General features: G+C 38.6%; 3 protein-coding genes and 1 non-coding gene across 5 annotated transcripts; 2 read left to right on the plus strand and 2 right to left on the minus strand.

Annotated features, from left to right (window-relative positions):
• Positions 1–66,597: 66,597 nt before the first annotated feature.
• LOC139708596 (osteoclast-stimulating factor 1-like) lies at positions 66,598–107,360 on the minus strand. The gene is made up of 9 exons (XM_071620536.1): positions 107,225–107,360; positions 101,671–101,717; positions 100,870–100,920; positions 92,122–92,185; positions 91,023–91,114; positions 88,449–88,568; positions 84,484–84,562; positions 83,516–83,611; positions 66,598–67,107 (listed from the first exon to the last, which is right to left on the minus strand). Exons 1-9 carry the CDS (start codon positions 107,271–107,273, stop codon positions 67,064–67,066), a joined length of 642 nt encoding a protein of 213 aa, XP_071476637.1. The 5' UTR covers positions 107,274–107,360; the 3' UTR covers positions 66,598–67,063.
• Positions 107,361–107,467: 107 nt separating this feature from the next.
• Trnas-aga (transfer RNA serine (anticodon AGA)) lies at positions 107,468–107,549 on the plus strand. The gene has a single exon. It is a non-coding gene; the product is annotated as a tRNA-Ser (tRNA).
• Positions 107,550–113,129: 5,580 nt separating this feature from the next.
• Positions 113,130–156,955, minus strand: LOC139708607 (secretory carrier-associated membrane protein 1-like). 2 transcript variants are annotated; one of them, XM_071620551.1, is made up of 9 exons: positions 156,789–156,955; positions 135,456–135,536; positions 133,599–133,721; positions 131,403–131,511; positions 127,183–127,311; positions 123,061–123,226; positions 120,979–121,080; positions 115,437–115,566; positions 113,130–114,359 (listed from the first exon to the last, which is right to left on the minus strand). In XM_071620551.1, the coding sequence occupies exons 1-9, from the start codon at positions 156,843–156,845 to the stop codon at positions 114,189–114,191; spliced, it is 1,068 nt and encodes a 355-aa protein (XP_071476652.1). In that variant the 5' UTR covers positions 156,846–156,955; the 3' UTR covers positions 113,130–114,188. The 2 variants fall into 2 exon arrangements, with proteins under 2 accessions (XP_071476652.1, XP_071476651.1); XM_071620550.1 differs by lacking the exon at positions 115,437–115,566 and adding an exon at positions 118,224–118,365.
• Positions 148,524–203,843, plus strand: LOC139708606 (AP-3 complex subunit beta-2-like). Its single transcript, XM_071620546.1, has 26 exons — positions 148,524–148,697; positions 164,371–164,501; positions 166,524–166,599; positions 169,325–169,399; positions 170,857–170,952; positions 171,597–171,757; positions 174,242–174,308; positions 174,869–175,051; positions 175,811–175,975; positions 176,957–177,054; positions 177,695–177,884; positions 178,275–178,407; positions 179,949–180,058; positions 181,728–181,904; positions 182,337–182,523; positions 183,098–183,216; positions 184,272–184,392; positions 188,299–188,516; positions 189,180–189,267; positions 190,971–191,083; positions 192,551–192,580; positions 195,787–195,967; positions 198,727–198,862; positions 201,191–201,288; positions 202,015–202,159; positions 202,874–203,843. The coding sequence occupies exons 1-26, from the start codon at positions 148,524–148,526 to the stop codon at positions 203,025–203,027; spliced, it is 3,426 nt and encodes a 1,141-aa protein (XP_071476647.1). The 3' UTR covers positions 203,028–203,843.
• Positions 203,844–273,804: the final 69,961 nt, after the last annotated feature.

Raw genomic sequence — 273,804 nt, forward strand, 5'->3', positions numbered from 1 at the left:
TTTACCCATGATTCGACCCATTAATTCGATTATTGATTTTCATATTATCAGATAGTTAATACTCACATTGATGCAAAACAACACAATGGAGAGGCTTTTAAGGTTGATTTACGTGATTTTTAGCCAACCCTCCCCGGCAAGGATACACAATTATTACACACACTTTTTTTTTGTTTAATGATATCTTTTATTCGAATTTCGTCCGATATCACCGTCGTTTTCATAACGAAACACACACACACACACACACACACACACACACACACACACACACACATGGCATACACACCCACTTTAGCATTACAATAAACATAAAACAAATACAATATTGCTAGGGAATCTCCGGCAGTTTAAGTTTTGTTTGAGTCCTGTTTTCCCTTCTTTTCTTTTTCATCAACCCTCGAAGATGGGACACCCAGTTTGCGAATGACTCGTCATCTTCAGATATGAACATATTATCGTAGATACCGAAAAATCAACGCAAGTTTCATATCTACCTCTTTGGGAGTAGAACGCAGTCCTGTCACGCGCGGATGAAAGCATTTTGAGTATACGACATCACACACACACAAAAAAAGTTTTAATTTATCATCACGATCATCATGATCATGATCATGATCATGATCATGATCATAATCATCATCACCATGGTTGTAACCGCAGTCATCAGCAGCTTCATCATCAGCACCGTCATGCTCTTCCCAGTCCTTGCTGTCCACGGTTTACTGACACGGACAACAATTTAATATGTCTCGAACAGGTGGAAGAAAAAGACTGATGAGCATGGAGAGTTGATTGGTCTGAACTCGATTGACCTAGATGTAGTTGACGCCTGTATTGACATAGGAACGGGGAAGGAAAGAATTAGCAAGATTGTTTTGATGTAAATTATGGAGAGAGGCTGAGGGGAAAACAGATGAAGCAATAAGGAAGTTAGTAGCAAAGGAAGAAGGAGTGGGAGAAGGGCGATAGGGAATCAATGACACTCATGCGACAAAATCATCAATCAGTTATCGGCGTTCGCTTAACGTCGGGATTCATATTAGCCAACGGTTTGGGCGATTCCCCGAAGAGATAGCGTTACCTGCATTAATAGCGCGAGAGAGGCGCAATTAGCAGGCTTTTACACGGACCATGCGCCCGTTCCGCTCGGCCTGATCGCTTCTTGTCAGTCGCCCCGTGCTCCTAGCAGAGACTGGCGTGTAGAAAGATGCGATAATTACAGCGAACTCGGAGCTACGATTAAACCCACGGCCTGTCACTCCACATTGAGATCTCCTTCATATGTTCTCTACAACTTCCTCTACTCCTTCTTCCTTTTCCCCCTCTTTTCGGCCTTCGAGGAACCTAGGAACTGCATTAAAAAGTCAGCGTGGAATCCTCGAGAGAGGAGAGCGCTGGAGATTGCTCGGCGAAGTGAAAAAAGAAACCTACCCCAGCTCCGGTCCGCCGCATTCGCGAGAAAGGCCCCGTTTAGTCAAACATCTCTGGCGGCCTGCAAAACTGAGAGAGGGGAAAAAATGGGCAAAAACAAAACAGAGGGAACACAATAAATATAGGAGCATGGTCATGCAGCAATGTGCACAATTAACAGAATTCAGCATGTTCAATAGGTTATTATGACTATTACATGTCATCAAACACGTCGTGAAATTTCACTGTTTACATCGTCATATTTCCTCAAAACATGCCATAATGTTTTAATGCAATATATATATATATATATATATATATATATATATATATATATGTATGTATATTAAAATATATATGTGTGTATATGAATAAATGAATAAATAAATAAAATAATATGATTGTATTTATATATATTTCTTGAAATATATATATATATATATATATATATATATGTATAGACTGTGAGAAGGGGTATCGACCATTATATACATATATATATATATATATGTATATATATATATATATATATAATCCAATATACAGAAATACATGCATTAAACAAGTTAAATATACATTTGTCTGTGATATACCTGGCTATACTTCGTAATTTTACATGATATGAATGACAATGAGGCATAGGATGAGCTGTAAAATCTTTTATCCAAATTATGATTACAGTTTGCAGTCACACAAAATTAAAGGCATACTATACAAAACATGAAGTCACATCCCTGACAACCTTTGTGACGTCCTGAGATAGTGTGGAAGAAAATGTCTCGTATAATACTAGGGTTAGGGTGTTATCCAAGTGCTATCCGTGTGCTAAGTTCCCCTCCCCGACAAACAAACAAGAAAACAAACATACGAACAAACAAACAGACATTGTAAAACAATAAAGGAAAAATAAGACATACGTGGGAGAGAAAAGATTGTCCGGATTTTGCCAGAAAACGATTGTAAATGTGTCGTAATAACAAACGGTGAGAAAGACTCACTTATTTTCTGGCAAGGAGTGGAAAAACAATGAGGAGCTTTAGGGCCGAAGGTCGACGAAATCCAAGTAAATCGTATGCATTAGTGGTTTGCCGTGTCGCGCCAAGGGCACGAACCCGATAGGGATAACCATTATAAACGGAGGTAATGATGATGATCAGCTCTCCTCATCTTTCTCCATCAGAACCACCTCCTCTTCCTCCTTCCATGTCTAGTCTCTCCATCAATCTCCTACTCATCCCCTCCTCCTCCTCCTCCTCTTCTTCTTCTTCCTCCTCCTCCTCCTTCTCTTCCTCCTCCTCCCCATCTCCTCCTTCTGACCACTTCGGTTGGTTTGCAAGCGTGTCGGGAAGTTGTTATCTAAACAAGATGTACGTCAGGATGTCCGCCTCTCCTCTCTCTATTACCCGACATTTAAAGACGCTCTCGAGTAATGTTAAACCACACCCAACGAGCTCCGAGTCGCGTTGATTTGATCAAGGAAGTATCACAAAGTAACCTCCTTGACTTAATCTATAGCTGTTGATATTCTCTCTGTCACTTATGGGGTCCTTCTCCTGCTCCTCCACCTCTTAGTAGTATCAGCATAATAATATAATCTCCTTCTTTTACTTCTTGTTCTTTTCTTCCACCTCCATCTTCTTATTATTCTCCTCATTCTTCTTTTGTTTGTTCTTCCCTTTCTTCTCCTTTTCCTCCTCCTCCTCCGTCTATTCCTATTGCTCTTCCTTCTTCATCTTCTTCTTTGTCCGTTTTCTTCGTCTGAAATTATTGACCTGGCTGGATGTCAGTTTAATGTCCATTAATGTTTACTCTTCTCCACACGTAGTTTGCCTTGTGAGGGTAGTTTACGTTTTTACTCTGAAACGTCTTTATGCTAATACTTAACATCCAAAGATTCTTCATTATCGTATGATGGTACAATAATAATGGTTGTAATGACTGTTTTTCAATTTTTTGAACGCATGTGAGGGCAATAATGTGCTGTTTCAAACATGACCACTCCCGTTTCTGAAATTTCTCGAGTTTAACTTTGTGATCAATAGCTGACCTGGAGGTTTTTTTTTTTAATTCAAGAATGACTGAAATATCGTTCAAGGGAAATAATAAAAAAAGAGTAATAGGTTTCCTATACTAGTACCTATACATGCATACTCAAGCAAACAAACACACACACATACACATGATACATGCACCCATGTTTGCTTGGGTTTTTTTTTCAAGATAGAGAGAGAGATATATATAAAGATGTATTTTCTCTTTCAGATGGAAATTTGCAGAGAATTGAGACAGAGTTCGTACGAAGAGTGCTGCTACCTTTAACGGAGTTCGAATCACAAGTAATCTGTCAGTCGTTTAGTGCCACGTGCGCCTCTGGGAGGGGGAAACTTGAGAGTGCGTTTCAACTTGCTCTCAAATCGAAAGCCAGCCACTTGGACCTTAAGCAGCACTCCAGCAGGGATGCGAGATGAGGAGGGGAAAAAAGTCTAAATTGAACCGCTTTGGAGTATTTTACCACCGAAGGTAAACCTATCTCGTCATTGATAGTGATATACCAGATTATGTCGTGTATTAGGGATGAGTCGGTAAACGTCATGAGCTGTTTTCCGCGCCCCTATCCCGCCGGACGTTTGGCGGGAACTCGCATCAATTCTTCGGGGAATGTCTGATTTTCAATCTTGCGCGCCTTTCTGAATAGCGAAACGTGCGGACATTTAGCCGTATTAGATATCTCTTGCCACCCCATCCCCACAACAAAAAGGAAGAAAAACTATCCACTCTTTCCAGTCTCTCTATGGAAGTGAAGATGCGTGCAAGTTGTGATGGTGATGATGATGATGATTTTATAGTTTCCGAGGTCGATGTAAAATAGCTTCGGGGTCTGTGGAAAACACTCTGCTTGTGCCTTTTGGTTGGGATTTCAGTTATTTTAGATTCCCCGGGAGATCGCAGATGGGACGGTGTAGAGGGATGGATTCTTGCCATAGCAGATTTTTCATTCCAGTGGCGTTAATTGAAAGTTTGTAATGGAAGACGCTGATAAGATAAATTGACATTTATACCGCATCGGGGATTTTCAGAGAGAAGTGTACGTACAATAAAACGTCAACATAGCAATAACCTTATTGTGTGATCTTGTTTATGAGTCATAATAACGTAGGTAGTGCAATCACAACCAGCAAGGATTCGTTTTTCATCATATCATTCATTTACCGGGCAATGTATAACGTTCCTAAATTATTTGTCTCCCCTCTAGGACTGGATCGGTGTCGGACGACAATGTTGTTGGGAACGTTATTCCTGTTGTGACGTATAGAATACGTAGTGCAAAACCACCTAGACCCATATAATGAGTGTAGTATCTAAACTTGTACGATCTGTGTGTATGATTTATGTACATAATATCTATCTTCTTAGTGTTCTGTGCGTTTGTTTGAGTGTGTTAAGACAGAATAATGATATCCATGAGCGTCAGTCAAATGTTCCCGAGTGATAGTTTGTTTGTTTGTGTGTGTGTGTTTGTTTGTTTGTTTGTTTGTTTGTTTGTTTGTTTGTTTTCATTTTCCATCTGACGAGGTTGCTGGACAGCCAGTCCAGTCTGGTTGTGAGAACTTGAGAAGGACCAATTCAGCGAGTTATGCATGCACCCTATACTTGAAATAACAAAGTCTTTTCATAATAATAATCAATCAAAATTATGCTCTTAATTCCTTCTTTCAAACTTATTAAGCGAAACAAGAAATAATTGTAGAATAAATATAACGGCAAGCAGACACTTTAATTATCGTGATGAAAGCGAATGTGGCAACTCCAATCCATGGTAGACGAGCTGATACGAAATGAGGCCCCATCCATTTCAAGCTAAATCGCTCACGATGGCGGTCTCTTGCATTCATTTATCTCTTTTATCTTACTGAAAAATACTATTACATCTTATTTTATGTTTCTGCATATACTGCTCACTGCAATTGCGTATGTACAGCTTATATCTATTTGTGTAATGTTTTATTATAGTTTTGAATTACTGCACTTGTTATGCTTTGTCTTTGTGCTTTTGAAATTTGTAATTCAATTTGTATTTGATTAAATGCGGAAATAAATCAAATAAAAAATATACTACAAGTGTATTGAAATATTCATCTATACTGTGTAATTATACTTGTCATGACATGACATGATATGATATGATATGATATGATATGACATGATATGATATGATATGAAATGATAGTTTGAATACTTTTATATACACACTTGAGAGTTATAATTTATCATTATGAGCATAATCAGAGTTTGTTCTATATCATTTGTCTTCTTTGGTAAGTAATGAACAAAAGGGACGCCTTCAGCGAAGAAGTAATCATTATTCACTTCAAAAATAAAAACAAGAACAAAGACGTTCTTATGAATCATAATGAGACAAATCTCCAGAATGAAAATGACAAAGACTCATTAGTTTGCTGCTTTTGTTTTTATCTTATTTGGTTGTAAATCACAAGCCTAAGCCTTTCATCTGTTGCGTAGTTTTAAGTGATTGCGAATATAGCTCCACGCCATTACTCCAAGGAACTTATTAATCCCGTTTTGAGACAGTCTTGCTTTTGCGAAATTTTGGCCTGTATTGTGATCAAGAAGAAGAAGAGGATAAGAGAATTATAAAAAGGAAAAAAAATCCTGAGTGAGATAGGAAGTTTTTGTGCTGCGCATAATTTCGGTAATGATATTGCAAATGCTAATCTCGCCTAATGATCATTGCTGTTGGAAGATGTACGGGCAATATGCTGGCTCGTGCGTAAGGATGCGTTGATGGAAATCGGGGGAAAAAATCCACATGAATAAATTTGATCTTAGAATTACTTAGAGATCTGTCCTTATAATGATGGTTTCTGCTGTAGGATTAAGTCGACACGCCAGCCGGACGTGGATGGATCGGCGGAGTATACGGCTAATCAAATATTCATAACCGATTGTTGAAACGGTAACGGTTTAATGTTATTACTGTAATAACGGTTTTATTCAATATGCTTATCGACGATCGCTCGTATAGTCCCAGACGAGGCGCACCCAGACGTACTCTCTCCCGGCGGTAGCAAACCCGTCGCCCGAAGTTCCCCCATTCATCACTCACTACGAGCAGCCCATCTGTGGCGGGATTTACGTTCAGTCATACAGACATGTACGCCGCCGCGGCAGTGCAATAGCTGCCAGACTGGCGAGTTCCCCGTTCATTATACGCTACGCACTCTCACGTTTTCTCTACTAGACAGTCGCCAACAAGTCTCATACTTAAACCCTTTAAGGTTTTTTTCTTTAATCCTTCTCTTTAAACCTTGCATTTTGATAGGACAAGTTATTTAGCATGCATTTTCTCTCTTATACTTTGTTGAAAGTTATCATTCGATCACTGTTTAGCGCCAAATAATAAGTTAAGGTTTTCTAGAGACACACCGAAGAGTTTCTATTGTGGCTAAATATTGCTATCCAAGGACACGTGTGTAAATAAAAAGAAATGATATCAAAGTGCTCTGCGTTAACATCTATGACGCATCTAGAAAGTTGCCAAATAAATATCAATACAAATGAACGGAATAAATGAAGTTATTTTGTTATTTATGTAAAAAGCGGACAAATTGATAAAAGTGATGATGATTTCCTTCTCCAGTGCTTAAATGAGCATTTTAACTGTCATAAACTGTTTCACGAATATTACTGGTAACAGATGCGACCATCGATGGCCTTAATCGTGTAGTTTGATGCTACAGGGGGATCACCATAACGTGATGATTTCACAGCACCGTCCATAGATATGTATACAAAACCTTAACTTCCTCGAGACCTTAAATTGTTTGTTTGTTTGGTTGGTTTTATTTCTGCATTTTTCATAATTTCGATTCAAAATAACATCATGAATAGTATTTTTCTAACATTTCAATACAAAATAACATCATCAATAATTTCAACAGAATATACAGTACAAACATAACTTACAAATCTATTATCAACGATGATAATCGGGAATAATAGGGAATGTTTATAAGGAGAAAAAATGCTTCAGACCATACAATTATCGTGTGTGTCTTTATAAAGATGGTCTTTCAAAAGATCATTATACGTATTGCTATATTGTCATCATGCGTCAAAATCTCAAGATTCTGACCCTTTCCGATGATACAATTTATATCATGGCACTCACATACACGCACACACACACGCACACACACACACAACACACAGACACACAGACACACACACACGCACACACACCCACACACAGACAGACACACTCACACACTCACACAGACACACACACACACACACACACACACACACACACACACACACACACACACACACACACACACACACACAAAACCAACAATCAGAGCATCCATGACCATCAACGTCATTCAATTCCAGCTCCCTTGATTTATGCAAACCGATAGGCCTGCCTGGGCAGACGGCTAGCCACCTCTTCACTAGCAATCACTTGTGATGCGCGCCGAGAAGAGTAAAACACAAAATGCCTCATACGATCACCCCGTACTCACTATTCAGTGTTGTTTCAGCGAAATTTAGGCATGCTCTGTGTAACCCAGTCTGCTCGACATTCAATGAAGACAGGCGTACAACATCTTAATCTGGCACTGATTGGGAGTTGAAGGAAAGAAGAAGAAGGAGGAGGAAGGGGAAGAGGAGAGAATAAGAAGAAGGAGGAGGAGGAGGGGAAGGGGAGAAGAAGAAGAAGAAGGAAAGAAAGAAAGAAAGAAAGAAAGAAAGAAAGAAAGAAAGAAAGAAAGAAAGAAAGAAAGAAAGAAAGAAAGAAAGAAAGAAAAAGAAGCCAAATTCAGTGATCGATGTTTGATCTGGTGTGGAATGATAAGTGAGAAAAACGTGCAATATTGGTTATCATTCATGTTTACTAATAAACACTATGAAGAGATTAATTTGGAGAATTCAACGTTTTCTCTTTGACGTAACAGTAAACGCCATTGATAGCAAAGAAGAAAAGAAAAAATAAAAATGGATAGGAAGATAATAAAAATACAGCGAATAGAGCTCAGTTTGGTAACTTACGCAGTTGTTACAACAATCATAAGACCTTAATGATGGTTTCTTTAGCTAAAAAGATATATCACATGGTCCCTTCTAAGATTACCAGGCTCACTGGAGACATTTAATTTCTCAGCAATCGATGAATCCCGTAGCAGAAAACATACGTTGCCATGACAACCAAGACAAAGGGAGATAACCACGCCGTATTTCCACCGGTCGCGAAATCAATGATGCCTAATTCTCCACAGGAACATCTGTTGCCATGGTAACGTGTTATCAAAGGCTGTCATGGAAGATTCGTTGGATTAAATAACAATGCAGACCGAGAAGTAATATGCATCAGTCCCGTTCAAGCATCAGAGTAATTTCTTTTATCCAGTATAATTGTTTCCAGCGGGAATTCACCCTAAGCCAATCAGTGGTTATTGTAACGTGAAGATGTTCCAAACGGAGCGATTATGAAACTCTCCTCGATGGCCTCGGAGTGGAGCGATAAATGGCCCATGAGAGTTTGTTTTGTTAAATACACTCCTGAATGACATAGACACTGAGAAGATGGTTCGGTGAGGAAACAATTAACAGGTAGGAGACGTCTCACGGGTATCTCTTTAGTATCATTAACTCCCTCAGATGACACACACAAAGAACCAACAAGCATGGAAACACGGGACCCGTCCCTCTTCTAAAAGGTTGTTCTGTCACTCCACATGATACACGCACAATTTCAACGAGTACGTAGGAAAGCGAAATCAATTCATGCTTTTAGTTTAGGTCATAATAGCAGCAACAAAATTTCATCAGTTACAAACAGCCAGGACACAGTAATACGAAGGTTTCGGTTTCATTTCAAACTTTTTTTGTGTGTGTGTTTTCCATGGCATATACCGAGCGATTCCTGAGTATGTAGCGTTAAATTGGCCGGGAAATAATGCAGCTCTTAAGACGGCCTAATCTCTTTTTTTTTTTTTTTTGTAGTAAATTGGGTTGATCTTCAATGTTAAACGAGCTGACACAGAAACTTGTTCCTCTACAATTAGGTGGTTTTTGCCAAAACTATCGTAGCCTTCACGTGGGGTAGCAAGGACCTTCAAAGTAACATTTTAGACAGGCTGTTCTGGCGGTCTTGACAGAAATGAAAGGATCAGAGGAACCCAAAATTGTATGCCGTTTATAGTCACTTCGTAAACACATTTAGCTGTATTTCTTTATTTGTCGTTGTTGTTGTTGTTGTTGACCCATTGTTTTTACATTTTGATTAGAAACCTCAAGATTACAGAAATGCAACTGCCTAATGAATTAATTTGTTCTATAAATTTTGAGATATGAGAAAATGTGTCATTTTCACCTGCGGAGATTTAGTAGGCTTTCCGGTTGGTACAGACCGAGTGTCCGCCTTTTTGCTTTCAGTTTATATATTTATATATATATATATATATATATATATATATATATATATATATAATCGCTATGACGTCTCCTTGGCCGAGCGGTTAAGGCGTCGGCGTTCCATGCCTTTCTCATATCTCATATATATATATATATGTATATATATATATATATATATATATATATATATATATATATACGTGTGTGTAATGTATATATTCGCATATTCGCCCATTTTGGACAAAAAGTCAGGAATCTCTAGCTTTGGAGATTGAAACATACTTTTCTGACGCTAATTGCCAATTACAGATGAACATTGGTAAACAGTCAGCTGGATGAGGGAACAACTGTCCTTGTCGCGAAATATGCTGATTACTTTGTTTTCTTGTCCAGTCAGTGAGGACTAAAGGAGAGACCGATGAGCAGATGAGCTGTATATACAAATCAAAATTGGATGAAGTCCCCATTAAAACAATGTTAGGCAGGTGCGAGAGAAGAAAATCCAAGAAAGGAAAAGCGCGGAGGAAATACAGGCCTCTAATTGTTTGTGATGTAACAGTGTCGGGACTGTTTCTATAAGTCACTCATCTTACATCTTCACGTTTGAAAAGAGTTCGAACACACGTTCAATCCTCCCACTGAGCGAGATTATACCTTACAGAACATTCTCCAAAATAACTCCTGCTTTTTCTATATTCTTGTCCCCTTCTTTCTATCTCTCTTGTGCATGCCTCCTTTCTACCTTTATAAAAAAGAAGCATCCACCCAGCCCGTCGCCCAAAATTTTTATCTCATCTCGTCTATGCTCAAGCAAGCGAAAAATCACCATGGCAACAGGTGGAACAAGTTCGTTCTCTCCCGCCATTTCCATCGTCGTATAGCAAAAAGATACGCTCATGAACTGTGCGTATCTTTCCCCCTCTTCTCTCTCTCCCCATCTCTCTCTCTTAAAATAATTATTCTTACTGTATGTACCAATTATCACGCATATCGGATTATTAATCCACACTGGTTGCCGAGTTGTGTTCCGGTGTGGTCAGCTTGATTCTTGTCAAATTGTTGGCGCGGAAGGATATAATTGACAGTTTCTCGCCAATTATGGCGCGGAAAACACCCAGCTCCGCTGAGAAACATACTCGCACACGAGCGAATTAGTTCCGCACAGGGTGGGGCAGATAAACTTGACAATAAAATGCAAAGCTAAGCAAACGACCGAGATTAGCATTACAACTGTTGCCTTTCATTTCTTTCAGCTATTTCTCTTTTTCTTCTTCTTCTTCTTCTTTTTTTGTTTCCGACGAAAGAGTCAACATCATAATAAGAAATTCTGTATATAACATAAGTCTGCTGATTGGAATCGGTGGTCCTGCTTAGTATTTTCACTTCTTAAAATGGTCTCCTCGGCTTCACCACAGACCATTCCATGTTTGCATTCCATGTATTCAAGCAACACACACACACACTCACATATACATACAAGCAAATATGAAGTCAATCAGTATGACTATGATTATATATACATACAGTCAAACCTGCCTTAGCGGCCACCTGTCTATAGCGGCCACCTGTCTACAGCGGCCACTGAAAAATCCCCCCGAGAGAAAAGCCCTGTTAAAGACCCTGTTTATAGCGGCCACCTGTCTAACGCGGCCAGCGGCCACAAATTTTGTTTCCCGCGGTAGATTTTAACCTGTCTATAGCGGCCACAGAGCCGGTAATTCAGCATGTTTTTCTGATTTGTGGCCGTGCCAGACATTCATGGGCAACGTTCAGTGATCGCCACCGCTGCATTCATCACTTATTCAGTCATAATAATGCACTAGCGTAAAGCTTTCTTCACGACTGTACACATGCTACTGTGCAACAATTTCATAAACACCGGCATTGTTCAATGCATGAAATACACGTGTGTATACTTACGCATAGTACATTATGTACATTAAATACTTATCGAAGTATCCAACGATGATATATATACATGTATAGGCAATGCACATTAAGTTGGATTACCTGTCTATAGCGGCCACCTGTCTATAACGGCCACTTTTTTCGTTTCCCTTGGGTGGCCGGTATAGACAGGTTTGACTGTATATACATACGGGTATGTTTGCATATATAATGTTGGATATCGTTTCTCTCAGGTCTACATTATGTTGCATAAATTTTGCAGTAGAACTGAAGAAATGCAGAAGCATAGTCAGGATATACGATATGGGGAATTTTCAGGTAGGCCTATAAACTATAGCTATGTTGTCTGAAAAAAAAAAAACACCAAAAAAAGTCAGGCACATTCAACTTGTATGACAATTTCTCTTGATAAATGGTCAGTGGGGGCGCTGTGGCATAGCGGATAAGACTCCTAACTCCCAATCGAAGGACCTGAGTTCGATTCCCGCCCAGTACTTAAGTCTTTGGACAAGAACTTTTACCCACAATGTCCCTCTCGACACAGGTGTATAAATGGGCACCTAGCAACGCTAGGGTAATAAAACTGGTAGGGCCCTCTGGTAGAGCATATAAGAGGCTACCCTGGATAAAGAAGACGTTATTATTTTACTATTTTTATTATTATCATTATTATTATTATTATCATTATTATTATTATTATTATTATCATTATTATTATTATTATTATTATCATTATTATTATTATTATTATCATCATTATCATTATTATCATTATCATTATTATTATCATCATCATTATTATCATTATAAATCGTCTTAATGTGCACTGTAACACTTAGAACGCATCAGATTGAATTGGCTGGACAAACAGATCGTCATACAGCGATGGATTCAGTCAGTGAGTATAAGGACAACAAGGCAACCTCGTTCGCAATAGAAAGATATACTTCATTCAGTTGAAGAATTCCTTCATTTCGCATTACCTCCCACAAACCTTGATAAAGCAAAATAAAAGAAAAAACAAACGGAAACACAAATAAATTGCAATGTAGATTTTATAGTGTCACGAGCATGGAGAACGTTTTAGGAAGGGCCTGCCAACCCTTTCCGTCCCGTTGGCAAGAGGAGTATATACACGATGTCAATTAAATTTCATCAAAAGGCCGAATCGCACGAAGAACTACCGGGTACTAAAGGAGATGCGGTTTCAAAGAAAGATTATACATGCTGGATGGCAGGTAAGTATGTAAGACGTCATCACGACTGCTCGCGCAAAGGATTGTGGGAGTAAAAGGAAAGGCTGCTGTCCATTCCCTTAAATCGTGGTGAGCGTTTGTTCAAGTGTCAAAGCGGATGACTTTATAGCGGATTACTCTCTCACACGCTGTATCATCAGATTTAACGCCGTCTGAAGCAGAAAGATCTGAGTTGTATTATCCGCAAGTGATGCAAAGTAGAAACAAGCGCCCCGAAAAAGGACAGCCAAAAATAAGAATGGTTTTTCTCTCACTCCGTGAGAGGGCCAAGATGTCTATTCGGAGCAGTCACTCCAATCGAAAACGATCGCTCAAGTTTTTCCCGGCTGAGTTCTCCTATGAATTGTAAATCAATTAACCACACATCTCAGTGATTATCGTTATACGTAAGTGGTTCAAAGAGAGGTAACATTCAGGCCGAACACTTCTACCGATTATCGCGGTTTTGTGCGCGCTCCCCTGTCGTTCCTCGATAGAAGACTCTGACCAATGGTTTGTAATGAAAAGCGACGGTAAAAAGACAAAGATTGTGGTGTCATTAAACCTTAGCGCTTACTCAAAAGCAAGCTTATCTCCCAGTGGTAATCGTGCATATAATATGCATAAACATATCACGTTAAGATGTTCATGTTTGTTTTGGGTTGCCTTATAATTGATGTTTCATCAGAAAACGTGTATGTATCTCGCGTCTGTGCTGGTTTAGTACAAGCAGAAAGTATGTACAAAATATAGGTATGGCATACCAACATTTTCTTAAGTCTATCTATTCGAAGAAGCAGTCAAGGAGAATATCATGACTATAATGCAAGGCCTAGCGTGCTTTAGTGTAAATCATAGTGCCATCAGGGTTCAAGATTGGCGCCGCTTTTGTGCAGGAGCCGCTTGGGGCGAGTACACAGAGAGCGTTCACTCCATTAACACTGAGGCTCAACAAATGGTAAGGTCAAGTGTTTATGTTTGATTTATAAAATAGCGACATGTGAAAATGAAGACAAACGAAAGTTTGAACTGGATCTAAACGTTAGAGTCCTACTCGCTCACCCACCAAGCTGTAGAAACCTTGCACGCATTACATCTACATTTATACCCACAATTACGAGGTACTTAGTAGCTCGAACTTGCCTTGCATGTAATACTAGTACACTATGTATCACTTTTCGACGAGCACCTTTCTGCACTCTCGTGCAGACTGCGCCGAAAAAAAAATTGCATGTCACGTGACTCCTTTGGACCAATCACAATGCTTAAGATAACAAAGCTTTATATCACAAATTGAAACGTCTCATTGCCCTCTCGTAAAGGAAGGACCAGACGGGGATATACTGCAGCTTGTTTGACATGTTTGAAGGACAATTCCTATCAAACTCGTTTCTATTTCAGATACCACGAAATGTTTTACTCTGTCGATAGAGGAGATTCCACAGGAGATGAAATACGAGATTATATTGTCGCCCTCTCTGATGCCTGCTGTAATTCACCCGTCACCATGAAAACGTTAATTGAGAGTAATTCAATTTCATCTTTTCCAATTCGACTGATTCGCGTTGATGTATTCCATTAGGCATGCCCATCGCATGGTGTTAGATTTAAATGATCCGTGCCTGCAAACATAAAGTAAGACCTATCAAAATTGTTAATCTCACTTTATTTTTGATAATGGTAAACACCATAATCACAATGATATACGCTCTGAGAGAATCCATCAATTCGATGCCTGCTAATTTCGATATTGATATTTTCATTAAATAATCAAGGATGCATTCTCCATCATGCGAATGTAATGTGCGAGTGAAATTTAACTCTAATGGAAATGGACATAGCGTCGTGTGTACAGCAATCATCACTCATTTTAAGATTGTAAACCTTGAGATACCCATTCACCAACAGTCATCAATATAATATATATTATCTCTACCTATCTCTTTCTTCTTTTTCAACCTTCTTATGTACAATTATGACTATGATGTATGCTATTCTTTTCATAATTACGTCCCTCTGCGCCTCAGAATAGGATACTAGATCGAAGGCGCATTACAAATGCTGTACTTATTATTATTATTATTATATATATATATATATATATATATATATATATATATATATATATATATATATATATATTATATCAAACTATTGTCGGAAGATAAGCCTCTGGGCTTCTAAAAGAATTGTCATGGATTCAAATCCGGCCCCCTACAAGGATTAATATTTCTGACAATGCGTTTAACCAACTGTGTAACCAATATTGAGCGATTGTCGTATGTATAGCTTATATATATATATATATATATATATATATATATATATATATATATATATATATTGTGTGTGTGTGCTATTTTATATGTGTGTGTAACTGCGTTCATATATTATAAAACGTTTTGTCTTTATCTATTAATGTTTTACATTGTTTTATGCAAACATTAACTTATAAAGCAAAATGAAATGAAAGAAGTCAAGTGGAAGAAACCTCTTAAAAAAATGGTTTGATGGGTGTCTAACAGTTCAGGGCTGATCAAAAAATGCGCTGTATTTCTCGACGGGTTTACTGTTCTTCTGCCAAATGCTGATTATGAATGGCGATGATCATAGGATGTGCTATTATGGAAAACGATGCTCAATGATAATGTGCGACTTCAGGGCGTTAATTTGGCGAGAGCGTTTTAATTTCCTCGTAAAATGGCTGCATCAAAAGGATTGGCACATTAACAGAGATGAAGAAAAAGGCCCAAAAAGATTAAAAGAGAATTTATGGCTGCTGTGTCCTTCGAAATCGCAGAACTTAGTGAGAGTTTCGATTTCATTTACGAGGTGAAGAGAGTGAGAATCGATTTGCCTGGTTGGACGGGAGTGTAACAGAAATGATACCTGATGACAGTCGATGCATTTTACTAACTGCAGTCTGTGACAATTCAATAAGCTGGCTTCACTTTCATGTTCCCTAAAGAAAGAATGAAAAAATGATTGTGAATTCGGACACAGACAACCACTTTCTAAAATGATATTTTTATTCCCAAATTCCGTGTAATGTCACCATCGTTTTCACAACGAAACGATTACAAACATTCATCTTGATCAACGCGATCAGACTGAAAAGCTTCTGCGGAATCGTACAAAGTAAACAAATGAAAGGACAGCACACACGCAATAGTCATGAACACTCACACACGTATAAAGATTATGAGTATACATATGATATATGTGTGTGTCTGTGTAAATATATGTATATGTACATTGTATTTTAGAAGCATTGAAACAAGTTCTCGCGGTTGACTGCAGGTTCATCCTTATTTATTGCAACTCTGAGTTTCATTCAACCTCCATGAGGTGCAATCATCAGGCAATCATCAGGCAATCATCAGGATTGCCTGATGATTGTACGTTGCTGTCTTAGTGTGCATAATAGGCAAAAAAGATCACCCGTAAGAATACATTTACGACTTTACAACACATTCTGTGCAATGCGATTTAGCGGCTTTTTGGTCTGGCTGTTTGGCAGTCGTTCGCGAACTATCCCTTCCCTCCCCCCCCCCCCCCCCCCCCATGCAAAATGATTATAAAAAAGTAAACGAACAAACAAATAAATAATTTGATTTCCAACGTTGACATGGTATGACTGTACCATCCGTATTCACAAATAGTATCACTGAATTAAAACTACCACGTTAAAGGGAGAGTGTAGTTTTGGCTGATATAGACTGAGATAGGTGATTCATATCTTACTTTTTGCTAAATTATTAGAAATCACTGATGCACTATTAAAGAGCATGAAATTGTAAGAGGAATTCAAAGTTAATTTGATGAAAATCAGTTTTGAAATGGCTGAGATTAAAAAGAAATAAAACCAAATGGTCCGTAAAAACCTGGGTCATACCTTTTATTAGGATCTCTTTGTTTCTGGATATCTCAGCCATTTCAAAACTAATTTTCATCAAATAAACTTCGAATTAATTTCAGAATCACATGCTCTTTTATATTTCATAAGCGTATCAGGGCAATTACCCTACAAGGGCAATAAATTTTGCCCGGCTAAATACTGGTTAGTGATAAGGTTAGAGTAAAGATTAGGGTTAGGTCTATCTTTACCTTTAGAATTTGGGTTAGGGTTAGGATTAAGTTCAGGCTTACGATTAGGGTCAGGGTCAGGGAAAAGGTCTAGGGTATAAGGTCTAAGGTAATTGCCCGGGGGGGGGGGGGGGGGGGGGGCTACTGGTATTACCCTAGAACCTTCATCATGTTCATAACAGGTTACCGGTACTCATTATCTCACCAAAAAAGTTGGAAACCTGAAGTCCTATCTCAACCAAGGCTATACCATCCCTTTAAAGTGAGTATTTAGAATCAGTATATTAGCATAGGCCTATTCATAGGCATATTTATAATTAGAAAGCCCAAAAGATAAAAGAAGAAGAAGAAGAAGAAGAAGAAGAAGAAGAAGGGAGAGGTGGTCAGTTGTGTTAGTTAAGTATTATGAAACCTAATAATCACTTGTTAATCATCCTCAGCCAGGGTGAGGTACATGTATGTATTAATTCTTTGCAGATTATTTATAGTTGGTTGCTTTTAACGAAAGAAAAATATTCAAAATTGCAATGGCATATGGATTTTGTGTTGCTCTATTACCATTGTGTGTGTGTTTTTTTTTCAATTACTTTTTTTGAGAAAATGGTATAGAGTTCAGTTTCTGAACCTCACTATTGCACACCATCGACCTTCCGCAGCAACGAATACGGATGCTGACGAGATGTGTTCGTGAGTACGTAGTCTACTGTTCAGTCACAATAATTACAAACACACACACGCACACACATACATACATACACACACACTCTCACATGAACGCGCGCAGGAAGCACACTTGCTTTATGTATTAGAACCACTGACTTAACACTACTTACGGAATTCATTCGCGCGTTTATAGCTCGCTGCGCGCTGAAACAAAGAGAGCTGATACACCCCCGAGGCGTGAGACCGCACCGTACCGTCATGTGCCGTACGCCCTTAGACAGATGGTTACCAGGCGATGCTTTGTTGTTGCTGTTTTTTCTTTTTTTCTTGTCTGCTCTCAGTCTTTTTCTTATGGGGGGGGGGGGGGTGCTGAAATTTGTAAGCCTTTTATCTTACTATGTTTTTGCCCTCCCTCCAAAAAAAGATGAAAGCATTTTTTATTAGACGTGTAGACCGCGTCAGTACCCCTCAATATGTATACATAACTCGTAATTACCTATTTTGTTATTATCAAATCTTATGAGTTCTTTGGTCTACGCAGCTTGAAATATTTGATTAATGATTATTAAAATGGCTATAAACAGTCGTTTCAGAGTATAAATTGCATATCCCAGCATGTGCGAATAAGTTTCACCTCCCAACTTTGAAATTTCAACACAAAATCATGTTAAAAGACATGTTAATCGTCTTTAGAAGGAACATATTCATTTAGTCAGTGTTAGTCTTGTACTTCAGAACATGAATGACACTCATGACACGGGGAATATATTATCAAATGCCTTCACCGTTCCGTCTATGAATATCAACTTTTTCTTTTACCTCTTGATATTCACTGATACAATGCACTTAATCACACGAAAAGATTTTTTTTGTGTGTATGTATGTGTGTGTGTGTGTGTGTGTGTGTACAAACGCATGTGTGTATATTTTACGCTCTCCTTGTAGCGGTATATTTACAAAATTAATGAATGTATATTAAAACAATTTCAACCAGCAACTGGCTGTTTTTCAAGGGATCATTAGTTGTAAAACATAATCAAATTGCATACAAGCAATAATGGTTTTATTGAGCAACAAATAAGATTTTAATGAAATTATACATTGCCGCCATTCACATAAGTGGTACTGTGAACGTACGAGGAGAGAGCAGTAATGTGAAATGTCCTTTCATAAGAAATGTATCGCATGCACCATTCATCCCATTGTCTGCGCCATTACGTGTATCTTTTATCAGAGCAGTTAGACGGTATGAATAATTCATTCATTGTTCGTACTACATTGTCTGCGATGCAGTCAACGAAGCAGCTCAACTGCGAGGAGGTGCCGGAGGTTCGAGCTGTCCCGTGATTGGTCCTTACCAGCAAATGCGAAGACTCTCAGGCGCGCAAAAAGGAGCCAATGAGGATCCTTGTTTATTTCCTCTTATTGTGACGAAACGAGCCACTCACCACCGACGGGCGATGTGTAATTAAAAGAATTCCTGCATTTTGCGTCGTCTCCTTCTCACTCTCATGTATTTTGGGTTTTTTCCCTCTAGTGTGTGACCAATGCGAAAGAGAAAAGGAAGAAAAATTAAAAGGGCGAATTCTACATTATATTTTGGCGGGCACCTCAAAATACCGAACAGACAGTTAGTGCAGGGACTAGAGGAAAGTTGTGGTATCTGAGACAGCGAATTGTACGCTTTTGGAGCGGCTTTTGATTTGATTCACCTCCTATTTGGCGCCATTTTTTCCAGAGTAGGTGACGTGTACGTACGAGCACCAAGGCTTGGAAGGGAACGAGTCTTTCTCGCTGATCCTTTCCCAAGTACATACACCACACACTGTCTTCTGATTTGCCAGCCCAGGCTCGCCTTTCTGATCGAGTGTGCCCCGCTGCTTCCCGGCAAACTAACCGAGCGTCTAACGCCTGTTTCTTTCTCAAGCCGAATGGTAAAGAGGACACGTTGACAAAAAAAAAAGAAGGTAAGAAAATCACTCTTCAGCTCTTTGCTCTGCGGAGGTTCTGTATTTTTCATCTCTAGGAACCATCTTTTTTCATGTGTTGGATATTTCCATAAGAATGTCATGAAAATGGTTTGTGTATTTTGCAAGCTTCAATTTTAGAAAAATTTAATATTTCATGCACTTCATTTCCACCAGGATTCACTGTAATCCCATTGTCAATGAACCTTACTCTCATTTTCCAATCATGTTGAATGAATCATACTTTTCGAAAGAGTCCATCACGCAATTTAATGAACATTTCGGTATTGTCGGTATTGGGGTAACTTAACTCAATTAAGTTTAATTTCTTCACCTTCCTTACATCTCAGATCTGTGCAAACTGAAGTACCAATGATAATTATTTTTAGTAGTATCTTCCATTCGCCATGCAAAACAAGGAATTGTCGTGAAGTATGTCACTACCACTGGGGATCTGAAAGAGTTCGGTATCTCTATAAATGTAAGATGGCGAGTCAGAAATATTTGTAAAGGAAGGCGTGAATTTATATGTCTTTCCAATCTTTCATGTGTTCTACACATTATTATCTATGTCGAAAGACGTTGGCTATAAGATTTCCCGTCATATACGCCTACCAAAATGGCTTTAGCCCCATATATTGCGTAATAGACTTAAAACCCGACAAGATATCTGTATTGTGTCCAAACGTGTCCGACTCTGAATATCATCGTTGATCATTATACCAGACATTGATAGTTTTACTCTATATAGATTGCATACACTGCTTGATTATCGTTTCTTGTTTATGATGATATTTGTGATAGCCAAGATGTTGAATTGTTAGGTACGTGCTTATTTTCTTTTATTTTCGTGCTGCACTCATGGGCTTCATTTCTCGAAATGTGGAAGCGATCAAAGAATGATAGATTCATTTCATAATGTAAAAAAAAACCCCACAGAAACACAGAAGACATCTGAAAAAAATCCACGTTGAATATAATGAGAGAATATTAGCACATTGAATATTGTTTAAAACTGTGATAAATGATATGGTTCTGAGTGAAGAAATGGATGTATTCATGGAAATACACTAAAGTTTACATATCGGATACCAGAGGGGGCGAGGTTGTTTACCGCTCGCCGGACTCACCCGGCACGTATAGCAAAGACCGCTGCGGCAGAATGTTGTGGCGCACGAACTCCATACACTGCCGGGAGCTGGCGAGCATCCCGAAGCAGAGGCGTGTGCGGTTCCACTGAGATAGTTAGTGGCATAAGGGCTAAATGAGTATTTCTAGTGATGGTATGATACTATGTTACAAGAAAAATGTCATTATATTGACGCTTGTGTTGTCCATCAGCATGTATATTTTTTGAAATGAATGAATGAATGAATGAGAGCAGTATATTACATAATATAGGCCTATATGTCTGAATTATATGACGCAAATGTTGAGAAAGACGAAATGCTTTTTTCGGGAGGACTGCATTGATCAGAATCTGAATTGAGTCCTCAAAGAATGTTTTTGTTTTGTTTGCTCTTTCTCTCTTTGCTGAAGTAGAATCGCGTCGAAATGCACTTGCGATTTGGAAAGGAAAAAGTTCAAATTTTGACAGAATAGCGGATACAAGTGAGCTTTCTTGTGATTTTTGATGTTGGGAGGTAGACCTATGTATTATCATCATATCATAATAGACCCAATTTTCATTTAGTTATTCGTTCTCGACATTTTAACAGGCATAGTTCAGTTCTGCTGCTATCCAGCAGACTTGCTTTTCAAGGAAGACCTGCATACAGAACACACTTACATTTTTCGAATAAAAAAAAAATGAAACAGAATATACAGTATTTACAAATTACTCTTCACAAGTACATTCACAAAGGATGTAAACGAAATGTGTACCACTTGGTATTATGCAAATCAATGTCATACAAAAACAAAAATAAAAATATTGCAAATTTTTTGGCAAAGTAAAATCGTGGGATATGTAAATAATCTTTTGCAGTTATTGTTTTTTAAGGGTAATGAACTCAGTGTCTTGACAGAAAAGGGTAACTTTATATCATCATAAGCGTTTAATTAACTGATGAAACTTGACGTAGATATACAGCTGCTGTGGTTTCTGTTTGATCAATAATTTCACTACAACCTGTATGTCACGCAAAATGTCGAAGTTATTCTTCTTGATCGCAAAGTTCCGCTACTTCCAAAATAGCTCCAACATGGATGAGAGTGCTAAATCATTTCTTTCAAAGTGAGCGTTTTAATTTACACTCGATTAATGTAATATGATAAAAGTCCTACACCACCAACTGTCAGTGGAATGATACACCAATAAATGTAAGGGATTTCGGGTTAATGTTCAAAATCAAAAGATATCTAATTGTCGCATTCTCAAACACAAGAAGGAAAACTGAGGATACCATGCGCGATTTTAATTCATGAGTTGACTCTTATGGACTTGTAGTGTGACTGGGGTAAACCGAGCATTAGACGAAAATAATACAGCCTGTAGTTTAAAAGTCCTCTGCCCGGGTTGGCCATCGTGCATTCGCCATCTAATGGAGATGCGAGATGCGCAGGGAACGATACTGGGTGCACATGGTGCGTCGACGTTGTGCAGTTCGTGTCGCTGCGAGGCCAGGCGGCTGAGCCATCTAGCTCCGTGCTGGGCTCCGCGTCGTGGCCCCGCGCCGTCTTACATCTTACATCTTAAATCTCGTAGTCAAGGAGACCGTTGGGGCACCACAGAAGACTTCGCAGCCAGTTTCCTCCATCCCAGCCCTCTCCTCTGCCTCTCTTTGTGCCTCTCTCAACCTTAAGGCCTGTCCAATCTCGTATGTTGTCTTCCCATCTCTTCTTTGGTCTTCCTTTTGCTCTCTTTCCTCTCACTGTACGAATAGCAGGGGAAATTTTTTTTGAATGCTATGGATGCTCAAATTGCCATCAGTTCATATCCTATTAGATGGTTTCGGACAAAATTGTTTATACAACTATAGATATAAGTGAGCATTTGATATGTGTATATGCATTTAATATATATATCCCACATGGATAGGTATATGTATGTGTATATTCATAAACATGTTGAGATTTCACGAATGTTTGTTCAGTTTGTTTCTTCATTTCTTTGTATATATATATATATATATATATATATGCATATATATATATATATATATACATACATTGAGAAAAAGAGAGAGAAGGGGATAGAAAGAAAGTTACACATGAATATGGATATATACGCATGCGTTATTTACTCAAACGTTGAAAATGCGTATATAGCAATAATGAGACAATGAGATTGATGAGACCCACCTGAAGAACATTATCAAAACTTAAGACACTGACCAAAGTGATGGCAATGATGAACATGAAGATAGTTGCAGAGCTATGTTTTTATCATCAAAATCATGACTAGAATTGTAATTGTAATGATGTTGTGACTACTATGATAATCATAGATATCACTCTTCTCCTTCTTATCGCTATCATGATCATCATTATTGTAGTTATAATCCGTACTATTTATAATTTTTTGTTACCATTATCGTCAATTAATTTCTTGAAATTCATTCCAACAAATTTGATTACCAAACAGCAAAACATAACAATGTTTCAACACAACACTGATAACTGAGATTATAGCAAAAATGAAGCACATCCACATTATAATCTTTAGAATTATAGTAAAATGTTATTAAGTAATCATACGAAATACAAGTTATGTGATTATAATTATATATATTACGTGATTAGATTTCAATGTTGGCAGTGAGAAATGCATTTCAGAGCTGGGCTTACAATTGTATGAACTGCTCAAAAGACGTCATTGACACCATCTTACTGATAATATATATTACCCACCTGACATCAGTAGAACATGACTTGGTATGATGACAGATTTAATCCTTTTTGTACAGCATGTTTTTGGTCAAGTGTAATTTAAGCAATGTTTACAGCCAAACATTTTTTTCTCTATTACGATGAATGAAACAATAAGGAAAGGGAATTCAGATTTTAGTATATATATATATATATATATATATATACTTGGAAGAGAGAGAGAGAGAGTGTGTGTGTGTGTGTGTGTGTTGGGGGGAGGAGGGAGAGAGGGAAGGAGAAAGAAAGAAAATGTACAGTATTCTTTGTCGAACAGTCTCTTTTAGCCGGTCCATCTCCATATCTTACTATATCAGAGACCCATGCTTCACTTGCATATAAGCCACAAGTTTGTGTATACATTAAATCTAATCGACTTTTCGCCGCCGTTGGAAGCTGCGGATGATAAAATTGAATCGTTCATCAGCATTTTGAGAGACATGCAATCACAACGAGGAAATGAGGAATTGTTCAGCTATTGCCATGATTCCGGTTCGAGTGGATTTGCGCATGATACAATCCAAAGAAAACCTGTACGGGTGATCATCTTTGTGATCCACAAGTAAACCACAATGGTACAAGTCAAAATCCCACATTGATAATAAAATCCAGCCTTGGTGCCATCAATGCATTAGGATTTCAAGTTGAACAACAAATAAATCCCATTAGAACATCTGGAAGTAAATGTTGTGTTTCAGTCTCTTACATTTCAGCGAGAATAATATAATCGTTTCGCTGCTAACATTTTCGGAGATATGTTATATCGACGCCAAGGAGAAATATGAATCAAGATTTCCTATTTTCTTACCATTATTAAGAATGAATGCGTTTCACAATGATGTAAATTCTAAACATTATTCTCTATCAAACTGTCGTTGATGCTATATCCTCTTAAGCACACCGTAAATTAGGTACGAAAGTGGATTACCACTGAGCCAAAGACTTCAACATATATCCCGGAAACATTTGCATTTTGATTACATACGTATCCGCGCACGCACACACGTACACAAGCAGGAACCAACGCACGTACGCACGCACACGTGCACACGCAAACATACACACACACACACACACGAGCACACACACACACACACACACACACACACACACACACACACACACACACAGAGTTTGAAAAGGAACATAACCATGGTGAGAAAAGGGAAAACGCCTATAATATGTATACATATCAAATAAGATGAGGGCAAGGGGGGGGGGATGGAGAAAGTGATCCCTCTCATCCAGATGATCAGATCAGTCAACTTTCTTTATTTTATTGGATTTGAAACAGTTCCATCATCTTGCCTTCGTTAACAATCCTTTCCCGCATCCCATTCTCTCCCACAGTTTCCTCCCCACTCATACTTAATTATATTTTCATCCACTGCCAGAGGTTTAAAGTTCCAGCTAACTCCTTTTCCTCCTCCTGTTTTCCCCCCTTTTTCATTTTCTCCTCTCGATGGATTCCTATGTTCCGGTCATCTGCTCCTTGATCACACCAACCCCGTCCCTTCTCCTCCCGACTGTCTGTTGTGGTCCCGTGTTTCTCGTTAAGCTTGACATATTCGTGTAATTCACGTCACTATCAATGAAACCATTACTTTACCAAATTCTCCCATATCATTCGTTCATCGCAGGTGCAATAACTCTACATTCTCAAGCACTATTGATCACAGTATGGGACTGGTATACAACGGTAATTGTAACAAGTGCATGTAGGTAATACTCCTGACAAAATTCGAGAGAAACGCAAGCAGAATATAATACATATAATATAGCTGCACCCACTCAAAGCAGCGGCAAGTGACAGTATCATCCATGTGACGCATAAACTGTTTTTATCCACACCTGCGGGGTATATACCAACGAAAAGAGTATTGAGGGTTCTAGATGCCTGTCTCGTTTGTTGCACTCTTCTTAATGATCTTCTGATATATCTTCTGCATATGACTCTCGCCTTTCTGACATTACTTCAGGAATGTTTTCTAATTTCCGCTAAAATCATAAAACATAATAGAGCATGAATGATTTGATTTGTATAAGAGTTTATCGTCAAGGAAAGTAGGAACTTCTCTGAAATTCTATTACTATTACCCTCGTCGCCCTCTCTCCCTGTACACCAGATGTTTGTAGAACGCAATGAATCATAATGTTGCTCAATGATAAATTACTGTTGTGTTGATGAAATAGTATTACCACACAGTAAAAGGTTACTGCTGAAGAATGGTAACATTAATGAGTTAAAGGACAAGTCCACCTTCATAGACATCTGGAATGAGTGAATGGCAGCAATATCAGCAGAACAAGTCAGTGAGTGAGGAAAATCGGAAAATTCCGTTTATTACATTTTATATTTTATAACACATTTTTATATACACATTATTTTATATACACATTATAAAATGTATCTACATTTTGAAGTTTCTGCTCAGTCCCTGCTGGATGAGAAGACTACTACAGCTTGTGATGCCACATGACACATGTGTAGAACTGTATAAAGAAGATATAAAGAAAATTGTCAGATTTTCATTTTTCTCGCATAATAAAAGAACGCTTGACTTGCCTCTATCAGAAGACAGGGAGAATGATATTACCCTTAACATACGTCAGTGATAAGACGAGGAAAAGTGCACTTAAAAATGAAATCTTGTGAAATTCTTTTCATATCTTCCTTAAATCATTCTGCGCATGTGAAATCACACACTGCAGTAGTCTTCACATCCGCCAGTAACTGCGCAGATACTTGAAAAAATTAATAACTTTTGAGCAGATTGTCCAATTTCCGCCAAACTTTCACTGATGTTTTCTACTAATATTGCTGCATTCACTCAACCCATATGTATATGAAGGTGGACTTGTCCTTTAAGGATAGATAGTGAAAAGAAAATTACAGTAACAAAATTACCCCCTGATATCATTATGTCGGATGTCGATGTTTTTATTGTTTTACATCTACACTTTTATACAATTTGCTCATAATTATTCACATGGGCATACATGGGAATGCTACAACTGCTACTACTCTACTACAGCTACCGCTACCACTTTATACCGCTACCACTACTACTACTACTACTACTACTACTACTACTACTTTATACTTCTACAAATTCTATCAAATATTATCATACTATCATACAGTCGTTGTTTTCATTCTTACTGCTACTACTCTCTCACTTTCGCCATCAGCATTAGGCCCAACTGCTATTAACATTACCATACTACTATGCACTCCAACATCATCAACAGCAACAACTTATACGTATCCACTAACACTGCTGCTATACCAGGATTTCTGCTACTTCGACTAAAGCTGCTACTACTGTTATCATCAGTACCACAATGTACTATTACTACTGCTACAATAGCAACTACTGCTTTAATTATTTTCATAATTATTTCCAATATCATTATCATATTACCATTGTATTACTACTATTATTCCACTACTCCTAATACTAATACTGCTATTACTTATATTGTTATTACCACTTTACTATTTCTGCTACTACTACTACTACTACCATTATTTCGACTACTACTATACTACTTACTTCTGACCTATTCACATCGACGAACATTACATGCTCGTCGATAATGATGTTATAGCTGTTATGTTGTAAGTGTTCCTTCCGAACTGTTATAGTATTACTACAGAGTTGGCTTATCTTAGCAAAACATATATTCTCCCATGCATGATACCCTTGTGTCTGTTTGTTAATACTTCTTGCTGACATTTACACAGACATTTTCCTGTTCTGTCAGTTTTACCATTCACTATATAACAGAGCTCTTGATGAAGCACATGATTACACAAGAAAAGAAAGAAAACTAACTGCGCTTCGCCCGAATCCCATAACACTAGAAAATCACTGCATATCCATTCTATTTCCATATTTATATTCCCTTTCCAAGACGAAGTGTGGAACCGATGCATGCGAACATTACGCCCGAGGCAAAACTTCATGTTCATATCGCATTCGTGAGGGGAGAATCCAGTCGGTAGTAAAAGACAACATGAAGTCTGGACGTATAATCCAAGACGAATTGATCCTGCTGAAATTATCCATCTCCGAATAATGCAGTAATACAAGAATGAAGAGGGAAAACTTTGGTAATGCGCATATCATGAATATCATGAAATAACGTGAAATATCTGTGAGGTCGCGCTACTCTCTAGATTAATGAACAAAATTCCTGCGGTGCTCTAACACCCCGCTTCAAAACAAAATGATTATTATTTTCTTCAATGGAAGGGGCTGGCTAGAACACGATATCTCAGTGGATGGGGGCGATTACGCTCTGTAATCTCTCTATTCTAAAGAAAAATGCATTACGTTGGATTCAAAATTCCCCCTGGCCATGACTCATTGTTAGAATTGAGAATCATGTAAAATTGTTTGGGGTGAACGTTTTTATTTTTTTTTTCATACATCGCGGGTGTCTGCGCTAAACGCATTTCTGAATGTGATGTCTTATTCTTGTTGATGAATTGCTGTTATCTAAGCTGATAAAGTATATATTTGTGTTGTATATTTATACCTATGTTCTTTGAGGATTTCATCCAAGACAACAATTAAGTTTTCGTTCCATCGAGCCTTTCACAGCATCGTCTTAAAGAAAGTAACACGTTACATTCTTGATACCGGATTCAGAATTGAAGCGGATACAAAATGGCGCCTCCTGATCCAAACGAGATAGCCGGCCACCCGGCCGTGTCTGCGAAGGACAATTCGTGTGTGATGGTTGTGGGTAGACTCTCCACACATTGTCATCGGTGTACATGGGTGTCAATATCTGTTTCCAATAGCTAGGATGCTTTTAATCACAATTAATCGTACTACCTACCCCCTGCATAGTCGGTCTTGGTTAAGAGCTTTCTCGTTAAATTACTGTTACGCACGCCATTGTGGGAATAATTAACGAGTTACTGGGAGAAAAACTCCCCATGCAATAGATTCATTGTAATCCCCATTTTCACAGCTGAGCTTGGATCCCTTTTTTGTCGAATTATCAACCATCTAAAAAGATGTACTCGCGGGCAATTAGAATGATTAACTTCCGTCTACCGGCTCGTCGATCTGCCGATTCACTAGACACCATGTGTGTAAACATCGCCTATTAGTGACATACAATGCGCTTAAAAGTCAGAAAATGACAGACATCATTTTTTTTACCTAGTCATGAGTCACGTGGCCACCTGTTGCATGAGCTATTGTACATTGTATGCGTTGTAGCCATGGTGACCCTAGAGATTGACAGATATATAGAGAAATAGAAAAAAAAAGAATTTTATGGAAAGTTTACAGTGATTTAAAAAACAAAACCACTGACAATAATTAGGGGTAAAACTAATCCCACTACCCTCTGAAAGAAGCAAGCCAAGCGCTCTTTCATCGTAAGTATGTTCTTATGTTGAATTTCCTTTATATTTTCTTCCTGTATAGTTGTCCTACTATGACCTCACGAATTACTGCAGTCTTCTTTTCTGGGGATGAATCAGATGACATATGAATTGAAAAAAAAAGACTTTTGGATGGATTGTCAATTTTCCTCCAACTTCACTGAGTTAGCACTAACATTTCTCCTATCACTGAACCCGCATTCAGCGGGCATTGGGATAAATTCCCCATATATAATAATGTATGATATGTTTATAACATACACGAATGTGCGTTTGTGTGTGTGCGTGCGTGTTTGTGTGAATATTTAAAAGAAGTTTATAAGATGTCATGGTTATTGAGTCAACACGTTACTGAGTCAATACTTAATAAATCAACTACTTGGTAATATATCATAGATTATTGATTCTTTGTCCATGAGTAATATTAGTACACTGCAAAAAGTCCGGTGTTAAATATGAAACATCGAGCTGGTGTTAAATTTTCGGTGCTCATTTAAATCAATACCTCCGGGTGTCATTTCCAATTTTAAACTGTTTTTTGAAGAGTTTCTTAGTAACTGCACTTCTTGTTGATTTTTGATTTAAACAAGACGATCAAGAATTTTACATTAAAATACTAGATTTTTGAAAAAATGTGAAAATAAATTTACACCAAAGTAACACCAGCTGGTGTGGTCCCTTATTGAAGCTGGACGGGTGTTAAACCATTGATATTAACACCAACAAATATCAAATCAACACCATGTGGTGTCATTTTTTAATTAACACCAGTACAGTGTCAGAATAACACCAGGTACAGTGTCAAATTAACACCACGAAGTGTCAGGTGAACACTTTTCAACACCATCACAGTGCATTTTTAACACCTGTGGGTGTGGTCCTCTATTGAAGTTTGATCGGTGTTAGATTTAACACGAAGGGTGTTAAATCTAACACCGATGTTTTTACAGTGTATTTATCATTATACAATCTATTATATTATGCTTGAATAATTGATCCAAATAACCTACCTCCCCCCCCCTTCCCGCACATACATCTGCACCTCTTATATCATTAAGTCTCGTAAATACGGATGATAAATTTCTTTAAGGGTTATCATGCGTTAAGCTCTCCTTTTTGTGTCAACCACTGCAACCTCATCAAAACATAAGAAAGAAAAAGACCTTAAAAACGATGTAATTGATGTTGATGATTGATTTTGACAAGCCTGTGTTATGTTATAATTATATAACGATATTAAAATGCACCCTCATACTTTCATATCTTAAATATGTATTTCCTTCGTAAAATTTGTATCAATGAAAAAGTTGCGAAACCAATAGACATTGATAAATAAAAAAGATGAAACATCATAATCATCCCATAGTCATCGTATGCATCGCTTTCTATCATCTCACCTCCTTCCCATATCTCTCTTTTATCCGAGATGAGTTACACAGAGGCAGGTGGATGAACTATAACGGCTGGTGGTTGCCGGTAGTTACTCCCTTGCGAACTGGTGATCGCACGCGGAATTGGTCCAAAGATTCGGAACAAAAGATCGTTACGGCTTACTGAACTTTGACTGGATCTGAAAGGGGGCAAAAGTGTGCGGAATATACAAAAATCAGGGATGGGTGTCCTCTCAAATTTTCCTTTCTTTTTCTTTCTCTGATTGTTTTTTTTTCTTTGGTGTCCTCCCTCTTTATTCCCCGTTGATGAATGGGAGATGGACGACAAAAAAGTATCCCACGGATGATGAGGTTGGTTTGGGATGCGTTGTTGGAAGAGGTTATGCACCTGACTCCACCGAGTACCACTCCTGCCTCGGATTTATTGTTGTTATTATTACTAGTATTACTTTTATGATTATTCATATCACCATCAGTTTTGTTTTTGTTTTGTTTTTTTTTATCGATGGGAACCCAGCGTGGATTCGCTAGATTGATTATGCAGAAGCGAAGCGAACAAACAAAAAATAATCATGGACGTGTCCAATGTTGTCCAAAACAAAAGGTAACTTTCGATTCACTCTAGCATTTTAGTTGGTCCCATTGTCGATTTACCATGATGAGTAAAGAGAGAGAGAGAGAGAGAGAGGGGGGGGGGGTGAAAGAGAGAAAAAAGAGAGAAAGAAGTAAGGCAGAAAGGAAGACAGGGTGGGGAATGGTGAGCAGTCCATGCAACATTAGACAATAAAGGCTTATTCATGAGGATAAGGTAATTCCCCAAATGTGAAAAGTACATAAAACCAACATACGTGACAATGACCACAATACATACGTCCTGCAAACAATAACTCCAAGAGAGACCAATGTGTGATCATGAAATGTAAAGGATAAAATTCAATCAGTACATTGTAGTATTTGCTTGCTATTGTGTGTGTGTGTGTGTGTGTGTGTGTTTGTGTGTGTGTTTGCTTTTTTTCTCACAATGTCAGCTATATCAAGTTCTCGTCGCTTGTTATCAACACAGGGATACTATTGATCAAGTTCTTCCCTGTTGGCAGGTGGAATAACTTTTTGATTTCGAAGGTCAAAGGGTCAAACTTTCCTTCTCAATTATTTGGTCTGTACATACGTTTTCATGTAGGCCTAGATTATTAACTAACTATATCAGCGTGCACTGTATAGACATTAATGAGGCTTTTGATTAACTTAGCAGTTTGATAAATACCCTCAGTACAGACGATACTCCGTACTATATATTCTGGCACAGACAAAAAAAAAAAAAAGATTGATAAAGAACCGACTGTTTGGAATCAAACGTGATGACTCCTGCTGTATACTCGAAAAATATTCCAGGAAAATCTTACTCGGTTATATGAAATACTGATTGAATCATGTTTTGTTATTAGTCAGCTTTATTTTGAATCATTTTCTCTAGTTGTCATTATGTCATTGGGCAGTGTTCGGCAATTGCTTTGTAGGTCTATATGTGCTGCAGACCCCTGCCACCTCTCCACCTGGTCCTTTCTTCTTTCTATAACTTACCTTTCCCGATGTTTCTTTTTTATCTTGTCCTGTCTGCGTCTTTGTTTCCTCGATCGTTTGTGTGTCTGTGTGACTGCGTGCGGCCGTGTGTCCGTGTCTTTTTTCTTTTGTACTTCCAATTAGACTGGTCCACGTCTTTATACCAGCTTGCCTTTTACATGGGGCTCTCTTTTCCAGTAACACAATGATTTTGTTCAAACAGCCTGATGTAAGTTACGCACTTTCTTTTTCTCTTCTGAAAATGCTTGTTCATGTATAAATGTGTTGCATTGATTTTCTTGGGGGTAATTACTGCATATTATGAAAGAATATACAGTATGTGATATTGGAAATGAAATTTGAATTAACCTGAATTGAATTAGATTTTTTTTTTTGGTAGTGCGAAAACATGTAAAGGCAAAAAGAAAAAAAAGAGAGAAGAAAATATTTGCATGTGATCTGGCAGGGAAAAGGAAAAAAAAGTGAACCAATAGTATCAGCTCATAAGCTTTGTACACAATATCTAGATTGATTCCTAGTTTTACAATACTTCATACAGCGGTAGCGCTCTCAATCATTAAAATGCAATAAGATTAGAGATCGCAGCTGAGAACTTTTTTTTTTCCTTCCTTGCTGATGGCTCGGCAGTTGATACGCAGGGGCGTCACCAGCTTTTTTTCAAGGGGGGTGCGTTTTGACACTAAATAATATAACGAATTTTTTTGGACAGACATTTGGAATATAGGAAGCTCTCAATCCCTATAGACTTTTATATACTGTTTTTTGAGGGAAACCAAGCGGGGAAAGGGCACCGGCTAGGATTTCATCTTGGTGTGTGTGTGTGGGGGGGGGGGGGGGGTGGGGGTGGGGGGGGGGGGGGAGGGGGTGTTAGTATGCTAGGGAGCGAGCAAGGATGGGGGGAGGGTATGGAAGTGCCTGTTGTCCCCCCCCCCCCCCCCTCCTCCCACGGTGAGAACTTTTTTGCATTTTGATGTTGTAAATGGTGCAATTTGATGCAGGCTTTTTGCGTGTTTTTATCGACTTGAAATAGTCCCACTTGTTTAAGGTAGCAGTACATTTTGATGGAAATTGTTGTTGAACAATGTGCCTATAAACTATATATCATTTCAATAAACTTCTTGTATTGATTCTTACACTGATGCCATAATGAACGCGACCGAGCCCGAGCAAGCGGAGTGAGCGAGGGGGGAAGGTGTGGGAGGGGGCCAACCCCCTCCCACGGTTAGAACTGAAATTGCATTTTGATGTTGTAAATGGTGCAATTTGAAGCATGTTTTGCTTGTTTTATCGACTTGAAACAGTCCCACTTGTTTAAGGTAGCAGTATATTTTGATGTAGATTATTGTTGAACAATTTGCCTATAAGATAGTATCATTCAAATAAACTTCCTGTTTTAATATTTACACTGAATATCATGAACGCGGCCAAGCAAGAGCGAGAGGAGCGAGCGAGGGGGAGGATGTGGGAGGGAGTTTCCCCCTCCCACGGTGAGCGCTTTTTGCATTTTGATGTTGTAAATAGTGCAATTTGATGCAAGTTTTTTGCATGTTTTATCGACTTGAAACAGTCCCACTTGTTTAAGGTATCAGTACATTTTGAAGTAAATTGTTATTGAACAATTTGCCTATATAATGGTATAATTCAAATAAACTTCTAGTAATAATTCTTACACTGATGTCATGAACGCGACCGAGCCCGAGCAAGCGGAACGAGCAAGGGGGAGGTTGTGGGAGGGGGTTGTCCCCCCTATAAATGGATTATGGAATGACGGTGTGAAACGACAAGTTACTGGTAGCAATATTAGGAGAATGGCATAACGACTATATGCGAGCGAGCGGAGCGAGCGAGCTTGAAAATTTTGACATTTTACAGTCCCATAACTGCCGTTTGTAGCCATATATTTTTTTGCTTTGGAAATTAAGGGGGGGGGGGCGCACCGGGCGCAACTGCTGGCAATTACTGGCAGCAACATCAGGTGAATTGCATTACAATTAAATGCGAGCGAGCGAAGAGAGCGAGCTTGAAAATTTTGACATTTTACAGTCCAAAAACTGCCATTTGGAGCCATATTTTTTCGCTTTGGAAATAAAGGGTGGGGGGGGGGGGGAGGGCGCACCGGGCGCAACTGTCGGCAATTACTGGCAGCAAGATCAGGAGAATTGCATAACAATTAAATGCGAGCGAGCGGAGCGAGTGAGCTTGAAATTTTTGACATTAAATTTTTACAGTAAAAAAACCTGCCGTTTGTAGCTATATATATATTTTTTCGCTTTGGAATTTAAGGGGGGCGCATCGGGCGCAACTGCTGGCAATTACTGGCAGCAATATCAGGAGAGCATAACGATTACATGCGAGCGAGCGACGGGCGAGCTTGAAAATTTTACATTTTACAGTCCAAAAACTGCCGTTCTTAGCCATATTTTTTCGCTTTGAAAATTAAGGGGGGGGGGCACCGGGCGGAACTGCTGGCAGTTACTGGCAGCAACATCAGGTGAATTGCATAACTATTAAATGCGAGCGAGCGAAGAGAGCGAGCTTGAAAATTTTACATTTTACAGTCCAAAAACTGCCGTTCTTAGCCATATTTTTTTCTCTTTGGAAATTAAGGGGGGGGGGGGGCGCACCGGGCTCAACTGCTGGCAATTACTGGCAGCAACATCAGAACAATTCAATGCGAGCGAGCGAAGAGAGCGAGCTTGAAAATTTTGACATTTTACAGTAAAAAAAACTGCCGTTTGTAGCTATATTTTTTCGCTTTGGAAATAAAGGGGGGGGGGGCGCACCGGGCGCAACTGCTGACAACTGGCAGTAACATCAGAAGAATTGCATAAAGATTAAATGCGAGCGAGCTTGAAAATTTTGACATTTTACAGTCCCAAAACTGCCGTTTGAAGCTATATCTTTTTTGCTTTCGAAATTAAGGGGGGGGGGCGCACCGGGCGCAACTGCTGGCAATTACTGGCAGCAATATCAGGAGAATTCAAAATAATGCGAGCGAGCGGAGTGAGCGAGCTTGAAAATTATGACATTTTACAGTCCCCAAACTGCCGTTTTTAGCTATATTTTTTTTGCTTTGAAAATTAAGGAGGGGGGGGGGGTGCGCACCCGCCGCAACTGCCGGCAATTCCTGGCAGCAACTTCAAAAGAATGGCATTACGACTAAATGCGTGCGAGCTCGAAAATTTTGACAATTTACAGTCCAAAAACTGCCGTTTGAAGCTATATTTTTTCGCTTTGGAAATTAAGAGGGGGGGGGGGGAGCGCCTGGTGCGCCCCTCCCCCTGGATCCGCCACTGGTAGTCAAGGGTGTCGGTTTATGTTCATGACTGGGGGAGGTATGACCAGCGAGGTGGCGTCGAAGTAACCAAGCGGGGGAAGGATGTCCAAAATCTGCACTTTAGAGCATCCCCTAATTGTGCGTGTTTGTTTATGTGTGTGTATCATATACATGGAAAAGTTAGGAATATTATTAGTCCAGGTCAAGTCTTTTTACTGGCAATGCAAGACATTTCAAAATCAATGATCTAGTTTTGATGTAACGGAGTGTAAGGTACATAGGTGTACATTCTATTGTGCAACATTGTAACGACTCTTTTTGCCGTTCGGATGTTCTGAGTACACAGCGCACATCCTGCTTATAAGTTATAATTATGCAGAATGCCAACCAGGAATCACGCTGAATCACAATCTTTTGTCGGGTCCGGGCTTTTTGAACAATGTTTCTCACTATATACCTATTTAATTATGGTTAAAAGAAATCATAGAAAAATATATGATTTCTTGATCACCCTTTCATTCAAAAGCAGTTTACTACCCCCCCCCCCTCCGTAGTTACGCCACTGCTTTTGGATGAAATAATTGGACAATCTTTTCATGTCGGGAATTATTACTTATGGGGGGGGGGGCGGCAAAATTAAAATATGCTTGCCCCTCCAATATTTTAATGGGGGTAACTTTTTGTTTTTCTGTGAAAAAAAAAAAGCTAAGAAAATCTTCTCGTCTCTGGAATTATGGAGGGGGTGGGCAAAATGACATGCTTGCCCCTCCATTTGTTTGTTTGTTTTTTTTTTAAATGAGGCTAAGGCTCGCTCTTGGGCTGGCAATATGGATTGGTCAGAAGTAACGTACATAGCCTCCCTACATACTTGTGAGTAGCACACGTACATGCAAACGTGTATGTGCTCCGTATCCATAATCGTACGGATGTACAGTACGGTCGATAAATAGTAAACACTGTATAGAATACTAGTAGATATGTATAAAATCAGTGCTGCCAGAACCAGGGGTGCGAATTGTTCTTGCCCACGATTTATTTATTTATTTTTTTTTTATTTTATTTCATTTTTTTTTTGTCCCTGGTGCAAAATATAACAAAAAATGAAACAGAAAAGAATAATTATTTAGCGTCCGGCGTTGAGGTCGCTCGCAGACTGATTTTTTTTTTTTTTTTTTTTTTAAGGATCTGAAGGGGGGTGCGTTCGCACCCAACGCACCCCCCCTGGTGACGCCCATGGATACGTGGTAACACCCGATCGTTCTCACATTATCTATAGATAGATAGATAGAGTAAGAACACTGCTTTTCACGTGGCGCAGAATTCAATCGGGAACGGACAGGCGGCTACCCAGCTGCGTCGGCGGGTTTTCGCACTGGCGTGCGATCAGCAAACGTTGTTCCATTTTTCTGCGCTTTGACACGTGGCGCGCGAAGGCACGCACGGCCGGGGATGGTACGCACGCGCATCAGTGGTTGACTGATTTGCAAAGAAGCATCGATAGCTTGCAATGTGTAGTGGACCGTATTTCTTCTTTTCCTTTGCTCTTCTCCGTGTCGAAATCCAAACCTGTTGTTATCATGAATGCTATCATCACACTACTACCTTCATTGGAAGGTCATCTTTGACTATGCACAAAATGTCTTTGTAGTCAGTGAAAGAAAAAAATCTTTTCGTTATAAGATATGATGCTGATGCTTTGAGTATATAGTTATTACACATTGCTAGGCGTAGGATTGACTTTCTTTACACCCTTGTGTTTTTTGGGTGCATTTACAAAATAGATGGCATTAAAGGCCCTTTTAATTACCGTTTCCTCTCCCATCACGACAATCAATAAAGGCTTATGATCATCTTAACAAAACAAAAGCAAGCAAGCAAACACTGAACAAACATATTACATATACATTAGATACCAGAACAGCTCTTGATGCAGCTTGACGTCAAGTACCTGTTACATTCTGCGATATGCTAACTTCCTATTTACGGATTTATTCAAACAAAAATACCACGGTAATAATCATGGTATCTATGCGTTGAGGCTTTTACCTTACTCATAATTTTGTCTTTGGTGTGTTTGTAGCATAGCGTCACTCAAAATGAAGGAATCAAAGGTTGGGTTTTTTTTCTCTTTTGCCACCAAAGATTTTTAAGTGCCGCTCGTCTGTTTGTTTTCGTTTCTGCTTCTCAAGTCAGACGATAGAATTACTTTGTTGTAAAGAATTGAACAAAACATACTGAATTACAGCTGGTGACATTTCAAGCTCATTTCTGCACTGTAAAAACATCGGTGTTAGATTTAACACCATGGGTGTTAAATTTAACACCGATCAAATGTTAATAGAGGACCACACCCACAGGTGTAGAAAATATATTGTGATGGTGTTGAAAAGTGTTCACCTGGCACTTCGTGGTGTTAATTTGACACTGTATCTGGTGATAAAAGTTGACACTGTACAGGTGTTAATTCAATAATGACACCGCATGGTGTTGATTTGATATTGCTGGTGTTAATATCAATGGTGTAACACCCGTCCAGCTTCAATAGGAGACCACACCAACTGGTGCTACTTTGGTGTAAATTTGTTTACACATTTTTTCATAAATCAAGTATTTTATCGGAAAATTCTTGATCGTCTTTTTTAAGTTCAAAATCAACAAGAAGTGCAGTTACTGAGAAACTCTTCAAAAACTGTTTTAGATTTTGAAATGACACCCGGAGGTGTTAATTTAACACCATAAATGAGCACCAAAAATTTAACACCAGCTCGATGTTTCATATCTAACACCGGACTTTTTGCAGTGTGGTATTCATGGTAGTACACACACAAGCTTCATGTATATACGTCATAAGTCACGTGATCTCGATCTTCTAACTGCTGTAACCCATATTTGTCGTGTGAGATTATTTTCATACATGATTTACATCTATGACGTTCAGAGTCTATGTGCACATTGGTGTCCCAAAGAAAATTCTGCCAGTTTGGATCAAACTTCACTGATCTGTGTTTGCGTTGTCTGATTTCTTCACTCTGACCCTGGTTTTTGTCTGTCTATTTGTTTGGTTTGTTTGATTTTGGTTTGTTTGTTTTTGTCCTGTTGCCTCGGGGCAAATTGTCATTCAAGCGTTGATCTGTACATAGCTGATGAGAAGATGGCTTTCAAACACTTTTCAAACCAGCCGCCAACTTGCTGGTGGAACGCTTTGTCGCTGACGTGCGTGTGTGATGTCTCTTCCTAGAATGTGGAATTCAGAGTTGACAAACACCCTCGGGATCATAATTGTACATACATGACGTTTACATGCCAAAGCGCTGGTTCACTTATGATTTTTTCCTCTCTTCGTAGCATCAATCAAAATTAGAACACCAACTGGTGAAATTGTATCGTTTTAATAGAGGTAGATGGCTTTGCTTTGAGAAATCATCTCCCATCTTTGCTGGAACAGATTATGAAATATGGTTTCATCATCAAATTACACCCCATTAGAAAGATGAGTGTATAAACTTCAAAACACAGACAATCGCCGATTTGCCGTTCTGGTGCACTCACCCAATACAGCCTGTGGATTATCGTTTAACGTTGTCGGATATTAATCAGGTGACTCCGTGCCTCTTTAGTTTTCATCAAGCGTGAGGCGCTGAGCAGAAAGAGCTGGAAAGAACGCGGGAAAATATGGGAGCTTCATCAAGTCCGTGCGTGTGACGGAAATGGTTGACGGGAATAATTGAAAGCCACTTAACGCCAAGAGTTTGTAGGGGGACGTGGAAGAAGCGGCTTGACAATGATTGGAATAACACCGTTCTCTGGCGAACGGCTAGCCGAGCAGCCCCCGGGGCTATAGATCGCATCATGTATCTAGCAGCGAAACGTTTTTCCCAAGTTCATCCAGCACTATCGACGACTATTATCAGTGATATTGTACTCCACCCTCTCTCTTTCTCTCTCCCATGCACACACGTACACTTTTATAAACGCATTCACGCACACGCACGCTCACATATTTTCTTACACTTCGTCCGTTTCTCTCTCTTTCTTTCTCTTTTTCCATAATCATGTTTGGGCTAATATAAATGCTTATTTACGTCATCTACATTGGGCAGAAAATGGATGATAGTTAAATTAGATGTAAAACTTCGTAATAAAGCGCAAAACTTCCTTTACGGTTCGAGTCAACATCTCTCTCACACACTCTATTTATCTATATATCTATCCATCCATCCATGAATGATATATGATTATATGCTTTGTATGAATTAGTTCATAAATAAATAAATATACATATATATATAGAGAGAGAAAGAGATGCAAATGTGTAAATATATTATAATACGTGAAAACATTAGTGTAGATCAATGCATTGTTGTTAATTTGGTAATTTCATATATTTATTTATTGATACAAATACAAACACACTATATATATACGTATATGTATACGTATATATATATATATATATATATATGTATGTATATATATATATATATGTATATATATATATATATATATATATATATATATATATATATATAATACACATAGAAAGAGAGAAAAACTTTAACATAAGAACAAAAAAAAAATGTTGAATTTCAAGAAGTATAATGTCCGGTATGCGCGAAATCAAGATACAACTTGAGAATACTGAGAAGGGGAATGGGAGAAAGTGATTATACTTTCATCATTTTTTCATCATTAGAATCAGCTTCAGTGTAGAGTGGGCCGTTTCCTACTTGTCTGTTTCTTTTGTCGGTTAGAATTCATAACACAAAGGCATACTTTAAAAAAAAGCCAAAGGTCATAATATACGTATAGATACACATGTACTATGAAAAACACTACTGAAAAGAACGAACGGAGTGTACTTTTTACACTTGTGTCTCTCCTGCGCACAGCTGGTCTTTAAAGTGGTCTAGAAATAACTTCGGAAAAAAGAAAGACAAAAATAAAACAAAACAAGGAGGGATCAAGTAAGAGAAGAAAAACCTGTGTGAAATATGTGGGGGTGTGGAAGTCGTTTCACAGAATATAAACTATTTTACACAACAGGCCGGGAAAAAATACTTTTGAGTGAAACTATGTGTGGTGCCATCTCAATGATCTCAATTCTGGTCCAACTCTTTAAAATACTTCTGAACGCCTGGGGAGAATGTACTTCTCGAGCGACGCGTGGAACTTTATTGTCACTATTTACGTGAATTTTCGTTTACACTTGTTTGTTCGAGACCTGGGCAAGCAAAGATTTCCTTGAAAGGTTAATCATACCAGCTATGTTCTAACCTTTTTTTCATTGTTGTTAGTATTATGGAGTCAATATACTAACATCAACATTTGAAAGATTGTAATATCAGAGAAGATATAATACGTCAAAAAAGTAAGACGTTCAAATTCGAAGAACCCTGTGTTTGTTTGCTTAGGAAACGTTTATGAAAAAAAAAGGCTTAAAGGACTGTACATTGCAAGTGCAGGTTGACTAGTATTAATTGTTCATAATACATATCATTATAGGTGTTAATTTTGTATTATCAAGAAAAACATATGCACAGCTGTTAAAAGTCGATAATTTACCTCATTTACTATAAATACCATTTACTAATACATGATCAACAAAAGACATTGCAGGGAAACATGGTAGTTATGTCCAGTGTAGGGGAAGGTGCATTCCAATGACTTTTGTTTTTCATATCAGTACCTTACCAGTGATTGACAGAGTGATGTCACTGACATATCTTGGTTTGGAAGGTTTTTCTTGTGGGCATATCCAAGTTATCTGAAGAAAAGTGGTTAAAAAAAATCATCATGAAAATAAATGGCACGTTTTCAGATATTCTTTTTCGACACATAAGGGGGTTGCTGTCCAAATGATTTGAAGAAAAATAGTTGAAAATCATTCTATTGTCAAATATGTCAAGTATATGACAATCTTTTGGACATAAAAGTGACGAACAATGTATTATGAATCAATTATTGTCAACATGAATTCAAAATGTGATGAAGCAGCGGAAATCGTATCACCACAAAGCGCGTGACTTCTTACCTTTCTCACGACTTACTTGCAAATCTTTTAAATAATTCATCTAAAAGTTGGTTCGAATGTTAGTTCGAATAGCTCAAGTACCATTGCTAGAGACATATGCATGTCAAAACACAGTGGTGTTCACGATGTTTGCTTGTTTTTGTTGGGGTTTTTTTTTCGGGGGGGGGGGGTATTTAACATTCTGTCAATACTGCAACAGTAATAAAGTCGGATAATTCCCTCAATAACGTCACATTACTTAGGAAATTAGGATTTTTTTAAATCAATTTCTGTGAGGATAGAGGGCTTTGGTAATACTCAGTAGGGAAAATGATCAAATCATTGAAGATCACACGCAGGCTGGAAAAACGAGAAACATTCGGTGGTCATACAAACATTTAGATAGAAGAGAACCTTAGAAAAACGCATTTTATAAATCAACTGAAATGGTCGTCAATTTCAAAGATTCTACTTGACTCTAAGCTCGTGTCATTTACGTCGTAATCTCAGAAGCGGCTACGGGAAGAGATGATAGTTTCACATGGCTGTGTTTATTGTCTCGTGATAATCTTTGTTTCATCCGTTGCATCCATCAGAGTAATCCATAGCAACAGCGTCCTGCTTAGGCGTGCATACGCGCTTGCTTACGAGATCATAATCTTCACTTTATCTTACTGTTTCGTGATGAAATCTTTGGAAAAAGTCTAACTTTTCTTCAACTGTTCAAAATATACTTACAAAGAAGAGGTGACACAATTCGATGTATACACATTTATCTCTTTATATATCTCTGTACTCATCTTTTTACTTCCTTTATCTATATTATATTAGAGGATACTGTAAATGATCATAATAAAGAAACTAAATATGTTTAGATCTTTTTATAACTGTGATGTATCACAAATTCATTTCGAGTTGATTGCCAACAGTTACCCAAGTCCTGAACACGCACCGTTCTACTGATTTTACATAAAGTTTGTCTGTGTGCTTCCATTGCAATCTTTCAGTATATATATATATATATATATATATATATATTTTTTTTTTTTTTTAGGGGGGGCGGTATGATAGAGTGCGTCCATTAGTCATCGGGATGAAAGATTTTACGTTGTTTGTGTTAACATTGTTGGGGACCTTTATTCTATCAAAGAATGAGGCTTATGAGACATCACTGCTGATTACAATTAGAGCAATGCCTGTCAGCTGCAAAGGGTCAGTTCCAAATTATCTTACATTCAATTCGCTGTTCTCCTTCTTTCATTCTTGTTCTCCAGAGAGCAATGGAGGACGCGTATAGCTCATCGTGCTCGTCGGCCAACTCAACGACGATTCTTGATGGGGGCAGGCACACAGAGAGTCCTGGTCCGCCGACGTCGCCTCACGTCACGGGAGCGACGGCGATGCAGACAAACCAGTGCCACACTGTGGTTCTCTTCGGCGTTCCGATCGCCGCCATCTACATCGACGGAAAGGAGCGGCTCTGCCTAGCCCAGATTTCCAACACACTCCTCAAGCAATTCAGCTACAACGAGATTCACAACCGGCGTGTGGCCCTGGGCATCACCTGCGTGCAATGTACCCCGGTCCAGCTGGAGATGTTGCGACGTGCAGGGGCGATGCCGGTCAGTTCTCGGCGTTGCGGGATGATCACCAACAGAGAAGCTGAGCGCTTGTGCAAGTCGTTTCTCTGCGAGAACGCACCGCCCAAGCTGCCCGACAACTTCGCCTTCGACATCTACCACGAGTGCGCCTGGGGATGCCGTGGGGACTTTGTGCCCTCCCGATACAATAGCTCCAGGGCTAAGTGCATCAAATGCTGCTACTGCGGTCTCTATTTCTCGCCCAACAAGTTCATCTTTCACACTCACCGCATCGCCGAAACCAAATACCGACACCCTGATGCAGCAAACTTCAATTCTTGGAGGCGGCACATCCATCTGGTAGACCGAAGTCCGGACGAGGACCTTTTACAGGCGTGGGAAGATGTCAAGGCAATGTTCAATGGCGGAAGTCGTAAAAGATCTAACCCGTCGTCATTACCGCCTTCGTCTCTCAAATCTGATGACTCGATCCCGGTCAGCCCTCCCCTTGCGAAGCGCAAGCGATCGTCGATAAGCTACCAGGAGTCTGATCCAGTCCTACAGCTGAAACCCTCTTCAGTTGATCCTCGACTAGACTTCTTTCTGTCTTCGGCGACACTTGGAGGGAACAGCGTACACACACCTCAACCCACACGCCCGAGCACTCCGTCCATTGACGATGGCGCTTTAGCGGCCGCCCAGCTGTACGCATCAAGCGCGGCAAAACTCCGACAACAATTCTCTGCCCACGCTTTTGCTAACAGGAACCTGTACGCCGATTACCTGACAAGTGGGGGTAAGTTACCCTACCCTTTTGCTGCCTCGTTCTGGCCGAAGACTCCAAGTATCCTACCTGCACTTGGAGGACATTTCCCTAAGGATATCCCATCCTTTGACCTGAAAACTTTAGCCGAACAGAGGGGTCACTCTTTGAACTGTGAGCCGGTGTCCCTGAGTGACGTTGACGGAAAACCAAGAGATGAAGATCCTATGCGAGACTTTGACAGCTGGGAGAAGGCTCGGTTTTCTCTGGCGGAACGCCATTTTAACCTGAGAGACATAAAGATACCGAGTAAACCAGAGTTCCACTACGGGTCTGCTTTCCGTCCTGTGCTTGCCAATGGGGTTGACGTATCCGATTCTACCTTAGCGCTCCGGTCACAATCTAGTGAACCTTCTAGGAGTGATGCCTCCTTCATTCACTGTCTGGCAAGGAAGCCGGCTTTGGACTCCAATCCCGCCGATCTTTTCCGAATTGCCGAGTCCTTTCCGGCCCGCGAGATCCCGAATGCCGTCGTGCCGACGAGGCCAGCCGACTTCGCTCGATACTTCATCGACGACAAGCCGTGGTGCCGTGACGTGAGGGAAGGGACGGCGTTCATGTGGAAGCAGCAGAGAGAAAAGAGGCTGGATGATCTTCTCTTTCGAGTGGCGCGAAAGGAATGCGAGCGGAAGGCCAAGAACGGCGAAATCGGAGACCGGAAGCACAACCCCACCACGGTCATACAGGATGCAGAGGCAAGCACTTCCTGTGAGTCTCCGGAGATGAGGAAAGAAGTAAGTACATTATTGGACACAGGTCTTGGCGCGTTTATCGTCTTATACCTTTCGTATTCTTACCCATATCATTTTGATGGTTCTCATACACAACCTCAGATTCATGCCAGTACTAAGCTAGGTAAATCTCCACACCCTCTATATTCTAGTAGATCCAACCATAGATCAGGGAATTACAATGGATATGGATGGCTAGATGTATACCCAACAATTCACCCTCAAATCACTGCCTTACAGAAGGTGATGTGAGGCTGTGATACAACGGAAAACAAAGTGAAGAGTGAAGTCAGTAGCTAGTCTGGAAACACCTTTTTTATGTTGGTAGCCGTAGGAGATTAATGAGTTGGAATACTACACCCTCTGCTACTAAAACCTTACAATCCTAAAAACTGCAGCTGATGACGAATTTTCGGGAGAGTTGAGTTAACTTCATGTCTTTAATAAGTGTAGAGGTATGCTTGCTTTTATCGTGCTCAATTACACACTTGAAGATGTGATTCCCCAAAGAGTTGAAAATATTTTTCGTCTAGTCCGCATTAGCAAAATTCGAACTCCACACACACACACACACATACACACACATATATATTGTATATATATATATATATATATATATATATATATACATATATAGTTATATATACATACATATATATATATATATACATACATACATACATACATATATATTGCACTATTCATACAATTTACATTTTATAGTATATGCTCATGAGATATGCAAGGTAAAATTCCTTGGTAAATGAATGCTTTCTACACACTTAATGCTCATAATGTTTAATGTCTTTGTTATACTTTTCAAAATCAGCAAATACCCAAGTCCATTAATTTCCTCAAAATTTCAGTAGAGCCCTTTCAATATTTAATTTCTAAATAAAAAAAAATCCTGCTTCAAAAAACTAGAAACATTGTATAAGTTGCATTTTCAAGGAGTTTGAACGGAGAGAGGAAAACGTACATGGCCAAATGTAATCAAACTTTGTGTGCTCTTTGAATTATAAGCTGGCTCATAAATTGTAAAAAATCCGCCGATAAGTTTGATTAACAGCTTAATCCTCTAGTTTGAATGATATTATTATTGTTATTATTATTATTATTATTGTTATTATTATTATTATCATTATCATTATTATTGTTATTTATTCAGCCAAATGAGAATGGCAATAAACAATAACATAACATAATTATTATCACATGAAAATAACACAATTAATACTGTAACACAAATACACTGTTTACGTCTAACAAAGTATAAACTGGGAAGCAATACATGGGCTAGGGCTCACAAAAGTAATTATTTTACTATTGCCCTTTGGCATGTGAGCTCTCATGTAATGCATTCCCGTACACAGTCAACAGAATCCTATATTCTTTCCATGTAAGTCCTATAGATTTTTATAACTATAATGGAGTCAAAAGGGGCAGCCCTGAGCTTTCGATCCTCGTATAGAATCTTCGCCAGAGGCAAAATGACCAAGTAATCAGTTATAATCATAACTGATACATGCAAGAAATAATTTTGCAAAAGGAGTACATGGCTCAAGATGAGCAGATTTGTGGAAACGCTATAATTCATCTTTTCAGTACTCACGTTCCTCGTAAAATATCTCTCGGCTTATTACCTTGACAACCCTCAGGCGTGAACCGCAGCCATAATCCGTAAATGAAATAGATTAGCACTCTTGCGTATATTTCCGTACGTCACCTGCTATACCGCTTCGGATTGTCAGAGGATGATCTAGTTCTCATCATCACCACCGTGTTGCTTTATAATGTATTAATCCTCATCTATGATCGCTGAGTGTTTGTTTCCGAAAGAAATATTACTTCTTTTAAGACACATGTCAGTCTCCTCATTAAATGCCATGTTTATCTTCACAAAATGCAAAAAAAAAAAAAAAAAAAAATGTTTATTCTACCACGTCTTACTTTCATTTCTTTTTTAATTTTGATCTCTTTCTCTTACTCTCTCTCTCTCTCTCTTGCTTGCTCTCCTCCAATCGCTAAAATCCCTAGTTGTCTTGGATTTTGATTATTTGTTGCCGTGTTTTACACCATGGAACACACTATTCATTATCTTCCTCTGGTAACGGGAAGATCTCGCATTCAAGTGAAGTTAATGAAACTCAAAGATTTGCGCTGGTTACCACTCGCGTTCCTGAAGTGGGCCCTTGGCAAAAACAATCTCCTGCGTCAGCTGCAAAGCGCAGAAAACCGGCGAGAGAGAGAGAGAGAGAGGGGGGGGGGGGGGGAGAGTTCGAGCAAGTCAGAACTGACCAATAATTGCCTAGATTCAGAATGAACACAAATCTATTTGGACAAGCGCCGGGGGAGGGGGGTGGTCATGACACCGCGTCTTCGGGAGGGAAATCTTAATCAAGAATTGACACGAACTATTGACACTGACCGACATTGTATTCATTCGTTAATTGTGTCCGCAGCAGTATATGTTCGTGTGTACACATTAACTTCCCAGATTTGATGATGACTTCAATGCAAAGTCACGAGAGTAAAAAAAAAACGAAAAAAAAAAAACCGAAAAAAAGTATACTGATGACAATTTTGGGAAGAGAGTAGGAGTGCACCGGTGGTCTCTTTTGTCCTTTACTCTCCGCTTATCTAATTTATTCAGGGTATATACGACAGTTGCTATGGTGGCTGTTCTACTTAAGGACCCAACATGACATGACGTGAGGAAAATAATAATAACAACAATAACAATAACAACAACAACAACAACAACAACAACAACAACAATTCCCAAAATGACTGAAAATGTTGACGGTTCCCCACAAAGATTATTTAGAAGAAGCCCGGTAAAGTATTCGAAATATCCTTAATAGCTTGGGCATTTCATATTATGTACATAAGACTATCGTCAAAATCTTTCGCCATCTGTAATATCCTTTTCAGATCAGCATCATGCTTCACAGTCAAACTTCAAGGATGAAATTCTACAATATTGTGACTATACTGGGAATGATTGTATTGAAGAATTAAATGCCAATAAAGATATTGATATCCTCCATCGGATCGCCGTGACCGAATGAATGAAATAAACGCAAATTTTGACTGCAGTTCACGGACTATATGTCTTGTGGTTGTATGAACTGTGGTGTAAGCCCCACCTTTTAATCGAAGAATATGTCATCGTGTATTTGCGCAAGAACCCCCTGGCCACTGATAATCCCGAGATGTGAAGAGATTAAGTGAAAATGCTCTAAAACAGAATTATAAAGTATAAATAGCAAACCTTTCGTATCTCCCCCTTTTCAGTCGGAAATGTTGATCGAATCCTTGCCTGACCTCCGGCGGAAGATTCTCCCGGGAGGGCCCATGTCTCCGAAGACCGCAAATTAAGCATAACCATGTAAGATAACTGTTATTCAAAAACTAATTGCCTGGGCGTGACGGGACTGGGCGACAAGAAGTTTTGCCCGATAGAGAAGTTGGACGATTGTAGCGAGGGGGTTTAGGGGGTCTTTTCAGACACTTTCATAGTCTCAGATTCAGGCAGACCTCTCCTCGCGGAGATGCGGCGGCAAGTCCCCACACTCGGCGCTGCCATGACAACGCATCTTTGATGTCACGGGAGCTTTCGGATGAGAGAATGAGGCAGTGCGGCTAGGGTTTTGTGCTGATGAGGTGGAGCATTATTGACTTTTTGATATCATTAAAGGATATCTTTGAATAATGCACAAAGAAGGAGAGAAAAAAAATGAACCGAGAGAGAAGATCAAAACAGAATTTTGTTGTGATGGCGCACAGAGAAAAGGGGACATGCAGGGTCAATCGTTTACTGCTCAAAAGCAAATGTTGATGGAGATCAAGAGAGCACTGGGCCTACGAAAATATGAGCCTGATTGATTCCTTATCAATAAGCATAACAAGCGTGACTCGCACTTAATTTTCTCTGTCTATAGATCTCATAATTGCAATAATCCTAGTCAGGCGATGGTGAAAGGAAATCTAGTCTGACAGATTGTTGATTGATGTAAGTATTTTGACGTCCACGGCACACATCGTCATGTACTTACAGCCTGGATTTTCCCCCCGAACATCAGAGAACATAAGAGTGATTATACAGACTTTATGTCATCAAAAAGGAGGCCCGTGTATCCATTGCTTTCTCTCCAACCCCCTCCCCCCCCCCCCCTGTATTGTGAGTTGAAAATGAGTTTATATCTTCTGCGACGCCCAGAAAGGAATCTACGTATCTCAGCGCACTTTATAACCGTTATAACATAAACGGACTAAGGCACATTTTTGTTTTTTGTTTGTTTTGCAGTGTCAAGGTTGAAGCGTCACATATTCATCTTTCCTCCCCTTCCCTTTGTGAAGAGGAATAATATGAATTAATCATGTAGCTTGAAAGCAGTTTTACTATATTTACATATTAAACGTAGAGTACATATGGTTTTTCAGAAACTAAGGGTAAGCGCAGCCCTAAAACGTAATGAATTTACAAGCCATTCTGAAAACTGGGAAACGAGTGGTCGTAGATTTAAGAACCAGCAAGAACTGTAACTCGGAATCTTTTGTTTTAAATGAAAGTTTTGTTTTTGCGTCAACGCCCTTCTGCCTCCAGACCGATGAGAGCGCCATCTCACAATGCTATTGTCTGCTATAAGTTGCGTACATGGCTGGTTCTCGACGATGACACAATTTGGAGTAACAATGCACGTCTGTTCTCCGCAAAGAGGGGTTATTGTTTGTAACGTTTCCCATAACTTGAAACAAAAGCAGATCTGGTGATGTGAGCCGAGAGTTTAGTGCGTGAGACATGGCGAGCGGGTCGGGTCTCTGGGTTTATAGTCACTGGCCGACTGTTCAGCGCCGCAGACGGTCGTGGAGAACGTCGCTTCATTTCCCGCCACGCTCCCGCCCCGAGGGGCATAATGTTAATCAAAGAGATTGGCTGTCGTTATAGGTGGGTTTTAGGGGCAAACAGGATTAATCAAGTTTATTAAAGTTCCGTTACAGAACAGTGCTTACGCGTTGCGCGCAACGGGGACGTGTGTGTAATAATCAACAGATTCGCTCCTCGCTCAGTGCGGGTCGGAGTGCCAACAATGTGTTACGTACTTGCTTATTATACCGCCTCCACAATGCGAAAGAAAGATGTTTCGCTGCTGATATTAATTACTAGCAAATGTAATCCCATGTTTCCCAGTATCAAGGATATGAATCCATCCTATTCGTGTTTATAGTCTGGAATGTTTGAGAAGGGGGAAAAATCAAGGTCACGAGCTCTTTCTCTTTCAATTCGAGATCAGAATCTATTTCCTAAACCCATGCTAAACTCGTCAGTGTCTGGCACTGATCGCTCTCACAGTAATTAGCAATTTAAACTAATGTCAAAATGTGATTTTCCCTCATTACATTAGCTTCTACATGAATCATCCGTTGAAATAGCAGGAAATGTAGCTCCCTCTTTAATTCTGCGCTCAGGCGAACGATCATTAAATCACATACTGAACCTTGTAAGCCAATTCATCTGTGATAAGCTATAAAAACAAAACATAATCATCGTTAAAGTAAGCGCCATGTGCGATATTCTACAATATTAGTTACCTGTGATCATGTTCAGCCGCTATCAACAACAAAAAAATGACTGTGATGCGACTATCTCTGTGACGAAAATGTTACTCCGATCGCAGAGTTTTCGGATATCTACCGCGGAGGGGTTGCGGGGACAAGACCGTGTCAACAGGTCATTTTCCGATATTTCGCCTCGCTCTCCGTGACTCATTAAAATGTCTCTCGAAAAACACACTCCCAGGGGCAACGAACACCGATGCATTTTTTAAACCAATTAAACGCAGCTCAAATAAAATAGACCAGAATTAACGGTGTATATACAGAGAAAAAAAATCACATTTAACAGGTTAATTACTGAAATAGAACTGGGCCCAATTTTGTGTGATCTGTCGGCTGCGCTGCGACCAAAACCTCTTTTTGGAATGAAAAATCGACGAAGCGAAAAATTAATCAAAACGTAGATCTTTCGATGTCTACCCTGGAAAGCCACAGTACGACGTTCTTAGCCGAGCGGGAATGGCATGTTCACTGAGCCGAAACCTTCGGGAGCCCGGCGGCGGCAACAGAGGCGGCGGAGGCGATGCTTTCCACCAGCGAAGGCAATTGCTGTATACTGCCTGTTACTTGATGTAATCGCATGAGAAAGAGAGAGGGAGGGAGAGAGGGGGATGTTTTCTGTCTTCCCCTATCGTTTGCTTTTCCGCCTACTGGATGCATTTGTATGATTAAACGTTACGATTAGCTCAGATTTTAAAGGGTCAGTGTATAGACGGAAAAGAGTACACGTGGTCAGTGATGTCATAAAAAACATCCTTCCGTACGCCATCGATCCATGACAAGTCCACTTTGACATACTCTCTTTAACTTGCGATAGTAGCGATACCTGCACTGATAGGTTTTCTTTGAAAAGCATTAATTGTTACATATTGTGTACTTTTCTCTGTTTTGCTTCTTTTACATGGTGGAATAATTGTTGGTAATTGTCCCGCTTCGATATTTCGATGTACAATTCGGTCTAAATACGAAAAAAAAAACCCTCATCAATGTTACCTGAGCATTGGTTGATCGACATAGATATCGACTAAATTACAGACAAGGAATGAAAGTTAGCAAGGACCAAGCCCTACTTTTGTTCCTGATTGAGGCTACCATGTAAAGCGAGGTATATTTAGAGGTAGTATAACACGCCTGGTCTTACCTAACCAGGCGAAAAGAGCGTAGCTCAATCAACCTCATGTCAATCATGGTTTAAAGTGTCTTCGATAACGTGTGTTAGGTTTGACTCTTTAATAGCTCAAAGAAAGACCTTAATCAGAAGGCGAATAAGATTCTATGGGCTTGACACTAAGAATATTACTGTATGGATTATTGTGCTATCATACAAAGGCCTATATAAAACGTTAAAGCAGCGAACCATCTATAGCTTGCTTGTAACTTTGCTTTCGATAACTTTTTTTTTCGGATCAACGCTCTGAAATGCTTCCAAAGTTTGACACCTTAAAAAGAGATGTGAAACAGGTGTTGGCAGTGGTAGAGGTTTCATGAAAATGACTCAATACCGCAAACCTTCAAAAAGTAAAAGGAATCGACCAAAATATTCTAATAAGCATGAAGTGTTTGCAAAATAACAAACGCGAGAAAACGGAAATATCAAATCTTATGACAAACATTTAGTCATGTTATGATGCTAGCCATTACATGATGGTTACGTTATGAAAACATTGACGATCGTAGATATCATATCAAGTCTAATTTGTATTTGCTAATTGATCATCTCTTTGCTGAAAGGGACGCACACAAAAAAACCTTTCAAAACAAGATTCTATCTATGACGTATTCTGCCAATCACTGCTAAAGTATGATTAGCATAAGACAATGTAAGACGTACATTGCATTGAATCATAGAATCTTGGTATGCTCAGTCTACGGTACGGTACAATGTCTTTTGTTTGTCATATTTGAACTTCAGCCGTGATTGACATGATGTCATTGACAGAATCTTGGTTTAGAACGATTGTGTGGACGTATCCAAATAATCTGAAGAAAAATAGTAGAAATGACACATATTTAGATATCATTTTTGCCACATGAGTGATGATCAGGGTATAGGTGTATACTAACTCAATACATGCCAACCTGCATTTGCACTGCATAGCTACTTTAAACCACGAAAGAATATGACAATAATTCGTTCACGAACTTATTGTTCATGGGGTGTAAATTTGAATGACAGACATTTGATGTGTGTGTGTGTGTTGCTGCTTTTTCTAATCAAACACCTGCTATGCGCCGTGTGTCACAGCCCACGTTTTCCGTATTGACGTTGCAGTGAATAATGACGAACAAAGGTATCAGCGCGGGATAATTCAGCGCAGACGATATACCTATCTACAGTACAGTCTTACTGCAACACTCGCTTTGAGACCACTTAATATGCGCGACTGCCGCTGAAAGTGACGTATGCATAGACATTAAAGAGGGTGCAATGTACCTATCAAATAGATGACTTTTTTTCATGTATTCAAGGACATGATAATGATATTTGTGTTTGTTTGTTTGTTTGTTTGTTTGTGTGTGTGTGTGTGTGTGTGTGTGTGTGTGTGTGTGTGTGTAGGTGTGTGTTTACTATAATTTCTGCTGAATTAGTTTGATACATTACGACAGACCAGTATTTTCCTATTTGGATTAAATCCTTTAAGTCATGGATTTTTACCCAAAAACTCTGGAATTATTGTTCTTTTGTTTCTCGCGAATCACTTTTAGGATGGTAGTCATGGTGATAATGCTGCATGCCCATTCTGTGTATCGACACATGCACGGCGCCGCTCGTTTGGACGTTTTGAAATATTCTGAAGAGTGACATATAGCATTCTGGCTAATTAATCTCCTCTTCACGCGTAAATCATTTATCTATTTAAAGCTATACTCTGGGCCTCCCCGATTTTAATTTGTATTCGAGACTCTGCAGGAGGACGTTCACTCACCAGTTATTCATGTTTTTACATTTTTTTTTCTTTGATGCAATCGGAGAGTACTGCTTGGCATACTGCGGAGTAATAAAAAAAGTACCAACCTTTTATGTGATTATACTAGAGCTCTTAACTAGCTTAGGGCATCGATCAATCGGAACGAGGGGAAGTTGTTTTCTGCATGTCATCTATGATAATCATTTCACCTTGCTTCCCCTTCTCTCGCTCATGCATGCCCTGTACGGTGCTTAATGGTAGGAAATTAACCTTGAATACACTCCGTTTGATGTAATTTCCGAGTATAGTTTTGGCCGTCTTTTTTTAATCGTTTTCCTGTGTTTAACACATCGCCAAACATGGACTATAGGCACAAACTATCAGGCCCTGAGACCTAATCGATGAAATGGGGCTGATGCATATTAAACGAAAGCTATCACCAGTTACACGCCCGCCCAATTTCACTTACCTGGTTTCCACGGTTACCATGAATACGTAGAATTTGTCTGTTTATCTTCCCGCGCCCAATCTCACTCACAGTGAGGCGGAGGTAGAATGAAACAAATAAATCGAATTTAAGTAACCAGCGTGATGTAATACTTTCGACACTTTACTCCCTATATACTTAACCGTGTATGACCCTTTGATATAACCAGTTCATTTTTTTTTTCTTCAGGTGTCAGATGATACTCAAAGAAACGTTTTTTTTTTTCCGCTTCCTTCAACTGTGTAAAAATGATTACTTCCCAGTGAAATTATGAATTACCACCTTCTTTTATAAAGCCGTGGACTCGCCCAGTAACTTTGGTTTTCCATCTGTCATTAAATTTCCTCTCCATGTCCCTGCCCCTTTCTTGAAACATACAATGAATCCTCCGAATCACCTCACAACGCTATTATATTTACCTTTTGCCTTATTCTCTAGACTAAGATTTATGTTTTCATTTACACCGTTTTTAAATTATGGTTGTAAATGGAAAAACTGTAACAGTTACAGCATGCATCACTGTATATGTGTACACTGTATATTGGGGAACATATAGCAGGCGTAAAGTTATGAGAGCTTTACGCTGTCTGCGACGCAAAGAATTCACTGATTGATAGTATTTATCTCTGTATTCCAATGCGAACATAATAGATAAATGAATATATATATATATATATATATATATATATATATATATATATATATATATACACTCAGCAAAAAGAAAGAAGAAATTGAACACTTTTCCAAGTTCATATTTCTCATAGAATATTTGGCTAAATATTGATGTTTTATATACCGAGTTAAAGGTAATATAAGTTGCTATCAACCTGGTATGCCATTAAAAAGGGAAACCCTACGCATAAGTGAACACATTCGTTTTACTCCTCTAAGGCACAAAAGTAAAAATTGCAAATATGGACAAGTTCTCATTTGTGCGTATGTACTCTTCCATATATAACAATTAGAACAAAAGACAAATTCATCACGACAAGAAACACAAATTAATAAAAATAATAATGATAATAATAATAATAATAATAATAATAATAATGATAAGGTCTTATTTACCCAGGGTAGCCTCTTCAGTGTTACCACTGCTCTACCAGAGGGCCCTGCCATTATTATTACCCTAGCGTTGCCAGGTACCCATTTATACACCTGGGTCGAGAGGGACATGGTGGGTAAAAGCATCTTGTCCAAGGACGTAAGCACTGGGCGGGATTCGAACTCGAGTCCTCCGATCGAGAGTCGGGAGTCTTATCCACTATGCCACAGCGCCCCCACACAAATTAATTTACAATTGAAATCGCCCACTGATCTCTATAATATTTTTTAGCCCCAAAGATACCCAGAAAGGCAAAAAATAATGGAAAAATGAGGAATCTTCGCTCAAATCTAAATTCAAATGACATGAGAGAAGAGGCAGTATTAGCAGATATACTACAGATCTGATTTTTTTCAAATGAAGAAAATTTAAAATATTTGGTTCTTGAATTTGTTTCATGAAATCTAAAATTCCTAAATCAAAAGAATGAAATAGAAATTATTTCCATTTCATCACGTTTGCGGCTTAATCTTTAATGTCATTTGAATATAAGTTCAAAAAAATATCCTCTTATTTTTCCCTTTAGTTTCCCACTTTGCTTTGTTTGAGGATATAAAACGAAACAAGAGAACAAAATTATCTTGCTATTTATTCATGTCTCTCATTGTGTTAACTTGGTCTTTTGTTATCAATGCTATCGTGATGGGCATTTGCAAATGAACGACAAATTGTCAATTTCTGCAATTTTTACTTTTGTGCCTTGGAAGACAAAAACGAATGTGCTCATTCACGCGTAAAATTTTCCTTTGCATCAACCCACCGGATTGATAGTCAATCAAATAAATTTTGATATGGTATATGACACAAGAATTTTTATAAAATCTTCTATAAAAAAATGTGTTAGTGGAAAAAGTGCATGTTTACTTCCATTTTTTTTTTTGGGGGGGGGGGCTCAGTGTATATTTATTTGTGTGTGTGTGTGTGTGAAGAGGTATTAAATTTTACGTACAATCATTGTTATCATCATTATCATGGCGCACTTTAAAATTTGTTTAAGACAGACAAACACACGCACATACACAAACACACACATACCTCCATGACAGAAATAATGATAGGCAGCCTGTTTAATGCACTCAAGTGTTCAATGAATTACTTTTGATAACATTCGGAAAGATAGAGTGATTTACTGAGATTTAAAGGAAACCAAAACCCAAAGAGAAATGTGAATTGAGTGAGAGCAACAACATTGGCAGAACACATCAGTGAAAAATTGAGGAAAATCGGACAGTCGATGCAAAAGTTACGAATCTTTAAAGTTTTGGTATTGGAACCGCTGGATGAGGACACTACTAGAGGTTATGATGTCATTGTGTGGACAACAATATAAAGAAAATGTAAAGGGAATTCCACAAAACTTCACTTTTTTAGCAAAATGAAAGAGCACTTGACTCTAACTGCTTTCAGAAGGCATGGGGAATAATTGCTACCTTTAACATATGTCAGTATCAAGTTGCTGAAATGTGTAATTTTCATGAAAAATGATATTGTGTGTGTGTGTGTGTGTGTGTGTGTGTGTGTGTGTGTGTGTAATTCCTTCACATTTTCTTCATGTTGTTGTCCACACATACGTCATAACTTGTAGTAGTCTCCTTATCCAGCGGTTCCAACACCAAAACTTTAAAGATTCATAATTTTTTTTTTGCGTCGATTGTCCGATTTTCCAAAAACTTTCACTGATGTGTTCTACTAATGTTTCTGCTTTCACTCAATCCACATTTCTCTTTGGGTTTTGGTTTCCTTTAAGTGTATTTTTACTACTAGTAAAATGCTAGAAGACGAAGTTACAGGATCATCCAGCCACTATTCTAGTCTATCAATTCACGTCTTGATGCTTTTCAGAAGCTTGACACCAGTCGGAAGAACTCTGCCTCCGATGACGCCAAAGCGGATGACACGAGTGCTAAGCTGACCCCTTCTCCGGACAAGGCACCACAAGAAGGCAAGTTACACCGAATTGTACTTTTCTCAATACATTTGGGAGCAAATTTTGTCAAATTGTGAAATTGTGACACGAAGTTTCAGGTTTACGTGAGTGACATTATTTTATTTGGAAAGGGGTTGTTACTTCCCTTTGAATGGGTTAATAATGACGAGAGTGATCCTCTCTCATTGATTTGTCGGGACCCTCTAGCATGAATTGAGATGTCAATCTGATGCTTTTTACATTATAGATGTTTTGATTTTTTCAGGATCCTTTTAGTATTGGGTCGGTCAAATTGATTGGGTTTCGTGCAGTTGCGCTCATAAACAGTGAAAATTCAGTTCATGTTTCTTAGCACGTTTGGTAATATCGCAGTAAAAATATTGCAAACATTTAAACAAATACCCATAAAGTTAATCATTAATATATGGTATTTTTAAAGACAAATTCAGCAGACTTCTTGACGCAAATATCATTTTTTAAATGTATATATATATATATATATATTCATATATTGTTTGTTATTTTTCATTGAATCGCTGAACTTTCTTAGCTCGAATAGGCTTTAATCAGTACTCGAAACTAATTTATCGATGAGAAGGTATCAAAAAAGGAATAAAAGTGTTATTCAGAGAGGTTTCCATTTCATTATTACATTGGACAATAATTCGACAGGCTGAATTCTAAAGGATGTATGGTCAACCCCTCAAACGTTATTATGATGAAGCTCCATTGTGTGAGCTCTAATCAATATCTACCCACAGGCGGTCTTTTTAATTATCTTGATTATGATACTACGCACATCATTCTGTCTGATTGATAATGCGGAAGGCTCGAGCAAATACCTAAAGAAACAAAGAAGAATTACCGGTAAGGAATTAATCAAGTCCATTTTTGTGCCGGAAAGAATGCTTTGAGCAATAGATAGTCAAAACTGAAGACAAATATGGACAAAAGTCTTTTGTCGTTCTATAAGGAGAAACCGACCTTTGGATTGGAGTCCGGTAATCACGCTGTGGATCGCCTGTTTTACAAACAATGATTTCATTTCGACGGATCGCAGAATCAAAAGCGTCCAATTGGTCCAGCCTTCCTCCCTCGACCCCCTCCCCCTTTTCGTCTTTTCCGGCATTATTTTGACAAGAAAGGCCATCGCGTGAAATGAAGCTGGACGATCCATTGTGCGCTGTCCATGATTACGGCTCGTCGCGGCATTAAATTTGGTTTATATACCTCAATCACATGGAAGGGGAAGATAATGATGATAATAAATAATACCCTTGCGGTTTTGTAGCGCATCCAGAAATTCATTATTCTCTTCTTGGTCTATCATATTTCATATATATAAGTATAACCCTCGGGGAGATATCTCTTCATTTTCGCAATAATCATTGCTTGCGTAGAGATATAAAAGTAGGCCTATAAGTAAAGGTCATTTTTGTATGTGTGCGTGTGTGTGTACGTGCGAGAGTGAATTTTTAGGCGATATTCTTGCTTTGGTCAGAGCATTCTCAATTATACGTTGCCGTAAACAGGACAAGAATGACATTACGAGAAAAATATGCGAAAGATATGTGCTCATCAAAGTAGGAATATTATGTTTATTCAACGTAACTATACACAAATCAATGTATATCTCTAAGAAAAGGCTGCATGCAATACGAAAATAATGGTGTTGATGCATGCACATTGAGAAGTCAATTGCAAACATGATGTTAGTAGGACCTACGTGTCTATATTTATATCTTGGTGTGTATATAATTACCTATATGTTTATATATATATATATATATATATATATATATATGTGTGTGTGTGTGTGTGTGTGTGTGTGTGTGAGTGTGTGTGTGAGTGTGTGTGTGTATGTGCGCGCGCTTGTTAATCGCTGCTAATGTAGAATACCTCCGTAATTGGCTGTAATCGGGAATAACAGACAACAGAGGAATGAGAAAACGAAGAAAGATAGATTCAAGAGTAAGTAGATGGATAAATCGTTTGATAATGAGAGTAAAGGAAGAATAAGACTGATACACAAGTAAAGGGAGGAGTAGCATTATTCTACCAGAAATATACTTAAAATTGCTTATAGTGCGTTGTGTATTTATTGTGCTGTGTATGACAAAGTCATCAAACCTCAATTGTATCATGGACCTAGTTGTAGGTCCATAATTGTATTCACAAATGACTAAAAATAATAAAAATGTGGTGAAAGACGTTCTGATAATCCGTTATCCTTTTTTCCCGTCAATATCTGATCACTCCGTCCGATCAAAGTGTGTTTTATGATTATTCATATATTTGTTGGAACTGGCATGGTGCGCTACACCACTCTCATTTTTTTTTCTATCGGTTCATTCTGAATTCATGTATGCTTAGGGTTTATTCATCTCTGCTCGCATTGTGACCTGGAATTGGAGTATATAATTGACAAATATTGTTGGAACGAGGAAATTAATAACTCTCGATAAATGTTTACTTCATTTTCGTTCATTTTTCTTATTTCTCAATGAAAGCGTAACAACAAGCAAATATAAGTCATCGGACTACTCATACTGAGCATGAAATTAATTGGACAAAATCTATGTTGGAGTACCGAAGGAATATAAAGAAATATAATAAAACTTACATAAAAGCAGGCTTGTTTAAGTACAGGTCTTATAGTTAACACCAAGGCCGATTACCTTGGTGTTTTGAGATTAGGAGATGAAAACATACAATTTGAATTAAAATGTTTTATTTTCTGGGTTTGTTTTTCCTTTCCTTGTTCCAGAACGCGAATCGAGTGAAATATTTGGCGAGGTGACGGGAGAAAAGGCAAAGACGAGTCCTGCAGAGCAACGGGACTAACATCAGCATCGTCCCCACACCGCCGGGTGCGGTTCACCGTCCTTCGTACTTAACTCTCCACTGGCGCTACAAGTCTCATTTATCGCTTTGAATCAAACGCAAAAGTGACTGTACTTGGTTAGTCTCATCTGTTCTCCTTGAAGTTTTACGCAGTCATATCCAGTCGTGTATCTGCTGCGTGCACAAACCATGGAACCTTAGGATAGTGACGATAACTGCAGTTGGTCATATTGATAGAATTATATAATTACGTATGTCATCATGATTACACCGCTTTCTGGGTGAGATGTGCAATTTTGTTGTTGGCTGAGAACGGAGAGGTATATGGAACTAGCTTATTGATGATAATAATAAATATATTCTGAATAACAATGCTTTGTCACTGTAATGGAACTTTCCCTTGTTTTGTAGAGGGACATCAGTGAATGAATATAGTTTAGGCGATGATAAGAGAAAGCCAATTTGAATGATATCCTTTGCCGGAGAAAATAACCTCAGAATATGCCAATTATTTTCGTTGATATTTTTTTTATTGCGTAATCGAGTGTGTAGCTGGTGTCTGTCTTGGAAGAAAGGGGTCAAAGGTTGCCACATTGATTATAAAGACATGTTTACATAAGATATTTGGTATAAAGATATGTATACAATACTTCTCTCTATTAACACTTTATTCAGTCCAGAGTGTTGCTGAACTAATAGACATGCAAAATGTGTAGAATTACGTTCTTATTTCATTGATTCATTATGCAATAATATGTAATGCCTCCAGGGATCTGCTACTATCGAACCGACATGACTGTGTATGATCTCCCCCCCCCCCCTTTGCATAGCAAATCTTTATTCATTACCATCCCTTTTATAGGGTAAAATACTCTCGGAAGCTCATAAAATTTATTTTCCCTTTGGTTTTAACAGCCTCCAACTTGAACGTAGTGACAAACGCATGAATAAATGTGTTAGTCATACGCTATTGAGGGATCATTTACACAGGAATAAGCAAATCATTATTTTCATGCAATTTATCGAACGGTCTTAATTATGAGAATCCGACAGACTTATGCTCATTTAATGTATCATGTGTCATTTGAGGTGTGCCGGAGCATTTTCCCCACGTCAACTCAGGTACATTCATTTTTTTTTCCCACCATACGCTAAAATCGACTACTGCTGATACGGTGAATGCAGTTATCTATGCGTGCAACGAGCGCAGAGAATCATAAAGAATTCATGATTTTTTTTCCTACATAAGCGGAATATTATAATTCAGGACTGTCGAAATGGGAAGTGTAATTACGCGATTGTCAATCGTCAATAACATTATTCATACCTCCCTGGTTAACAAAAATGTCATTGTCCCATTTTGCTGATACGGTGAGGCGTTCCACACCATTTACTTGGTAGATTTGAAAAGCAACTTCCAGTGCACCAAAATTATACTTTCGCACAGCTTTTGTCCTGTAGTCCTGTATATTGTATCGAGTAGTATAATTACGGCAAAGGATCATCAGCTGTATACGCCCTCTACTGTCCACACTGGTGAATCTTTTGATATCACTGAAAAATTGTCTCTTTTTTACCACTCTTTTATCCATTTGTGGATATCGTGCCATACGTACATAACGCAGCAACTAGTTCTTCTGCATTCTATACATACGATATCTTGTATTTTTTGAATGAATTAGTTGAATGATTTGCTCGTCGGGATAATCAACGACGAAACAACACGCTATGAAATAGCTATGAATGAAAAAGCTATAAATACAACATTTGTCACTATAATTATCTACTCTGCTACCTTACCTTGATATATGATATATGATTTCTATTCGTAGAAAATATTTTGTAAGGATGAAGATGTACTCGTACTTTCTAGACGTATACGCACTGAAAACGTCCATTTTCTCACGTATGGCCTCATAAAAATATAATGAAGTATCAATGCCGCTTCAAACGTCCAGTATAGTGTACACGCATTTTAGTCACTCAATCATAATTTTAAAAGTAAAAACTTTGACTATGAAACACCATATATCATTCAAGTTTTGCCAGAGTAAATTCTGTACAGTGTGTATACACAGGAAGAAAATGTGCAAAGGAGTGGACAAAGATACGATCAGATATCATAGTAAACTATAGATCAGAATAAAAGTATCTTCGTTGCAAAGTAACGTGATGCCATAATTTATTGATACATAACACAATGACACAGAATAGAGTACACTGCAGAAACAAGGTTCAATCTCTCTAAGTGAAGTCCCTATCTTCATCATTTAAAGCAAAAAAGTGTCAGAAAACGCGCTTGGAAGTCAGTATTATGATATGAAAAAAAATAATAACTGGGTTAATCGCAAGCGAAGAGTCGCAACTCTGCATCAACCATCGCAACACGGCTAATTGCTGCGTTCTGCTGCCTACGTAACCACTTTTCGTTTTTTCTTCTCCCCCTTTTTTGCGTTCTTAACAGAATAAGGCTTCGTGGCTTTGCAAGAACTCGCCATTTCACACGCACAGGAATCACTCCCATTCATAATTAACCCTCCAACACGCAATGAATAGTGCGAGCACACCATCTCACATTGACAATAGGAACGTGCCGAAAAGCTCGATGAGAGGTGGGTCCAGTCACCCCACCGACTCCTCTTTTCAAAATTAAGAAACTCCCGGTGTAAATGCTTCAATGATAACTCTTCTCCTCAGCACGGAGAAAGAGACGCTCGAAAGTGCAGAGGGTACGACTTGTCATCAATATTGCATGGTGGTCGTGACAACTATGACCTTGCTTACTTTCAGATAGACACACACACACAAATCCCCAGAAGAAAATAAGGCATTATTAATTGACTCTGCACAAAACAATCGCCTTCGTCACGTAGGCAAAATTGCGCTAATTCTTACTCCCAAATTGTCAAAGCCACTTCACTAACTAATTTTCATCGTTCCAGAAAATAGCAATGGAAGTGAAAAATAAGCCTTAACCCCCCCCCCCCCCGATCCTCCGTATTCATCGAATACCTTTGCTCAAAGCAATAACCAACGATTGCCTCCTCTGACCAATGCCTATAACTGTAGCAATATATCGCAACAAAGGAAAAACATTAACCTGATTAAAACACGCGATAGTTCGTGAGTAATTACGCTGTCTTGGAAATTAAGTGAAGCTCGACGGAGAAAAAAGAAAGGAGCATCAATGACCAACGATGTTAATTGCGGTGGTATTGGACGTGGAGTGTGCACAATATTTCATATCAATGGAAATAGGCTGCACTAAGGGAAAGTGAACATTTATCTTTTAGTTGAAATTGAACATTCAAGGCGAATGAATGGGTGCATACAGAAAACATTTTGACAGGCAAATGTCATTCTTCGTATTCATTACATCTAACATAGAACGGATTGTGACAGACACGACGAAAGCCGCGATAAGTCACCCCACTTTGCTCTAAATGTGTAAATGTAAATGGGGCGACTGAGAAAGGGCACGGTGAAAAGCCACCAGCCTATTCTTCGCCTCGAGCCCGAGGGAGAAAATTGATTAGTCACAGCGATGATCCGCACGTCACCTACAAACGAGAAATGACGCGAATGTGGGAATCATTGCGATATCATGGCTATGATGATGATGATGATGATGATGATGACGCCGATGATGTTGATAATATATGAGCTGGTTTAGTAATGCTTTCAACGCTTTCGGTGTGTCCCCTCCCGGGACCCGGTAGCGAGTTGACTCATTCCAATCGTTGTTCCTACATGCAATCAGTACTTTAGATCCAATCTCATGCATTCGTTTTGCTGTATACAACAGGCCAGAATCTGATAAGGACTATCCCATTGTACGGATAAAGCCTTCGTACAAATGTAAGCATAAAATTTGCAGACTTAAAAAGCTGGTCTTATCATAAGGAAAAACCACGAAACTTGTAGACCACCATCAACCACCACCACCGATCAAAGCAAATGACTTCACGGTTGATATCGATCGACTGCCGATGACATCCATGGGTCGGGAAAAAAAAAACCCAACCAAAATATAAAACCCACAACTCACAGTTAACTTTAATTTGTGTAAAAGAGATTCAGGCTTCAGGCTAAAGATTAGGAATATTGATGTTCACTCATTAATCCTTAATGCAAAGGATTCGAAGATGTTTTCAGGTGATATCAACCTGTGGATTGCACTCATGCTTGAATTAAAAAAAAAAAAAAAAAACTTCTTGTAGCAGCCAACAGAAAGTCAGCACACGTCAGTTTGCCGATCTCGAAATTGCGAATTCTGGCTCAGATTGTAATGGTGCTCAAAGACATGAAAATAATCGAAAGAAAAACACATTCGAATGCAAGAACTGTTCCAAGGAATGCAATGGTGTTTAATGACAATATGCACTTGAACACATGGTAATATATGCACTAGTCTGTAAAACAGCACACATCGGGTACTGTAGAAACATCCATTTCTGTGTGTTTTTTAAAACAAAAACTGCAATGATGATGCACCACCATGTCTCCAGAAACAGATTAAAAAATCGATGATAATTCTTTTTTATCTAATACGTGTATTTTCGTGACAAATCTGACTCGTTGTCAAAATGTTTGATGTCCAAAGTTCATCAAGTTTTCTCATTCCTGCTATCAAATCCCCAAACAAACCCCAAATTGCCTCAACCGTAGAAATCGTCATTGTGTTATCGTGAAAATACAAAGTGACCATTTTATGTCACGACAGTTTATACGTGTATACAAACACTGGTCAGAGTTCACGAGGAAAATTTGTCGAAAATGTGGAATGCAATTTCACTGAAAAAGGAATATAATCATGACGAATTATTACAAAGTAGGTTTGGTAACCTATACTGTCAAAAAGAACAAAACATTGCAACTGATTGACAAATTGCCCTACATCAGCGTAAATAACATCTTGATGGAAAAATTTCATGAATTTGAACGAAATACAACACAAACATTTTTCTATAATGTGTATTATTATTACATTGAATTCAATTCAAAATCAATTTCATTCTCAAACAGAACACTTGTAAATGAAGAAAGTATAAAGCTGTATACATATGAGATGACGATTCAGTGAAATTAATTGGCAATTATCATTCTTTACAGAGAAATATTACACTGATGTCAACTTGGAAATTTTATGATGACTACAAGTGGTAACAGAAAGGCACTCCTGGTGACTAAACGTGCTTGTGCTGGCTAGATATTACAAATCTTTAGCTATTTTGTCTTGTATCACAGTTTAGCGAGGACTCTGGGAACAACATCAGAGTCACGATTCCATTTTTCTCTCCCCAAATCATTACCGACTTCAATCTGCTCTCTGAGAGCACAAACTGATCCACGTCATAATCAAACATGCATGGCCAACTTTATAATCCCCAAATCTAGAGTCGCGATTTAATCTACCTTTCATACTACTTGACAGCAAGATTCCTATAGATTTACAGTCCGCATGGAGGAGAAAACTTCATATCATGATTCGATGCAACTAGAACCGTTTTAGAATATAATTAGGGAATCTCCCAGCAACTAAAACATCAATGTCTACTCCACCTGTAGCTTAGTGGCTGGTGCCCTGAAATGATAATCCCTCAGTTTAAACTTGATCTGATTTTCGTCCTGTTATCTATGCCATGCATTTCTTTGTCTCTCTCTCTCTTTTAAAGACGACCAGCAAGTTCACTTTGTCAAAAGAGCTGCAATCTGCAAGTCTGTAAATTGATACCACATCATTTAAATGTGAAAGTCCCACATTTAAAGATGAAAATTTCTTGAGTTGTCATTATCCATACCTCTCTCTACAACCAACCAGTGAGCTAAATGTTAAGAGTCAAGACCGATGGTTTAAGATACATTTTTCGTGTAAAATTTACAGTATACATATAGTAAAATGATGCCATATCTATAATGCTATCCATAAAATGTGCGGTGGCTGTCAACTGCATCAGGCTAGAAACGGAAACTGGACTACTCCACTAAATACTCTATTCAAATATCCTCTTGTCTATATCATATAACCGCCTGCCTGTTTATCATAGCAACGAAAGACATAGCTATATATTCCTTCACAAAATGTTCAAAATTTGGACATATTAGAATCACATTTCATCTTGAAAGCACAGTACAACTACAAATACATTTAGTGCATATGGTGTATATCAGATTCATTTTCATCAAGTATTCCACAGAATTGTTGAATGCCTTACGAGGAACTCGGAAGACAAAAAATGTTTTCCCTGCAAGGATTTAATTCAAAGTCATCACCATGTAATGAATACGCTCCTCTCAAGACGGATGTAAGTGCCATAGACTGGTTTACTGATATGATGATAATCATATCTAAAATAGAGGTTATTCCTGACAAAACAGGTTAGTGAGTCTTGCCCATCTTAGCAATGATGGTGTTTATGTTAGAGTTCAGAGTTCAACAATCTACCTATTTACTGATTGCATATGATGGTTTCTAACTTTTAACTCCCAAGCTGCATTTTCATTTTTCATTTTCACAGACTAAATTTACAATGCTATTTTCTGGCCTCATATGAGTTGTCCTGCAGACAGAACATGTCTGATTAAAGAAGAAAAAAGTGTCTGTTTGTATGTGTAATTTGTATATACTACATGCTGATACAGAAGTCGTTGAGTAGTTGTGTTGCTTACTATGAGAATTCGTACTGGCCATATTATTACAACCAGCTTGATAACTTGTGTAGTACAGGAAAGTTGGTTCAATGGGCAGACACACATTCACTGAATGTCAGTCCATGGAATCACTGTCAAATGAAGATATTGTTGTACATAGAAAACCTATTTTGTGTAGCTACTGATTCTATGCCACCAATACTGACAGTCAGTGGTCAAATAGGGGGAAAAAAAGCTATAAGAATGAATGGAATTCTATTTGTTTGTTTAGTGGAGAGATACATGTACTAAGATTGTTCTTTCTTTTCATTAGCTTTTACTCTCCATGAATTAGATTGGATGCTCAATCTGTATTATTATGAACAAGAGGAAATTTATTGTACAGATATTACATAATGACATTGAAATCTTGAATGGATTATTTGTATTTTTGTGTGCAATTTGGAAAGTATGATAATCATGTTAGAAGAAGTTTTTTTAACATGCAGAAATTGTGTTAGTTTTCAAAACACATGATTGCAATACATACAGTTCCTTTACACTATCATCAAATAATCACACGTTTTGCTGTGATACAGTACACCTTTCTGGTACATTCTGCTCAAATACATGTAGTGAATTAACAGACAGTATATACAGCATCCCGGCTGCAGAGATTTGTTGTTGAACTACATTCCACATTTACAGTCTTAAATTTGCAGATTTGTATTTCTTCCGCATTTTGTTTCTTTCAACAAAACAGTTAAAAGCCACCAAGACAAAGAACACTCAATGCAAATCCAGAGAGCATCTGCCAATTTTTGCTCTTTTTTACATGTACATAATTTTTTAGGCACATAAGAGAGTAGTACACATGCACCAAAAAACAGAAGAACAAAACAAAGACACAATGTACCCATATAGAATTCTAACTTTATCTCCCATCTACTAAGAAATATGAAATATATAACTATATAACATCATATAATATATATATTTGTGAGTCACCAGTGACATACAAAAGTTGATTCTTTCTGTCCATTGTATCTATTGATATTTTGCTGTTTGTGTTGGTCATTTTTTCGTTTGTTTTTGTACAAAAAATAAATATTTACATCACACGAAAGTTTAAGGCTTGTTTCCCCTGTCACCTTTGTCCTGACCTCAGTCAGAATCCTCATCATCCAGGTAGTCATCATCGTTGTATCCTGGGAGAAGAGATACAAAAGGAGAGATGAGATACAACATGAGAGAACACATGTAAAAAGAGAGAAGAGATACCAAATGAGAGGGTTGATACCAAATGAGAGAATTGATACCAAAGGACAGAAGAGATACCAAATGACAAAAAAGATATCAAAGAAGAGATGAAATATGAAAGGAGAGAAGAGATAACAAATGAGAGAAGAGATAATAAAGGAGAGAAGAGATAACAAAGGAGAGAAGAGATAACAAACAAGAGAAGATATACCACAGGAGAAGAGAGGTAGAGATACCAAAGGAGAGAAAAGATACTTAAGGAGAGAAGAGATAACAAAGGATAGAAGAGATGATAAAGGAGAGAAGAGATAACAAACAAGAGAAGATATACCACATGAGAGGAGAGGTACCAAAGGAGAGAAGAGATACCAAAGGAATGAAAAGATACCAAAGGAGAGAAGAGATAACAAACAAGAGAAGATATAACAAATGAGAGAAGAGATAATAAGGGAGAGAAGAGATGATAAAGCGGAGAAGAGATAACAAAGGAGAGAAGAAATAACAAAGGAGAAAAGAGATGATAAAGGAGAGAAGAGATAACAAACAAGAGAAGATATACCACAGGCGAGGAGAGGTACCAAAGGAGAGAAGAGATACCAACGTAGAGAAGAGGTACCAAAGGAGAGAAGAGATAACAAACAAGAGAAGATATACCACAGGCGAGGAGAGGTACCAAAGGAGAGAAGAGATACCAAAGTAGAGAAGAGGTACCAAAGGAGAGAAGAGAAAACAAACAAGAGAAGATATACCACAGGAGAGGAGAGGTACCAAAGGAGAGAAGAGATACCAAAGTAGAGAAGAGATACCAAAGGAGAGAAGAGATAACAAACAAGAGAAGATATACCACAGGAGAGGAGAGGTACCAAAGGAGAGAAGAGATACCAAAGGAGAGAAGAGATACCAAAGGAGAGAAGAGATAACAAACAAGAGAAGATATACCACAGTAGAGGAGAGCAAAGGAGAGAAGAGATACCAAAGGAGAGAAGAGATACCAAAGGAGAGAAGAGATACAAAAGGAGAAAAAAGATAACAAACAAGAGAATCAACAGAGAAGAGAAAACAAAGAAGAGAAAAGACACCAAACGAGAGAAGAGATACCAAAAAGAAAAGAAGAGATACTAATGGAAAGAAGTGATACCAAATGGGAAGAAATTAGAATATCAGAAAACAGACTAACGTGCATGGCAAACTATGAGTGACTCGGAGGGCATTTGGCAGGAATCTCAACAAAGGCATTGGTCATATTATAGATATTATCAACATAGAAAAATGACACAAACAAAAGATATGAGAAGTACCTATCAATTAAAAAGAAGTATGAGTAGATTTGTAGTATTTGAGGAGTTGAATATCCTAGCAACCTAACAAGTGAACAATAAACATAGAGTAATTGGTTTTGCTCTTTCTTCTATCACACATGTAGACAATAATGCATGTACCTTCATGAGTGGGCGACATGAGTCAGGTGACAATTGGTTATCACGATATGTGAATGTGTTGATAAATCGTGGTATTTCTCTTTGAAACAAATATTGCAAATTAATTTAATAACAATCTCTTCCTGTTGCATTTCTTAACAGTATATGCATGCATTTGTAAATACACCAAAAAGCAATTCTCAAAACAAATCTAATTCAATCTCTAATGAGCTTTTAACGAATGCATTCTTGGGGTAGGGAAATTGTCTCTTTCATTACTGCAAATTTGGTATCAGTTCCAATATTCAACACTTCGTTTTTGAGCAAGAATGGTATATTTCAACAAGCAGTTTACAGACATGATGAGGGTGAGGTTTGACCATAACCTCATATAGTATTCAACATGACCTTCAACATACCTAAAAACAAAGAGACATTGGAAGATAATTAAAAAGTGAAGAATGAATGAACAAAAACAAGTCTGGCTGGGTGAAGGGGCAATGAAAAGGATTCATTCCATGCTCTGAAACATGACAATGTGCATTTGATGTCACAGGTAGGAAAAGGGTCAACATTCCAGCAAATCACAATCTGAAATGTGGGGGGGGGGTGTGGGAAGTGGCGAAGATATTTCAGGTTAAAGAAATCTAACAGGTGCCCTTGAATAGACTGCTTGAAACTTGCTCGATCCTTAAGTACACTTTCAACATCGGGTTCAAGTTTGCTTTACTAAATAGACTCAAATCGGATGGGACAGAAAAGCAGACTGAGGTTTCATCAAAATCGAACCTGCTATGACAGAGTTATGGAACTTTAAGATTTCATGTGTTCTTTTTAAAGAGTGATGTTCATGCAATTACATTATATAAAAGTGGATAAAATGAAAGTGGGGATGTCATCATCTCTTCTAACACGCATGCGGTTGCAACCACAACCGCTCTGGTGAAGCAAGTGAGACTTTTTATTTTTTTCTGATTATATTTTGATGAACCGTCTACCATTTTGAGTGTCTAATTTACTCTAGTTGATATCAAAGGAGAAATGGAATCACCTGTCTTCAATGATAGAAACTAGATGTATGTATCATTATACAGTATGGAGATTATATATATCAAATATCTTCCCCTTAAAGGAGACCATAAGAACGCATGAGTTGGGGCTCAAGGAAACAGAACAAAAGAAGAAGGCATGCATAGATTATGCACAGGTGAACTCGCAAGCAAGCGGTATTGTAATGGAATTACACTGCTACATTTCTGAAATATGTGAACCTCCTATGTCATCATCCTTGTTCAGTGTAATTTGTTTAAGGTTTTTCAAAGTATTGTTTCTCTGCTAAAGAACCACAATAAATTCCACAAATCTGTACACAGAGTTGTTGATTTATGTACTACATGATGTGAAATTATGAAAATCGTCTGGAATGTCCCTTTAACTCTTACTGTCCTTTGTTTGCTGAGTGAGATTCACACCAGCGAGCCTTCTTTGCTGATTGGTTCAGATGCCTTGGAAACTAACTGCCAATGAGTAAAGGTTAAAACCTAATTCCCCAAAATCCCTATTGTGTCACCATGGCCTTCTTGTTGGACCGAGGCACATTGCTACATCTCAGTGGGCTTGCTAATTCTACGACTCAGTCATGCTTGGTTGGCTTATTGAACGCTGATGAAAAAACCTGGCAAGTTAAGCTACATGCTTGGACACATAAAGGCCCGAATTCATGAAGGTGGTACAAATGAAACCATGGTCTAAACCATGGACAAGACCATGGAGTTCCAAGTGTCGCACGGAATATTTAGTTATGAAATTTGCCATTTCGTCGACAAGATGACCGTTTCGTTAACGAAATTATCATTTCCTGGACGAAATGTTCATTTAGTTACAAAATGTTGTCATTTTGTTACAAAATAATCATTTCATCGACGACATGACTAATTTCGTAACGAAACATTCCATGCGACACTTGGCGCTCCATGGTTTTTGTCCACGGTTTAAAACATGGTTTCACTTGTACCACCTTCGTGAATTCGGGCCAAAGGGTTTACTGAAATCATAATGCCAAATTGTGGGCCTTATTCACTACTTCTCTGCCGGTAGTTAGCTCGGAATTTTATCAGGAGTTTATCTATAACGGTTGTAGCACAATTCAAAATAATCAACTGTTGTAGGTGAATAAGTTTCTACCACTTGCAGAATGAGAATGAAGTCAAACCAGGCTCCAGTAGCATTCATGTTAGATGTAATACCACACTAGCTGCCTTGTTCTCAATTTGCACAACACCTTCCTCTCTAAATGTGATTGACCGATATTCAAGACAGGATTGCAATTTTGGTAATGTCCACAGAAGCACTTTGCAGAAAGAAGTTTGATGATGTTTACAACACATACAGTCCCAGCGTCAATGCCCTCATAGGCACTTCATAGAACAGAAAATCACCCAAAAAACACTGAATTCGTTGCGAGAGTTTGTCCGAGTAGTATTGCTAATTCATGAAAATAAAGTGATGCATAGTTTATGATCGTGCACTGGGATAGGAGAAGGTAATCATCCTAATGCAATGTATAATCCTCCGGTTCACGATGCATCGAGAACCAGAAATATTCATGACCGCCAAAAAGGGGTGACACAAGTAAAAATATGATATAAAAAAAGTGAAACTCTTCAATACATTGAATTTTCTAGTAATCCATGCCATATTTATTGATTGCTATATCATGGCGTGTATTGCAGTCATTACATTCTGATCTTCTGACGGTTAAATCAATATAATTTAGTAAATAGAGGTACACTCACATACCCATTTTACTTTTTCTACTACACTATTCCATCAGAAATAATTGAATCAGACTATTTGGCTACTTCACCAATAACTTTCAAGCAGTATTGGATCAACAAAAGGTTATTTTTGTCATGGTTTTATCCTTTGACAACATTGCATAATGCTTTTCTTCTGTGTTTAATAAAACCTTTGCAATCATAATTTATTTTTGTGCACAAAAGTACACATTTGGCTTCTGCCTGGGCATTATGCCCTCTTTCTTTCTTCATCAACAGATTATGACATCATCAACTCAGTATTAAAATCATCAAAGGAAAACCAGGGAATTATCCTCACAAGATCCATAATGCAAAGGCTCACTGATAGTCTGCAGTCATGAAAACTATTGGAAATAATGACAATAAGGTCTTCTTTACCCAGAGTAGCTTCTTCAGTGTTGCCACTGCTCTACCAGTGTTACCTGCTCTACCAATATTACCCTAATGTTGCCAGGTACCCATTTATACACCTGGGTCAAGAGGGACATGGTGGGTAAAACATCTTGTCCAAGGACATAAGCACTAGGCGGGATTCGAACTCGGGTCTTCTGATCAGGAGTCAGGAGTGTCATCTGGTATGCCACAGTGCCCCCACATAAACATCTCTACGCACAAGCCTGTGCATCAAAGTCATATTTTGAAATACTTGGAACATCCTACAGGCTCCAACTGGATCTTAAATTTTTGATAAATGATGCACCATGCAATAAGCTGGGGTAATTCTATATCTTGGGTTTTACAGCGTTATGTGGCATCATCTTGCATTCGCATGATGTACAGTTACATGTACTTGTACGACCATCATGGCAGCCAAATTTTATTTAGTCGGCAATAATGATTCCGATGTTAAAGGGATCGTATAGTTTTGGTTGAGACCTAATTTCAGGTTTCTAACATTTTTTTGGTGAGATAATGAGAAACCTCTTATGAAATAGGAAAGAGCATGTAATTCTATGAGGAATTCAATGTTTATTTGATGAAAATTGGTTTTGAAATGGCCGAGATATCCAAAAAAAGAGTGATTCTAATAAAGTGTGGGACCCACATTTTATTACGATCGCTTTGTTTTACTTTGTTTTTGGATGTTTCAGTCATTCCAAACCTGATTTTTATCAAATAAACTTTGAATTCCTCCTAAAATGGTATGTTCTGTACTATATCATAAGTGTTCTTTTGGTATCTCGCAAAAAGTTAAAAGCCCAATTCTCATCTCCACCAATACTGTACCATCCCTTTAATTCAATAATGTCATGACATTTTTTTTTCTGTAATTATGACATTTACAATGACAATAATTCTTTTCCACACTTTTTTCAAAACATATACAATTTTGAACAGTAATTTAGAATGAGATTTAGAATTTTAAAGGTATCATTTACCATTTGTAGATGAAACACAAACCCAGCTTTAGTGCTTCAAATTAGTTCTAAAATGTGAGTTAGGAATAGAAACAACAAAATTAATGTAAAAAAAAAATCTGAAACAGAATAATCAATGTTAACAATTGTTTAATATACAAAATGTGAACAATAGTTATGATAAAAATGTTTCTAGACTAAACCGCTGACAGTTATGGTTTAGTGTGGAAAATAGTGATATCTCCTTATACTTTAGGCTTTATCACAAAATTTTATATGGTAGGATGTTTTGTGATGAAACTGACCTACACATGTGCATCAAATGTGATACAAATGAATCTCTAACATTTTTGAAATCACTGCACTCCATTGGGTAAACAGTATCGTTAACCCACAAACTCATCCTACAATTATTTAAAATCTTACTTCCTCCGTGGATTGGTAAAGCATAGTGTAGTGCTGCTGTCAGTGTGTGACATTGAGATCACTGGTATAGTGTGTGTAATGATGTATGATGCTGCTGCACTTTTAATTTGGGGGGGATTTGGATCGTGATGCTGATTGTGCTATCCAATGCGATTTTTATGTTCACACTAGTAAAAATCTTCAGATTTGGATCGTGATTCAAATCTTAAGATATGTATCCCGCTAATTGCACTAGTGTGAATCCCACAATGGCAGGTTACTGCAACACAACTCAACTTTTGTGGAAAGCTAGTATTAAGAATTTGCTTTTTGATTTCATGAGCCAAAGAAGGAAATTTAGAAAAACTTTGCCAGTAGATATATGGCAAACCTGTGTGGCAATGGCAGCTAGGTCTTTCTTAATTTGCATGGAATAGAAGTGTATAACTGTTTTGTGAAAATATGTGAAATTTCCATTATATAAATTTCTTTTTATATTCCTGGTCAAACTTTGAGGAAATCTCCACTAACCCCACATTATATAGTTTATTTTGATTTTTTTAAAATTCACTTGTGAACACCAACTCAGCTTGAAAGTATGTGTACTGTAAAACACGATATATTCACGGCACAACATTTTCGTGAACTGCCACTGGCATTCAATGCATATTGTGTATGTAAGAACTTTCACATGCATTTTAATTTCGCAAATCTTGGCTCTTGCAAAATTCGCTAAATTAAAATGCATGCGAACACTCCTCATTACACAGTACTAATTCATTCAAACACAATTCAACATACCTTTGACCACAGCACTCTTTAAAAGCCAAAATATAGTTCTCAGAAGGGCTCAAAATTCATCTTACATCATGAAAGAGTTTGCTTGCAGTATTTGCCAGGATATTGAGTTTTTTATTAGCATTACTGTAAAACGAGAAATTTTCGCGTGCATTTTAATTTCACGAATTTCGCGAGCGCCAAAATTCGCGAAATTAAAATGCACGCGAAAGTTTTTGTCTACACTACATGCATTGAACGCCAGTGGCAATTCACGAAAATTTCATGCCGCGAAAAAGGCTGTCAGCTCCAATTTGCGAAAATTTCATGCCTCGAATATATCATGTTTTACAGTATTTCTTTTTAGTGTTTTGAGATCAAAGGTACAAAACCATTTTGATCATAGTACATGACTTTTATTCCTGAAGTGGTCTCCCAATTCAGCAGGGTACATGCAGGTAGGCACATTGACTGTGCCCGAACAAAAAAACGTTTTCCAACAAGCTGCATATATGTGACTTACTCTGGTGCGGAAGATTTGTAGATACAGTCAACCTTGCTAAAGTTGACCATGCATAAGTTGAACAATCGCCTGGGTCAAAGGTCTGTTCAAGCCCTCTTCTCTTTATATTTCATTGATTTTAACCCCTCATAAGTCAAATTTTCTCGAAGTCGAAGCTATATCTTCAGTCCAAATCAGTCAACTTTAATAGGTGAGGTTGACTGTACTGCTGTAGTGCGATTTGTCTTCTGTAAAAGTGGTTTCTTTCGCATACAGAAACTTTCGCGGTTTCCATCGGTGCTGACTTTTTCGCGTGTGTTTAAATTCGCGGTCGGTAATGATAGCGTTGTAACAAGCGACGAGTTCAAAACATTTTAGCATGATGTTAAATTCGCGGTTCAACCTCAAAGCGCGAAAAGCGCGAAAATAAAACCACTGCGAAAGAAACCACTTTTACAGTATTACTGATCAGGTATTCGCTGAGATTGTAGTACTTTTGGAAAATTTTCTCTATTTTTTTTGGCTAATATGTCACATTTTTGTTGTTACCCCTACTGAAATTGTGTTTACAGTACAGTATCATTTCACACATTTGCTATGCATACATGTACACATTTTAGAGCAAAAATTGACAGTTCTGCAGGCATATGAGAACTAAGTTTTCACTTTGACAAGACTTCAGATACAAGAATTCTCTCCCCCACAGTGGCAGCAGAGGCAGAGTCTGTTTTAAGGTGTGTTGGGAGAACACAACGTTAATGATATTTCCTATTCCCCCCCCCCCACTTTGCCGCTGTTTTTATTTTTGTTCCCAGAGTGTGTACAATATTGTGCACAACACTGAATTATGTCCTTCTAGCCTATGTTTGACTCTCCTTCATAAATTCTGAATGCCACAACGAAATCATTCTGTGCTTTCATAATTAATAACAGCACTATTTTCGCAAATAAACCAATCATCGCAAGAGCCATTGCATAATTCACGCACAGTGTAGAGGACTTTCAAGGCAGCAGGGAAATATAGGGCTTTTTACACTTGTAAATTTTTGCTTAGCCCCGGACCAACGGTGGGGCTAAGGGGGGGCCTTAGCCCCACCGTTGGTACGGGACTATCCTTAGCCCACTTTCTGTCTGTTTACACTCGTTTTTGCCAAAGTGGGCTAGCCCCACCGATAGTACGGTACTATCTGGCCCTGCAAAATAGCAGGGGTTAGCACCGCAATTGCGGTGCCGAGCAAGTGAGTGTAAACAGAACGAAAAAATAATCCTGGGCTAAGCGACGGAGACGAAGTCCGACCCTCACTGACCAATCAGAAACGAGGTAATCAAGCGCTGCCGGTGCGTGCGTGTACGTGTACAGTACACAGCGTAATTATGAATATTCATGTGGTTTGGAAAGTCCGGGGCTAAGAAATACGAGTGTAAAAAGGTCAGTTTTCTCCTTAGCCCCGGACAAGAGATAGTACGGGACTAATTGGCGAGTGTAAAAAGCTGAAAAAAATTGGTACGGGACTAACGATAGTCCTGGGTCAGAGAAAGTCCGGGGTTAAGAAACACAAGTGTAAAAAGCCCTTATGACAACTTTTCAAGGACTGTTTGGTAGTTTTCACTCACTGTAAAAGAAATGGAATCACACTGAGCGATTGAGATCGTCAAACAGCAGTCATGTTTCATGTGACTGGTGATGCACTGCTACAACTTTTGTACTGTTTGCCCTCCTTTTAGGTCAAAATTCTTGGAATATTGCACAAGTCCTTGGAGTCATGTACTGCAGAGAAAATAATTCCTATACAGAGAAAAGAATTCTCATCCAGAGCAGAGAAAGGAAATGTTTGATGCTCGTGGTGTCATTTACTAATGAAGTCTAAAATGGCTGCAAAATGAAACAAAAGCATCTGACCTAATTTGATAAATGACTCCTGACAAGTCAAAGTTTTAATAACAATATATCTGTTACCGTGCATTCCCATGATAACCAGCATGGATGTAATGAAATTCTCATCACATCAAAGTAAATAGGGCCTATTTAGGTCCCAAAAAATGTATATATCTTTAGGCGCTGTCAGACTGGCAAAAGATCGAGAAGTTTAAGATCGCAAAGTCTTTGCGATCTTTTGTTGTGGGGTCACATTGGCAGCCAAACTTCTCGATCTTTGGATCGAGAAGTTTGGGCCATCAGTGCATGTTCGCAAAAAAAGAAGAAAGAGTGCACCTTCTGATGGTTAGTGATTTTGACAGAACAATGCACGCCTATACATGACAATGGCCTCACGCCTCGGAGATAATGCCCGCAAGCAGGTGGTGGACTGGTCATGTGACAAAGATCGCGGAGTTTCAGTTTGTCGTGGTCACACTGGCAAAAAATCGAGAAGTTTGGAGGGGGTGGGGAAAAACCCCTAGTTGATGTGGGAAGTTTTGCAGGAAGTTTGCAGTCACACTGGCAAAACTACGAGATCTCCAAGATCACGATCTTAAACTTCACGACCTTTTGCCAGTCTGACTGCCCCTATTATGTACTTTACTGTTTGGTTACAAAATTACAATTAAATTTTGATATAATGAAACAAAACCGCCAGTCCCAAGGTCTTATACTATAACAGGAGTCAGCCGTATAAGGTTTAAAAATACATCAAAGCAAGATTAATTGATTCGTTACCATTAATGTTTGAATTCATTGTTTCATGCAGTTAGTTTATTCTGCATATAACTGTATACAATTACTTTGGCGATGGAAGACTGTTGTGAATTTGTGTATCTGTCTGCCCTGTTCATCTAATATTCAAAATTCACATGATAGATGCATGAGTGTTTTAATAGCAGAACTTCAAACACCGACGGAAAATCAAAGAGCACTTAACCTAGTGCAGTCGGGGGACTGATCTGATGAATTTGTTTTTAATATTACAAGAAGTATTGTAAATGTTTTCATCAATATTGGAACATAAACACTGAGTGGCGATGAAATGACACCATCAGATATTTAAAGCAAAATCTGTGGCGAGCGAGGGATGAAACACAAAAGCCAGAATCATGAAAAATTCACTTGTTTCGGAGAAACAATTGATATTTTGTCATTAAACCTGGTACAATGAGTCAGGTACAGAAGGGTAGTTAACTATTCATATTTGGGCTAAGTGCAGAGAAGGGGTAAAAGGTCAAGGCAAAGATTGTTAATTTTTTGAAAATCCATTGCTTTCATAATGTATGAAGAGGTTAACAGCACTTAATCAGTCATCACTCAGAAATTTTTCCTTTTTTTTTCTGAGAAGTGTCTAGAGTAAATGGAGGTGAGGGGATTTGCAAACATGAAAGTCAAGTAAACACACAAACAAACAAACAAACAAACAAACAAACAACAAGCATAAATAAAACCAACATTCGTATGTTTTGATACAAAATGAAGAGTGTTTCAGTGGTCATTCAGCCATATTAATGAGTTTTATGCAGCTTGCAGGAAAGAAAGAAAGATTACTCAGTACTGACTACTTGTGGGAACCTTCTGAACTTCAATCTAAATTTCAAATTCAATTTAGGTCTGCAACTTTGTTAAGAATAAAATGTAAAAACAAAAAATACAACAATAACAGAAATTTTGGTAAAATATGTTTTCCTACAAAAGTCAGGTTTCACCAAAACTAATAATTATAATAATAAATCATTTATATACAAAATACAGCAAATTGATGCATTCTCTCCTCCTTGACATGTTCCATGTTGCAGGTGCCGTTACAATAATCCTTTTCTGAATGATGTTTGATGAAATGACAGCCCTTTCTTCATGACAAAATCACTGAAAAAATAGTGGCTCTCAATGATTTACTCACAAAGGGAAAAAAGGGGCCAAAGTAGGGGGGGGGGGGGGAGTGGAGGTATCATAAATGGCCTGGTTTGATTTTTACCTAAAAAAGAAAATAATTATGCTTAAAGTGACAACAGATTAACATAACTATGCATTTCTGTTGTACAGTTTTCAATACTATATTTCAATATTCAAGAATATATATATATACATATATATATGTACTTTTAGATAGATATGATGATTCATTTAAAAAATAATATTCATCTATCATCCTTAACTATCATTTTCTATTAAAAAGGTCTTAAAGGACAAGTTCACCTTCATAAACATAAGGATTGAGAGAATGTAGCAATATTAGTAGAACACATCATTGAAAGTTTGAGGAAAATCGGACAATCCGTTCAAAAGTTATGAATTTTTGAAGTTTTTGTGCAGTAACCGCTGGATGAGAAGACTACTGCAGTGTGTGAATAACTTAGATGTCACATGCGTACAACAATATAAGGAAAATATAAAGAGAATTTCACAAAATTTCATCTTTTGAAAAAAGTACACATTCGTCCGACTTGTTACCAACAAATGTTATGGGTAATATTATTCCCCCTGCCTTTAGAAAGAGGCAAGTCAAGTGCTCTTTTATTATGCAAAAAAAGTGGAAATATGTTGAATTTTCTTTACATTTTCTTTATACTGTTGTACGCATATGACTCACAAGCTGTAGTAGTCTCCTCATCCAGCGGTTCATACACAAAAATTTTAAAAATTCATAACTTTTGCATCGATTGTCCAATTTTCCTCAAACTTTCACTGATGTGTTCTACTAATATTGTTGCATTCTCTCAATCTTTATGTTTATGAAGGTGAACTTGTCCTTTAAGAAGGATGAGTGTGCAGATCAGGAATTGATCCACATACACACATCATATGTGACTCTGCACCTCAAAACAAACAAAAAGTCGCCAGACATGAATTTTTAGTTAAGACCATATTCTGAAAGAGCAAACCTTAAGCTTTAAAATGATGTATAACTCAAATCAAATGGACTCTCCTAACCTATCTAAATATTGGAAAAAAAGCACAAACTCAGGAAAAGTGTGAACTGAGAAAAGAGGCTCTGAAATACAGTGTCTATTCAAGCGCTTAATCTTTACCAAACAGTGCTGGCTGTGCGATGAATGGGACAAAAAACAGGAAGTACATCACCAGAGTAACAACAATGAAGGGATTATCAGATTAAAATGAAATTAAGCATGCCTCATTAACACATTCTGCCCATAATTAATGCCAACTTTCAAAGCAGTAGCACTATCCTTTCAAAAGTTATTAGAGTTGAAAGCGAAGAGTGTGGACAATGTTTTTCAGAAATGAAAATGGGATTCTAAAGACACACCTAATCACACTATTCTACCAAAAATGTTCGAGATAAACTGCTTAAAAACACACTTTCCTGCCCGTTTTATGATACCAATTTTTAGCATAATGTAAAAGAAGAGTCGTTCTTTTAGAAAATATGAAAAAGTCAAGTTCGGCTAGGTTGACCCATTTCACTTATTTTCAGTCCTCACGCAAAATCAGTGTCTGCGACTTTATGTTCGTTTTGAGGTGCACAGTCACATATACACATGTCAAATCAAAACATAATACAAAGTGAAATCATACACCATGCCCGAAATAATAAAATTACAGATAACCCCATTGTGGTCACATTGCATACGATACCAAATTCAATTTGTGTGGTGTTTGATTACAACAGGTTCGCTTACATCTGCGAGTGGATAAAAATGCATGAAATTCACCAGAAAGTTACAGTGAGCAGCGATATCGGGTAAAATGGGGTGGACACGATGAGAGAGGAAGCGGAGGTGGGAAAAGTGAAGAAAATGAAGTGAAAATTTGACCACACACACACACATACACAAATACACCACATTATGCATATTGCATGCCGTCAGTTGTCAACTAGGGCGTGAAGAAGGGCACATGCATACATCTTGTGATCATAGAGTTGATTTTTTTTTTTTCTGTATACTGAGAATTCTCCTTTCACTTTGGAGTGGGGGGGGGGGGGGGGAGCAGATGAGGCAGGCCAGCAATGGCAGAGTGGTGATGATGATGATGATGATGGTGATGTTGTTGATGATGATGATGATAGTGATGATGATGATGATTGATGATGATGATGATGATGACGACGACAATGACGACGATGATGATGATGACGATGTTTAATGATGATGATTGATGATGATGATGATGATTGATGATGATGATGATGATGACGACGATGATTGATGATGATGATGATGTTTAATGATGATGATTGATGATGATGATGATGATTGATGATGATGATGATGATGATGATGATGATGACAATGATGATTGATGATGACGATGACGATGATGACGATGACGATGATGATGAGTTTGTATATTTCCTGTACCATCTCCATTCTCTGGCTTCCCATCATTTTTTGTTTGTATTTACCTGGACCATAAAATTACCTCTTCCCACCCGTTGCTATTCAGCAGCCAACAGGCAGTACTTATCTCATCATAATAGGGCTTCTCCCTTTACTGTGATTAAACTGATAACATATTCATCATTATACATCACCTTCTCTTTCTCTCTCTCTCCTATCTCTTCATCTATCTTACTTTGTATCTTCCCTGCATCTGCCTATTCATTCAATTTTTCATCTACTTTCTATCCATCCTGTCACCTATCCTTCTATCCTACTTTATCTAACAATCTTTGACATGTACAGGTTCTCAGCTTTTCATGGACTCACCTAGGAGTGCATCTGGTAATCTATCAATCAACTACTTACAAGAATATTTATCTATTTCTATCCATTAAGCAACACGTACCTATTCATGAATATACCGGGCAGTGTATCACCCATTACTCTTTAAATTAACGCATCCATTGGTACATATATCCGTCAAAGCATCTCTCTCTCTCCTTCCCTCTATCTATTTATCAAACTATCTATCCGTCAATCCAGCTTCATATCATTCTCTGTACTGTCCTACCTACCTAGTGTAGCTATTGGCATTATTCACGGATGCCAATGTTGTTAACCCGTTGAGGACGGGCTGATTTTGCTATAACACTTATTTCCCATAGACACCTGTCTGTCACTGAGTATACACGGGACTCAGGACTCGTCTTCAATAGGTTTACTGCAATGCAGTATTCTGAGGACTGAAAAGGTGAATTTTTTAATGGAAAAACAGTATTTTTGTCTTTCCTGCCATACACACGAGTGGCATACAACTTGGAAAAAAACAGTATTTTTCCATGAAAGCTGCAGATTTCTTTTGGCGAAAAAGGTACAAAATACTGCAAAATAGTAACAGTTGGCATCATTACATCTATCCAGCAGTCTGCATTGGTGCGTCATTCTCTATTACTAGCAGATAGATAGATAGATAGATAGATAGGTAGATAGACAGATAGATAGATAGATAGATAGATAGATAGATAGATAGATAGATAGATAGATAGATGGATAGGTACATGTAGGTAGGTAGGTAGATAGATAGATAGGTAGATAAGTAGATAGATAGATAGATAGATAGATAGACAGACAGATAGATAGATAGATGGATAGATAGATAGACAGATAGATAGATAGATAGATAGATAGATAGATGGATAGATAGATGAGATATACAAATACATCCCTATACAATAGTATTATCTGTCTACCTATTAATCTCTGACAAATCTACCCATCTGTGCATCTAGTGTTTCGTGAAAAAAAAATATAACATAATAACCTACTGCATACGTGTGTCCATCCATCCATCCATTCACAGCCAATGCATCCATCAATCTATCTAAATGTTGTTATCTATGTGTGTGCCACTCTTGTCCCCCAAGGTCACACATGTGTCATTAGTTCTACTTCTCTGCCTCATTAACTCTTTTCCATTTATTTCACAAACTTGACTTTGTATCTTTTCATCATAGAATTTCATCCTAGAAGAGAATGTAGCCTGATGTACATCACTGCAGAATTGGGGGAAAAGGGATGGAAAATACAGCTGAGTAATCTTTTGAGGCAATCTAGGGAAAAGAGGTCCCCACACCAAACATAGCACATACTTAACCTGTTCATTACAGGAACCTGGTATACCGGGTTCCCAAAATGTAGACAAGAGTGCCTAGTTTCATGGCCAAAATTCATGTCTATTTGTGTTACGCTGCTCAGAAAAATGACTTTGATAGAAAGATTAGAGTCTCTTCTAGCAATGTCAGCTTCCTTCCTTATTAAAACTGTGTGTATCGTACTATAATTTGTCTTCTTTGCAATGTAGTGCGCCCTTATTTTGCTATTAAACTCGTATGAAGATGTGCATAGCAATCAAGGCTGAGCTCAGTAGAAATTTGCTTCGCTGACACCATTCAGGTGCATCTTTTGTGTGTAAAAAAAAAAGAGTTTGTGAGCCAATCAGCATATGCTCTATTCATACCTTGCACCCGACTGATATTTCTATTGTTTGATGGCACATGATGTTGACAAAGGGGGTACATGTAATGCTTGACTGCTTTCCCACAGGTGGATTACCAACCTGTCCGTTCTCTGTCGACCTACAAAAACAATCTCGTTTGGGGGTATCGGAGGCTCTCATAGAATTGCAGGAGGAACGGGTTAAAAATGGGTAGCTTCAGTCAGAGTAAGAGTACATCACATCCTAATTGAAACAACATCCTTAAGCCTTTAAAATCTTAACAGTAACCCCTCTATTATGCCAAACTTACACCTGCTCATCTATTTTTTTTTTCTGTTCTCCATACAAAACAGAATGGGTCAAATTATACTTACCATGATTTCTTTGAAATAAAGACAATCCCATCCATGTGCTACCCATTTAATTCTACTGAAATTTCAGAATATTGGAATGGAAATTATCTAACATATTCAGATCACATATTACAAGAATAGGGAAAAAATAGAGAAAGACAAAAAAAAAAACCTTTTACTTTCACTACCATAAAACTGGAAGATATCCTCTTGTGAATTATTTGAAGTATTTATGTCCTGACTCTCATGGTTAGCTGCAGATGAAATTAAAAAAAGTGGGCTTGCAAAATATTGCACATTGATACACTTGACCTATAAGAGATGAAAGCCCTGAAAAGGAATAAGTACGTGTACAAATTTAACCTCATGAATACAGTTTGTAGCATCTCCCCCTTGCCTTGTGTTCACAGAAGGGAACTCCTCCACTGTAAAAAGAACCCTACAAGACTAACAAAACTTACTCCTTTGTGGAATGAGAAGGGCTGCCGTGGCGGGGTCTCTTGAGGCAAGATCTTGCGGGAATTTCTTGTCCTTATTCTTCAGGTCTGTCCTGGCACCTATCAGCGTAAAGAACATCAAACTATGAAATTTGATACACTCAAGAGTCTTGGCACTGTTGATGGAGTATAAACTTATGTGAAGAACATTGAACATCAAACAATTAAAAGCTACACTCAAAGAGCTGAGGCACTCAAGGTGAGACTGAGTAGCTGTACTACAACAATTTCTTGTTTTGTGTGTTTGTCTGCCCTTTTCATCTAATATCTAAAATTCACATGATAGATGCATGAGCATTTTACCACCAGAACTTCAAATGCTGACGGAAAATCAATGAGCACTTATTAAACCTAATGCAGTGGGGGGATTGATCTGATGAATTTGTTTTTAATATTTCAAGAAATATCATAAATGTTTTTATCAATATTGGAACATTCATAACACTGAGTGAGTGGTGGTGTAACGACACCACCAGATATTTAAAGCAAAATCTGTGGCGGGCGAGGGATGAAACATCAAAGCCAAAATCATGAAAAATTCACTTGTTTCTGAGAAACAACTTCTCTGACATGCCCAAATTAGACTATAATGGGCATCAACTTTTACTTTTACACACACAGTATACAAATAGTAAATGGTCACGAGTGTGATGGTACAAGATTTCACACAAGGTGAAAGATAGAGGCAGTCTTTTCAACAGGCAAAGTGAAGTAAAAACTTAGGTCCCAAAGTTATTTATCCAATATCTTTATACTTGTATACGTTATCATTTGGCAATAACAAAATTTCCATATATTTATAGCAAAAGAAGAGTACTGGTCCAGAGGACTTCATTATAACAGGAGTTGCTTGTATTCTTTATAGTAACTTAATATTGCCTGGAACAAAGACTATGGGTTGCCAAGCAACAGGGACACAAGACTGCTGTCACCTTTCTCCAGCAAAAGTTGCACAGCCTCCTTGTGGCCCTTCCAAGCTGCAGCATGCAGAGCTGTGTCACCAATCTTATTCTGAGCATCAACAGAGACAAGAAACACAAGGTGAATAGAAACACAACATTTATCAGATAATACATTATGTAATATGTGGTCTATCAATAAGCCAGTTCGTAATTAGCTCATGTGCACGTTGGTACAAATGACCTTTCTATTTTCTTAGTTGGTTAGGCACTTCACTCATATTCAAAGCAACATAATGCGTACCGGTATAGTTTGCCCGGCATAACGATTTATGGAATTCATGTTAAACAAAAAATGATCTTGCACAGCGAGACCAGGTGACCAGAATGGTCCGTCAAACAACCCTCGGGGGAAGCATCCATTTCTTTGTTTTGTATTGAATGGATTAAAACATGTTTATATTCGTAATGCCAAATACCAGGTTTGCAGTCAGGTGGATGTAATGGCAAGTATCATGTACAAGGATTGCATGAATAATCATTATATATGACAGATGCTTATCTCCGTGAATTTAAAAACCATCATGCGTTTTGGTACCAATGACCTTTTTCTGCTCATGCACAAAGTAGAACTACGAACTGGCTTTAAATATACACACACTACACACTCACATACACACACACACACACACACACACTCACACTCACACACACACACACACACACACACACACACACACACACACACACACATGATCAAGAATACTATGCAAGGTCAGAACAGCAATCTGCAAGAGTTAGATACTGTATACGCCATATATTTCGCGAGTCTAAATTTTCGCGAATCAGGAATTCCCGACGATTTCGCGAGTGGTGAAATTCGCGACCGTGGAGCCTGGAACTGAAAGGAGAAGTGTACACGCGTATGTCACATTCACATCGGGATCAGAGTCAAAATCAGAATAGCACCTGACTCGCGAAATTCGCGAAAATAAAAACCTCGCGAAATATTCGGCGTATACAGTATTACCGTATAAGTTGTTATTTTCGCGTACAGATATTTTCGCGAATAAGCAGGTCACAGACATTTTCGAGAGATGTTGTTTTCGTGAATTGACACCGAGGTTATTACATGTTTACTGTTACCCTTGTGCACTGTAAACATTTTCACGTGTTGTTAAATTCACGGTCCATCCATGACACGCAAAAATTCACGAAAATTAACACTTGAGAAAATTAACCCTAGTGAAAATTAACCCTTGTGAAAATAACAGCTTATACACTATTCTTCTTCACAAAGAGGCGTTTTGAAACGTGTTTGATACCACGATCGCCGTTCTGTGAGTAGATAAACGCAATGCCGTTTTGAAACGTGTTTATATCTCAAGGTCAAATCCCAGCTGTTTCCGGGTTTGTTTTCTACCATTATTCGTGTGTGACTGATGAGGCACGTTTGCTGGTACGCGGTTGACCTTTACTTCCCAGGTCGAACGGCGCAAAGTAGCTGCGCAGTGACAACACTCGAATTGCGATTGTATGATGGTTAGATAAACGCGGCACCCCCAGAATAACGTTTCAAACCACGTTCGCAAACACCATTCCAAACGCGTTTTGAAACGTGATTCTCTCTCTTAAGTTAGATAAACGCAGCCACAGTCTCTTCCTCATTTTGTCTTAGAACTCTAGATTTATGGGTAAGATGTCTGTTCCTCCTAAACACCTCATTATACCACAGTCTTTAGCCCTGTCCCTTATCCCAACCCCCAAATCCTAGAAGACCTGTAACAAAGTCATAATCTCAATCCTTTAGACCCTGAAATGTCTACTGAACTGCTTGCAGCTGTGTTTACACGAGTGTGAAAGGTGTGGTGGTGCAGCATACGAAAATGTGTATGTGTGTGTCACTGTCCAGTCCCTCTCATCCAACTGTTTCAGCTAACTCTGCAATGCCATCATTAACTCCACAGATCATTTATCTACTGATGCTTGCAGTATATATCCTGAGTTAAACCTCAGAATCCTGGTTCCAAATGGGATAGATGTATAGACCAAATGCAATTACACCAAATGCTAATTTCCATCATGGAAGAAACCTTACTTGAGGTACAGGCCAGGCAACGAGGTTAAATGCTGTCATTAGGGCATAAATATGCACAATAATTCATTGAAATGATGATTAATAAATTCATTTCATGAAAATACTTGTACTCTTTACACAGTAAGAACAAACAAACAAAAAGGCTCCAAATATGTGCATTATAAGCTCACTGAGAGAAACTGTAAGCATTCAACAGTTGCGAGGAAACGACCCATATCACCAAAGGCACTTTTCATCCCATTTCGAAAAATGAATTGAATTGCAACAGACACCAACAATTGGTGAACACACAGATGCTTCGATAATGATGATTAATTCTTTTTTTCTCTGTCTCTCTTTCCTCTCTCTTTGACCGTGTACATCATTTCTTCAATAAAACGAATTCTTGTTAACATCACGGTCCATAAACAGTACATCACTGGCCATCCTAATCATTATCACATAAAGTTTTATTATCAGCAAATTGGCTATGACCCATTTCTGCAATGGGCTTTGAGTTCCAGAAGATTAACCCTCTGAAGACTAGTCCGGAGTATACTCAGGCAGGCGTCTATGAGAACGTGTGTCATAGCAAAATCAATTCATCCTCAACGGGTTGAAGGATATGTGCCATTAACCACAACATATGATGTGAATGATGGTGAATGCACACTGCAGTACAAAAATGGTGGATTCCTCCCCCCCCCCCCCCCCCCCCCACCAACACCACCACCCTCTTTAGCAGATTTAGAAACACTGCAGCCAGCTTAACAAGATACAAAGTACTGTACTGTAAAGTGGAAACTTTCATGGGGTTGAAATTTTTGAGCATTTCGCGCAACCAGAAACTAGCACGAAAACAAAAGCATGCAAATATTGACCCAAAATTAATCATCCGAAAATATCCACTTTCACAGTACCTGAACATCATAGAGAGTGTTAATTTTGCTGGCTAAAGACTGAAATAATGCATCTCTTCTAAATCATAAGAATTAAAAATACTGGAAGATAGGTGAGACAACACCTATCTATCTACTCATCTATCTATCTACCTATCTACCTATCTATCTATCTATCTATCTACCTATCTATCTATCTATCTATCTATCTATCTATCTATCTATCTACCTATCTATCTATCTATCTATCTATCTATCTATCCACCTATAATGTAAATTGATAGATACATGAATAATAAATAAACTATTGAATTGAATTAAATTGAATACATGAAGATAGGTAGATAGATATAAAGAAGTGAACACATAGCTGCAGCATTCTTTGAACAAACAGTTTACACAGAGCTGCAAACCTCTTAAAAAAACAACATACTGATGTACAGCAAAAAAAAAAAGAAGCAAAATACACATTTCACAAGGAACAGTCATGATTTTTGTTTCAAGATTGAAAGTGCACTATTGATCACACGATATCAAATTCCACAAAAAATATTTTCCTTTAACAATGAAATATATTTTCTTATATATGATGGAACAGCTGTAAAAACAAACAAACTAATAAACCACATACTAGTTGGCAGCTCTGCTTGTTGGATTAACCCGTTGAGGACGGACTGATTTTGCTGCAACATGCATTTCCCATTGACACACACCCTGAGTGAATTCGGGACTCGTACTCAACAGGTTAATGAAACAATGTGAACTACTACAGTAGATAGTTACACACTCTGCACCACCAGGCAATGAATGCATTACAAATCTGGAAGGAAACATAACATGCAACTTACTAATGTAGCTCATCATGCAACTAGTCATAGCAAATGTAGTGCCAGTGGGACAGCAAAAAAAAAAGCAATAACACCCAAAACAAATAGTCTTACTGAACACCAGAGGGCGCTATCACACTCTGCCCTTGGCTTGGGGGGGGGGGGGGGGGGGGGGGGGGATGACAGGGACCATACCTGGACATTTATCTGGCAGTTTGGCCGAGATATTAGTGACTTCATGCACTCGATGTGACCTCCGTGGGCTGCCCAGTAAAGGGGTGTGGCTCCGGCCTTGTCCAGGCTGTTGACTGACACCTGCAAGTCACAGAAGAGTGCAATGATAATTACAGATTAGGGTAGTAAAGAAGATGATCATCATTATGATACTTCTAGTAGATCCACTTACTAATTACAGCAATAACACTGGTTACATTGATAGTAGCAGGTAGAAGTAGTAGAAGTAGTAGTAGTAGTAGTAGTAGTAGGAATGATGGAGATGAGGTTGATGAGGATGATGATGAGGATGATGATGAAGATGATGATGATGATGATGATGATGATGATGATGACGATGGTAATGGTGATGATGATGATATTATGGTATATTCTTTGTCCATGGCAGCCTTTTCAGTCTTGTCACTGCTTTACCACAGGGCCCTTTCATTGTTATTCCCCTAGCATTGCCAGGTACGCATCTATACTCCTGGGTCAAGAGGGACATGGTGGGTCAAAACACCTTGTCCAAGGACGTAGGTACTAGACAGGATTTGAACTCGGGACCTCTGATTGAAAGTCAACATTCTTATCCACTAAGCAACAGTGTCCCCATGATGATATTGATAATAATAATACTGATGGTGATAATGATGATGATGATAACAATAACAACAACAAGAAGAGAGAGAACCACCACCACCACCACCATTATCATCATCATCATCATCATCAACATCATCATCATCATCATCAACATCATCATCATCATCATCATCATCATCAACATCATCATCATCATCATCATCATCATCATCATCATCATCATCATCCACATCATCATCATCATCATCATCATCATCATCATCATCCACATCATCATCATCATCATCATCATCAACATCATCATCATCATCATCATCATCATCTTATCAACCCAGGGTAGACTCTTCAGTGCTAACACTGCTCTCCCCAGGTCATCTGCCATGATAGGGGGAGGGGGTGATGGAGGGGCTGAGTAAGTGTGAATGGAGAGGGTGGGATAGGAGGGAAGTACACTGTATACCTCCAGACATGAATAAGCATGCTGTCTAGTTATGAGAGAGGGGAAGAACCCATAAAATTCACATGTGGCCTTGTCATGTAGATTTAATCAACATTTATGAAGGTCAATCTAAACTGAGGTACTTGTAGTATCCTAAATACAATACGAGAATGATTATACAGTGGGCATATTACACAAAGTATCTGATATCACAAAATAGAAAATTGATAGAATTCCATTTGCTTGATATGATCCATGACACTGATGTACCTTTTCTTTGATACATACATGTAAAACCCGAACAAATATTGGCAATTACAGAATTGATCTAGCATATATGGATTCCATGCATGTCTTTTGTCTGTTTGTATATTCTAGTGAGACGTTCACGATCAACGCTTATTGCTTCTAACTTTTATTGGATCTAATGTATCCAAAAGTGTTACTCATCAGCCACACATAAGCATGTACAGTGGGTGAAGAACTATGCTATTATGCATGCATGCATTGGCAAAGTGCATTGTTTCTTTTTCATCCATTGTTTCTTTTTTATGATATCATTCATGCATATACTTTATATTGTATTTGAAAAAAAAAAATCCTTTATCAGACGAGTGTAAGAAAAATGAAAAAATTGTATCACTTTGGATTATGTCAACTTTTTCTTTTCTTTTTGATGATGGAAATAAATACACTTTTGAATTGAATTGAATTGAATTGGCGATTGAAACTTGGTGCATAGGCAGGGGCAAGTGACTATCGCTCCATGGTATAATGATTGCATCAAGTATTGTACCGTATGTCCCCACAAAAAATTACAATGGGATCCCCCGCAATGATAACTTTGAAAGCAGTGAATCAATTCAAATACAATTTCAGGGTATGAAACTATAACTCATTGCCCACATCTTACAGAAAACCCCATTCAATTTGCTCCAGTGGTCAAAGAGAAACGAGAAATCTTAAGAGCATGTCAGGAACCTTTTCCCTCCAAGTTCAGGCTATTGTGTTAACACATAAAGAATATGCAATTCCAAGAGCATCCAGGTGCTAAACTTGGAAGAATCGGACTCAAGACATGCTTTACAATGATACATTTTTCTCCGTGACCACTTTTAAACCAAATTGAATGGGGTTTTCTGTTTTCGGCAAAATAGAGCTAAGATGTTATTTCTCAAGAACCTGAAGTAGCATTTAGACAGTTTAATCATATTGGGAATTTTCAATGCAAAAATTTGATTGTAATTTCTTTGGGGACATATACTGTATTGTTACGGAGTGTCAATCTAGACAAAGATTTCACAAATGTTGCCCTTGTGAGGAATCGAGAGGAATTTTTGATATCTAAAATGATTATAATTAGTTGTGATAATTATACATGCGACTGGTATGTCTGCCATCCGACATAAATAATGTCCTTGCCTGGCAGTATATGAGTGTTTCCTTCCACAGGATGACAGTCACAAACCAAAGAATGACAAGAAACAAATCATTGATTTCTGTGTACCTACCTTGTTGTTTAAACACTCTTCCAGAAATGAAATATTTCCACGTTTTGCCGCTTCATGCAGAGGGTAGTCTACGGACTCCATGCTCTCTTCAACTGCAATCAAAATTGGAACCAGATGCTGTATGTTTATATGCCATATATTTTGTGGGGCTTTCATTTTCATGAATTTCGTGAGTTGGGTGCTACTCTTGAATTTAGCAACATGTGAAAATATACAGTCTGATCCTGACATGAATGCGAAGTGCACATGTACATTCCTTCGTTCATTACTGTACTCTATGATCACAAATTTAACCACTCACAAATTTCACCACACGAGACTGAAATTGTCGGAAAGTTCTGATTTGTGAAAATTTAAACTCGCTAAATGTATGGCATATACATGTATATATGGTAACTCACAAAAGCGTAGATAAAATTTCATCCAAAAATACAGATTATAAGCAAAACTTGGAATGTAGGTCATGAGAATGCTTCTCCTTGATCTTTCACATAATTTGCATACTTACGCAAGGTTCTTTTTTTTTTAAGAATAAAATTATTTCCCATAAAAATTAAATCACACTAGGAATAAAGTGTAAGTTTGTGTTTAGAAGGTTGTTTCATAACCCGAAGTATTTGCTCAGATTACTGCATTTATTCATGACAGCTATTGATTTGGAAAAATAACAATAGTTTTCTTTATAGACCTAACGGATACATACATGTGTATACCTTCACAGATGTATATTGATGTCCTTTTATACTTGGTTATAAACTGTACTGCTTTACTTTCTAGTGCATCCCTTTGGCAAGTCTGTATGCCAGGAACTGCTTAATCATTTTAAAGTAAAATGGCTTCGTCATTCACGATAGATGAATGCTCATTGTACAAAGAGTTTAGCCGGCATGGTTCTGCGAGCTACCCTAGATTGTCACTATATAAAACTCACCACAGATGGGGTAGTAGCCATTTAATGGTCCATGCCAGTGGAAGTGTGTATTAGCCACAGGAAAGGTTCTACAAACCATGCTAACAGTCTCTGAAGTCAAAATCTTACTAATTGAACAAAATGAAATTCTTATACTCTCCAATCAGAGTAATCTTTGTGGAAACTCACCATAATTGCCTGGAATGAGTCCTGATTTGTTTCCACATCGAGCCTTCCACCAACCATCATTGTTCTAAAAATTTATAAGAGAACATGACAGATACAAAAATGGTAGATAAATAGATATGCATAAATATCTAAAGCCAGATGAATAAATCAATGAACGAATGAACACATAAATAAACAAATAAATTAAGAAATGATAAAGAAATAAGACAAAAAAAGATAATGTACATGATATGGAACACATAATCATTATACAACATACTAACTATTAAACCAATCAATTAAATGTACATTGTACAATCATGTGTATGAACATTAACCCATTGAGGACAGGCTGATTTTGCTACAACACGCATTTCCCATCAGACACTTGCCCAAGTATACTTGGGACTTGTCCTCAATGGGTTAAACTGGTGATAGGCTCTTTTTGGCTTTTAGCCAGTCCTTACACCATGTCTTTGTCTATTTTCAGATGGTCCAGTAAAAATGCCATGTTAGAAATTAAAGCTTGAGAAACATGTTTCTATTTGCGCCGTAGAAAGTCATGGGTTGTTCAGCTTTTGAAACAGTCTCCCTGCCAACTGTGAACCATTATGACATTCCATACAACAGCTGTATCACAGACTCCATGGCATGTCAATGAAACAAGCAGCTCTTAAGGGAAATGTTACCCACACATATTTTTATGTGAAATTGAGGAATGCATCAAAATAAGAGAACACATCAGCAAAATTTGAAAACGGTCAGACAATCTGTTCAAAAGTTTTTAAAGCATAGGTGCCACCATCGCTGGATCAGAAGACTACAACAGTCTATGATATTACACATGGACGATGATATAAAGAAAGCATACATTGTAATTATTAAATGGAAAATTCCACAAAATTTCATTTTTGTGGCATGTACACATTCCAATGACTTGTTGCTGAAATTAGGGTAATATCATCTCCCTGCTTTCTGAAAGAGGCTAATGGAAGTCATAAGCTCTTTTAATATGCTAGATATAGAAACTAAAATTATACATGTGCAATTTCTTTATATTCCTTGTAATGTTGTTAATACATGACATCACAAGTAATATAGTCTTCTTATCCAGCAACGGTTGCACCAAAACTTAAAGAAATCATAACTCTAAATGAATTGCTTGATTTTCCTCACAAACTTCACTGACAATATTCTATTAATACTGTGGCATTCCCTCAATTCACATTCTATATTTGGGATTCATTCTCCTTATTAGATTTATGCATCAGCAAATCAAACTCACCTGGTAATTAATAGGCTCTTCTTGGCTCTCTAGTTTGACCCTAATACTACAGTATATGTTTTTGTCTGTTTTTAGACACATTAACATGTTTCTTGCACCTGAATTTGTGGGTTTTTAAGCCTTTGAAATGAGTCTCCCTGCCAACTGTGAACCAACAACATTCCTTACAACAGCTGTATCACAGACTCTATGGGCTGTCAATGAAACATGCAATTTTTAACTCTTGTGTACCGCAGCGCAAACCCCCTGTCTGTCACACTATTCTGAGACCACATCCCATGCGTGGTTTTGGAAAACATCCTGTTTTCAAAGCCTTGTAACTTTCGTATGCTAAAAATGCAGTACAGCAAAGTCATTATAGATAAAATTGCAAGTTTTGTATATGATGTAGGCCCTAATTTACAACACATCTAGGGCTATGACACTTTTAGCTATACACTTCATATTTTGTGAAGTTTGTATTTTTGCACATTTTGCAAGTTGGGTGCTATTCACAAATTTAAACATGCAAAATGGATCTTGATATGAATGTAACGCGCACGCATATGTACATATCCATTCATTACTGTGCTCAACCTTCACCAATTTAACCCCTTGCGAAATTCTCAGAAAGTCCTGATTCAAAAAACAATAGGGAGATATGCTCATAAATTACAATATCCTGACACAGGAAATACCTGTCCCTGACGTAAAACCCCAAAAAAGGGAAATTACTGTGTATGAAAAACAAATGCAGTATTTAGCACTATCACTGGTTAGTAAAAAATACAAATCAAAACAAGACAGTGATGAGCAGTTAACTGCCAAAGTCTATTTTTCTACAGAGGTCCATTAGAAGACATACAATTTTACACTATATACACAGTGCATTTGTGACTCTGCACCTCAAAACAAACAAAAAGTCGCCAGAAATGAATTTTTAGTTAAGACCATATTCTGAAAGAACAGACTTTAAGCTTTAAAATGATGTATAACTCATATCAAATGGACTCTGCTAACCTATCTAAATATTGGAAAAAAAGCACAAACTCAGGAAAAGCGTGAACTGAGAAAAGAGGCTCTGAAGTACAGTGTCTACTCAAGCACTAAATCTTTACCAAACCGTGCTGGCTGTGCGATGAACGGGACAAAAAACAGGAAGTAAACCACGAGAGTAACAACAATGAAGGGATTATCAGAATAAAGCGAAATTATGCATGCCTCATTAGCACATTCTGTCCATAATTAATGCCAATTTTCAAAGCAGTAGCACTATACTTTCAAAAGTTATTAGAGTTGAAAGTGAAGAGTGTGGACAAGGTTTTTCAGAAATGAAAAAGGGATTCTAAAGACACACCTAATCACACTATTCTACCAAAAATGTTCGAGATAAACTACTAAAAAACACACATTCCTGCCCGTTTTATGATACCAAGTTTTAGCATAATGTAAAAGAAGACCCGCTCTTTCAGAAAATATGAAAAAGTGAAGTTCGGCTAGGTTGACCCATTTCACTTATTTTCAGTCCTCACGCAAAATCAGTGTGTGCGACTTTATGTTCGTTTTGAGGTGCACGGTCACATTTATAAAGCACATCATGACAACAAACCATGCATTGTATTAAGTTGCCATTCAGCTCTACACTGAGTTCTATAAAGCTACAACAATACAACCATCTTCTCTGCAGACCACTCACTGTCATATGAAGGGCCCATGGTGGCCAACTCTAAACAATTAACACAATGCATGATTCACGTAAAGGGACGTCAACTACACGATCGATATTCTCAAGAGGTAATAAAAACCACACACATCACCATATCTATGACAAGTGAGAGTGAGCATCTGCAATAATGTATCTCCTCATTCTCTGACGTAGTATCTACCAATTGTGGAGATTGTCATTATCATCTCAGGATAAAATATAGTATTTTACCTCCTTTGTTTGGTCATTTATAACTCGTATTTAAAGGTGATGATATTGTATGTCATCCTCATCGAAACGCAAGTCTCAGTCACTGGAAATGTGCGAAACAAACATACTTTTGACCACTATTAGTATCATTTAAAACCAAACCTGCATCTTTGACGTCAGTTCGGAGAGGTCAGTAAAACTATGAAACAGAGAATGACCCACTGTGAATGGTTTGTGAAACCAAGGAGCTATTACAGACCCATAGCTCCTTGGTGAAACTGCAGACCATATAGTTTAGGATAGTATATATCATAAACTTGTTTAGCTATTTCTGCACTTGCTGCTACATTTGTACGCTCATAAATTTATTAACGGTGCCATGCTTGTAAATCAGTGGGGGGGGGGGGGGGGGTGGAAGGACTGCCTGTAAATCACAGTGATGGATGGTACAAGTTGTGAGACTCAACCCACTATGATATCATGAAAGACATGAGATGAAACATACCCCATAAAGGGGGAGGGAGGGGGGAGGGGGAAAAAAAACTTTTCTCTATTTTTTTTTCCTCTAAAACTTTTATCATAATCTAGTTGATGGAATGGTAACTACCTTTACTTTATAAGACATATTTTCATCTAACTTATTCTTGACTAAAATCAGTCAAACTTCAATGACAAAATATTTACATGGGTTCCAAACTGAAAATATGAAGAGTCAACTAAACTTAAGAGGGATGGTATAGTTTTGGTTGAGATGGGGAATCAGGTTTTAACTTTTTGTGAGATAACTAAAAACCACTACAAAATATTAAAGAGCATACAATTCTAAAAGTTATTCAAAGTTCATTCAATAAAAATCAGTTTAGAAATGGAGGTATTAAAAAAAACAAATAAAGAGGTTCTAATAAAAGGTGGCACCCATCTTTTATTAGAACTGAGCTTTGTTTCGCTTTGCACTAGAATATCTCAGCCATTTCAAAACCATTTTTAAACTAAAAATACACATACACATCTAGCACATCATTTGACATTAACCTCACTACAATTCAGAAACTAAAGCGGATAAACATTGTAACGAATGAAATTAATAAATTTTCACTTTTAAAAGGATCGTTTAGTTTTGGTTGAGACTTAACTTCAAGTTTTTATCATTTTTTGGTGAGATAGTGAGAAATAGATTTCATGAAATATGAAAGAGCATGTAATTCCATGATGATTTCAATGTTTATTTGATGAAAAATGATTTTTAAATGGCTGAGATATCCAAAACAGAGTGATCCTAATAAAGTGTGATCGTTTCGTTTTACTTTGTGTTGGACATTTCAGCTATTTCACACCCAAATTTCATCTTCCCACAAATAAACTTTGAATTCTTCTTAAAATGGTATGCTCTATACTATTTCGTAAGTGTTTTATTGGTATCTCGCAAAAAAAGGTTACGTTTGTAAAGCCCAATTTTCACCTCCACCAATACTGTACCATCCCTGTAAGGTATGAGTATCAAAAGTGAGCAAATAGCAGGTACACATTAAATATGAGTGCCTCAAACTCTTAACCTGCATATAAATTTGAAGAATCAATGAGATGAATATTAACAATAAATCTCTATGCAGAGAATTCATTCAACACATGAAAGACCTAGCAAAACAATATCGCCATAGAACACTTCTCAACATACATATCGGTGTATACCATCACAGTATAGCATAAATCCCATGAGACACTGATACGCTGTTATTTTCACGTACAGATATTTTCGCGAATGACAAGGCCATAGACATTTTCACGAGATGTTGTTTTTGCGAAATGACGCCGACACTTAGGTATTTAACAAGGTGCATTGAGACATTTTTGCGTGTTGTTAAATTCGCCATCCAACTGTGATTCACGAAATTCGTGAAAATTAAACCCTCGCGAAAATGACAGCTTATACAATTGTACAGTATACAAATGACGCACAGGTCTGAGTGCGTCAGTCGGAATTGTGTGCATAAGGTAACTATGGAATGCTTAACCCACGAGGCGAAGCCGAGTGGGTTTAGGCTAAATTCCATAGTTACCGCATGCACACTATATTCCGACTGACGCACGAAAAGACATGTGCGTCATCTGATTTATAGAATGGGTAATTTTCTTGCCAAAAACCCATTTTGCTATCGTGTTAACCGATGACAAAATTACTGAATGCATTTCCTTTTGGCTTGGCATACACAAACCATGCGTCAGTTTTTACTGGACACACGGCCAGCCATGCATCAGTAAATACTGATGCATGGTTGTTTTAGCCAATAGGCGTCTCGTACTGGATGCGTGAACGCTTGCTTAGTGCGCGAATCTTTGTTACAAGTTGGCGTACTCTTGCTACAAGTGCGCGATAACATGTTTACCACTGTGACTCAGCGTGCGGCCAGTAAAAATCAACACATAGCTCTCGACCAATGAGATCGCAGGATTCTCGCTACCCATTCTATAATAAATCTTTTTGACTGGCACCTGTAGGGGTCCCTATTCAAATCACTTCCTCATTAGGTTTGAAGAATCAATCTTCCAGCATGGGAAAGAGGGGGAAACGCTCTGGTCAGTGAGCTTTACAATCAGTTCACAAAGCAGTATTATGATCATGAAATGTTGATACATAACGCACATTATGGCTGGAATGTGCAATGAAAGCATAAATCTACTGTGTATATTATGCAAATTTTGACAGCTCTAATGAGTGTAGTGTGTGACAGATTACGTACACTTTAACAGTCAAAATACTGATGAGAGTGCATGCTAACAAGCGCATGTGCCAGGGATGCTTGTTTCACGCTTGTTTTATTTCCCGGTCTACACAGAATGATTGATGGCCCTTTATGTTCAGGATAGCAGTTGTGTCAATACTTTCACTGCCTTACTACGTAACTAGCTGCAGTCAGAAAAGATGAGCAAGTGTAACAGTTAATTGGAAGATGACGCAGTTGCCTTACAAGGGGAACCTCAACCACAAACCTGTTGCAGTACAATTGTCATATCAATGCAATCTTCAAGGAAAATAGAAGAGTGCTTTAAAGAAACAGAGATTGTGAATCCACCCCCAATTCACCTGCCCCAAAAAATGATAATGGTGATATTCAGTGAATAGAGCAAGTTCGCAAAGTAGTTTATTTGGGTTTTCATTCATCGATTTGAAATAGATATCGGCTTTTACATATCATGCTGAGAAGCAAGTAACTGCTTTGCTTTCTGTTCACTGATTAGAGACAGATATTTGCAGATATTTGGCTTTTTATTATGTGTTTGACTTTACATTCATTGAAAAACTGTATCATCACGATGACAGCACAAAAACAACTGCCTGTCCATGCCCTAGTTATTCCACAAATGTGAACTCTGCATTTTCCTTGAGGTGATTTGGCAATCGGCATGAATCAATCCATGCTTATTCTGTGGTCAAGGGACGTAATCTAGAAGGGCCCACTGTATCCTCTCAATGAGATATGAAGCCCCAAACACTGGGAGGAAATGACACATGCGTGTCACAAAAAAGAAACCTCCCCTCGTCTAGTCTCTGCTTCAGACTCTGATCCTCGACACTTGATAACTTTTGGGCGTGATTACTGTACATACAATGTACTGTAGATTTAGAGTTCACAACTTCACACTCTACCTAGCTTGTGGTTTATTATGATGCACAGCTCCATGCCTAATCTTTTGGCCTGGGTTAGAATCGATCAGTAAGACTTACTGTACACACAATGTACATGTACATCCTGTCTGATGCCCTGTACACTTTTCTCAGTAAAGTAAGTCTGCACCACCTACTTGGTTATTAAAATCTATCAACTACTAGTCATTTATGAATAGCACCATAAAGGCAAAGACATCAAAAACAAAACAAATGTGTTTATATAGAGCATACTGCATAACAATCAAATTTTGGAATCCATCCAAAATTATGGCAATGGACACATTACAATGCTTGCAATGTAACATATAGCTCTGATCTGGATTTTAAGAGGAAAAAAAAAAGAATGTCATAGTTTTCAAGGGAAGTAACCAGTTGCCATGTTTGTGTTTCAAAAAGAGAGCAATTTAGAAACTGCACAGAGATTTGATTGGCTGCCTGACAATACATAACACCAAATTCCAGGGGGGGGGGGGGAGATGAGTTTATGAATTCCACTGTTGAAATCATCAGGGAAGTTATCTAGCAGACTGGTGATGAACTCTGGTGCAGTGTGAAAAATCAAAAACAGTCTGGTTACAAAGACTACATTGAACATGGTTGGATGAAAAGCAGTCTGTTTACAAAGACTACAAACATGGTGGATGGCTTTCACACCACTTGACACCTGAAATAAATGAAAATATTCATGAGATCATGGAACTAGGAACAGCTCCGAAGAAATTTCTTAAGTGGTCTGCGATGTGACGGTTAAATCCTTCATCACTGAGACAGGCCAACGAGACAGAACAAAGTTGCCTGCATGGATATGAACATATCTCTGTGTATAAAAGAGACTGGAAAACACATTGAAAGCATACAAGATTCTATTCACTTCATGAATCAATACTTGATTGCTAGAAACTGTTTGAAATTGGCACAAAAAGTTTAAAGACCTGTTTAATATGGGAAAACAGGTGGAAACCTTCAGTTGATTAAATTGATCTGAAGTCATTCGTGGCCCACCGGGATACATTTGAAAACCCCAATTGCATCCATCAAGTGAATATGTGACCCTCCACAACAAAAGGATCCGAAAGTCGCTGACGACTGAGCCGAGAAAATTAAGTCTGAAGTTAGATCATCGAAATCGGTCAAAACCATCAAATTTCCGTTGTTGGCATAATGTTGTAGTCAAATGTTTCGTCTATCATCTGCCAAAATTTCGAAGCTAAATGATCAAAGGAAAGGCAAGAAATTAGCGTTTTTCCGGGCCATGATTTTCTGACTTTCAACAGAACAGAAACGTGTCTGAAGATTTGGATTTAGCGCCGCAGATAGACTCTGCCCCTAGCAACGAGGGAACGATCTTATTGGTCAGTGCGTGGCATCCTGGTTACTGATTGGTCGTGCATAGACTGCTGGCACTAAGCTTCAATTAACATCGCGGAGGTTGCTATGAGCGGACCTTCCATTGTCAAGAGGTGAAAACTGCCTTATCTCTCCTTGATCACGATTGCATCGGAAAGAAAACATTGAAGGCGGTTTTCTTGAAACGCTGATTTCCTATGCCCCTCAACATGGTCTCATAAAATCATCAATATCTCTGCAGCCAAGTACTTTTGAGAGTCGTGTTATAGAAATTAAAGCGGAAGAGTAAGGGAATAATATCATGTCATTTTCAGAAAATCGACCTCCCTCGACTTTCGGAACCTTTTGTTGTAGCGGGTCACATATGTGCATGACTGATCGGTAATGGTCAATTCTAGTCAAGATTCGTCAGCAGTGTGTGTACTCACATAAAGATCAGTGATAGAGTCATACATGATTCGTCACAGGGATTATCAAATATAAGCAAGCTGGACCAGCCTCCCCACCCCGTGGTATCACTTACTACAGGTATCTGGACTTTAAATTCAACCATGTGTACAATTACCAAGTACTTACCATTTCAGTAACATACAGCAAGTCACCTTCGTCAAATGTGAGTTCATCATTCTGTATCAAAACAGACAGATTGAATGGTAACTGTTACATTTTCGTGCACCTTTAAATCAGCATGAAAAAAAGTCACGACAGCAACCTCTAGAACACACGTTACTCATTATAACTCAGACCACAAAATTCTCCCTTGCTCTATAAACTGGAAATGACATAGTTTTACATCCAAAACCCTGTAGACAAAAGTTCTGTTGCATACATGTACTTGTATCACTACAAAACTGATATTGAAACAAAGTGAGAATCTACTGGATAATGACAAATGAATTCATGTTTGTTTGAACAAATTTTGTAAAAGTAAGGTTTGCAGCTTGTAGAAATTTGTACACATTTTGGGCAATATGAAGTTACCACAAAAATAAAAGCATGTGAAACTTTTTGCTATCCTTCTTCATGTTTTGATTCAGCAGCATTAAAAACAATCAAACTTCATCTTTCTTGGGCCGAGTGCAATAAATTGCTTATGCAAAAATATTCACAATTATAGCACACATATATGAATTATAGAGCATCACATGTCCAGTGATCTGTACGTATTAAGCATGATTGCACAATGTACACACAGAAGAAAATCTTCAAAATTTGAAGTTTATCTAATAAAGAATAGTAATGACATTAAAGTGAAGGTTACAATTAACCTAATTTGTCATATGTATGCCTTTTTTTCCATTCTTTTTATCCTTTCTGTGTTCAGTTTGCTAGGTAGCAATATACGACATGAATAGAAACAACAAATCACTACATTACCTGCTGGGCTGTGTAGGGATACAACGCTCGAAACACTTTTACCTGACCTGGAAAATATTCGAGATAGAAACACAAAACAATTAATTTGCAAAGTTTTCTTCCAAGATAATTAGGGCACAATGCCTGTCAAAGCAAATCCCCAATTAAAAGAGAGTTGCCAAGAACAAACTGCAGCTGTCAGTGTGAAAGGGCCCTGTGACTGAATTACCAAACGTGTACGAGGGGGCTCACCTACAAATGTAGAGCCTAACTAGTAATACAAACTAGCCAATGTACTGTTCGCAATGGAGCTTTGCAAAAAAAAAAAAAAAAAAAAAATCAAGGTCATTACACTTTCCTCTTTGTTGTCACCTATGAAGATTTAAAGAAAGAACCAGACGAACAGTACATGGAAAAAGTTTCATCAAACCGAGACACAAATGGGAAATAAAAGTAAGTGGGATTTATAAGTTTTCCATGTTTTGACAATAAATGTGCTAGTGACATTGGCTGTCACTGCATAGGCCTACTGTATTAGCAGGAAATGTCATCACCTCACTACTCTCACATTGGTTTGTACACTTAAAGCTAAAACATACTGTGCATAGTTAAACTTTGTAAGGGCTTGGAATTCAATCTTTCACCGAATTGAGTTTGCCATTCAAACAATACACATATATTGGAATATTTAGCTCTACCAAGAAACAGGCCTCTGATGTGAATGTCATGTTACAAAGAGTAGTGCGGTCTACAAAAGGTTAGTACCAAATAACAGATTGGAAACAACTTCACTGCATCAATCAGAAATCCTGGCAGCTACACAGGATGTCACCATGACAATTTCACAATAGTAATAAGCTCAAATAACAGTCTGCCAGTTTGGCAACGGAGCAATATATTTACAAACTTATGACTGCCAAAACAGTTTCTGGAATCATAACATGACTGGATTTTGTGCACATGACCAAAAGTCATGATTTGTTGACATTTAATCTCATCAAAGCATGACTTTCTACCACGTGCACACAAGCATTGTCTTGCAGACTATTCAGTCTGATTCAATTATTCAATCATTAGCTACCCAGTAACAGTAGCCAGACAGTTAGCAGACATTGTTCATTTCTATATGACTTCAAAAGAGAGCTCTGTCATTGTCATCTTTTTCAACACAAAACAGGAGTTCAAATTAACCTTTATATAACTGTCAAGTAATAAACTTATTTCTGTTGGAATTATGTAACAGGTGGAAGCAATGTTATGCATTCCCTAAATATGGCTCAAACACAGTCCTGTGGACAATTCCTTTGAGAATATATTGCAAAGAAAATGGCTGACCTTTCAAAAACAAAAAATTAGTGTACGGTACATGATGGGAATAACAATTTTAAGCAAATTCTGAAGAAAAAAAATGCTGCAGTATTCAGTGGCAGCAAAATGTGCTCAAACTGTTTCTTCTGCTAAATATGATATTCTGAATATAATATAATTCTGAATGTGTGAGGTTGAATAATTCCCTCCATTCAGGAAAATTTGGTTGTACACACACACACAAACCTACACACACGCACACACACAAAAACATCCCTATGAGTAGTGAGGGGTCAAAGTTTCTCATCTAGCAGACACATATCATCATTGCATCAACCATGTCATCAAATTCATTCACTGCCCACCGTGTTAATATTTCACCTCACACAACACAGTGTTGTGGATCCAAGGAAATTGTGATGAATGGGTGTATAGGCATGAAAGTAGGATTTTACTGCATCAAAATGCATAATTGGTTTTGACTAATTTATCATTATATAGATTCACCATGTCATTTGTGTGACTGTGAAGTCTGTCTTCATGGTCAATTCACCTAATAATAAGAGGAAGTGGAGTACCCGGGTATATTGTGAATTCCCAAAAGGGGACAAACCCTAAATGCTCACAAATTGGGTGAATAAACAATGAATATGGACTTCCTCAATGGAGGTCAAGGGTCCAGAGAAAATTACGGCCATACAAGAAGGTTTATAAATTACGTAGGGCTGCCAAACTGGAGGGAGAGCTTCGGGCAAATACACTGTGAAGGACCAAAGCAATTGTACAACTTAGGGGTATTGGTGTGTGGAAGAGGGGAGGGGGTGTTCCACACTGGTAAGGAGTTTAGACAATTTTACATTTTAAATGGTGTGTTAGTGTGGTGCATACTTCATCATAATTTTATCACATACAGTATGTAAGCCTACATAAAGTGGGTGCTCCTAAAAATGTCAACATTTGGGGTTTGATGGGCATCTATTGAATGTTTGGAATGGGATTTCGGTGACATTTTTTTTTTGTTTATTAATTTCCTACTGCATTTTAGGAGTTCAGCATGAGAATTTGTTTAAGTCAGAAATGGGTTTAATGAAAGTTAGCACCACTGGTTTAAATGCAATCTAACTAAAATTGCACATATCTGCACAAAAAAAAAAAAAAATCCTCTATGATTTGTGCTTTGAAATCATTGGATAATACACACTGTACTTCAGGAGTACATGTGAACAAATCATGCCAGTTTGCAGAAATTTTGATCATGGAAGTTTAGAGACAATTCTGTTAAACTAAAAATGAGCTTGTGAATATTCAGACAAAATAGATCAGGCTAAGCACTATCTTATTCCAATGTCTCACAATATTTTCTAGTTACTCTATAGAGTTCTACAATATATAGCTTTGATTCATGTAGTAACACAATTAATAGTACAATGTACCACGGAGTCAGAATGCAACGTAAGGCCATGCGAAAAAAAAAAAAAAATATTACGTAGTTTCTCATCCCCGCCCGCATCATTTTTTGACTGCTGAATTAATTTTTTGTAATAAACAAAACAATAAAAACATGAAATTTCAACTGATTTTTGCTGTTTCCAGCCATTGAACCTTGCACATCACAGCCTTCTTGCACATCACAGCTCACGATTACCCCAGTGGTGCTGTGCAGTGGATTGGCCATTCAAAAATCCAGGGGGAAAAAAAACTGTCGTTTAGGAAAAGGCAAAGAGAAAAAAAAGTGCCCTCATCCTCCTTTTTCTCATATTGTAAAGGTTAGGGCGAAAAACTTTTTTGCCCAAGGCCAAATATTAAACCATTCCACAGCAACACAGTGGCAGATCCAAGGGGGGGGGGGGGCACTCAGTGTCCCTTATTTTTTGTATTCTAAAAAAAAAAAATGGAGTGCATCCACCTCCCCCTCCCCTTATATGGAATTCCTGGATTCCCTCCACAAAATGTGTCTTGGTGCCATTCTTTCTTTCATTTCACGGAGTGAAGATGTAGCTATGTAGGCCCACATGTACAGATAACTCTTCGGTACTGTTTCAAAGCTCAAACTTTACTTTCTCTCTGAGGTATGAAAAGTTTAATATGAAGCACAGCCAAAATCTTTATGAAGAAGCCATAATAACTTAATATGTGATCTCAAAAATGATGATGATGATGATGATATTGATAATAACCCTGTTCATATGCACTGGACTGTTGCCAGGCAAAGTTTTCCACAGCTGATATGATGCCACACCATATAACACCAACAGGGCTACTGTATTTCGAGAGAGCCTAAGCTTGGCCTAGGGCCAGGCCGGGCCTATCTTTTTGATAGGGTAAACATTTAAGAAAGTAGAGACGAGAGTAGAGTCATGTACTCATGGAGGAGTGTTGACCGTTAAGCATGTCTAATTCCGCGAAAAACTTCTCAGTTATAATATGACATTTGCTGGGTCAGTTTTTTGCTTCTGTAGACAGACACCATTGATATATACGCTAAGAATTGCGACGTTTTCAATCGTTCTGTTTGAACTCAACTTCGACCCTGTTCCCCCGGCATAAAAATGGTTCAAGTATTAATACTTTCCAGCTTGATTTTCAAACCAATCTGGAATAAATATATACAGGATTGATTAGTTAACATTTTGACTCACCTCTTCCACTGTTTCCTCCTGTTTTCTGGCTGTTTCCTCCACTTCTTTACAGCGCTACCCAATTCATCGCCGCCTTCGTTTGAAAAATGACCGCACTAACGTCTATGGCATGCCAAATGCTCATTCACAATATTACGAAGTTAAATTTAGTGCTCGAACAACTTACTATTACTTTAGTCAATAAACGTAAATGTACCAATATAGTGCCATCAGTACTTGTACACTTACGTTTATTGACTAAAGTACTAGTAAGTTGTTCGAGCGCTAAATTTAACTTCGTAATATTGTGAATGAGCATTTGGCATGTCACAGACGTTCTTGCGAAGGCGGCGATGAATTGGGGAGCGCTGCAAAGAAGTGGAGGAAACAGCCAGAAAACAGGAGGAAACAGTGGAAGAGGTGAGTCAAAATGTTTACTGATTAATCCTATAGATTTATATCTATTCCAGATTGGTTTGAAAACCAAGCTGGAAAAAATAATAATAACCATTTTTATGCGGGGGGAACTGGGTTGAAGTTGCGTGGTTCAAACAGAACGATTGAAACCGTCGCAATAGCGTATGTATCAATGGTGTCAGAAGCGAAAAACTGACCCAGCAAATGTCATTAAACATAGATGAGAAGTTTTTCGCGGAATTAAACATAAATTACTTGTCGGTCATGGAGGAGTGGTGTCATGACGAAGAGTTTACTACAAGTAGACTAATGGAATCAAGATCGAGTATTGGTTACAACTGACATTCATAGTGACAAGTGACAAGACTGAGCAAAGCAATTAGGCATACCGTACTGTAGATCTAGACCCTTGACTGTATTATGTTCTATGTATCTATGAATTTTTATTCATTTCAGGGTATAATGGCATTGGTATTGCTGGTATTGTTTTGACTAAGGCAGCCATACTTTAGATGATTAAATTATGTTCAAACTTTCTAAGCCGAGATGCAGAACAAATGTAAGGAGGGATACATTCACACATCGAGTGATAGAGGACTGGAATTCCCTGCCGGAAGAAGTAAGTTTAGTGGAAGCTCCATCTATAGATAATGCTTTTAAGACTAGGCTTGATCGACACTGGGTAGACCAACAATGCCTGTCCCCTATATAGAATTCTAGTCAACTCTGACGTGAGATGAGCAGTAATTACTTTAATATACAGTAACACTCACAGCCTGTCTGCTGCCTTGCCTTCTTTAGAACTGGACAATAAGAAACCACCCACCAATACAAAGTAAGTGCCAGCTGATGATAGATTAGACTAGAGATTAGTCAGAAGAGAACAGACCTGGAAGCTCGACTGCTTCTACACAGCAATCTCCCAGTATCTTCGGTAAAGGTAAACTTTACGTTTTGGTAATGTAACTGTAAGGTCTACAGGAGTTCATTATTGAGCTCCTCCTAAAGCTGGTGAAGGAGGGCCGAAGGGCCAGGGGGCAGTATCCATTTCGCACCGGCCAGCGTCGGGTGGATTCGAGCAGCACTCCCGCTGCACTGAAAATCGACCTTGCAGACACGCAGGGCAGGCAGCGCAGGGCGGCTACGCTAGCCAGCTACGAACCATCCTGACTGAACACACATTGATATTTACTTGAATTTGGCTTGCGAGTGATAAAAGTGACAGCACAAACCTGGTTTAGGAGTAGGCCTGGGTGGTGCAGGTCTCGCGGGGGTCGTCATTTTGCTCTATTTCGGCCAAAACTACTCCTGAAAGGCAGCAAATGTTGGACAGTCACAGGTAAACAAACACGGAAGTGGTGTGTGAGAAATGTTACACCTGCGAACCCAGAGTACATCCAGTGCATCTCACATGCAGTAAACGTATGGCCGTACGGTGTTGTCAAAGAGAAAATAGTGTCACACATTCATCATCGGTAGTCGTGGCCGAGCGGTTAAGGCGACAGACTAGAAATCTGTTGGGGTCTCCCCGCGCAGGTTCGAATCCTGCCGACTACGTAACCTTTTTGCTTTTGCCCGCGGAGTCACTTCATATTCTTTCTTTAATTACCACTTGTTGTACGGATGTGGTGTTTCACTACATGAACATGATGCGTGTGAGGACTTTTTTTTCCTCCTGAATTCGCATTGCTAATTTTTTGGCGAAATTAATTTCCCAAAGTGCACAAATTATATCAATTTTGGACTATAGGACTACTCGACTACCCAGTGAGATGTCAAGGGATACTGCTTAAATTACTAAAATGTCACATTTTGTTACAGGCCCTGTGACAACTTTTCTTCTATTAGAATTAAGAGAAATGGGTTATTTTAGACAATGGGGTGATGAATAAAGGGTTTATTCTTTCACATGTACTGCTTGAAATTAAAATCAACCATTAACATATTCACATGCGTATCATTTTCATGTGTTGGAATGCTCATAGTACACTTTGTCAATATGTATTATGCATTTACATAATGTATTTCTGCTTTTATGATTACTGTAAAAGTAGAAAAATCTGCATGAGTGTTTTTTTTTTGTATTTAGCTGGGTAAGATGAATTTTGCACACTTTTAATTCCATGGAATCAAAACAAAAAGTAGTATTACATAATTATAACAAGCAAAGAAAAAAAATGTGTGCTTTTGTTTTTACAGTTTCATGTTTGAAATGTGTGAAATGTGTGAACAAAATTTAACAATATTGTACTTTCTTTCAACTTTTGTATTTTTTTTTTCTTCAAAAAGTTGCAGAAACATATCAGCTGAGCAGAACTGAACTTGAACTTAATTTCAATATTTTACATTTTTGGTTGGGTTTGTTTGTTTGTTGTGTTTGTGTTTTTTCGGGGGGGGGGGGGGTTCCTGTTTGTGTGCATATTTACATATATGTCAGGTGTATATGTGTGTGTGTGTGTGTGTGTGTGTGTGTGTGTGTGTGTGTATAAACTTTTGTTGTCAGAATTGAATTTGTGTTATTTTCAATGTCATGAATTAATTTGTATATTGTCTACATGGAAAAAAAGAAAAATAAAAGATTGACAAAAAATGTAGCAAGCAAGTTCATTGCTGGTATGCCCTTGCAAATTTCACTCTGATATTCCAGTTTGGGTTTTCAGTGTCAGAATATTTTCTCTGGCCCTGACAACTGTTTGATTTTTCTAAGGAAAAAATTTTAAAAAAGATCAAAAGGGCTTTCCCTTCAGCTATCTTATTTATCTCTTTCCATCTATCTACTGGTATCTACCTACGTACCTTTTGTATACAACTGTATACATACAAATTTTAACATACACACACAAACACACCATGGTATATATTCAAGAATACACACATTGTACACACCACAGAGGAGTCACACCTCCCTGCACACACCAACACACACACACACCAACACACACACACAGTCATGTAGACTCTAGGACAGGAGAAATTGGAGCAAAATATACAGCACACAAAAATACTTGCTCACAAATGAAACAGGACACCCCCCCCCCCCCACACACACACACACGCAGCTCACACATATTATGCACATCACTAATTAGCAGTAGACATTATCGATGATATCTCGGACTATTCATATTCAAAAAAAAAAAAAGATAACATACCCATATACATGTATTTCTACCTGTTTACAGTTTCTTTACTTTTTAAATAATTTTAGAAATATCCATCATTGTGAGAATACTGCAGAATATTACATGTTGTTTTAACACCAAAATAATGTCCCGTAAATGCAAAATACAGTATGAATCTTGCAAATATACTACAAATGACAACACAAACAACAAAAATATACTGGACAATCATGCACAGGTGAAGAAAATATTCCATTTCGTCTTGTCTTTTTTTTAATACAATATACACTTGTGGGACTATGCAACATTTCTTTATTAGATCACAATCAAAGAATACATTTGGAAAGGTTCCCCCAAACTGATATCTGAGTTTCAAAAGGGGAAGAAATGATATTGGAGTCGAAATACATGCAAGACCCAGAGACTTATTATTCTCAATGTGCACACATTACACCATCCCAAAGATATCATGTTGATAAAATTCTTGTAATCATTTACAAACACACTGTACAGGTCACACAAGGGAGAGCCCACATTGAAGTGATTGCAAAATACACAAAACATTCCAAGTTTTTGTTTGAAAGGAAATACTCTACAGATTCAAGACAGTGAAAGGACCTCCTCCTCAAACCCGTAATGGGCTCAAGCGAACCATCACGGGGAAATGACACAAGATGCAGGTATCTTACCAGCAATGTACCCACCCCTCAAAGGGGAATTTTAACCACAGTCACAGCCTATGGATAGACACAGAAAGATACTGGGATGTCTCAACTGTTGAGGTTTGAGCATGTTAGCTAGTGAATCTGTGCCACGCATATTAAGACTTTTTAAAAAGATGACTCAAGCAAAATTATGACTGTCCTAATTGTCATTCTGTCATCTCACGTGAATGTGATGAGACACAAGAAATATTACAACTGGACAAGGATCAACACACTGACCACTGCACTGACCATTGAAAGCACAGACGGCATTTGACCGGCCAGCAATAAGTGAAACTGCCACTGGCTGGGTTGTATGCATGTAAACCTAATACAACACAGATCAAACACACACGGGCAATGCCTCAGAGTCTGTTCAAACTTATGCAAAGAACACGCTTTTTTCCAAGTCATTTGCAAATGTATACCCAGCATATTACCATAGGAGAATATTTCTATACATTATCATTTTCTGTCAAGTACACCAGTACAACCTCACTCATGGAGGCACTATATCTGTGACAAATTTCTCATGCAGTCTTAGCCATTGGACTAACTCCTTGACCAGTCAGTAATTCTTGTATTTATTGCCAAACCTTTGTATTCTAACATGTCTACCTTACAGTGGCAGAATTAAATTGACTTGCTGATCTTCAGACTTTCTCTGTAGTATTTGTTGGATGGGAGGCTGGAGGTGGCCGGGGTAATAGAGGCTGAGAATTTGTATATAAGAGCATCACTACCTTTCATCAGTCCGACTTGTTAAGACTAAAACACAGCATGATAACCTTCCTTTCCTATAAACTGTACATGATGAGGGTGAAAGTTTGAAAGATATCACTTTGGTTGACGAATAACTATCCTTTAAATACATACTCTGTCAAAAATCAATCCATTATTCTTATAATTCTGTATATTGCATGCATAAGTCGACATCATCCTTGTGTGTGTATGTGTATTTGTGTACGCATGTACAAATGTTTAAATCTACCCTTCACCAATGCGTGCATTACTACAAATGTTCTGAACTCTACAAAATGACACCTATGATACAAAAAATGTTCCGAGACTCTCAATCATGTACAGGGTACTATGGGATAGCCTACAAATTGCAGTAAAAGTTGTTTGCATCTTAAAGCAATAGTACTATTCTCTTTCCTCCTCAAATGAGAAAATATTTTTCAAATCAAATGGCATTCTATACTCTCTTCACAGGGATTTCAAAAGGTATTACTGAAAAGAAATCCTAAGCATATACATAAAATACCAACTTTTAGCTACTCTACTTAAGATCTCCAATAGTATGTCCTTTTTCTCAATATATGCCACTATCCCATCAAACATAGCATTGTGGCGTTTCCCAAAATGTTACATACGTACATATATGTATATTTATATATATATAAATAGAAACAAAAATATAAAAAAAGATGCTGACTCATACAAGCAATCCATATTCCATGGGGGCACTAAATGACAATTGATTTTTTGAGTGTTGAAGATAATCACAGTATATGCCTGGATCAGAATGAAAAACATGAGTACAGTGTATGTATACATCATGTGCGTTTGAGGCATGCTTTGATGTCGGTGAGTGAGAAACTAACTGGTTCAATTAAACAGCACAATCATGGAACATTGCTCAGTCCTATTGGGGGATCGAGAGGAGGGTCTGACGCTACACTGCCATCGGGCGAGCACATTTTACAGAATACAGACAGACTTTGCAGGCTACGTGCACCAGAACAACTTATGAAACGGGACAGAGAAATGTAAAAGCAAACGCAGGCAAGTATCTTCACAATTCTCTCCTGTCATCCAAGATGACTGCATGACCCATTCTCTCGGCTCCCACCGCGTCTCACGCATTCATTTTTCTTTCTTCTTCCTCATATCGCAGCAGATTTTCAAATCCTGCCGATACTTCTGTGGCCAGGCATTGGTTACTGATTGGTTCATAGGACCACACAAATCGAAAAAGACGGAAAGCAAGACTAAAATCATCTCCTCCTCACCTACAATAACATCAAGATTTTGTCAGATTTACAGGCACAACATGGGATGAATAATAATGACTTATCAACAACCTGACAGTATTCCTTACTGAAAATAAAAATACTTTCATAATTTTAGTAATTGGAGCAGCACTGCTTCATACTGTAGCATCATCAATTTTTCCAAAATTTTGACCTCTTTCTTATCGAACATCGGTTGTTCTGTAAAGTCTCATGGCATGCGGTGGATTTCATTTCAATCTGTTTTTGAACATATATTCCAAGATCTACTTGCACATTTCACCATCCCATGATAAGTTACAATACACAATAATGTAGATGAAAAAAAAAATACTTTGATGTGAACATATTCTTGATATTGTACGCAAATGTACATGGCAAATATAACATAATGCTTGCGTGGCTACACTATTGGTTATTTTTCAGAGGACAGAAACACACTGCCCACAAACAATGTATGTCCAAAAGTTGTGTTGATAAATGAACAAGCTTTACCACAACAACTGAGTGTTGCATCAAAGATCCACCACAATCATTACCTGGTTTAATAAAATCCGCTCCACCGTACCACATGGGCCGTCACTGTAATTATGTTATTAAGAAAACACCAAATCAGAGGGAAAAGTAGTTTAACAAGCTTTCAATTAACAAAAAGATAAGTCCTACTGATGAGAGGAACACTTTCTTAGACGACGCACCAACCAAAATTTCTCCCAGTTCTTGTCAGTCACGTTGTCATCACTCCCACCAACAGTCATACGAAATACTTTATCAAACTACCAGGGAACAACCTGTTTGTATGTAATGTCTGTAGCATTTAGATGGCGATCTCGAAGGGGTTAAAGAAACCCAACAAATGGAAGCTAGGAAGATCTCATGTAAACACACTATGATTTAACTTCAGTTTCCTACCGCCAACTATTGATTACACATACACTAGCTAAAATGAATCCATCTCGACCACCAAACTTAAAGGCTAACAAATTGCACATACTCATGCATATGTACTAAAACCATTTTTGATGCTCAGTGGAGGGGGGGGGGGGATTCTTTCAACTGCAAACCTATCGTGTTAAGATTTGAAAATACAAAATTTAATGTTTTGAGAAGATTGACATCTATAATCCATTTTCTCTAGCTCATGTCAGCCTTTTTGCTGTTATGAAGTTACTACCTTTCTTTCTTTCTTTTTTTTTGGGGGGGCCTTCTTTTCTATTAAAAAACTAGATGGGTTTGTCAATCTATCACTGAATCAAACCATCAAAAAAAAATATTTACAGCTGTATGTATATATGCTGTGATTGGTCACTTTATCATGAATAACAATGGAATGAACCACACATGTCAATAAAGTATAATGTCTCATCAAACATATTAAACCTTTAATATTCTTCTATAAAACATACACATACTTTGCTTTGTTTACTTCTGCTACACAAACCTAGTATTCATTTTAATACATTTGCCCAATTCACAAGGTCCATTATTGCCCAGTAGGATTCTATACAGGAACAATCACATTATGCATCATTAGTTAAACAATAAATTGCTTTTCACGACCATTTCTTCAGGATTCTCCCAAATAGCATCTGGTGTGCCTGATATATTTCTGTTTGCTTTAACAAGCCACAACCGCATACTTCCCTAGACTCACGAAAACATGCATGTAATTTACTCTCGGTGCAAATCATCAAAAACACATTTGGCAACACAACAGAAAAGTGAAAACAGACCGGTACACCTATTACAGTAACATCTCACACAAGAATTGTATCAATATATGTAAAATCATCTCTTAAGTTAGTCTGTTTTGTAAACATGAACACCATTGGAGTTCTCGCGAAACACAAGTGCATCAGGGTAAATTACGACTGTTAGTACAGCATACATGCGACAGGTTTTCCTTACCGACTATTATGAAAATACACAAACAAACAAAAAAAGAAAAGAAAAAGATATCTGAGCTTGAAGTATTATGAGAGTCAGGCAAACAGATGACTGGGTTTCTCCAGAATTTGGACATTGGTGTCTCTGGGAAACCATCACATGGTTTCAAAGGGCAACTTCACGCTGGGTTCCCGCTACTACTATCCCAAGAAAGAGAGAGAGACAGAGAGAGAGAGTGAGAGACAGACAGGCAGAGAAAGAGAGAGAGGTCAAGAGGTCACTCCAACGCACTATGTAGTTGAAGGAGTCAAATCCGCTCCTAACAGTTTTTGATTTACTACCACTGATTTTGAATCACTCCACATCAGATGCTGTCGGCTTTCCCTTCCCTTCGGGCACGGCTTTCTCCTCTCGCTCTTCTCTGATCTCTCTGCTCGTTTGCCCCGCCCTCCGCGGCCTCCGCTCCCCTCACATCCTGTTTCCTCCCGACGAGAACATGTTGGAGGACGCGCCGCTCACCGCGCTGGCCGCCGCTTCTCTCGTGGCCGACTGGACGCCTGGGTTCGTCACCACGCCCCTGGCAAACTCCTGCTGAGCCTTCTGGAAGCTGGCCCCTGTACCTCGGTAGAGGGCGTGCACCTGGTGCCAAGGGTGAAGAGAGCAATGGAAATGGGTTAGCCCTGCTCATCTTAGGAACCAGCACAAGATACTCCACACAACAGATCTCTAGTAGCATGTCTGTTCTATATAAAGTTCTTCTCTCTCTCTCTTTTTTTTTTTTTTTGTGGTATTTAATATAGTACACTTATACTACAGTGTACATACACAACACTGAACATGGAGGTTTAACAGTAAATACCAGTTTTACTTGTTGAATTTGGACAGAATGATGCAAACTGACAGTAGACTGCACTATTCATAATTACGTATGATACAAAGAGACACTAGACCAAATATAAAAAGATCATCATTTCTTTTAAGTTTAATCAGAATAGAGGCAAGCAAAAATAATTCACATTCAAGTTTCTCATGAGAGACAGGTGAAGTGCATCTACAGCATATTGGAGAATGGGGATGTGTCCATACACAATGATTCACTCAAAGTATCAAAGTTTGTGACATACAAATTTGTACAGTAAAATGAGAAATACACATGAATTTCAATGTTGACATGAAATATGACTTCAAACAGTAATGATCAATGTATAGTGGGGAATCATTCCCAAATTTTGCAGTGTCTTCGTTCTGCTCATAGAGTTGTTCTGCCAATCAAAAGTCATACACCTCAGAAAATCATTTGCATAGGTGTGTGTAAGGACTTTTGTTCGAAAAATTAGGGCAAATCTGACATTATGCAATTTAGATCGGTAGACATCTTAGTCTCCTCTCACATGTTCTGGCTTCCAATTAACCCTTTCTGTATGGGAACCAGGTGGCCTGCATACAAAGTCTATGGGCAGTTCAAAATTCAGTATGGAACGGGTTAAGCCCAACTTGTAAAACCAGCAATGCCTTAAATTGCTCTTCCAGAAAAGACGGATTATATCAAAATATATAAAATTCAGAAGGATGCAAGCTTTTTGACAACATATTTATACATGAACAGTTTGGAGATTAATATCAATTGTTGGTAATTCTCAGATATATGAATTAGTTTGCATGCTTCTCTTAAAATTGTTTTGTTTCCATGCAACTCGGGGATAGAATAAACCGCACCTTTTGCAAGTAGATGATATCAAGAACCGCGAGGGTGGTGAAGAGTGCGGCAACAATGAGCATGCAGCCAGCGACTGCCTTTTGTGATACGTGTGGCAGACCCATCATTTCAATACCATTGATCCAACCTCTGTTTGGGAGATGAATGAAGCGGAACAACACAAAGAGGTAGGCACAGTGAATGAGTGAGTGAATAGTGGAACCCAGGCCTGTATATACAGTGTGTATATTAATGATGCCTGGAGTACATAGACAGTGATGTGATGGAATACCGTACACGCTGATATTTTCACATACAGATTATTTTGCGAATGGCAGTTGATTGCACATTATTGTGAGTTTATTGATCTTTATATGCTTTGTGGTCATTTCATTATCATGACAATCCTCCCCCCCCCCCCCCCCATAAAGGAAAGAAAAAACAACTCAACACAAACACAGATGAAAGAGTGATTGTTTTGCTGAAATTGCCTGAAATGTGAAATGAAAAATTGAGATGAAACATTGCTTGAAAGGAGATCAACATTATTCAGTCTATCTTATAGCATCACACCTATGCTACAAGTTTTTACTTGATATCACAATGCTAGTGTGCTGGCCCAGGACTTGGCATGTGGGGTAATCTTTTTAAAAAGAAGTTTATTTTTGGCAACATTTTCGTGCATTGTTAACTTCGCAATTATTTGCCATCTCGCAAAATTTGCAAAAATTTCAGTGTGTACAACAGTCAGGGCAAAATGGCACCGGCATCAGCTCACTGCCAAAGGTGGACGCAAAGGCAACTGCGTAATTTAACAACGTAGAAGGAGAATTCTGAATAGAGGACTTGTAGTATTTATGCAAGGGGAAAATACGTAGTATCATGGCCAACTCAAAGGGGAGACTCTGCACATTGATGAAACTCCTAGGGAAGCAATGAACATGAGAGGAATACAAGAATGGAGAGATGATAGATATTAATCACATTTGCATCATCGAGATCAAGTGACAATGGAATTATGAGAATACCAATGTGGAACACTGTGTGAGCATGTGTGGGTGTGTGTGTTTGTGTTCATGTTTGCGTATGTACGAAGCATGATACAATTGTACGTGAGGGGATATACGGTGTACCATACAGTATATATACGATTTGACAAGTCCTTGTACACTTTGACGCTTGCATCAAGTAAATCTCTGTCACAAGTTAAAACTTTGGCAACCAAACACTACATATATACAATATTTCAGGTTAAGTACATGCATGCAGAATGCATTTGGTTTATCATGTCCTCAAGGGGCAGATCAATTAAATTATCTGTGACCTCATAAAATTTTGCATGCAATAAAACTCCTACATCTGCAGAAACATTAGGTGGATTCACAAACATAAAACAACACCATGGGATACCATACATTGGATATGATTAATCACAGATTTATGATTCACGACAATAACTGGTATCTCAACTTTTGTGCAGGCAGCGACGATTCAGCCCAAATGAGTCTCTGCTTCTTTACTATCAGCTTTTCTCTTCAAAACAGGGCAATATTTCTTCTAGTTCCTTCAATGTGGTCCTCCATCCCAAATTTAGCTGCACGCAAAGTTGTCCCAAAGTCCCATTACGCAAACCAATGTTCCTGCTAAATATGCATTTATACATTTATATACTCATGTATAAAAATACAACAAAATTCCTGTTACAACGAAGTAAAAATTTAGGCTCCAACATTATCAGCTCTATGTTTTTTATAGTTTATTTGTTCGGTTATAACAAAATTTTGATATAACGAAAGAAAAATGCCGGTCCCAAGCACTTCATTATAACAGGAGTCCACTGTATGCCGTATGCTGTACAAGGGATACGCGCGGAGGTGGGGGCCGTTCAGACATTGGTTGGCAGCTCTACGTAGGTGCTACTCTTAAAAGGTGGCTTCGAAATCAGAATGAACCACGGTGTGATTTCACAAAGATATGATAGCAACATCTTGTAGCAACAGCCAATCAAAAAGCGGGATTCTTGTCATTACCATGAAACTAGCAATGGCAGCAAGAGTTGCTGTCAGAGCATCTTTGTATGAAACGGAGCCCAGATGTAGATGATTTTCATGTACAAGTGTGAGGAATGCACTCATGGTGTATAAACACTGTGTGAAGAATGAAATATATATTATGTGACCATGCATCACAAAACCAACAAAAAGTTGCACAACTTAATTTCATGTGAGGACTCAAAATGGGTCAACCTAGTCTTGATTTTTTAATATTTTCTGAAAGAGCAGTTCTTCTATGTGATTCTAAAGTTTGGAATCACAGCACGAATGGGAAATTGTGTTTTTTACAGCTTTTGCGGAACACTTTTTTGCAGCATAGGTATATTGTAGGGGGCCTTTCTTCAATTCTTAAAAACCCTTTACACACTCTTTACTACCCTCTTCCCATTATTAGGGGTAAGGTATAGAAAGTCTATTTGTATTGAGTTACACATTATTTTAAAGTCGAGAGTTTGCTCTTTCAGAATCTGCCATAAACTAAAAATCTACGTCCAACAACTTTTTGTCAGTTTTGTGATGCAAGGTCACATTATGAGTCTGTACAAATTTTGTGGAAAGAGAAGGAAGATGTGACGAAACGGCGGAAGTCGAAGTGCGAAGAGAAAGACAGCAGAGCGCTGGCGACGAATACATCACGAGTGAGAATGTGATGGGAGCGAGAAAGGCACGTGGGCCACCAGATCCGTGACGGCACTGGGTGGCGTGTGATATTCTGATGACAGCCACACAGCCTCGTGCGACACGAGCGTGTACCTTGATCAGGTAGAGAATGTCTAAGACAGCGAGGGCGCCAAAACAGCAGCCGATCATGACCATCAGGCCTCCGATGATAAGATCCCCTTTGTCATTGGCGCTGTTACCTGCACCAATCACCTTTAGACCATTGACAATGCCACTACCACAAAAATATACATAAGACAAAATTCAAACAATTTAGCAAACATCGTTTTACCGCAAATGTTAACAAGAGACCCGCGGGTCACGCGCTCACCTGAGTATCGCAATTTCACCTTCCATGCATTCTTGCAAACTCTTACCTGAGAACATTGGAAACTTTAGGTCTGCATATGGATCCCCCCTCCCCCCTCAACTCGGGGGGGGGGGGGGGGGGCAGGCAGCCCTGGATCTGCAATTAACAAACTTGGAACTAAAGTCATCAATGTACAAACTCATGGTATTAACTTTGCTTTATCATTTCTGGTTCTAGAGCAGAAGATTTTAAATATTCCTTAATGTGGGGGGGGGGGGGGGGGCCCTAGGGGCCCCCCAAGAGGGACATGGTGCCCATTTGAAGGAATTGAGATTCTATCCCCCTAGGGATGCTACCTGCTAAGTTTGGTCAAATTCATCATGAGCTTTTCAAGAAGAAGATGAACATGTACAATTCAGGCTCCATTACAACTGTAGGACTTCTCCCCATCCCTCTCCTGGGTCCCAAGGGGGGAGGGGGGGGGGGGGGGGGGCACCCCTGATTCCGCCAACCCCATGAGCAAACTTGAAACTACAGTCACCAATGTACTAACTCATAGTATCATCTAAGCTCTATCACTTCTGGTTCTAGAGAAGATTTTTAAAGTTTCCTTAATTTTAGGGACCCCCCAGGTGGGCCATGGTGCCCATTTGAACAAATTGAGATCCTATCCCCCTAGGGATGCTACCTACCAAGTTTGGTGAAAATCAGACACAGCGATCTCAAAGTGAAGATGAAAATGTTCAATTTAGGCCCTATTAGGACCCCTTCCCACCCCTCTCCCCTGGGTCCCAAGGGGGGCACCCCTGATTCCCCCATGAACAAACTTGAAACTACAGTCATCAATGTACTTACTCATAGTATCAATTAAGCCCTATCACTTCTGGTTCTAGAGAAGAAGATTTTTAAAGATTCCTTAATTTTATGGTGTTTGGGCCCCCCTGGGCCCCCCCAGGTGGGCCATGGTGCCCATTTGAACAAATTGAGATCCTATCCCCCTAGGGATGTTACCTGCCAAGTTTGGTGAAAATCGGTCATGGGGTTCTCAAGAAGAAGATGAAAATGTAAAAAGTTTACGCACGACGGACGACGGACGACGCACGACGGACGACGCACGACGGACGCCGGACGAAGAGCGATCGCAATAGCTCACTTGAGCCTTCGTCTCAGGTGAGCTAAAAATCAATTTTCTTATAATTCTTTTCAGGTATTCAAAGTACATACATTGTAGCAATCCAAATCTGCAATACAGACATATTAAACATAACTTTTCAAGGAACAATTTTATGACATACAATGCAAAGAGGAGGTAAATGCAGTTTTGCTGGAAGAATAACACAAATACCCATACTTGGCAATTAACCTCCAATGTCCTGGGGATAAATCAATTACATCTTGTCCTCATTCAAATTGGTAACTCTGAACTTTACCTCATACACTGTACCTTATAAGGGAGAACCAAGAACATACATATATTTGAGACAGAAATATCAACTTCAATCTTTTTGAAATGTGTTGCCAATTTAGGGAGCCATTCTAGAGAGCAATTTAGAGGCTGTTGATGATAAATCTTCGACTGAAATATACAAAAGTACATGACCAAAATAAGCCTAAGATGAAAGTGAAATTCTTATTCTACCTTATGAAATTCAAGCATTGAATGATAGAAGATACAGCACACTATTAAATACCCAAGGGATTGGTTTGGGGGACTTGATAAATTAACATGTGGCTAGCATTTCTCAGGTTATTAATACGAAACCCTGACACACACATACACAAAAAGACATGGATGGGACTGAAGCAGTATGTATCTACGGGTAGTAATATTTCAGAACATAATGTAACCTAACTATCAGACCTAGACGCACTTGAAAGATTTTAATAAGGTCAGTCAATTCCAATTCCATTTCCTGCATCCAAAACTAATTTCAGGCCCATTTTCATCCAAAGCTGAAATGGCAATCTTTTATACACATCTGTTCTTTTTTAATCAGCATTGCATAAACAGAGGAAATCCACGTACATACAGTACCGTATCTCTCAATATAATTAGGAGTACAGTCCAAACTCAATTATCCAGCCATGTCGGGACTGGCACCAATCCAGATAAAGTGATATGGCTACATGCTTGAGCATGACACTTTTAAGCAAGTTGTGTTGGGGATGAACCTAAGGGCATTGTTAATTTATGACTCACTCCGATGATTTACATTTAATATTTGCATGTTTTATCATTCAGACAACTAACTTGGAAATGAAATATCAGTGTAAAATACACCTTTCTCTTGGTTTTTGTTATTTAATATGGCAGTCTTTCTCACTGAAAAAGCAAGGACAATCGTGTGCTCGTCCATGTGTAGATAAAGAGATCTGGAAAGTCATGGCTGACTAACTGAGGTTGGACTGTTCATAAATTCTTATTACTGACCAGTTGTGGTTCGATAACCTTGAATGAACCAAAGATGGTACAGAAAGGACAGTACAAATTTATCCCTCCTACTGTAGGGCAACTGCAAAGTGCCTAGGGCTACTTACACTGTTCCAAACTGATCAATGCCAACAGCCTGTATGACCGTGACGATGAATTGGAAGAAAAAAACGAAGAAAAACAAGAAGAAGTTGAATGAGCTGTCACTCCTATTGGTGGGAATGAAGGAGAAAGAAAAACAAACAGAAAGCATTAGTGACATTGCTTCAAACACATAACATTCAACATATCTTTTTAAAAACACAGCATGGAAAAATGAAAACTCTTACGAGCATATACAGTCAGATTTTTAGGATTCAAAACAGAACTTATATTGCACGATGTCTTTGAACAGAATGTTACTGACAGTACATGTGGGTCATTCCTGAACAGTATGAAATCAATTTAGCAATTCATACATAACAGTATCTAACTAATTTCCATTATTGCAGGAAAATACCCATTCTGTTTTAGGTCTGACTGCAGGTAACCCTTCATCAACAATATGATTATTAAAGTAGCTCATTGAAGCTCAAAGTAAAGAGTACAATGAAACAGAAAACTTTAATGTCCAAGTCATTAAACATGGCTACATGACACCAAAGACAGTAAATGTGCGTGATTGACAAGAATTTCTGCTGCAAATGACCGCACAATATCAATTCATACAAAAATGGATGGATTACACGAGGCACGTTATACAAGAATCACATAGTGGGCTTGAATGCAAACAAACAGAGAACACAATATCTGATGCGGGCGATGGACCACTTGGAAGAGGCCACGTGGCATGATTTTGTGGCACTTTAATGTTTAGAGCAACTACACGAAGTGGATGTCCTTTAATACTGTAAAAGTGGTTTCTTTCATGGTGCTTTTATTTTCACGCTTTTCGTGCTTTGAGGTTGAACCGCGAATTTAACATCACACGGAAATGTTTTGAACTCACTGCTTGTTACGTACAGCGCTATTGAGTACACGTTCACACGAAGATTCTGCGCACTGCTATTGATGGTCAACACACACACAGCGATACCGCGCAATGTAGGTACAAGCACGTTATAAAGTACTCGAGAGACGGGATTTCAGGTAAGCCTGCATTCAATTTTAATTTCTATTTAATAAATAAAAGAATAATTGGATTATAGTTTTGGTTTTCATGTGCAAAATAAAACAATTTTTGCCGACTGTGAATTCACAGATTTTGCTGACCGCGAATTTAAACACACTCGAAAAAGTTGGCATCAATGGAAACCGCGAAAGTATCTGTACCCGAAAGAAACCACTTTTACAGTACTGGGTACCAGAACCCAAAACTTGATTGATGCACAATCAATATGCTGATTTATATTGCAAAGGCAACGTGAGTTCCCAATTTTTCAGTTGGCCAGAAGGGCAGTTATGTAAGTGTGATTATGTCAAGGGTATGCCATTCCAGAACCCCAGAAGACTTGGGAGGAGATTGCAGATTTCTAATTTCGTCATCATTGTTTGAAATATTACAATACAAATACCACAAAAAACGATTATAACCATTACAAGAGGACCCTTCAAAGCAATGTCAAATCATTATATTATTCTGCAGCTCCTTATTGAATGACTGAAGAGCACCAAATTCACATTGGTCAGCTCTTTCGTTCATTTAAAGAAAAATAGAAACAAAAACAAATTTCAAATGTGACAAAATATTATAACAGTGACAGATTGTAAGGTGGCCTTTGGCATCTACAATTGTGTACTGTATACGCCATTTTTTTGAAGGGTTTTGATTTCTGCTATGATTTTGCAAGTTTGGTGCAACAATGTACTAATAACACACAAGAATATTAAATCTGATCCGCACGAAGAATGTCATGTGCATAAAATGTCCTGGTAACGCAGTACACAGTACATAAAAAAAATGTGCGATAATACAAATACGCAGGCCTTAATCTTGGCGTGCCTACTGTGTGAATGGATGCATCTACTTCCCCATTTCTCTGCCTGTCCAGTGCTGTACTTTACGATTGTAAATTTAACCACTTGTGAAATTGTCGGGAGGTCCTGATTTGCTAAAAAAAAAAAAAAAATTGTCTTTCGAAATACATGGCGTATACAGTATGACACATTACAATGAACTGAAGTGGACATGGGTGATGTCAATAATGTACCTGAAGGCTTTGTACACGGCGCGATACCAACAGAGGAATGAGAATGGGCTGTGGAGAACCAGGAAAAGAATGGACAGTCCAAAACACAGGCCTGCCCCGGACCCGCCTCCTGCGCACAGGTATGCTACAGCAATGAACACGTTGAGGACTAATAACACTTCGTACACTGCGGGTGAGAAACAAACGAGAGATGGAAAACTGACAATGAAGTGTGGTATGACATGATGTTGGGGGCTTTTCTGATTACAGAGACATCCCTGTCCAACCGCAGTAGCAGCTCTCATGTGCAAAATGCCTACCCAAAATGCTTACAACAGATAGCCAACAGAGACTTAAATCAAAAGTGTTTATTTTCGCTTGAGTAATTTTTCGTGCTCAACTGGGTGAGACGAATTTTGTGCGTTTCTAATTCTGCAGAATCCAGACATTTATTAGTGGAACATAAGGCATACAGAAATAGTCGAAAGTTTTCATTTTTGCGTTGGTTTCTGGTTGCACGAAATGCATGAAAATTTCCACACCGCAAAAATTTTCACTATTACAGTATTCACAAAAGTTATCTTTTGTGTCCGTAACAACATGGGCTGCCACTATTCGCATATCAACTTCAGGGGGATTCCAGAGAGTTTTCAGGGAGAAATTTGTACATTAGATACATCTCAGGCTTCAATATTCCCTTGTCAGATTGAGGACGGATATTTCATTTTTCCGGAAGACTTTATGTCAAAAGCGTCACTAAGAATGTGGGATATACGTTGTACTTTTGAGAGAAGATCAAGTATTACTAGTGCCAGAAACTTTACAATGAAATACCTTGTACACATTTTTTTTTTAAATGAACCCTTCAAACAGTCTCTCTGTACATTTAAAATTGTTTTCGTCTTGGATAGTTGCATGAACATGTGTAATACAAAGTAAATGTGCAGGACGAACCTGCTCATGTTTTGATAAACACACAATGACCAGTTCCAGTCCCTACAGTATTCGCATTCGCAAAAAAAAAAAAAAAAAGGCAATCTGTAAATAAGTGAAGAGGACGAGATTCAAGTACAACAGCACTGTGACGGGGACATGGTGTGCACTTGAAAAGCAATGAATACATGTAATATATTATAATGTGTCTGTCGTCAAGACTGCAGATCACACAGAACACATATGGCAATGGATTTATACTGGTGCAGACACACAGTAAGATGTGTAGATGTCATGGCCGCTGCGGTGGAACTCGCACTATGCAAACAACTGGGCACGGTGGTGGCGCTATACTGTGTAATGGTGTAATGATGACTTGATGTATGCCCACAATCTTCTTACCTAAAGGCTTTGTACATGGGCCTATACCAACACACAAATGCACAGGGTATCGATATGAACACGCCCAGGAGGCTAATGCCAAAGCACACGCCGCCTCCCGAGCCACCCACAGTGCACAGGTATACGAGAGAAAACAACGTATTCAGCAACAGTGTCAGCATGTATGCTGTAAGAAAAGGAGAGATACACGTTGGTACTTGTAAACTTGCAGGTTAAAGGGGATGGCTAGTAACTGACCAGTGGGAATCAGTGGGAATGCTGGAGGATGATAGTTCCAATCCTTGTGGGATTCATTTAAGAGTACATTTACTATTTATATTTGCTTTAGAATGGTCTTATATTCAAGTAATGTGCAGTTTAATGTTTCCAGGTTAGCGTGCCTGGCCAGTGACGGGGCATTAATCCGCACATTACTTGAATATGAGACCGTTCTGAAGCAAATAATTTTCACACAACAGTAGATTATAATGTACTCTTAAATGAATCCCACAAGGATAGGAACAATCATCCCTCAGCATTCCCACTGATTCCCACTGATCTGTTACTAGCCATCCCCTTTAAAGATAATATAAAGTTTTGGTACCTCAAAAGTTTCCCTGAATTTCCTTGTCTTAGTTTGTGTTTCAGGTTAAAGTACCTTTCATATAACTAACACTGCGAGACTTACTCGCCCCAAAGTGCTCTCATGTCTTAGTAATCATGCAATAATGGTTTCATACCAGAGCCGCCGCCGTACGGCGTCGATAATTGCATGATAACTGCGACCAGCAGCGTGCAGCCCCATACGCATAGCTAAATGGGGCTTCGCATTGTAGCTTACAGGATCATGACAGATTTAGTACCGCGGGTAAATATCAACTTAAAATCCAGAAATTTCTTCAATTTGAAGACTTACCAGTAAGTTGAAGTATTTAAAACAGGCTTCGGGCAATGTTTGGTTTTGCCAATAGTCCCTTTCTGTTCGAATAAATGACTGAATGTGACTCGGTCGAGAGGACCTTGGGAGAGCTACACTGAATTGACGGCCAGCGCATGCGCACACACACATCTTATCCGTTCATGGATTTGAAATTTGTTCGCATGTTATGTGTGTGTATGCGCTGGCCGTAGTAATCAGTGTATGTAGCTCTCCCAAGGTCCTCTCGACCTAGTCACATTCAGTCATCAATTCAAACAGAAAGGGACTATTGGCAGAACCAAACGTTACCCGAAGCCTGTTTTCAATACTTCAACTTAAATAGTAAGTCTTCAAATTGAAGAATTTTTTGGATTTTAAGTTGATATTTACCCGCGATACTAAATCTGTCATGATCCTGAATGCTACAATGCGAAGCCCCATTACGCTATGCGTATGGGGCTGCTGGTCGCTATGCGTATGGGGCTGCTGGTCGCAGTTCATTGCATGATTACTAAGAAATGACAGCACTTTGGGGCGAGTAAGTCTCACAGTGTTAGTTATGAAAGGTACTTTAACCTGAAACACGGAAATTCAGGGAAACTTTTGAGATACCAAAACTTTTTATTATCTTTAAACACAAAACACAGTTCTTTGAGGAACTCAAAATTCATCTTCCCCTCTTTGGGATTTCCTTGTAATACTTTGAAAGGATCTACCAAGAAAGTTGAAATCTGACTAAAATGATTTGCAGGGATGATGAGTAGTTGTGAAGTATTTCGACATCAAAAGTGTGAAATGATTTCGATTGTCATCCATGATTTTAATTCCAGCTTCCCATTCAGTAGCGGGTAGGCAAAATGTTGCATGATGATCGATCATGCCCTAGCAATCATATTTGAGTTTCCTAACAAGCTGAGAGCACTTCATTCTCAAGAGGAAGATCATTGGGTTGCTACCACCCAATTTGTTGATTACCGTTAGTTAATTACACAACATCAAATAGGGACCATAAGCGGACATGCTCTCAGATTGCTATACTGTCTGCATACCATTTTGGCTAATATTTCACATTTTACTTTGGAGTCTTGAAAACTCAAATGAAGAGCATTTTACAGACTGAATTCCCCCTTTGCCCCTCCTATTAAAGAAAGAAAGAAAGAAACAAACAAACAAACAAACAAAAACTCAAAGAGTTTCACTCCAGCGAATCATGTACAAAATGGCCAGAGGAGTCTTCGAGGAGTCTCAAAGTCCACAGATAACCTTTAAAGGGGAAATCCAGTCTACATATAAGTTAGTCTGATAAAAAAAAAAGAGTAAAATTTTACGAGTTCAATGGTAAAAATTTGAAAAATAAGGAAGTTTTGGAATTTTGAAGTTTTGACAATTTCTCCAAAGCAGTTCTTGTACAGTGGGTATGAATACGCAAATGACTGAGCTAACCATGTCATACCCTCACAATTTTGCATTGATCGTGTACAAAAAAATGACGAAAATTCAATGTTTCCGTCATTGAAGTCTGAAACATGATGCTATTCCTGGTTGAATAACTTCAGAATAGTGATCAGTTAGATATATGAGGATTTGAGCCTCAGGCATAATTGCGTTTGAATGAAAAACAGGATATTTCAAAATTTCATGTACAAACTATATGGTAAGTTGTGAGGGAATGACATGCTCACTTTTCCATTTGCATATTCATGTTGACTGTTCGAGAACTGTTTACCCCCAAAATAGCAAAACTTCAAAATGTCATAACTTTCTTATTTTTCATCCGATTTCGATCAAATTTATACCGTTGAACTCATAATATTCTACTCTTTCTTATCAGACTAACTTATATTTGGACTGGATTTCTCCTTTAACAGACTCCAACCCTGAAGAGGGTGAGACAGTAAAATGTGCCTCACCTATCCACAAGTAGTAGCCAAGCTTGACTGTCCTCTGGAACTCAAGGGGAATGTCGACGGCAAAGTCCTGGTAGAAGCACGGCTGCAGGGGAAACCACTTGGGCAGCGGTGGCCAGTTGTTTTCTCGGACTGTGAACAAGGAGGTAGAAGGATAACAAAGATTGTGATCATTGGAGTACATAACATATCTCCTTTTGACAGAATTTTGACAGATCGGATTGGTCTGGGGAATTACCCGCCTGCAGTATTCCCTATTTTCCCAACTTGATGTATACAGAATTTCTGTGTGTTCACAGACACTGAGCATGTAATATTTTGCTGTCTCTGTGGACGGTAAAAGCAATCATTACCTGACTGCATGAGTCACATTTTCTTTCATCAACATTTTTTTTCACAACATTTGTGCTCTTTGTAGCTACGTCTATCACTCCAATAGTATCAGAGCAATACTTTTAAAACTGGACAAACATACACATTATGGGTGTGCAATTCAGATGACAGAGAGAGCGTATCACCTAATAATGCCAACAACAATACAAATTTACCAATTTGAAGAAGAAAAAAAAAATCTTCTAAAATACAGTACCAATTTAAAGATCTAAATCGAATTTTGCAATTTCGAAGGCTTTTGATAAATCTGCAACTAAAAGAAATGACGGTATATGTGGCCAAAGGATGGTTGAAACAAAAGGACAATTTTAATCTACCTAATGAAATAATGCAATCAAAAATACAAACTAGAAAACCAGGGATCTCGCCAGCGTATATCACCCTTGTCGGCCCCGACAAGCGTGCGGTTTGAAGAAGCAATTGCCGACAAGGGTAAAACTTGCCGACAAGGGTAACACCACGCGTGAACTTGCCGACAAGGGTAACTTGCTTGACGAGCTAAGTTCGGACCAATTTCTCGCCTTTTTCAGTCTTTATTATCTGGCTAGAAAAGAAGCTAGATGTTGAAAGCAGCAGCAGTTTACATACTTATACAAGCGCAAAAATTTATCTACGCAGTCACCACACCGATCACAACAACGCGGCTCAACAGAGCGACGTACTAGCTGATACACACCACATCACACACTTGCTCACTCACATGCGCTCTGATTTGGGATCCACACACACATGCACAAGCACCCAGCCGGCCACTTACCAGCCGCCTGCTTGTACAACGGTACAGTGTATTGTGAGAGGGAGAGAGAGGACGGAAAGAGAGGGTCGGAGGCCGAAGGAGGCTGAGGAAGGCTGACACGTGCTCGCTTGTTGTCACGCTTGTTGTCGGGTTACGCAAAAACAAACGATATGAAATGCATGCCCCCCTCCGCCAAAGGTTGTATTTTTTTTGGCTGCTTTGGTTTGTTTGTTAATTTGTCTGCCTGTCTGTCTCTCTATTCGCAAAAATAAGTCAGAATTTGGGAACAGATTAGGATGAAATTTTCAGGAACAGTTACAGTTGGTTGGTAAAATGGCGCAAGGAACAGATGATTAAAGTTTGATAGTGAGCAGGATTTATAATACCACCGAAATTCACCGCCAGGATCCAGGATCTTTAGACTTTGTTTCGTATATTTGAAAGGATTCGTATCAATTCTTCAGGAAGCTGGCCATCGGCAATGACATAAAATTAGATGCGTTCAAAGCATTGCCGCAGAGAGAAAATTAACTCCATTTTTCGTTAAAAAAAAAGAAAAGAAAAAAGAACGTGCGATGGAGTAAGCAAATGCAAATTGTTATTTAGGTTTTGGTAGTTTCAGTGGGTTATTTTTTTTTTTAAATCTAAAAAGCCATGCGTTCCATTTTAGCCTTTTCAATTTCCATGGATTTGTAAACGTCATTCGTGAATATTCCATTTTCCTTTTCCGGGCCGAAATTTATAGTAATTCTGTCATGATGGTCTTTCAAGTTCAACGTACGTAATGCTCCACGTGCTTCTGGCTTGGTTTGTTAGAAGGTGGGTTAGGGGGCCTTCATGGGCAGAAAATAAATGGATGATCATTCATCAATATTCCCAGTTGGTGGAACATGCTATGTACACGCTGTTTACGACCACTGAAGCAAGGTGGCAGTACGCGTGACATTCTTTATCTGACACCTGGCTTTCGTGGAAATTTCATGGAAATTTCCACAAGCCATGATATCAAGTTTCCCCACTGCTTGAGGTCGTGCTTTTTTTTATTCTTCATTACGAACATCAATTTTTTCAACTTGAAAAGTGTAGATAATTTGCTTCGAGGACGTGTTTCTTTCTTCTTTTTTTTTTCTTTTTTTTTCATTGCAGCGTCGGTAACATTTTGTTTTGTTCATCGTCCGTGCATGGCAGGGGTTCATGGGAGGAGAACAATAGGAATGACTGGGGAGAAAATAAACTGAAAGAAGGAAGCATCTTTTGAGCGAGCTGTCTTTGTTTTTCTCTACACCAGCATCAGTTATCGCCACCAAGGTTCATTTTTTTTCGTTACTCCGACAGATTAATGATAAAATGATGCTAGATTCTTTATTCTGAAGGTTCGTTAATCCAAAAATGATTAAGAAAAATGTCCGTTCATTTCACGACGAAATCAGTTTTGTTATTTCGAACGTTCTGCCAGTGAAATTTCGGAATAAAACGACGGCACAAAACAGCGTGTTTTCGTACTCTAAGGGTCTGTTATTCCGACAGAAGTAGTTATGATGAAATAATAAATTGTAGATTCTGAGTATTCTGAAGGTTCGTTAACCAAAAATTGAATAAAGAAAAATGTCCGTAAATTTCAAAACGAAATCAGTGCGTCATTTCGAACGTTTTGCCAGTGAAATATGGAATAAAACAACTGCCCCCAAAAACAGTTGCACTTTTCTTACCCTTAGGGTTCGTTACTCCGACAGATTAATGATAAAATAATGCTATATTCCTTATTCTGAAGGTTCGTTAATCCAAAAATGATTTTAAAAAATGTCCGTTCATTTCACAACGAAATCAGTTTTGTTATTTCGAACGTTTCCGTCAGTGAAATTTCAGAATAAAACGACGGCCCCAAAACTGTTAGTTTTCTTTTACTCTGAAGGTTCGTTACTGCGAAAGAATAACGATAATACTTTAGATTCTTAATTCTGAACGATCGTTAATCGGAAAACGATAAAGAAGAAATGAAATCGGTTATAGTTTTCTTACCCTCAGGGTTCGTTACTCCGAAAGAATAATGGCAAAATAATACTCTACATTCTTAATTCTGAATGATCCTTAATAGAAAAATTATAAAGGAGAAAATATTCGTTTATATCCAAACGAAATCAGTTTTGTTATTTCGAATGTTCTTCCAGTATAATTTCGGAATACAACAACAGCCCCAAAACGGTGTTTTCTTATTCTGAAGGTTTGTTATTCTGAAACAATAACGATGATAGATGATAGATTCCTTTCTGAAGGTTCGTTGATCGGAAAATAATAAAGAAGAAATGCTTGTTAATCTTCGAACGAAATCAGTTTTATTTTGAACATTCATCTGTAGTACCGACCTTTGGTGTTGTTGTTGTTTTCGATTACAAACCTTCGAAGTACTCAGTATAGTAATGAATCGTTTCATTTTATGATTAAACAAACCTTCGGAATAATGACCATCATTACATTTAAAATTGTATGATATCTCTTTGATGTCACGGCCAAACTACCGCAGGATACCCAGAAAGGAAAGTGCAACGATGTCCCGAAAGTTCTCGATCGCTTCTCGCGCATCTGCATGCAATAGGCCTACCACGTGGTCGAGCAGACGGCGAGAAAGCAACACGGCGCGCGTTGTTGCGATGCAGAGGCGGCTAATTATTGCAACAGTGAAACAGGAAAGGCCTAAAAGAAATCGGAACCTCCACCATCGGCACCTACTTCTCTTTCATTTATTATTTAGGAACTGCCGCTAACAAAAGGTATGGAGTTTCTGCATTGTTTCTGTGAGAATATGCCCCTCACAACGTTCATTACATCTCCGTGAAAATGTCGCATTTAGTGGCATTTTAGCGGCAATTTATCTGTGTTGTATTGAGCATTAGCGAAGGCTTCCGCGCTTCGCGCGGGAGGGGGAACGCTGTAACCCCCCTCCCGTACCCACCCCCAGAACAGCGCGCATAAATGCCGACAAGCGTGAAGAAATTCCTGGCGAGAACCCTGAAAACTAAAAAAAAATCACAGAAATGTGGTTTCTACAACTTGATTGGCAAAGAATAACCACCACCACTTTCAGTCAGGTGCTCACTATTATACTGTGCATTCCTCATCTGCTGTTCCCTCCTTTGGAGCTCAGCTGCCTTCCTTTCCAACTCCTCCTGCCGCCTCTGTAGCTCCGCCTGCCCCTCCGTCACCGCCTGCACGTTGAGGGAAGAAGAGGAAGATATCAATGCATCAAGCATTGGCAGACGGCAGTTACCGTGGTAACCGAACGTCACACCAGACTTGGGAGGTGGTGGTCTCATGTGCAAATCATTGTCACAGAGGTGAGGGGAAAAAATGAAGAGGGGAAGGTAAAAAAAGGGGAGACAAGGAACTCTGGGGAAAGATGAAAGAGAAAGGGGGCGGGTGAGATGGAGTGTCGATTTGGAGGAGAGAGGTAAAGATGATGAAGAAATGGGGCAGGTAAAAGAAGACAAGAGATCCAGGGGTCTCGTGCTCACCTGCGTATTACAAGTTCACCTTCCACGCATTCTTGCAGACTCTTTTAATACTTTAAAGATCCCATAATGGCCCTGGGGGTGGGTTGGGCCCCCCTAGGCCCCCAGGTGGGGTATGGTGCCCATTTGAAGGAATTGAGATCTTATCCCCCTAGAGATGCTACATGTACCTGCCAAGTTTGGTGAAAATTCACTGTGGGGTTTTCAAGAAGAAGATGAAAATGTACACTTTAGGCTCCCATTAGGACCCTCTCATCCACACCCCTGGGTCCCAAGGGGGGCACCCCTGATTCCATCATGAACAAATTTGAAACTTCAGTCATTAATGTACAACACAGTTGCAATTCATGGTACTAATTTTATAGCTCTATCAATTCTGGTTCTGAGAAGAAGATTTTAGAAGATTCCTCCTCGGCCCCAACAGGTGGGGCATGGTACCCGTTTGAACAAATTGAGATCCTATCCCCCTAGGGATGATACATGTACCTGCCAAGTTTGGTAAAAACTGGTCATGGGGGTCTTCAAGAAGGAGATAAAAATGTGAAAAGTTTACGCACCATGCACGTCGCATGCCGGATGCCGGCCGAAGAGCGATCGCAATAGCTCACTTGAGCCTTCGGCTCAGGTGAGCTTAAAAACAGGATGGAGATGAAGCAAAAGAAACAGGAAGAGAGAAAGGGCAGCAACGGGGAGAGAGGAGGTGGTGCAAAAGACAAGATGAAGAGAAGGGGGAAGAGACACAGAGGGAAGAGGTGGGGGGGGTAGTACAAAAAGGGAACTCCTTGCAGTTATGGGTGATGACTCACTGTGACAGTAGTCATCTTCTTCAGTCAACAGGCAACGCTGATGAGCATAGGATGACATCACATAAACCACTTCAGTCACTAACTTGGGAGTTTTAATTAGAAATTAAAAGATGTGAATACTAGTGCCCTAAAATGACTCACAGTACAGCACCAGATGAAATGTTTCTTCCACACATGTGTTGAAATACGGAGTTAAAAGGGTACAAATAGGAAACCAGTAGTCGAAAAGAACTCTTTAAAGGACAAGTTCACCTTCATAAACATAAGGATTGAGAGAATGCGGCAATATTAGTAGAACACATCAGTGAAAGTTTGAGGAAAATTGGACAATCGATGCAAAAGTTATGCATTTTTAAAATTTTTGTGTTGGAACCGCTGGATGAGGAGACTACTACAGCTTGTGAGTCATATGCGTACAACAGTATGAAGAAAATGTAAAGGAAACTCAACATATTTTCACTTTTTTCGCATAATAAAGGAGCACTTGACCTGCCTCTTTCTAAAGGCAGGGGGAATAATATTACCCCTAACATATGTCGGTAACGAGTCTAGGGAATGTGTACTTTTTTTCAAAAGATGACATTTTGTGAAATTCTCTTTATATTTTCCTTATATTGTTGTACGCATGTGACATCTAAGTTATTCATGCACTGCAGTAGTCTTCTCATCCAGCGGTTACTGCACAAAAACTTCAAAAATTCATAACTTTTGAACGGATTGTCCGATTTTCCTCAAACTTTCAATGATGTGTTCTACTAATATAGCTACATTCTCTCAATCCTTATGTTTATGAAGGTGAACTTGTCCTTTAAAGGCAAGAGAGTGCTCATAGTGCCACTGTCAACCTTCATCACTTCAGGAACTCTGTAACAACCTTTGCAAAGAACTTGTTAATGCAACATTACAGGGGTATACTCCCTCCCCTTTTGTCTCCGTCAGAAAAATTCCTATTCCACCTCAATGTCAGCGGATACTCACTGGTTGCGCAGCTGACTGTGTGTAGGCCGGAGGGAGCTCTGAAGTGGGCGCCATGACAGCGGGCTGTGATTGGGGCTTGACCGGTGGAGGAATCACGGGGGTGGTCATGCTCCCCGGGGCTGCCTGTACATCCACCAAAGGCAGCATCAGACAAAAAAAGAAAAAAAAAAGAGCAAACAAAGTTGTTAGGGTCCACAAAAAGCACATATATGGCATGTTGTTATTAAAGGGGATGGGGGGGGGGGGTGTGAGGACAACTAAAGAGCACATTAATGTTATCAAAGCATGTTTCTGCAAACAGCAACATGTACACACATTCCAGCACACATTGAAGGTTGAATGCAAAATTAGGTCATTACCTCAAAAAAGCTGCTGGTACAATGTATATAAGTACCACCGAGAAGTGAAGACCGGTTATATTTGCACACATAATCTGTATGTAAATGTAAAAGTACCCTTCCCCTCGCATTGATTGATATTCCCATAAATGGTCAAGGGGAAGTGTGGTTTTTGTTGTTGTTTTTTTCTGGCATACAGTTCTAAAGTTTTTGAGCATTACAATTTCTCTACATAATTTCATTTGATGACAAAAAAAAAATTCTAAAAACAGTGATTGAAGATAATACTTGCAACACAGACCAACAATAATGTTTAAATAACAAAAATTAAAAAGAAATGCATATTTGGTACCTATAAATGTGAGATCATAACAAGAAGAATTTATGCAGATTGTATTCAAAGCTAAAACATAGTTCTCGGAAGAGCTAAAACTTTATTTTCCAACATTTGGTTCTTGCTTGCAATACATCAAAAGGGTCTATAAAAAAAAAACCAATACCTGGCTGATGCAATTTGTCTGGATGATGAGTTGTTTGAAGTATTTTGTGACCAAAAGTGGGGAATAATTTAGATCATAGTACACAACTTTTTATTCCAGAAGGGCCATCCCCATTCAGTAGCGTGGGGAGGTAGAATGATACGTGATTATCCATCTTGCCCTTGTAATCGCATGTGATTTCCTCTAGTGGGGAAGATCAATGGGTACTGCTGTGGCCTGATATGTCAATTATTGACAATTGAGAACGAGAACTATGTTTTTGCTTTAACTGCACATATAGTTATGTTTCAATCCTTGTGAAAAACATGTAAGCAAAAGCATTAGAAATCATTTATTCCCCCCCCCCCAAGAAAAAAAGAAACCATGAAATAAACATTCCAAAATTATCATAGTTGAACTTATTGAGTCATTTTCCAATTTTTTAATTTTACTCTCTTTTTTTTCTGCAAAGTGTCATAGAGGGTCAAAAGAATGAATTCAACCAAAGATTTCTTGCAACAATGACATTGGAATAAAAACATCAACTTTACAGAGCTCTCTCAACTTTTATTGTACATTGTACTGTACCTCAAGTATTCAAACTTCCCTTCAAAAAGCAGAGAGGAAGTTGCTTTTGCTTGAAGTATGTTTGTATTCACAAAAATTGAAAGGAAAGTGGACAAGAATTTCCTTCCAGGGTGAGAGAAAGACAATCAGAAAGTGACAAATTCCACAAACATTTCTAGATATGTCACTGTCTGATGAACAGTCAGTAACACAAAACATGTAAAATCCCTGCCATGTCAGGAATCATCTCAAGATCTACAATGTACAATGTACATATTTCACATTCCAGAGAGTTAAGAATTCTGGGTTACAATGTAAAAGTTCAGTATAGAGTCCATTGACAGAGACTTTTTCCCTTTGCACTGACTACCATTTTGTTGTGACTGAAAGCCATGAATTTTACAAGCTCTAGTGTGTAAGAAGGACTGATAAAAAGAATGGCACTAAAGAAAGAAATGAAATGAAAATATCACCTGTTTGTTTGTAGCTTCAAAGGGATTGTACTCTTCCAGACCACCGTGTGAATTAGCCGTTGCCTCGGTAACGGAGGGATCCTGGAAGATATGAAATATAATACCAAGATCAATAACAAATAACCAGAAAACAAGACAATGCAAATATGTGGAAACTGCATCCAATTACTAGGGCTAATTTGAGTGACCCTCCCTTAAACATTATACATACAGATATATATATCTACTTAAAATCTATTGTCTAATTTTCACAGGGTAGCCCTTTCAGTTTAATAGAGAACTCAAAAGGGGCCCTACATATTCCAAGAATAACTCAAAATACATACAAAGTTACATACAAAAACAAAGTATAAATGAAAATAATGCATAACAACAAACCGAATATAAGATTCAAATTATATATTAAAAAAACACAAACAAAATTACAGGGATGACAGTACATTTTTACATAAAATCTTTGTATTCTTTCAAAATGTTCAAGTGCATCATTTTTGTGCTAGTTCAGGGAGAGTGAACTTACACTAACATGTCTTTACCACAGAAGTACTTCACAATCACAGCAACATAAAATAATCTACTTGTACAAAGCAAATACTAGGTAAATGCATGATAAATCCTTTTGAAGGTTATTCTAAATAAACAGTAAAAAACAATACAATGTAGTTTAAAGAGAACATTTTCTCAAACACAACACATACAGTACATACAAACTAGTTTTGTAATTCATACTTGCCCACTGGAAGAGATGTTGATATTATATTGGCATTCATTATCACCATCACCACCATAATCTTCATATCATCATTGTCATCATTATTTTCATCATCATCATCATTATCATCATCATCATCATCATCATCATCATCATCATCATCATCACCATCATCACAACCCCTTCCATCTACTGTACCTTACAATTTCATAAATGATATACCAAGCAATAAATATTTTGCAACTATGGGTGGTTTAATCAACTAAGTGCATGCCATTAAAAGGTATAGAATGTTTATCATGTGGTTTGCCATTTTCTGTTTTTCCTCATGAACCAGTCTTGTCAGTCTGCTTATTTAAAATACAAAATGGCCCTGGAGTCTGTGTATCACATGGACAGACAAATATAGAAGCTTTTTCTTTTAATGCACCGAGGTCACCTTGACAAAAGTGCAGTGTAATTAGATTTTTTTTTTTTCTTGATGCTTGACTGAAATCTCCTGTGGCATTAGCTTTTAAAACATCAAGAAAACAGCCATGTTATGCACTTGGTGGCATGGCTACCTATCCTATTTGTTTGTTTTGTTGTTTTTGCCAAACCGTATGATGTTTTCTTTATACCTGAGTGTGATTGTGTTTGTGTGTAAGTGTGTTTGTGTGTTTGTGTGTTTGTCACTCCCTCCCCGAATCTCTTAACTCCCATCCGGATGTCTACCCAACTCCGCTGCAAATTGCACGCGTGTGATGAGAATTTGGCAGACGCGACATGCCGAAATCCATTTCCCCCAACGACGTCTTAATTTGGGCAATAATGCACATTGCCAGGCTGCAATCTGTACCCCTCCCCCTCCCCCCCCCCCCCACCCCTGGATCCCCCACTCCTGCCCCACCCCACTCCCATCCCTCAGGACCCATTAATGCTGTTCAAAAGAAAACCCAGAATGTGTTGATGAGGGAAGACGATTACGTGCACATGCAAGATGAGCTCTGCCAATCCTTGGTACAAATGTAATTCACCGTCTCCGTAAGTATGCAAATGCTATGTAGATAATCATCCTATTCCGGTAATAGACACCCATGTTTCCATGGAAACCGTCGTCCAGGAAAACAGTGGAGGGTAGGTGTTATTTGACAATTTACAGTGGTCGTGTCCATTACAGCCCCTGTGGAGACTTGGCAAACTGGCAGAGAAAGAGAGAGGTTTCTATTTTAATCTCACTTCACAGAAGCAACAAGCAGTATCATAACAGCTACTGTGTAGCTCAAACAAGAGAAAAACAAACATTTTGGTGATTATGAGACTGGGAATCCTGTTTATGATGGAAAGAGGCAAAAAGTAACATGTTGCCCATCACGCATGGAAAGAAATTTTAATATTGCTACATGTACCTTTGTTTATGGTACCAGTTTACAAAGTCTCCATTACTCTCAAGTAGTTCACTTTATGTAATCCTAAATGCACTCATACTGTATTTTAATACACAGATTTTTATTTATTTATTTATTTATTTTACCTCTCTCCAATTTTACAACCCCTTCAGACCAGAATGAAGTCTGGTTTTTAAAAATATAATTCAATTACTGAAGCTAGATTGTAGACTGTTGCCTTATACCAGGGCCTACATGTATCTTTAACAGTAAGGCCCTTTGCCTTTACAGGTTTTACATTGTATATGACAGAAAATTATTTTTATCCCAGTTCCCAGTACAGCAAAAATAGCATGGTACCTGCAGACACCAGCATGCAAGCAGTACATGTGTACATCTGTCAGAAATGGTCCTAATCATTCATTCAGGCTGAAATGAGTTAGAACGGCTTATCGCCCAGGACTGCCTTTAACCTCCTGACGCTGTGCACCATTGATAATGTCATCAAATGATAGATGAACTGTCCATCAGAGCAGGAAAACAACATTCTTTATTACCCTACAGCCTACACTACATTACAGTCCAGGGGGAGTTCTGTTGCAGAAATTATCATCTTAATCATTGAATTTAAAAGCTCTCAATTTCACTGCATATTGCAACTTGATGGACAGAGAGACCATGTGGAATTGGTTTTAATAATTTCATGACGTTTGCACCAAATCAGCAAAGAAATTTACAAAAATTTACCCATTTGAGAGAAGGGCAGGAAGTTTATCTTCTGTATTAAATGTGTTGCATATTCTAAGAATGGTCTGAATTGAATATTAAATTAAAAGGTTCTGAACTTTTGCAACTGAAACAAATATTTCATGAACAACAAAGCCTCAAATGATTGTGGAGAGATTTTTTGTTTGTGTACCTCAGGAAGCAAAACAATGAAGAGTTACTGTACTACATACTTTGCCTCAACAGTGTCTAGTCTAAACTACATGTACAAGATACGTACAGTATGGGCAGATGTGACTCCAAATAGATTCAATGAGGGGTGCAGCCTAGTTCGAGTGAACAGTACTTTTGAAGGAATCGATGCCCATAGTTATAACCAGACACTAGAAAATGTAATATTTGTTTTATATGTTGATAAAAATTCATATAAAAGAAAAAAAAAATATATAGGGGGCATTCATGTGATGGAAGCGATTTTGTGGCAGGACCTCGCAGTGACAGTATGAAGCACGGCGCAATGTCACAATTGCTCTGCGACATTTCACAAAGTAACAATTTACAAATCATCCCACGATGTCAAAATTGCTTTGTAATGTCACAATTGCTGTGGGAGAGAACTCTATTGCGATGACATCATCATTTCTCCTAATTTACGAATGGTGACCAATATCACAGCTCTGTGAAAGCATCTATTCAAAATTCCATTACTTGCTTTATAATATTTCATATTTAATTTTCATGAAACTTATGTTGTTCTCTTCATAGCATTTTACTCTAGGCTTTAAAGTCAATGTACCATATATTGCATTTGCTGAGGTACAATTCCATTTCCAATGGAAAAAAAAGGAATGTTGAAAAGGGGATGAAGCTTTTACACGGTCATATGGAAAATTGATTTAAAACTCAATGATTTTCATGTAATCATCTAATATTCATGTGGCACTAAATCCATTTTACAATTCTTGACATTAAAACTAATTTAAAAAAAAAACTATTTGAGTACTCTTACTTCAGTGTCATTTGCTCTTTATAATATACATGTAAGCATTTCACACCAATGTCCACAGGTGAACACAGCTGTAGAGCCAGGGACACTTGCTGACAGTGTAAAAGTAGCGAGAAAGAAAGTGAATTAACACATAATTCATACAAGCAATTATCCAACCTTCTATACACTGCGAAATGGAAAGTCTTTGATGAAGAACAAATCTGACGGATTAAGAAACTAGCTTGGACTTTTAAAGGTTGCAACCTCTGATTTTAGGTTGGGTTTCCCCTTTTCGCTCGAATTATTTCCTTATTTCCCCTATTTTTTTCCCCAAATGGGGACCAAAAAGAGGGCATGAGGCTTTAAACAATTGACGTTTACAACAACAAAAATACAGTAAAGATTGAGTGCCACTGCACTCTTAATTTCTGCAATCCATTTGTGCCCAAAGCTTAATATTCAATAGGGTGTGCAAAGTATATGTAAGCTTTTAAATAATGTAACTACAATGTATTGTACAATATTCTCCTGTATATCTTCTTGTTATCAAATGGACTGATGATTATGGTTAAGGGTAGAAGGGTGTTGGCTATAGCATAAACCTGGAGAATACAAATGTATGAATAGAGAACTCATAAATCAAATCCTGCAGTATCCACACAGAATGCACTATTTGTGTTGACATAATGATTCAACACCCACCCATGCCATTTCTTAACCCAGCACGACCACAATGAATGTTGCAGTACACATGAAAAGGCAGAGAAGCATGTGTGTAGCCCGTACGGACATCAAAGTGATATCAAAATTGGATTGCCTTAATATGCTACTTGACACACACATTATTCACTCTGATAATCCATTCCCCTCCATCTTGCCACGCATGACTACAGCGTACAGTACATCACAAATATGAGTGCATTTGGATATTTACTCAGTGTTCAAAATCAACATCGGCCCAAAGGCCAGCGACTGTTACATGCGAGATATGGCATGATTTGCGGGACTATTCTACGCTAGATAACCATTTGGAAGGAAAATATGTCTTGCTTAATAATTCAATAGTTAAAAAGACAGGGCTAGTTATGGGCTCTGTACACATCTTAGAGGGCCCATAAAATAATTGGTAATTCCTATTTCGACAAACTTGATGGAATTCAGAGAGTGAAGGCAAATATTGAAGACACACATGTTTAATACCATGGTGTTTTCTCAGCACCTAAACAGATCTCCCGTTATTTAATAGCAGAGTGGAATAGTGTGACTCATATTCCATCGCTTGCGAAATCTTGTTCAATTGCACATGTGAAGACCATGCACAACGTATACACTATTTGTGTTATACATGTACAACACCTTGGACGTCAACAACTTGAAATTCTTGAACATACAGGGTGTAGTACAGAAAGGGAACCATTTTTCATGAAAGGGAAATGGTTGTGCATTGTCTAGTGGCACAATCGAATGCGAAAGTAATCAGTTGATTATGGTTGAAATTATGGACAGAAAATGAGCAAATGAGTGTGTGCTTGTACAGCTGTAACTGATTGAGTGCGTGTGACATATGTACACAATTTTGTGACATCAGAGGTATTCAACAGAGCAAAACCGTGAGTTGATTATCGCGTATCACAGGAGAGATTTAATGTGAATGGGTGACGTCGGTTTGGAATATCCAAAACTGATTGGCAAAAAATTGCATACTCACTATCGACAGCATACAATGTACAATGGTACTTTTAACTGCATGTCACCTGATGAGCATTCAACCAATCAAATAGTTTGAATTTTTGTTGGTGATTTATAAATGGCAATACTGCTATCACAGAATGTAACTTCCTCATGCTTGCATGTTCCAGAGAACCGGCAGTATTTTCAGCTTTATATTTTCAATTTTCAGTAAGACTTTTTTTTCTTCTTTTTTTATACCGCATCTAAAAAATCATTATGGAATCTTATTGTATGCATCCAGAGACAGGATTCTGAGAGTGAATTTGGTAGGTTTAGAATCCAGAATGATTTTTTTTTCTTGTCTTTTCCATTACACAAACTTGTGTTGACTACAGCTCGAAACTGAAGTTGCTCAGTGAATAGTCTATGATTATATAAAAATGTTAAAAGCTTTTTTCACAATCTAAACATAGTTCTCAAATTTGTGAAAGTATTGTAATCAACCAATTCTGCACAGGTTCTGAATTCAATGAAAAAAAAAAGATAAAAGCCTACAATATAATTGTGCAGTCAAGCCAAAAGCACCATAGCTTGTGTCTATCGGTGCATGTTTCAGAATAGCCAATCTAACTTGTCATTTTGGTCAGCAATGCGCCATGGTGCCTTATGCTGCTCAGTGGGTCCTCCATGCTTGCTATGGTATACTCACTGTGTGTACTTTGTGAACTTACAAGCTATTCATACTATTTGAAAGGGAATTTGTCATGCTAATGGAGTCATTACAGCTAGCATGTTCAACATTTTGTGTGAATAATGGCTTTTGTACAATTCCTATCAATGCAAGGAAAACAATTTCCCCGCTGAATCAAGTTATGAAAAATTTGCCCCTGCACCAAGAATTGAAAAATCACCTGTTGAAAAATGACCTTGTAAGTTTGTAATGATCATTTGATAATACAAAATTATATTAAAAAACTTGGGGTTTAACTGTATTAAAATCAAATTCACTATTAAAGTTACATTAATCACTTCTGATCATCTATAAAAATCACCGTGAACAGTACATTGCACTGTATTCACAATCATATCACCCGCCACATAATTCCTTCTGATGTCAAGATATCATCACACATATCATTACTGCCTTCTCTTCCACAGGGGTGCTTTTCAGGACTACTCTGGAACTAATACGCTTTCCTCTGTCACAACTCTGTCCACACTTTAATAGAACACTCCCCCCCCCCCTTACATTTCTTTCTTCTTTTTTTTTTTTTTTGTGATTCCGCATTCCATAGTCTGTGTTTGACACATATTGTTCATCGGCTTCATTCTCTCGCTTTGTTACATTAAAACAAACATCGTTGGAAAATTCACATTTTCATATTTTCATCACTTCTCTCTCTCTCTCTTCTCCACGTTTTTCAATCCTTCTCCCTCCCCCGTCTCCTCCCTCCTTTCTAGCTTATCTTCCTCCTCCCTCTGATTGCCAAATCCCTGATTCTCACTCTATCCTTCCTTGCAAAACATCTTTCCTGACCCTTGTATCTCCTATCCCCCATCCCCATTAAGGACAAACTGATTTTGCTATAACATGCATTTTCCATAGACACCTGCCAGAGTATTCTTGGGACTGGTCTTCAACAGGTTAACAGTGCAACATCAACTTCCAGCTCACTGCTGCCCTTCAACTGTCACCATCTGCCTTCCTTACACACTCCCTACAGTGTATGTTGCTTCCCTCTTCACCCTCTTCACTCTCCTCTTTCTAGGGTCTTCTTTCGCAAAACAGTCCTTTCAAGGACTACATGGTCGGTGTTACCGCAAACATCTCTTCCTCAAGTCATACATGTTGTCATGGAATGTTTACAACCTGATAGTCACGGAGGTCTACTAATACCCGTAAGTCCAATTCTAATCCAGTATATTAAATGGCATCAACACAAGAGATGAAGATATGAAGAAAACTTACGAGAAAGTGTGATCCAATCATCATGAAATGAACTCGGGAGCTATCACAGGCATAAAAATGCACTAGGCCACTGAGAAGGGTATTGTACAATGCATGAACGTCATAAGAAGCAATGAGCTACAGAGGCAGTGTGTCCATTACACACATTGTATCCAACATGTTTTTATCACCAATGATGATGTGATGACAATATGATCAGAATTTCTTTCGGTAGATCACGAGCAAATAGTGCCCTGTTTTATGCAGAGGCCGGCCACTGACGTTGAACAACACACCACGCATCAGTATCCCAATGCTCCCCCCATAACATTCATCAAGGTATGGCAGTAGTACAGCAGAATAACACAGTCGTCAGAGGGTGTGTGCCAGCATTGGATTAAAATGCAGGATCTTGACAGATGTTCATCAGCAGGGCAATGAGCGCACTGCGGTGGGTACAGTAGATGGCAGGTGTGTGTATGTGGCAGAGAGGAGAGAGAGAGAAAGTGGCGGCAGTGTGTTGCGCATTAAATCTCCCGAGAGCCCCATTGGATGACGCTATTGTAATATCATTTTGTACAGCATGCATTGGCTCCCGCCCGCCAGTACACCGTACACTCTCTCTCTCTCGTCGAGCAGTCTCCACGACAATACAAGTGGTGTACATAACAATAATGCCTTCACACAGCACACAGGAGAATACCAGCAAAATATTGCTGAATTCCTTTAGATCACATGTCATCAGTGTATAAATTGTATTCTAATGCTATGCAGATACGCATTTGAAATCCTGCTTACACATCCTATTGTACATTTAACCTCCATAACTTGTAGCACACCAGTGTATCCTTGTGTTAGACCCCTCAATAGTCATTGTACATATACATGTAGCTATAAATGTAGAGTAAACAGTGTAGATATTTGTGCTGATTTTGTGCCGGCACCATTAAATTTTATACAGATAATGGCACTATGTGTACTGTTTATAAATGCTATTCATCATTGTCACCATCATCATCATTTTTTTTCCCTCATACTTTCACTGACGTATTTTGCTGATCTTCCTTTAATCTAAAAATCTAATCTGGAAAATGCTCTCTCTGAAAGAGCCAACTATCGGATGAGTCTTTTTCCCTCTCCCATAAAAAAGCATGATCTGATTTGCAATTTGAATCACACTTTTTTTTTTTTGCATTCCTGTTCACAAGTAACAAGCAAAAAAAAAAAAAAAAAAAAGACCTACAGTAGATTGCACTGGCATGCAAAGGAAAATCTTGACAAAAATTGCAAAGGTTGGAGCCGCGCCAAACTGGGCATGCGTGAGTCTTAGGCTGCGTTTATCATCTTTCCCCTGTTCGAAACTGCTTTCAAATGCCGTTGCCAAAGCCCTTTAGAAACGGCTTCCAAAATAGTTGCGTTTATCAACTCATAACGAACACGAAAACTGGCCTTGTCACTTCGCAGCTGCATTGCACAATAATGACCCGAGGAGAAGGGGTCATATACTGTAACCGCAGTACAAAGCCGTTTCAAAACAGCTTTGCGTTTATCTTGCTTCAAAGGGCTTCTAGAAACAGGTCTCTGGAAACCTGTTTCGGAAACCTGTTTGGGAAAGCACAAATTTGTGGCTTTCAAAAAGGCTTTCCAAACCCCATAATCAAAACAGCTTTGCGTTTATTATCTCGTAAAAATTCCCTGAAAGCCGTTTGGAAAACCTGTTTCTGCTGAGAAAAAGAGTTGATAAAAGCAGACTTAGTGTTTGACCTCAGTTTGACTGAGAATCTAGAAATATTCACTATATATATGCCTTGCATGTTGGGATGGAAACGGAAAAACAAAACTATTTCACACAGCATTCATACACTCTTCACACACACAAGGTCAATAGCACAATCAGGGTATGCAATTGTGTAACAGGGCAAAAATGAAAAAACTAGGTGAAAATGCTTTTTTTGTTGTTTGTTGTAGCTGAGTGTTCAAATTATCATTTCATGTATAGAACGAGTCAAAATTTTGCTTTAAACTGCGCATAAATTAGCATTTAAATTAGGGGTGTCGAATTACATTGAAATGACTAATATATTGGAAAAATTCATTAAAAAAAAGGAGAATGTTTTTTTCATCTGATAATGCTGTTAGATATTCCTGATAAATATCTCTTTCATTCACCACCAGCACATAGCCATGACATATCACAAAATATGAATGAATTTCATATTTTCACTTCTCGAAATGGATGATCAATTTTGTAGGCATTATTTTGAATTCAAATAAAACCACTTTTACATATTTTATCATATTTCACTTTTGCCAAAGAGTGAAGAGGCGAAACTTTCAGGAATAGGTAACAGACATATAGTGGCCAATATTACAAATTTTTATGAAATTAGGGCTGGTACTTTGGAAGATATTATATTTTTCATCAAAAAATTATCTGCACAGTTTGACCTTGAATGTGCGCACAGTGTTTGGATCAATTCTCATATTTGTAAACACAGATAGAAGAATGAATGTGAGATTTATGATGACTTGAGTTGATATCCAAGCTGTGACAGTCAAACAATGACATATCAAGCCAAAATAATATGTTTTTGCTTATGATATCTTTAGAAATTGAACAAGCTTTGAAATATGAACACTGAACACTTATCATATGACCTTCATGCAGTATAACATGGGTGTGTATCGCACTTATTTATGCTCAGCAATTTGTAAAAATATAAAAAAAATAAGTTCCTATTGCTCAAATTTGCTAAAATTTTCACACAATAGATTTCTACATATGTACAATTCATGGTTAAAAAAACAAGGATATTCAATAAGGGGAAAAGAGTCTTTAAAGTAGTCAAATTAGGATATACCTCACTGAAAATACTGAAAAACGGCTGCACTTATTTTACTCAGCATTTGAAAATGGTTCAAAACTCAAAACTGGCTGAACATTTATTGGCAAACAGCGCACCATATTGTAGTGTGTCTTCAGTACTTTGAGGAAAAGCAGAAAAATAAGCTGTTTCTCCATGTATAGCTGTACAGCATGGGTTAAAAGGTCACAATGTCACAAAAATAAGCTAGCATTACACTCCTACCAGGATGGGACTTCAGACCTTATAACTTTCTCCAGCTGAAAGAACCACTGTTTTTTATTGCATGCAAGCAATGCCAGGAAAAAATCCATTAATTTGATACCAAACACATAGGGGTAGACTTAAAATATGGACCTCAAATCTTGATTTCACGTAAGTTGTAAAACGCTTTTTTTGACGCATTACGTGGGTTTTGGGGGACTTTTTGGTAATTAACCTTTAATAATTAACAGTAAATGAGAAGAAATTAGCTATTGTCTTACCACATGTGATTACTGATGTCTTAGCATGCTGCATGTGAATTTTTAAGTCAGTTGGTGCATTCTTTTAGAAGTTACAATTTTTTAAAGTGAGAAAGTCATGATTGCATAGCCTGATTGTGCTTATCACCACAAAAGATCCTGATTATCTTGAAAAGTAGCCAACTATAGGCCCATTGACACAAACTGAAGAAAGTGCAAATGGACTTGTGATTCAAATCACACTTTGACTGACATGCAATGGGAATACAGGTGAAAAGTTATTGACCAAAACCATGACATTTACCCTTTTCTAAACAAAAACAAAAAAATAAAAGTATGTGTGCAGTAATGATATCATCAGACAATCACATCAGTTGTACCGCAAAACATTCTACCATATAAATTTTTGCAATAAAACCTAAAATATAATTTTAAGGAGATATTATCACTATTTTTTCTTACTAAACCATAACTGTAGACAGCTTAGTCTAGTTCACATTTTGAATATTTGATAATATTTTGATAACCCTCATTACAATTTTCACAGTCATTTCATCTGCAAAATGTTGTCATTTCGCTGACGAGATGACTCAGACTGATTTCGTAACGTAGGCCATGCGACACTTGGCACGCCATACAAATTGTCCATATGGTTTACACCATGGTTTCAATTGTACCACCTTCATGAATTCGGGTCTAAGTGGTTGCAGTAACCAATGAACATCTTTCTGCATTTTCTGCATGGTTAATACTCAGAGTAATGTAAATAGTTAAAACTAGTTAAAGGACAAGTTCACCTTCATAAACATAAGGATTGAGAAAATGCAACAATATTAGTAGAACACATCAGTGAAAGTTTGAGGAAAATTGGACAATCGATGCAAAAGTTATGAATTTTTTAAAGTTTTGTGTTGGAACCGCTGGATGAGGAAACTACTACAGCTTGTGAGTCATATGCGTACAATAGTATAAAGAAAATGTAAAAGAAAATTCAACATATTTTCACTTTTTTTGCATAATTAAAGAGCACTTGACTTGCCTCTTTCTAAAGGCAGGGGGAATAATATTACCCATAACATTTGTCAGTAACGAGTCAGGGGAATGTGTACTTTTTTCAAAAGATGGAATTTTGTGAAATTCTCTTTATATTTTCCTTATATTGTTGTACGCATGTGACATCTAAGTTATTCATACACTGCAGTAGACTTCTCATCCGGCGGGTACTGCACAAAAACTTCAAAAATTCATAACTTTTGAACGGATTGTCTGATTTTCCTCAAACTTTCAATGATGTGTTCTACTAATATTGCTACATTCTCTCAATCCTTATGTTTATGAAGGTGAACTTGTCCTTTAAGAGTCGCAGAGGTTGTTGTGATGGTATTACCAGCTGTGTATTACTACATGGAATTTCGCACAGCTGAAAGTAAAAAAAAAAAATTAAACTGAAAAAGAGCATTTCGATAGCCATATTGACTCTCTGGAAAATGCAGCTGAATGATGGATCCTGTTGTTGAAAATTCAAACATGAAATGCATGAGGATATATGCAGAGTCACGCTGCCTCTCACCAAACACAATGGAAAAGTGGCATACTATGTTCTTGTGGGGGACATCAAATATCACAGGAACTGCCACTCCACCGTGATATGGGGTTATGACGAGGAATAAGCCTGAGCGCATCATCCGATATGCTCCCGCTGGTACCAGGTCACTGCGTCGAAGGGGAGAGAGGCACATCCCTTGAAGAACTGAACAGATGCTGGTAGTCAGGCAACATTTCCCCAATAATGCACTCTACACCGTCCCAAGTAGCCAACGTTTATAGCACGCATGAAAGAGCTCATACAAGAGAGATTTTCTCATTTGCTACTCCTAGTTCTTGCGTGTAAAAATATTACCCAAAAAAAAAGCAGTCCTTGGCATTATAAGTGCATGTCTGGAGTGCTGCTCTAAGGTACCAGTAGATCATACTTGGTCCCATATGTACGTCTGCTAGGTCTTCTGCACGGAGACTAGCATTTTCAAACAGGTCTCTACCAACGCTATCGACTGTTTTGAATACATACAATTGTACTGTTTGTGGACTGCCTAGCAAAAAACGAGCGACGCGGCACGGTAAACCCTTGAGGTTCGATACTTAGCAAACAACAGCTGTAGTAGAGGGCAGCGTATCACACCAAAGGAAGCCCCTATCCACAAGCACTGGGAGATCTTGCACAGATTTCTGTCTCTCATCTACTGAAGTGTAGATTATCGCTGCATACAAATTTTTGTACTCTCCATCCAAACTGAAAGCACGGGGTGACAACCGAACGCATCGCCAACAATGTTCCGGCTGAAAAACACCCTCGTGGCCACGAAGGAGCAAGAGGGCACAGGTCGCAACATGCTGCGGTCCTTCACGGCCAAGTTTGGGACCGTGCATGTGGCAGACATGGTGAAAAAGCTGCCCGAGAAGCTGGTCTCCCTGCCATCTAGAGTGGAAGCAGCTATACACAAGGTAAGGAGGGTACGGAGCAGACTTGTAGCTCAGAGTTTGCTACCTTGTACCTATTTGTAGTGAGTAAGCCAAATACTATGCTAAAACACATTGGGTACCAGTAATCACAATCTTACAATTGTACAACATAGTCCCAAAAATTTGCAAAGTTTTAAGTTGCTGTTTTTTTTTTTCAAGAAAAGCAATATTTCATTCATAAAATTCCTTTCTTCCCCTCTTTACATTGATGGGTTAAACAAAGAAGCCATTATAATGAAGTTAAGGAAGTAAAAAGGTTTGAATGTCGAAGAAATTCATTCACTTTCCTCTTCTTACATTCTTCAATTTAATATGTCATATCTACAAATGTAGCATACATTCAGTTATCAATCATCTGATATTATATGGTAAACAAATAAGTGTTTACATACAACTACATTCTACAAGTGTAGATATACAGGTGTATTTATTGTGCACCTCTATTCAGAGTACTAAAAGTACATTGTGTATGTCCATCCCCGTGTATGAAATGCTCTACCAATAGAGATATTTCAGTCTTACGCTGTCTGTTCAATCCCCACCCCAAAAAAGACACACACACACACACACACACACACACACACACACAAACAAACAAACAAAAGCATGAAAGTGAGAGTGGAGAGCCTCCAGCACCTTTGGTAGGAAATGTGCCTGATGATCAAGGACTACACCTACAGGATGCAATGCTCAGCATGCAGAACACAATCCCTTTCAATATTTATAAATATGAGCTGCTTGCAGACAAAACAGCACAGAGCCTTTTTGATCTTCAGTCCACATTGTACAACACAGCGTTCACAGAGATGCCAACAATCCACAATGAGCCAGGTGATCTTTGTATCCCATCTAGATATCAACCCTCTTTGGATGAATGCCATTCGCATAAAAATGACACACCAATACATACAAGTATAAGTGTACCACTTGTGGTGCAGGATATGCAACTCCACCATGTGCACATTGTGTACTAAATGCAAACAGATACACAATACATGTATACGTACGCAAAGGTACATGTATAAATGCTGTACACCTGTACAGTTCATGTGGGGATGCCAACATTGTGAACAACACTGCAGTATTGTGTGGGTTGAAAGGGCATATTTTTGGTAGAAAACAGTATTTCTACCTTTCCTGTATGAAGTGTAATAGACATCAGTGCAGCAGTACAATTTGGGAAAGTAGTTTTTTCCATGAGACTTTAGTATTCTTTTCTTTCTTTCTTTCTTTCTTTTTGCCAAAAAACAATACAAAATACTGCAGAAAAGTAACAGACAGTATCTCTGGGCACAGGTACACTATGGCAGAGAGCCAGAAACAGGCAAATCAGACTTACAAAATGTACAAGTTGCTGAAGCCATCAAGAGCAATACTCTGCATTTGCCATGAATTGTATTTATGTTCAAATACATTGTATAAACTGTGTAAGGTCATACAGTACTGTCATTCTCCACACACTGTCAGAGCATTAAACATTTAATTACCAGCCAACAACAGATGATCTCACATGTATGTCAAACAAAGGAACACTGTTGTCATTCAGCCACATCATTATTCAATGACACAAAAGATCAGAAATTCAAGCACAAAGGCCCAGATTCGTCGAGGTAGTTTGAATAAAATCCATGGTTGAAATTAGATCCATGGACTGACCACAAGCTTGTATCAGCACACGTTCATCACTGGATGTCTGTTGGCACTATATCCCGTATCAGTATACAAATGTGATCAGACATGTGTACAAATTATGTAAATGCAGATTAAATTTGCATAATCCACGGGCTACAACTTCAGACTGCCTTTGTGAATTCTGGCCAAAGAGTTCTATTCCTTTCCTCCTCAGCAATTGCGCTTTAACTTTTAAAGGACAATCTCTACATGAACACTGAACTGTAGGCTGGATTCATCGTGAAAAAAAAAATGATTAAAAGGAATAAACAACAGACAACAATGTACAAATGTATGTAAAAGAATCAGACGCATTTAATGAATAAACCGACGGGAAAATAACTGATTACAGAAGAAAAAAACCAAGAAGATCCATGATGATGTCCACCTTCTGTCACATTTGTACAGACCATACTACTTTGTTGTACTACACTGTACAATGTACATTTGTAGGTCTACCCTTTAATAGAGTAACGTGTGCAGCACTTTGATTCGATAGATGGATACCCCAAAGTATATGTACAGTGTACAGGGAAAGTAAAACTAGCGTGGACTGTGTATACAGTATTGTACTCTGGGTCATCAATGTTTGAGACAAACAAAGTTTACTTGACTAACATCATCACGCATAGTTTGAGGTCATGAGGTATGTGTGAGAGTACTTTGGGAAAATCTATGATCCATTACACAAAGTGATGGCTGGGCCCAATGAAATGTTTGCAGTATCCCCCCCCCCCCCCCCCCTTTCAGGCAAGTTACAGTAATTGTATAAGGATGTACTGTTGTACTGTACATTGTGTACAAGGGCAATTCCGTGAAGTTGGGGCACAAAGTGTTACATTTTAGCATAACTCAATACTAATTATGCTATACATATATTGTTTATAGGCTTTACATTTGTATTGAGACCATACATTTTCCTGGAAATTTTGTGCCATTCAGACTCAATTTTGATGAAGTTATCTTTAAAAAATGTAACGGTGTCCTGTAGCATCGTGACGTATCCATGTAGCATCGTGATAGTTAAAATCTGGTCCTAAAAGACAAATTCATGCAATTAGCTTGACCAAAATTTGATATAATATGCATAATTACTAGATAGTCAGATAGTTAAATATCTTAACTTTCCTTTCTACAGTTTTACTTTTACAAGAAAATTACACAATGTGTCACTATGCTACGCGGTGTCCACCAAATGTAACAAAAAAGGACACCGCGTAGCATCGTGATACATTTTGTAATTTTCTTTTAAAATTAAAACTGTGTACAGGAAATTTGAGATATTTAGCTATCTGACTAATCTAGTAAATATGCATATTGCATCAAATTTTGGTCAAGCTAATTGCCATAATTTGTCTCTTAGGACCAAATTTTAAAATATCACGATGCTACATGGACACGTCCCGATGCTACAGGACACCGTTACATATTGTTTCATAACTTCATCAAAATTGAGTCTGAATGGCACAAAATTTCCAGGAAAATGTGTGGCCTCAATGCAAATGTAAAGCCTACAAACAATAAATGTATAGCATCATTAATATTGAGTTATGCTGAAATGTATTTTTCAAATATCACGATGCTACATGGACACTGCCCCAACTTCATGGAATTACCCACAAACAGAATGCAGAAAGAGATAGGCATTACTGATGCTGTACATAGGAAGTTACATAAACATAGAAACTGTTCCTCACAAAATCCAATCAACTGATAAAGTTACAAACCCTTTGTCCTAACCCATGGCAACTTTACATATAAAATCAAATTGTGACATGGACAAATTGTGACATGGACAACTGTACACTATAACTATCAAAAATGCCTTTAAATAATCAACAAATCAACAGATCTCAAATAATAGCAGTCATAAAACAGTTAAGAATCTAGACTTGTCCAGGGAATCTTCATTTCTAATTGGGTAAGTGAAATGTAAGGATATTTGTGGCTTAAAATGTTTTACAAACTTCCCCTGATTATTAAAAGGCACGTTGCGACAACATTTAACACATCTGATACACTGTGGTTTTTAATCTAAAGAACTGTACTCTTTGGCACAGTTTGCAAAATGCTGATTACTGTCAACACATCTATGTAAAAACTTATGTATCATTCTATAGTAGACTGCCCCCTCTGCCCCCCCCCCAAAAAAAAAGGAAAAAAAAAGGAAAAAAATGCTGCTCAGGACTTCAATCATGGAGCACAGATTGATGAGTTTCTTTACATACTGTACTTGTACATTGTATCTTGTCAGTTGCTGCCTTGATGGAAACTGTGTACTCAGGACAAAACGGATACACATCATCGCTGTGTATTCAGTGATGCACACAGAATGTACAGTACATGTACATGTAGTCCCAGTCATTACTGCCAATATGGTTTACACTTGTGTTTGTGAACTTGGATTTTAGCCTTGACATGATTTCCAAACACCAAGATACATACACGTACACCTTGTACATATACATTACTGTAGGCCCTGTATTACCACCCTTTCCCACACACTTTACAACTTGTGTAAATTGGACTGAGTTGTTTGTCTTCAGAAAAAAAAAAAACTCCCTTGCAATTTAATTCACATTGAAACTCTGTAGAAACTATGGAAACAGGTGAAAAACATTGTGTTCAAAGTAGGAAAAATATCTACAAAGTAGCACACAATAGAATTTAAGCCAATGTTTCAGGGTTGTTGTTATTTTTTCTTCAATATTACTTACAAGTTGAATAATTCTTTAACTTGCATATTAAAAGGGATGGTATAGTTTTGGTTGAGCTGGGGATTCAGGTTTTAACTTCTTGCAAGATAATTAAAAACCATTTTGGTGAAATAATTAAGAGTATACAATTTAATTACAAGGAATTTAACTTAAATTTGATGAAAATTGGTGTACAAATTTGACTGAGATATCCAGAAACAAAAAGAGGTCATGATAAAACCATGGGACCCACCTTTTATTAGGACCACTTTGTTTTACTTTGTTTTTGGATATCTCAGCCATTTCTAAACTGATTTTCATTGTTTCAATTGTATGGTCTTCAATATTTCATAAGTGGTTTAATTAATATCTCACAAAAATTTAAAACCTGAATATTCTTCTCAACCAAAACTATACCATCCCTTTAACTGAATTTACAGTCTGGAAGAGGGAGACATATTGATTTGAAGCAAGATTTTGCTATGCATCATCAACAAAAAAATGCAACAAAGCCAATATTTACCTCAAAGTGAAGATCTCAAATGCTCATTTTTCAACAACAACAACAAAAAAATCCATTCAAGAAAAATAAGCATTGTATCTTGTCTTCCCAAAGGGAAAGTTCTTGAACTCCTGCCAATCTCAATGAAGACACACGTCAAGTGTCCACAACAAAGTCATGAAACTGAAACCAAAACAATCAGTCTACATATGAATGTATGCTTCAACAGTTCAACGTAAAGGGAGAATAAGCTGTACAAATGTAGGTAGAGAGACTTACATTGTACTTTGAAGGTCTAATGGAGGTAAAAATCACTTGATGGTACAGTGTGATCATTTTGCAGTTAATCAAACTGCCACAGCTGTTAACATGGAGTTAATGTATTAAAGGCAAGTTACAGTGAAAGACAACCTCCATGGAGAAATTCCCAGAGTGAACAAACATGTATGTACAGACTGTGATGCTTTAATATACTTCCACACTACAAAATTCATTTAATTCATTCAGTTTGAAACACACTCTTATTAAGACTATATCGTATCACTTGTCTCATAGAAACATTTCCTGTAGTGTATCTACTCTATCCAGACAATTCTGATACAAACAGCTACAGGGGAAAACGATTTATATAAAATGTACTGGTACAAGTAGAGGCATCAGTGCAAGAGTTGAAAAAGTAACGTTTTTGGTCAGTCATTTTTGAAATACTCATATCATTCATACTTGTAATCTTTGTCATTGCTTTTTGATTTGACATGTTTCTGGACCAATCTATTGCCTCAGCGAGAATCTTTCACCAAAAGAATACATTGTACATGTACAATGCTTTCCTTGAAGGAATGTGTCTCATCTTAAGACCACATACTAGCAGCAATATCTATGCCAAAAAAAAAAAAAAAAATGTCTTCAGTTTATTCTAATTGACTGTTCTTCCTATAAATACTTTACCCTATCTATGCTAATTAAGTACATTGAAGAATTGATGTACACCTTGGACATGTATGGACATTGCTATAGAGTAGCTTTAGAGTACAAGTGTACAGTACATACAATGGTACACATTGTACATTGTACACTACGTAAAGGAAACTCAATGAAGTTTCCAACACCCAGATTGTTGAAATCGGTACTCAATTTCCTGCATGTTGCTGTTGGTCTTTATCAGTGGGTTCTTTGAAAAGCCTCGTTTCATATTTTGTTTCCTGTGAAAGGTATCACATGAGATCTTGACATTTATAACAATGTGGTTGCTCTCAAAGGGCAACCAGATTGTCAAGATGAACACCAAGCGAAAAAGAAAGAACTTGCCTCGGTAGCTCGGATTTGAACCAGCTACCATTCATAACAACAATTTGAATGACATCATATCTTATTAAGAGAAGGCATCAATATTTGGTTCTAAAGTCAGGTAGAAATGCACACAATGCACACCGTACATCGTTCACATGTACAGTGTACCTCTCATTTACCTTCCGTGATTTGTCAATTTAAAACTTTCTTGTGGCTGTCAGAAATGTAAAGATGGACCATGTCTGACAGTTTCATGGAAAAATTTTCAAAGTCAATCATGGAAGAGAAGTGCATAATTCTGGCTAAAAAGTACACTGTACACTTTGTACATCGATCATGCTGTACAACGGGACCAATGTTTTAACTTGCACAGACACTCTCGCTTTTATTGTACATGAGAGACATGCACAACCATGTCACTCTGGCACCTCCATTGGCACACAATACGATTTGCATCCCGGTATAGTAGCTTCCTTGGAGCTGCGATTGGAATTACTGCAACAAGTAATAAGTGTGTACAGTATGTACAGGTAGACCTGTGTAACATGGTGGATCACCAATTATGCAGATCATTATCAATCACTATCAATTGTTAAAGTCTGTGGAACAGCAGTTCAGTCGGCATCTAACCAAATCAATGCACTCGACTTGACGGGAAAGGATAAAGAAGGGAGGTTGGAGATTGATGTTTAATGTGAGGGACAATAACCTGCGATGGTTGTGTACCGAAGCTCTACATGTGTACCTCATTGATCAAGAGAACACTCAGACATGAGGAAAACTAAAAACAGTTGCAATGGAAGTTTGATGATTTATTTTAAATACAAACAGACTTGTGCCATGCCAGAGATTTAGATTTAGATTTAGATTTTTTTTTGTTTTTGTTTTTTGTATCATGGCTACTACTAAAACACTGATCAATTCAGTGCCTATTTATGTCGATGTACAAATGTAGGGCAATGTTTCAATAAGTTGCAATGAAAAACATCTCGAAAGAAGAATTTCATGAATTTGAATAATTGCGCAGTATCCGCTGCATGCTACAATAAGGATTAGAACGAACACTTGCTACATAGTTAGGTCTACCATATTTTGTTATGACTCTTACAGTATATGAGGGAGTTGGAGAAAGAATTTGCAGTCTCAGAGAATTACAGAATCCAGTCGCAGTGAGTTCTTGCACTTTTTTGCAGAAACTCATGAAATCATTCTCTGCAAAATCGATGCACTAGTTTGTCTGTACTACTAAGAGTAAGACCTACAACACCGAGGCCGAGACAACCCTGACTTTTCAACTGCGCCACTCTGCGGTGTCTAATTTTTTCCCCCTTTCCTTTTTGACTTTCAAATCAATGATGATATTCAATGAAAACTCTGCAACTGTTAACTTGTGTTAAGATTCATCTTTGCATAGAATATATCTCAAACAGCTGCACAAAATCTAAAGTCCTCCTGAAGCGTATGGTACATTGGTAGACTTGTGTGTTTTCTACAACCTTACATACACCACACACTTACAACAGTTTTACACTGCACTGCAGCTGCATCTGCAGGATTAATTTTACCAAACAAAAATGTATGTGTAGAACTTATGCGACCTTAATATTATATTGACGCTCATAACATATGCATCTACTAGCATCATTACACTAAACCGACCAAGCAGGTGACTCGTAATTGATGAAGAAGGTTCCTTTCATGCTATTTAAACGTTAGTTTTCATGCAAAAATTGAGAATTGAGCGGCAGTTACGGTGCAGCGCAGCGCGCAGCGCTATGAATGATACAGCCGCTGACACGTCTAGCAGCGCAGCAGCCCGCGGGGGCACACGTTCGTGTGGTACACTCCCCCACACACCTTCCCTGCTCTGCACGGTGACTGTGAGGGTCTCATTGGTCTATATACTCGACTCACCTGAAACGGACTGGCGTCCGCTGGATCAGCAAATGGGTTGCTATCAAAGTTAGACATGTCGTCTTTCTTCTTAAATTCACACAAGTTCAGAGAGATCAGAATTACATATGCGATACTCTTGTCGAAAATTGTCTTTCTGCCTGGCTCGCTCACCGTGGCAAACTCGAATCAATCGCTCCAGAGCGGAAGTTGTCATGGGAGGAACGATGGGATACTCGGGTGACAGATCAAATGCATTGTGCGCAGGCGCAGAGTTGATCTCGTCAATTTTCATGACATCATCGTACAACTTCGGGTCCAAGCAGCGAGTCATGTGATATTGATCTGGCATTAGAATTTAATTGTGAATGGAAACCACAATTTGATCGCTAGGATATGGTACAATTTTGACAACAGAAGAACGGCAATACTATGTAAAATGAATCTTCTGATTTGAAACTTACGCCATCTTCTCCTCTTTCTTCGTCTTCTTCATTTTTTTTCCTTTCTCCTTCACTATATAGTCTTATAAATTCGTGAATCTTGTAAATTATGTCTTTTAGGGCTCTCTCATGTCTTATTCCATGTGAATATTGTAGATTACACTGTTTGAATAACTGGGAATATCTGCGTCAAACGCGTAATAATACGGGGATAAGCTTCAATAAGTTCAGATCTTGGGGGTGTTTCATAAAGCTGTTCGTAAAGTTATAACGAACAACTTACGAGCGACTGGTGATCAGTTCTGATGTATATTTATCAGAATTTCCATAATTCAGCACAAGAACTGATCACCAGTCACTCATAAGTCGTTCGTAACTTTACGAACAGCTTTATGAACCCCCCCCCCCCCCCCCTGGACGCCGAGTATCAAGTCATTTCATGAGGAGGAAAAATGCGGATAACGAACACCTTGTCAGGCATCATCAATCTGTCACCCTATAAACAGGATAGGTTTAAAAGTAAGGCTTTTATCAAATCGATACCCAAATGGTAAGAAATATCGTTACATAATTATCAAAGGAAAAGTGTGTGTATAAAAAAAAAAATCACTTAATCAAAACAGAATCATTAAGCCAATAGGGAAAGGGACAATGATCTTTTCGTCGTTCATTATAATTGTCTTTCTGAGACAGTTCCTAGGTAATAACAACCTCAGATTATAAGACTATACTCATAGCCTCCTGTGTATTCAAAAATATACAGACCTGATCTAATCGGGGTCATCTGTTACAGATTAGGTAATTATGTAGTAGCAGATTCTTAAAGGTCCCTATATACATGCAGATATTGATCGACTGAGAAGTCTATTAATGCACTTAAAAAAATCAACATAAATATTTGGAATATAATCGCAGCGATTCCCCTGTACATTATAACAAAATAAATACATGGTTGTGTTGTTATACGTGTGTTGTATACGTCGTCAACATTGTTGAACGTGCAGGAGTAGACTAGGTTGAGCTTTTCCTTTGCTGTTATTAGTTTAATTCGTTTATCGTGTGTGTGTGTGTGTGTGTGTGTGTGTGTGTGTGTGTGTGTGTGTGTGTGTGTGTGTTTACCAGCCTAATGTAATTTTACTTATTTCTTATTAGGTCTACACGCTTTGAAGAATTTAATTTTCAAGAGGGAAAAATAATTGACACAAATATAATATTGAACCAAGGATCAGAACGCAACCTAGTATAAACATGTGTCTAGAATATTACCCAGTTAATTTGCTATAACATAGATATAAAAGACGAGACTTAAAAAAGATAACGGAAATCTATATAATGAGAAAGAAACTATTTATGCGCGTGCAAGGATGAATGAATGTGGGGTTTTTTATCATTCCATATCCATGGGAGAGAGAAAAGGGCATGGAAACGCATACACTTCACATGTAGGCCTATTTTATAAACACTTTATAAGATCCCTTTGCGGTCGATGTTCTTTTTCTATATTGTATACTCTGCATGATGGGTAATATTCCCGAAAACGGAATATAGGACCCCCCCCCCCACACACACACACGCACACACACATGCACACACGGACGCATCTGAACAATGTATAACGCAAGTCCAAATAACAATATTTCTCAAGATGTTGTTTCAATGTGTCTAAATCAAAATAATGTCAGCATTGTAGATCCTTATTCTATAGCCATTAACAATACCGAAATAATCAAACCATGATCACTCACATTCAGTTTATGCCTGATTGTCTGTATGACGTTATTTACTTCGAATGCACCTCTTCGTGTTTCTGATACGTCTCTATTCTTCTTTTTTTTTATGATGCCTAGCTGAATATGATATCATCACATTTCAACATGTATGACAATTGAATGTAGCGGGAGCGAAAAATACATATTTATTGAAAAAGATTTGTATTACCTTCTTGAGAGAAGCAGAGAAGTGGTGATCCAGATAGTGGTGGCTTGATGTATACAGCAATCCAAAAACAAAACAAGTCGTTCAGCTGGGGCACTCTGTTTTCTACGGATCGCATTTATTCATAAAGGTATTGAATCAAGCGGAAAATAGATGTTTCCTATCAAATCTATAGTGAATGGGGTTTAAGCTCTCGTTCTCACTAGCTCCGCTGTACAATGCAGTATATATATCGTCAAAATATTCAATGGTGATTAAACCATGCATGGCTTTGTGGTGTCTTTTGTGTCGCTACACGGAACTCTTTTAAGTTTCTTCTCTTTCATGGTTCTCGTGACTGCATGCAAGAGACCATGCAGTCTTCCGAATCTTTGTCCTCTGTACTGTTTTTTTTTCCCCTCTCAGGATCCTTATGAAATAAAAACTATGAGAATGCTCCCATCAATATGCCCTCTGCATAAATGCAGTGAATGAAATAAGTCGGGTATCAGTAACTTTCCATTGCTGAAATATATTAATGTAATTATAATACTTATCAGGAACATAGACAAGCTATACATGCATGGCTGCATTATAGGTGTATCAGATGGTCTACTTCCCAGTTCGTCTAACACCACATACAGCTAAACTCACTTGGTCTACTACTATGAATTTCGTCTAATGCCCATTTGGTTTAATCCTATACTTGGTCTAATGCCGAGTTTGGCTAATTATCGTTTCGTCTAATGACCAGATGGTCTAATTGCAATTTTATCTCCTTGGATTTTTGCCACTTTGTCTAATAGAATGTGGATATTAGACGAAATGGGCATAGCCAATCTGGAAGTGCATGGACCAACTGCATGAGGCTAAGTGGCAAGTGGATTAATGGTCAATAGACGAAATGGTCGTAGACCAAACGGGATTTCACCATGTGGGCTGAGACCAAATGGCTATTAGACGAAGTGGGAGTAGACCAAGTGATAGATCACCGTTGCATTGTAACGGTGATTAGTTTTTCTATCCTGCCGTTTTGTTTTCGCTCTATATTTAATCCATTATTATTACAGCCTGCCTATATATGTGAATTTACAATTGTTTTCGATACCCGGTGTGACGTGACTATAACTCATTCTGAAGTTTTTTTTTTTTTTGTATGAACTTCCTAGTGGTTTAGTGCCAGTCGCATATAAAATATAGGCCCTACTCGTCACGACATAGATAATATATCCAACCAATTTTGAAAATATTTCCTTATAACTATCTTCTGGTATACTGTCTTTCGTTAGATTAAAAAAAGTAAAATAATGCCAAAGCGTGTTTTTTCATTAATACTTTTTTTACACTTTATATTAGTGTTATCATAAAAAAGTCATATTATTTGATTCTTGTAAATAGAGAGTTTATATTATTTCGCCACTTTTATGTAAATTGTGTTGTTGTTCACTGATTCTAATTTCAATCCAGCGTCGTTTAAGAATGTCACACGCTCAAGTTCCCCTCTAATCTGCTGTATACTGATCACCAGGCAATGAATAATGGATTGATTCGTCCAACCAACAGCGTTGCCGGGCTTTTCATATTACCTATTGCTGCTGCACTTATGTTTATTTGCCATTTTGTTGCATTTTTTTAATGATACAGCATTCATCCTCACCCCTTCCCCCTTTTTCATACTATTCTGCGATGAACGTGTGAAAGAATATTTATAAAGTGTCTGCAAAACTTGCCATATACAATCGACACTGATATCTCTTTCATTTTATCTATGATGATCATAATAAGAACCTCGAACTATACATGGAGATATGTGAGATTTCTTTCCTGGTCCACTCAAAGCGACACTTCAATATTCCATACCCGTATATGTGTAATTGCAAAAATTTTCGGGGGGGGGGGGGGGAGGTGTCAAAAATGCAAGAGGTGATGGACCTCCACTTCTGTGGGTGTAGAATGAGTATAGAGTATCAGTGACTGATAGAAGGGGCGTGGCCTTTTAGGTGGTTCCCCTTCCACAAGAGCCAGTTTTCGCATTTTTACAATTGAAATTCAACCATTTTTGGTGCACAATGTGGGTGCCATTATTTGGAAATCTTTACACAAAGAAGTGAGACAATATGCTTTTATTTATCTAAATTGCAACCGAATCAAAGACAAACAAAATTTTGCTACTGCTGTGTGATATTTTTATTTTACGTACTAGCTACATTATTGCTCAAATCATTTGAAAATACTAGTACTTCAAGCGCAACGATGGAGCAGAGAAGAGTGTGTACGGTGCCACAAGAGGGAGCTTTTGCATTTTAATTTATTAAAGGGACATTTCGCATGATTTTCATAATTTCACAAAGGAGTCATCATGTACTACATAAATCAACAGCTCCATGCATAGATTCGTGGAATCAATAAATTGAAAATCTTTAAAAAAAATTACACTGAACAGTGTTGATGACATCAGAGCCTCATCTTACATTTTAGAAATGTAGCAGTGCAATTCCATTACAATAGTCCATACCACTTGCTCAACAAGTTCACCTGTGAAGAATCTATGCATGCCTTCTTCTTTTGTTCTGCCTCCGTGAGCCCCAACTCATGCATTCTTATGGTGAGGCTGCCATGTCATCATCCTTGTTCATTGCAATTTGTTATGAATTTTGAAAACATTCTCATTCCTCATCCCAATCACTATAAATTCTGAAACTCTGTACTCAGTCTGACATTTTAACTGATTTATAGTTGTTCAAACGTAAAAGTCTGAAAATCATCCGGAGGTCCCATATTAAAGAGCGTACTTTTTATGGTTTGCTGGTTTGCATTTGGAATCATACTGAGATTCACAGGGAGGTGAGAAGAGATTACATACAATTTCAGTACAAGAAGGAATAATTTCGTTGTTGCATGATTTCCACATTTCCCGCGCAAATTATTTGAAAATGTATAATATTTATGCGCAGCTAATGTTTTGTGCCAGGGACCAGGGTGTGGTTTTTATGGGGGCACTATATGTTTATTAAACCTGCTACGATCAAGTGAGAGCTATTGCATTTTCAGAACATTTTAAACCTTTATTCTTTAATACTTATCTGTCTTCCATCTTTTGTTTTGTAATCGCCAAATTATATATTTCAAATGTGTTAGGTACGTCTAATCAGATTGTCATCATTCTGCCATTAACCCATCGATGACTTGATATCCTATTTATTTTCATTTCCACGTTCAATATCTTGTATACCAGCACTTTAATTGTTTATGTTTATTTCTCTATTACTCCATTGGGTACAAACAATAAGCTGATCTGAGGAAGGCAAACTTCTTCAAGTCTGGCATCCTCTGCGACATCCTTTGTCATTGGTTGTTTGTCACCAATAGTCCTATTGCTTAATCAGAGTTAGAAGAACACTGGTTGATGAGTACGAAGATAATGATTAACATTCACATATAAAATTGGTCACATGATGGGCCTGATATCAAATGGTGGAGGCACACGTATAATACCACCATTAGGCCTACAATATTAAAATAGGTGTCTGAAACAACGCGCCAATTCAATGTGTCAGCCGGAACAAGCTTTTGCTTAGGTCTATACGTCTACTAGATAGTGTATTGAGACTCCTTGGGGATTGAAGAATCCTATCGCTAACAAAGGTGGTCTACAATAGACCCTATTAGGCCTATAATAATAGCCTATCAATTCGTTCGGTCTTCCACAAGGGAAGACAAAGGAAAGAAAGAAACAATCAAACTTTAAGAAAAGAAGAGATTAAAGAAGGGGCGGTGTAGGGACTGAAGAATGAAGACAAAGCGAGGAAGAAGGATAAACGAATTGTAGATTTTTTTTTTTTTAACTTCGGCCCCTCCCCCTCCACAGTACCTCCCCCCCCCCAAAAAAAAAACAAAACAAAACAACAACAACAACTAGAACAAACCATTTGTAAGGGCGTACGTACATATTCGCGACCTTGTGTAGGCTTATACCTGGATTTTTTTTTTTTTTTAGGGGGGATTCTTTGTATACTTTTTATTTATTTACTTTTTTTTGGGGGGGGGATCTGGAGGGGAGGAGCCTACCCCTATATACTTTGCCCGTCGACTATCAATCACATCATCGTAAGCTCTGATATGACAGCCAAGTTTACGATGATAAAGAAGTTGTCTGATATAAGCCTTGATATACTGTAGATAGCATTTTTCACAGGCGTACCTTTCGTCAGCACGTGATAAAACACTATTACGTAACACAAGTGCAACAAGGTTGGTATACCGTAGTATAATTCTCGTCAGGTCACGTTCGCATGCAGGGTAGAGGATCAGATATCTGCCGATTTGAAACGAGGCACGGTCAGTGGTCAGTTCTAGCCCTCTATTTTGGTTTTATCCCAAATAAAGCTATGTCCAGAGACTGGTTCCCCATGAAAATCAATTAAGGACGGGCAGTACAAATATTGATTTTCGTTCTCCGGCCATAATGATCGATGTTTCGGCCTCCTACTACCCCATATAAACTCGCGGTGTAACGCCAGTGGTGTAGTAATGCGATTAGGTATGTTGATCTTCCTTGGGGCCTCATCGTTGGATGCAGCTGTCAGACGCCTACATGAAATTGCTGGAGTAATTTTTTCTAGCTGACATCTCGTATATTGACGATTTGGAGTTGTACTTTCTGGGCTTCCATAAACAGAGAGTTCAAGATGCCAGTATTGCCACGTTGGGTAAATAAGTTGTTCGTCGATTTTGCCATCACATTTGTAGTACGTTGTATCTGTAGCTGAAGGCCCTATCATATGTTTTGAGGAGAGGAAAATAAATACAGCTAAACCACTATGAATTGTGCCATGTGCATATGTTTTCCGATATTTCATAATTTTGTTAGATAAATGTGCTGTGATATTAGACCAACAGACATGAACAGGTGCAATTGCGTGCGCGTGCGTACCAAGCATCGTACACGTACACGGGTAATGTTCTTATTTTCTACCCATATGCTCCTATGGCCTACGGAGAGGAGGTGTTGTTCACTGGAGTTTAGATCGTTGATGGTGCCCGATCTCCTTCCGTACAGTGCTGTGCGGACGACACGTTCACACACAGCACACACGGGTCCCGGTAAACGAAAGGCCGGGGTAAACTTGCTGCTGCCGTATCCGTCCGTGGGGTCGCTGATGATTTGCATGCATATATTCCGCCGTTATAATGTTCTGCTGAGGTCATAATATTAACATCTGTCTCACATGCAATACTTCGTACAGGACTACGAAAAGATGTCGGCCGATTCTTCCAGATCGTATGCCAACGAAAAGACTCCTTCCACGGGTTCAGGGGAGGCAGATATTGCCGCGGATCCAGCGAGTGGAGGGTTCTTTGCCACCGATTACAAGAAGTGAGTAAAGCTTAATTCAGATATATGAAATGCTGTTGCTGCTCTTCATGTGAATCTTGTTATTCCTGCCACAAGCCCACACGCAGTCACAACACTCAACATTGACAACAGATTTTCGTGTTTCGTGATCATGATGATTAACTCCAGAAATGGTTTATATAGTACGGACACACAGCGGTGGGGACTATATCACGATTATGCCCAGAAATGAATGTGTGGACTGTGAAGTTACTATGAATTTACAATATATTTACAACTTCAATTTCAGTAGAAATCTAGCTGCTGCTGCAGCTGTAACAGTTGGGAACAGCCACAAACAGACAAATTCATGTAACGTTTGGCCTTGGCCCAATGATACAATGTGATTACTTGTCTAGAGTAAGTTAGTGAGTATTAAAATATATTATTCTCAGCTTGGCCCACATGATCTTCATGCAGATTTCAAATAGTAGCATAGAAACTCTAATAGACACAGACCCGGCCTAGAGTGAGTGTATCTCGGGCACTACTGTAGCATTTGCTGTGCTTCACTGCCACATGCACATGAGAACACTCATTTATAAAGCTATTTGATTTGAGTGATCATGCATGATTTCGATCCTTTCTAGTCTAGGTAGCTGTTCATGACTCTAGACTTTAGAGCTCTAACCGTTAGTATCAATACAGCATAATGGTACTGTAGTACACGTCATGATAGATAAATGCCCATAAAGCAAGTACATAGCCCATTAATTCAACCATAAAGAGAGGTTGATAAACGCTGTCCAAAATTTGACCGCTGGCTTCATGTAGAAACCTGTGGTTGATGCTTTTGCGTGTGGTCAAATTTTGGCACAGGAGGTGGAACCTTGGTACGGGATAATAGTAGATCTCGAGATGTTCATTAATACCTTAAGATGGCAGTTATGCAAATTTCCTTTCAATTTACAGCAGCTAAACTGTGTGATGTGATATAAAAACATACAAATAAACAGATTCCAAGGAACCTAGCACTGATACTATGGAAACCTAGCCTACCAACATAACTGCTTTCCCAGTATTTTCTGCTTCTGGATGGAGGTAGCTGCAGCTGTTTGCCCCTTCCTTCGAGGTCCTCAAAACTGACTTTCAATTGTTGCCTTCCTTTTATTTTGTGTTTGAATTTTGTGTGTTTCTTTTTTTCTTGCACCTTAGTCCAGTCTTCGTTTATATCTGTACATGTCAGTGTGGTTGATATGTATTTGTGGGTTCCCACTAAAGTACACCTCCGCACAAGTGCTATGAAATATTAATAGTAGGACTATATTTTTCTAAGATGGATACATTTCAACAGAAGGAGGAGGAGGAGGAGGAGGAGAAGAAGAAGAAAAAGAAGAAGAAGAAGAAGGAGAAATTATGTGATACATAGCTTTGGCTGTTGTGATATTGTGTGAAAAATCGATGTGATATGCGTACATTATGTATTGATTTGGTCGATCCAACACTTTGCAATGATCAGCTATAACTCAGAAAATTTGAATGATATGACTGAGGTTTGATTGTGATGGCCATCCAACTGATATTTTGCAAAGCTGCATTACATGCTACATGTATCTGTTGAAAACATGGACAATGGAAGCTGTGTATAGGGCAGGGCAAAGTGATCATCTTGTATTGATTTAGAACACTCAATCATGTATTTAAAAACAAGCTGGTAAAATACTGGAATTGCTGAGATATCCAAAACAAAGTGATCCTACATGTAATAAAAGGTGGGACCAACCTTTTATTAGGAGTGCTTTGTTTTACTTTATTTTGGATATCTCAGCCATATCAAAAACAATTTTCATCGAATAAACTCTGAATTCCTCTTCGCATGTGCTTTTTAACTTTTTTTCTACAGTGGTTTCTAAGTATCTCACAAAAAGTTAAAAGCTAAATTTTCACCTCAACCAATACTATAAAGTGGTCTGATAATATCTATTTTGTATCTAGAAAGTCTTAAGCAGAATTTAAATGTACTTTTCTGAGCTGCATGTGTGAACTTTCTTCTTTGTTTTCCAGACATGAGGACCTCAAATCCATGTTGGATGGAAACAAAGATGGTCTGAAACTGGAAGCCATGAAGCGAATTATTGGGGTAAGTGCTATATTTCTAATTGCAAGATGTTAGAGTGCCTCACACAGGAGGAGAGAAACATCACTTTTTGTACATCTGTAAGTCTGTGAAGCTTTTTGTCACAGTGTACTTTTTTTTAACTCTAAATAGTGATTGTTATCATTATATTATTATCACTTTAAAAAAAAAAACATTTATAGATGTTGTGTAATAATCTGTTTTCCATGTGCAAGACAGCTGTTTAAATGTCTGTATGCTCTTTGTACAATTGTAGGTCTGGACTCAAAACACACATTTCCATTGCTTAGAACACACCTAACACAGAATATTTTACTAAATGAAAACATTTTGACAAACTTTGATAGAAATGAAAAAAAAGAAATGTGGACAACTAATCTACTCTTTAAAATTATGAACAAGTACCATGGTAATGGTCACTTGAATGAACCCAGCACAAAGTTTTCCACTTTTTAAAACTATATTTACTGTATATACCCATAAATGTCCATTTAACCAATACACATTGTGCACTTGATCTGACATACAGTATGTCCCAAAAAAAATTACAATGGGGCCCTTCGCAATGATATCTTTAAAAATAGTGAATCAATCTAAATACAAATTCAGGGTATGAAACTATAACTCATTGCCCACATCTTACAGAAAATCCCATTCGATTTGCTTCAGTGGTCAAAGAGAAATGAGAAATTTTGTAGAGGATGTCGGGAATCTCTTCCGTCCAAATTCTGTCTATTATTCACACACAAGAGCATTGAATTGCTAAAATTGGAAGAATGAGACTCATGACATGCTTTACAACAATCCACATTTCTCTGTGACCGCTTAACCAAATTGAATGGGGTTTTCTGCAAAATAGAACTAAGATGTTATATTTTAAGATCCTGAAGTAGCACTTAGACAGGTCGATCATATTGGGTGTTATCAATTCGAAAATCTAATTGTAATTTTTGGGGCGACTTACTGCAGTATGTCCTCAAAAAAATACAATCAGATTTTCGCATTGATTACACCCAATATGATTAATTCTTTTAAATGCTACTTCAGGGTCTTAAAATATAACATTTTAGCTCTATTTTGCAGAAAACCCCATTTAATTTGGTTAAGCGGTCAAAGAGAAATGTGGATTGTTGTAAAGCATGTCATGAGTCTGATTCTTCCAATTTTAGCAATTCAATGCTTTTGTGTGTGAATAATAGACAGAATTTGGATGGAAGAGATTCCCAACATCCTCTACAAAATTCCTCATTTCTCTTTGACCGCTAAAGCAAATCGAATGGGATTTTCTGTAGGATGTGGGCAATGAGTTATAGTTTCATACCCTGAATTTATATTTAGATTGATTCACTATTTTTAAAGATGTCATTGCAGAGGGCCCCGTTGTAATTTTTTGGGGGACATACGGTAGTACCATTCATGTGAATATCATAGGGTGTAAATTAATCAACGTTCATTGTATAATTTCACAGCATGTTTATTGAGATGTGTACATGTAGAGTACAGTATTTTGTAGATCAGTGAGGTAATATCTGTACTACAGGGCATTTCCTCTGTGTCGTGGTAGAACAGGAACACAATGCGATCACTTCCTTACTAGTGGATACGGCAGGTTCATGTGTAGTTGTAGTAGTGCCAGGTGATCACCAGGGACAGTTTGTACATCACACGTTTATGTATAATGTACTATGCATTAGGCGATCTGTTACATTTTCATTTGTTCTCACTGGTAAATGTATAAAAGAATAAGGGGAAACACAGAAAATAGTCATTGTGACAATAAAATGAACACACTGCTTGTCATCCAATTCAGGATGAAACATTGTGATTTTGACAATTTTTAAATATATATACTCTTGTTTGAAATCCTTGAGAATATACCTTAGTTGTACATTGCAAGTTTCTTCTGAAACAGAAAAAATGTTGTTGACATCATATTGAGGATATGATTTTGGCACATGATGACACAGTCATGGGATTAGGATATCTATCTCTATGGTGATCTCTATTTAGAAGTCATGGTGGGTGACTCTCTCACAACATTCAAATGGCCATAAAGTCTCATAGTACCGGTATTTGTTCTTTGCCTAGTCTTTATTGCTCCGTCACCCTTGTTAGAACTATCGCTTCTAATAGTTAAGTGATCCTTGTTCATCACACTGTACACTCTCCTACTGAGTCACAAACATCAATGCAGTCTAGTGAGCTGCACATTTTTTAGCAGAAAATAATGGAAAGTCCTATAAAATAATCCCATAAGAAGGGCCCTGTAGTAGTACTGAGTACGGCGTACTTGCACATGTACAGTACATCATGTATGTTTGCATTCCTATTAGCTACCGTGATTTAATGATATACAGCAGGAGCGCTGCAGTTGACCCAAATTGATCATTACAGCTAATTTACCACTGATTGAGGTTAGCACTGCTCTGACCGAGCCAAGGAGTATTGGCAGATGTATCTCTTATCAGGTTTTTCTTAATCTTATACATTATGTCACAATTTCGGTCTTCTGGCATTACCTAATCCAATTATGGAAATGATTCCTTCCTTGCATTAAGAAGATCTGTGAAACTGGATTACACATCCCAGTCGCAATTTAGATTATAGTGTGAACTATTCCTGTGATTTGACAGTGTCAAATGAACAAAAAAGGTGTCTGCAACTCAACTGAAAATTTTTAGTGGAAATGATCTCTTATTGTCTCTGTTTCTTATTTTGTGTCATGCAGATGATAGCCAAGGGAAAGGATGCTTCAGATCTCTTTGCTGCTGTTGTCAAGAACGTGGTCTCCAAGAACATAGAGGTACAAACCTTTAAGGTTTTACATTTGTTATCCATCAATCCATCCTCATATCTGGGTGATATAATATGAAACCTCTTAACCTGGTAGCTCTGTACACTCTGCCATCATGTTACTGTATGTACGCACGCCATCAACAAATTACTTTATAGTATCAACATTAGTCTGTGTTGGTGTAATATTGTGACCTGATTAAAGGTTGATTTCATACCATACATGTATATGAACAGCTTAGTTCCTCAGTGTCACAGCATTAAAATGGAGAAACTCAACAAAACTTAGTGCATTACACAAGAGTACTATTACACGTACCTCAGGAAATTCCTTTACAAACACGAGAGTCAGAGAATCAAAGTCTGATTTATGATTTTTAACCACAGATGAAATGAAACTGAATAGATGAACCATGTCTGTTGAAATCATAAAGTCAACTTTGTGATTTCTTCTTTAAGTGTTGTATTTCTTTGCCTCTACTGTCTCAAACTGGCCAGTATTTAATGCATTATTCTCTAAGTTTGTAATGTGAATAGTACTATGTATAACAAAGAAGTACATTAGTGTGCAATATTCTGAAACACATAGCCTACTGGTGTTTGCTATACATAGTGCTGTAAATGTTAGGAATTGAATACAGTTGAACATCTCGTATCCGGACAAGTCGGGACCGGGGCTCATCCGGATAAGGGATTTGGCCGGATACGGGAGACTCAATGCTTTATACATGTACATAGACATACACATGTACTGATGTAGCCCATTGTAGTACCACATGTAGTAATGTGTATACTGTCACCTTTTCATTGTTACATTTGGGGATGTTTGGGGATGTTGAAATGTCTGGAGGTAAGCAATTTGAAAGGAAATTTGATGTAATGTATGTTAATCATGTTGGAAGTACACTCATGTGTGTTTGGGTAGGAGTTGTCAAGGAGTTGGGAATCCCCCTTTCCTCCCGTAATTATTTTTAAAAAAAAATCACGGTGAGATTGCGTCCGTATAATAGAGAGATCTGGATAAAGGGAGGCCGGATAAGAGAGGTTCAACTGTATATGAATATCAAACAATGATTTGCAATAGATTTGGTTTAACCAGACATTCAGCATTTGTGTTAGATGCCCCATCGATGTAAGAACACTGTCCTCAATATACTGCCCTTGCAATGCTGATATGAGGGAATACATTACTGTATATTTGCACATTTGAAAATTTCTTTTGTATCTAGAATCCTGAAATATTTATGGCATGGAATAGAAAGTAAGGTATTTCTTGTTCCTGTGATGTCATAAGAAAAAGGGATGTACATTTTGAGGAATTTAGTGGAAAGCAGCTTGTTTGAATCCTCATCTACAGTAGTTTCCTTGCTGTTCTCGCTGCCTCTTGTAGTCAACAAAGCAGTCAATTATATCTGAATTTATCTTTGTATACTCACTGATGTAATGACCCATGTCATCCTCCCACAGATCAAGAAGCTTGTATACGTTTATCTGGTACGATATGCTGAGGAGCAGCAGGACCTGGCGTTGCTTTCTATCAGCACTTTCCAGAAAGGACTGAAGGTGAGGAACAGGTCTCAACACTTTTGTAATCATTTTTGGCAGAACCAGCAAAGGAGGAAAAGAAGTTAGTTTTAAGTCGTGCTTTGGTCCCACCTTTGATAGATATACAATTGTTTGCTGCTGTTCAACCTAGAAGTCAACGGCAGTGTGACAAAATCATTTGTAGCTCACAGCAAAACTTGTTCATCATTTCTAAATGTTGCATAAATCACCTTTACCAGCATCAGTGATATCAAGGGCTTGTTTCAGAGCATGGTGAAATAGAAATCATTGAGAAAATAAATCTTTCTTTACCAAATTCTGTCAAAGAGGATATTTTCACCAGAGTAATATTTTGTGCTTTGCCAGCTATTTATGACAAATTTGGTATTTTTTAAATCTTGTGGAATCAAAATATAAATAGTACTCGATATAACAAGCAAAAACATTTGTGTGATTTTATTTTCACACTATTTTCATGTTGTGCAGAATGAGAAAATATTTCTACACCACACAGATTTCCACTTTTACAGTTTATCCCTTTCGATATTGGCTCAAACGTGTTTCTTCAAAGCACAGTATTGAAAGAGTGAAACAGATACATTACATGAAGAGTCTATTAAACATGAGAGATGGCAATACCACATGTTTTGCCCCGTACACAGGACCCGAATCAGCTGATCCGAGCATCAGCTCTGCGTGTGTTGTCCAGCATCCGAGTACACATGATCGTTCCCATCATGATGCTGGCCATTAAGGAGAGCGTCAACGACATGTCACCCTATGTCAGGAAGACGGCCGCCCACGCCATACCCAAGCTCTACAAGTGAGTAGCCTGTTGTTATCTCACACTTGCTCCAGCTACAATTTAGCTCTTCCAGTGTGTGCACTTTCTTCTAGGGGGGCAAGGGGCATGGCTTTCCCAGCATTGCTTTATTTTTGTCGAGCCCACTGGAGGTGCGGGGAGACTAAGAAATCACCTGCGGCGTCTGTCCGTCTGCCGTCCGTCCGTCCGTCCATCCCTCGTCCTGGGGAGTTGAAGTTCATCACAAGGTCAAAGGTCACAGACAGGGGTCAACGAACTTTTGGGGCCCAACGTTAAGTTTTTACAGCGCGTTTCGATTATGACTCATAACTTTTGATCCCTATGTCCGTTTGTAAACAAACTTGGCTGGTAAATGTCCCTTGGGGAGTTGAAGGTCACCACAAGGTCAAAGGTCATAGGTGGGGTCAATGAACTTCCGGGAGTTAGAAAAATATTAATTTCCTTTATGTGAATTGGCGAGACACATTTTGGCACTTGCCTTGTGTAGTTAACTCTGAACGTGCCATGGTCGCCAATCGGCGACTAACAAGAGCGAGAAAAGCATTGATCATTTAAGTTCTTGTGGTACGGTAATGTGTTGCACAAAGAAACTGCCAATGATATGTAGTGGTAGCTGATTAGCATAGCCATCGTTTCCACTAAAAATATGAGCATGCTTACGATGGACAATTTTGAGTAAATACATGATTTTTCAGCTAGATGTATTTTTTTCGTGTCGGGAAAATCCGCAGCGATCGCACCCACTGCGAGATGTGTATGGATCAGAAGTCTCATTGGTAAACCACACGTGTGTATGCTATTGAATCTGTGTGTATTGTCAATGCGGTTCCAGTTGCATTGCTCCGCTTGGATGCTGTCCTGCGGGAAGCTGCTTTGATTTTGTCCCTCAAAGAGGGTCAGCTTTCGTTTGTCCGTCAAGTCTTTCATCCTTTTGTTTTGGTGAACGTCACTAATCGTCCCCACCCTAGCATAGGAATTGCGTGCGGACAAAGACCTGCCGATTTCAATAGAGTACCCCCCACCCGCGGTCCGCTTAGACAAAAGAAGGATTAGTAGGCTCTTCCTTCTCAAGTGGACAAAAGACACTCTTCCAGGGCCCGGGACAATTAGTTTAGTTTCCAATACAGGATCTGGGACTAAAGGACTCAGATTGGGAATGAATTACTGAGGCAGAAAGAGAAATTGCTAAGACAAAATAAAGTGCTAGTATCTTTGTAATCATACAATTCTAGAAGACAATTTTGTTATCATTTGAAAGAGGAGATGTTGCTCTAAAACTTTCTCACAGAGTCAAGGCAGCATTTTATTGAAGAAAAACACGACTAACTCTTTTTTTCCATACAACACAAAAATTTCTAATATTTTTTTTGGATGTATCATTTATTTCTGCAATATTTCAGGTTCATATAGATATTATGACAAACTGACTACATGACACGAAAGAACAAACATTTCTTGATATATGTTGTGTAGAACTGTGTAGAACTCAATTCAAAACAGTCAATAGTTTCAGAGATATGGCGGTTTTAAATGTCATTGTCAGTCCAGTTTTGAAACATTCTGGCATTAGGTAAAAACCTCTGGCACGTTAGGGGTTTTGGGCCTGGCACATTAAGAGTTAACCAATTGAAATATCTCAGTCAAGATGGATACATTTAATACTGGTAAATCGTCTTGTCTCATTGGTGAGACTTTTTTGGAGGTGCCATGGCTGAGTGGATAAGAGCGCACGTCTCTGAATGGCATGAGCGTGATTTTGGTTTTTGGGTTTGATCCCCACGGAGCCTGACACATTTGCCCTTTAGCAAGGCACTTTATCCACATTGCTGCTCTCCACCCACTACCCAGGAGTATAAATGGGTACCTTGAAGAATGAGTGTTGATCAGCATACATGTGCTCGCCTGTAAGATGGCGACTGACTGGAATGCTCTCCAGGGAGTGGAGAGTGAGCAATATCAGTGCTGGCAGGAAATATTGTATCTAGAGACCAGGGGGTGTTTCATGAAGCTGTTTGTAGAGGTACTAACAACTTATGAGCTACTGGTGATCAGTTGTGATGTGCTATACTTACTAGAATTTCAATAATTCGGCACAAGAACTGATCACCAGTCGCTCGTAAGTCGTTCGTAACTTTACAAACAGCTTTTAAATATGAAACAGGGCCCAGAGTAATAATAGCATGTATGCGCTTTGAGCACCCTACAGAGTGAATTAATAGCGCAATATAAATTCATATTATTATTATTAAGGCTGATTATTGCAGATAACTTTTGACTTATTTTCCTCATAGATCAGTGAAAGGGTGTACATTGTATGTACTTTGAATTTTAGTATTAACGTAGTGTGTGTTTGTGAGTTTACGAAAGTAAAAAGCACTTTACCTTGTCTGTCTCTCTGGCTACAAAGCTACAATTTTTGGATACGTTCATCACACAATATTTGGGATTTTTGTGTTGCTTGCTTTGTTCTTTGCTTGTTTATAGTTTGGATCCAGAGCAGAAGGAGCAGCTTGTAGAAGTCATCGAGAAACTCCTGGCTGACAAGACTACAGTAAGTTCTTGAGTGCACCAACTTGTTGGTACATTTTTTTTTACTGCCTCATTGTTACTATCTGATTAATTGTGATGTATGCTCAGTTTTGTGTGTGTTCATAGACTTTTTTAAGGCAGTTTGGTTCATATTTCTGTCTGCCTGTTTGTTCTTTCCTTTGTAACTAGATCTCGTACAGTAACTAGAATCGAGGTCTAGTTTACAAGGCCTAGTCATGGAATAACTAGAATTTTGACAAACTTCAAGATATACTGAAACTTTGAAATGGAATAAAGTTCATAGGACGTACAATGTATGAAATTCTTGATTTTCAATGTTAACAATTTACAGTAACTAGAGAAAATTTGACTGAAATTACTTTTTTTTTTCCAGCCTAGTATGACTGGATTATGGTTGTCTGTCATTGACAAACCACATTTTTGGGGAAGTTCGTTGTGTTCTTACCTCAGTCATAAACACAGATGTGAGATGGATGTTTAGAACAACATGTCAAGTTTTTCCATAAATCTTTGAAAAAAAAATAGTAAAGCATGCATTTTGAATGTTATTTTGTTTGGCAGCTTGTCGCTGGCAGCGTTGTCATGGCTTTCGAAGAGGTGTGTCCGGAGAGGATTGACCTGATCCACAAAAACTTCCGCAAGCTCTGCAATCTGCTGATTGATGTGGAGGAGTGGGGCCAGGTGGTCATCATCAACATGCTGACCAGATACTCCCGCACGCAGTTCCTTGACCCCAACAAAGCTGTGAGTGTCCGTGCCATTTGCCTCTTCCTAGTTGCAGCTCTTTTTGAGCTGCCGAGCCTTGCTGAGTCCGTAGGAGACCTCCTAAAAACTCCAATAGCTCTTTGTATCTGGATAAAAGAATATAAATACCCCCATATTTTTGGAATTAAATATGCCCATAGAGATGCATGTTGCATGCAAATATCTCACAGATTGTACGTGGGAATCTTACTGATTATGATGGGTGAATTCTTAGCAGCTCTGCATTTCTAACATGAGAGGTGAAAAAAACCCCTACATTCTGGGTTCTGTAGAAAGGCTATGATGATTTCACAGTCTTGCAGGGTATGGGGTACATTTGGATGGGTCATGTTTGTTGTGTGGGTTTATAGAGAGGTGCATAGGACACTTTCTTGTTTGGGAAACTGATTGCTGTACAGATCCATTGTGATGTCCTTCATCGGTGTACAGTGCATTTATTCCATTTGATGAGTTTTGTTGTACAGTAGATACACTTAGAGATATATCCTACCACCTGAGAGTCAAGGGTATACAGAAATTCACCTCTCACCCTTTCCCCTTTCAATGAACTCACCTATGACTCTGAATTTTGTGAATTTTCTTTTAATCCTTTTAATATGCCAGGAGCTTTGGACAGTGTGTACAGAGCTGTGGGTCTTTCTGTGCCAATTACCACTCAAAGCACGCAGAGGATTTATCATGTTCAATGAAATGACTTGGTAACTCAATCATATTTTGTTTGCCCCCCCCCCCCCTTAGGATGTTATTCAGGAGCAATCTGAGCGCTCTTTCTACGGGTCAGAGCACAGCGACGAGGACGAGGAAGAGAAAGAGACGGAGCAGAAGAAGCCGTACATCATGGACTCCGACCACCGACTTCTTCTACGCAGCGTCAAACCTCTCCTTCAGAGTAGGAATGCATCGGTAAGAGCTCCCAAAGTGCCCCTGTCCATTACCATTGACCGCCGTGATAGGTTTGCCTTAAATGTCTCCAGCCAATATTATCCCAAATCACATCATGAAAGTGGACACTTTCATTGAATGTATATTACAGTAGAGTCACCTTGTGCTAGATACTATGTGAACAGTGTAGTGTTGACAGTAGCAGTTAGGTAAGCAATGCAGTGTTGCAACTGATTAAGAACTGATTGAAGCAGTACATTGATATTTGTGTGTGTGTGTGTGTGTGTGTGTGTGTGTGTGTCCCCGTTTAAAAGATTTATGAAAGCAGTCAATATTTTGTTATTCTAAAGAGAAAAATGAAACAGGCCTACTATTAGCTTACAACTCAAATATTTTCTGCCTGTTTTAATGGCAACCCCTATACATGCCTCATTGGGACCAAATGGAATTTAAAGTAACACTGTCAATTCTTACATGCTAAAGGTAATGGACTGAAATCACACATGAGCTAGATAGGCATTACACTCCCAGACACAGGGGCAATCAGTTAATCATGCTGTGGTATATTTCATCCATTATCAAACTCATGACCAAACTGGAGGCAAACTTCTGTAAGTGTAGCATAAAGAGACATGGATGAAATGCCCTGCAATACAATAAGAATACAGAGATGACACATAAGGGGTTCCGTGTGTGGAGCATTGCATCAGATAATGTACTGTCCTTGATCAGCATCACATCGACGGGCACATGTTTAATGTTAGAGATGAAAATCATCAAAATTATGCCACACCTGCAGAATCTTTGATATTTTTGAATCATGGACTGTCATTTTATATGAAAAAAAAAAAACAGCAACTACTAAAATTGTAAGTAAGTATGCAACATTGCAGCCTGGCATTTTTCCATCTTTAGTATCTGTTTGATGTGAAATCCTCCTTATTCAGTATTCAGCAACAGGATTTGCCTGTCACAGATGCCATGTTTTTGTTTCATGTGCAGGTTGTAATGGCTGTGGCCCAACTTTACCATCACATTGCCCCCAAGAATGAAGTGGGCCTCATTGCCAAGCCTCTGGTACGACTGCTCAGGAGTCACAGGTAAATATGACCCCTGCCTTTTAAAAGAGACAATATTCCATAGGCTGTCACCAAAATGTGTCCAAATCTACTTGTTTTCAATCAGTAATGAATAGCCAAAAATAGGAACATTGAATGAGTCATGTGAGTGTCAAACAGATGTGACTCTCTTTCAACTGCATTGGTGTTTTTAAACTCTTTCAAGAGCACATAATATTATGTGTGGTTAGTATGATATGTTTCCAATAGACATTTTAACCCTACCTTATGGCCCTATAAGATGAAAATAATGGTTTAGATTATAGCCCTCAGTGCAAAACAAGAAGAGGATGATGTAAAGTGGAATTGAACTCTCCTTTGTGATGTCCCGTCTGGTTTCAATGTAAGGACAATCACTATGTCTTAGCGTGACAATTGCTCATTACAACAGACACATTACTGCAGGCAACTAGAAAATGTTGTTAGTATTCAATGCAGGTGAAGGAAATAAATCACAATCTTTTAAACCCAAAAGGGAAAAGTTTATGCTGACTGTATATCTTCTGATTTTGAGCAGACACTTATAACAGTGGTATGCCAATACCATTTGCACACTTCAGATGCAGTGTGATGGGATAAAATGAGATGAAATTAAAAAAAAGAAATGTTGTGATCGTTCCAGGGAAGTGCAGTCTGTGGTGCTGAGCAACGTCGCCACCATGAGCGCTAACCGCCGCGGCATGTTTGAGCCCTTCCTCAAGAGCTTCTTCGTGCGGTCGAGCGACGCGACCCACATCCGACTCCTGAAGTTAGAGATCATGACCAATATAGCGAGTGGCACCAGCATCTCTACCATCCTCAAAGAGCTGCAGGTTAGTTTGAAAGGCTCATCAAAACATTTAGCAAATAAGCAATAAATTTCATCACAAAATTTGTCATTAATTTTTGTTGTTTTATTGGCGAGGAGGTGTTTTGTGAAGTCTGGAAGACGCTTGCTTTTTAAGTTGAAATCTTAAGTCGGTCTGACATTATTTCTATGAAGTGTTTAGACTAAAAAGCAATGTTTAGTTGTGAGGATTTTCAGGATCGAGTACAAAGTTTTAGTGAAGAGTTTTATGTTCCCTCAAGAAAAAAAAAATGGCCAGCAAAACATCAAGTGAAAAATATATATAGTAATATATGATATATAAATATTTTTCAATTCAATTACTGTTGCCTCTTCTGAAAAATGAAGTATTGTTGCATCTCCTGTCTGCCCACAGACGTATGTGACAAGCTCAGACAAGGAGTTTGTGGCTGCTACGATTCAAGCCATCGGCCGCTGTGCCAGCAATATTGAGGAGGTGACAGAGTCATGCATGAATGGTCTCATGGGGCTCATGTCAAATCGTGATGGTGAGAGAATTTTTTTTTTTAATCTCCAAGAAGAAAGTAGACATTTCTCATTTTGCAGTGTGTGATATTTTCCCTCTTCTAGAGTGTTTTATGTCCTGTTGAATTTGCTGTGGATTAATCTATGTCCATGTGATGAGTGCAGCTACACTCGTACGCACGTTTTGGTTGGCCAAGATATACCCATACAAGAACCTTATGTGATAATTGTTTCTCAAAAAGTTATTTGCCAAAATAGGTGTATTTAGAAAAAATACTAAAACATGATCTGTATTACCATTAGTTATCAGAGTTGGTTTTATGGCATTTGGTATTAAAACTGAAGCACAATGATTTGTCTTTGCAGTAGATGGTAAGATTTCAAATACAAATAGAAAAGGATCAAGAAAAAATGGTTTTGAAAAAACAATTTCTCCTGTTTAGCAGTGACCCAACACACAACCAAATTTTGCAAGAGTTTTTCTGAATGCATACATTTGACTCATACAGGATTTAACTTCAGCTCTATTTCTGACCATACAAAACAGTTTTAAAAATAGATGTCTTTACAGTATGATTTTTACTTGGATTATATGTGACCCTGCGTCACAAAACCAACAGGAAGTCGCCAGACATGGATTTTGAGTTGAGAGCAGATTCTGAAAGAGCAGACTTTAAGCTTTAAAATATTATATATAACTCAATTCAAATGGACTCTCCTAACCTATCCTCATATTGGAAAGAACGCACACACTCTGGAAAGTGTAAACTGAGAAAAGAGGCTCTCAAGTACAGGGTCTATTCAAGCTCTTTATCTTTTATACCAAGCTGTGCAAGCTGTGCAATGATTGGAACAAAGAATAGGATATAAACCAAATGGAGCAACAACAATGAAGCGATTAAGAGATTAAGCTGAAATTGAGCATGCTTTATGAACACATTTTGTAGATAATTAATGCTAACTTTCAAAGCAGTAGCATCATCGTTTCCAAAGTTATTATAGTCTGAAGAGAAGAGCATGGACAAGTTTTTTAAGAAATGAAAAGGGAACTTTATAAGACACACCTAATTGCACAATTCCACCAAAAAGTGTTAGAGAAAAACGGCTTGAAACACAATTTCCTGTTCGTTTTATGATCCCAAACTTTAGTATAATGTAGAGAGAGACTTTTTGTTTGTTTTGTGATGCACGGTCACATATAATGTAGATAGCTTTCCACAGACCCCCCCCCAAAAAAAAAAAAAAAAAAAGGACTACATTTGTTTATAAAAATTGATTGGGTAGATTTACAATGTACTCTAAAAGTGGAAATTTTCACGGTGTGGAAATTTTGCACACCTCGTGCAACCACAAGCTAGCGTGAAAATAAAGGCACACAAATATTTTTGCATGCCATATGTTCCAGTAGTTAATGTCCTGATTCCGCAAAATTAAAAAACACCTGAAATTCATCTTACCTGGCCGAGCATAAAAAATTACTCGCACGAAAATACCCACTTGTACAGTATGTCTTGAATTGCCCTATGATAACAAGGATGTACTGTATTTCTGTGCTGAATTTCAGAGGCCGTGGTGGCGGAGAGTGTGGTGGTCATTCGCAAGCTACTCCAGATGAACCCCACAGGTCATAAAGAAATCATCCGTCACATGGCCAAGCTGGCTGATGCCATCACTGTAAGCAAAGGACTTTTCCTTGTTGTGTCTTGGATGTATGAGTGATTCTGTGCGTGCGCCTGTGTATGTGCTTGCACCTGTGTATGTGCTTGGGTGTCTGTGTGTGTCTGCGTATACATATGCATGCTTGTGTGTGTGCATGCCTGTATGACAATCTATTATTACTTGTAGAGCTTTAAAGCCACTGTTTGCCATTAAAGGGGTAATCAAAAAATGTTTGAATTATCACATTTGATGCATATGTATAGTTTATTTGTATCACAAAACATCCTACCATATTATAATTTGCAATAAAGTAATAAATGTAAGGAGATATCACTAATTTTCTTGATAAACCATAACTGTAGACGGTTCATACTAGAAACGATTGAATAAAAGTATTGTTCACATTTTGTCTATTATTTTGCAATACTTCACATCGATTATACTGATCAACATTTATAGCTCACCTGAGCCAAAGGCTCAAGTGAGCTATTGCGATCGCCCTTCGTCCGGCGTCCGGCGTGCGTCGTGCGTCGTCCGTCGTCCGTCGTCCGTCGTCCGTCGTGCGTAAACTTTTTACATTTTCATCTTCTTCTTGAAAACCCCAAGACTGATTTTCATCAAACTTGGCAGGTAGCATCCCTAGGGGGTTAGGAACTCAATTTGTTAAAATGGGCACCATGCCCCACCCAGGGGGCCCCCAGGGGGGCCCAAACTCCCCAAAATTAAGGAATCTGTAAAAATCTTCTTCTCTAGAACCAGAAGTGATAGAGCTAAGTTAATACTATGAGTTGGTACATTGATGGCTGTAGTTTCAAGTTTGTTCATGGCAGAATCAGGGGTGCCCCCCTTGGGACCCAGGGGAGAGGGGTGGTGAGGGGTCCTAATGGGGCCTAAATTGTACATTTTCATCTTCTTCTTGAGAACCCCATGACCCATTTTCACCAAACTTGGCAGGTAGCATCCTTAGGGGGTTAGGAACTCAATTTGTTAAAATGGGCACCATGCCCCACCCACGGGGCCCCCAGGGGACCCAAACCCCCCAAAATGAAGGAATCTTTTAAAATCTTCTCTAGAATCAGAAGTTATAGAGCTAAGATAATACTATGAGTGAGTACATTAATGACTGTAGTTTGAAGTTTTTTCATAGCAGATCCAGGGGTGCCCCTCTTGGGGGGGGGGGGGGGGGAGATTGGGAAGGTCCAAATAGGGGCCTGAATTGTTCATTTTCATCTTCTTCCTGTAAACCTCTTGATGGATTTTCGTCAAACTTGGCAGGTAGCATCCCTAGGGGGTCAGGATCTCAATTTATCAAAAAGGGCACCATGCCCCACCCAGGGGGCCCCAGGGGGCCCCAATCCCCCCAAATTAAGGAATCTTTAAAATTTGGGCCCTTATTGTACATTTTCATCTTCTACCTGAGAATGCCTGGTCAAATTTTAGTAGAGCTGTGAATAATTTAGATTAGTGACTGCGTGAAAGGTAAACTTGCGATACTCAGGTGAGCGCTAGACCCGCGGGTCTCTTGTTACTTTGGTTGTTTTTATCTGTAACTCATGGAACTACAAAAGTGTACATGTATTTTGAAGCACAAAAGCTGTTTTTTTTCCCATCTGCAAGTGGTAAATAGTGGCTTTAAGTCTTGTTGACCCGATTGACAGTATTGCTAATTGTCATGTCCACCTAGGTGCCCATGGCTCGGGCCAGCATTCTGTGGCTGATCGGTGAGTACTCGGACAACGTCCCCAAGATTGCTCCCGACGTCCTCCGTAAGATGGCCAAGGGGTTTATTGGCGAAGAGGACATCGTCAAGCTTCAGATCCTCAACCTTGCAGCCAAGCTGTACCTGACCAACTCTAAGCAGGTCTGTCTTTACTTTTTGCTCAAAGTGAGAAGTAGAAGGCCTTCACTTCAAACTAGCAATAGTATAATAATGATGACTTTATGACCTTTAAGCTGCAGTCTTTGCTCCCAAAGACCAAGCACAACCAGTTGAACAAATTTATTGAGACTCATCAAATAATGGATCCTAATCATGATTATTGAAAACTTCAGCCACCCAACTTTGGGATGGGTTGAAAGAAACAAGTTTCATTTAGGAAGAAATGGGACACGAAAGAGGGGACGAACTAACAGTCACACTTTATTTGTTAACTTTGACATCCTATATGTATGTGTCTTCCAAGGTGCATTTAATGTTGAAATCTCTTTTTCAAAATGATGTCAAAAACGTGCACTGAAATTACTACAGACAAATTTTCTAAATATTTGTTTTGATGACACCCCACCCCCTCAGACCAAACTGCTGCTCCAGTATGTGCTCAACCTGGCCAAGTACGACCAGAATTATGACATCCGTGACCGCGCCCGATTCCTGAAGCACCTCCTCCTACCGGGGGACAAGTCCAGCACCTTCTCCAAACACGCTAAGAAGATCATTCTGTCCACTAAGCCAGCACCTGTCATTGAGTCTGTTTTCAAGGGTAAGTCCAGACCAGACATAAATCCACCATCACAGAGGTTTTACAGTATTGCTTGTGGAAGCTTCCCTTGATATTGGATGGTGACAATGCAGAAATCACTTGGCATGTTGCAGATAGTGAAATTTAACTAATGCCAACAAAAGCAAGCAAGTAAGATAGCAAAACGACGATAAGAGTCAGAGGTTTGCAGCACACCCTGTGAATAAAAAATGTGAAGGATGGGGATTAGAGTCTTCTTGTGTTGTGAATCGGGGTGATGCAAAGGTGGAATGGCCATGTGGATAATCTTGAAAAGGACTACAAGGCATTCTTTGATAGGAAATGAAGTCCTGAGAGGATGAGTGCCGAGTGGAAGGCCGTGATTAAAGTGCTATTGGATTATTCTTTTGTTATAATGGTGCAATCACTAGAGAACAGATCACTGTGTGGAGAGCCCTGGAAAGGACTGTTTGGTTTATTCTTTTTTTATAATGGTGCAGTCCTGAGGGAACCTGTCACTGTATGGGACGCCCTAATAATGATTTAAGAAAAGAAAACTAAGCACGTAAATGTGTTTGTCTCCATCTCTGACCAGACCGTGACCAGTTCCAGCTGGGCTCTCTCTCCCACATGATCAATGCCAAGGCCACAGGCTACATTGAGCTGCCTGACTTTCCCGAAGTGGCACCAGATCCAAGTGTGCGAGTTGTTGAGGTATGTAATGGCAGACGTTAATCATGGTTTATCAACCTTTGACCCTTCTTTCATTATTCATTCTTTCATTTATGCATCCCTTTATTTGCCATTTCATCGTTCATTCATTCATTCTCTCATTCACTCAATCATTCATTTATTCATTCATTCTTTTATTTGTTTATTAAGTCATTCATTCTTTCATGCATTCATTGTTCAACTCCTTCATTCACTCATTCACACATGCTTTCACCCATGCATGCATTCATGTCATTCAGTTTTATATCATTCATTCATTCTCTCATTAATCCAATCAATGAAATGAGACAAGGAGTGGAATATTCTTTTTTTGATATGTCCTTGTTAGTTACCTTCTTGTTTTGTGTGTACACACATTATCATAGATAAGGAAAAAGCAAAATAGAAAATATGTTGACAAAACAAATTATTGACAAAATATACACATACATATAGACAGGAAACACGAAGAGGCAATGGTTCATCACATTGAAATGTCAGAAAAGAATTGTTTAGGAATGGAGCGTCTGAGTTTGAGATTAAAGTGAATGAATGGAGAATGGAAGTTTGATTCCTTCACGTGGAATTATTTGGTGCCTCTAGATGCCTCTTTAACTCATTGTCTCTGCAATGAATTTTACACCTGCTTGCATTTACAGCCGTATGAGAGAAGGGACCCATACAGGCAAAGTGCTAAAGTACATATGAGAAGGTCCATGCTGAATAAGACCAATCACATGCTGTATACAGCAATCATTTATGAAGGTTTTATCCATTAATATCTGTGGCTTCTTTGTTCAAGTGAGAAAAAAAAAGAAGCCCAAAACAGTCAATGACATAAGAGTAGAGATCATGGTACATCTGGCAAATTTATTAAAAGAGAACAAAATGATATGCAATTATGAACTAGGAAGTCTTTTTTTGTGTATGACTGTGCCTGCTCATTTTTTTTGTTGTTGTTGTTCAAATTTTGCATGTATTTTGTGGTTTCTGGGGGCTGTTTTTGATTTTTTTAACATATTTGACCTGTGACCTCATATTGCTTGATTACACATCAGGAGGCGCTCCCTTGGACCGGTGACCGGAAGGAGGTGACCAAGAAGAAGATGAAGGCCAAGTCCTTCTACTCCAGCTCTGAGGAGAGTGAGGAGGAGGAAGACGAGGAGGGATCCTCATCGGGTAAGAAGGGGGGGGGGGGTGGGAGTGGCTCTTGATTTGGGCTGATGCACAAGTGTGTTGAGTGAGGAAGCGTTCAAGCACTCTAAAGCGAACCAAAGCGAACTGAACTAAAGAGTACCGTACTGAATTGTGCCAGATTTGAAGCGTTTTAGCGCTCTGCGTAGAAAGTGTACCTCATACTTTATCTTAAGAAGAGGTCGCACATTGTAGCTTTCCTAGTTCTGCAAGAGGGTCATTCACCCGGCGTGCTTGAACTACTTACAGATGTCCCGAACAAAGAGAACGAACTCTTTGCATTATGACGTATGTGCATGTTACACGCATTCTCCCATGGGAACTTTTGGTATGCTTTTGGTACCTTTTTGGAGCACATCGGGAAGTGGTCCACTTTTGGCTCGGTACAGTACGGTACAGTATACTTTAGGAGCGTTGGAGCGCTCCTCTGGCGCAGGTACGGTATGGTACAGTTCGCTTTAGGAGAGCGCTTGAACGCACCTTGAGTAAGCTGGCGTGTATGTCAGACCAGGCATAGCTGGACTGAATATGTACTCTGTGCAATATGTAATCCTTAAAGTTCACATAAGAAGCCGATCGCCAAAAACTGGACTGTTTGTGTTTTTGAAAGGCTTATTAACCATACTTTCCTATCTCACATCTTTCAAACCCCTAAAAAGGTTGGTTTTTGAGGAATATGCGTTCAAATTTCGTCAAAATATCGAAGCCTTATTCCCCGTTGAGTCAAGACCCCTAGATTATGATGTCACGTAAGGGTATTCCCTCTTATGTCCACGCAAATGCAGTGCTGTCAAAGCTTTAAAATTGCGTCATATCGCTCTCTTATGATGGATTTTATGTTCTAATTTGTTTAAGAATTATTAGAAAAAAATGTTCTAGTGAACGATTTTTTGATACATCACATAATATTCAGAAAATTTAGAATTTTGAGAGGACTTTTTTAGTTTTATTTTGGTTGGAAAAATAACGTCCCGCGTAAAAGATTAATCCGCGAGTGATGCGACTCTGTACGTGCCAGCGCGCGGTACGGTGCGGACGCCAGATGCTGCCAGCAAAGAGCTACCTCTGTGTGTGTGTGTCACTACGTGTGTGTGTGTATGTGTTGTGTATGATGTGCATATCGAGGCAGGAAACTGGGCTGGTGTCGCTTGCGATAGCTCCTATAGGCCTACAACACGCATCACAGCATAGCACGCACCCTGTACTGTACATATCGGATACAGTCACGCTCACAAATCACGTACGTCTTGCAAAACAACCAGACTAAATTTCTGTCTACTATTATTAGTTTACTTGTGGATTGGTTATGATCTTATCGTTGTTCATTTATATGGCATTTATATTTCGAAAGTGCACTCGCGATGCTCGAGTCACTGGCACTATAAAGCCGAGAAGTCGGTTGTGAATACAATCATGTCCGCTTAGCCAAAGTGCGAACGTAACCATGCTCGCCATGCCGGCTGCCCTGGCTTGCAATCGCGATGCTCTCTCGTCCGCTCGGCTCCCCGAATTTTACCGGCGGGGCTGCCTAGCTGCTGCTAGCTAGCTGCGCCTGCATACATACGCGGGGTTCGTACGTGTTGTAGGGCGCTCAATACGGTACATGTGAATCGAATGTAAACTGAATACCGAGCACGTACGTACGCACGCAGCGCACACAGGGTATGACAACACATAGGGGGAGTGGCTTCTGCGCTTGTTACGCGTATTTTCTAACCGCTGTACGCTCATTATCTGATCGCTGGAGATCCACACGCGAATGCAGCTTTTCGGCGTTGTTTGCAAACATGATTTGGGTCACATTTTCATGCGTGCTCGTAAAAAAATGGGGTGATATTGCTGTGATTTCAAAGTTAAATTTCTCAAGATAGAAACATCATTTCGCCATGAAATTTGAAATATGTCTTAATGAATATGTCTAAAATCGAGACGAGGAGCATCCCCGTCGTTTGCCATTCCATCTCCATCGAAAGGCAGCGGCTCATAGGGTTGCGGCACCCGTGGCCCTGCCGCTGCTTCCCCGGCTGGATTGACGTCGACAGCACCTTGCTCTCCCACTTCTCCATCGTCCTCTCCCCAGCTTACATCTTCCCAACTTCCATCGTCCTCGTCTATATTCTCGTCCCCTTCTCTGCTTTTGTCGCTTCATTCCTCTTCACTAACGTACTCCTCAAAGTCCATAAAAAGATCACTCTGATAACTCACTGTTCTCGGCCATTTTCGGAAGGAGTGAAAGCTCAAAATTGATCGACGCGAAATTTCGAAACGAACCGCTATGAAAAAGTTACGATGATACAAATGTGAACCGCACGTACGTACGTACAATGCATACGATACGAGCTGCGAGGTGATACGTCATACCGACCGACGGCCGACCGGATCTACTTTCGCACCAAAACTATGAGGAGAAAATTGTGATAATTGTGTGAAATTTGGGCTTGTTGCAGATCATAGTAATACAAAATAATTGTTTGAGAAGAAGCAGTTCATGATAATACTATTAAGTGTAGACAAACAGTAAAGAGTTGGTGTCAAAAGTATAAATAGCAGAGATTTCAGACTTTGAAAAAAAATTGACAGAAATTCTTTCCCGATGCCAAATGCTTTTCTACAGAGCATCCGGGGCCCGTGGCTCTAACTACCCTGGCGTGACGTCACAACTTTTGGAGTCCCGTACTGTGGCTGGTTTTCGAGGGGGAGGGAGGGGGATGTTTGGGACTTGCAAATAGCGGATATCTAGATGCTTGCGGGGATTTGAGCCAAACTTTTTGCATAATTGGTCAATTACCAACATATATTTCATCTACAAACGAATTTTACGAACATTTATTCCCTTCATATAGGATCTTTAATGTGCCAAGGCACTTTACAAGTAGGATAACATGCCAAGCTTTTTCATCAACATTCAGTTGCCCATCCAAACTCAATAACGCAGTTGTAAAGTGAGCAAGCTGACTCAGGTATAGCAGCGTGCCTCAGTCCAATATTAAGGCCATAATGACAAATTAGGGGATTATGAAACAAAAGTTATGATTATAGTTTGTAACTGATGAATTCCACAAAAATTCATTTTTCCATCAACTTGACACTGACATATGTTAAGTGTAGCAATTATTCCCCCTGCTTTCTGAAAGCGGTTAGTCAAGTGCTCTTTTATTATGCTAGAAAATTTGATTTTTTTTTTAAAATTCCCTTCATATTTTCTTTATATTGTTGTCCACACATACGTCATAACCTCTAGTAGTCTCCTCATCCAGTGGTACTAACACCAAAAGTTTAAAAATTCATAACTTTTGCATCGATTGTCCGATTTTCCTCAAACTTTCACTCCTGTGTTCTACTAATGTTGCTGCTTTCACTCATTCCACATTTCTCTTTGAGTTTGGGTTTCCTTAAAATTCTACTGTAGCTTTCCCAGTTCTGCAAGTCCCTTTTATTTATACAAACATAGGTAAGAGATGAAGTCTCTCGAACCTTTTCACTATCAATGTCCATTGCCAGAAGGGTCCCAAGGTTTGCGGGCTTGAAAAATCACAAAGTTATTAAGTTGCATCATATGAAAGAGCTTTCAAAACTCTGTCAGATAATATCATGAACAAAAATAGGATTTTATGGTAAAATTTCATGCTAGGGTCCTTCTGCTGGGCAGGTGACTTAATTTCGTTTTTTATTTAACCCGTTCCGTATGGGAACCTGGTGACCTGCGTATTAAGTCTATGGGCATTTCAGAATTCAGTATGGAACGTGTTAGCAACCCTTTGGAATATTTAATCTTGTTTTTATTCATTTTCTGACCACTGAACCTGTAGAGTAATGAACCTTGTTTCATTTTCGGACTCGAGACCATTCGGAATGATGAATGCTGTATGTGTGTGTGTTATCACTTTTCAGAAGAAGGGAGTGAGATGAGCTCTGGGTCTGCCAGCAGCTCAGGCTCGGGAAGCGAGAGCGAGGAAAGCAGTGATGAGGAGAGCGAGGAGGAAGACTCCAGCGAGGCCAGGTCGTCGGGGTCGGACTCGGGGAAGAGCGCCTCCGCATCGGAATCCGAAGAGGATTCGAGCGAGGAGAGCGAATCAGAGAGTGAGGAGGACGTGAAACCAGTCAAGAAGGTGAGCCACTAATTGCTCAAATTGATGCTGTTAGTTTGGGAAATCACTAGCTTGTCACAAATCATTCACACAGACGTTAATGGTTTGGAAATCATTGAGTTCTTAAAAACCACTCAAACAGAGGTTATTGGTTTGGGCATTACTAGCTTCTTCATCAGAAGTCATTCAAACAGAGGTTATTGGTTTGGGCATTACTAGCTTGTGACAAATCAGTCGCACAGAGGCTATTGCTTTGGGAATTTATGTCAAATGCATTTCGGGTACAAGCTATTCGTTGGACACCTTCTTGCTTCAAGATAAGGGTTTATAGAAAATTATCATAAGTGGTTACCGACATGTATGTAAAGTTCACCATGGGACCCCGAAATGGATATTCTACTGAATGTATGTTTCAGGCATGTGTGACATTACATGTTTCCTTGAGTGGTGCAATACATTTGTATATCTGTTGTGGTGATATTCAAATACACTGCACTATTGTGGCAGATTTGTCCAAGTTTCCAAAATGTTTAACAGTTAATTGTCAATCAATGCAGAGCTGCAAGGCATGCAGCATGAAAAGTGTATTGCACTGCCATGTGATCTGCATTCAGCCAATCAGATCCGCTGAAACATTCAAACCAGTTTGACAGCAGGTATTTCTTTTCTGGTCTTGATCCGTAGAAGACACCACAAAAGTCCAAACCCAAGGAGGAGAAGAAGAGTAAACAGAAGCCAGAATCCACCATGCAGCTGCTCGACTTTGATGACTGTAAGTGTTTCAAGATTTGCAAGAATGAGCTGTATTTTCTGATGTATGTAAAGGAAAACTCCACCCCCATACTGAACCCTCTCTGTGCCAGGAACATTGGACTGTGTTTACAATACTACGGGATTTTCTGTGCCACCTGGCACCGAGAGCACATAAAGGGTTAAGATGACTTTGATGAGTAGTCGAGAGTAAAAGCAAAACAGTACAAGTTTCATTGAGAAAAGTCGGGTATGAAATGTTTAGAATTTGAAGTTTTCTTTTTCTGAAAAAAGCAATGATTTCAACCACAAACATCACTGCATTAGAATAAAAGAAGAAATAAAGTCTGCACCAACACTTGAAGAGTTGCACACAAATATTCACCGAAATCCCTTTCTTGAAATTAATTTAAGAGTGAATCATATGCTTCACATCATTATCAGCATAGATTTAGAAGGAATTTGCAATAATTGCTTTAAAATGGGACCTGCAGTTGTGTTTCTGACTAAAACTTGATTTGTAGTAATTTCAAAGAATATGAACAAAAGGGGGACCTGCATAGTGATGACATCATTGACTATACCTTCTTGCCTGATATGATGATAACATATATCGCCATTTTGTAAAAACAGGAGAAATCATGAAGTTTCATGTCTTGCTCTTTGTCCAATTGTAAAGAAATTTCTATTTCACTCTTTTGGGTGTGTACAAATTTTGTCATTTTAGTCAGTTTCAATATAAATATGATTGGGGATTACCTATAGATACACTTCATTTATTGTTCAAATTGCATGAAGAATGGCATTCCAATGCACTGCTATGTAACGAAATGCAATTCCAAATATCAAATACCCTGAAAATTTGATTGAGATAATACTGACAAAATCTCCCATCATCAAATCCAAGTGTGTCAGAAGTTAGCATTGAATACCAGATCTTAGAATCTTTCCTGTGAAAATTGGGGCTGTATTTCTGAAATGTATGATTTTTTACCCGTACTACCTGGTAATATGAAATTATACCTCTCTATATCTTGAGTCTTCATGTGAGAGAAAGCAGCATCACTCGGCTCTCAAAGGTGATTTCAAGAAAATCAGTGCAGTAATTCACCTCCAGAAAATATCTCGTGATATAGAAGTAAAGCAAATCCATGTAATTTTGCACATCCCCACTGTTTGGAATCTAGTACAATCCGACTTCTCTTTTCCAGCTTCCTTTTATCTGGATCTCCCTATTATCTGGATGCAATTTTGCCCTGATTTTTTTTTCAGTCTACTGATTATGGGGAAAATGGGGATTTCATACTCAAACAGAATTCCAGCACAAACTCACGTGAAATACATGTTATGCCCAACATATTTTTCATACATTGACATCAAATTTTTTATCTAAGATAACATGCATTCAGACATTCACTACCCCAAAATTTTGTGCTGATATCAAAGAAAGAGTTCCAGTGTACGCTCCCTGCAATAGGTTACATGTAGCTATCATTGGGTATAGCAGCTGCATGTATTCAATATTGAGTCTCCCATATCCGGCCAAATCCCTTATTCGGATGAGTGCCGGTCCCTACATGTCCAGATAGAGAAGGTCAGATTATACTGTGCAATATGCAATTCAAGCTGATAGTAGAAAGTAATTAATTTGCTAGCTCAGGTTAGATGATAAGTATGGCAGCACCCTAAATCCTGGTCTCCTTCTTCTCTCCCTGGCCCACCCAGTCGGACCTTCGGCGGAGTCATCACAACCCACAACCCCAGCGGGACCCACCAGCATTCTGACCCCCACCCTCGCGACCGACCTGCAGGGGTTATCTCTGAGTGACAAACCACTGGTAGGTGTCTTCTCTCTCTCTCTCTCTCCCCCTCTGTCTCCCTGTGTTTCACACACACACACACACACACACACACACGCGCGCCTTGTAATCATGCTTTACAAGTTTGTGGTGTGACACCTGAATCATGAATTCCTTGCATGAATTCTAGTGTATGTTAACATCAGGTGTGTAACTTCAACTGCTAAAAGTAGTTGATTGAAAATCTGATTGCTCACATTATACAATTGTATATCGTAGTCTTGTGGTTTTTCTGTTCTAAGTTCCAAGTCAAACTGATACTGTTGTTGTTGTTGGTGTTGGTGGTTGTGGTGTTTTTGGAATAACAACATCTGATGTTCATTACTTGCCTATAGATTTTGTGACCAGTATCTAAGAGATATACATGTGAGCAATTTATAGAGCAATGCAGAGAATGAGAAGATATCATCAAGCCTGTACAATGACTTTTAAAGAGATGAAAATGAGATTAGAAATGGAAATTTTAAACCATTTTCCTTGTCTTGAGTATTGGAAGAAATTAATCTCTCCTTCAGCGTTCTCGCACTGAATGGAGGAAATCTTTTAGCATAAGACAATGACGAGTACATAAAGGTTATTCCATTCATTTTGTTTTCTCTGCTTTTTAATGGATAAGCTCAATACGTTCAAATAGACTCACACAGAAACTCTCATTAGTTTCTTCATTTAGGATGATAGACGTTTGTGTAAAGGGAGCAGCCAAAGTCTATCCTCGAATTCCATATTAGACCCATTGCTCTACTTTTGTGTGTGTTTCTGTGTCTCTCCCTACTCACTGAGTAGCCCATGTATTGCTTGAAACCTATGACCTTGCCATAGTAAATATGCCTTTTCATCCATGAGGTCTATGAAGTAATTTTATGTTATCTCAGTATTTCATGTACAAAAAGTTGATTAAATGCTCACATTTTCCCCCTTTCCTTATTCTATGGACCATTAATGAAAGCTAGATGATATTGATGTTACTGGATTTGCAGTTTCTTGTTTATATTTGCCGTATACTTCATACTAGTGGATATTGCATGATCTGTGTATTTGTCCTTGTCCTAACTGGTTTAATTTCTTGACCGTCTATTACATGCGGAGCCCTGCCAGAAACATGAAACATTGTCACTGATTCCAAGTTGAAATATTTCTTATACAGCTTTGTTCTCATTCAATTCTTGTGATACTGAAAGACTTGGTTTTGAGTTTTTCAGTTACGGTCAGTCACAATTTGTCTTTCATCAGTGGCCCAGGAACTGCCTAACCTTCGTCACCAGACATATAGACACTCAATAGTCTGGTGACTGTTACATTGGTTGGTGGCAGTCTAAACTCAAGTCTGATGAAATGTCTGCATGTATCAGAAGTGATTTGTCATTTATGGTCTTCTTAGTTCTCTACCATGTGTCCTTTTACCTTGTATTGATGTCAAGTTGAAATTTTTGTTCATGTTTTCATCAGAGTTCAGAACAGATGGCACAGTTGGCCAAGGTAATGGCATAACTCAGTTTTACTTGCATTATATGTGACCTGTCACCCATCGAAGAGTGAAGACATAAAAAAGAAAGAAGCCACAAAAAAAAAAAAAAAACCGCCACATGTAGTCATATATCGTGTACAGTCAAACCTGGCTATAGCGGCCACCCAGGAGAGATGACAAAAAAATGGCCATTTAAGACAGGTGGTTGCTATAGACAGGTTCTCTAACATGCTTTACCTCTCAGAGGAAATTGTTTGTAGTGGTTGTATATGGCAGGTGGCCGCTATAGACAGGTGGTCACTATAAAGACAGGTTTGACTGTGTAATCAGAGGTCATCTCTTCCAATATTTCTAGAATTCTTTCGGATATTATATAGCCAATAGCAATTGCAATGGAAACAGAATGTTGACCGTGAAACACTAATGAGCATGGTCAGTTCCTCCTTTATGTTTTTGATACACAGAGGGCAATATCCCTTTGATGTTGCCCTCAATAGACTTCGTCTCGCTCTTGAGGTGGCAGGTTGCAGTCATGTGCTTGGACACCATTTGGCATCACTTGTGCACAATATCATGCCATTGTCTTTTGTGTGTGAAGGGAAAACCCTTTCATAAATGGCAGCTAGAGCACATTGTATGTTTTCTTTGTAGTCCTAGTGGGTTTTCACATCCTTGTTGGTGTCTGGTTGACCTCATTCTGTCTTCTTTGTTAGCTCCATATCTATGTAGGCACATTAGTCAGTATGACATAGCCATTCCCTCCCATACTGCTCATATTCCCATAATATCTTGTAGAATTACACTTCAGATATCTGCCTGTGAGTATGGATTGCATTGTGGGATGCTTTACATATTAAGTAGAAAGAGAGGAAATTGAATGTACATGGTGATTGGCATGGTGTTGGGAACCAAGCATATGTTTCTTCCTCAAACTCTGACATAACATACCTGTACTTTATCAACTTGTGTAGTTTGTGCTCATGGAAGGGATCATTGTGTGGTATAATGCAGTGAAACTAATTTCATCAATCATATTGTTGGATCGAAATCATTATTTCAATCATATTGGATTGCAAAGAGCAGGATGCTAATGGGTGAAGTCCCTCGCTATGTACACACACAGAAAAAAATGGGCAAATGATGCGGACCGGTGGTGGGTTACCCCAGGTGACTAGAAATAGTCAGCAAATAGTACATTAGTACCAACCATGTACATTATAGGATATGAAAAAGAAGAGTATTTGATATATTTTAAAAGTGGGTTGTTTGGTTTGTATAACTTACTGTACAGTTGATTTTGGCAGTGCAGCAATTTTTCATAATGTTTTGTAATAAATCTCCTGTGCAGTGATATATCCCTTTGGAAAACAAATTTTACAAAAATGTCAGATGCTGTATAACAACACATCTGCCATTCAGAATTTTAATGTACATTACATTACCACCTTCAAGCTTTTCTTCCATTAGCCAGGGGGAAAAATGCGTAAAGCATTAGGGTGTGAGTTTTGTTGCATATAATAAGATAAAGCATTAGGATATGATTTATTGCTGCTTTGAGGCTTCAGTTGTTTGTGGTTGAAGAGATAGCATGGTGCAAAAGAACTGCACTAAACCATGCCCTGTCCAGTGATTTAATTGCATTGTTTGAAATCACATGAAATAAATACGTACCAGGAGGTTACATTAAAGGATTGCTACTAAGCGATCAAGTTTTGTTTGTTTGTTTAGTTTAGTCTTATCTTTGTGTATGAGGAGAGTAGTAAACTTCTTGCACTTTTGTGTTTCTTTTCATGGAATGTGTAGGAACTTACCTCTTAGTAGAAGAGATGGCTCAATAGGTGAACAGTTCTGAATTTAAGGTTGATTTCTCCTCATGTAAAATTGTAGCATGTTGTAGACAGCAAGACAAAGTAGCACCTTGAATAGAAGCAGGAAATAGTATGTCTGTCTAATGCAGTAGGTAAACGATGCAAGTTGTGATAGCTAGATTTCCAGAGAAGAATTCTTCATGTCTCTATTGCTATTCTTTAGTTGCTATGGTACTAGAAAATGTAGCCTGATTTATTGCATGTTTTCATGTTTTTTGACAGTAGATAGAATCTTCAAACACACAAGCACACTTTCAATATTTGTCAGGCTGAGTGAAATCTATTCGTACTCAGGACTACTCATTGACATAGAAAAAGAGATGGTAAAGTTTCTCTTTGCATCCTATGTCATCAGAAGAAATGAAAATATCGTCATGATAATCACATCACGTCATTCACAATACCTACCAACATGCCACAGGAATTATTCAAATGCTATGCTCATGACTGAGTTTTTTGATATACCACAGCTGCACTTAGACCAAGGGACTTTGTTAGTCTTGAATTATTATGAATATGGTTTCAGCACAGCTTATTACATTGCTTATGGCACTGCCAAAGCAGACAAAATATGCACATTCTTTTATACTCCTTGTTTACATGCACTTTTCAATGCCAGCAAAATGTTCTTAAACCAGAGGGAAATGCTGCAAAGAATCAAACAATTTTCACAGAATCCCCCAATTTTGGGGGAAAGGGCTTTGGCAAGAACTCACTTTATGACTCCATACAGGCTACCGCTATTAGCAACATGCCATTTTCAAACGCCTGGGAATAAGTGGCAACTTTACTGATAGTTTTGCTTTGATGTGCGTGACTTTATCAATTTCCCTTTTCTTTTTGTGATTCATTTTGAATGGTGGCATAACCATGTTGGACAAAGAACCATTGGGAAAAAAAAGTTGAATTCTTCACATTTAGATTGCATATGGAGTAACACCTGGTATAGTGCTGTCAGTGCACACACTTGTTGGTAACAAGTTGAACAATCTTTTCTTAGAAGTTTTATTTACTAGAATTCTCTTTACTTTTTCTTTGTGTCATTGCCCTACTGTGACATTACAATTTGTCGTACCGGTAGTCATCTTACCCAGCAATGACCGCTCATTTTAATGGATCTTCCAATTTTCGTCAAACTTCACTAATGTGTACAACTAACATTTCTGTAATCACTAAAATCACTTGTATATTTGAGGTCACGGGTATGATCACCAATGATCTAAGGCATGAATTAAAGAGACAGTCATAGCACTCCCAAGACTCAAATCTCTCCCAATCTGCTGTGATTTGGCCATGTGATGGAGCCCTTTAATCGCCCGATACCTTTCTCCTCCCCCTCCCCCCAACAGGCTGGTGGAACCATGTTTGCCTCCAAGGAAACCTTTGAACTCCTGAATAGGGTCAACAGCGGGGGTCTCTCGGCGACGTACCGCTTTCCTCGTACCACCTGCATCTACTCCACGACCATGGTTGCCGTGGAGGTTTCATTCTCAAACAACAGCAGTGCAAAGATCCAGAATATCAGCATAGGTACCCATCTTTAAATGCAGCCCTTAAAAAGTAAAATCTGATAATTCATGTAAGAAAATGGTACCACACATTGACTATGAACTGCAGCATGCAGTTCACACCATCATGTAAATATGTGTGTTTCAGTGGTATTTCATCTTTAAAGGGACACAGTCCTCACGAAATTTAAAAAAATATGTTGTTGTTGGTACCTCCAATGAACTACTTTCACCAAAAACAAACTTTAAAATCACCAAATAAGCTCGTACATTTTGGTTGAAAAAGTGTGACTCTGCATGGTGAATATGCTAATGAGCAAGTCTTGGCGGAGAGTCATACGTCGTCGATGCACAACTCTTCCCAGCCGTGTTCTGCTCGTTATCCGTACGCTCCCTAGTTTACCCGGATGTATGAAGACGTCGGTGGCTACTCCGACTCGTATTTGACATTGTTTCTACGCTGTGTGTGTGTGTGTGTGTGTTTGTGTGTGTGTGTATGTATTGTGTATTATATTCGCACGTGTGGACGGTACAACTAGATGATAGATCTACGGTAGATACGCGTACGCACCCCGTACGCGGTTTGCCCTTCGCACTTTTCCAGTCTCAAGCGCAGCTGCAGCCCTACCTGTCGCCGCTCACGCATGTTCTACAGTACGTACAGAGTGTACATATTTGTAGGTAGAAACGATTCTACACAGGCGGCCTGCTAGTACACTACAGGGGCGACCGCATTCAGCGTCGTCTGGTCAGGCTATCTTACATCAGTAGTTTTGCTCGAATCGTGCAGAAAATTTCCCAGGAAAATCCTTTTTTCCGTCCCAGACCAACAAAAGTATCGTGAAAGGTGAGCTGTATGGCTGGGAAATATCGGTACAACGATGCCGAACATAAGAAACTTAGGGCCTACAAAATCTCGAAATCGTGTTGTGACCTACCTGTGCGTGGACAATTTGTGAAGCGATGTTTTTACGTGGACCGGCAGGCTGTGGCCCTCGGTTATAAACCGAGAAAACTCCTGAAACCAGATGCAATCCTGACCATTTGCTCACATGAGTTATAAAACAGAAACACCTCGAGCATCGACTTCGAAGAGAACCGAGGGAAAAAAGCGTAGAGAGGTAAGGAAAGTGGCTAGCTATATTTAATTTACCGTGGGCCTGCAGCCGGGGTTGGACTGCAGTACAGTGCCACTGAGCTAGCTGCTGCCAGTGCCGACTGGACATGCACGGCAAAGTGGAGCGAAATCATATCCCTACGACCCCCTGTGTTTACCCTTCCCGGCTCACGTCATATTTTTTTTTTCGACTGACTACTTACAGAAATATTGAGATACAAACAATATTTTCTTTGAAGAATTCGACTCTCTCATGCACAGGTTATCTTCGGTTTGAATGCCAAAATCGACAGGACGGAGTCGAGTGTACTGTGTATGTATACATTGGTATGGTAAGGATTTGCGCGCGAGAGTGGTTTCTACGCTAAGAAGTATGCAACACGGACGGAAGCTAGAAAACGACCGTGCCTATTTGATGTCAAGTTCATGGTATATTTGGTTTAAAAATACATATAAATTTATGTTTACAATATTAATTTTTCGTAAATTATATATATCTAAGCTTAAAATATTTTGTTTGAAATTATAAAACCACAAACTTTCACATTATATGATAAAATTGCAACTAATCATTTGAACACTTAAATTGGTTTTTAGAGGCACGGCTGTCAACTTGGTGAGTAGGGCATGCACTACGTAGCATCTTTTTGCCGGCTCTTTCACGATCGCTTGCAGGAATTATTTTTCAAAAATCGCGTAGGGAGACAATTTTTGATGTCCAAGCGTATAAATTGGTGAAAGTTTATATTTTTTACTCTTCTTAATTATCAGTACAGTGAAAATCTCAGGACTGCTTCCCTTTAAGAACTTCATGATGCATTGAGCCTAAAAAAAAGAATACAGGAAAAAAAAAAACTTAACAGAACATCTGCATGCCTCAGGTGGGAAGGGTGCAGGAGGCATTATGTTTCAGCAGGGAGGGTGAGATGACACCCCTCTGGTTTCTGGCATCTTTTTGCCTGTGTGTCTGTACGGCTCGGATTTCATTATCTTGATTTATGAAAAGCACTGGTATGTGTTGAGGATTCTTGTAGTACCTTGCCTGGATATGTTACATCGAGTGAGGTATATTTACCCGTGTACATGAAGTACATAGTAAAACTAGCAGTAAAGGCAATGGTCGTTTCACTTTGTAAAATTTTCAAATCCAGCCCCAACTTCAGGTAGGCACTTCCATATTGATGATGTTATGGTATCCATGGTAACAAGTAGTGATGATGCAGATGTTGTTGACATTATAGTGATGAAAATCCCTATAAGAATGATGATGGTGGCGATGGTAATGCTGACAACACTGATGCTAATGAAGATGATCGGCAGGGAAGAATAGTGATAGTAATCGTGGTTGTGCTGATGGGAATGATGATGTTGATAATAGTGATAAGAATGACGATATTGATAATGCTGAGAATGATGGAGATGATGACAATGCTCTTGAGAATGATAGTGATGGTGATGATGACGGTAGTGCTGATGAGAATGTTGATGAGAATGATGGTGATGATGATGGTGACAAATATTGCAATTGTATTTGACAGTGATAAAAATGGTTCAGGGAATGATGCTAATATCCAGGCTGTAGATTGATATAAACACTGCAAATGAAATCAAACACGGGACACTTGCATTTAGTTAATGACTGCCTTTTCCCCCACTTGCCTCAGGTGAAACCAAACTAGCAGCTGGCATGAAACTGCATGAGTTCCCACCAATCACAAATCTCTCTGTGGGCCAGTCAACCACAGGAATCCTAGGTGTGGACTTCAGGGATACCACTCAACCTGCCAACTTTGAGATATGGTGAGGAAGTTTCCATGACTCCTGCAGCTATAGCTCCCATGAAATATATGCACGCTAAGACAACCCACAAACATAATTCTAACCTTAATCCTAATCCTCACATCGAACTACTAGTAAGCCTAAAGCCCCATCACAACCCTAACTCTAAGTCCCCGAAGAAAATAAGACTAAAGCAATTGTCACAGGAGCAGATAGCATGTCACCGGTGAGGAAACAAGAGTAGTTTGCTCTCTAAGCTTTTGTCACTCAATTTCTTCATCTACCTCTCCCTCTCCGTCTTTCTGCCTTACCCTCACCGATGTCCCATACGTATGTTTGAGAGGGAGGGCATAGATTGGTTGAGATGGGGCTTCAGGTTTCCATCTTTTTTGTGAGATGAGATTCCTCATATGAAATTTTAAAGAGCATGCAATTCTAAGAAGAATTCAAAGTTAAAGGCACATGGTCCCGGTGGTTTAGTCCAATGCGTACTCGGGCACACGACGCAAGTTTCCTAGAGTGACCTACGCTATCGACTCCTCTTTAGCGCTTACGCTGTGACCCACTTCCCCGAGTCTGAAGAAGTCCGATCCACTGTAGTCAGTGGTCGGATCACAGTTCGGCTCATGATTCAGCTGAGAGGGATGACAGCTTTAGCGAACTTCTTTTGTGAAGTCATAATAAGAAGCACATATGCACACACCCTGGCATTACTACAGACTGTGCGATGCGCAGAGAAGACAACAAAGGCAACGTTACTTAGCAACACCTATGCACTTTACTCTTGATGACAGCTCAACTTCGGTAATCTTCGTATCAATGCTAACGGTGATCGGCAGTATCATCAACAGCGCCCTCTACACTACCGGGACTATGCATCTTTAATTTCATAAAGTGCACTCCTGTTATAGCGAGCATGGTTAAAATGAAATTCTGGTTACAAAGAAGTTAAAATTCAGGCCGCAACATTATCCACTCTTACATGTATGTAATTTTATTGTTTATTACTTCAGATATAATGAAATTTTGACATAACAATAGAAAACTGCCCGTCCCGAAGACTTCCTTATAATGGGAGTCCACTGTAAAGGCGAAAAGGCCACTCCTTTTATCAGGACCACTTTGTTTTACTTTGTTTTTGCATATCTCAGACATTCCGAACTGATTTATATTTTGAATCAACTTTGAATTCCTGTAAGAATTGTATGCTCTTAACCCTAAAAAGACTGGGCTATTTTGGTAGCTGGAAAGACTGGGGGGGGGCCTAAAGGGCCCCCCCTTAAGATCTCGGCCGTGGATCGCGCGATCGCCGCGGAAATTTGCACAATGATAGTGTGCGATGTAATCTACAAGATCGTATATTTAAATTTTCCAAAATAGTCTTCTTTTATTTTATTTTGATTAATTATACTAATTTATGCGAGAAATCAGACTTTTTTTATCTAAATCAGTAAATAAAGCTCCAAAAGTGCTCATTTTTGGTCTAGATATTCTTTGTAGCATTCTTAGCAAATGTACTTGAAAAAAAATTCGGTATCAAAATTGATTTCTTATATATTTTATTGTTTTATGAATTTCTTATGTATTTCCTTGTTTTTTCGACCTTTTGTTTTTGTTGTTTTTTTCAGCAAAATTTGTGGCAGACCCTTTTTGAAGCATAATACTACTAAAACAAATTGATTTTAGCCATTGAGAGTAAAAATAAGCATATTTATATGAACCATGTGATAAAACTCAATTTGTATTGACTTTGTACACAAAATCACATTTTTGAGCCATTTTCGGTCTCACATGCATGTACAAAAAGTTATGTAACTTCAGAACCGTACCCCCGGGCGTCACAAATTTGGTGTCAAAATGTGCGGGAAACTCGAAAGAAAAAAGTCATAGAGCATCGCGGCGAGAGCATTGCGTGTTGCTGAGTAATCGCGCGAAATGTCGAGGGGGGGGCCTTTTAGGCCCCCCCCCCCAGTCTTTTTAGGGTTAAATATTTCGTAAGCGGTTTGTAATCAAAAAGTCAAAATCTGATCTCCACCCCCCCCCCCCCCCCCCCCATCTCGACCAAAACTATCTAATGTCACCTGTTCGCTACACTTTTGGATCACATTTTTTTTGGGGGGGAGGGGGTGTTTTGTTTTTTGTTTTTTGGGTCCTTCAGGACAGATTTCACAGTTCAATTGTTTGTTCAATCCTTATGAAACCATTTACAGGAATCTAGCAACCCAATCCGAACTTGCTAGTGATGGTAGCATTTTCCATCTTCTGACAATAGTCAGCTTTATAGAACTTCATGAGTCCATCCATGTCTCAATGTTGAATTGCATTTCTTTTGTTATCGTTTTGCCCCAGTACGGAATCAAGAAAGTTCAGTGTCACCGTCAAAGCACCGATTGGGGAACTCCTTCAACCGACAACAATGAGCGAGAGAGAATTCTTGTCACAACAGTGTAAGTGTCCCTAATGTATCCTCTCGTATTGTGTGAAAATGTAGCTAGCAAACAATCTGATATGCTTTGTAATGTGTGAGGCAGCAATTTACAAATGAGAAGAACTAAAATTATTCTTTACATCATGACAGAACAATGATAAAAAGAACATATGAAGAGAATGCGGCGAATTTCATATTTGTAGCATAATGAAAGAGCATTCGACTTCAGCTTTTTCAGAAACCAGGGGAAATGATGTTACCATTTAAATAGCATACATGTATATGCCAGTAACAATGCAAAGTAAAGGGTACTTTTTGTTGAACAAAAACATTTTGTGGAATCTTCTTTATAGTTTCATTATATCGTTGATTTGCAGTGATGTCATGAAGTGTTGTAGTCTTTTATCCCGCGATGGTGTTGTCAACTTTAATAAAAAAAAGAATTAAAAATCCATATTTGTTTAACTGTTTGCCTGATTTTCCTCAAACTGTGGTGATGTCTCTAACGAATATTCCTATGCATTCACTCAATCCACACTGGTATTTAGGTAAAGGTCCCCTGTAAACATTCAAAACATACAGTGTCTGTATGGTATCAACTGATACAAATTATGCTGCTGTACAATAAGCCACCAAACATACACATAACAGTGAACATTGATTGGTTTTGGAAGCTCTGTTGAATGCACAATGGTTGTAATAAGACTGCCATTAGCTCTACCTCCTACCTCCTGCCTCCTTGCAGCCAAACTGACGGGGATGAATGAGCACTCGGACAAGGGGGACATCGGGGCTGCACACAGGGAGGAGAAGGCTCTGATCAGATGCGTGGGCGAAATCGCCAACGTGCAGATCGTTCCTGCCAGTGACCCAAGCAAACTAATATACAGGTATGGAGTGACGGGAGTGAGATTTGCACATTCCTATTTAATACAGTGTAGAAATTGGAGTAGCATAGGGGATCCCCAACAACCCCTCCCTCCCCCCTCCCCTTCCAGGAATGAGAATCGAACTCAGTTGTGTGTGCCACAGGAGTCATATTCAAATTTATGAAATTATTCCGTCAAGGTGTTTTTATTGCATCTGATTGACTACTTGCCCTATGTCGATGTAGGGCAAGGTGTCATGTTGTTCTTAACTTCACAATTATCAGGGAAAGAAATCTGCTTGATCGTACATCTTTCATTTGCAGCAAACTATGTGAATGTACTGTAAAAGTGGTTTCTTTCGCGTACAGAAACTTTCGCGGTTTCCATCGGTGCGGACTTTTTCGCGTGTGTTTAAATTCGCGGTCGGTAATGATAGCGTTGTACAAGCGACAACTTCAAAACATTTTCGCGTGTTGTTAAATTCGCGGTTCAACCTCAAAGCGCGAAAAGCGCAAAAATAAAACCACCGAGAAAGAAACCACTTTTACAGTAGGAGTCTCCAGTTTCATCAAGATGTTAAACAAGAACTTAGTGGAAGAAATATGTGTTGTGATTATTGTCAGAAGTGGGTGTTTCCCCAGATTATTCTATAATCAACGAGACCACCAAACTAATTTTTAGTGTCCCTCGGTCCACCTATAAAACGTCCCTTCTTGTCATGCGTTATGTTATCAGGTTTGCTGCCAAGACGATATCAGCTGGAACGCCGGTTCTCCTGACAGTGCAAGTTCTGAGCGAAGGCAAGGCGCGGATCACCACTAACTGCGAGAAAATGGTTATTGGCAACATGCTGGTCAAAGATGTCAAAAAAGCCTTCAGCAAAGCATGATGCTGCTTCCAGATTTCAAATTCAACTCGTATTTATATCCCATGTTGTTGTTTTTTTCTCATTATTGTGTCCTCACAGTCTTTAAAGCCTCACCCTGTTCTGTAGCAAACTGTCAAATCATTCTTGGTGATCTACCTAGAGTATTTAGTGATATGGGTGTCTACATGGATAGTAGTTTTCATAGTAGAGACAGTCACACAGTCACAGAGCATACATGTACTCAAGCTGTACTAGTGATCTTAGATTTCCAGGGAAGAGAGTGAGTCTCTGATATCTTAATCTCCAAATTTAAAAAAAGAATTATCTCAACCATGTAGTGCTCTTGATTATGGCATGTGACCAAATATTGCTCTCCTTTTTCAAAACAATTTTCATCAAAATTGGCATATATTAAGAGAAAACCCAGAATTAAGGTTACTGTCAGACTGTCCAGAATGAGTGTGATCACTAGCGTGGCTACTTTATCACTTGCTAGTAGAATTTAGTGGATATTAGAGAAATCAGAATCTGAGTCTATTGTTTCAATATGCCTTTGTAAAACCTAAAGTTGGCATTGCTTTTTTAGCAAGTCAATGCAAGTATATTCCCATTATATTGCTTCTTACTTTTTCATTTGAAAGTTGTAAGTTAGAACATTCCACTATAAATTTGGTACTCCAATCAAGTGAAAATTAGCCAGTATATGTTTTGGGACAGGCTGATTCAGATATAAGAGAGTTTCAGACTAACAAATAAACTACTTTGTAATGACATTTCTGGAACACTTTCTTCAATGTGTGTATATTTACAGGCTGGGAGATCAATCTCTTTACTGACTGGGAGATCAATCTCTTTACTGGGAGATCAATCTCTTTACTGGGAGATCAATCTCTTTACTGGGAGATCAATCTCTTTACTGGGAGATCAATCTCTTTACTGGGAGATCAATCTCTTTACTGGGAGATCAATCTCTTTACTGGGAGATCAATCTCTTTACTGGGAGATCAATCTCTTTACTGACTGGGAGATCAATCTCTTTACTGGGAGATCAATCTCTTTACTGGGAGATCAATCTCTTTACTGGGAGATCAATCTCTTTACTGGGAGATCAATCTCTTTACTGGGAGATCAATCTCTTTACTGACTGGGAGATCAATCTCTTTACTGGGAGATCAATCTCTTTACTGACTGGGAGATCAATCTCTTTACTGGGAGATCAATCTCTTTACTGGGAGATCAATCTCTTTACTGGGAGATCAATCTCTTTACTGGGAGATCAATCTCTTTACTGGGAGATCAATCTCTTTACTGGGAGATCAATCTCTTTACTGGGAGATCAATCTCTTTACTGACTGGGAGATCAATCTCTTTACTGGGAGATCAATCTCTTTACTGGGAGATCAATCTCTTTACTGACTGGGAGATCAATCTCTTTACTGGGAGATCAATCTCTTTACTGGGAGATCAATCTCTTTACTGGGAGATCAATCTCTTTACTGGGAGATCAATCTCTTTACTGGGAGATCAATCTCTTTACTGACTGGGAGATCAATCTCTTTACTGGGAGATCAATCTCTTTACTGGGAGATCAATCTCTTTACTGGGAGATCAATCTCTTTACTGGGAGATCAATCTCTTTACTGACTGGGAGATCAATCTCTTTACTGGGAGATCAATCTCTTTACTGGGAGATCAATCTCTTTACTGACTGGGAGATCAATCTCTTTACTGGGAGATCAATCTCTTTACTGACCACTATTTTTACCTAACATTCCGCACAATACATGTATCACCAGCTTCAAGTGTATATGTGGCCGAGCTGTCGTTCTCAATATGCCTGTGTGTGTGCACACAAGTGTATGTACGTGCATGCGTGCGCCATGGCAAAAGATGAGTACAAGATAATGTGTGTACTTGTTTTCTTGACCTGTGTCATTTCTCTTGCACTTTAAGATTGCTTGTCCATAGGCCATCATAGCCTGAACTTAGCACACTAAGCCAGGAGAAGTAGTCATTACTGGATTATGGTAGCAGCAAAAAAATCCCTCTGTATTCAAGTATTGGACCTTCTCGCAGCTTTTAATGATGGTATAATTTGAATGACAAGTGTCATGCCAGCTTGGATTTTTATGCCAGCTTGGATTTTTTGTGTTTAATCCAAGATGATTCATCTGTTTTCACATTTATGTCCTTGCAGTCTTGATTACCATTCTAAGATAGAGATGGCTGTTTTCTCATAGGATTGGCTGTGTTCTGCTTGGGGTAGATGTGCCGAGTCCATCAGTACTGACTTGATGGTTGCAAGGCTTTGCCTCAGCTTTTGTCCACTTCAGTATCAAGCTGGACACGATGTCATTGTAGTAACTTTGCCAGCTTATTTGTTTGTGCAACGAGACAATGTGTTTTAGTATAGTTACCCTGGTACCATCTACTTAAAGTGTGATATCATTCACTTTTCAGGGCATAAATTTCTTGTTAAACATGTTTCTAATATTGGATAATGAGAGTACGACTGTAATGTCAACATGCATTTGCAGCATTAAAACTCAGACAAGCCTTTGTGCTCGTTAAATGGCTCAGTAACATTGGAACAATCAAAGTCATTGTAGAATGATGTATGTACCTAAATTATGTCAGTGATACTTTCAATGGAAGAAGAAGATGCACCCAAACTAAATGGTAAATTATAGTACAACGTAAAGTAGGCGTAAGTAACATGGGTTACTCAAATGTACATCCTTGATATATAACATGACTGTGGAATATTCAGTGATGGATCCTTCCAACATGATTCTTACTAACTGATGGATCAGGACTAAGAGAGAGAGAGTTTTGAGAGATTTGGTTGTCATTTTTTTCACATTGTCACATTTTCTGCATTCTGCAGACATTCCTGGCATAATTGTTTTAATAGCAAAGGGTAAAACTAGTTTGACATGCGTATTATTATATCTAGTGTCAGTGTTTGGTTAGATGTGTACTGACTGTGCTGATAGCATTTATGATGTGTTGTGAAAGTCTATGAATGACATATTGCTTCAATGAATCCGAGAGTACTTATAATTTATGATTAAACTTATAACAAAGCGTACATGAAAGCGCCTCTAATTTATATAAATGAAGTGTGTCATATTTGCCATTGAGTGAGATGGATTTGATGGTGTTGCTGTGTGTTAAATGCTGCTCTTTCACCATGTTGGTAAAATCTTTTGCTGATCTTGCTGAAAAAATGTACAGTTTTATTATTACAAACTCCAATACCAAGTCTCCCATCGCCTGAAAAATTGACATAAGTGATTTTCGACATAAATGTGCAATTCCATACTGTCTTCAAGTTAATTTAAAGGACCTATGCAATGCAACTGCATAATGAGTTGTGTTGATGCATGATACCCTTAACATCACTGTATGTGGCCAAATGAATGTCTGAAATGTGGCATGTATATACAATATATATATATATATATATATATATATATATATATATATTGGCAGCAAAACGTGCACAGAGACGTGGCTGATGTTGGGTTTAGCATCCCTTTAATTAAGCTTTTGGGCGAATTGCCCTTCTTCAGAATTGTATTACTGCTGAGTGCGGTCTTGTGATGTTGTACAGACAACATACATACATATATACATATATACATATATATATACATACATATACGTATATACATATATATACATATATATATGTATATATATATATATATATATATATATATATATATATATATATAGTATATAATATATATATTCTTTCATGTTTCCATGTTACTGATATGAATAATACATTGCAGGGAAACTATATATACAAGTTATGCTCTATCTCGGGGAAGGTGCATTCGTATGTCTTCTGTAAATAGCAGTGAGCGACTTCCGTAAAATAACCTTCTCCTCTCCCCCTCCCCCCCCCCAAAAAAAAAACAAACAAACAAACAACAACAACAACAACAACAACAAAAAACAACAAACAAAAACAAAAACCTAACGCGAGGCTGTTGGGATATCAGACAGGGCTTAGGGAGGATAACATTGGCACCCAAATATGTCAGAGAATAAAGTATACAACCTTACCCCCACCCACCCACCCACACAAACAAACACACTCACACACACACACACACACACACACACATTGTTCGTTGAAATGAACAGAATTATTTCACTCTCTTCAAATCTCGTGTATGATGTCAATTTTAAGCTAATAATTGTTGAATCATTGCTATTAGCATAAAACTATAATTAATCAATGTTTTCAATATCTTATTTAAACCCCTTCAAAATTGGTCAATGACCACTTGTCCGATCGGGCCACGAAAAAAATAACGCTTTTTAAATTTAGTGGCCCGACATCAATTTTTGATGGTCCCAGGCCACTAGACAACCGTTAATGTCGATCCCTGATATACTATCACTATTATCTCATTCTTAACGCCGGTATTGGCATTAGTACAGTCACGTGTCTTAATCCAAGTTGACTTTCATTTACATGTATTTTATTCATCCATATTTCTACGGCCGTTATGTACTTGAGATTTTTGCGTTCCTTTCATTCGAGAAACGATAGAGATTCATTTGAATTGAAACACAATTTTTGAGAGTATACGACAACGAACACAGTGAATTTGACAGAATGATTATTATTTATTGATTGAAATGTATTGCATTAAGAAAATCATCCATAACAGCCCGCAGGCTGAATTTCGGACATCATTATATGAAACCAGCTTAAATACATTGAAATGTGTAAAAAATAACAAACATAAAGTATTTAAAAATCCATCTTAAATGAAGTGCAACAAAAATTGACCTTTACCACAAAACTAAAGCAAATTTCAAAATTGCGATTTCTACTTATTATAAATACATGATTAAACTAATCAAAATATCAAAACATTCACATTAAAACTTAACCTTAACAATCTCACCAAAAATATACTACAATCAATTTCAATATACATTCTATCCTTTCTCTATCACCAGTTCACCACTGTTGTCATTTATATGTAATCGTTGTTGCTTATATATAAAATTAGAATTTCCCTTAAAATTCAACTTACTTCTCAATTTCTTCTTCCAGTGCTTCTCCAACTTCATCCTTTTCCGTACAATATTCAGATTATCATTTTGTTCATACGTAATATTACCATGTTAAAGGAGAAGGAACAAAATGCTGTTCTAATATTCCCTCACTTATTTGAACCATCAGAACTCTAGAACTTCTAGTATTATGCCTACCTACCTACCTACCGAACAAGGTGTGCACATTTTGGTGTTCGATTGTGGTTTGTTAGCACGGGTTTATTGGCCATTGGTATACATAATAAAGGTATCCAATTTTTTATTCTTAACGACCTGAGTGTTCATTGATTGCAGTCACTTTGGTAGTGATGAACTTCGAAACTGATAAAATTCGGTATGTTGTGGCACAAAATACAAGAAGGCAAGTGCCATAATGTGTCTCGCCCATTCGCGTACAAGAAATTGTACGTGAATGGGATAAAAAAACGTGAACAGATTAAAAAAGAGAGATATAAACAGATAAAAGGAGATATAAAAGGGTAAAAATTCACGGCAAAAAAGAAATGTGCCATAAAAACTTAACATTGGGCCCTTAAAGTTCGTTGACCCCTGCCTGTGACCTTTGACCTTGTGGTGACCATCCACTCCCCAAGGGACATCTACCATCCAAGTTTGGTCACAAACAGACCTATGGATCAAAAGTTATGACCCATAATAGAAATGCGCCATAAAAACTTAACATTGAGCTCTAAAAGTTCGTTGACCCATGCTTGAGACTATTGACCTTGTGGTGACCATCCACTCCCCAAGAGACATCCACCATCCAAGTTTAGTCACAAATGGAGTTATGGATCAAAAGTTATGACCAATCATAGAAAAGCGCCATAAAAATTTAACATTGGGCTCTAAAAGTTCGTTGACCCCTGCTTGTGACCTTTAACCTTGTGGTGATCATTCACTCCCCAAGGGACATCTACCATCCAAGTTTAGTTACAAACGGACCCATGGATCAAAAGTTATGACCCATAAACGCACCATAAAAACTTAACATTGGGCTCTAAAAGTTTGTTGACCCATGCTTGTGACCTTTGACCTTGTGGAGACCATCCACTCTCCAAGGGACATCTACCATCCAAGTTTGGTCACAAACAGACCTATGGATCAAAAGTTATGACCCATAATAGAAATGCGCCATAAAAACTTAACATTGGGCCCTAAAATCATTGACCCCTGCCTGTGAGCTTTGACCTTGAGGTAACCTTCATATATGGTAAAATGTTAAACTTTGTATGTCCCCTCTTCCCTCGAAGTTTGATTGCAATTGAGGCCCAGAGTAACGAGTTATTGAAGTTTTTGTAGCGTTACGGACAGACGACGGACGGACTGACGGACGACGGACGACGGACGGACAGACGCCGCAGGCGATCCCTTAGTCTCCCCTCACCTCCGATGGGCTCAACAAAAATATGAAAGCATATTATATTTCACAAACGTTTACTGTAGTTTGTACAAATGATTTGTCGAATTCGTATGTAAAACCCGTTTTTCGTGCTTGATTGTTATCAAAACATGTAAAATATCTATTGCTTTTTTGCTATTTCTCTCTCTTTCCCTCTATATACACACACACTAAACACACATAATATCTATATGTGAATATATAGATATAAGCATATATATGAATATAAATGTATAAAGAATGTAAAACACAAATTGCTATTGATTAACTACAAGATAGTTCGATCATTGTTACATAACGTAAGATAACCTGATTGAGATTATTCATTTCAATGCCTCCAATTGACTTCTATGATTTCATTTTCATAAGCCGGCAGAAAACTTTTATATTCAGTTTTTTGTGATAAACTCTGCTGAAAATTACAAGATTCCTGATTGTTTTCTTTTTTTTGGGTGGGGGGGGGGGGGGTAATTTTCACTCATTCTGTTGTGAAACGCTCACCTGCGAACAATTCAGCACAAGGAAATCAAGACCATGACTGTCAAATAAATTACAATGAATTAAAAATGGAGACCATTTTTTTTTCTTATTACAATAGTCTCCACTGACGTAATTTAGACAATTTTTTTTTTTCTGTCAGATTGATTTGTAAAACACGCAGATACCTTTTTTGTTAATGAAACAAAGTACTTCTAACTCTGTTCTACACATGACATGCAGTTAGTTTCCATTACGAGCATAAGCTCAGAAAACATTTCCTAATGGTTAACCTCTAGAATTCTGAGACTTAAAGGGGCATTCCAGACGATTTTCATAATGTCACATCATGTTGCTCATAAATCGACAGCTCCATGTATAGATTCGTGGAATTTATTGTTGTCCTTGAGCAGAGAAACCAATAAACTGAAAATCTGAAACAAATGACACCGAACAGTACGTGTTGATGACATCAGAGCCTCATATATTTCAGAAATGTAGCAGTGTAATTCCATTACAATACCGCCTGCTTAACAAGTTCACCCGTGAAGAATCTATGCATGCCTTCTCCTTTTGTTCTGCTTCCTCGAGCTCGAACTCATGTATTCTTATTGGGAGGCTGCCATGTCAGCATCCTTGTTCACTGCAATTGTATTATAAATTTTGAAAACATTCTCATTCCTCATCCCAATCACTATAAATTCTGAAATTCTGGACTCTGTCTGAAAATGAGGTCTCCTTTAAATACGTAACAATAGTGTCATGTCCTTATTGCTAAAGCAGCAATTCAAGAAACAGTAAAAGAAAAAAGGCGACCATATAAGAGTAACAGTGAGAGTTACACGTAAAATCGGGTAAGGATTTGGACTATTAGGGGTTAGGTTCTGTCAAGCCCTTAGAGGTGCGTATAATATCTCAGACAAATCGATTTTTCCACCTCATCAGGGAGAAAGAAAGGGTATCTATGATAATTATTATAATAACATCATCATCTTCAATTATCCGCATTACTAGCGTTCATATCATTACCAAATGAAAGAGATTACACTCATGATATACAGTAGAAGAAACTTTGTATCAACTGGTATCCCACTCATTTACCTTTAAGAATTTACCACTTAAAAACTTTTTTATTACTTGAAATACCTTTCACCATTGACAGTCACCAATGACCACTGGAAAGTCATCACTGAAACACCACTGAAAATCAGCAATAAACACTGTAATCTTAGCATCGAAAATACCTTTGACCATTGTTAGTTACCACTGACCATAAGAAACACACTGCTGACAATGCCTTTCACCAATGAAAATCACCAAAAACCACTGGAAGCTTACTTTTGATATACCTTTCACAATTAATATATACCATTCACCACCAATCAAATGTCTTTGAAGATTTTAGGAAAGAGAAGTTTCCTCAAAATTTTACCCCCAAAAACAATTTCAAAGGAAAAATTTCTTCTGCTTGTTACTAACATATTATAGGGTTATGTAATTCTCCTTTGTTTTCTGAAAAGAAAAGATAATTTGATCGCTCCTCATTATGCTAGGAAATTAAAAGAATATATTGAATTCTCTTTTTATAATATTCTTTATAAAGTTGTCATGCAGTGATGTCATAAACTGTTGTAATTTTAATATCAAGCCATGGCGGCAACGAAACTGCATAAGTTTGCACGAATTTTCCTTAAACTTCACTGCTACCTCCTGCCGATATCGCTGCATTTTACTCGATTTACATGAATATTATTTGGGGACAATTCCTATCAGACTTCTTGATTTTATGAAATTACTTCATACTTCTGAATGAAAGGGTAGGTTGGAATCGATAGAGAATTTGATGCTTTGAGAAAGAATAGGTTCATGTGCTCTAGAAATTGTGTAAGGTTGTTTTTTTTTTCCTTTCTCTCCACTGGAGATCAACGGAACAGCAGCTCACGTAGCCACATCATAAACACCAGCACACAGACTGTCGGGCTTGCCGTGGGCTGCGTCGAGAACGACGGCTCGGGCGGAAAGGTGCCGCAGTGCGGGAAGTTGTCGGGAGGTTTCGGAAGATCGTCGTCTGTCCCTACGCGAACCAAAAGCCCCATTCCAGTCTGCAAGAGAAAGCAAACATCAGATTCGAAGGAAAGTGAGGATCCAGACCTATCGCACTTCACTTCAACTAACCCACATTCTGACTTACCCCATTCCCAAGATTTAACATTGCGCATCACCGATGTTATGTTTTGTTTTTTTCACAATATTTATTACCTTTATCACCATAAAATTTACTGCTCTTTATTCATGTATAGTATGATAAGAAAATATGATCTTGAATAGACCAAATATAACCAAATTAAATATAAAACAATACAAAAAATATCATAATAAAACATATGACTTTCCACTACCATTCAATCTTTGAAATGAACATCATTACCATCATTATGTTTTCACTCTTTCGTCATCATTTTGTAACTGAAAATTGTTATTAACACCATTTATAGCTCTATCCATTATCACTATAAGGCCAACCCGAGGTTCCACTTTGAAAAAAAAAAGTATATGTCGTTTTTTATTTCAAGGACTGACAATATATATATATATATGTTTCCAAAAATCACATCTACACTCACAGCCACGTGAAACTCGATATGGCAGTGGAAGAACCACCAGCCCGGGTTGTCTGCCACAAACTGGATGATGGTGTAGCCGCCGCTTGGAACGATGACGGTGTCTTTTATGGGAGCACGGTCCAAATTTCTTGGTATTTCACCTATAGATTGGTAATTCATTTCATAGTTGAAAAAAAAATAAGATACATGTATATCCTTTCCGCAAATGTTGGCGAAGGAAAATTGCCTGGAAGCTTTGAATAAGATATGTAGGCCTACAACCGCTTTTGTAATGTACATGAAGCCTCTTTTGAATTTGGTAGCAGACATCCAGGTTTTGCAACATTAATTGTTTAGCTGATGATCATCGTTGATTTTATGTAATAAGACAACATTGTAATTGAAACGGGGCAGATAAAAAATGAACGAATGCAACTGCTGCGCATTCGACTGGGATATATTCGCTTTTCACGAAATTACTTCATTCTTCATATATTTATTCATTTATTCATTTTTTTTTAAGTCACGAAAACGAGATGTGGGACGGACAGACAGACGGACAGATAACCTGGAAACATGTATCCTATACACGATTTTCGAGGTATGATTTGGAGGAGAAGCAGTAATTAGTGATCACAAGGGCAGCTGTCACAATTGGGTTAATAATAGGTGTAGGTTTTCCCTCTCAATCTAATATTCTTGCTAATCTAACGTTAAGAAAGCAATCGTCATTCGAATTCAGTTTAGTTCATTCACATTCGTTATTCCAGCAAGAGACAGTTCAAACGAGTTCAGCAAATTTGGATTCTCATTCAAACTTCTCATTCTTGCAGTAAGATCTTCTGTTTACTCAACGGAAGGTATATGAAAAACGTACTATTTGATTACTTCATGAGCTTTTACAAATTTACTTTTTTAATTCGATTTTTTTTTTCGTACAAGAAATTATCCACATAAATCATCCAAACTTTACTAACGGCAATCAATTTAGGGGATGTGCAAACGAAACAATTTTCTATCCTTCGAATTTATCATTTGTGAAAAAAGGAATTCAATCACATTATTCATATTTAAGTAAGAAGCATCTTTTTAAAGCAAATGGACATTCGAATTGATAGATCCCCACTGATGCACGCAAATTTATGAAGGGGCAATCAGTTTCACATGAGTGCATCAGATTCAAATTACGAAAATCATCATTACGGGCCTGCAAGACTCATTTTGCACTAAATTTCGTTCAAGTTTTCATATCAACTTAACTAGCTGATCACAAAACGTTATGCCAGACCATCAGGTGACTATTGCAATCAAGATTTTGTATGGATATCTTGGACTAGTTACGTCCCACGTAAAAAAAAGAAAGAAATAACCGATGTAAAGATGAACAAGAAGAAAAACACGACTGAACTACATCTCACACAAGACAGACAAGACACTTGGAAAAATATGCATAATAAGGCACAAAGTTGATCATGATTTCAGAAACATATGCAGTTATGCCATTCAACATAACTGTAACTTTTTAGATTGTTATTCCCCTCCCCTGATCATATTGGTGTGTGTTTGTGTGTGTGCGTGTGTGTGTGTGTGTGTGTGTGTGTGTGTGTTGGTGCGTGCGTGCGAGTATGGGTATGTATGCTTTTTCTCTTCTGTTGTATTTTGTTCTGACCGTCAGGATCTGCTAGTGTTGAAACAGTTTAATGTTTGAATCAATCTTTGATTTTTTTTTTTCAATTACCTTTAAATGAAGAGGAGTTCCATGATTCATTTCATTGTGATCCAAACTCTCCCCATTCTATTACCGCATTGATATTTGTTAACCAAGTTGTAAAGACATTAATTTTTGAAATGAATTACATTTCTGATGATAATGTTGAACATTACTTGTCGTTGTACGTTCTGTCAATTGATTAAATTCTATAGAGAATATAAATAAACTTTTTTATTGCATGTGAATGTAAGAAGTACCAATAAAATGTTTTGAAAGTTTGCGTATTTTGTTAAATAATTTCGTAGTATAATAATCATTGTCTGCTCCCTATCTTTGGCTTACATAAACATCGCTAATTAATGGTATACTGCTCCTCTATTAAATTTCCCAGGTCATGATTCGATTGATATTGATAGAGATACAGAACTGGTTGAGTGTTGGCTTTTGTGATAATCCAATCTTGATTCTTTTTCATTTTTAATTCTACAAATATCATGTCGTTTGTAATAACATGAACAGTGTTTAGAAATGAAAATACATGTAAAAATTTCATGTTTGTAAAATTGCCTTCTCTTTAAATTACGACGATATATCTTGTCCTATATATATGTTGCATCGATTGTATCATAATATTCGTGTTTGAGATGTGGCACAATACATCAAATCAAAATAAAAAAGAAATGAGTCAGAAATCTGATATCCATCATTAGACAATGTTTTGTAACTGAATTTGAAGCATGGCACTGACTGTGACTTGCACTTTAGTGACACAAATTTGAAATTTAACGAGAATAAGAAATTTTATATACCTACACCACGAGCCAGCTGTCAGCACTCTACGTATTTATTCCGGTTTATTTTGTTTTGCTAATGCATGTCTACGCGATATCGTGAACATTAACATTCTAAAGGTAATTAATTATTTTTTTGGTCATAATTATGATCACCTGCTTTGTCAAGTTCCATGACCTCTTCCAGACTAATTCTGCTGGCATTAAATACGTCCTGACCAACGACATGGAAGGAATGACCATGCAGATGGAACGGGTGACGGACACCAGACCCCTCGTCGACCAGAACCAGCTCCACTGTCTGGGATTTGAGAGAATGATAATTCCACATCTAAATAGCAGTATTTAATAAAAGGAAAATCTAATGCCAGGATTCAAGAGCACCCCGTTGCATGGACCCACACTACATGCACCTGCCATGTTCTGAGCATCCGAATATATATTCCGAAAAGCCGAAAATTGTCGAAAAAGTCAATCTAAATCCGTCTTGGTTCGAACATTGCACGTACAGTACCTGGCTGGATCTGCCTTCTAGAGACGGATCTTAGAAAGACAAAGTTTGCTACCTAGCTACATACCAACGGATATTTGCGCGTTAATTTGTGTCAAAGGTACACATCGTCGACGAAATTCAATATGAGACTATACAGAGACTCCAACCCAAAGCACCTTCTGATCTGGAGATTCTCCCGCCTGAAACCCCTAGCAAACGGGAGACTCAAAGTTGATGTTTGCGAAGCGCAAAATTCCCAGGGTTCTAGATGCTCTCTGGTGCTATCTAAGGCTTATTTTTTCAACATACGATAGAAATATGTAAGAAATCCTTTCCAACGGGAGACAAAGAGCCAGGGCGGGAGAAATTAAATCTCAAACGGGAGAACGGGAGATTTTGCAAAAATGGGTTTTCGGCGGGAGATCTCCCGTCGAAAACGGGAGAGTTGGAGTCTCTGAGACTAGATCTCAAACTTCTTTATTGGTCCTGTCTATCAGACACGTGCTGTGCTTACAGTGCGTATAGCGAATATCAAACGACCACTGAACCTGCACAAGAGAGCGCACGTGATTATAATTATGCGCGCTCGCGATCTTCTTTGACTCCAGCTTTTTATGAAGATCTTAAATCCCGGCACTCAACTGGCAGGATTCGAACCATGAACCGAAGAGGCCCAAAGGATTACCTGTACCTCATCGTTATTTTCTATCTCTAATATAAAGAGGCAGAATAGAGTAAGGCAAATAGCCACAAAAAAAGAAAAAGAAAATGCTGAGTGATCACGAAATCAACACTTTGCCATACTGGGTATAATGAGATGAGATGACACCATCTTCATTTGACTACAAAAACAAAAACAAAAACAAAAACCAACAACAACATGAAGAAAGACTCGACGTGACAACATGTAGGCTATGATTCGGGCTCTGATTCCAGCTTCTTTAGGTTTGCATATATATTATCTTCTCTCATCTTTCTTTTGTATCAGTGTATCATTTTTGGTCTTGTACATAAGAGATGTATCAATATCAGTTTCTTTTTCAGTTCACACAATAACTTTCTTATCCAATGATTTTTTTTTCACTTCTCCTATCGAGCGCTCTTTGTCGACACAATCTTCAGGAAAAATCACGAATTCTGATCCTAGGCATTGAGAAAATGAATATTCATTTCTGCAAAATTAAAAAAAAAAGAAGCTGAAACTTTCAATTCATAATCTTACTACCGAACATTCTTTTCTTGAACAGTTTATCATGTGTCATTTTAATGTAAGAAGCATTAAAAATGACGCTTTATTATCATTTTTGAAGAAAAGCAATTTCACTGCCCAGTCATCAGTTTAACTGAAGACTCACATTTCCCCTATTTACAAAATCCCCAGTTTAATTTCATTACAAATAACAGAAAAAAATATATGAAAGGAGGACAGGTTGCTTTGCATATTTCCCATGAAATAATTATAAACATGCATTTCTGATCTAAATATCATAGTAGTACATTCTTTAGATTTCGTTTACTTCAGGTGAAAAATATATTGTTCCTATTGCTATTCCTATCCTAAATATATAAATATAAATATAAATATATATATATATATATATATATATATATATATATATATATATATATATTGCGATAGGAGTGCTTTATAAACTTCCTTATTCTTTCAGCGTTGTTTTTTTAATAATTTGCAGAGTTTTTTTTTAATGAAGTCCAGAACTTCAAAGAACTAAATGTTTTATTCGGGAGCACTGAAATATCAATCTTTTGAATGGTGACGATGATTCATTAAATCATGAATTTTTTGGATTTGATGTCTGCACACTCTTTTCTCCCATTTATTACTAAAATTACAAAAAACATCAAGACATACTAAGCACTCCTTTACTTTGATTGACATTTTTAAAATATAATTGTTTACTACCTTGTAAGACAGTTATCATAATATCTGAATATCGGATTTTAATGATTATTTTCCCATTTATTCAGAACATTCTTTTTATTTTGATGGATTTGCAAGTAAGCAGTGTGGGAATTGGAATGATTTTACTTATTGATATTTTTTGTTTTAAGCTAAATTACCGTCTGTGAATTTTAGTAGTGTTTTGATGAAAATAAAGTAAATAATCCTTTTGATAACATTTTGTGGTTTTGTTTCATACTTTACGATGAATCAGCTACATTCATTTTTAAAGGGGATCTACACTTTTTGTTTTTCTGATTATAAGCCTATATACTTATGCATTATTTTCTAAAATCATTTATGAAGAACAGCAGATTTCACTAAAGAAAAAAAAACGCAAACTCAAAGTATACATATATATTGGTGAGAATCATTCAACCTCACATCTCATATTATATTTCATTAAAAAAAAAACTGTTTCTGCTATCAACTGGCTATGGATGACAGTGAGCACATCCTTGGTATTCTGGACGTCTCCAAGGCATTCGACAGGATTAGGCTGCAACACAATCATTCTTTACAAACTGAAACAGTACCGGTACGGTATATGCGGGAATATGCCTTGGAATGGTTCAGGATATATATCTGTCGGGCAGGCAGCAGTATTATGTGCATCTGAATAATTGCGTGTGTTTTCTTCTTTTCCTTTTTTTGAAACATGCTCACGTAAAATCAGGTCGTGCGAATTTTTTGTTGGTTTCGTGAGGCACGGTCAAATGATATGTGTTTGTGTGAGTGTGTGTGTGTGTGTTTGTGTGTGTGTGTAGTGTGTGTGTGTGTGTGTGTGAAACATAGCGTTCAAAGAGAAGCTCCAACATTTCAATATGTATGTCATAGTTGATGGCAACGTCAGCATCGGGAAGACAGCCGAAATCAGTACAAATTAAGGCTCCGCCTACCTGATCGAGCTGGACGCTGATGACGTGTATGCACTCACAGAACTCCTCCGTGCACCTCTCGGTCATGTTCAGCACATCGCTCGCCTCACACAGCTCTTCCGCAGGGATATCAGCCAACTGTGAGAGTGGCGGAGCCGGGGGAAGCGTTAATGACACGTGGTTCAGTTGGGGGGATGAAGTTTTGGGGGCTACGTCTTCCGAATCGATGGGGTACAGAATCGGGTCGTGGAAATGGTGATTATTGACCTGAAGAGTATAGAAAGAGAAATGAAACCAATGCAGCATTAGTAGGGACGCTGTGGCGTAGTGGATAAGACTCCCGACTCCCGATCGGAGAACCCGAGTTCGAATCCTGCCCAGTGCTTATGTCCTTGGACAAGATGTTTTACCCACTATGTCCCTCTAGACCCAGGTGGATAAATGGGTACCTGGCAACGCTAGGGTAATAATAATGGCAGGGCCCTCTGGTAGCTGAGCAGTGGCAACACTGAAGAGGCTACCCTTGGGTATTTCTTCCATGTTCATCGTGTCACTGTCCGCAACCAGGGACAGCCTGGTGGTAGTGTCGCTGCCCGGAAAGCAGTAGATGACAGGTTCGAGTCCCACTGGTTCCTTTTTTCCGACATGTTTGTTAATTTACAGATCAGCAGTTGCGATCTTCACAAATTTTCATTTGTAGAGGGAGAGAAACTGAAGAAACTCAAACCTGAGCCTTCACCTCTCTGAATAATATCTTTCTTTCATTAATCCAAGTTTACGTAGTTATCGCAGGACCATTGCTTTATAATCACCAACACACCAAGTTTGCATAATCTTTCAACTCGGGTATTTGGTTGTATATGGTTATGTAAATTTGAGTATCATCGGTGTACATATATATAGCATGTAAAACATCTTCATGGGAATTGACTTACAGGGACAGAGAGGCTGTGTGTAAATGAAAGACTAGTAGTAGAAGGACCAATTACAGACCCCTGGGGGCGTCATGTCTAAGAGGGAACGACAGGTAAAAGGCGCCATCAACGGCAATCATTTTGATAGCGGTACGTCATAGATAGGAGAGATGCAGTCAATCTCAAGCCCGCTCCAGTAAGACCAAAGTTAGTCTCTGTCTCTTGAGGAAGAGTGCATGGTTGATGGTGTCGAACGCCGCAGAATATACAGGGGCGGATCCAGGACTTCCTTAAAAGGGAGGCGCCTTTACACTATGCTTTAAAAACTTAAAAAAAAAGGGGGGCGGTGCACAATGCCCCCATTTTTCTTTTTATTTCTTTTCCGCCACCGATATGTGACAAGCAGGGGAGCAGATTCTTGGCGTTTGTCTAATGTTAAAGGGGCAATTCTGTCCAAATATAAGTTAGTCCGATAAGAAAGAGTACAATATTACGAGTTCAATGGTAAAATTGTGATCGAAATCGGACGAAAAATAAGGAAGTTTTGACGTAATGAAGTTTCGCTATTTTTATTTTATTTTATTTTTTTTTTTTTGGGGGGGAACAGTTCTTTAACGGTCAATATTAATATGAAAATGGCAAAGTGAGCATGTCATCCCCTCACACCTTACCATATAGTTTCTACATAAAATTTAGAAATTTCCAGTTTTCATTCAAACGCGATTATGCCCGAGGCTCAAATCCTCGAATATCTAACTGATCACTGTTCTGAAGTTATTCAACCAGGAAAAAAACATCCTGTTTCAGACTTCAATGACAAAAACATAGCAAAACCTCAAAATGCCATAACTTCCTTATTTTTTATCCGATTTCAGTCAGGTTTTTTTTACTTTTTAACTCGTGAGATTTTACTCTTTTTTATCAGACAATCTTGTATTTGGACTGGATTTCCCCTTTAAAAGGAGGTCATTGAGTACCTTAAATAAGGCAGCTTCCCTGGAGTGGAAGGTCCTATAGGCAGACTTAATTCTATGAAACAGCTGGTGATTAATTTGATGATTTACCGATCCGGCGAGTTACATCCTTTTCAAGAACTTTGCCAATAAAAGGCAAATTAGCAATAGAGCGAAAATTGTTTATATTCTAATGATTCCATTACAGCCTTATTAGTGTCTGTGTGTCGACAACAACCGGGGCAACAACAAAAACCCCATCAAACAAACACTTACGCACTTGCGACTTTCCTGACATTATCATGTCGGTGAGGGCTAAGTGTAGTCACACCAGACAAACGTACGTCTACTAGTCACCCTCCTCAATATCTCAGGTATCTTACCTTATAAAAGTCAAAGGCGACGTAATGGGTGACCATGTTTTCTTGCGGTATGGTGTCGTTAACTGGAAGTCAATAATGAGGAGAAAGAGAAGGAGGGAAGGAAAGATAGAAATAGATAAAGAGAGAGAGAAGGTCACAAGCGGTTAAGGCGACGGTTTAGATTCTTCTATCAGACGACACACGAGTGGGTTTGTGTGTAAGGGTTCTATCGAATGGCAAACAGCAGCTAAAAAGACACACTCACACACATGCACACATATTTTTAAAGACAACTGATCAAACAAACAAAATAAACAAACACAAAAACATGTATATTAACAAACCTATTGATATCATTTGAGAAATAGACGTTCCGTTCAAATCCTGCAATATGATACCATCCCCGTCATCCGTTTCGTTATGCGTCTTATCGAAGTCAGCATCGGACATGTCGTCGGAGTTCTCATATCGAATCTCTGCACATTCGTTGGCGGTCTTGGCGCCGTCTAAGCCCTGGACTCGCAGCCAGTATCTCCCAAGAGCTTGGTTCGCATCGAGGATGAAGTCAAACCTAAACGATAAAGTAATAAGGACGGTGGACTGCGAATACAACTCGCGAAAGGAAATTGTGTAAATGTTCTGCTGCACCTCTATCATTTCACAGCCATAAAGATTACACTAGCTTCTATGAACAGACTACCAATCACGCCAATGATCTGAATTCGGTTAGTTTAAAGGTATTAGCCCACATTTGTAAACCTGCAGCAATTGGTCTCATAGTTAGCATGGAGTTTGGGTTTGATTGCAGTAACACCTGTGCAAAATTTCGTTCCAATTAGTCCATTACTTTCATAAAAATAAATGAAAATGCACCGTATGCATGCGTATAAAAACGCTGGCTAGCTCCGGTCCACGCACGTACTACATGCATGCGATACATGTGTAAGTTAATGTGCGTAGCTAGCCCGCGCTCGTAATTTGATTTTGAGTCGGGTTGACCCGGTTTGAAAATTGATTTTAAAACGATGATTTTCTCTCTTTTATCGAATGGTATAGACAAAGAGCAACAGGTGAGGTATGTTACTGTTATAACTTGTACTTGAAGTCATATTGGACCTGTTTTATGCAGTTTTGATTTTCGTGGGTTTGCAAATGTGGGCTAGTACCTTTAATATTGACGCTCGTTGCTACCTCGGTGTTACGTTTCATTACATTAATCAGTGATAACTCACACATTGTATAAAATATTGACTTAATAAATTTCACCATCCACACGGAGTCCCTCAATGAAATGTGCTTGAAATTGCGTAAAATATATTCTTGAATTGATTCATTTTTTTATCAAATAAAAAAGAAGTAAAATAAGCCAACAATCTTCTTGTCATAGAAAATTGCTAATCATAATGGTACGAGAGTTGACAGCTATGATTTGACTAATCACAATTCCAACCTTTCGCCAGCGTAGATATTAAACGCCTGGACAACTATGGGCTGAAAGTCGTCTCCATCGCTGGCGATAACAGTTAGATTGTGACTGTCAACGCTGACCTGGAGGGGGGCATTTGTGATTGCGCTGCTGATGACCCGGAAGCGGTAGCGAAAACCCTAGTAAGATGAGCAGAACAACATTACTCATGTCATTTACAGACGTCATCGAGACCCTATATTCGAAGTCGTCTTTATCAATTATTTTTTATTGGTCAACTCAATGTTGGACCCCCTTCTCATATTGCATTAACGTATTGTATCATCGGTTGCCAAAGGGTCAAGCTTATAGCTTATTATTGGAGACCGTTCTGTGTGGTAATTCAAAAAAATGTACTGTAATTATGTCACACATGTATGTGTAATCAAAATTGTTGAAATTGTATATAGAAACTAGCTATAATGAGTATCACATTTGTATAGATTATGTTTGATTATATTGACAAAAAATTGTAAATGATGCCATACGGAAAATAAATCAAATCAAATCAAATCAAATCAAATCAAATCAAATCAAATCAAATCAAATCGAAGGTAGGTTACCATTAAGTTTTCAAGAAGCTTATGAAAAATACGGAATCCTACAGTGGACAATCCTGCCTGAATGTTGGCCAGAGTTTTGGTGATATGTTGCAGGAAACGTGAGATTTTAAGCCTACCTGCTTGACTGTGAATATTTCCCTGTCTGTGTACAATGTAGTCGTCTGGTTGACAGTTACTGTATTAAGGAAGGTTTGGTTGCGACCTTTGCCATTGATTAATACCGAGTCCGCTTTGTTGCTGCCGTCGCTGAAGTGATTAGCAGTAAATTTGTCCAAGGTGGTCATATGGAGCCAGTCTTGGACGAGCATTACATGTTCAGACAGGTCATAGTCGAACAGTGCACTGTGATGATCATCCTAAATACATTTACAAGATACATCATTATACATGATCATTCATTTATACAGGGTTCTTACACAGTCAGTAACTCGTTTCACAGCACTTTATCACAAAATATGCTGTCATAATAATATATAGCATGTTTTACACCATTTCCATTCAAATTAATTAATGCTGCAACACTGAAAAACTGAATTCTTTAAGAATGCTATTTAATAATCATGTGCACTGATAGACATAAAATGTTAATTTCTATTCAATCAAAAACGACATATAAAAACGGAAGTTGGTAAAAGAATGTTAGTTTCTGCATTTACGAAGTAAACCCACATCATGTCGTTTAATTTAAGAAACATTTTTATTTTGTTTGAATACAAAGCTCTGTAAGAATACAGTAAGTTAAACAATTTAATCTGTAGAATTACATCACAACTGTATGAAATTATTATATTTTGCCTAATAATAACAAGTTTCTGATGTTAGTCAGTTTTATCCCCCCCCCCCCCCAAAAAAAAAAGATGAAGTATTAATGCGGGGTAAGTGTAAAAACAACATCAGAACATATCTCGATATTTTTTTTTCTGTAAAGGCCGTGTCACACCAGCCTTGCGTGCAACTTGCAAAGAACAATTTTGACTACCCGGAGGTCCCCGTAGATGATCCGCACGTGACAGTACCTAGCATGTATCTCAAAAGTAGTCGCCCGGAGGTGCGCACGCATATTTTTTTACCCGCAACCGTGTTTAGGCCCTGTCACACCTTTCCGGGCAAGCTACTTGGGCTTGTTACGTGTAGGGATTTTCTAGCATACCGGACATTCCTGAGGGCGGAAAAGGATTTGTGCGAGTCAGCGCATGTGTCTTACTTGCTGGACGCGTGTTATACTTGCGAGTATACGGTGTGACCTTTGTACCAGTCGCGTGGGGGCTGACAACTCAGTGAAGGAATTCCTCTAATGGAATGGCTGAAATCTCACAGAATTTCATTATCTTGGCTGCATACGGGACTGCGAAGTACCTGCGTGGGAATTGCCTGGGAAGTACTGCCGCTAAGGGTCTCCTACTGGCGTTCTGCGTGGACCTCTACGGGCATTCCCGCGACTCACCCGGAAAAAGTTTTGGTCATGCTCAAAACTTGGCTGCGGTTAAATCGGACTTGCGTGAGCACCTCCGGGCAATTACGCGCTAGATACAGTCAGGTGCGGACCAACTGCGGAGAGCTCCGGGGAGTAAATTTGTTTCCCCGCAAGTCAAGCCGCAGAAGTTCCCCCGTACGGTATGACAAGGCATGAATGAAAATTGCAAACATTCTTGTTCGCCACAAGCCCGCGTAGCTTGCCCGGAATGGTGTGACACGGCCTTAAGAAATACAGATATTTTATACAATGTAAGCTTATTCCAGTAAACTTTAAAGTAAAGGACAAAAATAAAACATAAAATTTGACAAAAGTTGAAAATACTCTTGGTTATGTTTTCACGTAAATCGATTTTAAAGCAATGAAACGAACTGTTTCGGGCAACTCTTAAACTTCACTTTTTTCCTCATGTTTATGGAGCTCCTCCCGTAGTGAAAGTTGTGTGTCTTCAACCAGTAAGTCTACTTTTCTTTTAAGTTTTCTAAGTAGCAGACACCAGATTTGGGGGTTTAAGATGAAGTTGAGGGTTTAGGATTAGAGTTGAATGTAAAGTTTAAATTGGGATTATGATTAACATTACGGTTTACATTGGTTTAGTTTAAGTGTAGATAACTGGATATTTCAGGTACAAGGTATATGCAGACGCAATGGACCATACACAAATTGAATGAGAATTAAAACACTTTTCTCCATTTGAGTACTTCTCTTACTTTCGACAAGTTTACATCCCAAATGTATTTAATACCAGAATGATGGTACCTACAGCATTACCTTCCGTTATTCAAGTAAGCAAGTAAACAATTTGGTCAGGACTCTGAAAGGCCCTCTCGCTATAATGGCTTGACTGTATCGCCGTGTAATTTAGGGTTCTTAAATACAATATGCCGTTTGTATATATGGGAAGACAATTAACAAAAGAGGATAGACGGGTGTATATGGCTCAGACAGAAGGCTTTTGAGAACGAGAATGTCTATGACCTCGAGTAACAAATTGGACCAGTGCACCACCAAAGATATTTAGAACAAAACAGAAAAGAAAGTTCTACGGATAATACATTTTGGAGGTGTAATGCAATACTTGGCATCCCCCGGGGGTTAAAAATTTCCCAAAGAGATTTTCCCGAAGCTCCCAGCGTGGAGTGACAATATCTTACGAAATGAAAATTGAAACTCCCAAAGGACTGTCAAGCGTCAGGGCCTATATAACAACGATAGACAAAGCGATATGATTATGGTATAATGACTTACATCATGTGGTCTACACAGGTACACTTTTCACCAAGTTTTGCTTATTTCTGCCAAAACAGTTCTTGTACAGTGGATATACGTATACAGTGTATGTGCAAATGAGTGAGCTGACCATGTCACGTAACCTCACAATTTTCCATTGGTCATGTATAAAAATTACGAAAATTCAATGTTTCTGCCATTGAAGTCTAAAAATGGTGTTATTCCTGGTTGAATAACTTCAGAATAGTGATCAGTTAGATATAATATATCAGGATTTGAGACTCACGCATATTTGCATCTGAATGAAAAACTGGAAATTTCGAAATTTTATGTACAAACTGTACATGGCAAGTTGTGAGGAGTTGACATGCTCACTTTTGCATTTGCATATTGATAAGTGACCGTTCAAGAACTGTTTCCCTGTAGCTAAAAATTAGCGAAACTTCAAAATGTCATAACTTCCTTATATTTTCCATCCGATTTCGATCAAAATCTTACCGTTGAACTCGTGATACTTTAATCTTTCTTATTCGACTAACTTATATTTGGACTAGATTTTCCCCTTTAAACTACAGACAGCAGAGCGTCCACTCCAAGGAAATGTAAGTATACTTATTGTGACCCCGCTCTTGATCCACACAAGAAAGTAGTGCACTCTTCCCAAATGTACTTCAAAATGAATAGGTGTCTAAACCGCTTGCCGTATGAAAGCCAAAACAAGCACAGAAACGCAGCAAATAGTTCAAAATGATCATGTTAGTGCAGCCAACACCTAGAGAATAAAAAGCTAAAAAGAGCTAAAAAGAATAGCCGTTGCTTTGTGTTTGAGTGAACCCACATAGCAGAACGTCCATAAACGTTCCTTATCTCAGTTTCTGAGTAACTTACTCACACACTCAAAGCTTCAGACGTTTAGCTCGAAATACATAATAACAAGTACGTCAACAAATAGCTAAATTCCGCTCCTCTTCCACTGCTAACCACGAAGACTGTCTTGCCTTCTGACCGTGCAATACTCCAGAAAGAATTCCTCCCAAACAACTCTTTATTCGACCTTGCTAGACCCCATTTAGTGAGAACATGTACAACATAATATATGTAGACTAGGTTAAAACTATTTCAGAAATTATTTCAGGAATTTTGTTTAAAGGTCACATAAGTTATGTGGTCCACGACCAGTTTTGATGATCATTTCGCAGGGATTAAAAGTGCAAGCAAAGTGTATGGAGATGGGTCATTACAGAACCGTGGGAACACTTGATGTCGTGTTGGATCATAAGCACTCAACGGGCACATCTCTTTCATCAAAAGCCTGCTATTTCAAACAACATTTCAAGAGATGGTTTTCATATAGAGATACAATACAAAATTATCACTGATTAATTTGGTGAATATTTTACTACAGTCAATTGATAAAGCTGAAATAACTGAAATCTTAATGTAAGTCAATGGCTGTGTGTACTTAATAGTTACGATAGATTTTAACTTTAATTGAGACGGAAATTGTTCTGTGGATTGTTATGATTTCAACCTGTAACCTACACGTCTATACCTTTAGTGTAGTGCAGGTGTGGCTAAAAGAGGAACGGATGTTTGCACAAAATCCTGGTCTGTCACGCAAACATGATTTGCATTTGCATTTATGTCTATCCGGTGATTCTTTCATCATCTTCATTCTTTTTTTTTTCAGCGATTGTCTGATTTAGATTTCCAGAATGGCTTCTCTTGGTAACTTTCGGCTCTTTACAATGCCAAAAAAAAAAAAAAAAAAATGCCGAATGTTTTTATACCAATATCTGTAATGCTCCCAATTTATCATTTCAAATGTAAGTTATGACCACTTTATATAGGCATCAACTTTTATAATAATCTATAAGCCCATGTGCTAAACAATTTTTGCTAAATCTTAGAACTCAGAATAACGGTAAGATGATTGAATTTTTTATTCATTTATTTAAGACATGCCATGGGTACCTGTATCACTTCAGTAATACTTATTTTTTCTTTTTCTATATGTTTAGTAGGACCGATTTAGTTTTTCTTGATTTTTGTTTTTCGGCCACCAGATTTTACTTTCGAGCCACCAAAAAATAAAAATTCAAACGATCGGGCCGCCAAAAATAGAAGTTAGTGTGGAGCCCTGCATATGCTATAGGCTTGTATTGTATGTTAGTATGAGTTAGTTTCATTCGTATTCTGTGATATATCTGTGGTGTACCTGTGATGTATTTAATGTTTATTTTGCTGTGATATCCGACGTATAAAGAATTTCCAGAGTGGACAATCAATCAATCAGTCAATCAATCAATCAATCAATCAATCAATCAATCAATCAATCAATCAATCAATCAATCAATGAAATTAACAAGAATAGAGTTAGCGCGTTTGCAATAAAACTCTTCATAATTATGTTAACGCTTATCAAATAGATTTGCTGTTTTGATCGGAAGTTTAAATATTCATATTCTCCATCCTGTAATGCTATTGTTTTATTTACCCATAGAATTATGTTTCTGAGGACATTTTATACTCTTTTATTTGTTATTGCTATGTGCTATTTTGTGGCCTGTTTGATGTCTTTTGCTTTGATTTATTCACTGGGTTCGCCGTCCCTGATTCACCCGATACTTCGTCACTTGAATGACACTTTTTTACGTATGAGTCGCGTTAAATGATCAGCCTTATGTCAAGGATTATCTGTATTAAATTGTGATTATTTTACCCCTCCTTACCCGACCCTTCGTATATTAGGGCACCTAATCTACGAAATGTCGGGTAACGCGACCACCCGACGCGAACGCGAACACCCGAAGGAACGAAGTAAGCCCTTTGAACACGACAATGTCTATGACCTCGAAAAACAAATTGGACCAGTGCACCATCCAAGATATTTAGAACAAAACAGAAAAGAAAGTTCTACGGATATTGCATTTCGGAGGTGTAATGCAACACTTGACATCCTCCAGGGGTTAATAATTATTAATAATAAATAAGAGATATTTTTCCGAGGTTCCCAGCGCGGAGTGAAAATATCTTACGAAATTAAAATTGTAACTCCCAAAGGATTGTCAAGCGTCAGGGCCTATATAACAACGATAGACAAAGCGATATGATTATGGTATAATGACTTACATCATGTGGTCTACACAGGTAGGGCCTACACTTTTCACCAAGTTTTGCTTATTTCTGCAAAACAGTTCTTGTACAGTGGATATACGTATATGCAAATGAGTGAGCTGACCATGTCATAACCTCACAATTTTCTATTGGTCATGTACAAAATATGACGAAAATTCAATGTTTCTGCCACTGAAGTCTGAAACATGATGTTATTTCTGGTTGAATAACTTCAGAATAGTGATCAGTTAGATATATCAGGATTTGAGCCTCAGGCATAATTGCATCTGAATGAAAAACTGGTAATTTCAAAATTTTATGTACAAACTATATTATATGGCAAGTTGTGAGGGGATGACACGCTCACTTTGGCATTTGTATATTCATTATAATGACCGTTCAAGAACTGTTTCCTTAAAAAATTAGCGAAACTTCAAAATGTCATAACTTCCTTATTTTTCACCCGATTTCGATCAAAATTGTGATTGAACTTGTGATACTTTAATCTTTCTTATTCGACTAACTTATAATATTTGGACTAGATTTTCCCCTTTAAACTACAGACAGCAGAGCGTCCACTCCAAAGAAAATGTAAGTATACTTATCGTGACCCCGCTCTTGATCCACACAGGACGAAAGTAGTACACTCTTCCCAAATGTACTTCAAAATGAATAAATGGCTACCGCTTGCCGTATGAAAGCCAGAACAAGTACAGGGACGCATCAAATAGTGCAAAATGAGTACACTGCAAAAAGTCCGGTGTTAAATATGAAACACCGAGCTGGTGTTAAATTTCCGGTGCTCATTCATGGTTTTAGATTAACACCTCCGGGTGTCATTTAAAAATTTAAAATAGTTTTTTTGAATAGTTTCTTAGTTACTGCACTTCTTGTCAATTTTGAACTTCAACAAGACGATAAAGAATTTTCCGATAAAGTTCTTGATTTTTGAAAAAATCTGTAAATACATTTACACCACAGTAACACCAGTTGGTGTGGTCCCCTACTGAAGCTGGACGGGTGTTATACCATTGAAATTAACACCACCAATATCAAATCAACACCATGCGGTGTCATTGTTGAATTAACTCTAGCGCAGTGTCAAAAATATCACCAGCCACAGTGTCAAATTAAGGCGAACACTTTTTAACACCGTCACAATACATTTTCTACACCTGTGGGTGTGGTCCTCTATTGAAGTTTGATCGGTGTTAGATTTAACACCCATGGTGTTAAATCTAACACCGATGTTTTTACAATGTTAGTGCAGCCAACACTTAGAGATGAAACTAAAAAGAATAGCCCTTGATTTGTGTTTGAGTGAATCCACCTAGCAGAACGTCCATAAACGTTCACTATCTCAGTTTCTGAGTAACTTACACACTCAAAGCTTCAGACGCTTAGCTCGAAATACATAATACTATACAGGTCAACAAACCGCTATATTCCGCTCCTCTTCCACTGCTAACACTCACGAAGACTCTCTTACCTTCTGACCGTGCAATACTCCAGGAACAATTCCTCCCAAACAATTCTTTATTCGCCATTGCTAGACCCCATTTAGTGAGAACAGCATATGTAGACTATAGGTTAGAACTATTTCAGAAATTATTTCAGGAATTTTGTTTAAAGGTCATTTGGAATTTGTGTCGCATCGCAGGGTCATGCACTGCTTGTTGCTCCACTAAAATTATTGTTTTCTCTCTGAAAACGTGGCTGAAATGACATCTGAGAAATAATTTTCAGCCTGACGTCGACGATGTCGAGCTCAAGAAACATTGGATAAGCTCTGTTACCACCAACTCCGTTCAAATAACTGAATTTTGTGACAACTTTGAAGTGGTGACGATGCCTGTGACACGACAAGGCAAGGAAGCACGACATCGGGCCACAACTGGCCCCGGCAACTCTGCGGTAGATTCCACTCCCACCGGTCCTGAAGGGAGTTCAGCTGGTCATCCAGCCGACACCACGGACAATCAGTCAACAGAGAAAGGAGACAATGACCTTGATTGTCTCCTATCTGAAAAGATACGGCGTGCCCTCCTCTCTCAACCTGTCATGGCGGCCCTCATTCAAGCCGTGAAAGAAGCCGTCTTGGAGGACGTCACTCAACAGGTATACGAGTCCCTCCGCTTGGACATGGAACGACAAGAGAAAGAAGTTCAGGCTCTTTCCAACCAGCTAAAACAACTTCATCGCAGACTTGATGAAGTCAACGAGGAAATCGACGACCAGGAGCAATATAGTCGTCGAAACTGCTTAGTCATCCATGGTCTCCCCGAGAACGAGAACGAGAGCACAGACACCGTCATCTCGCAGTTCGCCAAGACTGAATTGGGCATCGACCTCCACGCCAAGGACATCGACCGCAGCCATAGACTTACACAGCGACCTCGACAACAAGCCGACAACGCGCGAACAAGTCGACCTCCGAAACCGAGAGCCGTCATTGTCCGCTTCGCCACGTACAACGCGAGGCAACTCGTCTACAAGTCCAAAGCGAAGCTGAAAGGGAAGGGAATCTACATCAACGAATCTCTGACTTCCTACAGGCAGCGACTCTTGATGCAAGCAAAACGTCGCAAGAACGTACAAAGAACGTGGACCCAAGACGGACGAATCACAGTTCTAACCACAGACAACAGGAAAATACCAATAAACACTGTAAACGACCTCGAAAAACTCGGAAACGTGTAAGTCTGAGACTTCTTTTTTCCCTCTCTACCTTCTTCTACTTCTCTCACTCTCTCTATATTTGCAACTGTACATACACATTTTGTAGTTACATTCTCGTCTAATTGGTTTCAATTTTATAAATGCCTCTGAAATACCCGTGTATCGTTTGTAATACCTCCGTGCGAAACAATCAAAACGCACTACTCTGTGTCTCGTGTAAGTCATGGTGCCATTTGAAATGTACACCCTCAAGCATCGCCATTTTTAATGAAACATGTGATTGGATATGTGACAAATGTTTGTTTTGTGAACTACCTTTTTCCACTGCTGAGCGAAATCCTGGTACTGTCAAATCGAATCCGTTATACCCTTGTATATATTGTTCCAAACAGAACTGTTTACGTTATAATTCATTCTGTTGTACATGTAATTCTGAATTGTTTCCATTTAATCACTACGATAGTAATGATCAATTTCTGTGGTCATTATTTTTATATTTCAAGGTAAATGAAATTGTTGATGAAGAAAGATTCTGCTCCCTCTCTGTGAATCCAATGAGCATGAACAAGTTTAATCCGATAACCAATGATTTTAATGATGCATTGAGTGCCTACGACAGTGTCAATGACTCAAATTTTTGTAATTATTTGTTCTGTGAAGATTTCCTTCATAAAACTAAGGCAACTTCTGATGATTTTGCATTATTACACGTAAATGCAAGAAGCCTTGTCCGAAACCATGAAGAATTGGAACTACTCTTATTTGCTGTAGACTACAAATTTACTGTCATTGGTATTTCAGAAACCTGGTTTCGTAATGATACATCAATTGAGTCTTTCTCTCTCAATGGCTATACACTCGTTCATGTTGACAGACCGAACAGGCGGAAGGTGGCGGCGTCGCCCTCTATGTAAGAAACGGTGTGGAATTCACACTCTGTTCTAGAATGCCAGCCAGTAGTAGTGTTTGTGATTCAGTGTTTATTGAAATACCCCAAACGAATAAATCCATTGTAGTAGGTTGTTGCTATAGAGTACCCAATACTGACATCTCTATTTTCACGCAGATTCTCTCCGATTACCTAAGAGATACCAATATTGGCAATAAAGATTTTTATTTGATGGGCGACTTCAATATTAACTTACTCAATTATGAAAGAGATAACAAAACAAATAGTTTTCTTGAATCACTCTTTCAGTTTGGTTTGTTTCCCTCTATTACAAAACCTACAAGAATTACGCCCCATACAGCTACTTTGATCGATAATATATTTTGTAATTGTACTGATATAAATTACAAGAGTGGTCTTATTTATTCTGATATTTCAGATCATTTTCCTATATTTCATGTCAGTAACCGAAACAAACCCCAAATGTCCAACAAAAAATGGACAAAGACAAGATTAATAACCGTGAATAAGATAGATCATTTTATCCAGCAGCTCCAGTCGGTTGATTTGTCTGATATCTATGACACTGACAATGTTAACAAGTCGTATAATATGTTTATTCAAAAATTCTGTCAGTTATATGAAATGTGTTTTCCGTTAGTTCGAGTTGCCATAAAGAATATGTCAAAGCCTTGGATAACTCCGGGAATTTTAAAATTGATAAAACGGAAGCAGAGATTGTATAGAACTTATATCAGAAACCCAACTGATAAAACACGCAAGGTTTATGTCATGTATAAAAACAGTTTGACAAATATTATTAGAATATCAAAAAAGAGCATTTTCACAATAAGTTTATCTCTGTAAAAGGTGACATGAATAAGACGTGGAGACACATAAACAATCTGCTTGGCAAAAAGAGTAATAATCTTCCTACAACTATGTATCATCATCAAGATAAACTGAACACCAAAAAGTCTATTTCCGAAGCGTTTAACAAATACTTTTTGAATACTGGAAAACGTATCGGTCAGCATATCCCAATGATAAATAAGAATTTTGATAAATTTCTCCCAAAACAATCCTTCTCTTCTCTTTTTTTTTAAACCCACAACAGCCTCCGAAATAATAGATATTGCTCACTGTATGAAATCATCAGCATCGTGTGGACCTGACGAAATCAGCAGTCAAGTTATTAAGAAGTGTATCCATTATATTGCTGATCCTCTTTGTTTTATTTTTAATCAATCCATGACTCAAGGTACGATTCCAGATAGTTTGAAAACAGCCAAAGTAGTTCCCATTTTCAAGAAAGGAGACAAAAACAGTATAGAAAACTACAGACCTATTGCCATTTTACCCATTTTTCCAAGCTCCTTGAAAAAGTACTCCACGCCAGACTACACGGTCACCTTGTTCGCAATGACGTGTTGATGCCACAACAATTCGGCTTTAGGAAAAACTACTCAACCGAACTCGGTGTACTGAACTTGGTGAACTCAGTATCTCGCGAAATAGATGCTGGTAACTATTGTGTTGGGGTCTATGGATCTTTCAAAAGCGTTCGACACCCTCGACCACCACATACTGTTACGTAAACTGGAATATTATGGTGTATGTGGTATTGCTCTTGATTGGTTCACCAATTACTTGACGAATAGAAAACAGTACGTTGCGGTGGACGGTGTTAAATCCAGTTTTGGTAATCTTTGTTGTGTTGTCCCACAGGGATCAGTTCTGGGACCCCTTTTGTTTCTTGTTTATATTAATGACATTGTATCTTCTTCTAATATAGTCAAGTTTTTATTTTTTGCCGATGACACAACAATTCTCGTATTCCACAAAAACCTGAATGATCTGATAACAATAGTTAACGCAGAACTGGTTAATTTATATGAGTGGTTTAATTGTAACAAATTATTTTTGAATCTTGATAAGACCAAATATGTTTTGTTTAGAACAAGAAACAGAAAAATACCATGTAACCACCCAAATGTATGTATAGGAGGTCACGCTGTGTCAATGGTGGATAATATAAGATTTCTTGGTGTTGTATTAAACGAATATCTTTCCTGGAGGCCTCACATCAGTGCCATTTCACTCAAGATAGCAAAAAGCCTTGGTGTTCTTAGAAGATTGAAGCACACTTTACCCCAAACTGTATTAAAAATATTGTATAATAGTATCATAATGCCACATTTGAATTATTGTAATATTATCTGGGGTCATACATACAAAAGTCAACTTCGAAAAATAGAAATACTCCAAAAAAGACAGTCAGAGTTATAACTAATTCTTGTATTTATGCCCAGGGTCGAGCAACCTGTTTTCTCAGCTTCGTGTATTACCTATTACTATTACTATTATCATTTAATTCTTTAGTCTTTATGTATAAGCTTCACGCTGGTTTATTACCAAATGTGTTTTATGATTTATTTGTGTTAAATAGTTCTGTTCATTTGTATGATACCCGTCAGAGAAACTCACTGCGACAACCAAAGGTACGCACAACATTAGCCCTGAACTCATTCCAAGTAAAATTCCCAAAACTATGGAATGCTCTTCCAGAAAATATAAAGCATAGTTCTATTTTATCACGATTTAAGAGATTGTCCTTTAATTTGCTCCTTCCGAGGGAAAATTGAAAAAAAATCTATTGTCATCCTAGTCACACTTGTACTCACATGAATGAAAATCATTGCTTGCGAGCACTACGTCTATTGTCTATAGTCCATCTATCGCTTATATACTCCCACCTTCCCAATCATACTCACCTTGTTTTCTACTCTTCTTTCATCTCTCCTGGATTTTCGCTGTTGTTTTCCACGGTATCTGTGCATATATATGTATTTATATATGTATGCTGTTTTTTCCCTTTCCCATTCCCACCAAACCAAATGTACAACCTTGAAATGTATATTAATTCTTCTGCTTGTTTGTTTTACATGTATATTAATATGTAAGCATTACTGGGGCCCCTATTTATAAGCACTGCTTCTCCTGGGGTTCCCACCATCAAGTTTAATTGTTTTCTGCTTTGTTTTTGTTTGCTTTGTATGTATCTTTGTGTATGTTTTTTATTGTATACTCCTAAATTGATGGTGAATAAAACTGAACTGAACTGAAGTTATGTGGTTAACGAACCGTTTTGATGATGATTTCGCAGGAATTAAAGTGCAAGCAAAGTGTATGGAGATGGGTCGTTACAGAACCGTGGGAACACTGATGTCGTGTTGGATCATACGCACTCAACCGGCACATCTCTTTCTTCCAAAAAGTGCTATTTCAAACAACATTTCAAGAGATGGCTTTCATATAGAGATACAATACAAAATCATCGCTGATTGATTTGGTGAATATTTTACTACAGTCAATAAATTGATAAAGCTGAAATAACTGAAATCTTAATGGAAGTCAATGGCTGTGTGTACTTAATAGTTACGATAGATTTTAACTTTAATTGAGACAGAAATTGGTCTGTGGATTGTTATGATTTCAACCTGTAACCTATACTTCTACACCTTTAGTGTAGAGCAGGTGTGGCTAAAAGAGGAACGGATGTTTGCACAAAATCCTGGTCTGTCACGCAAACATGATTTGCATTTGCATTTATGTCTATCCGGTGATTCTTTCATCATCTTCATTCTTTATTTTTTCCAGCGATTGTCTGATTTAGATTTTCAGAATGGCTTCTATAATTATGTACCGTGGTGTGGAATGTCGATTTCAGATTTTTAGTGCTGATAGTACAAAGAGTTTATTGAATTTCGCTGAAGGCGTATCTCGCTGATGTTGCACAGAATGAGACAAAGCTTAGAATGACTATCGAGGCATGAGGTTTTCAATCATAAAACTGAATGCAGAACATCGAGATAGTGTAGTTATTTGAACTCTATTGTATCCAACATCAGTTTGTCAGTCGTCAAAACAAGTTCTCTAGATAAAAGCCCTCCCGTTTGCATACCAATCGTTGTTCCATGTATCTTTTCATGCCTCTTTTTATTCCCTTCCTCTTACATTTATTTCGGTATCAATGGAAACAACCTCAAAATTAATAATCATCATTGTTAGTATAAACTTTGTTCGAAAGCTGATCCATCTCCCTGGGTTCAACCGAATGCCCTGATTTTAGTTGACAGACACCGTAATAAGTCTTTATCTATCCCCTCCTCACCAAGAGCGTGACTTATCGAAAGCCTCTGAGAGGGGAAAGAGTTGAACCAACCAAGGAAGGAATAGGGGGGGGGGGGGGATCAAAAGAGTCTTGGTTCGTGTTACTGCTACAGGCCAAAACCGATGCATCCTTTATGCGCTATATATCAAAATGCAATGTATGTAATCACAAAAGCAGTGAAAATGACAAGGGAATATTTCAGGGGTTAGAATGCTTGGAGTAAAAATGTCGGAGTAAAGATATAAGCGGCAATAATGTCAGGCGATTTTGGTCAAAAGGTAAAATATCAGTGGTTTACTGATGTAGGCCTGATAAAATGCTTTAAAAATATCACAGGTAAAAATGAATGTCAAAAGCGGTAATATCTGGAGCAATCGTAAAAAAAGTACAATTGCAGACATGGCAGAGGTAGATAAATCAGAAATAGTGATTAAAGAAAGCCCATATAGAGCAAATATACCATAGGATATACCGGTAATTGTCAAAGCGGAAACTACTGTGGATGTATTAAGTGCATGATCAAAACATCTGCTTCGCGTTTTATTTCATCGTCAAACGAGAATAAATTTGGGATGTAAACTTGTCAAAAGTAATGGAAGTATTCAAATGGAGAAAAGTATTTTGATTCTTATTCGATTTGTCTGCGGTCCATAGCGTCTAATATCTTGTACCTGAAGTATCCAATTATCTAAACCCTATAATGTTAATCACAATCCCAATTTCAACTTAACATTTAACTTTAACCCTAAACCCTAATTCTTATCTTTAAACCCCCAAATCTGGTGTCTGCTACTTAGAAAACTTAAACGGGAAGGAGACTTACTGGTTGAAGACACACAATTTTCAAGAAGGAGCTCCACATAAACATGAGGAGAAAAAGGTCATAAACATTGTAGTTCTCAAAGCCTTCTGTCTGAGCCATATACACCTGTCTATCCTCTTATATTGTCCTCCCATATACAAACATACTGTATCTAAGAACCCTAAATTACAACGCGATAGGCCTACAGTCAAGCCACTACTGAGAGGGTCTTTAAATAGAGTTCTGACCAAAAGTTTTTACTTTCTTATTTGAATAACGGAATGTTTGGTACCATCATTTTGGTATTAGATATCACATCCAATTAGCAGAACTCCGTACATGCTCTATCAAGAAGTTCATGCGTATAGTACATTTCGTTCCTCGCATGAACATTTTTCTTCATTAGTGGTGGCGAACATGTTAGGCTGACTCATGGCTATTAAAGGATAATAATCACATCCTCACATTATTGAAGAGACTGGTTGACTGGCTTTGCTTCGATCGCATTTCTTCGCCCGCGATTTTAGACGTCTTTAGCGCAAGGACGTTTGAAAAGGCCACTCAGATAGCAACATGGTTCCATCTTCCGATACGCTCTTCACGAACCCTTTTTTTTTTCAACATGATTATTATGAATACACTACACACTGCGAAAGGACCCAAGAATTAAAGGGACATTCCAGACGATTTTCATAATTTCACATCATGTAGTACATAAATTGGCAACTCCATGTATAGATTTGTGGAATTCATTGTGGTTCCTGAGCAGAGAAACAATACTTTGAAAACCCTTAAACAAATTACACTGAACAAGGATGACGACATAGGAGGTTCACATATTTCAGAAATGTAGCAGCGTAATTCCATTACAATACCGCTTGCTTGCAAGTTCACCTTTGTATAATATATGCATGCCTTCTTCTTTTGTTCTGCTTCCTTGAGCCCCAACTCTTGCATTCTTATGGTGACTCTGCCATGTCATCATCCTTGTTCATTGCAATTTGTTCTAGATTTTGAAAATGCTCTTATTCTTCATTCCAATCATCACAAATCCGGAAACTTTGTCCTCAGTATAACTAATTTATAGTTGTTCAAATGTAAAAATTTGAAAAATCATCCGGAGGTCTCCTTTAATGACTTAAAACATTTTTGTTTTTTACCCACTACACAGTTATAATCAAAGTCATAAATTTAAACCTCACCCGCGCTGGTTTTCTGACGATCAGAGCGCCGAACATTCCATCAGCCCGCAGCATTCCTGAGTGACTGTGCCACCAGTGAGTGCCCGGATGATCCGCCACCATCTCGTAGGTGAAGCTCGTGGATTCTGGTATGGGGCACTGCGTCACCATGGCGACCCCATCCATGTAGGGCGTGTTCTTCTGGGGGAAACCGTGCCAGTGAATGCTTACACCCTCACCGTTTACCAGGTGGTTGTAGACTTTAACCTCGATAGTGTCACCTTTGCATACCTGAATTGCAACGAGACAACTTTACAAATGAATACCAGGGTAGTCCTAAAGAAAAAACAAACAAATAAACAAACATCAAGCTAACAACAACACACAAACACAAAACAAACATGCACTTGCTCAAAACTCTGTCATCAGACCATTATTAAATTTGTGTGACTCTATACCTTGCATTTGTGTTACTTATAACTCACTAAATTTATTTGTTGTTCACTACACTGTTAGGTTCTGTAATGCCGATCAATAGTGAGTGGTTTAACCTCAATAGCGGGTCCTGGGAACATCCTATTGACGGTAATGATGGGCCGCCGGACACCGTTCAGTGGGATACAGTGTGGTCGTGAGCAGTCAGTCCGGTTGTAGGGACAGTTGTAGCAGGCCTTGGACAGAACGTAATTCCACTCCACAGTGAAGCTATAACGGCAATGTTTCGGTGCTGGCGGCCATTCGCATTCCCTGAGGCACTCATGTTCCTCCGAGCCGCTGGGTGGCGCAGCTGAGAGTGGATTAAGTTCAACAGTATGAATCATAGATCGGGAATTACTCTTCATGCAAAAATCGGAAAAGAATTTGTCAAATAATAATCATAATGATAAGGTCCTTATCCAGGGTATGCTTTTCAGTGTTGTCACTGCGAGAGACCTGAGGGCCCTGCCATCATTATTATCATAGGTTGCCAAGTAGGGCCTACCCATTTATATTCCTTGGTCGAGAGAGACTAAAACATCTTGTCCACGGACGTATATGCACTGGGCGGGAATTGAACTCGCGTCCAACAATAGGAGTCGGGGATCTTATCCACTTTGCCACTGCGCCCCACAGCGCCGACTCGTTCAGCAGACAAAATTTGCTTTTATCTTCGGCATTGTTGGAATGAAGATGGTGACTGAGATTTTTGAATATTCATTGAATTTCCCAAGTGATTTATGTTATAATGTTATTCCGTTTTCTGTTGACAGCAGACTTATCCTTTCAGTTCAGTTCAAAGTCCCTTGCAACACATACAGTATGTATAATTTTATGTTCGTCAAATTTTAACCCTCTGTACAAAACTTAAAGGGGATGGCTAGTAACTGATTAGTGGGGATCAGTGGGAATGCTCGGGGATGATTGTTCCAATCCCTGTGGGATCCTCCTATACTATAATACTCGAAGTTGTTGTTGTTGTCGCGGCCTTATGTATTTCCTGTTTTATTTCGGCGTTGCTGGTTTCTCTATCTCCTCCCGAACCGTCGGCTCCGGGCAGTTGCGACCGGTGCCGTCGGCCGCAGGAGAGTATCCTACATCGAATGGCGAGGGTTTCGTCCCCTCTCCGCCTCCGTGTCGACGTCGAGGACGAAAAAGAAAAATTAATTAGCTACATGCATAATGCATTTTTGTGCGTGACGAAAGAGCCGAGCGTTTCAATATTCACGGAACCTGCGCTGGCCTCCTGCTTTCTCGATCTTCCATCTTTTAGCTTGCAGAGACACTGGGGGATACTAAAGATGATGGTGCAGCGAAATCTCTGACATCTTCCGGCGGACGCGCACGCACACACACAATGTACCTCGCAGAACTCTATACACACTCTACACTGTGTGTATAGTTCTGTGATGTACCTTTGCCTCCGCCTGTTACGTGTACTGAATGTATTGACGATGGTTACACGAATCTGTGTGTGCGTGATATGGACTACAAGGGCATTTACGTACAGTTCGCCATTATTGGCGTCCCCAAATGAAAACAACGAACGTTGGTTATGTAATTGTATTTTGCACAACTGCAGAATACTGTTATGCAGCTCAGGTACGTCATTTAGTTTGCTCGCCGTTTGCTCTCAAGTCCGGTGTCATTGTACGCAGACTGTTTAGGACGCGGCTAAATATATTTGCCGACGTACCCTTACATATCAGATTACACGCGCAGCTGTGTCCATTCGTTTACTGCAGAGCTGCTGTAGTCATACATATTCATAAGATGAGCGGACGTAGAGGAAAACCTCGCTTTGCCGACCGCCTATTTTTAAAATTGCAAGTGGAAATAGAATGTGTGGTTCTATGGTCTATCAAACCAAGTTTTGGTGACAAAAAAAAGAGGGAGCAAATGAGGACGAATGCAGTGATGTATATATTCTTCTTTCTTCCATAACATGGGAAAAATATTAAAGAAAAAAAAATACGAGGTCGTGAGAACCTACTCCCACGGGTGCCTATTAAACCTGATGACTATGATCTCCCCCTCCCCAAATAATAACAATGATGATAATAATAATAATAATAATAATAATGATAAGGATAATGATAATAATGATATAATAATAATAATAGGAGCAATAATTGTAGGCCTAATATTAATTATGATAATGTACAATCTGAAGCAGATGTAGTTCTATATCAACATGATATATCAAGCCAAGTTTTGGTGATTAAAAACAAAAAGGAGGGAGCAAAATTATGAAGACGAAAATATCTTATTTTTCTCTCATAACGTGGGGAAAAGAAACATGAAAAAAAAAAACACAAAACAAACCGAGGCCTTGAGACCAGCCGTGGATTCCCGCGGGTGCCCGCGTGGATGCAAGAGCAGGGGGTAATCAAAGTCATAGTGTTAATATCTTCCCGTTTCGACGGGAACAACCTGTGGGCAGAACTTTCGGGGAATCTCATTTGCGTTTTTGGTAATTTTTCCCTGAATGTTTTTGTTTTTTGCCCTGCGGAGGTGGAAGTGTGTGTGTGCGTGAGGGTGGGGGGAGGGGTGAGGGGCAACAAGACAACTGTTGGACTTCAACGGGTGCAAATAACCCCTCGAAACTCAAGTTCTATAATAAAAGCAAGTAGTGGCGGGAATGATCCCTACCAATGGACCGGATCGCCTGGCATATACTACAAAAATGTATTATAAAATTTCTGGGAAGGGTGGTCATTTAGAAGACAGCACAATTAACGAAAGAATGAGAAGACTTTTCTTTTTATTTCTTCAATAAAAATGTGCAAAATCGTATTATGAGAAAAAAAAAATAAAACCACTCAGACCCGTGGATTTCCACGGGTGCTGCTAGTATACTATAATACTCGAAGTTGTTGTTGTTGTCGCGGCCTTATGTATTTCCTGTTTTATTTCGGCGTTGCTGGTTTCTCTATCTCCTCCCGAGCCGTCGGCTCCGGGCAGTTGCGACCGGTGCCGTCGGCCGCAGGAGAGTATCCTACATCGAATGGCGCGGGTTTCGTCCCCTCTCCGCCTCCGTGTCGACGTCGAGGACGAAAAAGAAAAATTAATTAGCTACATGCATAATGCATTTTTGTGCGTGACGAAAGAGCCGAGCGTTTCAATATTCACGGAACCTGCGCTGGCCTCCTGCTTTCTCGATCTTCCATCTTTTAGCTTGCAGAGACACTGGGGGATACTAAAGATGATGGTGCAGCGAAATCTCTGACATCTTCCGGCGGACGCGCGCACGCACACACACAATGTACCTCGCAGAACTCTATACACATTCTACACTGTGTGTATAGTTCTGTGATGTACCTTTGCCTTCGCCTGTTGTACGTGTATATGTAATGTATTGACGATGGTTACACCAAGCACTATATCTGCGTGCGTGTGATATGGACTACAAGGGCATTTACGTACAGTTCGCCATTGGCGTCCCCAAATGAAAACAACGAACGTTGTTATTTAATCGTATTTTGCACAACTGCAGAATACTATGCAGCTCAGGTACGTCATTTAGTTTGCTCGCCGTTTGCTCTCAAGTCCGATGTCATTGTACGCAGACTGTTTAGGACGGCTAAATATATTTGCCGATCGTACCCTTCCATATCAGAATACACGCGCAGCTGTGTCCATTCGTTTACTGCAAAGCTGCTGTAATCATACATATTCATTTCATAAGATGAGCGGACGTAAGGGAAAACCTCACTTTGTCGACCGCCTATTTTTAAAATTACAAGTGGAAATAGAATGTGTGGTTCTATGGTCTATCAAACCAAGTCTTGATGACAATAAAAAAAAGAGGGAGCAAATGAAGACGAATATATATTCTTCTTTCTTCCATAACATGGGAAAAATATTAAAGAAAAAAGAAACGAGGTCGTGAGACCCTACTCCCACGGGTGCCTATTAAACCTGATGACTATGATCTCCCCCTCCCCTAATAACAACAACAACAATAATAATAATAATAACAACAATAATAGGAGCAATAACTGTAGGCCTAATATTAATTATGATAATGTATACAGTCTGAAGCAGATGATGGTTCTATGAGTTTTGGTGATTAAAAACAAAAAGGAGAGAGCAAATGAAGACGAAAATATTTTATTTTTCCGCTCTCATAATAACGTGGGGAAAAGAAATATAAAAAAACAAACAAACAAACAAACAAACCGAGGCCTTGAGACCAGCCGTGGATTCCCGCGGGTGCCTGCGTGGATGCAAGAGCAGGGGGTAATCAAAGTTATAGTGTTAATATCTTCCCGTTTCGACGGGAACAATCTGTGGGCAGAACTTACGGGGAATCTCATTAGCGTTTATGGTAATTTTCCCTGAATGTTTTTGTTTTTTGCCCTGCGGAGGTGGAAATGTGTGTGTGCGTGACGGGGGGGGGGGGAGGAGGGGTGAGGGGCAACAAGACAATTGTTGGACTTCAACGGGTGCAAATAATTCCTCGAAACTCAAGTTCTATAATAAAAACAAGTAGTGGCAGGAATTATCCCTACCAATTGACCGGATCGCCGGGCACATACTACAAAAATGTATTACATGGATTAAATTTCTGGGAAAGGTGGTCATTTAGAAGACAGCACAATTAACGAAAGAATGAGAAGACTTTTCTTTTTATTTCTTCAATAAAAATGTGCAAAATCGTATTATGAGAAAAAAATAAAACCCCTCAGACCCGTGGATTTCCACGGGTGCTGCTAGTTCCTGTAGAGTGACGGGGCGATCGTTAACGGCCCGTTAACGATCGCCCCGACACTGTACAGGCATGCTAACCTGGAAACATCAAACTGCACATTACTTGAATATGAGACCATCCTGAAGCCAATAATTTTCACACAACAATATATATATAATGTACTCTTAAATGAATCCCACGAGGATTGGAACAATCATCCCCCAGCATTCCCACTGATCAGATACTAGCCATCCCCTTTAACACTGCCCAGGAACCAATGATGTGTATGTGAGTGTGTGCTTACAATGACCCTGAACAATAGACATGAATATTATATCATAATACCACTCTTTCAGAGCTCTGCTGACTAGGCTTCTGCTCTCTTGCTCCAAGGCACATGAATACTTTATTAATAATCAATGATGGATTGCCCTGGGCACTTCTAGTCCAAACTAAAAGGGTAAAATGCATGCACACGAAAATGAAAAAGTATAAAGCACACGCTTTCGTGGGCTTGCATACACTACATTGTACATTTCAGGATGAATAAAGACTAGCTGGATTGTGGAATTCCTCACGCTTAAAGGGGATGGCTAGTAACTGATCAGTGGGAATCAGTGGGAATACTGGAGGTTGATTGTTCCAATCCTTGTGGGATTCATTTAAGAGTACGTTATATATCTGTTTTTGTTTAAAATTATTTGCTTCAGAATGGTCTCATATTCAAGTAATGTGCATTTTAATGTTTCCAGGTTAGCGTGCCTGGTCAGTGACGGGGCACTAATCTGCCTATTACTTGAATATGAGACCGTTCTTTAGCAAATAATTTTCACACAACAGTAGATATATAATGTACTCTTAAATGAATCCCACAAGGATTGGAACAATCATCTCTCAGCATTCCCACTGATTCCCACTGATCGGTTAGTAGCCATCCCCTTTAAGCTTTCAAACCCTGGTCTTTGTCTGGATGTTAACCACACACTCCCATACACACCAGTTGACCCCTGTGAAAAGTGATAATTTTGTTCAGAGGGTTGAATATAGAGCAAAATTTGAACTCTAACTTAAAAATTAATCTTGAATGTAATGAAACTGATGAATGCATTCATTTTTACATAACCTTCAGCAAAATTGTATACTATTCAGCAATTGTTCGTATTAAAGATAATATGAAGTTTTGGTACCTTTACAAAGTTTCCCTGAGATTGCCTTGTCTAAGTTTGTGTTTCAGGTTAAAGTACCTTTCATATAACCAACACAGTGAGACTTACTCGCCCCAAAGTGCTCTCATATCTTAGTAATCATGCAATAATGGTTTCGGATATTATCGACGCTGTACAACGTCAATAAATACTAACGGCTCGTTCGAATCGTTCGAATCTTTATATAGCTCCCTCAACGATCATTCTGCGTGTAACTCGTGAGAACCGGATCGCCAGCACAGAACTTGTGTAGAGTTCTGTGACCGCCAGTTATCCGGGCAGTGCCGCAGCGCTAACACTCCTCTGAAGCTGTTTGTGCGATGCGGTAATGCGTGCATGCATGCGAGCGGTATGTACAGTGCCGACAATGCGTGATCACAGATTATGGTACATGAGGCGAGGATGTACGACTAGGACTAGTAGTATGGTACACGAAGACGGGTTTGACATAGAACAGCCATTGCAGGAGGGAAACAAAAACAAATACGAAGACCATAAACAGTGGTCAATCCTGCCGGAGGGGAAAAAAAGACGAGTATAGCTGCGGCAACTTTGAGGCGATCAGATATGCATCAGTATACTTTGTATACTACTAGGCGCTGCGTTTTACTCACCACCGGCCACCCTGGTTAGATCGAGGCTCGTTATGCAGCGAAGCACGGATTATACATACAGATTGTACACGCACACAACTTGACAACACTGCGGTGGTGAGAAGTGACTTGCTGTGCTGCCAAATAAGACAGTAGTTCCTACATGATATTTTAATGTAGTTAGATATTTTTAATATTGTCTGAATTCATATGTTGGTAAACTCTCGTGATTTTAGAGGCTCCACCACAGTGCTAGACTATCACGCGGACTTGCTATGAGATAGATGACATCTACCTTGTAAGCAGCCTTAGCATGCCCTGTTCAGCAGTCGATCGTTTTACCAGGGAAGTGGTTTACCGGGGAGACGGGAACTCTCTATTCATTCAGTACTGTACATGAAGGAAGACATTACCTCAACCAGCTCCCAGCCCGACCAGATGCATGCATGCATGCAATACCCGCTCGCGCTGGTTTACGTTTGGAACAGCAACACACACACACACACACACACACACACACACACACACTCACATACACACACTCACATACACACACAGTACACACACACACACACACATACTCACAAGCACACTGACACCAGGGAGTGTTCCAGTCCACCTGTCTTGACACGGGTACAGAAATAGATCGAACGTTTATTGACCTTGAGTCGGGTCAGACTCGCAAAAAAAGAGGAAGAAGAAACCACGCCAGAGATGGAGTGATCAGATTGCAGGGAGAGAGAGAGAGAGAGAGAGGAAGAGGGAAAGACACATTTTCACAAACCTGCCTCGTTATGACGCAATCGTGGAGAACAGTGCCAGTAGCTCCATGATACAGTCGAGGATGGAATCAGAGCTTGAAGCTCCTTGATGGAATAAAGCCCATCCCATACTCACGACTATAGGACTGACAGAGTTTGGATCCTGAACAAGTCACAGCAGCTTCAGCATAAACGAGTTGTTTTTTGTTTTGTTTTGTTTTTTTTTCAAATCCAAAGTCGGTCAGTCATAGTCGTGAGTCGTATTCCAATAGTGTGCGGCGGGCTTAGGATATGTAGGTCACTCTTTGGCCTTTAGTTCGGCCTGCACTAATTTATTCATTTATTTATTTTATTTTATTTTTTTTGTATTTCAAAGTTACGTTGGTGTTTTCATTATGCAGATGGTGCATTATAGTAGGCCTATGATAAGTGGCCTATTGGCCCCAAAACATGATTTTAGACTGAAAATAATCCGAGTTACGTGTTTGTTTTTTTATTTTTTATTTTTACATACAGATTATATTCAGATTGACAGTGTAAATCATTAATCGATTGATTTTCAAGGAAAATGGACTTACCGGATTATTTTTTTCTTTCGAACACGCTCTTCTTCCTTCAGAGAAACACAAAACCTCCACATTCAACTCAAAAGGGAGGAAAATCAAGCTGCGCATACCGAGGTTGAGGTAACATAAGTAAATCCAAGTTCTGTGAGTTTCAGAGGAATATTGCAAGATCTTGTGGGTGGTATACTAGTACTTTAGTAAGCTTCAGTTTGATTGTAGTTATGAACTACCTATTTACGACGCCAGTGTAGCCACGGGTATGAGCATGTCGCTGTAATAATATTGTGCGACACAACAGAAGCCTGCAACATTGTGTGCGACATCCTCGAGAATTGGCGACATGCATGTTCTAACTATATAAGTGTTATCAAATTTGTGAAAAACACGTGTAAAACTTGTGGGACGACAAACTCATATGTTGGCTGAACTCTATTTCATTTTTTTTTTTAAAGAATATTTTATTCTCCATCAATGGTATTTCGTTTATGCATCGATACAAGGTACTCCATCATCTCTTTATTGTTTTAGGGGGTTTCGTGTTGACAAAGTCGAGTATTTGGCTGCAAAAATTGCGGTGAGCTACCTGTGGTGTATGGCTGGTGCGTGTTCCACGTGTTTATAGGGCATAGTGAAAATTCAAGGAAAAAAAAAACTACAACCCAAACGAATTGAAACAGAACGCGCAGTGGTACGGGGAAAAGACACTGCGTGCGAACATCTTCATAAAAAAAAAAATAAAAAAAAAATAAAAATAAAAAATGTCGCTACGGCGACAGGTGTATGCCTCCGCAATAATGCAGGTCTATAGTACAATGTCTTGACCATGTGTGATGACAGTTTCACACAATTGGCAAGATATTAAAATGACAGGTTTGCCACAAATGTGCTGAATGTTCACTTTCCTAGAACTATCAATTGGATGAATGATTAAAACGTCAGAGTGCAGGTATTTGGGGGAACTGATGATTTTTACTGGACTTTTGACCCTTTTATAAGTTTATGCATTGAGTAATTTTCAAGGTATTGAGAAAAAGTATAAATTCAGTATCAAATGGTAAAATATTATTATCTAAACCTGGCCTTTGACCTTTGACCTCACAGTTCCAAAGAGAATCACTGTTAGGTAGAACATGCATAAATATGTAAGTTTCATGATAATACCTTGAGTTACTTTTGAGATATGGAGGAAGAAGTGCAATTTAGCACTTTCACTTGACCTTTGACCTTTTGGCACGAAACTTCCCGCAGAATATATATTGGGTTATACATGCATACATCAAGTTAAAAAAATCCTCCAGGCATTGCATAAATATAAGAAAAGTAGTGATATTTTGAGGAGTTGACCTTGAACTTTGACCCCTGACCTTTGACCCATGATCCCCAACTTCCCTAGATAATCACTGCCCATAGGTTCATATATATACTAAGTTCCATGAAGATACCTTGAACCATTTGCGAGATATGGAGAAAAACATGAAATTTCAACCTTTTTTCACAAAATAACCTGTGACCTTTGACCTTTGACCCCGTGACCCTAAAATCCAAACAAAGTATTATCCCCCAGGATATACCCTCATACCAAGTTTGATGCAAAACCACCTCACGGTTCTTGAGATATTGACAAAAACAAAACGGGACGGACGTACGGACGGACGTACGGACGGACGGACGCCCCGAAAACAATGCCTCCGGTCACTTCGTTGGCGGAGAAAAGAGAAAAGAGCAAAATCCCACGATAGCAAGGTGCCACAGACTTGGCAAAGAGGGGGGGGGAGGGGGAGGGGGAGGGGGAGGGGGAGGGGGAGGGCGGGGGGTAAACCACAAATCCGCGCGGTGGCGCATTCCTGCTGAGGTCATAAACAGTCTGGGGCCTGCGGGAATGAAAAGGATGTTTCGACGCGAGCTCAAGTCGAAGACTCCGGGGAAGACCACTGGCAGGATTGCAATCGTTACCTGATTCTACATTTCTTTCAATCAATTGACGTAAAATAATGTCATTTTTTTCTATTTTCTTTATATCTTTCCTGAAATATATCCCACTGCCCTCCAAAGGGGGAAGATTCTCTATCATTATTCTTTCTTTTCTGACGGTGACTCAGAGGTGCTTGATTATAAAAAGGGAAAATTATGTTACTGTTCGTCACTCTGCAAGTTCGTTGTTCTGAGAGAGAAACACTTTCGTTATTTTTATGGTTCCTTGATTCGAACACGGGTGTTCGTTCATCCTGAAACGAAATAAATTTCGTACCACGTATAGGACCTAATTCGTTTTCAGAATAAAAATGTTCGGATTATAACTAACGCCTTCATATTCGGAGCAACAAATGGATCTGGAACAGGAATTTGGGGACCCGGATTGACGAACCTTATACATGACGTGTACTTATCCCCCAAAGTAATGGATACCGTGCAAAGAAATTAACGATGTCAAAAAGGGAGATTAGTTTCCCGCCAATTCCCCCTTCCGTCAATACTAAGGCTCCTACTTCGGAAGTATAGGTCTGTCTCTCGTTGCTCGATAAAGAAAAAGAAAAAGAAATGAACAACGTCAAAATAAACAAGAACAGAATAAACGCATGTTCGCCTATCGTGGGGCATCTATGCAATACTGTTACCTTGGATGATATCCTCACCCTCACCATCGTGTAATTCCTATATAAGAAAGCAATTCATAATTATGTTTTGCACTGGATGTTATGAAAATGTATGTGATCTGGTATCCCGACGTAATGTAAATGATTATGTTACATGAAGAGGGCTGTTCGTGGGTGGTATTCGAATACTGTTTTGTATAATTATGATTTCGTTATGTGTAGATTATGTGCGTATAATAAGAGTTTCATTTTAAATGGAGTTTCAATCAATTTTATTATTCATGTCAAATTGGATTCCTCGGAAGACCATCACGACCATGAATGCCGAGTTGCGAGCAGGGCAATCCATACGTTTACCTTTGGTTATAATACCATGTTATTATAGTTGAAATGTATCATTGTTACCTTGGGACTTTACGGTGAATCATTTATTAACAGACAATCAAATATCTCCCACTGCCCAAGGGGAAACATATCAAACTAAGAATGACATTCATTTTTGCTTTTAAGATTTCCCCTCCCGTCTGACAATAATTTTCTGAAACATCCACCAGTGCCGGATGTAGAATGTTTATTCCGAAGGTGATATCCGACAATGAAGTACAAAGGCTTGATACTCCGATGAATTAGAATCACAAGCTTACGCAATGCTATTTTACGAAGAACACTCTTCGGATATATGTTGAAGATTAGTGCCTAAACATTACCTATAAACCAAAACAATCGTAACATATGTATACTAGCTAGGCCTTCTAAATAACCAATAAAACATTTAAACGAATTAATAATTGCCTATAAATAATCGGCAGCACCCCTCAAGTATTTCAAGAAACAACTATATGTCTTGTGCAAAACAATTCCTGCATATTTTTTGAATGTGGCAAGATATAATGCGAACATGAGATTGTGAGTTATAAGAACAATTTCAATATTGAGCTGAGTTCAGCAGATGTCATAAAATATCTTCGGATCTCGTTCATGAGGACATGCCAGCAGAATTTAGGTAAATGAAATGCAGCCATTTCCACTGGAACTAATGGTAGATCAATGTTATTGCCGTATCCTTGGAGTAAAATGTCGCCGGGGCGCGTGACAATTCATTGTGGTGTCTTCGAAGGAAACATCACCGGAGCAAGTGTTGGTGGTTCAGTCGTCGGCGGAGCAATCATTGTCGACGGAGCAGATGTCGTTGGGGTGATGTTGTGGAGCACATTCTCGCGGAGCGAATTAATGTCAGTGGAGCATAAAGACTGACCTCTCTTTGATACATACGTATACTCATGGACACAAAAGAAACATTAGCCAATGGTATAAAGGGTATAGTGGTCGGACATTTCCATCGCCTTGATGTTACCATTTTGCAAAGAATCTACAAATTTTAGTAACATACATTCACCAAAATTAATGTCATACCGTAAATTTCTGGATGCTGAAAATAATTAGAGGCTGACCTATTTCACTCAGCGTGACAAAGGTGAAAAGTTTACGTTTTCTCTGTTGTTCCGGATTAAAGAAAAACAAAATAACGTCACCATGATTAATTTCCTATTATGACAATGTGTGGGAAGGGATAATGTGTTATTCATATTTTTTGCGGTACATCAATGATCATTGATGCGACTTGACTTGACATCATCTTGAAGTTCATCAGGACGTGTTTCCAGTGACGTTCATTTACTGGTGCTATATAGGGACAGCATGTCATGTTTTTACGGAGCGTTGTTCAATCTGTTAAAAACAATATAAAAAACATACATAACGATATGTGCACAGGAAATTACAATCCTCTGATAATTTATGACAATAATAAGGAGATGTGATGTTTATGGCTTATTTGCAATACATTGCACTCCCGTTACAACGAACACGGTAATAACGAAGCAAAACTTCTGTTCCCAAAATGTTCGCCATTAAAGTCTGTGTTAAAAAGACTCGCTTATAACGAACACGTTTATAGCGAAATTTTCGTTATAACGAAGTCTTTTCCGAGCGCCACTGACAAAGAAAAACAAAAGAAATGTGCTCTGTTATAACGAAATGCGGATCGCTTCCGAAAATACGTAGCGGAACAAGCATTTATAGCGTCTCTGCGTGGGCGAATGCTTCACAATACTGCGTTTTCGATCCGTGTGTCACGCACAAGTTTTCGAGGAGAACTTGCATTATTGTTAAACAATCTGACAATAATCTGAAATTGAGTAAGGTTCCTTATTACAAAACACAAAGATTCTGATACACCTAAATGTCCGTTAGTTCGGAAATGAAACAGTGTTTGTTCACGAACATTTTGGCGTTATTCCAAAGATTCGTTATTCCGAAAAAAAAAAATAAAAATATGGTTCTTATTACGACGGTGCGTTTGTCCGAAAATGATAGGAATTCCAAACATTCATTAATTGGAACATTAAAAAAACAACAACCTAAAACAACAACAAAACAAAAAAAACCCCCAAAACAAACAAACAAACAAAAAACGTTTCGTTAATCCAGAAAAGAAAAGGTAAGTCCACTAACAAATCTTAGGAATTGCAAACCTTATAATCGTCTTATAAGAAAACTGAACCTTCGAAATACCTAACCTGTGTCATTTTTTTTTTTTAAATTAACAAACCTTCCACGGAATGACAAACTTTATTACATTTTCGGATTAAAAAACCTTCGCAACAACGAACCTTCGGAATAGTGATCCTTTCTCAGTTAGTAAATTACAAACCTTTGGAATGACGAACCTGATCATTTTAATTTCCGATCGACGAACCTTCGGACATTACAAACAACTTTATGCTCTCTTTTAATTGTAATATTCAAACGAAATTTAAAAGGTCCCATTCCATTTTACATAGCTTTCCAGTGTATTCAGCAAACAGAACATCATAATTTATATGCGTGGTTTCCTTGTTTTCGTGTAATATTGTATTTGTTCGGTTATAACGAAACTTCGTTATAACGAAAGAAAACTGCCCCCATGCCCCCTATAGGGTATAGTTAGTTCTCTTTTCTTTTAAAATGTATATTATCAAGGTTCTGCAGTGACCACGGGTATATTATTTTTTGATATTTGTTTTTAGGAAGGAAACAACCCCGTAACGAGGGGGCATTGGTGGCACGAGAAACTGAAGGGGAAAAAATGCATGGGGGAGCCTTTTTTTCCTATTCAGCCGATTAATCCCGAGTGGGGCACCAGAAAGAAATAAAAAAGAAAGGATGCAATATATATATCTTATATATATATATATATATATATATATATATATATACGTGTGATACATACCTGATGGCATACGTGTAGAGCTGTCCACCGTTGCTTGTTATACCGGTCGAACACGAAGCCACCTCGATCACTACTGATTATAGCTTACTATAACACGAAGCCCCCTCGATCTCCATTGGGATTGTGTTATGTGAAAGAGATTGCATAAGATTATGCTCTTGTCATGACATTTGTCATCATGAAAAAAGGGAAAAGACGGTCGCACAATCACAGATGGAAGAGGTCTTTGATTTGCTTTGTTGTTGTTGTTGTTGACAAAATTGTCTCACAGAATCACCTGATAAGCAAACAAACCAGTCCTCTTCACATTAATTTTTTTCTGCCAATTCTCTCCACAAAATTGGCCGCTAAGCAAAAACAACAACAACAAAAAATAATACAAACAGAACCAGCACATGACTGTGGTAATCAATTCCATCAAATCACCTGCCCAAACAACAAGCAAACATGTTATACATAAAACGCATATTAGGCCCTACTAATTGTAAAAACAAACAGTCAGTAAAACAACTAGAAAACATAACATTTCGGAATACGTCTTTCTTGGTCAATCAGGCCTGCGCATACTACGCTACGAAAAAAAAAAATAAGAAAAAAAATGTCCGGCATAAAATACTACATGCCAAGCGTCAATATCCATGATAGGCCTATGCCTACTCTGATGGCAACGTTGACCATGTAGATAATCGTCATTAACAATCGGATTTTCTATATTATGTTAGTTAGCGATTTTTTTTTTCTTTTTGACTAGACAGCCCATTCATTGTCAGAATGAGCAAAAGAAAAAAAAAAGGCTGTGAAGACTTTTTTTAAAAATAATTTCTTTCATTTTTTTTGTTTAAATCTTGACCTGACAGCACATATGTCGAGAGAAGTGTTTTTCTTCGATAAGCATATAAACATGGCAATTGAACATTATTCTAGAAGAACGCTACATGTATACCATCTTGCAGCACAGTTCCATTACACACTCTTTGACTGCACACAGTACACAGGTACCACGTGAATGGAGCAATGAAGCAAAAACAAACAAAAACGAAAACAAAAACCCGAAAACAATAATAATCTAAACAGGATTAGCATTTCTGTACAATCTGTCGACAAATCATCTGCTCAAACAAAAAACATTGTCGCGTTCTGCACAAAACGCATATAGGCCCTACTAAATCTGTAAAACAACAACAACAAAATAAATAACCCGAACCTTTCGGAATCCATATAATTCTTTGACACTCAGACCTATGCTATTTACGCTAAGAAAAAATGGACAAATGGAAAAATGTCAAGCATAAATGCTACGTTGCAACTGATATACGTCGATGTAGTGCAATTTGTCAATCAGCTGCAATGAAAACATCTCGACGGAAGAATTTCATGAATTTGAATAAAATTAATGCTTCGTGCCAAGCGTCATGTACTGCACCAACTCTGGCAACGTATAGTGTATAGACGATCATCAGTAACAACCGAGCTGGGTTTGTTTTTGTTGTTGTTGGTTTGTTGTTGATGTTTTAGTTAGGTTTAGTCGGCGATTGATTTCTTTTTTTACTTGACAGCTGATTTATCGACATAATCGGCCAAAAAAGGAAAAAAAAAGTGCAGACAATTTTTGATTTCAAACAACAAAACCCAAAATAATATTAATAGTAATCAAAACAGGATTAGTGGTCATCAATATTATTCTGTCAACAGATCGCCTGACAAAACAAAACAAAACAAAACGAAAACACAATTAAACACGTCTTCCATAAAACGCATATAGGCCCAACTAATTTGAAAAACAATCAGTAAAAGTACGCTGAGAAAAAAAGAAGAAGAAAAGGAATGAAATTAAGAAAGAAATGCTCAGCATATACAGGCTGAAGCGTCAACTATGGCAACGTTGACCGTGTGTAGATCATCAAGCTGTTTTTACTTCTGTAGGTTTAGTTGACGATATTTAGTGCATTTTTTTTTTTTGTTGGACTGCTCATTTAGGCTATGGACAGAGTTGGCAAAAACGATGCAAAGATTGTTATTGATTTTTTGATTTGGCTTGTCAGCACTTACGGCGAGAGAATTGCTTTTCTTTCATCATAAATGATATAGTGTAAAAACCATGGCAAATTGAACAAGACCCTGTCGCCATTACACGCCGGCCGCAGTAACTACGCACAGAACACAGGTAGGCCCTACCATGCTGGACAAACAAATAAAAAAAAAAAAACCAAGAAAACCCTAAAACGACAATAACACAAACAGGATTAGCAAATTTGGTTGTCAGTTCTCTCGACAAATCACCTGACCAACAACAAACATGTCCTACAATCGCAAAACGTATCTCAATAGGCCCCACTAATTTGAAAATTACAATCAGTAAAAAAAAAAAACAAACAGAAAAAAAGCAAAACAAAAATCCTTTCGATTTCGGATTATGTCTTTCTCTGACAATCAGGCCTATGCAACTAAAAAATTAAATAAAAAAAATTAAGATTAGAAATGAACAGCATGTGGTACGTGCGGAAGCGTCAACATCTACCGACTGCATGGCAACTTTGGCTGTGTAGATGATCATCAGTAATAAATACATGAGAGCTGTTGTTCTTTCTTAGGTTTACTTGGCATTTTTTCTTTACTTGATTGTGTGATCATGTATCGTCACTAACAAAAGGATCGTTTCCCTCATTTCAGTCTTGTTTTGCAGATGTGCCTTTTTCAGACAGAAATGTCTTTGAATAGATACAGATGATGAGGAGCAGCAATACCTGAGATCATGAGAAATTTTGTGTCAATCATGCACGGCCACCTGTAGGCCTACATCTCAAAAGCGTCTCAAAGACAGTTTTAGCATGCTTTAGGGTACTGCTTTGATCCCATGATTGTCACCGCAAGCAAGCCGGGAGAAGAACAAGATGGAGATTCGATAAATCTAAAACTATATGCGCAGAAGAAAATAACGCAGAAAAATCAAATGAAGTGAATGTGCAGTCTTGAGGTGTATGTTAGGAAATCATACCTCAAAGCAAACACTTTCGCTAGGGAAAAGCAGGCAGTTTTTAAAAGAAATGATGGAAGAATGATTGTCACTTGTGATCTCAATATTTCACTTTTCCGTAGCATATTCCAGAGCACAAAAAAAAAAAAGAAGGAAAAAAAAAGGGATCGGTATTCGTAGAGGACAGGTATATCCTGTAGGGAAGGTATTATGCGTGTGCAAAAATGTGTACGATGAATGTCCTTGTACTAGTAGGCCTATATTAGGTCCATGGCCTGTCAACAAATCACCCGACGAACAACAAACATGTCCTTCACAAAACGTACAGGCCCACTATTGTTTACTCTTTTTTTTTTTTTTTTACTTGGAAGCTCATTTATCGACAGAATAACAAAAACAAGAAAAATGGGAGGGCTACCTTTGATTGTTTGTTTCAGTTATTTTATCTGTTCTTGTCAACACATAATATGGCGAGAGAATCTTATTGTTTATTATAGCATGAAAACATGGCAATTGAACATGCATTTCGGACCGCCTCTATATAGATCTGCAGAACAGTCCACTAACACGCAGCTCGCAGCTGGTCGTATGAATACTAACAGTACCCAAGTACATAATACGTGTAATACGTTAGTAGCTTGCAGCGGGGCGAACGAACGAAGCCAGCTCGCTTGCCATGGCCACGCATGTACCATCCACTAGTACAGTGATTGGCATTGTCATAGCGAACGTAAGCCAGTACGATATCGCCACGGACTACATTGTTCAGTGGACTGAATCCACTCTTTGGTGGAAGCATGACTAGCAAAGAGTATCGACTTTTTGGTGGAAGCAGGGAGGTCTCACCTCCCTGGTGGAAGGCAAAGAGTGGGGAAAGCGCGTGGGGCATGTGTACAATATGGGTACTAGATAGCATGCTCATGGCCACCCACGTGCACAGTATACGGTTGGCCCATCCATGCCCCCATGATACGTACACACAACATACACCGCACAGGGGTATCGTTCGATCGTACACTACTGGACGTCGGACATAAAACGCACACAGTGGCTATACACACAATGTACGCAGTTGTCGACAGCTTGCTCTGCTATAAACGGATCGCGGATCGTAGCCTCAGGGATGCGGTCGCGCTTGTGTACAGTACACTTCAGTAGTATATCACAGAGCTCTCTCAAGACTTCTGTAAGTAGTATAGTATCAGTAGTATCCGAAAACCGACTTTCTTCTCGGGACCGCAAGGGGGCGTTGTGAATCATGCGCTCGAGACCAAATCCTTCCGTTTTAAACGAGCCGTTATTTTGCGAGAGTCACTACTGCAGTTCTCATCTAAATTGACGTTCTAGTAATCAAACATGAGTTATAATGCTCCCTAAGCATCATACTGACTAGCAGTTATATCCTGATACTTTGAATCATGGTTTCACTCGGTGAAATGCACCTTAACAGGAACTCCATTTTATCTAATGTCAGTGTTATCAGACACATATTTTTTTAACTATTAAGGATAAATAGTGAGAAATGCTTTGTAACACCTAATACAATTGAATTAAAAACGCATAATTGGTATATGAAAACATGGTAAAGAGTACGAAAAACAGATACAACAACAAAAGAGAAAACGACTATACATATAACACTTATATAATTCAGGTCCGCTGTGCTATTGAAGAAGTCATTGTGAAGAATATTTTCTGGTTCATTTCATGTTATGTTTGACGAAAAAGAAAGAAGGAATGAAATAAATGAAATGAAATGAAATGAAATGAAATGAAATGAATGGAGTGAAGGTCCAGCAATCTAAATCTACTACATTGTGCCATAATTATGGAATGTTTAATTAGCTTTAAGATTAAGTTAAGGTTTAAAAGCTTCTACAGATTGTCATCTTTACTTCTTCTATCTAACATGACTAATGACATTTCCGGCTATATACCCTTTAATCGCTCATCACTATCCAAATCAATTTTTATATCAATTTGATCTTATATGGAATATTTCATGTTTTACGGTGTGTTTGTGTGTCTATGTGTACTATCAGAAATTGAGCATTACACAGAATTTTTTCCTCATGAAATGGTGCACGCATATAACAAAATAAAAACTTTTGTTACAAAGCAAGTTACGATGTAAGAAGATAAAAGCTTATACAGGGGAACCTCTAGTCTGAGCTCCTGTAAACTATTTCAATTACCTGTTTATTATCAGTTTTCTCTACGGATACAAACCAAAGAAATGTTGCAAGTTTGATCCTGCAAAATCCCTTTGTTATTAAAAGGTTTTGTTATGTCCGACCGCGTTATAGCTATAGCAAACTGATAAACAAACTAACAAACATGTGGGACTTAGTGGAAAATGAGACATTCGGCATTTAGCCATTATGTCCAGATTTGTTGCATATTAGTTCAATTTTGATTTCCATTATTTTCATATTTTTAATGTAATCCAAAATATTTCAGATATAACAAAATAGAATGCTACATTGTATCTAGCTTAGATATACGATAAAATATTACAAACATGGAACGTGATAAATTTATCAAAATCTGAATACATGTATTTGAAAAAATGGAAGAGAAATCTACCTATAGAACATGTAGAAAGAAGCCTATAAGCGTCCCAGTAGGCCTACAACTCAAGTGTGAAGCACAAGCTATGGAATACGGGTACAACTTTAATGTTTGATAGCAATATTTAAAGTAGTGTAATATTGCATTTGAGGAATTAATAAAACGATACATTTAGGTCCTCAGAAGATTCAGAGCTCCTTTAAAAACACCATAAGGAATAGAAATGTTCCAACAATTGAAGAGTGATATATTCGCAAGTTGCAAAGAGGCGAACAAAACAGTGTCATCTGTTGACGCAGGTATAGAGTTATTCCGAAGGTCCGTTTAGCCGAAAATAAAAATGGGAGGTTTGTTTATTCGAAAAGTTTAAAAAAAGATGTTTTTCCAAAGGTTCCTCAATTCGAAAACAAAATACCAATCCTAAATCCGAATGTTTGCTTTTTATACGCTTCTTCTTTTCATTTTCAGATTAAGGAACCATATTTCATTTTTGGATTAACGACTGTCTGGAATATCAAACTTTTTTTTTTCATTTTGGGATCAACGGTCTTTTTGAATAACGAACTTTTGAATAAGGCCACAAATGCTCGGATTGCCTAATCCTATTTCATTTTCAGATTTACAAACATGTAGTTGGAGGGAATCTTGTGTTTCGAAATAAGGAACCTTCGGAAAAAGTTGTCGGATGAACAAACATAAATCGCCCGCTGCCACTCCGGTAAAATATTTAGAGTAGGCAGGAAAATATTGGTAGGCTGGAACCCCCAGAGCGCAAACGACTAGGTTTAAGTTTGTTCCCATGGCAACAAGCAAACAGCAGAGCACAACAATTACATCCATATAGGCCCTACATAATGGAAAAAATAGATTGTTAGTGATCTTTCATAATGTAAGTATTCAACCAAATAATGCTCTCTGTACTGGCATTAAAAGGATGATAACAATAAACAACAAATGATTTAGCTTGCGAGAAAACTGTTCCAGTATTCAAAACCATCTTTTTTTCTTTTTCTCGAATTTTGTTCTTGTGCGTACAATGTGATAAGCGTCATGTTGGCGGGTTGGATAGTAAGAGACAGAGTTGTCTCTTTTAATAATTTTCATTAAAAAAAACACGCACACATCAGCGAAATCATCACTGTTGATTGTGTGTCCACTATCTATGTTTGTTTCTCTAGTAACAGACTTTTTGTAAATATCAATCAGTTCGGTCAGGTTTCTTTACCCAATAGCTAAATGAACATTGAAAAATGTTTTTCTTTCGCCTTTCTGTAATTACTTTTTTATGTTCCTCCTCCTATTCATAATCACAGTCTCCTGCCATGTGCTCGGCCTTCTTTCACCCACAGGGGCATTGCAATATGCCACTATAAAGAACAATCTATTTGCTACAAACAATCTGTAAGAAGCTGTGACAAAGTTTTCAACAATTACATGAGAAGAAATCATCTCCTACCGCCATGACCTTCGGAGGGCTGTATCAGATTCAGCAGCAACACCGAGATAACGCAGAACAAGAGACATGAGACCAGTGATGCACCTCTAGCCATTGTCCTCTAGCGGATCACCTCCTGACGTTGTGAACTTCTTCCTATGTCGGTCTTGAGACACGCCTATGCCAACTGGCGGTGTACTTTAAAAAGTTGAGAGTATTAAGGAAGAAAAAACAACCGTAAAATGGCAAGATTTAAGTGACGAAATGAATCCACATCAGTCAACGCTCGACACCGAATTTGTTTATGGATGGAGGTTATCTGGTTGGAAAGAAATGGTCGATCCGCAAAACAGAAATCTAATGTGATAAGATATAATATAAGCTTTTCATGAGAGAAGTGTGGATGTCGACTGCACCAAAGGATTTCCAAAACGCAAATGAGCAATCATGCATCTCCTTGAAGTGCACTCCACTCCAAACAATAGTACAACCATTTATTGTGAAGGGACCGTACACAACAGAGCCGGATTCATAAAATGAGCACTGTGTAAATTCCTTTTTTTTTCAGTGATCATGGTTTGTGTGATCTGATTGGCCAATAAACAACCTTGTTTACATTTTTGTTGTTGTTCATCTTGCTCTTCAAAGTACATTTTACAGATTTTTATTTTCTTGTATGTTTATCATTAGTTGTTCTTGTTTATATATATATATATATATATATATATATATATATATATATAGGGCTCGACACCACACTAATCGGTAGCCCGGTGGCCCGGGGCCATCAAATTTCAAAAAAAGGGCAAATTTGGTGGCCCGCCTCGGGCCACATTTTTTTTTTTTTTAAGTATGTCAATTTTGCGCCGGAATTTAGCAGTTAAATTTGTTCAAAGGATGGATGGAAAGGACTGAATGAGTGCCTGAGAGTGAGTGTTGGGAGTTTGTTGAGGTTTATTTAGGAGTAGATATGTCCAGCTTCCAATTCTTATTATGATAAAACTTAGATATTTGACTCATTAGAAAAAAAAAGGACTTTTAATGTATTATTGGTTTTTTCGGGGCAACCTTTTTTTTTTTCTCTCAGGCCACCAAAAATTTGAAATTGAGGATTTTGGTGGCCCCATCAGGCCACCAAACAAAAAAGTTAGTGTGGAGCTCTGATATATATATATATATATATATATATATATATGTGACCGGCTGGACACGTCCAGTCAGTATTGACCTACAATAACTCGGACTCAATTAGACAAAATCAATCACCTGGTTCTATTTAATAAGGACTGGGAAAAGAAGGAATGCTCAAAGATAATTTTTTCTGTTTCTGTTACAAAAAAAGGTGTCTTTATTACTTCACTTTGTTGCAGTATTTCAAACTAAGCCAAAACTCAAATAACTCCAAAATTGTAACATTAGACTGAACGCAAAACAAACGAGTTTAAAACAACGAAAAGCAACTTACAGCAAATTTAAAACAACTAATAACAAAACAACACTAAAAGCAACAAGAGGCAATGCAACAACAGCTCTTAAAAGCAACGCAACGAATCTAAAGCAAACGGTTAAAAGTGGCTAATAACAGAGCAACATTTAAAAATAACAAAATGCAACGCAACAAGCAACCAATAACAACGGTTAAAAGCAAACTTAAACAACGGAAACCAACGGTTAAAGAATAACAAAAGGCAACGCAACACTGTCCGACGCAGAATACAGCAAGTCCGTGTCCCTTTCCCACAGAAGCTCTGACATTACAGCATGTACAGTGCGCTGGGGTCCATCCACTTGACAGAAGTCTTGGTGTCTTCTTTGTACAAAGGATGAGGGACGGGACTATGCTACAGCCACAGGAGCAGGTTGATTAAAGTGACGTTGCCTGCTTGGACGCCTTCTCAAGAATGATCAAAGGAGGTGCCCCTTCTGAATAACTTTAGGACACGCTTTACCCCTCACAGGGAGATTCCACTTATGGGGGGGGGGGGGGGGGCTGTTCCCCATGATTATGTAAATCACCTTCTGACCTTACACCGCCGTGTATGTACCTCTACCATCCAACTAGAGGACTGTGATATATATTGCATATAAATATGTGTGGATAGAGAATCAAATATATAAACATACATATACTACATGTACATAATATAACAAGCGAGTGTAATCATCACAGGTAAAGGGGGGGGGGGTGAGTGCTGATATTACTGTGACCCTCACATTCGCCACCGTTTAAAACCATTGTTGTCCCCAACAATGTAAATAAAACACAACATTTAAATGGAATTTAGTCGAGGTCGTATTTGTTGCACGAAGAGGGAAGAGGTTGGGCCTCCATATCTTTGGGGAGATCGTCGTGTTCTCGATGAGCGCCGCTGACGATTTGAATCGACTTCACTGCGCTTCTTCCCTGGAGGATGACTCGAACTTGGGTCCACACGAGCAATACTGCCATCCTCTTCACTCGATACATCTGTACTGTCTTCATCAGCATCGTCTTCACTTTCACTGCTACCCGGCAAAAATGTGCACGCAGTCAGCATATTCCTGTGAAGAGTCCGCTCTCTGCCTGTACTGTCCTCTCTGACAGTGTAGACATCCTGGTCTGGCAGCCTGCATATCACAGTGTAAGGAGACTCACCCCATTTGTCAGCCAGCTTTTGACGACCGATCAGTGCCTTATGTGCTACGAGTACCTTATCTCCATGTTCAAAGGGAGCATCCTTGGTCTTCTTGTCATACATGCCTTTCTGCTTGGCTCGAGCACTTTCGGCGTTTTCGTGGGCATTTCGATAAGCCTCTTGGAGAGTGTGGCGAAGCTCGTCGACATAGTTCAGGATGGGTTTGTCGTCATCTTCCGGAGGTGTGCCGATGAGGTCAAGGGGGATACGTGGCTCTCTTCCAAACATCAAAAAGAATGGGGAAAACCCTGTCGATGCATGTTTGGTGCAATTATATGCGTGGGTGAGAGACTCAACGTGCTCCTTCCAGTTCGGCTTCTGCGATGGCTCCAGTGTTCCTAGCATATTAAGGAGTGTACCATTGAAACGTTCGGTCATTCCATTCCCCTGTGGGTGATACGGCGTTGTCCTGCTCTTTTGTATGTGAAGTAGTTCACATAACTCGCGTACTAGAGCTGCCTCAAAACACCTGCCTTGATCACTATGGATGCGTTCAGGTATGCCATAGTGAACTATGTACCTGCTCCACAAAGTCCTAGCCACTGTTTGAGCAGACTGGTCTCTAGTAGGAAAAGCTTGGGCGTGGCGAGTAAAGTGGTCCGTGACCACCAGGACATTCTCTATGCCTCCCCGTGATGTCTCCAAACTAAGGAAATCGATACATACCAGTTCAAGTGGTCTGCTTGACTTGATGGGTTGAAGTGGGGCTTTGGACTTTGCTTCCGTCGTCTTCCGGACAGTGCACCTTCGACACCTCTGGATGTACTGCTGGACTATTGTCTTCATGCCAGGTAAGTAGAATCTGTCCTGCATGAGTGCCAAAGTCTTGTCAAGCCCAAGATGTCCCATTTCAACATGTGCCCTATGGAGAGCCAGCTTCCTCAGACCTTTAGGCAGAACGAGTAGTCTACGATCTCCTCTACTATACCATAGTACGCCATTCTCGCACATGTGCAGTCTATCCCACTGTCGAAGCAGCAAGCGAGCAACGATTGCTTCCTTTCGCAACTGACGTGAGGCTGGTCTCTGTCCGGCTTGAAGGAGCTCGACGACTCGGCTGATAATGACGTCCTCTCTCTGCAGCTGTGCAAGCTCTTCCACATCTACGCCTGCTAACAATGTAGATGAGCCATCATCTTGTTGCTCTGCAGGTGTGACATTAACGTTGTGACTGGCTGCCGCCTGATACAAGGGTGAGTCATCCTTCGTTTGTTCTCTTGTGGTACCCAGGGACATGTCTAGAGTGTGCTGTACATCTGAGGAGGGGATTCGAGACAAGCTATCCGCGTTCTCGTTGGATTTCCCAGACCTGTATTCAATGTGCAAATCACATTGCGCCAAGTCACTCACCCATCGCTGCCCATGTGCATCGAGTTTCGCCTTCCCCAGAATGTAAGTTAACGGATTGTTGTCCGTTACCGCTGTGACTTTCCTGCCATAGACATAGTCGCGAAATTTCACTGTTGCTGCCCAGTGGAGGGCCTTGAACTCGAGCTTATGTGCTGGATATCTAACCTCCCCTGGTGAAAGACTTCGACTGGCGTAGGCCACTACCCTCTCCTTACCATCTTGTATTTGAGCAAGCACAGCTCCCAGTCCATCGAGAGAGGCGTCTGTCTGTAGGATGAAGGGGGACTCGAAATCGGGGTAAGCGAGAACGGGGGCAGAAATCATCAGCCTCTTCAAGGACTCGAATGCAGCCTGGCAGTCGCTGGTCCAGACATCTGTAACTGGAGCTCGCTTCCCAGTTCCATTTTTGCCTCCAACCAGGGAGAACAGCGGTCTGGCGATCTTCGCATAGTCCTTGATAAACCTGCGATAGTACCCCGTAAAGCCAAGAAAACTTCGTACTTCCCTCTTGTTCTTGGGTACCGGCCAGTCTCGGACAGACTCAATTTTCTCAGGGTCGGTTGCCACTCCATGCTCAGACACCACGTGACCAAGATACTTCACTTCTTTCCTGAGGATATGGCACTTACTGGGTTTGAGCTTTAACCCATGCTCTCTCAGGCGTGAGAAGACACGTTCCAGCCTGCTTAGATGTTCTTGTAACGTCGAACTGAATATGATGACGTCATCTAGATAGATAAGTACCTCACTCAGATTCATGTCTCCGAACACCGTGCTCATCAGGCGCTGAAAAGTGGCCGGTGCATTCATCAGGCCGAACGGCATCCTCGTGTACTCAAACAAGCCCATCGGTGTGGTAAACGCCGTCTTCTGCTGGTCCTGTTCGGCCACCTGCACCTGTAAGTAACCCGCCATCAAGTCAAAACTGGTGAAGAACTTGGCCTTGCTGAGAGCATCTAGTGATTCATCAATTCTTGGAAGAGGGAAAGCGTCACGGATGGTGCGAGTATTAAGCTTTCTGTAATCGACACATAGACGAATCTTCCCATCCTTCTTCCGCACAATGACAATAGGGGACGCAAATAGGCTCTTACTTGGCTTGATGATGCCAGCAGACTGGAGCTCGCTCAGGTGGTCCTTTACCTCTTTGAAGTCCGATGGTGCAATTCGTCTGTATGGCATTCGGAATGGTGTCGGGTCTATGAGGGGGATGTCGTGTACGATAGTGTTGGTACAGCCAAAGTCTTCCGGCCCCTGGGAGAAGACATCTGCGTTCTTTCGTAGCAGTCCTTGTAGTGCATCCAATTCAGATGGAGTTAACTCTCCCGTGGGCAAGTCCAGCTCCGGGGGCAGCGAACTAACATCTTGATGCAAAATATTTGCAGCAGTGTGCGGGGGAGTTGATTCCTTGCTTTTGCTACTGGAAGCCTCTGTCGTCCACGATGAGTCTTGCACTAGGCTGCCAACTTCTAGCTTCGCAATTGGCTGATTCTTACGCAGGGTCACTGGTTGCGTCGACCTGTTGGTGATTACCAATTTTAGGTGACCATCTTCGACAGGGGTGAAGGCAGATTCAACACTTATTCCTTCTAACTCGCTGCATTCACCAACCAAGGCCATAAACGAGCGACTATGGGTGTGCCTCGGAGCTCTTGCAGAGACTTGGACGTATTCGCCGGGGTTGACGAGAAATGGCTTCCTGCTCTTGATTCTTGCGACTCCGACATCTCCCGACCGATCAGCGAGATCCAAACCATCGCAGTTTAGTGCCTGGAACGCATTGAAGCAGGCGGACGACACAGGCTTCACTTTCTCCATGAAGTTACGTCCGTACTTTGAGTGCAGGCGATCCCGAGAAGCACGCAAAGCATTAGTCCCAAGCAGACACGATATGCGGCCTCCCTTTCCGATCGCAGGGACTACCAAAGCTGGGACAGACTTCACCTCTATCCCCATAATTTCAATATCCAGCGAAATAAAACCTCTATGAGGGACTTCCTGCCCGTTCGCGCCCTCTATCCTAATCTCAGTCGGCTTAATGTCCTGCTTGCTGAGGTAGGGATGTCGAGCCACATAATCGGAGGTGATGGTCGTAACTTGTGACCCCGTATCCAAAATCGCCTCGCACTCCTGGCCATGAACGATAATCGTCGTGTGGTTGACTGGGCCCACGAGCTCCTCACCAGTTTCATTTCCTCTTTTCACCTGTGTCTCGTAGTTGGTTCTTTTCCTACCAGGGCTGCACTGGTTAAATGAACCCACAGATTGCCCCTCATCTGCAGGTTGGGCTAGTTTAAAGGCTGCTGCTGCTGCGGTCCACGGGAACCCTGCGAGTTCTGTCGATTTGGACATGACCGTGCAAAGTGTCCCGGCTGTCCACATGTGTAGCACGCATCGCTCCGCCGTGGTTGCCTGCCACCTCTTCCTTCCCAACTGCCGCCTTGAGGGGTCCACGGTTGCTGCATCCGGCTCTCAAATTCAGCCAGCCTCCTCCGCTGGTCCTCCATAGCCTTATGGAACAGGTCCATCTGCTGTTGCTGAGTAGAGGCCAGTTCCTGCATACTCCTCGTCAGCTGCTCTATTATCTGCGTCTCCCTCGACGCCTCCTTCACATCCTGCCTATACACTTGGGCAGATGCTAGACGCTCCTCAGACTCTATTACATGCAGTTCCCGTCGCAGCTCTCGAAATTTCATCTCTCTCGGCCTCATCGGGGCTAGACGAGCCTTGACCTTCTGGTCCCTCAAGCCGAACATGAATTGGGTCGTAAGCATAGCGTCCCGCACAGGCTTTTCAATCATGGCCGCTTGATCACCCTTATCTCGTGCGATCCTCAACTTTGCCTCCAGTGCGACGGCGTACTCGGATGGAGTTTCGCTGGCCTGCTGAGTTCGGGCATAGAAGCTTGCCATGGGTGACGTCGTCCAGTCGCGGTCCCCATACTCGTCGAGAAGCTCTCGAAAAGCCAGCGCAGGCGTCATCTCCTCGTCACCACGGAGCTCCAAATTCAGGATGAGGTCCCGCGCTCTTCCCCCTGTATGCCTAACAATTTCATTAAACTGCATTTGTGGTGGCATTGGGCCCTTAGATTCTATTACATACTTCATATCACGCACCCAATCTTCTACTTTGATTCCCCCCTTACCTGTGAAGACATTGACGCCCTTCACTTGATGTGACACCACGAGCCTCGGCGTAATGAACTGGTCCTGTCCCTGTGTCGGCTCAGGAACGGGGTCTAATCCTGCCATCTGAAGCGGGGTCACAGCTGGCCTTGGGTACTGCCACGTAGCTGAAGTCATCGGCTCCGGCGTCGACGTCGCTCTCGGCATGCTGCGGGGATCGTCCGCTGGAGTTCTCACATCACTCGGTGGAATGGGAGAGGCCATCTTGACGACTAATTAGACAGTGTTGCGTTGCTATTTCTTTAAACCGTATCAATTTATTAATTAATTTAGAGTTTAAGTCTATGAGAGCTTCCTTCTTTTCAGTATTCCCGGGTTTCGGCACCAAAATTATGTGACCGGCTGGACACGTCCAGTCAGTATTGACCTACAATAACTCGGACTCAATTAGACAAAATCAATCACCTGGTTCTATTTAATAAGGACTGGGAAAAGAAGGAATGCTCAAAGATAATTTTTTCTGTTTCTGTTACAAAAAAAGGTGTCTTTATTACTTCACTTTGTTGCAGTATTTCAAACTAAGCCAAAACTCAAATAACTCCAAAATTGTAACATTAGACTGAACGCAAAACAAACGAGTTTAAAACAACGAAAAGCAACTTACAGCAAATTTAAAACAACTAATAACAAAACAACACTAAAAGCAACAAGAGGCAATGCAACAACAGCTCTTAAAAGCAACGCAACGAATCTAAAGCAAACGGTTAAAAGTGGCTAATAACAGAGCAACATTTAAAAATAACAAAATGCAACGCAACAAGCAACCAATAACAACGGTTAAAAGCAAACTTAAACAACGGAAACCAACGGTTAAAGAATAACAAAAGGCAACGCAACACTGTCCGACGCAGAATACAGCAAGTCCGTGTCCCTTTCCCACAGAAGCTCTGACATTACAGCATGTACAGTGCGCTGGGGTCCATCCACTTGACAGAAGTCTTGGTGTCTTCTTTGTACAAAGGATGAGGGACGGGACTATGCTACAGCCACAGGAGCAGGTTGATTAAAGTGACGTTGCCTGCTTGGACGCCTTCTCAAGAATGATCAAAGGAGGTGCCCCTTCTGAATAACTTTAGGACACGCTTTACCCCTCACAGGGAGATTCCACTTATGGGGGGGGGGGCTGTTCCCCATGATTATGTAAATCACCTTCTGACCTTACACCGCCGTGTATGTACCTCTACCATCCAACTAGAGGACTGTGATATATATTGCATATAAATATGTGTGGATAGAGAATCAAATATATAAACATACATATACTACATGTACATAATATAACAAGCGAGTGTAATCATCACAGGTAAAGGGGGGGGGTGAGTGCTGATATTACTGTGACCCTCACATATATATATATATATATATATATATATATATATATCTTTTTTTTTGGGGGGGGGGAGGGAACTCTCCCATAGATTATGTGTGAATATGGTTGCACATTGTATGCAGCAGATATCTATCGGAATGAAAATTCGAGTTACGGTGGTTGATATTTGAACCCATGAAGATTATCACTATGGTAGCGTCTTCGCTGAGCACGAAGACGGCAACGCTGCCATAAATTTTGAATGTTAATGGCCTGTTTCTTCAAAGCGCACACTGTGCTAATCGCACAGAGAAAGTGAGAAAGCGTTCGGTTGTCTTGAGACATATAACGAACCGTCCCCATCTACCTACAACTCAGTCGAAATGTCACGTCAGCATCAGGCGACAACAAGGACTGTTGCCTAGCAACCATCATCTTTCTCCAGACACATCCTGCGAAGTTTACCACACCATTCCAAATCAGGAATGATCGGGCCTCGTAGATGGTTGCGGATCGTTAGTGGCAAAGTGAGACGTTGCCATTTAAAAGACGTTTGGTTGAAAATTGGTCTTTTGTTTCCGATGAGGGAATTTGCGAATGGGATGACTTTTGTTGCAGCCCTTAAAATGGGGTTTCTCCACAGGGGAGGATATTACTGTTACAGATTTTCCACGGATGGGAAGTGAAAGAGAAAAGGATATTGTATGCCACTTTTGAAGAATCTTCGTAAATGATGATAGTATGTATCATATTACCACAAACTGCATGATGGTCCTTCCAACTTAACCCTGGCTGATGGAAGGGGTCAATACTGAATCAAGATCCCTAAGACTATAAAGATTCTCAGACCACTAGTCCCATACACTTAAGGTGGTGTTGCGTTTTAATAATCAAACAAATGAGAATCGCAGTGCAAAAACGAAAGTATTATTTGATAAGAAATGTCAAGTGTGTACCATACTCAAGTTGATGTTTACATGGTAAACAGTAAAATCACCAAAGTGCTGTGAATAACAGTTTAAAAAGGATGAAAAAAAGCAGAAAAAATATGTTGACAAAGATGTAAAAGTTCAAAGTTCAAAGTTCAAAGTTCAAATTTATTTCCATTCGACATAAAATCATCAAACAATTCATACAAAGAAAACACATAGATACAAATATATGAATATCAAAAGAAATATACACACATACACAAAACAACAACAAGAACAAGAGCCGATGCGTAAATTCATGTGAATGGGGGGTCAACAGAGAAGAGCAATAAGCCTTGTAAATCGCTGACCCCTAGAAAACATAAATAATGTGTAAAATATATCGGGAGTATAGAAACGAAACTAAGGAGGAAAAGAAAAGGACAGGACTGAAGAACAAATCAAAAGACATATATAAGTGCAATTAAAGTAATCATTCTGAATGAGAATAAGAATTCAGGAGTGAAAGTTTATAATTCCTTTTAAAACTATTCAAAGACGGTTTCATTTTCAAATCAAATGGTATTTCGGTCCATATTAATGGACCTTTATAAAAAACTGTATTCTTAGAAATATTTGTTCTCACATGACATAAATGATAATCATTAGCACGACGGGTGTTGTAAGCATAAACATTACTATTCAATAAAAATTTGGAAGAAATATTGGAGGGCAATAAACCTTTTGAACACATATACATAAAAATTGCAAGATTATATCTATTAATATCATATACATTTAAAAGCTTCAAATGAAAAAATAAAGGTGAAGTGTGAGCATTAAAAGATACATTGGAAATTATTCGAATAGCTTTTTTCTGTAATACAAACAATTTTTTCATACAAAAATCATTTCCATTGGACCAGGCCACATTGCAATAATTGATATGGGAAATGAATAAAGTATGGTATAACATAATCAGAATATATCTGGGGAAATGCCTCAGATGATAAAAAATACCAATACCTTTGGCAATACGATTGCACACGACACCAATGTGTTCATGCCATGAGAGCTTGTCATCTATATACACTCCTAAAAACTTTACACAAGACAAACGAGAAATTGTTTGACCATTAAAATACAAAACAGTATTCATATCAAATTTTCTCTTTCCAAATACCATAAACTGAGTTTTACTTACATTTATCACCAATTTATTATTAATCAACCAATTACTCAAACAAATCAATTCATGATTGAATAAATCCACCAAATAACTAAAATTGTTATGTGACATGAACACACTGGTGTCGTCTGCAAATAAGATAAACTGTAAAATTTTACTTGAACAAACAATATCATTAATATAAATCAGAAATAACAATGGACCGAGAATGGAACCTTGTGGCACTCCACAACGAATGCATTTATACGAAGACTTATAATTGTCAATTGTTACAAACTGAAATCGCTTAGACAAATAATCTTTAAATAATCTTAGCAAAACTCCGCGAATACCATAATTTTCTAATTTATTCAACAAAATTGAATGGTCAAGAGTGTCAAAAGCTTTGCTCAAATCAAGAAACAAACCAATAGTGTACTGTTTCAAATCAATTGCTGTTGTAACTTTATGTATCAAATCAAGAAGAGCTGTAGAAGTGGAGTGTCCCGAACGGAATCCATACTGACTGTTTGATAAGAGATTACATGAAATGAAAAAAGTGTATAGTCGTTTATATAGACACTTTTCAAATACTTTGGAAAATAACGGCAGAACAGATATCGGACGATAATTCACCAAATTAGAAATATCACCACTTTTAAAAACAGGAATTACCTTTGCAATCTTCAGTTGATCCGGAAATACGCCATTGGAAATACACAAATTAAATATATCACATAAAGGAGAACAGATTACATGAATCACTCTTTTCACAACATCAACAGCTATATCATCATAACCTACACTGGTTCCACTCTTTAAATCATTCACAATATCAATAATTTCTTTACATGTTATTGGAGAAAAATATGCCGTTTTATCATTTCTTGTCAATTGTGAACTATAATCATAATTTGAATATTGCACATTGTTTGTAAGATTAAAACCAATATCAACAAAATAATCATTAAATCTTTCAACCATATCATCTTTATTAGTAATAGATGCACCATCAACATCAATTTTGATGATATTTTGTTTTTTAGATTTCACACCTAATGCATCATTGATAACTTTCCATGTTAACTTTATGTCTCCTTTATAACCATCAAATTTCTTTTTATAATATTCACGTTTCACCTTCTTTAATTCATTTGTTACTTTATTTCTAAATTTCTTATAAACTTTTTTCCTATATTCAGTAGGATTATTCATATATTTCTTATATAATCTCCATTTTTTCCTTATCATTTTCATCAAATTCTTATTAATCCATGATTTATTTTTTCTATGTTTAACTTTGATTTCACACAAAGGAAAACATCTGTGATACAAACATCTGAATTTCATTATAAAAGCCAAGGCTTGCCATTCATTGAAAAAGAAAATCAATTATGCTCAAATCAATTTGATTTAAAAAGTCAAATATTGCTATGATAAAGTCAGCAGTCAAGTATCTTTACATTTGATTTGGTGACCCACCCCAACGCTATGGCATTTGCATACAATCCTTTGTTTTTGGTTTGTTTCCTTATTAAATACATTTGTAGCTGATGATAGATGGTTATAGTGATTTTACCTTTTATTATTGATTTAGCCATTGTGATTTGATATGCTCACACTGACAGGAAACAAAAATGTTTGGAACTATTGGCCAAGAAATGAGCATAATAGAAGCAGATAAACTAACAATGTATAACTATATACTCTCCAAAAACCCAAAAATGTAAATTTCATTCATCTGCTCCCTCCGATTATTCTATTCATACTCTTTATTCATTCATATTCCACAAAACATTTAGGTACAGAGTTTATCATGATATTTTACATTTGATATAGGAAGGAAAACCTTAGGTATAATCTAATATACAGATCGTATTTTTCAATTTAGATTTATTATCATATTTCTCGCTAAAATGGCATAGAAAAATAGAATTATACAATACCAAAATTACATTCATAGATTAGGTGAACTTAACCTGAATGTACAACAGTGTTACTCAACATAAAGACAAAGATGTGTTTACAGTAGTGTTGGGCTATGCTCACAGTACGAGAAATATGATGGGGCCTACATAGATGTAAGATTGTTCACATACAGTCCTAGGTCCCAGGATATATCAGATATGCGGAAATGTGGAATACAGATATCTATTTATACCATATACTTGAGTGAAAACGATTAAAACAAAGAAAAAAAAACCCTCAATAAATGTTCCTAAATAAAACACAGAAAATCAACATGATGCAACGCTAGTTAACACACATAAGGACATCGAGGAAACAACGACTGATCAATGTTATAGTGATTCAAATAGGCGTGGACGTAGATATTTGGCCTGTCAGGATGACATACATGTAAATACAAAACTTAGAACGTAGGAGAGTAAGAAAGTTATCGTAGTCGTAAACAAGACACAGAAGGAGCTGAATACATTTCAGGATTCCAATTCTAACAGGGGGCCCTCGAACCAAGCAGCGTGACCATGGTGACCGACAAGCTGCCACGTTCACGGAATTAATAGAAGTCAAGTTTGATTACCAATAACATAATGTAATGAGATTTAGTGGGAAGATTAACTTTTCAGTTGTATATACCCCCTGGCGATTATTATAATCATCATTATGAGAATCAAGTCCGCTTCTTTAATTTCAGTATGATTTAATAGCATTTGATGGGCAGGATGTTGCAATTAGTAATTAAGAAGCTTATAACAGCATTTTTTTTTTGGGGGGGGGGGGCAAGTTCAAGGACAGCTTATTACCTTTATTCCAATTTGTTACTCTCCTAAATTCAGCATTCATTGTGTTCATGAGCGATTATGGATCAGGATATTTGTGTAGAAAATATTGAAGTCGTCAACAAAGGCCAAACATTTTCATATATAATCAGACTGTTTAACTCCTTTCGTTTCAGAATGATTAAAACAAGCAAGTGTCTTTGCGTCTAGCTATTGGTTGTTCAGTCAGGTGCAGGCCCTAGACTTGCGTAAATGTTTGCTTCGATCGCGTCTCTTCGCCCGCGATTGTAGACGCTAACAACAGTGCAATGACTTCTGAAAAGGCTACTCAAATGGCAACATGGCTCCATCTTCCGATACGCTCCTGATTATCATTTTCCAAACACATAATATCATTTTTATTGAACCTTTTCAACATGATTATCATGACTACACTATACACACAGCGGAAGGGCCCCACAATTATGATTTATATAACTATATATATCCCAATTACACAGTCATAACCAAAGTCATAAATTTAAACCTCACCTGCCCTGGTTTTCTGACGATCAGGGCGCCGAAGATTCCATCAGCCCGCAGCATTCCTGAGTAACTGTGCCAGCAGTGAGGGGCCGGATGATCCGCCACCATCTCGTAGGTGAAGCTCGTGGATTCTGGTATGGGGCACTGCGTCGCCATGGCGTCACCATGGCTATACCCCATCCACGTAGGGCGTGCTCTGCTGGGTAAAAACCCGTGTCAGTAAATGCTTACACTCTCGTCGGTTACAATGGTTCATCAGGATCTCCTTTGCATACCTGATGAGCAACCTGATGACTATTCTAATCAAATATACCATGCAGTGAGAAGTTCCAGTTGAAATTATGGATTCTGAGGTGACTGGCAAAGCACTCTTTTCAGAGGGGTGCAGTCCCGCACATTTTTGTTTTGTTTTTATAGTGTAACTCGCATACTCCATCCCAAAAATGATTTAACAGTCAGATGTTTCACTTCTTATTTTTCTCATGTACACGTAACATGCATCATACTTTTTGATGACTTATATAGAGATCCCTTTCCTTTTATTCATATTGTACTATGCTATTGATCATGTTGAAGATGAAAAAAAAAAAC

The sequence above is a fragment of the Diadema antillarum genome, unplaced genomic scaffold, assembly GCF_040938485.1.
Source record: "Diadema antillarum isolate AM-2024a unplaced genomic scaffold, OU_Dant_1.0 seq00001354_RagTag, whole genome shotgun sequence".
In the NCBI taxonomy this organism is placed as follows: Eukaryota; Metazoa; Echinodermata; class Echinoidea; order Diadematoida; family Diadematidae; genus Diadema; species Diadema antillarum.

Excerpts from the sequence above, each read along its gene's own strand:
- LOC139708596 (XM_071620536.1), bottom strand. The coding sequence starts at position 107,273 with ATGACGACCCCCGCGAGACCTGCACCACCCAGGCCTACTCCTAAACCA. Across the intron at positions 92,186-100,869 it reads TGCTGTATGTTACTGAAATG|AACAATGATGGTTGGTGGAA; the intron begins GTAAGTACTTGG and ends ATAAATTTTTAG. Across the intron at positions 67,108-83,515 it reads CCTTCTCATTCCACAAAGGA|GATACAACGATGATGACTAC; the intron begins GTAAGTTTTGTT and ends CTCTTCTCCCAG.
- LOC139708607 (XM_071620550.1), bottom strand. The coding sequence starts at position 156,845 with ATGTCTAACTTTGATAGCAACCCATTTGCTGATCCAGCGGACGCCAGT. Across the intron at positions 135,537-156,788 it reads CGGACGCCAGTCCGTTTCAG|GATCCCTCCGTTACCGAGGC; the intron begins GTGAGTCGAGTA and ends CATATCTTCCAG. Across the intron at positions 133,722-135,455 it reads TTGAAGCTACAAACAAACAG|GCAGCCCCGGGGAGCATGAC; the intron begins GTGATATTTTCA and ends GTGGATGTACAG.
- LOC139708606 (XM_071620546.1), top strand. The coding sequence starts at position 148,524 with ATGTTCCGGCTGAAAAACACCCTCGTGGCCACGAAGGAGCAAGAGGGC. Across the intron at positions 175,976-176,956 it reads TTCAGAGTAGGAATGCATCG|GTTGTAATGGCTGTGGCCCA; the intron begins GTAAGAGCTCCC and ends TTTCATGTGCAG. Across the intron at positions 191,084-192,550 it reads CTCTGAGTGACAAACCACTG|AGTTCAGAACAGATGGCACA; the intron begins GTAGGTGTCTTC and ends TGTTTTCATCAG.